Here is a 257,857-nt window from a genome sequence, read left to right as displayed (position 1 = left end):
TGAGACCAGAGCACACGCCGTGCCTTTTGCTGCTTCAAATCTGCACATTGTACGAAAGATTAAAAACATGTATCACCGCCTAAGCCCGTAAGCTAGCCCGTTAGCCCTAGCCCGTTAGCCCCTAAGCTACGTTAACATGCATTTCCTCATCATCAGTTGCATTTTTTTCTTTCAATCATGTTTTTTACAACTAGCCAGGTGCTTGTCTCCTCGGCGACGTTGTTACTTTGTTCTGCACGCTGTTTTGCGTTAAACCGGGCGAAGTCGCGGGTCAGATCCCGACGACTGCGAAATCACAACGAGGTCCGTTTGGTCGTCTGATGATTAATTTTAAACCGTTTGTAAACTCTTTTCTTCAGCTATGTCGTGCGATTTCGCTCGTGGCCCCGTCTTGTCCGCCGATTTGCACGGGTTTCGTCGCTGTCTTTGGGACAGCGGCGCCACCTGCAGTCCGACCACAACCGATGCGCAAAGCGGAACCGGACGGATTTACAACATGTGATTATCGGACCGGGATGGAATATGGAAAACGTGACCGCAGGACAATAAACCGGGACAACGGGGGGCGTATTTATAGTGTCCTGACGCCGTCAGGACTGCAGATGGCGCTGTCGTTCTGCCTCTATCAGTGAAGACGGCGACAAAACCTGTATAAATCGGCTGATGAGACGCGGTACGGCAAAATCACGTGACCGCGCTGACGAAGAACAAACTCTGCACGCACGTAATAACGCAGGATGAAGTAAGTAACGTTGGCGATAGAGCTCCCCCTGCAGGCTCCTTGTGAAAATACATTGTCAGAACAAATCTTTCTTTCTTTCTTTATTATAAAAAGAGAATAATCACAAAAATATGTCACATTGCCGAATATAGAAAAAAGAGCCAGGGTTTCTCAGGAGAGTTGTCTTTGAGTCGATGTCGGCAAATGTTCTGAGGCAGGGGGCGACGACGGACACTTCAAACACCCTGGAAATACATAGTTAACGATCACGGGGACTCACAAAGGCGTTAAATAAGGTCTAGATGTTACTTTGTTTTATATTATACCATAGAACACACATTACATACCCACAGAGACGAGCTTAACACCACCACCACCACCACCAGAAAGGTGACGTAGTACATCAATCCAATCCAGGTGCTCAAGCCGACAGGACAAAAGTATTACCACTATGTTATTTCTTTTGACAGCTCGGCATTCGAAGACGTGTTTTTTAATACTTTAAACTTCCAGAACATTCCAATTTTATGTTTCGCACGGCACATTTCTCTTAAAAACCTGTGAATAATTTGCCAGGCATCAAATTGATGTTTTAGTTATTTCTCCACTTTGACAATCACACATTCCTTTAGCGGCGCGAAGAGGCGGGACCAAAACATTTATACGTAATTTAATGTGACTTTGTTTTTTGGGGTTTTTTTTACGCAGAAGTTTCATATTGCTGTTCTCTTTTTCTACGTGTATGTTTAACCAGACACTTGCTGTTGTGTAGAGCTATTGCCACACCCACTCAGTGTAGTCAGTGACAGTGTAGTCACGGTAACCACTCGACAACCGGACGACGTCTTTAAACATTGTACCATTGACTCACAAATAGCAATAAAGACATTGAGGTAATCCTTTAGTTTCATGTCATTATTACTGACTACAGGTGTTTTATGAAAATACATATTCAGAAATTTATTTGTGAGTAACGTATTTTCCGGAGTATAAGTTGCACCAGCCAGAAAATGCATAATAGAGAAGAAAAAAATATAATATATAAGTCGCTCCGGAGTATAAGTATATAGGTATAAATATAAGTATAAGTCGCACCCCGGCCAAAACTATGAAAAAAGGTGCGACTTATAGTCTGGAAAATACGGTAATTTATCTCTTCTACAGATATTCTTTCTCTCAATAATTGCTGCATTTTTCAATTTTCCTCACTAATTCAATCATGTTTGAAGCCTAAATTTCATGACCAAATACCACAATGTTTTCTTCTGATTTTATAAAGTAACTGTATTCTGAAGAGCACCAAAAGAAAGTACCTCCACATCAACATTTGTGTATGTAAACGATAATATAATAGATCTATGCATGATGTACCGTATTTTCTGGAGTATTAATCGCACCATCCAAAAAATGCACAATAGAGAAGAAAACAACATATATAAATCTCATTTTTGGGGGAAATTTATTTGATAAAATCCAAGACCAAGAACAGACATTTCATCTTGAAATGCAGTTTAAAATAAAGCATCACTAAATCACTAAATCCATTGAATTCTTCTTCCTCTGTGTCACTTATAAACAACTCCACAAACTCCAGAGGTAGAGGAAGTGCAGATTCTTCTTCTGCGTCGCGTAGAGCCTAGAGCGCCCTCTTGTGGTTGTCAGTGTGAAAATAACAAATAATATCACATATAAGTCGCTCTGGAGTATAAGGCGCACCCCGGACAAAACTATGAAAAAAATACTCCGGAAAATACGGTATACGCACGCTTTTTAAATGAGACCTCTGTAAAGGAGCCGCTCCGCTCTCAGTTAGAATCCGTGTTCTTCAATCACGTTTTGAGCATCAAAAACATGTGTAATTTAACCAGTGCAAAGTTAATGCCACACTGTGGAACACTCCAGACTCACTAACCCTCCATGGAGACAAACCACCAGGAAAGCCCCTTTAACACCCAAACTATTTCAAGGGATTTCTACAATCTACAGTCGCCACTGTCGCTCCAGCGTCACTCCTGAGCCTAAATTGGTTGCCATGTTCCCAGAGTAATCCTCTTTTACGACGTGTTTATTTGATATCTGCTGGTGTCGCTGGAGGAGGCGCTAAGCCGCTCACTGCTGCCGAGACGCATTCTTCAGGATTTGATTTAAGGCCGACTAATGCTCCGACCGGCACCACAGAATTCCAGCCACTGTCAGAGCCCGTGTTTTCCATCGTGCTCTCCAGACGACCGGCGACCGCAATGCATTAAGGGAAAATATGCAAGATACACGATCAAATCACTCTTTCAGTCGTTGCTTATATCCACCATTAACTTTTCATATTAGTGGTGCAAAAACATCACTCTTGTCTTCTTTGTCCCAAATCTTTGGACTGATGTGGCTTTTGGAGAATGTGAGTGCTGCTAATGAAGCGCTCTGCTGAAACTGTAAAGTGACCTAAGGCTCTAGAAGAATGTTAAATATCTGACCCTTGTCTTGATTGGAAAGAATAAGCAGAGCCTTTCTGGGCAATAAAGTATAGGCCTCTGCTTCTCCTCACCTGAACCCTGAAGAGGAATGTCTACAAAGATACAGAATGTCTGTCTGAAAAACTCACTGAGATTAAAAATCTCTTTTGCAAGAGGCAGCAGCACAGAAGCACAACAACGACCTACAACATTTCACATATAAACTCAGCATAAAGTGAAATAAAACACTTGCAGATTAAAACCAGTTAGTTTAATTTAAACTACCCCCAGACTGCGCTGCAGTGAATCTAAAAGCCTTTTTCCAGAGAGAGAGCAGGGCCTGAGAGCGCAGGAGCAGGTCCAGAGAGAGCAGGGCCTGAGAGCGCAGGTCCTGAGAGCGCAGGAGCAGGTCCTGAGAACGGTGTAGCAGGTCCTGAGCGCGCAGGCTGCAGCTCCTGATGCTCCTCACTTCTCTGAGCTGCTGGAGATAAGGCAGCACTAATCCAAGACTAGATTTGTAAATTAAAAGAGTTTCAATCTGTGGTGGGCCAAGGAGGGCCGGCCCACCCAGGCAGAGCACAGAGATGGGCCAGAGAGCTCCAGTTTGTGATGAAATGCAGTGCCCACATTCATCGCCCACATTCATCGCCCACATTCATCGCCCACATTCACCGCCCACATAAAAGTGATGAGCTTCTTAGAGGCTTCAAATGACAAACATGATTTTATACTAAAGTAAAAACTTGTAGTTTTAATCTGTGAACACATTTATGAATATGTTGTTTAAAATACAAAGAGTAATCAATTAAAATACCAAGGTATTTGTATTCAGTATCACTTAAATTGAGTGGTATTAGGGCCTGTTTTTGAGTTTACCTTTGCTAATACAATGTCATTTATTTGGTCAGTTTTAAAGTATAAAAGATGCTCTCTGGTTGAGCTTAAAGCTCAGTGTAAAATACTGAAGTGAACGAGACCGTATCATCAACATACAAGTGCAAGTTTGGATCTGTCATATTTTAATCAAGATTTATGTAAATGATTAAAAAAAAAAGCGGCCCAAGAACTGAGTCTTGTGGGACCCTTGAGGAAACGCGTAATTTTTTTTATTTTTAGTTCCAAACATTTCCACACCGTGTCCTGTGACACGTGTGACATGAGAGCGACTTTAGCTTAAGCTCATCGTGGTCTGCGGTGTGGATGAAGAGGTGTTGCTTTCTTGAACCTGATTGTGAGGAGCATAGAGCGTTATATGAAGCGAGAAACCTCATATTATCTTATGATTAGACATTACAATGCTTTTGCCAAAATAGGTCGCATTGAAATTGAGTCAATCACCTTTCAGCAAATTTCCATATTTGTGAAAGAGCTTTTGTGAACAAGAACTAATTAAAAGAACAGTTCAGTGGAGACGCAATCAAATCTGCCACTGTTTTTAAAAAGTACGGTTCTGGAATTCAGATTTTGTTGAGGGACAAAATGAGAAATTGCGTGTCATAAAAGCGTTTCCGTCTCGTCTGTTAAATCACCAGTGTTTTCATCTTACTTTGAAGGAGCTCGACACCTGAACTATTTTTCATTTAGGGACTTTATTGTTATTCTTCAGCTTCAGAGGCATCGTCAGAATGTCTGGCTTTATGCTACACGCCAGTTTCACGTAGCGGTTAGCCATATCCGAGCTAAACCGAGGATGATTACGACCTTTTACTTCACGGTGCTCAACGGGAACATGTTTATCAAGAACTTTAGTCGAGCCGGTCTGGAATTAACACGCGCTTTCAACATCATCAGTTTGTCAAGGTCACACAGTAAAATGTTGTCCTTTTATCTGCATTTTACGATCTGGAACGTTTGCCAAAGCCGTATAATCAGAATCAGAATTACTTTTATACATCCCACTGGGGAAATGAATGTCGCTACGCAGCAGAAGACCAAGAAGAATTGTCCAAATAAAAGACAGTAAATTAAACATCAGTATCACAGTAAGAAAAAAAAACACTATAAATCTGTATTTTACCAATCAAACCCCTGATACGAACAGAATAAATGTACTTCTCTTATGAAAGTACAGTATCTCAAAGAATATTTACACATTTACGTGTTCGAGTAGTTTTACCAGTGAGTTTTACTGCATTGAGCACTAACGTTACAGAGATTCAACAGCGCAAACGTCGAGAGTCGAGCAGTAACGGGTTAGGACGAGCTCCTGCAGCTGATCGAGCTCTTGCAGCTGATTGAGCTCTTGCAGCTGATCGAGCTCTTGCAGCTGCTCGAGCTCTTGCAGCTGGACGAGCTCTTGCAGCTGATCGAGCTCTTGCAGCTGGTCGAACTCTTGCAGCTGGTCGAGCTCTTGCAGCTGGACGAGCTCTTGCAGCTGATCGAGCTCTTGCAGCTGGTCGAACTCTTGCAGCTGGTCGAGCTCTTGCAGCTGGACGAGCTCTTGCAGCTGATCGAGCTCTTGCAGCTGGTCGAACTCTTGCAGCTGATCGAGCTCTTGCAGCTGGTCGAACTCTTGCAGCTGGTCGAGCTCTTGCCGCTGGACGAGCTCTTCAGCTGATCGAGCTCTTGCAGCTGATCGAGCTCTTGCAACTGGACGAGCTCTTGCAGCTGATCGAGCTCTTGCAACTGGACGAGCTCTTGCAGCTGATCAGCACGCCATGGAGCGAGCGGGAGGAAACTTCCAGAACAGTCCTGATTCTGGACATCCTCCTCCTCCTCCGCGATACGACGTCTCTTCAACAGCTGACAAATCTTATTATTATGATAAATTATGAATTTCCTCAAAGGTTTGATCAGTTTAATACATCCACACTTATTGTTTTATGCCAAGCATGTGCATTTAAACACCTGAATGGTGCTTGACCGCTTCATATTTGTGATCTATTTTATATATTAAAAATATAAAATACATCACAAAGATGAAGCGGTCAAGCAAATTTTGCTTCACAACACTCACACTTCACACTTTTTTCAAAATAGTCTTTGTAAAACAGCGTCACAGAGAAAATACAACAGTAAATGTCCACGCAACATATTTCTTAAGCTTTAAGCGTGGAAAATTACAAACACATGTGTAAGAAACATAAAAATCATAAAAATAAAATGGTAATAAAAATGGTAGACACATATTATGCATCCTTTGTGCTGTTATTTGCCTTTAAACGTGCTCTTAAGTACATTTGCAGTAGCAGCTCATGTTTTAGAACTGAAAACGATTTGAAAAACAAACATTATTTCACAGTTGTTTCCCATTTCAAAATCAGAGTTAGAGCTCCATCTCCTGGCGGCAGAGGGAATGACATGCTAACGTCTGCTCTCAGTTGTAATGATCGGGATTTGAGGCAGAAATAACCAGAACGTGTCTAATAATGATTTATGGAGTTAAAAACGGAAGATCTCAGAGCTTCACTTCACGTCATCACCTATGACATCACCTATGGCATCACCTATGACATCACCTATGACATCACCTATGACATCACAAACCTGGAATCAAGTGTTTTTGAGGCTTCGAGGAGACGATCTCGTTAAAAACGCAAAAAATTTGCATAATCTCCTTTACAATACTTCAATATCAGGATATATAGGTGCTTTAAATGAGAGGTCGGGCTATAGATTAGTCCAGACCAGGACTAAACCAGAGCTAAAACCAGGATGTAACCAGGGCTAAAACCAGGACTAAAGCAGGACTAAACCATGACTTAACTATGACTAAACCAGGACTAAACCAGGACTAAACCACGACTAAAGCGGGACTAAACCAGGACTAAAACCAGGACTAAACCACGACTAAAGCAGGACTAAACCAGGACTAAAACCAGGACTAAACCATGACTAAACCAGGACTAAAGCAGGACTAAACCAGGACTAAATCAGGACCAGGAGAAGTTTGATCTCAACTGTAAAACAGTCTCCTAATGGTCCTGATAAACAGTGAGACTTTGTAAAGCTCTGTACTTTTCTTTGACCTGATTGTGTCTCCGCGCTGGTGGAAGGTGTATTTTCATCTTATTTGTGTTCCCGTGACGACGTGTTGCCGCAGCGACAGAAGCCGCGAGCGCACTTCATTTGTCAACACTCATCTGTCGACTCCGTACGTGACGTTTGCAGAATCCACGGCCTGTTTTAAACACGAAACAATGTGTCGCGAATGGGCTTCTGATGATCTGATATCTTTTGAAACACAAAAATATGCATCTTTGTTGTTTCATCGTCTCAATGTCAGACGTGTAAGAGCTGCAGATGTCGTCATGCCCAGCATGCACCAGCACAACGCCGCGCTGGCAGGGAACGCGCCGGCTTTAATGAACAAACTTTACAGGAGTTTCAAAGCTCCGAACTGACGGGAAAAGTGGATTTTTGACACTAAACGCGCAAGAAAAAGGTTTACATTCATTAAGATTAAGAAGGTCGTGATATAAAATGTTAGTGTTCCGATTATTGTTCGAAAAAAACATCACGATTTAAAGATTATTCACGATTATTGAGACTGAGACCAAACAACAGAGACATCTTTAGTTTCATTCTCATAGTCCAGCATGTTTCTTTACGTTTAAGTCTATATCAAACAAAAAATATTTAATTTTGCTTCTACTATTCTTTTCTATTTCTATTTCTATTCTTTTTTGGTTCCTGTGACCTGAATAATCACGATTATCGATTACCGTATTTTCCGAAGTGTAAGTTGCACCAGCCAAAAAAGACATAATAGAGAAGAAAAAACATATATAAGTCGCACTGGAGTATAAGTCGCATTTTTGGGGAAATGTATTTGATAAAATCTAAGACCAAGAACAGACATTTCATCTTGAAATGCAGATTAGAGAACATGGTGAATAGGTGTACGTATGCTAACGCTAACACCTTCAGCTACATGAGGCACAGACAGAACTGTGGTAAGTGTCTGGTATGTTAACGTAACATATTAACAGTTATTCAGATAACTATAGCATAAAGAACATGCTAACAAGTTTACCAAAGCATCAGTTTTACCCCAAATCACTAAATCCATTGAATTCTTCTTCCTCTGTGTCACTTCTAAACAACTCCACAAACTCCAGAGGTAGAGGAAGTGCAGATTCTTCTTCTGCGTCGCTTAGAGCCTAGAGCGCCCTTTTGTGGTTGTCAGGGTGAAAATAACACTGGCAACTGGAGTATAAGTCGCAGTCCGGAAAATACGGTAACCGAATAATCTTGACTTCCCTAATTAAGATAATGATATAACATAATAAAGCTGGCGTAGTTTCAGCCTAGAAGACCTAACTCCACCCAATCTACGTCCACTGCTCCACCAGGGCTCCACCCGCTCTAGTTTCAGAGTTGTTTTTCACTTCACCACCGACAACACAAATCTGTAACTGCAAACCAAAGCACAAGAGTCAAAAGTCTCGTCCCGAGACTTCAAGAACAACAAACTCCACAAAGCGATGCCGGCAGCGGCGCTGGCGTCTCCCACGACGACCCCACCGCCCCAGCTCGGACTCCATCGATCCACGACTCCGTGTCCAGTCCAGTCGCTCGTGGAGACAAAATGCAGACAATGGGGAACGGCTGCTCTGTCTGTGCGTAACTCTGAAGTATGGCCTTTGTTCTGCTTTTCACACACACTTTTGACTCCAGAGGCCCTAGAGTGACATTTGTTTTAGCGCAATGACAAAAGGTCCTTTCATTTACCTCAAGGAAAGTACTGGGAATAATATGTGTTACAGCATTTTCTTTTTCTGTGGAACCTGGACGACACAGTTATCTTCGATTTTCTTGGATTTCCTCTTATTATATCTTTTATAACATGTTTTATGCTGTATTTCAACTCTGGTTTGTGTAGTTCTTTTTTGTATTTTTTTTTTTTTCATTTTTAAAGAAAAATAATGAACATAGAACAAAGAGCACAACAGAACACAGCACGACCAGAGAGCTAAAAACAAACACAAGTAGACATAAAAACACACCTCAACAGATAATAAATCATGGCATATTCAATGTAAAATAAAAGTCCAGACGAGTCGTTAAAGTGCCTTTGACAGGTTTTTACGATTTTCTAATTGACTTTATTTAGTGTATTTGTACCTGTTGTACATATACATTATAGTTTTACACCAGTCGAGCAGGTATTTGTGGAGAAAATGTTGAAAAATCTGGAGAAAATGACAGGAAGTGACATCACACCAGGGACACTCATTCCAGTCAAATTTATGCAGAATTTACACAAAGAAATACGTTTTTTGACTCTCTAAACATTAATTAAAAAAACAAAACAATGTCACCCCCTACAGGTCGGACGACTCATTGAACACTGGCAACTGGAGTATAAGTCGCAGTCCGGAAAATACGGTAACCGAATAATCTTGACTTCCCTAATTAAGATAATGATATAACATAATAAAGCTGGCGTAGTTTCAGCCTAGAAGACCTAACTCCACCCAATCTACGTCCACTGCTCCACCAGGGCTCCACCCGCTCTAGTTTCAGAGTTGTTTTTCACTTCACCACCGACAACACAAATCTGTAACTGCAAACCAAAGCACAAGAGTCAAAAGGTATTTGCAAAAAAATTATAAAAATGTTATCACAGAATAGCAAATGGTTTTGATTTATAATTTCACTTCCTGTTTGTAATTGATGACATCACACTAGGAAGTTACCCAGCAAACACTGGGCCAAAACAAACTCATCTAATGTCACAATTTATTTTATTTGACAAATACAAATATATAAGAGCGACTTTATTTCGTTGAATTAATGTTGATGAAAAAATGTTTGTTTTGTCTAAATTCTGCATAAACTTTGACTTCCACTTCCTGTTATTTTCCGCCGATTTTTCAATGTTTTCTCCACAAATACCTGCTCGACTGGCGTGAAACTATTCTTTATACGTACAACAGGTATAAAAACACCAAATAAAGTCAAAATGAGAAAATCGTAAAAACCGGTCACTTTAATGTGAAAGGGCTAACCACTCTGCCGCCAAAATGTGTATCTTTTTTATCGATTTATTATTGCTTTTAGACGACTTACGCTTCTTCAAATTCAGTAGTATTTGATCTGAAGGGAAAACTCTCCTTCGAAGAGTGCGATCGATTCATTTTCAGACCAAACCATCAGAAAATAGTGTTTGTCTTTCCGTGAATTACCGTTGTGTGCGCGTGACTTGAAACGCAAAACGACCTAAAATGAACGCAGTTGTCATCTATGGAAATGTGTTGGCAGAACGCAGGCCGTGCAGTCGGTGGAATAGAGCCGTAGCTAGTCATGAGTGAAATGAAAAGGGTTCGTTGGTTTTATTTGGAGGGAAAAGGAAGCCACATGAGTGAACGGAAGCGGCTCCGAGTGAGAGTGAAAGGAGGCAGGATGAAATGGAGCCAACTGCAATCCAATTCAGATCCATAAAGAGTCACAGATTATGTATACGACGGATCGACAGGTGTGTGAGTCGTGTAGTAGTAGAAGTGTAGTACATTTCATCAAGCTGCGTTTATAGATTTACACGGGACAGAGTCACTCCAAAAGATCAGCAATTAAAGTGCCCATGACAGGTTTTTACAGTTTACTAATTTTGACTTTATTTGGTGTATTTGTACCTGTTGTACTTATAAATGATAGTTTTACATCAATCGAGCAGGTATTTGTGGAGAAACATTTGAAAAATCTGTAGAAAATGACAGGAAGTGACATCACAGCAGGGACACTCATTCCAATCAAAGTTTATGCAGAATTTACACAAAGAAACAACTTTTTCAACTCTCTAAACATTAATTCAACAAAATAAAGTCGCCCTCATATATTCTTATACGTAAAAAAAAAATAAAAAAATAACTAGCAAAGGGCAAAGTTTAAATTTTTATGTATATTTTCAGTAAGAACTAGTTTAGTTTGTATTTATAGCTTGTGCATTTTTCAGATTTTTTTCTCCCAAAAATATGTGCTTTTTTTGTTTAATTTAAAATTTTCTTTCATTTTACACATAAAATTTCTAAACAATGAAATATATAGACGACGAAAAAATGTCCTATTAAAATAGTTTCTTGCATTTATAAACTACAGAAGACGTTTACACCTGCAGAGTCTTTCCTTCATGAAAACACCTATAAATAAATAAATAAATAAATAATACATTAAAAAAATAAAATAATAATAATAAAATTAAAAATACATTTAAATACATTTCAAAATTCAATTTTGACCTTCAACCTCTCCTTGAACCGACACCATAATGTGGTGGAGGGGTTTGAGTGCCCGAATGATCCCGGGAGCTATGTTGTCGGGGGCTTCATGCCCCTGGTAGGGTCTCCCAAGGCAAACAGGTCCTAGGTGACGGGTCAGACAAAGATCGGTTCAGAAGCCTCTTATGATGACAACACAAACAAGGCAGTTTACGTCGCCCGGATCGGCGTCACCGGGGCCCCATCCTGGAGCCAGGCCTGGGATGGGTGCTCCATGGCGAGCGCCTGGTGGCCGGGTCTTACCCCACGGGGCCCGGCCGGGCACAGCCCGAAAGAGCGACGTGGGGCCGCCCTCCCGTGGGCCCACCACCCGCAGGAGGATCCATAAGGGGCCGGTGCAGAGAGATCTGGGCGGCAGTCGACGGCAGGGGCCTCGGCGACCAGATCTCCAGACACAGAGACTAACTCTGGGGACATGGAATGTCACCTCGCTGGGGGGGAAAGAGCCTGAGCTTGTGCGGGAGGTTGAGCGATACCGACTAGATATAGTCGGCCTCACCTCCACGCACAGTTTGGGCTCTGGAACCCATCTCCTCGAGAGGGGCTGGACGCTCCACTTCTCTGGTGTTGCCCGCGGGGAGAGGCGGCGGGCTGGTGTGGGCTTGCTGATAGCCCCCCAGCTCAGCCGCCACGTGTTGGAGTTTACCCCGGTGAACGAGAGGGTCGCGTCCCTCCGCCTTCGGGTGGGGGACAGGTCTCTCACTGTTGTGGCGGCTTACGGGCCGAACAGCAGTGCAGAGTACCCGGCCTTCTTGGAGTCCTTGGGAGGGGTACTGGACAGTGCACCGACCGGGGACTCCGTTGTTCTACTGGGGGACTTCAACGCCCACGTGGGCAATGACAGTGACACCTGGAGAGGGGTGATCGGGAAGAACGGCTTCCCCGATCTGAACCCGAGCGGTGTTCAGTTATTGGACTTCTGTGCTAGCCACGGATTGTCCATAACGAACACCATGTTCAAGCACAAGGGTGTCCATCAGTGCACATGGCACCAGGACACCCTAGGCCGGAGGTCAATGATCGACTTTGTTGTTGTGTCATCTGACCTCCGGCCGCGTGTCTTGGACACTCGGGTGAAGAGAGGGGCAGAGTTGTCAACCGATCACCACCTGGTGGTGAGTTGGATCCGCTGGCGGAGGAGGAAGCCGGACAGACTTGGCAGACCCAAGCGCATTGTGAGGGTCTGTTGGGAACGTCTTGTGGAGCCCTCTGTCAGTAGGGTATTCAACTCGCACCTCCGGGAGAGCTTCTCCCATGTCCCGGGGGAGGCTGGGGACATTGAGTCCGAGTGGACCATGTTCTCCGCCTCCATTGTTGATGCGGCTGCTCGGAGTTGTGGTCGCAAGGTCTCCGGTGCCTGTCGTGGCGGCAACCCCCGAACCCGGTGGTGGACACCGGAAGTAAGGGATGCCGTCAGACTGAAGAAGGAGGCCTATCAGGCCACTCTGGCTTGTGGGTCTCTGGAGGTCATCGACGGGTATCGGCAGGCCAAGCGAGCTGCGACTCGTGCTGTCGCAGAGGCAAAAACCCGGGCCTGGGAGGAGTTCGGGGAGGCCATGGAGGAGGACTGTCGGTCGGCACCAAAGAAATTCTGGCAAACCGTCCGGCGCCTCAGGAGGGGGAAGCAGTGTCTCACCAACACCGTTTACGGTGCGGGTGGAGGCCTGCTGACCTCGACTGGGGATGTCGTCGGACGGTGGAAGGAATACTTTGAGGATCTCCTTAATCCCTCAGTCACGTCTTCCGAAGAGGAAGTAGAGACCGGGGACTCGGAGGCTGGCTCATCCATCACCCAAGCTGAAGTCACTGAGGTTGTTCGCAAACTCCTCGGTGGCTCCGGGGGTGGATGAGATCCGCCCTGAGTACCTAAAGTATCTGGATGTTGTAGGACTGTCTTGGTTGACACGTCTCTGCAACATCGCGTGGCGTTCGGGGACCGTGCCTCTGGACTGGCAGACCGGGGTGGTGGTCCCCCTGTTCAAGAAGGGGGACCGGAGGGTGTGTTCCAACTACAGAGGGATCACACTCCTCAGCCTCCCAGGTAAGGTCTATTCCAAGGTACTGGAGAGGAGAATCTGACCGATAGTCGAACCTCGGATTCAGGAGGAGCAGAGTGGTTTTTGTCCCGGTCGTGGAACACTGGACCAGCTCTATACCCTCCATCGGGTGCTCGAGGGTTCATGGGAGTTTGCCCAACCAGTCCACATGTGCTTTGTGGATCTGGAGAAGGCTTTCGACCGTGTCCCTCGGGGTGTCCTTTGGGGGGTGCTCCGGGAGTACGGTCCGGGGGCCCTTTGCTCAGGGCTGTCCGGTCCCTGTATGACCGGAGCAGGAGCTGTGTTCGCATTGCCGGCAGTAAGTCAGACCTGTTCCCAGTGCATGTTGGACTCCGCCAGGGCTGCCCTTTGTCACTGGTTCTGTTCATAATTTCTATGGACAGAATTTCTAGGCGCAGTCAGGGGTCGGAGGGTGTCCGGTTTGGGGACCACAGGATTCCATCTCTGCTGTTTGCAGACGATGTTGTCCTGATGGCTCCATCAAACCCGGACCTGCAACATGCACTGGGACGGTTTGCAGCTGAGTGTGAAGCGGCTGGGATGAGAATCAGCACCTCCAAATCCGAGGCCATGGTTCTCGACCGGAAAAAGGTGGCTTGCCCTCTTCAGGTGGGTGGGGAGTCCTTGCCCCAAGTGGAGGAATTCAAGTATCTCGGGGTCTTGTTCACGAGTGAGGGAAGGATGGAGCGTGAGATCGACAGGCGGATCGGTGCAGCGGCTGCAGTGATGCAGTCGCTGCATCGGACTGTTGTGGTAAAGAGGGAGCTGAGCCGAAAGGCAAAGCTCTCTATTTACCGGTCGGTCTACGTTCCTACCCTCAACTATGGTCATGAGCTTTGGGTAGTGACCGAAAGAACAAGATCGCGGATACAAGCGGTCGAAATGAGTTTCCTCTGCCGTGTGGCTGGGCGCTCCCTTAGAGATAGGGTGAGGAGCTCGGCCACACGGGGGGAGCTCAGAGTAGAGCCGCTGCTCCTCCACGTCGAGAGGAGCCAGCTCAGGTGGCTCGGGCATCTGTTCCGGATGCCTCCTGGGCGCCTCCCTCGGGAGGTGTTTCAGGCATGTCCCACCGGGAAGAGGCCCCGGGGAAGACCCAGGACACGCTGGAGAGACTATGTCTCTCGGCTGGCCTGGGAACGCCTCAGGATCCCCCCGGAGGAGTTAGAGGAAGTGTCTGGGGAGAAGGAGGTCTGGGAGTCCCTGCTCAGACTGCTGCCCCCGCGACACGGCCCCGGATAAAGCGGCAGAAGATGGAGATGGATAAAAATTCAATTAACTTAAAGAGAAAAAACAAAACAAAAGCAGTATAAAACCAAATACAAACTACTTTTACGGTTTCTTCCTGGCACGTGCTGCTGAAATGACGATCGTGTGCAAAGCCGTCTCCTCAAACTGGTACGTGCAAGCGTGTTTTTACAGCTGCTTGTGGTTAGACAGAAGAGATCGAGTTTAAAAAGGTTAGGTAACATTTATGGTTAGCTAATAAAATGTTTTTTTAAGAATAGAATCATCCACGTGCTTGGAAGGAATCCCGACCTCTTTTTACTCGACGGAGGCTTGAAAATGAACATACTGTGCATCGTTTGGACAATACTGTGGCCTGAGCGACGGACCGGAGGTGAAGACGGTTTTAAAACGATGATCTCAAGCTCCTGAAGGTGCAGTGTCATCACAAGGTTTTAAATGAAAGTCCGGTGCACAGGGACTTTCATAAATGAGAAGCGGCTCGAATGGGAAAATTCAACGCTATCAACAAGATCAGACGATGACAACGGTCGAAAGTCCTAAAAATGGCATAAACAGGAAGCTGAAACCAAAAATATGCTACTGGAATGATATTAGTAGGGCCGAGCGTCCGTGCATATAAACATGTAATGCAAAAATTTAACATTATTACTATAAAGAGGGCCAAAAACACAAAGTGGGCGGAGCCCAATGAAAATTAACTAAAGTACCCGTCAGTGACCAGGGACCCACACCATGAGGTAGGAAAACGCGAACGAGTGAAAACATTATTTTACATGGAGGGTAAAATGTTTAGTTTTGCAAAATTTTACGAAATTTGGCACAAAATTCCATTTTGGCATCCCGATCAAAAAAGTCAATGAAACCCATGTCATATTTGTTACGGCTTTGCCGTAGCGATGACAGAAACTTCCAATGTTATTCAAATGGGGAAATCGTCAGATCTCTGAAATTTGAACATGCTGACACTTTATACTTTTACAAAGATTACTTTGCAGAGCTGCAAACTTTTCCCTTTAAATCAGTGGTTCTTAAAGGTTGAATGGACGATTTTTTTGGCACAAATCTAAGTCTTATTTCCTTGTGGCGTGGACTGCCGATTAGTCCTGCCACGTATCAATCATAAAACGCACCTATTGCTCACCTGCAGCCGCGTGCGGCTCGTCCCCACGTTTCCGCGTGCCTAAGCGCATGGATCTATCATAATATAGTTCCCTCAGTGTACGGGGCAAAATGAAGACGGAGAAAGACAGTTCGAGCTGACGCAGAAGAAGACGAAAATCTGCGGGAGACGAGAGATGCGATGCGATCCGTTGCGCTAATAAACAAACGCACGTGTGTGTTGTATCAGTCCGCACGGGGGAGTGCGCATGTGCACTTCCGCCTGCGTTCTCAAATCGCCGAAAAATCGTCCATTGCGCCTTTAACCTTTTTGGGGGTACTGAACCCCACCAGTTTCATAAGCACATTCACCGAACCCTTCTTAATATAATTGGAAAGATAAAATATGATTTTTTCAAATTCAAAACATCGGTATATATTTTACTGGTGCACAAAATGAACCGTGCATCAACATCACTGTGTTCAAAGAACAACATTTTCACACAAAAACAAAAACATAATCATGAATATTTACAGAAAATCAGTGACTTTGTGGATATTGATCAAATTATTGTCAAGTCTGTGTCCTATTTATCATGAGTCAAGACGATCTTGCTGCATATGGGTCACAATGAACTATTCTGTGTATTTTAACTATTCTGTGTATTTTCTAATCATCTGTGGACTAGTCTAAACAATCTTAAAGCGGACGTCATAGCGAAGGTCAGGCCATGTTTATCAGACCCAAGCAACAGCGATATAAAAACACAGCTAAATCTTGTGAAGAGTCGAATCTCAGCTGCAAGACAAGCAACATGCCGCTGTTTTGCCTGTTTTTCCATGTTTTCATCAAATAAAGAACTTGAGAACGATCTTCGCCTCTCGCAGTCTGTATAGACTAAACTTCGACAGAATTGGTGGAGGATGCGGGTCTCTCATCGTGCTTGGAAAGGAAACATCTGAATTTTGCTCTAAACGATTCCCTTCTGGATGTCAGCTGACGACGCATAGCGTCCAGTAACGGTTCAGCTGGGAATAATGGGAGAACAAGGACCGAGCTGAAAGAGAGACAAGAGGAGTGGATTGCCAGTTTATTTTTGACTCACAATTGTGACTGGGACATTCAACAAAAGTAAGGCAGAAACCTCTTGTATTTATTACAAAAATCTGCACATTGAAAATGCTAAATTTGCCAAAACTAGACCTAAATTTTCCACATTGCATGAATTTAGTGAATGTTAGCTCATTAGTTTAGACAAGCAGTTGGACTGATTTAAAGAAGAGTTGGACTCCAAAACACATTGGACGTGTAAAAGTACGTACAATCAGTTGGACTGATTTAAAAGGGAGTTGGACTCCGGAAAAAATAAATAAAAATAAAAATAAAACGTGGGACGTGTAGGTAACTAAAGGGAACTAAGAAAGCTATTACTTGGCTTAAAGCACTCTACTGACAAGATTAACTACCCTCTGTGGCTAGTTGGAATTTTTATTTATTTAGTTAATTTCATTTTTTCAAGTTTGTATTCTATTTACATTTTAAATTTAATTTTTTTTAAAATTTAATTTATTTTTTTATTCAATTTTTTTATTTTAAATCTTTAATTTTAAAATTAAATTTTAATATAATTTGTTCCCTAAACGTATTTCATTTAATTATTATTCTTATAATTATTGTTCGAATTATAATAATAATAGTTATTATTATTAGTTGTATTGTTTTGTTTGTTTTTGAAATACCACTGACTGCCACACTTTTTTATTATCAAATAATAATAATAATCAAACATTTTAAATTAAGATACAGATAAATTAGATAAAATGGACCTTATTCCAGTCAAAATGAATAGATTTTTGAAGGATCTCAAAAACACAATCTGTGCAAATGAACAAAACCCAAAGGAAGCAAAAAAGCAAACTACACAAATGAAGAACCTCTTCCAAAAATATGCAGAGAAAAGATTGATTAATCACGGTGATGAAGCAGTGGCTCCCACAGAACAACAATGGAATTATATTATTGAATATCATCAATCTAAGGTCCTGCATTACAAAACACATCAAATTTGGACAGTGAAAGGAAAAACTGTTGAAAAAAAGAAACTGAAAGAACATGAAGAAAAATTATCAATTTCAGTGAATCTACATAAAATGGCAAAAGATATTTTAATCAGAAAAGAGAGACTATCTTTGGCCAATATTCAGGTGAAACCAGAAGAGCATCAAACAATCAGAAAAAACAAAATGAAACAGAAAGACAGAAGCGATAAGAGCATCTCTTTTGGAGCGAATAACAAAGATGAAGACTCTAGAACAGATGAGGAGAGCGAGCAGACTGGGGTACAAGGTCGCCGTCACAGCTATTGCGCCCCCCCACCTCTGGCCAAAGGAGAACTGCAGTGCCGCTCTTCTGAAAACAAACATCATAGCGCATATGCACAACTGGCGAAAGAACTGAAGAAAATTATGACAGAAAAGGAACAAGAAAAACCAGCTCCCCACACTTCTACTCCAGCGGCTCCTCCCCTGCAGTACTCATCCATGGATTCATCTATGAGAAGAGATACAACCAGAACCATACCATTGCTGCCAACAAAACATGCTGTAGTCTCGGGTACTCTGACTATGGTCCCGTCAGAACCCACTCAAGAACAAAGACAGATGCAGGATTTGAAGGAACAGATGTTAGCTCTGACAACATTGGTTTCCAGCCAAAATCACATCCCCAAATTCATGCTCGAGCAAACAGTGGCTCAAAAAGATCAACTTGCCACCAACGCATGGTCACCACCTGAAGTGGCTTCGGACTCAGATGAAGAAAGAAGATTACAACAACTACTGGAAGGAAAGGAACGGGAAGTGGCGGCTGAGCTACGCAGGAAACAAGAAAAACAGCTTGGACGAAAGGGGGAACCAGTCACAGTCCTAGGAACTGGGCTAATAGAAGCTAAAAGTAAGCAGCAAGTACAGCAGAGACTCCACATTCAAAGAGGAGTGGAGCAACAGAAGAAAACGGGTTTAGACCCATTTGTGTCAACACCAAATCAATATGTGGCGGGAGCATTCACAGGAATGGTGGCTGAGCATGGATACGATGACGCTTTCCTGAGTGGAGAACTTCACCCGCTCCCCGTGGACGAAGGTACCAAGGAAGAAGATGATGAGGTTTCTAGCACTGAAGAGGCTCCTCCTCTCATTGCACCTCTCCGAATGACTGCAAGTAACCAAGAAGTGTACCAACCATTCGCACTGAAAGATCTAGAAGGGCTGATGTTAAAATTGCCCGAACTGACACAAGGTGCGCCGGCCTTCCTCAGAGCATTGACTACGAATACTGCAGGAGAAACACTTTGCTGGGGAGATGTGTCTGCAATTCTTATAAGAGCAACAGATGAGAATACAGCGGCCAGGATCCGTTCTGAAGTATCCAAACAGATTCATGCTCCAGTTAGAGCATCCACATCATTTGCCACCATAAAGCCTCAGTTAACTCAGGTACTTAAAGGAATGTATCCCACCTGCCTTCCTGATGCACTGTTGGCTCTGGAAATGAAAAATGATGAAGACTACTTTACATATAAGCAAAGAGCTAAAGCACAGTTCCATGATGCAACTGGAGAGCCCATACAACCTGGTACTGGCAACACTCTCATGTTCTTTTCGACTCTGGTGAAAGGACTACCCAAATGTGTCCAGGATCAGTTGGCTGATGTTGTTGGTCTTTCCTCAAAGACAGAAAAAGAGTTTGATGTCAACTGCCAACATCACGTTGCTAAGTACCTGAAGGGAAAAAAAGGACGGAATGAGGATATGGAAAAAATGAAAATGGCAAAGATCAAATTACAACTCAAGAAGCTCCAAGAAGAGGTGAATGATAAAAAGAAGGAAAATAAGTCTGCCAAGGTAATGACTGCGGCAACAGAAGATAATCCAGTGTCAGACAGTGCCCAACAGATTGCTATGGCGGTTAAAATGGTCATGGGACAAGTACAACCCACTATGACACAACCACAGGCCGTCCCATCCGCCACAGGACCAAAGAACAACACACCTGCTTCAGAAATCATCTAAAATCAAGGACGTGAACGTAATACATTCTCTCATGGAAGAGGCCGTGGGGTAGGAGCTGGAAGAGGACAAAACAGGTTCAGCGTGACTCCTGATCAGTGCTTAAACTGCTTTGGAACTGGACATTGGGCTCAAGACTGCCCCCAAGGGCAAACACAAAGAGGTCAACACCAAATGGCCCCAAACCAACCTGGCCAATTTCAAAGACGGCAAAGGATGAATATAAGTCAACCCATGTCAAGCCAGAATCATCTACCACCACCCTTGCCCCTTGTGGTCTCCCTGGTTATACCACATCTTTGGGCCCTGGGCTGGCACCGTTTCTGTTTTTCACCAATATTATTGTTATTGCCTGTGTATTGATTATGATTGGATGCTGTGCTGTCTTAGATCACTTATAGAACACTTGATTGCATCTGCTCTTACTAGACAACCTGCTTATCTTTTGACCCTGATTACACATGCTATTACTCTGCCAAACACGAATCTAACTCTGATAGTGACAAGATTCCTATACTTTTTCCAGAATCTGACTAGTCTGATTACTACATCCCACCATGTGTTTACGCTAACTGGGGATGCTCCTTGTCCCACATAATTTTTTACTAAATGAGTTATTTTAAGGATTTGCTTGATTATATAATGATTTGATTTTTAAACAGTTAGTATGTTTTGGGGGGGTTTACGTTCTACTATTTTGTGAGGTTGCGTCTGGCGCCTCTTTAGTGTGATCACATGTGGATGTGATTAAAAGGGGGAATTGTGGATATTGATCAAATTATTGTCAAGTCTGTGTCCTATTTATCATGAGTCAAGACGATCTTGCTGCATATGGGTCACAATGAACTATTCTGTGTATTTTAACTATTCTGTGTATTTTCTAATCATCTGTGGACTAGTCTAAACAATCTTAAAGCGGACGTCATGGCGAAGGTCAGGCCATGTTTATCAGACCCAAGCAACAGCGATATAAAAACACAGCTAAATCTTGTGAAGAGTCGAATCTCAGCTGCAAGACAAGCAACATGCCGCTGTTTTGCCTGTTTTTCCATGTTTTCATCAAATAAAGAACTTGAGAACGATCTTCGCCTCTCGCAGTCTGTATAGACTAAACTTCGACAACTTCTGCAGTTGCCTTTCAGAGACAAGTTCAGAAATGCACCTTCACCTTGGCAAGTGCCACTCTCATGTCATTTTCATAACAAAGTCTGTTCCTTTTCTTAATTTTTATGTCCAGCATCCTCGAAAAGGATTGCTCGCAAAATATATTATATTATAGATATTTTGTTATAAATGTGTAATTTTATGTTTCACTGAAATAATTTGGTTGTTTGAATAAGCTAAATTGATTTGATGATTACATTTGTTTTATTTGTTGAATTTATTTGTAGTCTTTTGCCTACTGTTGTAAATATGTTACTGTCACTTTAAGAGAGATAGCGCACAGGAGACGCGCAGAATTCAAGAGCCAAATGGTTTTACCGTAGTACTCTGTTTTTTGAGAATAGCTGTATTTGATTACTCCTGTAAGACTGTCACAAAACTAACTATTTTTTTACATCGGAGTCCCGTGGGAGTTATTTCTTATCAATTAAAGTACACGAGTAATACCATCAGCAAAAACACGACCTCAGCCACACAAATACTTTGCCCAGAAAAGTGGTCTTTGATTCAGTCTAAAATATTAAGAAAGAAATCACAGGACGTACATCACGACAGTCACAAGTCGACTTCTGAGCACCAAATTCCCTGCAGCCACGAATCATATGAGTTGTGTGTGTGTCTTGATCTCCGCCGAACCCCTGGGGTTCGATCGAACCCAGGTTAAGAACCACTGCTTTAAACGTAAAGCAAAGGGAAGAAGACGTGACAGCGTCACAGATTCAGCAGTAGGTGTAATAAAAGGAAAATTGGGACGCGTTAGGGCCCCCTCCTCTGCGTGGCAAGGGCCGATCATCGCCGCTTGCGGTTATATTAAATATTACTATTCTATTTTTATTTATTTTGATCATTATTATTTATTCTATATAATTATTATTTAGACCTGAATATTTGAGTAAAATGTCCAAAAAAAATTTGTTTGACATTTTACTCATGTACATGCACATGTTATAAAATGTAAACATCTTCGAGTGTCGATCGAGCGCTTTGAAACGGATCAAGTCCTCTCAGTCACCAGTTTAAGTTGAGTGATTTCAACTGTCGTGAAATGTCTGCTTCTATAGTTTTTTGCGAGAAGCGTGGAGTGTATCTCACAAATCGAGGGCCTTCGCCGGCAAATCAAATAGAATTCTTTAAAAGTTTATTCATATGAAAAATGTGTACCAGCGCCATAGCAATTAACAATGTAAAAGAACATAATATCTTTTGCTGATGTTGAAAAAAATGCCCAAAACCCACGAACAAGCCGTGTCAGCCAGGTCAGAAGAACCTCGAGACGATTGTGAGCAGCTGCAATGACACAACACATCATTAGAAAGGATTTACTCAAATGTTTTGGATACACATATCGTCACAGCGAAAAAATCCAAGACGTGTTTGCGACGCCAGATGCTTAGTTTTACCGCGCGCTCTTTACGTTTGCGCTCGACCCTGCTGCGGATCAAGGTAAGCGTCGCTCTGAATGGGACACAATCACCATTACCGCCCATTTACCATCTGGCAGTTTTTCCCCGATCTCTTCCGCGACGCCACTCATCGCCTCTCATCCTTTTTTAACAGCCGCACGGTGAGGCCCTACTTCAGCGTGCACAGGCGCAGGAAGCTTTTGACGTGTCCGTGCCAGGTTTTTTGGCGCGGTAATATAGTCGCGATCGAGGTCGGAGCGCTTACTGACAACGCGACCGCAAAGGATGCAACTAGCTGGTCAAAGAGATTCTGCAGATGATAACGCGGCGTATGTTTGTGTTCGTTATCCGTGGGTTTCGGTCGTGTTGTTAGGATGCCACCATATATTTTAGTTTCTTTTTTTTTATCTTAGTCATGAAAAATACTGCGTCTCACTGAAAATGAAAAGGCTGGCTACTTCAAGACGAAACACGTGTTGTTATCAAATGCCTGGCAAGTCGCCGACACCTCCGACACCTGAAAAACTGCCACAACTAACAGTTACGGACATTTTTTAATCTAAATTTCCTCATCCACAAGCCCTGAACGCTTTCAAGAGCTCGGCCTTTGTGTCCGCGTGACTGTCTAATCCTAAAATATAACACATGGATAGCAGGAAAGTAGGCTAATCACGTTTATTCGCATAAACACGCAAATGATGTTCTGTAGCGTTAGCCGGCTGCTAGCTGCTTGAAAGAATATGCTCGCTGCACAGGCTGGAGTGATTTGGCTGAGTGGGAGTGGTCCATTTCTGATGACAAACGGAGTCTCAGGATATTCTTCCGTAACAGCCCACGGCGCAGCACGCAACTCCCGTCCTCAAGAGGGCAGTAGCGATGAGTGTGTCGCGTCACGTCACTGGTTTGGACCCGTGAATATTGTCAAATGTAACGAAGAAATAAATGGGTTGTTTCAGTTTGAGTTTACGATGGCTTTGAGTATATCAAGGAGCAACAAAATGGCAGTATATTTTCACGTATAACCAGTAAATAGACATAGTAAAGTACTTTGATGCGGCTTTAAGTTTTAGCTACCGTTTAGATTAATGGCATTTAAATAAAAAAATGAAAGAGCAGTTATCGCAAAGGCTGCAATTATTATTATTAAATGTACTATAATCGAATAATATCTGCAGCAAAAACAGTATCTTCTATTGCTACATTTAGCGCATTTATTGCTAACTTACTGCAGGACTGTTCTAGCTCATTTGTGATTGGCACATTTCAGGATTAGCATGTTATAACTCGGTTTTCTATCTAACGTTATTATTTATCTCTTATAATTTGGACATAAACTACAGTATTATATTGGCAAGGTTGAAAAACAGGAACGTTCAGAGCTTTTAAAAGTTAATATAGCATAATAACGTGAATATAAAAATGTAATTGAAAAAAAAGAATGAAAGAAAAGCAATTAGATAAGTCTAAAATAGCACCGCCCTGAGGGAACGTCTGAACGGAGACAGGAAACGAGTCAAAGAAACTTAATTGAACAAAGCGTTTTTGACTAACACTTCTAAAAGTATCCTGCCTGAAGACAGTACTCCTCCGTCATGCTAAATATTGATATAGTTTTCATACACAAGTAACTTCACATTAAATATCTAGTTATTAGAACGTATTTATTATTGATTTTACTGATCATTTATTGCACTTAGAGCACTCCTGTCAGCCGATTTAAATAAAGTTAAATTTAATAGGTTTAAGTTCCGAAAGTGATTTGTTTTATTGTGCAAAGCAATAGATAAAATGATATATATAAAATACAGAAATAACAGACAGTGAAGACTTAAGGCAAACTAAATACATCTTTTATAACAAAAAAAAAGTATCAGCAAGCTTAACATTTTTCAACAAATTTCCTCTTATTTTTTTGATAACTGACTGAGGATAGATACATTTTAAGTTCATTTTTAAAGCACAAAATATTTGTTTTTTCCACTTTTGTGAATATGATATTTACCCATAATGTTTATCAAATTAAAGGTCTCATTTGGTATATTTTGAGTAGCTATGAGAATATCTTGTTTTGTAAAATTTTTAAGATTACTACAACTACAAGGACAAATCTTCCCCTCAATGTCTCAGACGGTCAATAATAGTTGAGTACCGTATTTTCCGGACTATAAGTAGCACCTTTTTTCATAGTTTTATACTTATACTCCGGAGCGACTTATATGTGATATTATTTGTCATTTTCACACTTGCAACCGCATTTCATACTCCAGAGCGACTTGCATTTCTTTTACTTTTGGCAAAATTGGTAATTTTTCAAATTTCCAGCATTTTTCAAATACGTCCGAGTTGGATATAATTTTGTAACTCATCTTTTTGTTATAATCATGTTAGAATTAACCTTTAAATAATCCGAAAGCGATTTAAATCCTTGGTATGGCAACATTTCATAACGTATTGAGTTGAGAAAGCTTTGGGGTTATGTACACGTTCCATTGTTAATAACTGCGGGATGAAAATTGAATAAATCAGATCGTTAAATACGTCGCAGCGCGAGATTAGACGAGACCGAGGGAAGTCGGGCGTAAAACCAAAACATCAGCAGTTTTTTAAAACGCAGTGAAAACACGAGCGGCGGGCGGCGCATTAACGAACGTGTAAACAATGAGAATTAATTATGATCTCACGGGTCGAGCGGCAATGACGACGAGACAGTCGAATGGCAATAAAGTTTATTCTCAATGGGAAAACACACAGTGCACTGAAAACGTCATGACTGTGAAATGTAAACAACGAAATGAGCTACTGCAGCGAGACAGCAGCGACAGCGTTCCCACGGCGACGGGACCATAATAAATAAAAGTTCAAGAGGCAACACAGTGTAAGGACTTCTTTACATCAGAACAGAAAATGAAAACAACACTTATTGTGCTGCTTAAGGTTTCCGTCAAAATTTTCTAACAATATTTTGGAATTACTGCTTCTACTGCGCAATAAAAAAGCAGTAAAAAATATTAAATAAATAAAAAAAATGTAGGGTAACATCTAACTTGATGCTAATTAACATACTAGTAAGAGGTAATAAGTGTAGCCTAAAATAAAGTGTTACTATGTTTTTTTTGTTTTAATTTTTTACAGCTTTTTTATTAAGCAGTAGAAGCAGTTATAAAATATAAATAAAAAATGTGGCAACACTTTATTTTAGGGTAACATCTAACTTGATAATAATTAACATACAACTAAGTGTTAATAAGTGTAGCCTAAAATAAAGCGTTACCATATTTCTTTATTTATATATTTTTTAATGCTTCTACTGCTAAATAAAAAAGCAGTTAAAAAAATAGAAATAAAAAAATATGGCAACACTTTATTTTAGGGTAACATCTAACTTGATGCTAATTAACCAAGTGTTAATAAGTGTAGCCTAAAATAAAGTGTTACCATATTTGTTACTGCTTCTACTACTAAAAAAAAGCCGTAAAAAATATTAAATAAAAGAAAAACTACGGTAACACTTTATTTTAGTGTAATATCTAACTTGATGCTAATTAACATACTAGTAAGAGATAAGTGTAGCCTAAAATAAAGTGTTGCCATATTTTTTTCTTTTAATATTTTTAACTGCTTTTTTATTTAGCAGTAGAAGCAGTAAAAAAAAAAAAAAATTAAAAAAAAATAAACATATGGTGACACTTTATTTTAGGGTATCTAACTTGATGCTAATTAACATACGAGTTAATAAGTGTAGCCTAAAATAAAGTGTTACCAAAAATATAATAAAAGAAAATATAAATAAAAAAAAACGTGGTAACACTTTATTTTAGGGAAACATCTAACCTGATGCTACTTAAGTGTAGCATAATTAAAAAAAAAAAAAAAAAAAAACAGTGTCTTTACAGTGAACAGACTTTCCTCTCCACAGACCTTATCTTACCCTGCTCGTCTCCATGCAGGTGGCGGAGATAGTTCACCTTTATTCTTTTTAACCTTTATTATTTATTTGATCTTTTTGGCAATGTTTTTACACCACAAAAGCGGCCCAGCTTTAAAGAAAACCCCAAAACGCATTAAAAAAAAGCAGATTTTTTTTCAACTCGTTCTAAAATGTAACGTTTCATTCCAGGCTCTTTCCTGTGTTTTTTTTTCTCCCTGGATTTTAATTTCCCCAAACTGTTCCCACTTGGTGGAGATACAAGATGGTACTGGTTTCCACTCTTTTAGTTTTCTTTCTCCAGAGTTGTAGATTATATTTGACGATATATTATATTTGACGATATGTACAAAGTGGAAACCATCACGGACGATCCCTGCAAATACTTTCAAATCTTTCATCAAAACCATTTCACAAAACATCAGGAGCCTGCGTAAAACTTTTGCCCTCACTTTGGCTTCTTTGCCATGGTAACGGGGCAAACGTTTCCCCGGCCTGAAAACTCTGGCTATTGTCGACTTTTCGAAACTTGAATTATTAACAAATGCAAGTCGTTTTTTCCGTTCTCGGCTCTTAAAATGCATGTGTGTAACTACGGCAACGAGCTGGCCGCACGTCCCGGGTTAAATCGACAGTGCCCCGCGGCCTCGACTGTGGTCAAACTCTGAATCAAATGTGTTTTATGAGTTTTGCAGTGACATTTTTACACAGCGTCCCACAATTCTCCTGAACTCGAGCCGAACACCTAAAGGAAAATGGTTTATGATTCATATTATTTCTGAACGTCTCGAGCCAGAATGATATTGAATGCTTTGTGGAGCGGCCTAAACAGCAGAGGGACCTAAAAGTACATTTCCATATAGTTTAACCGCAGTGTGTCGCAGCAGTACTTTGGCTGCGCTCCCTGTACCTTCAGAAGATACAGGCGGCGTCTACTTTGAAAGAACTTACTTACTTTTCGACACGAGCAATTACAGAGCAGTGCATTCTCAAATACTTCTAAACAAGCATGAGTCAAGTATAAATAAACAGTATATTTGTTCCAGGAGGCTACAGGCCGCGCCCGTGAGAACACCTGTGTTTAAATAAAGATCAGTGCATTTGAAGTCATGCCTTTAAGCACGAGGATATCACCACAGATGGGTCTCTCTAATCTCTGCGATCACCTGGCTGGCTTTCTGCAGCGCCTGTGGACAAAAAAAAAAAAAAACACACGTTAGGAAAATAATTGGATTCTTTCCTCACACTGACCTGTCACACTACGGTTTACCACCAACTGCCAGAGACATACATAGACTGAATGTTCTCTCTGTGCTCGATGCTGAAACGCTTTCACTCGGCTAATGCTAACGCTAACTGCAGTTACGTTCCTTTACATAGAAATGAACGATGAAGCCCCGCCCCATAATAATGTATATAAAATGCTTATTTCGTGATATTTATATAATTTAACTGGTCTCCACAACAGTAATCCGTAAAAGAGGATGTTTAGTGTCAGAAGTTCAGAAATCTCAACTTAAAATGTATTAGCCTTTATCTCACATGTCAGTTTTACACACTAATTAATATCTAAAATAAATCACCAAAAGGTATATAAACTCAGTAATGACTTTTGAGGAGGCTCAGACCTAAATATGGTCGATGGGTTGGTTCCAGCCCAAACCCTCTGTATTATACGGAATTTGCATTTTTTGGTGGGCTAATGCTAACAGCTAAATGAAAACCACAGGGGACCGGCAGCTCCCTCTAATCTTACCGTAGCAGCATAGTTGCCAACTGATCGAAAGAATGAGCCTCGAATGCCGGTTATTAACGTTTATAGCTTTCTCAGTTTGCGTTTGAATTTTTGACTCATTTTGACCTGAAGTTCCTTTTTTCCACAGTTATAATACATAACACACGACATTCACGAATAACCAACTCAGTCCACCCAAGCATTTAATGTCAAAACTATTCACAAACCGTCATTTTTAGCAGCAGCAGCGCAAGATAAACAGCCCTGTCGCGCACCCGTTTGACAACTCCTGCTTTATGAGAATAATCTGGTAGCACGTCACTTTTGGATCACGGCGTGACGAGCGATTTATGGAGCGCAAACCTGTAACATGTCCGCCGCCTCCTTGCGCCGCTGGGCCATGTCCTCAGATTCGGTCAGGAGCTCGTTGAGAAGCCCCGACTTGTACAACTGTCCCACCAGCTCGCTCTGCAGGCTGTCCTTCACGTGGTTCACCAGGAAGTGCATCACCGCCTTTGGCACGCTGCAAAGGAAGGAGTTAGAACCTACAGAGTACAGCAAGAACTTAAAGGGCGCCCTCATTGAACTAAAACGCAGTCAAGATGAATATATTTCAAATTATGCTAAAAATTCCCCAAAAATGTATCACAGAATAGCACATTTTTAAGGTTTATAACTTCACTTCCTGTTTGTAATTGATGACATCACACTAAGAAATTACCCAGCAAACACTGGGCCAAAACTCATCTAATGTCAAAATGTATTTAATTTGACCAATAAAAATATATGAGAGCGACTTTATTTTGTTAAATTTATGTTTAGAGAGTCAAAAAAAGTTGTTTCTTTGTGTGAATTCTGCATAAACTTTGACTGGAATGAGTGTCCCTGGTGTGATGTCACTTCCTGTCATTTTCAACAGATTTTTTAACATTTTCTCCACAAATACCAGCTCGATTGGTGTAAAACTATAATGTTTATGTACAACAGGTATAAACACACCAAATACAGATCAAATTAGAAAATCGTAAAAACCTGTCATAGGCACTTTAAATAGCCCAAAACACAAGCACAAAAAACAAACAAAAGCCACCTTTAAGCCGCCTTAAGTAGATCGTCGATAGGCTGCGTTCACGTGACAACCTTCTAGAATATCTATGGATCAAAACTGAGCTGGAGACAGTTTTACGGTAGAATTAAATCAGATTGTACCTTTGTTGACCTGGTTCAACTCTCTGTAATCACTGAGCCTATCCACATGAAACGAAAACTGGCAGAAACGTCCACGTCTTCTCCGTCCGTATCACAGTATAGAGTTATACAAAAGTGAAATGATTTGTTCAACAGCAGCCTCAGAAAGTGGCGCCATTATCCAACTCCAATGGCGTAATTGCTGTCAAATATAGCTTGAAATATAGAAAAGATTCAACATCCATTTTGATTCTGGATACGCCCTTCAAACATCCAATAGTTACAAAAGGCCCTGCCCACCATCTGAAATTATGACTTTAAAAAAAATGTACCTCTCTATTATATTGTGTCATATCGTACCTTCCCTAATGATTACAAAAACTGTGTAGTAAAAAGAAAAGAAAAAAGTTACAGGCACTTAGAGCTCCTCACTGATCTACAATGGCTTTAAACACGTCTTATAAATACAAATATATGAACGATATACTTCTGATTTCAATCATTTCTCCTCCAGCAAGTTACAGTTTTCCCAATCAACTCGCAACAATGGAAATACTTAAGGTGACCAGACGTCCTCTTGTCCCACGTTCCGACCGATGAGCCCAAAACCACTGATTTGTCCCAGTTTTATACAAGACATGTCCCAGTAGTCCCCATTTTGGACCACTTTGATCCCGCCAACAGTAAAGAGGGCACTTTATTGTCGCTTCTTTAGCCAAAAATGGAGAAAATGCTGCTTTAGAATCACCAGAACACAAAAGTCTCTCAGATGACACAACACTGACTCACTAAAGAGGTGTGAATGAGCCCTGAATGGACCGAGGGCCTAAACATGTACTTAATAACGTGCACTTTTGATAGTTTTATTACTCTGCCCCCATCCCAGCCCCGCCTGTCAAACTTTTGCAACCTCGCGCCCGCCTCGTCGCCCGAGCGAGCGCAGAGACGGGCAGAGCAGCTGGTTCGGAACACGGAGGCAAGATGGCCGACTTGCTTTGCGCAGATGGCGAGGCTGGCGTCGGCGCTGCCAGGTGGCTTAACTGTACCGCACGCCGCTCCCGCCGATGCCAGAGCGTTCCGGCCCGCGGCGAGACCGCGCGTTCATCCGGGAACGTCGTGTTTAATCTGCAGTTTTCTCTTGAAGATCTGAAGTTTGTCTTTTACATAATGTGTTCTAAAAGAGCTGCAGATGGTTTATTTGTGGTAAAATTGTGGAAGCGAAATGGAATACAAAGACTGCCAACGAAAAGTACTTTCTGAATGGTGGTTTCAGGTAAGTGTAAAGCTGGTGTAACTGATTATAGACTGTTTATTATATCGTCGTGGAGACTAAAATCCTTTACAGCGACAAAACTCAGATCCCAACGACATAAATCCTTTATTAATTGGTCAAAAACAGGGCCTAAAGTTCATATGTGGGTTAAAATATATAGAAAAATGTCAAGTCTTACCTGCTCAGAACTGCTTTTAAATCTTTATCGTACTTTCCGGACTATAAGTTGCACCTTTTTTCATAGTTTCATAATACTCCAGAGCGACTTGTTATTTTCATACTGGCAACCACAAGAGGGCGCTCTAGGCTCTAAGCGACGCAGAAGAAGAATCTGCACTTCCTCTACCTCTGGAGTTTGTGGAGTTGTTTAGAAGTGACACAGAGGAAGAAGAATTCAATGGATTTAGTGATTTGGGGTAAAACTGATGCTTTGGTAAACTTGTTAGCATGTTCTTTATGCTATAGTTATCTGAATAACTTAATATGTTACGTTAACATACCAGACACTTACCACAGTTCTGTCTGTGCGTCATGTAGCTGAAGGTGTTAGCGTTAGCATACGTACACCTATTCACCATGTGCTCTAATCTGTTCTCTGTTCTCATCTTTAAACTACATTTCAAGATGAAATGTCTGTTCTTGGTCTTGGATGTTATCAAATAAATTTCCCCAAAAATGAGACATATATTGTTTTTCTTCTCCATTATGCATTTTCAGCTGGTGCGACTTATGCTCCGAAAAATACAGTAATTATTTCATTGGGATTTTAGGATTTATAAGGCCTGGAGTTTATTCATTACATTTTACATTTATTTGATCAAGCAGAACAGATTGGTATTGACAATGGTGATATTTTCACTCATAAAAGTGCAGTTCTCTGTTTACAGTACGTCGTCGTCGCTTATGCGAGATGCTAAATCGTTTTGAGAGCTTTTGCCAGCGCTGCGAAGCCTTTGAGTCCATTAATTAGCTTTAGCCGAGTCCATTACAGCTCTATAAAGCGCTCTGAGCATCTTGAATGTCTGTTATTAGAGCTAGACCAACATTTGCCGCTGTTAAATCTTTTCACAAGCTACAGGTTAACCGCTAGCAATTAGCTCTGGAAAGCGTCATTATGTTTTGCTAGCTGATGTTACACTGGTAATTCATTAAACTGTTGGACCTTTCTCGTGTAAATATGTCGCTCTTATGATGTAACGTTTAGTCAAAGAGCTCCAGTGTTTAAGATAAATTGACAAATCACCACAGACCGTACAAACGAGCGGACGGCGCTAGCCCGCTAACCGCCGCTGCGTTGCTAATAGGAGAGAACCCGAGTGCTGATTGGCACTGGAATTTCCGACGACCTCAAGAACGCATAATTATTTATACGGAACAGGTCAACTTGCTGAAACGTTCTGACTGGCAAAATCTATAGAAATACCGTATTTTCATAGTTTTGGCCGGGGTGCGACTTATACTTATATTTATACTTATATACTTTTACTCCAGTACAGCTTATATTTGTTTTTTTCTTCTCCATTATGCATTTTTTGGCCGGTGCGACTTATACTCCGGAAAATACGGTAAATCAAGTTTCATGAGGAAAACCTTAAAACTTCGGCTGTACCTGTCTTGAATGTTCTTGCGCACGATCAGGAAGTAGGACTTGATGAGACGTTCGATGACCTCACAGTCCCTCTGCTCGCGTGACGACAGCTTCCGAGCGACCGGCACCGGCTGAAACGGCGGAAAGGGCGTTAGCGTGCGTCGCCGTGACAACATTATTCAGACCGTGCCGTTTCTCGTGCGTTTTCGTTACCACGTCGAGCAGGTTGACGGCTCCTCTGAGGGGACTTCCGGGGCCTGAGCTCGGGGCGTCTTCCCCCTTCCTCAGCATCCCTCTCCAGTTCCCCGTCCCGTCCTGTTCGCCTTGTGGTCCGGCCGCTGGAGCCTGGGCGGGCAGAAAGCGAGAGCTAATGTATCAAACATTAAACTCGTGTACAATATTCAGGCTAACGAGGGCGCTGGCATCGAAGGGTTGAGTGCACCACACAGGCATGTAGCAGGAAAAGTATGCACTTAACATTTCACAGGCACAGAATATACGTGGCACCAGGAGTAAAGCATGTTAGCATCCAGTTAATATAGAAAAAGACACAGCAGAAACCGATGGAGCTGATAGAATATTACAGGGCTGCAAAATAATAGAAATATTGAAAATGTTGAGGAATAAGTCGGGGAAGAGTGACATTTCCAGCGTGTTAAATAATATATTTTGCGGACCACAGAGGCTTGGATAGCGGGCCATTCAAAAATCCCTGATTACAAAAACATATCGAGGGTTTATGAAAGAAAACCGGATCATATTCAGAGGGGAAGTTGGGTTTGAGGGAGTAGAGCTGCACAATTTATCGCAAAATGTGTAAATTTTTCTTCAACAGTGTGTGATGTCATCTATAGAATGTCTTAGGAGGACTGTGTATAATTACTTTGCACTTGTTCAAATTAGTTTATTAATACAAAGATTTTATATTTATAAATTGGTTCCTGAACTGTACCGTAATTTCCGGACTATAAGTCGCACCAGCCAAAAAATGCATAATAGAGAAGAAAAAAACATATATAAGTTGCACTGGAGTATGAAATGCAGTTGCAAGTGTGAAAATAACAAATAATATCACATAGAAGTCGCTCCGGAGTATAAGTAAGTATAAATATAAGTATAAGTCGCACCCCCGGCCAAAACTATGAAAAAAGGTGCGACTTATAGTCCGGAAAATACGGTAGTTTATTAATACAAAGGTTTTATGATTTTTTATAAATTGGTTCCTAAACTGTATGTTCTTTTCTTTTTTTCAACAAAGTTGGGCCACAGTTATTTTAATACTTGGTTTACGGATCCGCCGCACTTAGATGATTGATTTCTACAATATAAATAAAATAAATTGTTATAAAATAAATTTTATAAAGTACCGCCGACAACGCAAAATAACATTAAATTAAATATAAAAAGCGCTATTAAGTCAAAATATAAGAGCGCGTGAAGCAATTTTTTGTCAAAATCCTGCGGGAGTCTGTGACCCCGGCCCCGGGAGAGCATGAGAAGACGCGCGCCTGTTTCCTTATCTGCTAGGCGCAGTGCCAACTCCTTTATATCGCAAATACACATTTTAAACCCGTTTACCACATTTTCTCCAGCGCGTTTTGCCATGACTAAGGCTGCACACTTAGAAGCGTCAGTTCTACCAATACAAAACAGGCTAAATCTACTGTTACACTCACCTGCGCACCGCGTCCCCCCCTTAAAATTATTTTTTATAACTTATATTTCGTCCGCCTGTTCAATATATGTCATTTAAAAATCCGTAAACCACGTAATAAAATAACTGCGGTCTAAGGTATAGGAATCAGTCATTGGTTACTTTTCAAAAAAAGTAATCAGAGCAGTAATTAGATTACCACTAGAGGGAGTCAGTAATCAGATTGTCTTGCATTTGAATCACGAGTTCTCCGAAATTCCTACTCAGTATTGACAGAAAATTGGACTCTGGCTCATAGATGTGGGGTTTAAAAATGTAGACTAGTCATAACAAATAAAAACATAATTTAACTGACTAATCGCAATAAAATATTTCCAAAATTGCACAGCCCTAATCGGGGGGCGGGTCGGTAAATGGGGCGGGACATGTTTTTGTAAATCCGCGATATCAGCAGACAAGATTCAAGAGCTCATGCCAGCACAGCGGTGACCCATGCGTCCGCCCCGATGCCCGCGGGCAGGCACCGCTCAGGGGGATGCAGCCCGCGTGCCCACCTTGGGCCTGTCCATGTCCACTTCGGCCGGAGGGGGCTCGCCGGGAGCCACAGCCGGGCCTTTGCCAACGGACTAACAGCGGAATGAGAGCGGGAGAGGGGAAGAGAAGAAGACAAATATATACTATGAGAATGAGAAGAAGGAGAAGAAGTACAAGGAGGAGGAGAAGAACAAGGAGAAGAAGAAGAAGGAGAAGTAGGAGAAGAAGGAGAAGAAGGTGAAGAAGTACAAAGAGAAGGAGAAGAAGAAGATGTACAAGGAGAAGGAGAACAAAAAGGAGGAGACTAAGAAGAAAAAGAAGCGGCAGTAGCAGAAGAAGAATAAGCAGAAGAAGAATAAACAGAAGAAGAAGCAGAAGAAGAAGAAGCAGCAGAAGTAGAATAATAAATTGAAAGAAGATGATTAAACAGAAGCAGAGAATAAGCAGGAGAAGAAGAAGACAGAAAAGGGTGCTAGGAGACATTTTGAAACTATCCGGAGCGTTTCAGGTCCACATCCTGCAGTGTTCCGAGTCTTTACGCTGAGCACGAGTCTCGTCTCATTTGAATATACGTGAGTCTTTACCTTATCCCGGGGGACGGAGGTGGGGAGCTCCCTCATCCTGTTCCTCCTCTGCTCCTGCTCACAAAAACAGATGTTCAACGCAGTCAAAGTGCCAAACCTCATTTACTGGACACTCAATTAACCCCCCCAAAAAATGAACAAAAACACAAATAAAAAGCTCTTTACATTCTTTTTATGACTTTGCTAAATTCCCATGCTCTCGTAACACATACCTCTATATTATTATTCATAACCCCGCAGGCATCCGCAAAGTCTGGATGCTTGGTGTTGATGTAGGCCAGCTCGATCGCCACTAAGTTATGGACCTGGAACGAGAAGGCGACGCCGTCAGTATCCGTACGTAACTCTTTCAAAATAAGAGGTAAATAAAATGGATATTCAAAAAAAACGCCGGTGTACCATTTCGTTGGTAATGGGCAGCCTTTTCCTCAGCAGCGACGTGACCACCTCCACAATGGCTTCGTGGAGCTTGGGGAACCTCTGCAGCTCCTGTCGGGTCGAAAAGAAAACGTAAACGAGATAACGTGCACGTACAATGGAGGGCGCCGGGCGAACCGTGAGTAATGTGTCCCGGGCATGGATCTATTATATTATCTGGATAGGGTACGCCCCCTCTGCCTCTGGCTCCAAATTGAGTAGTGGCCACTCCGTAGAATGCAGCCTTTTGGTCGGACCATTTCAAGAGTTCGGCCTCTAAAATTACCAAACATGCTAAATTGTTTGTAGTCTAAAAATAAAATAGAAGGAATTTCACTCTTTGACTGTTTCTAAAATACTTTAAAAATAAATTTTTAACCTCCCGGAGAACGGTGTACGCGCACCGAGCGCGCACGTAACCCTCGTGAACGAGCCTCGGGAGAACACGTGACGGAAACTAAACATAAGCAGAAGAAAGTGACCAGACGAGACCAACGATACACGTAAGTTGTGTTTGTATGTCATTCCTCACGTTTAACACATCGTTCCATGTGAAGTGTAAAACAACAATTACACAGTTAACACAAGCTAACGTTTAGCTACACAAAGATGCATTGGAACGACACGTCGTGATGGCTCATGACTTCTGCAAATAAATAACTCATTAATTCTCCTACTAAATGTTCTAAGAGACAAAAGGTCAAGCACAGATGAAGGAAAACTAGAGAAAGAAGGGAAATAAAGTGATGTTTGTATGATGTGCAATCAAAAACTACAAATAATTCAAATACAACCTGCTGAAATGGGTCATATCTTACATATATAAATGTAAACGTATTTAAAAGTGACAGTCGTGTTCTCACAGGGCTGATAAGACGACATTTGAGGTTTTATTACATATTTCATAATGAAGTGTTTAAACAGCAAAGCACACACTTGTTTTCTATACGAATGTCATGGATTTACTTCCATGGAGATTTAGCAAACATGTCGGTTATGTTCTAACTTCTAAGGTTTAAACTTATGCAAAAGTAAATGACTTTTGGTTCTAGCTTTAAAAAATAATGTGAAAAGAGGAACTTTTGTGTTACAGAGCGAAATGTAAATCTGTCAATAACATATTCCAGCTTTTCTCTGTTAAATGTGCATAATATATCAACGTTCTAATGAGTATCTTTCTCATCTTCAGTGCTGACCAGTGAGTTTGGTCTGTCTGTGCTGTCCAGAGCTCTACAGGTCACTGCAGGTCACTACAGGTCACTGCAGACCTGATCACTGCAGACACAGAGTCATCTCAAGTAAACTCCTGACGACTCCAAAGCAAAAGGTATTTTAATATTAACTTGTGCCTCGACTAAAAGTAAACAGTGTAGAATCAGCACTTTGAATTTATAAAATGTCTGTTTTGTTATGACCAAAAAAACTAAATGATAATTGTTCTTCAAAAGAGACACTGCTGTGTCACATGTGTCTGTAAAACAGCTTCAGTTATATGACTTGTATAAATCTAATACATATGAAGTGTATGTTCTATGACTTGTATAATCTAATACATATGAAGTGTATGTTCTATGACTTGTATAAATCTAATACATATGAAGTGTATGTTCTATGACTTGTATAAATCTAATACATATGAAGTGTATGTTCTATGTCTTGTATAAATCTAATACATATGAAGTGTATGTTCTATGTCTTGTATAAATCTAATACATATGAAGTGTATGTTATGTGACTTGTATAATCTAATACATATGAAGTGTATGTTCTATGACTTGTATAATCTAATACATATGAAGTGTATGTTCTATGACTTGTATAAATCTAATACATATGAAGTGTATGTTCTATGACTTGTATAAATCTAATACATATGAAGTGTATGTTCTATGACTTGTATAAATCTAAACATATGAAGTGTATGTTCTATGACTTGTATAAATCTAATACATATGAAGTGTATGTTATGTGACTTGTATAAATCTAATACATATGAAGTGTATGTTCTATGACTTGTATAATCTAATACATATGAAGTGTATGTTATGTGACTTGTATAATCTAAAGCTGTGACATGTTCTGTTTGTCCCTCAGTCAAACGATGGAGCTGAACGGAGGAGTTTACTGAAGTCCTTTTCATCAGAAGACTGCGTAGCCATGGAAACAAAGTCTTGTTAAATACTGAGATATTCAGTATTTAACACAATAATGTCACATTCATGTGCATATAACTGATGTAAAAAGAGTGTTTATTTTACCATTATTATTAGTATTATCTTGTCTTATGCTTGCTGTTTTTATTTTATTTTTATCTCTATTTTCCCCCTTCATTCCTTATTAAGAAATGAGAGGTTCTGTCTAAAGGAGTTTTTGTTTATAAGAGTTCTTCTATTAAGATCGATCAATTAAGAGTGTTTTTTAAACTTCCTATAAGTTTTCTGTTCTTTTCCTCTGTATCTACTCTTCTTTAAGGACAAAGTTCAGGGCATTAAAAATGCTATAAATCCCACAATGCAAAAAATTACCCTAAAACCACCAAGACACTTAGAGCTAACTCACTTTGCACCAGTAACTGACAAAACTGTCCATGAGATCATCACCAGTCTGAGTTCATCTACATGCTGCCTTGATGTGTTACCCACCAAATTTCTAAAGTCTGTGCTGAACAGTTTGTTAGCACCACTCACTCACATAGTTAACATGTCGCTTCAATCTGGAGCAAAACAACTTTCTCCAGCTGAACTCAGACAAGACTGAAATAATCGTTTTTGGCCCACAGAAACAAAGAGAAAGTGTTAGCGGTCATCTCCAGAGTCTCGCTCTAAAACCTACAAACCAAATTAGAAATCTGGGGGTAATAATGGACTCAGACTTGAACTTTAATAGCCACGTCAAATCAATAACATCAGCAGCTTTTTACCATCTAAAAAACATTGCCAAAATCAAAAATATACTGTCAAAACCAGATTTAGAGAGACTTATCCACGCGTTTGTCTCCAGTAGATTAGACTACTGTAACGGCCTGCTCACTGGTCTCTCCAAACGAGCTGTAAAACAGCTGCAGTACATCCAGAACGCTGCTGCTCGGGTCCTGACTAGAACCAGGAAGTACGATCACATTAGTCCTGTTCTCAGGTCTCTGCACTGGCTCCTGTGGCTCAGAGAATAGACTTTAAAGCAGCTCTGCTTGTGTACAAGTCTCTCCATGGCCTAGCACCAAAGTACATCTTGGATATATTAGTGCCATATGAACCATCTCGGACTCTGAGGACCTCAGGGACCGGCCTCCTGCTGGTGCCCAGAGTCAGGACAAAACATGGGGAATCTGCGTTTCAGTTTTATGCAGCTAAAATCTGGAACAGTCTTCCTGAAGATGTGAGACAGGCTTCTACTCTGACAATGTTCAAATCTAAGCTAAAAACAGTTATGTTTAGCTGCGCATATGACTGAAAGGATTTTTTCTTTGCACTCTTCTCTTTTGTTTGTGATTTTATTAGTTTAGAAAATCAGTTGGATTGATAATTTTTAATTTAGTTAATTTTATTGTATTTCTGTTCCTGTAATTTCTTTGTGATTTTAATGCATTTTTCCTGCTGTGTGAAGCACTTTGAATTGCCTTGTGTATGAAATGTGCTCTACAAATAAACTTGCCTTGCCTTGCCTTGCCTTACTGTGTTGCAACAACGAAATTTCCCCATGTGTGGACAATAAAGGAATATCTTATCTTATTCAGTATGTTCTATTTGACTTATACAGGTTGTTTTATCATTGTTACTATTTTTATGTTGCACTGAATCACCAAAGCAAGTTCCACTGTTTGTGAATTCTGTTCTTTGACAATGGCAATAAACCTTTTCTGATTCTATTAATGATGATAATAATAATGAACAGTACACAGACTCCAAAACTCCTTAATAAAGGACTCCCACATTGTAGCTTTAAAACTCAACTATTTATCATTTGTAGTTATAATCAGATTTGCATTTATTGAACAATTTCATTCATGTTCATTATTCTTATTAAATACATTAATAAACAAATGTGTTTTGTATTTATTAAAGATTGACATGACACAAAAGGAAAAAGTGAATATAATTAAATACTGCTTAACTCAATTGTGTAACAGAATTGATGATTATATTTTATATTTCTTCTCATTTGATTAAAAAAAGCATATTGGCCAAATCATATTATGTAAATAAATAACTGAAAAGTTAATAACAAAATATATACCCAAACCAAAAACTACAGAAAATGATGAGGACGTTATTACACCTCTAAGTGTAATTTATTGTCATTAAACCAGACTTTTTATCTTAACACTTCTTTATAATTCTCTTAAATATCAGACCTTTACAACATGATACATGTATATTTATAGATGGATATAACAATCCATCATTATACGTTACGTAAACAGACTATTTCAAGCCGAATCATTCCAAAAGTCTGTGTTGACTGTTCTCAGTCTTTCACGCTGCTGTGACGTGCGCGCTCCCGACGCCAAAGCCTTATGGCGATGACGTCACAAAAGTGGGCGTAAATGAGACAGTATTCAGGAAGTAATGCGGAACTAAAAAACTTTTTTGGAACCATGCGCCAATGAGCACGCTCCATAGGTTTCAATGGCGGCCATCTTGGCTTCCGGGGGCTTGGTCCCGGGGCTGCTCGCCGTTTTGCTCGTATGCAAATGACTCGGTGGTGGTAATGGGTGCTCAGGCAGGACAATGAGGTTATGGATGTTAAGACCGTTTTTAAACTTTATCCTCGTTGTGTCGGCGCCACCGAGGGAGTCGTGATGAAAGACTCGGAACGTTCATCCCGTTTCTGTATTTGTATTTTCAGCCCGGAATACGACTTAGTGTGACATAATGTATACGTTTTCTGTCCTGTAGTTGCCGTTTGTACATGTACGTGTCCCGTGACCCCCGAGGTTAATTAGTTCACCTTGACAATAGAAGCAAAATAAGTCATTGCTTCGTCTACTGCATCAATCTACTGTACATCCACTTTAAATCGCACCTTTTTTCATAGTATTGGCCAGGGTGTGACTTATACTTATATTTATACGTACATACTTACACTGTGTTTTCCGGACTATAAGTCGCATCGGAGTATAAGTTGCACCAGCCAAAAAATGCATAATAGAGAAGAAAAAAACATATTTACGTTGCACTGGAGTATGAAAAGCGGTTGTAAGTGTGAAAATAACAAATAATATCACATATAAGTCGCTCCGGAGTACAAGTATAAATATAAGTATAAGTCGCACCCCGGCCAAAACTATGAGAAAAGGTGCGACTTATAGTCTAGAAAATACGGTACTTATACTCCAGTGCGACTTATATATGTTTCTTTCTTCTCTATTATTATATATTTGGCTGGTGCGACTTATACTCCAGTGCGACTTATAGTCCGGAAAATATGGTAAGCTATTTGGAAGGTTTTATGTTGTTAAGTTGGTCGCACACCAGGTGAATCATGACTTAAACTAAATGATGGATTTCACCGTCGTTTGGGGTCGATAATTGTGAAGAATGGAAAAATTGTAATGTTTCTCACCACAGAAATTGTTACTTTAAGTTTTTACGTTAAGCTTTAGAGCCCGGGTCACGAATCGGCCGAGCGGGATCTGGACCCAATCGGCTCGGACACAAAACGCTTGAGTAGACCTTCCGTCATTCCCCGAGAACGAGCAGTGAATGCCGCCCCGTGTTAGAGATGAACGAGGAGCGGAGCAGACATGGAGAAAGGCAGACGTAGACAAGTTCTCTTCACGTCAAGCTGCAAAATGATGCGTTCTATTACAATCTGACTCAAGAAACTAGTCTGAGCTGTCCCGAAACAAGCTTATTTTAGCCGGAACAAACTATAATGTCTATTGTCTGAACTTTTATCTCAATATATAATCCAAACTAATCCAAACCAAGCCCACTGCTCGCTGCCTGCACCTCACAGTGGAGAGAGAACAGGAAAGGGAAAGGTGAATGCGGGGCTAGAGCAGACAGAAGTTTGTGCAGGGTGACACGGAGAGCAAACTCTAAAGTGTCGCCGGGGTAATAACAGTTCAGCGTCAGTGATCGATACAAACGTGATCGCCTCCACCACCGCGCTGTGTTGCTCACCCACAGCCAGATGTTTGTGAAATAAAGTCACACTCTTCATAAAAACTGCACGGCGCCGTAAACCGAGCCGGGATGAGACGGCGGCTCAATCGTTTGAGAGACGGGTAATGGACAAATCATACGTTTTGTACAGGAAGAGGGCGGGGCAACAGTGGATGTGACGGGGCAAGTGCTTGTAATGGGTTTAAAACGTGACACATCAAAATAGACCTGTACATTTAGGGATGTTTTGGATATTCATCTCATAAAAGGGGGCAGCGAGATCTAAGTCAGACACCTCTGCTCTAGGCTTTGTATCCCGTCTCCAGGACAACCAGGACACACAGGCAGTTTTGTCTTCCATTGTATGTAAATGTGTGCTGGCCTATGGGGCTGGTCCTGTGCGACTGTGGGCCCATCTGACTCGGACCCGGCTCGGAGGCGGGCTGAGACGGGCTCAGACGTGGCTCAGACGTGGCTCAAACGTGGCTAAAACGTGGCTCAAACGTGGCTCAAACGTGGCTCAAACGTGGCTCGGACCCGGCTAAAACGTGGCTCAAATGTGGCTCGGACCCGGCTAAAACGTGGCTCGGACCCGGCTAAAACGTGGCTCAAATGTGGCTCAAACACGGCTCGGACCCGGCTAAAACGTGGCTCAAATGTGCCTAAAACATGTCTCGGACCCGCCTAAAACGTGTCTCGGACCTGGCTCAAACGCAGCTCAATGACCTGGCTCGGGGGCTGGCTCGGGGGCGGGCTCGGGGGCGGGCTCGGGGGCAGGCTCGGGGGCAGGCTCGGGGGCAGGCTTCACCTGTGTGCTGTAGTTGCTGCAGTGCTGGATGATCCGCTGCATCTCCTCGTGCACCAGCTCCACACACCTCAGGCTGGGCTCCTCCAGACGCTTCACCTGCTTCTTCACCAGCAGCTCGAAGGAAACCTCTGGCACAAACAGGGATGGACGCGGGCCCTAGAAACAAAAGGGAGAGCGTAACCCAGGGCAACCGCTGTTAAACAACAACAGCAAGAACAACAGGAGGCGCTGTAATGGACTGGAGTGAGGCTGACAAACTGCAGTGCACAGTGATGCAACACACTCACAGTGGCGTTCCTGATGGCAGTGAGAATATCTATAGTGCTGAGCCCTCCCAGAGGATCCACGGACTCCAGGGTTCTGCCAAAAGTCTCGTGGAATATGTAACAAATCCTGGCTCCACCACACCTGAAAAAGAGCAGCCAGGATATTAGCTCTGATGTGAGCCCCGTGGAGCTCTCTCCTGTCAGCTTTTCCTTCACACAATCTGTGCGTGCCTCAACTTACAAGTCGGATCATATTAAATGATGAAATCAATGCAGTTGTTTTGCACACAAGACTGAGCCGTACCAACAGCACCACCAAGTGGTCCCCGGCGGTAGTACTACTTACAGCTCTGCAGTCTCTATGTACTTGGCCGTGCCCTCGATGGTATTGCAGTATTCTGTTGCAAACTTGGTGATGAGCTGGAGCAGCGTGGCGCTCTGGTCTTCCACAGGTTCACCGTAGCTGTTGAGCAGGGACTGGTACTGCGCCGCCAACACGTTGATCCGTGTCTTGAGCTCTGGGAGGCATTCTCTGATGTGATGCATCAGTAACCTGACATAATGACAGCAAAGGGCACAAGCCTCTCTTTTATCAGCAGTTTACTTTGTCAATCAAAGATATGAACGCTGACTTTTATACAAAGAGGCTGCTACACAACATTTATCCACAGGTAATACGGTGTAATACACAGTACAGCGATGTAAAGCGGCGTGTATAATAGAATGACAGAGCTGTGTACCTGTTCAGGGTCCTGGCCAGGTATTTGGTTCCGTTCCTTGTTGCTAAAGATGGATATTTCTTCTGCAGAAAAGCGTGTTCGTCTCGTATTGAATCAGTAACAGACTTCTTATTGTTGATATCCAGCTGGCTCCTGAAAGTTCAGACTTAATTAAAACACGGAGATTAAAAGCGGGCGGAGAAAATTAAAAGCAAACACAGTTCACGGAGTTGATTTTACCTCCATTATATTTCCCACCGAAGTGTCTAACAGCAACGTAATGTCGGCCATTAATTTTTCACAAAGGATAATCTCATATTGAAGATGTATTATGCGTATTATATTAAGAACAAATAAGTCCCCCGCTGGAGCTGCATTAACTATGTATAAGGGCGCTCTCCCTCACTGCTGCGTGACATTGAGCTTTATTGAGACTTTAGGACAGTGTTCAAGTGCATTTACGAGAGCGTTCCAGGTGAAGTCTGGAACCGCTTTAAATCCAACACATGGTTTTCATTCGTCAGCAACATCTACGAACATAAACTGAATCATTTTGAGCGTTTTGCTGCTTCTGCACTGGACAAAAGACTAAAAACATTTGATTTTTATGCTTAGATTTGACCAGCAGAAGATACAATGCGGTTGTCTCAGTCATTCATGTTCAAATACCGTTAGTATCGCGTTGTTATACCTTTTTTCATAGTTTTGGTGCGACTTATTCTCCAGAGCTTATATGATATTATTCGTTATTTTCACACTGACAGCCACAAGAGGGCGCTCTAGGCTCTAAGCGACGCAGAAGAAGAACCTGCACTTCCTCTACCTCTGGAGTTTGTGGAGTTGTTTAGAAGTAACACAGAGGAAGAAGAATTCAATGGATTTAGTGATTTGGGGTAATACTGATGCTTTGGTAAACTTGTTAGCATGTTCTTTATGCTATAGTTATCTGAATAACTGTTCATATGTTACGTTAACATACCAGACACTTACCACAGTTCTGTCTGTGCCTCATGTAGCTGAAGGTGTTAGCGTTAGCATACGTACACCTATTCACCATGTTCTCTCATCTGTTATTATTTTAAACTACATTTCAAGATCAAATGTCTGTTCTTGGATTTTATTAAATAAATTTCCCCCAAAAATGCGACTTATACTCCAGTGCGACTTAAATATGCTTTTTTCTTCTCTATTATGCATTTTTTGGCTGGTGCGACTTATACCCCGGTGAGACTTATTTACTTTGAATAACCAGAGCGTAAACATGGCACGTCGCTCACCTGTTCACGACTCCGATAAGGCCGAGTTTAACCGGGATGACTCTGCCCATCAGGACGTCCATGGCGTCCGTGCCGGCGTCCATCAGGTCCAGCTTGGTCACGACGGCCAGAGTCCTCCGTCCTGAAAGAGGGATGAAGTGAAGAAAGAGTGAAAAAGGACACGTCTGAAGGACTGTGGACTCAGAGGGACGTTTGCTCGGGTTTACGTAGGACTTTATTCTTCTTTCTCTTCTTTTCTTTGCTTATTTTGATTTGTGTCTTCTGCTCTCTCTCTCTCTCTGGTCCTGTTCTTGTTTTATCGTTGTCTTTTTATGTTTGAAAAATGTTAAAACTTAAAACATATAAAAAGGAGAAGGTTAATGTGCGTATGACAGGTTTTTACGATGTTCTAATTTTGACTTTATTTGGTGTATTTATTATACCTGTTGTACATATGAATTATAATTTTACACCAATCGAGCAGGTATTTGTGGGGGAAAGGTTAAAAAATCTGTAAAAAATGACAGTTGCCCTGTCAAATCCTTCAAAACAACCATGTTGCGAAGCCAATCTGGAGTTCAATTTATACAGAATGGAATTGAACAACAAAATCAAACATTATTGGCGAAATTTATTATCTTTTAAAGCGATTTTAAAAAGGAAAATAAAGACTGTTTTTATACTTGTTCAAATGTTTAGTTGATATTGGTTAATTTATTGATTGATGTTTTGCTCCCTGGTCATGTTTGTTTTTGTGTTTTATTTTGGAAAAACTTAAAAAATAAATGAAAAAATAAAAAAGTAAAACATTTAAAGAAAATGTATACAATTTAGAAATTAAATAAAATAAGGAAAAAATAAATACAATTAATCAAATTAAATACAAATTAAATTAAATTAAATTAATAAATTAAAAAGAAAGTGTCATAAACCATAGCAACTGCTGGTGACTACATGTAAATACATTTGAGTGAAGGGGAACGTCAGTAGTTTATGTCTTAAATCTCCTTGGTTCACTAATACCATGTAAATAAAAAGCCGTTACCGTCGAGGTCCACTTCTCGAGCCACTTTGAGAGCCTCGGACGTGGCCATGTCGGTGTTGGCGGCGGTGACGGCCAGGATGATGCAGTTGGGGTTGGAAATGTGCTTCAGGATTAGATCTCTTATCTGGATCTCTATGTCGTTGGGCTGGTCCCCCACAGGCACCTGCCGGAGACCAAAGAGCGTTGAGCAAACAGCACAGTCATTAAAAAAACACAGCAAGGGATTTTAAACAGTAACGTATAGAACAAAAGGTCAGAAAACAAATGAGGTCAGAGGGCAAAGCGAGCGGGCACAAGGACACAAACATAACCAAACAGAAAATATACACACATGTTGAACTTTATCATTATTTTACAGCGATTGAGCCACAAAATTCTACATTTGTGATTAAATGCAACCACTGTTTACATCAAGAGTGAAACAAATGATTTAAATAAAATGTATTCCCCTTTGTTTATTTGAACGATGTTGAACTTTGTCATGTGGATATCATAAACCAGGAAAATAAGTCAACATTATGTTAAAGCGCCCCCTACAGGTCTGAGGACTCATTGAACTAAAATGCAGTTAAGTTTTATACATTTAAAATGTTGCTAAAAATTATAAAAATGTTATCCCAGAAAAGCATATTTTTTAGATTTATAATTTAATTTCCTGTTTGTACCTGATGACATCACACTAGGGAAATACCCAGCAAACACTGGGCCAAAACTCATCTAATGTAATTTTTTTTAATTTATTTGTCAAATAAAAATATACGAGAGCGTCTTTATTTTGTTGAATTAATGTTTAGAGAGTCAAAAAAGTTGTTTCTTTGTGTAAATTCTGCATAAACTTTGACTGGAATGAGTCCCTAGTGTGATGTCACTTCCTGTCATTTTCAACGTTTTCTCCACAAATACCTGCTCGATTGGTGTAAAACTAAAATGTATATGTACAACAGGTATAATACACCAAATAAAGTCAAAATTAGACAATCGTAAAAACCTGTCATAGGCACTTTAAAAAGGTGCAATCAGTAAAAAAAGAGAATTCTGACCTGCCCTTGATTTAAATTTGGAGTTTGCACGTTTGGTGGCGATAGTGTTATTTCCAGATGTTTCACTTTGTTTTGATGTGAAAATTTTGCTCAGCATGTGTTTTTATTACCTTCGTTATTCCCGGCAGATCCACCAGCGTCAGGTTGACAACGTGAGGGGAAAATATCTTCAGGTGAATGGGCTCGTCGCTGATCCCCTAAAGAAAAATTAATCTTCAGTCTATAGCGTCTGTATTTCTCTCCTTATTGTGTCACAACAGTCAGAATTCATTAGTTTATTTTGAGAATTTTTGGGGGGAATGTTGGAGAATAATCCCAAACGTTTTACTTTACTTTTTAAATCAGCAGTTATGGAATTTCTGCAGCAACAAGTAACAACAACCGTTAGACGTCGGGGTTGGAAATATTGAAAGAACATTATTTGCAGTATCTCAACAATTATACTCAAGACGCCATTTAAACAATTCATCCATATAAATGTGCTTAAAAATTCCTGTAAATGTCTCGAGTATCGCAGAAAACGTCAATGGATCATACAATTAACCACAAACGAGCCGAACGTTCACTTTACACGCTCGTTTGGAAGATTTCACTCCACGTTTCTGTTCAATTTGTTTTTAATCGACTCTTTTCGCGGCCCTTTAAACTAGTTTTACTCAAACACAATGAATATTTCCTGAGCCTTACCTTGTTATTTCCGGACACACGCTCCGTTTCATTCTCAATTTCCTGTCGGATTTCGTCAAAATCTGTGAAAATCTGGGACAGAATGGAACAGAGCTTTCAACACGCTCAAACAAAACGCATGAGACTCGTTGCGATGTGTCAATATTACAGAATGTACCTGGTTTTTTGTGTGCAGGAACTTGCCCCACTGTTCACCTCGGCCTGTCCAACACACAGAACACAGTTTGCACCGGCGATAAAGCTTGATCTTTAGTTTGGTGACGAACAAAAACAGTACTACAAAAGTATTTCAAACGTAGCAGCAAATGTGAAACGACACAAAATAATTCGTTTGAAGCGTAGGTCAAAGTGGGAATTGGAAGAGGGTTTTGTAAAAGAAGGTCATCGAGTTTAATAGAGAAGATAAGATAAGCCTTTATTTGTCCACACAATGGGGAAATTCTGGTGTTGCAACGCAAGTAGATACAGAAGAAAAGAACAGATAACTTACATTCATTCATACACTCATATTCTTAATAAGGAATAGAGGGAAAAAATAAAAATAAAATATCATAAGACAAAAATAATAATAATAGTGGTAAAGTAAATACTCTTATTTAATCATGTGCAATACTGTCATATTCATACGCAATAATGTCATTCATGTGCAATACTCATACGTATTAATGTCATTCATGTGGCTGCTGCTTAGTCAGTAAATACGTAATACGGTACACATGCAGTCATACTATGTATGACTGCATGTGAACATAAAGTAGTCACAGAAAAGATCATTATTTATCTTTTATTTGTACACCTCATAATCTGATGCAGTATAATGACTGTAATTACATGTTGGTTGGTGCATATTACAAGTATCTTCTTTATTACAGACCGCTCACTCTCATTCAGAGTCACATGATGTCGCCGAGACGTGCAGTAGTAGCAGTAGTGGCAGGAGCAGCAGCAGCAGCAGCAGCAGCAGAAGCAGAAGCAGCAGCAGCAGCAGCAGAAGCAGCAGAAGCAGCAGCAGCAGAAGCAGCAGCAGCAGAAGCAGCAGAAGCAGCAGAAGCAGCAGAAGCAGCAGAAGCAGCAGCAGCAGAAGCAGCAGAAGCAGCAGAAGCAGCAGCAGAAGCAGCAGAAGCAGCAGCAGCAGAAGCAGCAGAAGCAGCAGAAGCAGCAGAAGCAGCAGCAGAAGCAGCAGAAGCAGCAGCAGCAGAAGCAGCAGAAGCAGCAGAAGCAGCAGAAGCAGCAGCAGAAGCAGCAGAAGCAGCAGCAGCAGAAGCAGCAGAAGCAGCAGAAGCAGCAGAAGCAGTAGCAGCATCGTCACCATAATATCATATCAACTTCTCGCTCAATAATATTCTTGGGGGCTCAATGTTTATCATCTACATTTTTTGCAGTGGTCATTTTGTCATTTCTTTAATAGTAAAGCAGCAGGAATAAGTAACTTCTTTGTCTCATTACAGATACCTCAGAAGTACTAAAGTGTTTCATCCCGCTTTATACTCTGTAGTAACCAGGTAGAGACGTTCTTCAAAAGACCACAAAGTATTGACCCCTGAGTATTTTAGCACGCTGCACTTTTCAGCCTTTTACTTATTCATTTCATCTGGAAATCACGTGTAATTCTTCTTCCAATTGTGTCGTTTTGTGTGCAAAAAGTACAATTTATTTGAGCTTCTGGTGGTCCTGACATGACAGAATGTGGAAATTAATACTTTTGCAAGCCACTGTATATTGCAACTCCTGTTCCCCCCCCCCCCCTGTATTATATTATACATTTAGAAAAGTCTTTAATGGGATTATCGTGCTTTGGGGTTATTGTGTGCATGGCATGACCTAGTTTCACTTTTATTGTTTGTCAAGTATAGTGATGTGTCAGCTGATTTAAACAGGTTTGGGTGCAGGTTTCCCGTCACCATCAGCAGTCTGACTTCTTCAGGACAGTATCATAGGTGTGTGAGCGTAAAAAGGCCCCCTCGTTCTGGTTTACAGTCCACTGAGCATGTTTCTGTATTTCTCAGTCCACAATGCGGTTCTCTCTTTTGCTCAGATATGGCGGATTTGAGTTGTTCCTGTTCCACTTTGTGTTTTGTCGCTCGCGTCCACGTCCCTGTTCTGTTTTTCCTGTACTAAAAACGAAAGTTACGACTGTAACTACAGTTCTATGAATCCCGGATGACCGCCAGAGGCGGTGCATAAAGCACTGGATGATCATCCTTGCGCATACACAGGTCGAGAATTAATAACAAAAAAGTCACCTTTGACCCCCCCGGTGGCTCACGTGAGTCTATATAGTCACGTGACACCGGGAGCTCAGTCCCTGGAAACCTTCTCGCAAAGCACGAGAATTCCGAGGGACCGGATGCTCTGGCGGTCATCCGGGATTCATAGAACCGTAGTTACAGTCGTAACTTTCGTTCTATTTCATCCCTACTGACCGCCAGAGGCGGTGCATAAAGCACTGGATGACAAATACCTGCAGGGTCCCGAGGAATAGACAAAACCATACCTCAATGGGACGCAGAAGAGTGTTGCCGGAGAACCTCTTCCAGCGGTTGTGGAGAAACCACATTCACTCTGTAGAATCTTGCAAATGTATTCGGGGATGTCCAAGAGGCCGCCGCACAGATCACGTCCAAGGACACCCCGTTCATAGCGGCCCACGAAGTTGAGAGCCCCCTTGTGGAGTGGCACCTCACCCCAGACGGCAACGGTCGCCCTTGTCGAGTATAGGCTTCCGTGATTACATCAACAATCCAGCGCGCGAGACGCTGTTTGGACAGAGCATGGCCCTTGCACGGGCCGGCGAAACAAACAAACAGGCTCTCAGATTTGCGTATCAACGCTGTAGCACGCACATATGCCTCAAGCGCACGGACAGGACACAGCTGTTCGGCGGCAGATCCCGCACCAAAACATGCAAGTTGTAGCGGCCGGTTGTGCCCCTCCGACAAAATCACCTTTGGAACAAAATCTATATTCGGCCAAAGGGAAACCCCAGAGTTGTCGGGGTGCCAACGAAAACAGGAGTCTGCCACGGACAAAGCCTGGAGCTCACTCACCCGCTTCGCAGAGGCCATCGCCAGAAGGAATGCCGTCTTCATTGACAGCCATTTAAGGTCAACCTGCGACAGAGGCTCAAATGGAGAGGATCGCAACGCCTCCAGCACCAGGGACAGGTCCCACGCCGGGGCCACAGATCGGGCCGGCGGATGCAAACGCCCGCCCGGCCAGGCCAAGTAGCTCCTGCAGGAATGCGAGCACCGTTGACACAGCACAATGCACTGGATCCTCCCCGCTTTTGCGACACCAGGCGTCAAACAGTTTCCACTTGCAGGAATACAGAAGACGGGTAGACCGGGCACGAGCATTGCTTATTGTGTTCCCAATCTCCCCGGCGTACCTCGAGAAGGTCAGGCCGGGCCCTGCAGCGGCCATACCCAGAGCTTCAGGCGCTCGGGATTGGGGTGCAGAATCTGACCCCCTAGTTGAGAGAGGAGATCCCGCCTGGGGGGGAGACGTCTCGCTGTGCCGCAGCAGAGCCTGCGCAGCAAAGGAAACCATGTCCTCCCTGGCCAAAACGGGGCCACAAGCAGGAGACTGTGGCCCTCCTGAAAGACCCTGAGAAGCATCTGATGAATCAGGGGGAATGGGGGAAATGCATAAAGCATCGTCCTCGGCCAGTCGTGAGCCAGTGCGTCCTGACCCAGTGGGCTGGCCCTGTCCGACAGCGAGAACCACTGAGGGCAGTGTGTCGCGTCGCGGGAGGCAAAAAGATCCACCTGTGCCCTGCCGAAGGTCTCCCAAATGTCCCTCACCACCTCCGGGTGAAGCTGCCAGTCCCCCGGCAGCGGCCGATGGCGAGACAGGAAGTCCGCGGACACATTCCAAACCCCCGGCATGTGAACAGCGCTCAGACTGGCAAGGCGCGGGGTAGCCCAAGTCAGGACCCGTTGTGCAATCCTGAACAGGGTCACTGACCCAGTGCCGCCCTGGTGATTTATGTGAAAAACCACACTGGTGTTGTCGGACCGTACCATGACATGACGGCCGCGCAGGTGTGGCAAGAAATGGCGCAGCGCTAGCTCGACAGCCAAGAACTCCAGCACATTGATGTGCAGCCTGCTCTGCCTCTGGGACCATGACCCTTGCACCATCCGTGCCTGCCATGTCGCACCCCAGCCTAGGAGGGATGCGTCGGTGTACACAACCTCCCGTCTGGAAGGAAGAGGCCCCAGCGGAATGCCCTGTGTCATAAAGGCCTCGTTCCGCCACCTGCATAGAGACACCCGGCATTGGGGAGATACGGGTAGCCGCTGCCGCCTGTGATCCTGACGTGTGGGGTCCAGGTGTAGGCTGTTGATCCACATCTGAAGGGGGCGCAAAGACAGCAGCCCCAGAGGAACCACCGTTGCGGCCGCAGTCAGCTTGCCCAAGAGGCTTAGGAACAAGACGTAGGGAAGAGAACTCCCCTGTCGAAAGTCCCGCAACATTCCCAAAATATCATCCACCCGCCTGGGCGAAGGGCGTGCAGTCGCTGTATGGGAGTCGAGGACCATGCCGAGGAAAGTTGCTACCTGTGACGGCACAAGGTAGCTCTTTGCCAAGTTCACCCGCAGCCCCAAGTTGGCCACGTGCCTGAGCACAGTCTCTGTATCTTGAAGCGCCTGCTCGTGGCTGGGCGCACAAATGAGCCAGTCGTCCAGATAGGGCAGAATCCGCAACCCCTGGGCCTGCAAGGGGGACAAGGCTGCAGCGACGCACCTTGTAAACACTCGAGGGGACAGAGATAACCCGAATGGCAGGACCCTGAACTGGAAGTGTTCTCCCCGGAAAGCAAAGCGGAGAAACTTCCAATGTGGCGGTGCAATGGGGACATGAAAATATGCATCCTTCAGGTCTACTGTTGTGAACCAGTCGCCTGGGGAGATTGCCTGGAGCACTTGTCTGACCGCCAACATTCTGAAAGGGAGTACCTTTAAAAACATATTTAGACCCCTGAGGTCCAGAACTGGGCGTAAATCACCCGTCTTCTTGGGTACTAAAAAATAACGGGAATAAAAGCCCCCTGGATCCAGCAGGGGGTCCACAGGAACTATCGCCCCCTTGTCCAGCAAGGTGCGAATCTCCTGAGAGAGCGCCTGCGCCTTGGCCGAATCCTGAATAACTGTCATTCGGATCCGACCAGGAACAGGAGGCCGGCGGCGGAACTGCAGACGATACCCTTCGGACAGCGTGGCCAGCACCCAAATATCTGGGGAGTGAGCCGTCCAGTACTCCAGTTGTCCTGGGGAAAAATGTCCTACCGCCGGCCCTGTGGCCTCATCTGGAGGCCCCTCGACCCCGCCCGGGTTTGTGGGGGCCATGGCCGGGCTGTGAGGAACGGGACGCACGGGACGGACGAAATCCAAATCTTGGGGCCTGTTGCAAGTCTGAGTCATGATGGGGCGGTGGTGTGTATCTCCGTGAAGAAACGGGAGGGGCGGCCTGAGCCGGTCGATGAGACCCCCGCCTATGAAGCCCCGCCAACTGTTGCCGTGTACGGCAAGCCTGGGCCGTGCGCTCTAGAGCCTCCAGGGCGGCCGGGCCAAATAGTTCTCCGGGAATAACTGGAACACCCCTCAAGGTCTTCCTACTGGCCTCAGAGAGCGGAGACTGTGCCAGCCATACTTGGCAGCGAGCTTGCATTAATGTAGAGAGCAGTCGCCCTAGTTCCCTTGACATGAGGGCAAAAGCCTGCAAGGAGGCATCAACCAGCCCATGTGTTGGTTGGTCCACTGGCACCGTCTCAAGGGAAACCGACAGGCCAAGCATTAAATGAGACAATGAGTTCCCAATGCGACCCATACGAGCTCCCATGTCGTACGCCTTACACAGAAGGTCGTCTGTAACCCGGCACTGTGGTCGTGGACACCGGGCATTAGTCCGTAAAGTCTCCTCTGGGCGGACGATGAGGGAGGCAATAGCCGGCTCCACTGCCGGCATATGTCCCAGGCCAAGCTTCTGAGGATCCTGCATCAGTGCCAAAACCCTGCCATCTGAAGTAGGCCTCGAAAATGCCTTTGGGTCTGTCCAACAGGCATGCAGTTCCTTAATGTACTCCTCCGAGGGAGGAACTGCAAAGTGTGATGCTGCAGCCTGGCGCCGAAAGAAGGCGCTCGAGGGTGCCGCCTCATCCCGCGGAACATCCAGCTTTAAGCGGGAAAGTGCCGTCCGCAAAGCCGCTGTGACAGTGTCATCACTGTCTGCCTGAGAGCCGGCAGAGGCCAGTGAGCCAGATTCTGAAACTCTGGAGCTTAGAAGGTCAGACTCCAGCTGAAACTGCGTGTCTGAAGCAGCCACAGATATGACGTCATCATATACTGAGGCTGTGCCATGCCCCTCATGCCGTTGTGCCACCACACGACTGGCATCAGTCTGGAGAGTCTGGATAACTGCCCGCATTTGGACCAGTTCAGATGTCAGCGTGCTCACTTGAGCCGCTAACTTCCCGGGGCCCTTCTTTTTCTTAAATGGGGGGCCGCCTTGAGTAGCCGTGGACGGCCGCTTGAGGCCCCCAGTCTGGCCAGCTGGTAACTGACTCAGAGGCGCCACAGACAACCAGTCTGAAGCGTCCTCGATAGCCGCCAAGCGTGCCACGCGCACAGACCGGGGCATAACCGAACAGTTGGAGCAAGCATCATCGGAGAGTGCCTCCCGAAGATGATCCACTCCAAGACAAGCAGGGCAGAGATCATGCCCATCGTCAGGCTGCAGCGGCGCCAGGCAGGTCCGGCAGCACAGGGACTCCAGCATGATAAAACCGGAGCCAATAGAGTCGGGTCGAGCGGAACGCCACTAGCGACTCTAAGATGTAAAACCTCTTACCTACCCCGGTAAGAGGGGCGCAGCGGGGTCAGGTCGAGCAGTGAACGCCACTAATGACCCGCTATATGAGGGGACACCGCGGGGTCAGGTCGAGCAGGGAACGCCACTAATGACCCAATGTAAACACAAAACCAGCTACATGTAACCACCAGGTCGAGCCGAAAACGCCACCGCTGGTGTGTAACTGGCTGAAAACAAAGCAGTTCAGAACTAATGACCCGAACACGGCTATAGTTAGAACTTAGAGCCGCGCGGCTGTATCAGTAAACCAAACAACCGGCTTTAGCACGGATAAACACAGAACCGGGTACAATTGTACGGTTCAAATTCAACAAAAAACTACCGAGCGCACGGCTACGGCGAAATGCATTAAAGGGGTACTTACCAGTCGTAGAAAACAACGTAAATATACCTCCTATTGCAACAGGTCCGACACGCTTGTGCAGCCCCAGGAGGGCGAGCGAACTCGCTGCACTGACTGTACCACAGTCACAGGGCTAACAGGCTAAAAGCGGCAAAACGAACCAACTTTGTGGGAAAACAGCAATATTAGCCGAACAACCACGTATACAACCTGCATGCGAGAAGGTGAAAAGGGACTGAGCTCCCGGTGTCACGTGACTATATAGACTCACGTGAGCCACCGGGGGGTCAAAGGTGACTTTTTTGTTATTAATTCTTGACCTGTGTATGCGCAAGGATGATCATCCAGTGCTTTATGCACCGCCTCTGGCTGTCAGTAGGGATGAAATAGAACCTACCTGCGTTACTCAATTAACCGACAAGACACGCTACGGTCAGCAACATCACCTGACCACCGGCTGTAAGCGAGCGGTCGAAACGGTCAGGCAGCAAAAACCAGCAACTTGAACTTAATCATAATCCCTCCGAATAAACGATCAGACGACCGAATGAACTTGACAGGACTATTACCTACCGTCATCGCTTTTGAGACCGTCGCCGGGATCCACGTAGACCAGCTGCAGGATGAGCGGTCGCCTGGTTACGACCCCGGTCCCCCGAGGAAGAAGGTCCCGCCCCACGAGGCTCTCCAGCACCGAGCTCTTCCCACTGCTCTGGAGACGCAAAATGTCATGAAACAATCACGTAACGATGAGGTTTAGAGAGAGAGAGACTATGGCGGCAAAATGACCCATGGTTGAATCATTTGATCTAATACAATTTAAGAAAAAAAAAGAGTAGATTTTGTTGGATAATTGCTCCGATTGACAAGTGGAATGTGGTTCGAATTTTGTATTGACTATTGATTAAAAAAAAACTACCAAAACATAATTAAAATGTAACACGTTTAGTAGTATTTTTCATGTGTACGTTCAGCTTTTGGCAGCAATACTTGCACTTGTAATTGAGTACATCATTAGCCATGCAACTGTACTTTTACTCGAGTACAAATTGCAGTACTCTTTCCACCACCACTGCATATTTCCTCTTCCTCTTTGTTATTTACTGACAAAACAAACATATTGCAGTGTTTATGACAATTCTTTAAGCATTAAGTCCCATTTTTTTAACCAATTTTGTCCTCAATTTGTGATTAAACAATGTGGAGCGTCCATAGTGTCACAGTGTACAGTAACGTAAAGAGAGAACACAGAATACTGTCGTGGTCAGGCAAATACAGATGGGTTAGAGCTTAAAATAGGAGTGAAAGAGGCTGATTAAAATAGATTGAACCAGCATTTCTCCTCCTCCTAGCAGCACCAGAGCAGGGCAGTGCACGCGTGACCCCTTTGCACTACATTCTGCAAGAAAAAAACACCTCATATTCGCACAATGTCTGTAATATAAATAAAGCACAACAAGGCTACATGATTGACTAGCATAGCATCTGTATCACATCCTGACAGCTCTTCTCACCTGGGTGCCCACTACTGCGATCTGCGGCAGCTGTATAATGTCCGAGCCCACGGTGTTGAACACGTCCTGGAGCTTGTTGATAACCGGGATGAGCGCGTCCATGGCGACGGTTTAATATTGACGATTAAACCCCGGCAATTTCAGTGATGGAGCCAAAGTCATTCAATGTCCCGACGCCACCATTGCAAACAACACCCACCGCTGTTAGTGACGGGGGAGTCACGGCGCTGGGAGTTGTAGTTTGGTTGTGTCGTAAACGCATTGCGCAGATACGGGGTGAAACTACAAATAGTGGTATCGCGTTGTTTGGTTTGAATCCCGCGCGTGCGCACAGGCAGTATTGACGAGAGGTTAGCAATATTTAGACGCTTTTCTCCACCGCAGCGCGAGAACTTTACTTTCTAAAGCTTATTTTATCCTAAACTTCAACTTTTTGGGTTGCCACGTTTGTTGTTTGATCATGTTGCAATTCTTGGTAAGTTTTATGGATGTTGTTTTCAAGTATTAGTGTCAGATATTTGAAAGATGTGGATTTCTAAAGTTAGCATCTGACACGCAGAGAATTTAACACTTCATTATAATTATTATCATAAACTATCATGGACGAAGTGCGTATGATTTTATAACTTTGACTTTATTTGGTGTAAATATACCTGTTCATGTACTTGTACATTATAGTTTTACACCAATCGAGCAGGTATGTGTGGAGAAAATGTTGAAAAAGCTAATTCTAGTCCGATTTTATGCATCATTTATTCAAAGAAACAACCTTTTTGACTCTTTAGACTTTAATTCAACAAAATAAAGTCGCTCTCATTTATTTTTATTTGTCAAATGAAAAAAATTGTGACATTAGATGAGTTTTTGCCCAGTGTTTGCTGTGCGATGTCATCAATTACAAACAGTAAGTGAAATTATAAACCTTAAAAAAAATGTGCTATTCTGGGATCACATTTTTATCTTTTTTAGCACAATCCAAAATATATCTACTTTATTTTAGTTCAGTGAGTAGTCCGACCTGTAGGGGGTGCATAAACAATACTACCACTGTTTACTGGAATGTTATTGACAAATGGATCTGTTGTTCTGTTACAATTCTGGGCAGAAATCATCAAAAGTATTCCCTCTTTTCCATTACAGGCTGGATTCACCATCGGGAATGTCGTGGGGATGTACCTTGCTCAAAACTATGACGTAAGTGTTTGCTCTCATCAAATATAATCTGCTTTCCAGTGGTATTATTGTGAAATTAAAGGAGACAAATCACGTAAAATTACCTTTAATGATCTGTTAGCAGTGTCATGACCGTGTTTCCTCGTCATTAGTTTACTCAAAGTTGTGTTTTTGATTGATTCCTGCATGTTTGACCCCCTGTCCACCGCTCATCACTGAAACATTATTCTTTATAGGGGTTTTAGCATTGAATTATGACATATTTCAATTGTTATTTGATGTGCCGTTCATTGCAAACGTGTTGATCTAAAACGGTCTTCCTGAAGATGTGATGTTATCTGCACTCTTCTCTTTTAATGTTTTTATGTATTTATCCGTTTGCATTGTGATTTTAACGCATCTCTTCCTGTTGTGTACGAATTGTGCTCTGCAAATAAAGTCGCCTTGTTTTAAAACGGCTTAACTTCCTGTTCAAAAGCGCAGAACTTGTCATTTATGTGTTTTTATTTTGAAACGTGGCATTTTAGAACGCGTGTGTCACTCGGAGTCAAAATTCAAAGCGCTTTAACACTTAACTGAGAAAACAATTACTACAATAACGATGCAAACAGATAAATGCATAAATAATCTGTATAAAATGTACTTTAAAAGCGAAGAGCGCAGATAAATGGAGCTGTTTGAGTAGATTTGAATGTTGTCATATCAATAATGATGAGGTATATTTCTTTCAAAAGTAGTATCCCCCATAGAGCTGCATAAGCCCTGCCCCCATTATGTCATCATCACGCGACCCATTCCGCATTTAAGAGAAATTCAAAGATCTCATTTTCTCTTAGAGAAAATTAGATTAATTTATCAATTTTTATAGATTAATTTTGTGGTTTACAATGAACAAACTGTAAAATCGAATTACCGTATTTTCCGGACTATAAGTGGCACTGGAGTATAAGTCGCACCAGCCAAAAAATGCATAATAGAGAAGAAAAAAACATAAAATAAGTAAATGAATAAATAAAATGCACTGGAGTGTGAAAATAATAATCAATATCACATAAGTCGCTCCAGAGTATAAGTATGAGTCGTACCCCGGGGAAAACTATGAAAAAACGTATAGTCCGGAAAATACGGTAAACCATGACGTATGTACATTAAGTGCTAGGAGAGGGGGAAAAAAGCATAATACGTCTGCTTTGTTGACACACTTCTGGTTCTTTCTTTAAGGTTCCTAACGTCGCCAAGAAAATTGAAGAATTTAAAAGAGACGTCGACGCCAAGAAGAAGCCGCCTTCGGGCTGAGAGACGAGACGCCGCGATCCAAAGAAGAGTTTATTTATTGTACAGGGTTTAAGAGTAGATTTATGAACACAAATATGGAAGAATTCGCTGCCTGGACGTTGTGGAGGCGTGTTACGTTACAGAGATCGTAATAATTGTCAGTTAAAGTTCAGTTACACGGCCGTTTGAGGCGCGCCGATGTTTTTATGCCGATATTACAAGAGCTTACAGTTACTACGGGATTCCACTTCCTGCCAAACTCCAAAATGTAAACCAATCGCATTCCAGTGTCTTCCGCGACGATGGCAAGTTGGTACAACGCAATTGCAACTAAACTCACTTTTCTGACAATAAAATCCTACTTTTTATTCTTCTGCTTTTTCCCCTTTGTCTTCTTCCGTGCTTTTTTGGCTTTCTTTGGCCGCCCGAAGCCCCTGAGCTCCAGACAGTGGGCTGCGTTGTGGCAGATGTAGAAGAGGTTCTCCATGGCGGCCGCGCTGAGGACGTCCGGCTCGGCCTCGGCGGGTTTGGCGCTCACGCACTTCTTCTCGGGCGATTTGGGACGAGGCTTGGCGGGTCTGAAACTGTGGGATCTGGGTTTCTTAGAGGTTTGCTTGGAAAAAAGATTGTTATATTCCATCGTATCGTTTACGTTCGCAGATACAAAATCATGATGGGACGGTACAACTTACCATTATTTAAAGACATGTGGACACAATCGGTCAGAGCGTCTGCGGAACATGATGAAAAGTCGGTAAATATGTCCAGAGAAAGGATAAAATGTCGTGTGTGTCGTGTCTCACCAGCTAGAGTTGGCACCGTGGGTTGGCAAAAGGCTCTAAATGGGATTGTGATACCACGTTTGTTTTGGTCTGTCGTCATAGAGACAGAGCACTGTGAATGAAAGGGGCCGTCCTTAACCAGAAGCCTGTAAACACTTTTGTTTGACCTCACGTGAACTGGCCCTCAACGCAACAGTGTTCACACTCGCACAGTCACCAACTCAGAACTACAGCAGGGCTAGACCAGGACTACAGTAGAACTGGAGGACTACAGCAGGACTAGACCAGGACTACAGCAAGACTACAGCAGGGCTAGACCAGGACTACAGTAGAACTGGAGGACTACAGCAGGACTAGACCAGGACTACAGCAAGACTACAGCAGGGCTAGACCAGGACTACAGTAGAACTGGAGGACTACAGCAGGACTAGACCAAGACTACAGCAGACCTACAGGACCAAAGAAAAGGACAAATTTAGACTTAATCTGGGAACAAAAGGACCAGTGTGAAGGCCCCGAGAATGTGAAAGAGACAAGACAAGAAATACTTTGTAATGTTATTTTATTTTTGAACTTGTCATGCAAAGGTCAAGTCTGTCATTTGGTGATATTTGTTTCCAAGGCCTTCACATTGTGAAGGTTTTACTTTGACAAAGTAAAACTGAAATACATTCATAAAATGTAAAAAACACTGACCATCATGCAGACATTTTTAGATTTGCAAATCACGCATTACTAATAACTAGTAATATTAAATATTACAAATCCAATATGGACACAAAAGTACAGTTGTGTGAGAAACACAACCCAAATGTAAACAGGAAATGTCCTTAAAGCTCATGATCACCTGCTCGACACGGTACAGAGAGTAGATAAGACATTAGGCAGAAGTGCATCACGTGGATCACTGCATAGATTATTTCAAGGCTGTGTAGTAGTAAATATATTGTGTGTACTCCACAGTAACACACTGCAGGTACACGGAGCCCTGAAGAGGCAGTTACTGTGTGGAGATGAGCTGGACAATCATGTGGATGATGCGGGAGCCGCGAGGACAGCTGCACAGGTCCATGATGGGGTTCTTGATTTTGTCCTCCAGCAGCTGATCCAGCTCCCAGCGCAGCTCCTTCACCAGCTCCGCCACCTGAGCACGTTTAAATCAAGTCATAAACCAGATATAAAGCATATTCAGAGGACAAAACAGACCTGATGAGACGCGGCGGCAAATCGAATCCAGCCGTCGTCCAGCGAAATGAGGAACTCTCCTTTGTGCAGCTCCACGTTGACCTGTCCTCCTCCGAACAGCACCAGGGGGTAAACGGACACCATGCTGCAGTCCCGGATGAACACACGACTCGTCTTCACCTTCTCGTGGTACACCAGGTACGGGCTCGCGAAATGACGACTCTGGAAAGTGAAAGGAACACTGCAGATCCACACAAACAAACACGTGCAGATGTCCTCCACCTGCTGTACTCACGGTTCACTTAGCCGTGACCGGCGAGGGCAGGGCGAGGGCAGGGCAGGGCGAGAGCAGGCAGGACGGGAGCAGGCAGGACGGGAGCAGGCAGGACGGGAGCAGGCAGGACGGGGGCAGGCAGGACGGGGGCAGGCAGGACGGGAGCAGGCAGGACGGGAGCAGGCAGGACGGAAGCAGGCAGGACGGAAGCAGGCAGGACGAGAGCAGGCAGGACGAGAGCAGGCAGGACGAGAGCAGGCAGGACTAAAGCGGGGCGAGAGCGGGACTAAACGCGCATGTGCAGATGTCCTCCACCTGTACTCACGGTGTAGTTGACGGAGGACGGGTGCAGGTTCACGTAGCCGTCGTTCTTGGTCAGGAAGCGGAGTTCGTTCGCTTTCGGCTGCATCTTCATGGCGCCTTTGCTCGTCATTTTGTAGTTCCCTTGAGGAGACCGCACCTGCCGCGACACGCCAGAGTGAGGCGCTACATCCCCAGATACATCACGTACATAAAGGGAGAGGTAGAAGAAGATGTACCTGGACGACGTTGGGGTAGAGGGCGGCGCAGAGCATAGCGGAGATCAACTTGATGTTCTCGGAGTTTAAGTTGGCCTGGAAATGTAACGTTAACGGTCAATTCGTCGTCTTGTAGGGGTCAAAAGGTCAAAATGGGCAGAACCTCACCTCGGGCCCGGTGGACTCCAGGACCCCATCTGTCCCTTTGGAGCTCATGCGCTCGATGGTCCTGGCCCTCAGTCCTTCTTTTATGAAGCCAATGTCCGACAGCAGCTCGGCAAACTGCCTCTTCAGACTGGCAATCTCCTACAAGAGCAAAAAAGGACAGAGTTTTTAACAAAGTGTGAGAGGACGCAGCGGTGGGAACTGGGAACTGTTCTGACTGAACCTGTAGGCCTCGCCAGGACAGGAAGTTCTCCCGGCAGTAAGAAAAGCCGGCCTGGTTTCCGTGCTTCGCCGCCGAACACCAACCCTGGAAAAGACACAGCTCAGTTTAGAAATGTGTTTCCGGTCTTTACATTTAGACAAAAATGTATGTCACAATGCTTTTTTGGAGATATTAAGACGATACAGAAATGTGTTAAGAAAGTGTCTTTAAATGTACCGTATTTTTCGCACTAAAAGGCTCACTTAAACGACTTTAATGTTCTCAAAAAACGACAGTGCGTCTTATAATCCAGTGCGCCTTATACCGTATTTTCCAGACAATAAGTCGCACCTTTTTTCATAGTTTTGGCCGGGGTGTGACATGTACCTATATTTATACTTATACTCCGGAGCGACTTATGTGATATTATTTGTTATTTTCACACTTGCAACCGCATTTCATACTCCAGTGCAACTTATATATGTTTTTTTCTTCTCAATTATGCATTTTTTGGCTTATACTCCAGAAAATACGGTAAAAGCCTTAACTTTCTCAAAAAAACGAAGTGTAGTGGTAGTGGTAGTAGTAGTGGTGGTAGTAGTAATAATAGTAGTAGTGGTAGTAGTAGTAGTAATAGTAGTAGTGGTAGTGGTAGTAGCAATAGTAGTAGTAGTAATAGTAGTAGCAGTAGCAGCAGTAGTAGCAGCAGTAGCAGTATTAGTAGTACCTTATACGCCTGTAATAAAGCTAGATGGTCGCTGTTAGCCAGAGCAAACGCCAGCTTCTTCTCATTGGCTTCATCGCGTTTATCCCACGGAGAAACCTACGAATCACAGTTCCACATGGCTCAGTTTGATCCACGGACAGAGCGTTTAAAAGTATTAAAAGTACAACTCTTTTCTTACAAAAGGCGATTTAAAAGCCAAACTCCCCGCGATGGTGAGCGCCGGGTCGAGGCAGCGGAAGATGGCCCCGAACAGCATGAGCTTGCCGATGCGCACGTCCACGGGCAAGCAGGCCAGGTGGTATCCCAGCGGGGTCAGCCTCTCGTCCCCCGTCAGAGCCGCCAGGTCCTGCAGCCGCTGCTTAGCCGCGTCCAGGCTGCCCATGGCCGGGGGCTCGATGAGGCGACTGAACACAGACTCGAGCGTCATCTCGGAAAACACGTCCAGCACCTTGATCCTGTCACGGCACAAAAGGGAGAACGTTCTACTGAGGAAAAGACCACACGGCACTGGATAAAACAGATGAACTTCAGAATCTTGAACATGACATGTCTTCACTCAAAACACAGAGCTTATACTGTATTTTCCGGACTATAAGTCGCACCTTTTTTCAAAGTTTTGGCACAGGTGTGCCTTATACTCCAGAGCGACTTATGTGATATTATTTGTTATTCTCACACTGGCAACCACAAGAGGGCGCTGTAAGCTCTAAGCGACACTGCACCTCGTCATGCAGTGTCGCTCATAAGGCGCTGGTACAGCTGGCAGCCCGGTGTAAACGCTCTCTCTTCTTTCTCACACTTATTGTGCTTTATCTCCTATATTTTGCAAATATAGTTAGTATATTTTTTCTATTTTACTGTACGATAGGGACACGCGCTGGAATAGTTTTTTAATTCAGCCCCCCCCCGCGTCCTCCGGCCGCGCTAAAGTACGGCGTGTCGTCGGTACACGTTTATATACACGTTTATATGAAAGAGGAACTTCACGAACGATCGGGACACACACTGGAATCGCTTTAAATTAACTTGTTTTGACTTTATTCGGCTGGATTGAGTGTTTTCGTCGTGTCGTTGCGATGTGTTTTGGCTCTGAGTCCCCCGGCTCCGGCCCCGCCCCCGCCCCCCGGCTCCGGCCCCGCCCCCCGGCCGAAGCCGTACCGCGTTTCCACAAAGGAGGAACTCATGAAACTGCAGAGAACAGTCGTCTTACCCGGAGATCGTCACGTTATCCCGTCGCAATACTGACCTAACCTAATACTGATGTGCAATTCTGTCGTATGTGCAATTACTGTGAAATTCATGTGCAATTCATGTGCAATTACTGTGAAATTCATGTGCAATCTATTACTGTCGGGATCACATGCAATGGTATTTATGTATTTATTTGTCTATGGGAGTTTTTATTTATTTATAGGAGATCTTCTACTGAAAGTGTTTTTCAGACTTCCTATAAGTGATCTGTTCTTCTGTATCTACCTCTGTATCTTCCTGCGTTGCACCAATGAAATTTCCCCATGTGGGACAATAAAGGAATATCTTACCTCCTCTACCTCTGGAGTTTGTGAAGTTGTTTAGAAGTGACACAGAGGAAGAAGAATTCAATGGATTTAGTGATTTGGGGTAAAACTGATGCTTTGGTAAACTTGTTAGCATGTTCTTTATGCTATAGTTATCTGAATAACTTAATATGTTACGTTAACATACCAGATACTTACCACAGTTCTGTCTGTGCGTCATGTAGCTGAAGGTGTTAGCGTTAGCATACGTACACCTATTCACCATGTTCTTTAATCTGATATTATTTTAAACTGCATTTCAAGATGAAAAGCCTGTTCCTGGTCTTGGATTTTATCAAATACATTTACCCAAAAATGCGACTTATGTTTTTTTTCTTCTCTATTATGCATTTTTTGGCTGGTGCGACTTATACTCCAGAAATGACGGTAATTACAAAAGCAAAGAGTCCATTTGATGGGTTGTGCCGCTCGTAGTTGTGCCGCTCTGTCACGTTACATAAAGACAAACAGATGGACGTTACCTGAGGCAGAGCTGCTCCAGGGGGACTCTCTGGATCTCGGGCAGCTGCTGCTCCGACAGCTGGTGCTGGAAACAGTGGCTGGTGAAGAGGTGGAAGCACACGCCCGATGCCACGCGGCCCGCCCGGCCACGCCTCTGCAGCGCGTTGGCTCTGGACACCCACGAGTCCTCCAGGCTCTCCATGCTCTTGGTCGCGTCATACCTAAAAGTAAATACATATATAATGTTTTGTTTTTTAAACCATTATGAGAGAGCGAGCGAGAGAGAAAGACCTTGGCCTAAACTGTTATATTTTTGACTGATTCATGTTTTATTGTATAGCACGAGATAAGGCTCGTAGGCAATACGTTTGTTGCTGCTAAACTCTAAGATCACCTCTAAGATCGCCTCTAAGATCGCCTCTAAGATCGCCTCTAAGATCGCCTCTTCGGACCCCACACTAGCTGTCTTAGCGGCTAATCTATGAGTCAAGAATTAAAATTAAGTCTACATTTTGGAGGAAATATGGTTTATTGATGACATAAATGTATTCAGCTCAGCTCGATTTCCTGTCATTTTCAACTTTGATTTATGTTCTTCACAAACTGCAAATTGACTGACATAAAACTACGAAAAACACTAATAAACTAGTTAGAAAAACACGAGAACCAGTCACATGCACTTTACCGTTATAGCTGCTGTATTTCTTAACGACGTTACCTTTTCTCCTTCATCTTTCCGGAGTCGATCACATACACGACGTCGTCAATGGTCACGGAGGTCTCGGCGATGTTGGTGGAGATGATGATCTTGGTGACGCCGTCGGGAGGTCGGCTGAAGACGGCCTGCTGCTCCTCGTTGGACAGCGTGGAGTGTAGCGGGTACACCACGCACCTGAAGGCGAGAAGCGGCAGAAACGATGCATTTCCAAGAGATAAAAACAGGAAATGAAGCGTCCCAAAACGGCGAAACAAACCGTCTTATACCTTTTGGCGCCGCGGTTGTTGAACATTCGGTTGGACTGGAGCTGTTCGTAGAGCATTTTGATCTCGGCGAGGCCCGGCATGAACACCAGCACTGCACCTGGAAACAATATTGTGTCGTTTAGCATTAGCATATCCGTAGCATTAGCACAGCCGTAGCATTAGCATAGCCGTAGCGTTAGCGTTGTCCTCGTACCGGCCGGGTAGCCATGCTTCCCGTCCACGATCCACTCCAAGAGGCTCTCCACCAGGTCCATATTGATTTTATCCAAGTCCATCGCGGCCATCGTCTTCAACACAGACTTCTTCGTTTCTACGGCGATATCACAAGAGTTTATGAAATAGACTCTTTGAAAATGTATAAACATCCAGAAAGTGAAGTGGAACATGATGCGATTTCAACTAAACAACTAAATATATTTAAACATGTGGATGGTTTTGGCAAATTAAATAAACTTCTGGTTTAAAGAAATTGAATAATTATATTTGACATTATTTCTTTGTTTAATTATAGATTATGACAAGGATTTTTAGGTTTTAATGAACTGTAAATAAATAAAGTAAATAAATATACATTTTCATAGTTTTGGCCGAGGTGCGACTTATACTTACATTTATACTTATATACTTAAACTCCGGAGCGACTTATATGTGATATTATTAGTTATTTTCACACTTGCAACTGCATTTCATACTCCAGTGCAACTTATGTTTTTTTCTTCTCTATAATGCATTTTTTGGCTGGTGCGACTTATAGTCTGGAAAATAAGTTATATCACACACTTAAACACACATTTTACTTTTTGCGACGCTCAAATTAAGTTTTAAGGTTAGAAATAGTATCGTTTCCATAAACTGAGATTTCTGCCCTGGAAATTCAAAATGGTTCCTTATTTTTCCATTATAAAGACATTAAACCGTTAGCATTAGCATTAGCGGATCTGAGGGTAACGACGCTTTATCGTGGCTTTTCACCTTTGTATCTCAGAGTCAGATCCTGCAGGCTGAGCTGTTGGTCCGGGATAGAGTCTTTGACAAAGTCTTTTTTACTGAAGGACATAAAGTTCCACATGTCGTCGCTCAAGTCCTCCACCGCGTCCCGGGACTCCACTTTGCCTCTTCGTCCGCCGGCGTCTGAGGCGTGGTTGCCCGACCGCCTGAAGGGGCTGCCGTCTTCGATCACGTAGCTGCAAAGATGAGCAAAGATGAATCCTTTTGTTTATACCGTCATAACTACGGTGAGTCTATGTGGAAATGATGAATATAGAATGTAATTACCGTGTTTTTTCAAGTGCATCTTCCAGAAAGAACTGGTCGACTGGAAAAGTGCGACCTGGGAACGAAATATGGATGTCAGATTGAGGAGTTCATCATGTAATATATAAAGTTTGATTTCATGCCTGGGATGTGGACCGTGGGGCAGGTGTAGAAATATTCAGAGAAGAGATTGGCATTAAGCGTGGCACTCATCAAAATGATCTTCAGGTCCGGCCTTTGAAGGATTAAGTCTTTGAGCACCAAAAGCAGAAAGTCACTGAACAGAAACAAAAGACTATTATTAGTACACAGAAGTCTCCACAGTTTATACAAGAGTGTGTGTAAATCTCACAACGTTACCTTTCCTCTGTTCGCTCATGCACCTCGTCCACGATGACATGTGTGATCCCTGTGAGGTCCGCCTCTCCCTCCAGTCGCCGTAGTAACACTCCAGTCGTGCAGTACAAGAGTCTGGTGGAGGACGACTTCAAGAGGAAAGGACTAAAGTAAATAACAAATACATAATATACAGTAAGCCATGAGAGGAGAGGGACATACGCGGACACTCTCCAGGCGGATCTGGTAGCCCACTGACTTGCCCAGGGACTCCGCCCGCTCCTGGGCCACTCGCTCGGCCACTGTAATGGCAGAAATTCTGCGCGGTTGAGTGCAGATGATGTTGGCCACCTGGTTTGCAGGACCACTTAAAGAGGCATCCAGGATGAACTGTGGGATTTGGGTGGTCTTACCACACCTAAAAACATTGAGCAACTTTAATAACAGAAACTGTACAACATGAAACGCTCTAAATGTTGTGTGTGAAACGCACCCGGTCATTCCACTGATCACCAGCACCTGAGATCCCTCCAGCTGAGCCAGGATCGTCTCTTTTTCCTGCCACGCCGGAAGTTTCCTTCTCTGCTCCAGCATCGCCCGGAATCTTCTGGAGCTCTGAGTGAAGACAGACAAGTGTTTTTTTTTAAATACATCCCTGTATTTTAAGAACATTCTAAAAAACAAATCCTCACCGGTTTCTTCTGATAGTCCTTACACAACTTGCCATTTTCTTGCAGAAAATTGTCCATTTTCAGGTTGTGCCTGTTTATCATCTTCTTCCTCAAATTGACATAACTGTCATTTTCCACAGGTACAGGCTGATCTTCATCATCCTCGTCCTTCTCCTCCCTCTCATCCAGCTCCTCTGTGTCTGCCGCTTCTTTATCTAGAAGCACAATGTTTCAGACTGGAGCTTACATTTGTCTTACTCTGCAATATGAACTTACTCTCTGTGGTTCTGTTGTAGCTGGGCGGTCCCACTCTCCTGCCGCCGGTGCTGCTCCTACTTTCCTCTGACCCGTTGCTCCTCACGCTCTTGCTCTTGGCGGCGGACAGAGGGGGCGGTGTAGCGGCCAGGACGGGGGGCGGGCTGCTGTATTTGTGGTGACCGACGGCGAGCAGCTCCTTCATGGCGTCTTCGTCCGAACACAGAGTGATGAGCGTGTAGACCACGGGCTCGCCGCTCTCCGCCGCCGACAGCGCCTCTCCGTAGAGTCTCTCCGTCACGCTGAGCCGTCCCGCGAACCCCATGGACTCGTCGTTGGTGCTGAAGGCGACCACCGGGGCCTGAAAGGGGTAGCGGTTGCCTTTGGGGAAGCGGACCACCAGCTCATACTCTGGAGGCGAGAAGCTGCTGATCCCGGGCTGGCTCGGGCCGTCCATACGAGAGGAACCGTCGTCGAAAGGGTCTCTGGTGGGGAGCTGGTGTTTGAAGCGGCACTTGGCCCCGAAGCGACAGCCCTGCCCCTTCAAGAAGAACCTGCAGACGTCGCGGATGTGAACCTTCGGACCATTGTGTTTCTTCTCCGCTCCGAGCGAGATGAACGGCAAGTCGAGGGATATTGTCCAGACGGCGTTGGCGATGCGCTCGCTGAAGCGGTCGCCGTAAATGGCGGTCAGGGCCAGGGCTTCCTCCCGCCTCTGGCTCAGGCATTCGTCCATGGGCGCGTGGCGGAGGTCGTCGGGGTGCACCGCCTTCTGCCCGTAGCGCTCGTTGAAAACCTGCAGAAGAAGATGTTCTAAAGTGGAGCCGAAATCTCCATCGCCCGAATCCAGCGCCCTCCTGCTGCGCTCCCTGTCGAAGCCAAACCTGTAGAACAGAATCCAGATCAGAACCTCTAAAAACAGACTTGTGTTTGAGAAGAATGTGTTGTTGTTGTTGTTGTTGTTGTTGTTGTTTACCTGCAGAGTTTTGCAATGGCGAACATAGAGATGATGGTTTCAGGAGGCGGTCTCTCCTCGTCGGACAGAGAGTCATATTCTGGGGTTTCTGCTTTCTCCACCGGCTCGTCCTGAGTCGCCCAAAACTGACCTTCCTCTCGATAGTCCAGCTCGTCATACTCTTCCTCCTCCTCTTCGTCACCGGAATATTCTGAACTAGATTCACTGAAAAATAATTCTTATTTGTATCACTTAAATTATATGCAATGAATTATATGTGTTCACAGTTTTTAAGTAAAAGTGAAAGTATTCAAGATATCCTGCAATTTCAATTAAAGTCTTGCTAAAATTATTTTAATAGTAATTGTGACAGATTATGGAGATAATCAAACATTAAATTTTTTTTTAATAACATTTAGCTGGAGTGTAAGCAGACTCGTGTTGAAAAATAATAAAAGTAAGAAATTCATAGAAAAAGAAATACTATTAAAATAAAGAAAAATACTAATTCTATTCACTTGGCTATGCAAAGTAAGTAAGCGAGTATAGAGAGTATGACAAGGTTATTGACTCACTCGTATGCGTCAAAGCCTTGGGTCTGGAGCCCCCGCAGCAGTTCCTTCAGTTGTTCCTGGTTCTCGTTGGTCATAAAGAGCTTCTGAAGTGGCATATTTCCCCCGTCAGACTTAATGCCGTCACTTGGCATTAGATTGGGTCTGCTTCTTGGCAGAGAGCTGAGGAACGCTCTGCCTCGATCGTTTCTGAAATCCTTACTTTCTCCTCCTCTTCCTCGATCGTTTCTGAAATCCCCGCTTTCTCCTCCTCTTCCTTGGCTGCTTCTGAAGCCTCTGCTGTCTCCTCCTCGAGCTCCTTCCCTGCCCCTGCCACTGCCACGCCCTCTGGCAGGTTTAGGTCTGCATTTCAACCAACACAGGGACACTTACAGTTCATATTCTGTCAATAAATACATTTCTTTATTTGACGTTCTACCTCTATAATAGAAATAAGAGTGTGCTTACGAGTCAGTTTAAAAATAACATTATATTAAACAACAGTAATAGAGTCACAGCGTACCTGCTACTTCGGGATGGTCCAAAATCAAGGCTGAAATCATCATCATCATCCCATCCACTGGCTCCTTCTTTCCTCCTTCCTCCTCCTCCTCCACCACCACCGCCTCCTCCTCCTCCTCTGCTTCCTCTTCCTCCTCCACCACCACCACTTCTTGGCTTGTTAAATTTGCCGCCTCCTCTATTTGGCTTCCCTCCTCTTTTCCGGGCGTTCATACCTGTCAATGGAAACATCACACACGCAAAAGAGTTCATTTACAAACTCACTTCTGATCCAGCAGTGATTTCAAAAGACAAATCTATTTTAGTTTTTAGTTTAGCAATGAAAATATGATTCCTTCTCGAGCAAAACTCCTCACCTGCACTGTAATGAATATGTACAAAAGATGGTAGAGTAAATTTAGCCTTTTTTAAAAGAATAGTATACTAGTTTAAGACCCCAGGGTTTAATAAAGAACATTTTGTGTAGAAAATGCCTAAAATACTAGCATTTTTAACTGATCATCGTGGTATCAAATTCAATTTTTTAACCCAAAAATCATGCAAAAAAGTACCACTTTATAATAACTGAATCTTCATGAGCCTTAATAAAGCATGAACAAAGACTTAATTCATAAAGAACAAATGGTTTATTAAAACTGAGACTTCATAACTATTTAATTAATTAGTTAGGAATGAAGTAGTGACTAAGCCTTGAATCATGTCTAATATTTGTGCTTTGTAAGGTGTGTAGAGGTACGCAATATATTAAAATGCAGATATTATGGAGAATGTTCTTTTGAAAATATTAAACATTTTAATATTGAGTATATAGCGTTTATAGGGAAGGGAAAGCTACAAAAATATATTTTTTTTTCTTCTTCAATACTGCCCAAAACCCACCCCTAATTAAGTATCCGTTCATGCTTTATTAAGGCTATCACAAATGCAGTATTATAGAATGTAAAAAATTAAATAAAACCGAAACCAATGAACAACAAAACGGAGATTTAGCAAAAGAACGCTTCAATTCTCAATATTTAAAAAAAGTACGAAACAAACACAGACAAAAGGATAATTTTACCGGAAATCAACGCGTTGTCAAAGGTAAACAATACGTGCAGACAAAATAAAATGCCGATTAAGCAGGATCCAAAGGCAAATTTTAAATGGCAGTGAAGCAGAAAGACAAACACATCATCCCCAGAGCTGCAGAGTGGCACACTGGAGCTGTGGGCACGGGGCACGGGCATGTGGGCACGGGTCCTGTCACTGTCACGCACGCAAACACACGTCGCTAGCGGCTACAATTACGCAACCAGAGCGCACACCAAGCACAACATTTCAGCAGCTCACGCGTGGCTGGATCCTGGAAGTCTTGAGCTCACACGAGTGCGACATCATTACAAACGCACTGTGCTGTGTCCACGCCGCCGGTGCTAAGCTAACGTTAGCAGTTTGATACTAGTAATACACCGGTGTGTTAGCCGCGATGCTAACGGCTAACGAGCTCTGTACACTTTGTTTTTGTGCGTGCTAATAGTACGACCGATCGGGTTGTGAAGATACGAAAGAGAAGCGAATGTATGCGATGAAAAGGCAGAATATTTGACAAGGCGTAATGCTATGTTTGCAAAGTATTTTAAAAGTTTATGAACAAACCTGACGCTGGTGCTCCTCAGATGACGCCACCGGTGGAAACACAAAGTTCAAAGTTTCTGTTCCGGTCAGTCTTTGCCGGTTTTTGTTTTTGTAATAGTGGTATTCCTTGGTCCTGTCGTGTGTTCGGGATCCGTCTTTGTGATATTTAATCTTTAAATGTTCGTGGTCCGTGACATCGTCGTCATGGCAACTCGGGTGTCTCTCATCGGTCTCTTCTGTCCTAGTTTCCTTCGTGCTCGTCTCCTTCCTTGTAAATGTATAAGGTTTTATACTGGTAACTTCCTGTGTGACCGGAAGTAACAGGGAAATGAAAATGTACTTGAGTCATGCTTGAGTCAAAGAAAAGACGCAAAGTAAAGTAAGATACGATTAAAGGTGAAAACATAGAAAAAGATGGTGAAAGTTATTAAACCCCAAAGAAGCTACAGTCGACAGGTTTGTAATATGAATGAATGTACGATTGAACCATTTTATAAATGTTTATTTTAAGATAAGATAACCCTTATTTGTCCCACAATGGGAAAATTCCATTGTTGCAACACAGAGTAGGCACAGAAACAGACTAGGCACAGAAGTATAATAATAAAAAAATAACAAAAAAACACTCTTATTTACAGCTGTTTTATGGACAGAAAATATTGCACCAATGATTGACATTATGTCACAATATTGCATATGATTATGACAGTATTGCACAAATGTATGGGAAACAGTTATGCTAATGTAATGAGCGAGTAACAGTGATTTATACAACTGGTAACTATGCTTTATTTGTAGCTCTGACCTTGGTTGAATGACACGGAATGGAAACAATAAAAACAAATTGAATCATCAGTTCTGGCCTTCTCTAATTCCACTGTTGTTGGTGTTGTGTTACTTTTCATGGCAGTTGGCAGCCGTCTGAAAAGGTGCATTTACTGCCACCTACTGTAGTTGTACATCTTCAAAGTTTGTGTTTTACGATATACCGTAAAAAGAGCTTGACTGGGCAGAAATATAAAACGTGCTCAAGGCGCTAAATGGGAGTCAGAGTAAAGGAAGTCTACATTTGGAGAATCAGAGTAAAGACGTGGAGTCAGAGGCGTCGCTGGTCTCATGTTCACAGTAAATGCACGACTGCCGGCCGCCATTGAAAGCAGCGACAACAGCGGAAGTAACTCCAAGAATCACAACTACAGTGGGCGACGATAATATAACACTATAAACACCAAAGAAGAAGAAGAAGAAAGAGAGCGAGAGAAAGAGTATCAGTTCAAAAGAATTGGTGTGCATTTGATTCCTTTCTGCTTTGATCGCATGGACTTTGAATACAATGAAACATAAATGCAGTGGTACAAGAGTCTAAAGGGTAAAGTCTAAAGAATAAAGTCTGGTAATGTAACTCTTGGATACCAGCCGCCTTAAAACACCAAACAAGAAGAAGAAGAAGCTCCACGCAGAAAGCTGTCCAGCAGGACAGCGCAGAAAGGAGAACAGAAGAAGAAGAAGACGAAAGGAGAACGTGGAGAACATGGAGGATGAACGTTTAGCTACTGTCGATTCTAAAGGTAGCAGCAAAAAACGTAGAAAAGCCGATCCGATTCTGAAGGTTCTGGCAGTGACGCAGGAGGAAACTTCTGATGTCGGGAATGAGAGTACAGAGTGTAAATCATAATGCACAGGAAAAATGCATCTTTTAGTGAGTGGAATCAAGTAATACTAGCGTTGAATCTAAGTAATCAAAGGTGCGACAGCTTTTGACTCGCTGCTGATCGTGTGGAAAGACAAAGGAAGATAATTAAGATTAAAAGTCGAGGGTTTCCTTCATTTGGGCTCCTGCCCATGTCGGGGGGGATGGTAATGAAATGGCTGATTTGCTGGCTAAAACTGCCATCAATTGATGTTGAAATAAGTAAATCTTAAATCAAGCCTATCATTGAGAGTCTTGTGCATAAGCTTTGGCAGGATTATTGGAATCGTTGTGACACTGGACATCGTCTGTATCAGATACAAAGCAGTGTTCAGACAGATCCATGAGAAGGAACAGGAGAAGAGAGAGGACACATCCTATGGTTTATGTAACTGTCAAGAACCATAAAATGTGGAGCTCGTGCTGATTCACTACAGCAAATGAGGGAGAGAAAACGGAATTCATTGTATGGTTTGAAAATAATAAACAGGAATTCAATCTGCTGAATCTTCTTACAATCCAGTCACAGAAGTCATGTAAGAATGTAGTTGCTTACTTAAATAACAGGGTTGATTGGAAGATTATAGACTTAACGTCTTTGTAGTGCTTTTAGTATTATAGTTTCTATTGATCTCAAGTCCTCGACCCCTCAGTTTTCTCAGTTTAATTCTCATAACGAGCCTGATCAAATACCAGGATTGAATTAAAATATTCCGCTTCTCTGTCCAAGGCTGTTGTGTCAATATACGTCCTTCTTCAGCAGAATCTGGTGCAATTCTTCCCTGTGACATCATTAATGTGCAAAAATGTCCGCGCTGCATCAAGAATCACTTCTATTTTTCCAGACTTTCCAAAAGTACAATTTATGACCATAACAAAGGCCAAAAATGAATATTTGTGAAGCCGTAGAGCAGATGACGCCAATAATACTAAATGTTCCTATGTTTAACCCCAGATTAACCCGGGGAAATGAGTCTAAGGCAGAGAAGCTCCACTGAAGAGACAGAGGCGGTGCCATAGTGTCTACCAAATATTTATCATTCCAAATTTATCGTTAAAAGTGTATTTGATAATCCTAGGTTAAGATCAATAATTCTAACTCAATTCCTCTCAAGAAGTCCTTTGAGGCTGAGGCTTAGCCGTGAGGGGTAGAAACACATGGGGCGATAAACTAATAATAATAACAAATAGTAACAAAATAGTGCCCCACAAACCAAAGAGGGACCCACCACCACCACCACCACCACCACGTGTCAGACCTTCAGCCCCTTTAACACAGAAATATGCAGTACAACAGGTATATCACAAGTTCAAGACACAAAACACTTACCAACATAAAAGAGCCAATTATTATTACCAAAGTCCATTCAAAGTTCAAGTTATAATAAAGACCCTTTTATTAAATATATTTTGCTCCCGTAGACTTTATTGACAAGAAAGTAGTGTTAAATGGGGGATGAGAGAGAAGAGGACATGAGTCAGGAATAGAACTCGCACACCTGGAGTCCGGCATATGTGTTCTGTGCATTAACCACTCCACCACCGGACAGCACCTGATCCTTCACGTTCAGGCTCAGGAAATGGACAAAAGGAGCAAAGCCAGTCCATAAAACACACGAACAGGGCCAGGCACAATGACGCCTGCACTTGTGGCCAAACAACACGTGATCTCTGACTTCATTCACACTTTCACGTGGATCATTCCAAACACATACTTTTCATCACAGTTCACATTTGATCAAACTTAAGGATGACTCGTCCTTTCTTACCCTCTGATCCTTGAGCACGGATTCAAATATTGGTCCTTAAATAACTCTTATTTCAACTTTGCACAAACTCTCCGGGACTCGTCTGGCTCCGCTTCTTCTTCTTCCATTAACAGTGGGGGGCGCGGCCTTAGCGTTCGCCCAAAAGTACCCGTATGACCGGTGACGTCTCTGGCTACTAGTTTATTTATTTTATTATTTTTTTACAAAACAGTAGTTTATGACTAAATTATACTTCGTGAGACTAGCTTTGTATTGTTAAAGGAAGTAAAAAAAAAAAAAATTCTAATGAGAGCTAGGAAAATTGTGTTACCAGTGTTACCATGGAAACAGTGTATGCGTCCACTTGTCACAGAGCAGCGTGGGGTCAGTGTCACGGGTCGAATTGGAAAACAAGTGATCGTTTGAAGTACGATCTCATGTTCATCTCTGCAGACGGTCAGCATGTCCGGTACGTGTTGACCATGACGGTGACCACTCTGTGTAACTCATCTCATGTGTGTGTCCCGTGTGTCCAGGGGTCTGGCACGAGGGGATATCCTACATATTTCCAAACGGTGATAAGTACGGTAAGCTGCGCGTCTGCTCGCTTCGCCTGCAATGTGTTTTATGAATTATTACTTAGTTTAATTTGTCCCTGCGGTATTTTTATTATTTGACAAATCGTAACTATTGTGGATTCGATGTGGATTTTGGCCCTTGTGGTTGCTAGGTAACCTCTTCCCGTCCAGTGTCCAAGCAGGAAGTAAACATCACCGACATTTGTCAAACCGAGGGGAAAACTAGGCACATTTTCGGCGTGAACTCTAATAGTCTGACCTGTCTGCGTGATGCACTTTAAACGGGTCTATGTACACGGCACACGCGTACCGGGCCAATCCACAGGTCAGGTCTATGGAGAGGCGAGCCCGATTTTTCGAGCGATAAGCACGAAAAGCAGGCGACGGAATAACATCACACTGGAGACGAGCAGAGGACTGATCTCCACTAGCATATAGCATTTAGTATTAGCATATAGCAATTAGCATCAGCATATATAATTTAGCATTTAGCATAATATATGCTATATGCTAATGCTAAATTCTAATGCTAATGTTATATGCTAATGCTATACTAATGATATATGCTAATGCTATATACTAATGATATATGCTAATGCTATATACTAATGACATATGCTAATGCTATATGCTAATGCTATGTACCTAGACTTTTACCCATTCAAAAGATGTATAATAATACATTTTCATCACTCTTATACGCATGTATATGTCATATTACACACATGTATACATCATATTACACATATATACGTCATATTACACACATGTATACGTCATATTAAATACATGTATATGTTATATTACACACATGTATGTCATATTACACACATGTATACGTCATATTACACACATGTATACGTCATATTACACACATGTATACGTTATATTACACACATGTATACATTATATTACACACATGTATACGTCATATCACACGCGTGTATACGTCATATCACACACATGTATACGTCATATTACACACATGTATACATCATATTATACACATGTATACGTCATATTACACACATGTATACGTCATATTACACACATGTATACGTCATATTACACGCGTGTATACGTCATATTACACCGTCATATTACACACATGTATACATCATATTACACACATGTATACGTCATATTACACACATGTATATGTCATATTACACACATGTATACGTCATATTACACGCGTGTATACGTCATATTACACCGTCACATTACACATGTATACGTCATATTACACCGTCATATTACACACATGTATACATCATATTACACACGTGTATACGTCATATTACACACGTGTATACGTCATATTACACACGTGTATACGTCATATTACACACATGTATACGTCATATTACACACATGTATACGTCATATTACACATGTATACGTCATATTACACACATGTGTATATATCATATTACACATGTATACGTCATATTACACATGTATACGTCATATTACACATGTGTATACGTCATATTACACATGTGTATACGTCATATTACACACGTGTATACGTCATATTACACACATGTATACGTCATATTACACACATGTATACGTCATATTACACATGTGTATACGTCATATTACACACATGTGTATATGTCATATTACACATGTATACGTCATATTACACATGTGTATACGTCATATTACACATGTGTATACGTCATATTACACATGTATACGTCATATTACACATGTGTATACGTCATATTACACACATGTATACGTCATATTACACATGTGTATATGTCATATTACACATGTGTATACGTCATATTACACATGTGTATACGTCATATTACACATGTATACGTCATATTACACATGTGTATACGTCATATTACACATGTATACGTCATATTACACATGTGTATACGTCATATTACACACATGTATACGTCATATTACACACATGTGTATATGTCATATTACACATGTATACGTCATATTACACATGTGTATACGTCATATTACACACATGTATACATCATATTACACACATGTATACGTCATATTACACACATGTATACGTCATATTACACACATGTATACGTCATATTACACGCGTGTATATGTCATATTACACATGTATACGTCATATTACACATGTGTATACGTCATATTACACATGTGTATACGTCATATTACACATGTATACGTCATATTACACATGTGTATACGTCATATTACACACATGTATACGTCATATTACACATGTGTATATGTCATATTACACACGTGTATACGTCATATTACACATGTGTGTACGTCATATTACACATGTATACGTCATATTACACATGTGTATACGTCATATTACACATGTATACGTCATATTACACATGTGTATACGTCATATTACACACATGTATACGTCATATTACACACATGTGTATATGTCATATTACACATGTATACGTCATATTACACATGTGTATACGTCATATTACACACATGTATACATCATATTACACACATGTATACGTCATATTACACACATGTATACGTCATATTACACACATGTATACGTCATATTACACGCGTGTATACGTCATATTACACATGTATACGTCATATTACACATGTGTATACGTCATATTACACATGTATACGTCATATTACACATGTGTATACGTCATATTACACATGTGTATACGTCATATTACACACGTGTATACGTCATATTACACACATGTATACGTCATATTACACACATGTATACGTCATATTACACATGTGTATACGTCATATTACACACATGTATACATCATATTACACACATGTATACGTCATATTACACACATGTATACGTCATATTACACATGTGTATACGTCATATTACACACGTGTATACGTCATATTACACACATGTATACGTCATATTACACACATGTGTATATGTCATATTACACATGTATACGTCATATTACACATGTGTATATGTCATATTACACATGTGTATATGTCATATTACACATGTATACGTCATATTACACATGTGTATACGTCATATTACACACATGTATACGTCATATTACACACGTGTATATGTCATATTACACATGTGTATACGTCATATTACACATGTGTATACGTCATATTACACATGTATACGTCATATTACACATGTGTATACGTCATATTACACACATGTGTATATGTCATATTACACATGTATACGTCATATTACACATGTGTATACGTCATATTACACACATGTATACATCATATTACACACATGTATACGTCATATTACACACATGTATACGTCATATTACACACATGTATACGTCATATTACACGCGTGTATACGTCATATTACACACGTGTATACGTCATATTACACACGTGTATACGTCATATTACACATGTGTATACGTCATATTACACCGTCATATTACACATGTATACGTCATATTACACCGTCATATTACACACATGTATACATCATATTACACACGTGTATACGTCATATTACACACGTGTATACGTCATATTACACACATGTATACGTCATATTACACATGTGTATACGTCATATTACACACATGTGTATATGTCATATTACACATGTATACGTCATATTACACATGTGTATACGTCATATTACACATGTGTATACGTCATATTACACACGTGTATACGTCATATTACACACATGTATACGTCATATTACACATGTGTATACGTCATATTACACACATGTGTATATGTCATATTACACATGTATACGTCATATTACACACGTGTATACGTCATATTACACACATGTATACGTCATATTACATGTGTTCTTGCAGAGGGGCAGTGCAGTGAGTCCGCCTCTGGAGCCATCGTTCGAGGCGGCGCCGGGAAGCACATTTCTTCAGGCGGAGTGGTTTACGTCGGGGAGTGGCGCGAGGACAAAGTATGTGTGCGTCCTGGTACTCGTTTGAACCTTCGATGACACGTTCTCCCTGCGGCGGGTCACTCTGCGTCTCGCCCTTCACAGATGAACGGTAAAGGGACTCTGCAGCTTCCCTCTGGAGCGCGCTACGAAGGAGAGTTCAAGGACGGCGAGCTGCACGGCGAGGGAAAGTACACGTTCCCGGGCGGCTCGTACTACACCGGACACTTCAACCAGAACAAGTAAATGATGTGAATGATGTAAATGTTTCCTGTTTAAAGTGCCATACAAACAAATGAAATGTCGCTGTTTTAGGATGGAAGGCCAAGGATCCTTCACAGATTCCTCAGGACGGGTTTGGACTGGAGAGTTTCACGGCAACGCAGCTCTGGGCCTGAGAATAAAACATGATGTCTTTACTTTCAGAAAAGAAAAGAAATAGTTCCATGCTTTTGACAGGTTTTACATTCAAGTGTATGCTTTATTTTAGGCTGATCCTGTCCCCACACTTAAAGGGCCGTATGACGGGTTTTTACAACTTTCTAATTTTGACTTTATTTGGTGTATTTATACCTGTCGTACATATAAATTATAGTTTTACACCAATTGAGCAGGTATTTGTGTAGATAACGTTGAAAAAGCCCGTAGAAAATGACAGGAAGTGACATCACACTAGGGACACTCATTCCAGTCAAGTCCAAGTTTATGAAAAATTAGGACCTTTTTTTGACTCTCTAAACATGAATTCAACAAAATAAAGTCACTCTCATATATTTGTATTCGTCAGATAAAAAAATTGTGACATTAGAGGAGTTTTGGCCCATAGGCCATAGGCTGTAGCCTGTATCGTTCAAGTTCGCTACACCTGTCACAAGACTAAAAAATGACTTCAAATATAAAATTATCATTGTACCATTAGCTCATGACCAAAAGTTCTCCACTCGCATCGCGCCAGTTTTTTTACGGCGATAACTTAAATGCGGAACTATATTCTCAGCCTGATAGCGCAATATCCCTACGCCTGAATCATTCCGCCTCTGAATCAGCCAATCAGGGGAGAGATTACTACAACAACATCAAACATGGCTGCTCCCGTGGAGCGGCATGTTGTCTCTCGAGCCGATAGAAAACGCTATGAAAATATGGATAACACGTGCATCACACACATTTCATCGGTAGAAAAAGAACAAACACAGCCACAGACTGTTGTCCGCTGGAGGAAGCTGTTGTCCGCTGGAGGAAGCTGTTGTCCTCTGGAGGAAGCTGTTGTCCTCTGGAGGAAGCTTTTGTCCTCTGGAGGAAGCTGTTGTCCTCTGGAGGAAGCTGTTGTCCGCTGGAGGAAGCTGTTGTCCTCTGGAGGAAGCTGTTGTCCTCTGGAGGAAGCTGTTGTCCGCTGGAGGAAGCTGTTGTCCGCTGGAGGAAGCTGTTGTCCTCTGGAGGAAGCTGTTGTCCGCTGGAGGAAGCTGTTGTCCTCTGGAGGAAGCTGTTGTCCTCTGGAGGAAGCTGTTGTCCGCTGGAGGAAGCTGTTGTCCGCTGGAGGAAGCTGTTGTCCGCTGGAGGAAGCTGTTGTCCGCTGGAGGAAGCTGTTGTCCGCTGGAGGAAGCTGTTGTCCGCTGGAGGAAGCTGGTGACTTGTGCTCAGAAGTGGATAGAAATTGACGGAATAGACCGCGCGTTAGCGGCAGCTGTTTGTGTCACAACGATGACTTCGCCAAACAAAACTATCCTACGTCTTCTGTGGCTTCTTCGGACGGAAATCTTTCTCATTTTCTGGAAAGTAACAAGCCAGGCTTTCACCCTACATGCTATAGACGTTTCACCCTACATGCTATAGACGTTTCACCCTACATGCTATAGACATTTCACCCTACATGCTATAGACGTTTCACCCTACATGCTATAGACGTTTCACCCTACATGCTATAGATGTTTCACCCTACATGCTATAGACGTTTCACCCTACATGCTATAGACGTTTCACCCTACATGCTATAGACGTTTCACCCTACATGCTATAGACGTTTCACCCTACATGCTATAGATGTTTCACCCTACATGCTATAGACGTTTCACCCTACATGCTATAGACGTTTCACCCTACATGCTATAGACGTTTCACCCTACATGCTATAGACGTTTCACCCTACATGCTATAGACGTTTCACCCTACATGCTATAGACGTTTCATTGACAAGAAACGAATTACTAGTGCTGAAAAGCTTGCGGCAATACAGTCGGTCTGTGGGCAGCATGGCGAGGGTGAGAAGCTGAATCTACCACATCAACTCTGCCACCTTCTCCCAAACGACTGAGATCTACCACAGATGTAAAGACAAAATCATCTAAAAAGTCAAGCGATGTACTTCCTGCAGTTTGCATCATTGGCAGAAGGTTGATCGCTGTATCAAAGAGGCTCACAAGACAAAGAAAGATAAATTGGTCCAAGCTGAAACTTTAACTGCTGGTGAGTAGATTATATATTGATTCTTGCATGTGTGTTTTCTCTTGCTCGTGGTAAATAGGACTAATCACAGTGAAATAAGTTGGCCAAAATATACATAGATAAGATAAGATATTCCTTTATTGTCCCACATGGGGAAATTTCATTGGTGCAACGCAGGTAGATACAGAGGTAGGTACAGAGGAACAGATCACTTATAGGAAGTCTGAAAAACACTTTCAGTAGAAGATCTCCTATAAATAAATAAAAACTCCCATAGACAAATAAATAAATAAATACCATTGCATGTGATCACGACAGTAATTGCACATGAACATGTGTCACGACAGCACATAGATTGCACATGAATTTCACAGTAATTGCACATGAATTCCAACAGTAATTGCACATAAGATATTCCTTTATTGTCCCACATGGGGACATTTCATTGATGCAACGCAGGAAGATCCAGAGGTAGATACAGAAGAAAAGAACAGATCACTATAGGAATATGTGCCTAGTTTATTACATGTAGGTGTAGATGTAATGTACGTAAGACTGTATGATGATGTGAGTTGAATAAAAGGGCAATACAACTTTTGCGATTGTTTACTGATTGTGCTCACCCTTGATTGAAATTCTTTTACTTCTCCTTTACTAGGAAGTTTGGTCAAAGCAGCTGAATCAAGAGCAGATGAATCCATCCTGATGTGTACCAGAGGTAAAGATTGTGTTGCTATTGAAGGCACCTCTATCACAAGAGGTGTTACAAAGAATACACAAGCTTTCTGACAAAGAAGATAAGTGATGAAAGGTAACATTTTGGTAATCAAATAAAATATATATATTTCCATATATTTAGATAAATTCATAATTTAATTGAAAATTATTGTAATGACTACACGATCATTTTAAAGACGTTTGAATCAAAGCAAATTTCTGTTTGTAGTGAGCTAGTATATTTCAATCACTGACCAATCACTGCATTTCCTTGCTTTATACAGGTGACCTAAAGTCTGGGAGTACGGCAGACATACAGCATTCTGTCACACTGTGTCATCCGGACACGACTGATTGAAAATCAGGAAATCCTCAGAATGAAGAAGCTCTTGTCCCTGTTCCAGAAATTCATCAAAAAACACCCTGGTCATGGAAGTTACCGGTAATTAAATTATTCTTATTGTTTATGAAAGAAAACAATAGAAGATCAGATAAACATCACAGCTATGTTTATTCATGAAATTTCATTCAAGATCAAACTAATCCTGTTAGCTACAGGAGTCTACATATTTCCATTCATTTTGTTTATTTATACAGGGAAAACCCAGTGAGAAAAGTGGTTACCCTGTTAAAACACAACACAAAATAAACAACAAACATAGGATACTAAAACACAAATAAAATAATAATTCTAAAACTAAAACACAAATAAAATAGTAATCTATCAATACTTATGAATTTCTATTCCTTGTCTAATTTTTACAGATCCGATCTTCTGAAGAAGAGATTACAGCGAGACTTCCCACAGCTGAATTTTCACAAACCACCAAGAAGAAACCTGAGTGAAATGGTTTCCACGGAGACGACAGGACTTCTCCACCAGGATTTTTCAACTGAAACTGATATGTCAGTTTCTGAGATGTCATGTAGTGATGGAGAAATGGTGCCAGAAAGTGGTAAAGATGCAGCACTGCGAGAGCTCTCAAGGACAGTTTACAGTGCAGGTGTATCACTGAAACAAGCGGTCAAGAGTGCCCCTAGTATGGATGAAACAAGCGGTCAAGAGTGCCCCTAGTATGGATGAAACAAGTGGTCAAGAGTGCCCCTAGTATGGATGAAACAAGCGGTCAAGAGTGCCCCTAGTATGGATGAAACAAGCGGTCAAGAGTGCCCCTAGGATGGATGAAACAAGCGGTCAAGAGTGCCCCTAGTATGGATGAAACAAGTGGTCAAGAGTGCCCCTAGTATGGATGAAACAAGCGGTCAAGAGTGCCCCTAGTATGGATGAAACAAGTGGTCAAGAGTGCCCCTAGTATGGATGAAACAAGCGGTCAAGAGTGCCCCTAGTATGGATGAAACAAGCGGTCAAGAGTGCCCCTAGTATGGATGAAACAAGTGGTCAAGAGTGCCCCTAGTATGGATGAAACAAGCGGTCAAGAGTGCCCCTAGTATGGATGAAACAAGCGGTCAAGAGTGCCCCTAGGATGGATGAAACAAGCGGTCAAGAGTGCCCCTAGTATGGATGAAACAAGCGGTCAAGAGTGCCCCTAGTATGGATGAAACAAGCGGTCAAGAGTGCCCCTAGTATCACTGAAACAAGCGGTCAAAAGTGCCCCCAGTATGGATGAAACAAGCGGTCAAAAGTGCCCCTAGTATGGATGAAACAAGCGGTCAAGAGTGCCCCTAGGATGGATGAAACAAGCGGTCAAGAGTGCCCCTAGTATGGATGAAACAAGCGGTCAAGAGTGCCCCTAGTATGGATGAAACAAGCGGTCAAGAGTGCCCCTAGTATCACTGAAACAAGCGGTCAAAAGTGCCCCTAGTATGGATGAAACAAGCGGTCAAGAGTGCCCCTAGTATGGATGAAACAAGCGGTCAAGAGTGCCCCTAGTATGGATGAAACAAGCGGTCAAGAGTGCCCCTAGTATGGATGTAAATTGGCCTCCTACATCAGAGGATCTAAATGTTTCCTCTGCCAGAAAGATTGTGCCAATTGAACTTTATAACTTACTAGCTTGGTGTGTAGGTGCTAGTGATAAATTGACATTGTCTAACATGGTAAATGTATCCGAGGAGGTTGATCTTTGTTTACTGTCAATTTGCCAAGATATATATTTGTCCTCAAAAGGTAAAAATCAAACCAGTCCAATGTCATGGCCTCATGTTAATGTTGTACTCACACATTTTGACATCATACTTATATCATTCCTCTGTTTGTATGTATATCCTATTCTGCAGAAAGTTTGCCTTATACTAGCTCGAAAGATACACATGTTAATTAACCTGTTTATCACGCTGTAAATACTGTTTTTATGATTGTAATTATTTGTTCATATTGAAAATACATTACATAAAATTATATCCGTTCTATAGAATAAAACCTTTACCAATAGCCTATGTTTTCTTTCTTCAAATGGGCAACTGGTGTTGAAAGGGTTAAAATACTACTTTTAGATTATGTTTTTATAGTGTAGTATGAATCAAGACTAGAGCATGTGTCATTGTTGAAGCATCAGTTGAATACTAAATGTGGAGTAAGAGTTTAAGTGCGTAACGATAACATGCAACAATTTTTTTAACTTACGTTTGCACATAAACTGAAGCACCCAGAGTCTCACCACTTTACATCCTCCAAGAAAGTAGTAATGTCTCTGAGAATCTGAATTTCTGAAGTAATCAATCAAAGAATGAAAAAAATAAGAAGGTATGAATATGGGTGTACAGCCCAATTTGTCACATATTTGGGTAAACTGGCAACTTCGACACCTATTTTCTCAAATACTGGCAGAAATCATGCGGAGAACTTTTTCCCCCAGCTCAAGTACATCTTTGAGATTGGAAAACCACTTTTGAAAAGTAGTCTTGATGTGGTGGAGCGAAATTCATTTTCTAGCCACATTCTGAGTTACAGCCTATGGCCTACCAGTGTTTGCTGGGTAATTTCCTACTGTGATTTCATCAACTACAAACAGGAAGTGGAATTATAAACCTAAAAAATTAGCTATTCTGTGATAACATAACTTTTAGCACAATTCAAAATATATTTATCTCAACTGCATTTTAGTTCAATGAGTCGTCCGACCTGTAGGGGGCGCTTTAAGCCTGTGATCAGTTATAAAACCACAATTACACATAATTCGCATGTTTGGCCTATGGAAAAACATAACAAAATAAGTGATTCTGAACCGCAACAAATAAAAAGTACACGTTTAATAAGAGTAGTATAGCACAGTTTAATATCCAACTTTAGCTTTGTAGTTTATCATTCAGTTTTCAGTATAATGCGTCCATAAATCATCATCATTGCACATCACCCCTGAACAATGCAAGTAGTTTAACACCGACACATAAGAAACTACAAACACACATATCGAGTCACGTACGGTACATGATAAGCCAAATATCGTCTAACGAGAAACAACCGTATTCACCGATTGTACGTTTAAAAGGTAGAAAATGATCGTATTGCAAGCTCGTGGTTATTGAATGGCTTTGAGTGAGTAAAGGGCGTTTTATGCTGGGTTTAACGTTTAAAAATGGCACTCAAATTTGGCACAAAGTTACAAAAGTGAATAGAATATAACGAATTTTGCCGGTGAGACGAGATGGAAGCTTGTACTTTGCCGTGTGACATCTCCATGAACCTGAGTCTACGCAGTTATTGTCGTCATGGGAGACGTTTCACGATGTTATTTGAAGAAAAAAGCGACACAAACGAGTGAACGAACCCTGTGGCCGTGCACGTTTTCACCGCACGACGAGACGCATCGGACGCTCGTGTGTAGAAAGTACACGAGTATATTATACGTGACAGAGCAGCGCTAAAGCTCGTCTGTGCTTGGGTATTTGTGTTTTCCCGGCAGGTTATTTTCAAGGAAACACTTTGTTAAGTTTGTCAGTGGCTTTTAGGTAGTTAAAATGAGGATTTGTGCTCTAAGGCCACAGTCGGAGCGCGTTCCTTCACACGTGCTGTTCAGGGCAGAAAGTACTTTTTTCATAGTTTTGATCGGGGTGCGACTTATACTATAAGACTGTATACTGACCTAACCTAATACTGATGTGCAATTCTGTCGTATGTGCAATTGCTGTTGGAATTCATGTGCAATTACTGTGAAATTCATGTGCAATCTATGTGCTGTCGTGACACATATTCATGTGCAATTGTGTGTCGGGATCACATGCAATGGTATTTATGTATTTATTTATTTGTCTATGGGAGTTTTTATTTATTTATAGGAGATCTTCTACTGAAAGTGTTTTTCAGACTTCCTATAAGTGATCTGTTCTTCTGTATCTACCTCTGTATCTTCCTGCGTTGCACCAATGAAATTTCCCCATGTGGACAATAAAGGAATATCTTATCTTATCTTATCTTACTTACTATATACTCCAGAGCGACTTATATGTGATATTATTTGTTATTTTCACACTTGCAACCGCATTTCATACTCCAGTGCAACTTATATGTTTTTTTCTTCTCTATTATGCATTTTTGGGCTGGTGCGACTTATACTCCGGAAATACAGTAGTTGAGTAGTTTTTGTTTTCAGTAGTACAAGTACAACACGTCAGCTTATTCAAAGAAACTCACATTTTCATTCATAAAAACATTGGTGCAGAAATGTGACTAGATGCTCTGTGTCCTTCAGTATTCACTATATATATATATAAAATAATAATAATTAAAACTCTAAAAGGCTAAAAAGTGTTTTGTGTTTTCACATATTGTGCCGTTCGGGGCAGAAAGTAGCAGTAGTAGTTTTTCTTTTCAGTTCAAATTGTGTTGTTACAAGTACAACACATCAGCTTATTCAAAGAAACTCTAATTTTTGTGCATTAAACGTGAATAAAAATGTATATTTGAGGACAAACGTTGGTGCAGAAATGTGACTAGATGCTCTCTGTCCTTAAGTATTCACTATATATATATATATATATATATATATATATATATATATATATATATATATATATATATATATATATATATATATATATATATATATATATATATATATATATATATAAAATGATAATAATAAAATAAATTGACTCTAAAAGGCTCAAGTGTTTTGTGTTTTCACATTTGTGCTGTAGTAGTTGTAATGATGACTTTTGTGTTCAGTTCAAATTGTATTGTTACAAGAAACTCGCATTTTCTTTCATAAAAACGTATATTCTGAGGACAAAAGTGGGTGCAGAAATGTAACTAAATGCTGCAGTCTTCATTATAAATATATAAAATAATAATTAAAAACAAATTCATGCGACTCTAAAAGGCTAAAAAGTGTTGTGCCTTTCACAGCTGTGGGGCAGGTTATTCTGTAAATATATTTGTACGACTTATAAAAGTACATTTCCCTTAGATTTCTGCATATCATTAAATACCCTTGCTTATATATATATATATATATATATATATATATATATATACGGAGTACATTTGTACATTTACACGCAGACCAAACACAGCAGTTCCTCTTTTTACACATATCTGACACCGTTTTTCATTTAAATATTTCCCACATTCAACGTAATTTAACCTCCGTAAGAAAAAGCATCTGAAAACATTCAAAATCGACAGTAAAAATACTTCGGCCGGGTACAAAACTTCCAAAAAATGATATTCGGTCAACTTTAAACATTATTTATCTGAAAATACAAACTGAAACAAACAAATAACATAAAAAGTCAGTATTTAAGGAGGTTTATAAAGGTGTGTCATAAAGAGGCAGTAGAGTGGCCTCCTGCTACTGCGGTGCCAGGAGTGAGTCACCGCCTCCTCCTGCTCGTCTCCCGCGGTTACAGTACATCCAGTGTGCTGCAGTTCTATTCACAGTCGTCGGGGGCGCTGCCGAGCCAACATCTGTGGCTTCTACATCATTTTCATCCGCCGCGGTTGGGCCAAAATCTTCTGGTGGAATTGGCACATTTTCAACACGGAAATGTACATGTTTTTAAGGTCATCTATCCAGTGCGAGGGGGCGGTGCCAGGGGGTGGGTGGGGCTGCGGGGGGGCGGTGCCAGGGGGTGGGCGGGGCGGCGGTGCCAGGGGGTGGGCGGGGCTGCGGGGGGCAAGGACGTGTGAGCTTGTCTGAAAATCTTCGAATGGAAACCAAAATTACATTATAAGAAGAAAAAAACTTAAAATTCAACTTAAAGGGGCTGTAATGAAGTTTAATCTGTTTTTCGCTCGCTTAGGCTTCTGTAAGTCCTGAAAAGAGCTTAAAAACTCGTCGCCGTAAGTAATTTTGACACTCTAAATGTGTCGGGTAAGCGAACGATACACGTGGACTGAGTTTGACATGAACTCGCTCTGTTTTTTAACGTTTTTAAAGACCAGATTTTGCAGATTTTTAAGGATTATAAATCACAACAGAACGCAAACTAAACACGTGGAAGGTGGGAGGGCAGGTTCCACCTTTGTCACTCCTAAATAAAGGTTTGTGATGTATTTTCTTCACAGTAATGTCATAATTGATGTGTTGAATACATGCAAAGTTTGAAGTACATCGCCGTGAAACTAATATTTCTGTGCTTTAGTTGATTTTACAGTTAGTTCACGTTTTGTGCAATATTTAACGAGTGTTGTCACGGAACAAACACTTCAAACTAAAGAATAGGCTCAAAACTCAAACATTTTTAACACAAAATAACACGTTCTGTATTTTACCATGTGGCCTTTCGACTACTTTGGATAAATCGAAATCTCAAAATGTTCAGAAACAGTCCAATTCTGTCTTATTCACGTGATTCATTTTAGAATTCAAACCAAAACCGAGATATTTACAGGCGCAGAACTGTCTGTTTTTCGAGCAAATCGCAAAGATATGACCTGATCCAAGTTTTCAGGAGGATAAAACAGATCTAAACCTATAAAACTTTACTTCGGTTGAGTGTTTAGCCCCATTTGGATGAGTTACCGAATATGTACTGCACTCGATTGGAAGAGTAAACATGAATACCGTATTTTCCGTACAGTAAGTCGCACCTTTTTTCATAATTTTGTCCGAGGTGCGACTTATACTCCAGAGCGACTTATATGTGATATTATTCATTCTTTTCATACTGACAACCACAAGAGGGCGCTCTAGGCTCTAAGCGACGCAGAAGAAGAATCTGCACTTCCTCTACCTCTGGAGTTTGTGGAGTTGTTTAGAAGTGACACAGAGGAAGAAGAATTCAATGGATTTAGTGATTTGGGGTAAAACTGATGCTTTGGTAAACTTGTTAGCATGTTCTTTATGCTATAGTTATCTGAATAACTGTTAATATGTTACGTTAACATACCAGACACTTACCACAGTTCTGTCTGTGCCTCATGTAGCTGAAGGTGTTAGCGTTAGCATACGTACACCTATTCACTATGTTCTCTCATCTGTTATTATTTTAAACTGCATTTCAAGATGAAATGTCTGTTCTTGGATTTTATCAAATAAATTTCAACCAAAAATGCGACTTATATATGCTTTTTTCTTCTCTATTATGCATCTTTTGGCTGGTACGACTTATACTCCGGACAATACGGAACATTATTAGTTGGCTTTGAGTACTTTATCCACCAGCTCTGATCCGTATGTCTCCTGATCTACTCGGACAGCCGCACAGCACGTCTTCAGGGCATTTTAACATCATATTCTGCCCTTTTTGACCTCTCTTTTTCTCTTCCTCTTACGGGTTCTGCAGAAGCCCCTCCCACTGGATGGGCTGCGAGAACACCTCCCGCTCCAGCCACATCTCGTAGCTGTAGTGGAAGTCCTCGGGCAGCTCCACGCGCTGGCCCAGGACGCTCTGGAGACAGTTGTCCACCGGCGCGAAGTCCCAGTTCTTGTTGCGGTCGTAGCGGCGGCTGTTGAACTTCTCTATGCTCTCTCGGAGCGCGCACTCCTCGGCCTGGAAGTCCCACGGCCGGGCGTCGATATCTGCGGAGAGAGAACCGGATTCATCTATTAATTCTCCTTGTTGCTAAAGACACGTCAGAATCGGAATCAGGAAAAGAAATGGAATCGTGTAATATAATTTAATTTGAACTGTAGCGAAGGAGCTTTGTCTCAAACATATGTCAAAGGAACTCAATATTGTGAAAAGCAGAGGAAAAAAATGATTTACAGCAAATATTGGTGCGTCTTGGTAAGAGTGGCTAAATCAGTCCACACAAAAGTTGTTTTACTGTATTTTCCGGATTGTAAGTCGGTGGCCGGTTGAGACTTACACTCCGGAGCGACTTATATGTGACATTCTTAACACATTATTATATCATTTTGTTTGTTATTTTTACACTGACAACCACAAGAGGGCGCTCTAAGCCATGCAGAAGAAGAATCTGCACTTCCTCTACCTCTGGAGTTTGTGGAGTTGTTTAGAAGTGACACAGAGGAAGAAGAATTCAATGGATTTAGTGATTTGGGGTAATACTGATGCTTTGGTAAACTTGTTAGCACGCTCTTTATGCTACACACTCTGGATCCTCGCTCGACTTAAGCGACATCATCCTGAACACAGACGATTATGCGTCGTCACGACAGCGGGGCCCTACCGTTCCCGTAGGCCCAGTCGTCGTTGAGCCGGTGCCGGACCTTCTGGTAGATGGCCGACATGGTCTTCATGTTGCTCTTCCTCCACTGCCGGCCCAGGTACTTGGTCTGGATCTTCAGCAGCTTCAGCACGTACAGCTGCATCATGGCCTGCTTCACCTTCAGCGCTCGCTTCAGGATCGGCGCCGACTTGAACACCACCAGCATCTGAGGAAAGAGAAACGGAAACGTCACCGACACGATAAGTCACTGACCGTCATCTGCACGTGGATCTGGGATGAAGCATGGATCTGGGACGAAGCATGGATCTGGGTCTGGGATGAAGCATGGATCTGGGTCTGGGATAAAACATGGATCTGGGATGAAGCATGGATCTGGGATAAAACATGGATCTGGGATTAAGCATGGATCTGGGTCTGGGATAAAACATGGCTCTGGGATGAAGCATGGATCTGAGATAAAACATGGATCTGGGATAAAACATGGCACTGGGATGAAACATGGATCTGAGATAAAACATGGATCTGGGATGAAGCATGGATCTGGGATAAAACATGGATCTGGGATGAAACATGGATCTGAGATAAAACATGGATCTGGGATGAAGCATGGATCTGGGATAAAACATGGATCTGGGATGAAACATGGATCTGGGATAAAACATGGATCTGGGATGAAACATGGATCTGAGATAAAACATGGATCTGGGATGAAGCATGGATCTGGGATAAAACATGGATCTGGGATGAAACATGGATCTGAGATAAAACATGGATCTGGGATGAAGCATGGATCTGGGATAAAACATGGATCTGGGATGAAACATGGATCTGGAATAAAACATGGATCTGGGATAAAAGATGGATCTGGAATAAAACATGGATCTGGGATAAAACATGGATCTGGGATAAAGCATGGAAGTGGGATGAAACATGGATCTGGAATAAAACATGGATCTGGGCTAAAACATGGATCTGGGATGAAGCATGGATCTGGGATGAAACATGGATCTGGGATAAAACATGGATCTGGGATAAAACATGGATCTGGGATAAAGCATGGAAGTGGGATGAAACATGGATCTGGAATAAACATGGATCTGGGCTAAAACATGGATCTGGGATGAAACATGGATCTGAGATAAAACATGGATCTGGGATGAAGCATGGATCTGGGATAAAACATGGATCTGGGATAAAACATGGATCTGGGATGAAACATGGATCTGGAATAAAACATGGATCTGGAATAAAACATGGATCTGGGATAAAAGATGGATCTGGGATAAAGCATGGATCTGGGATGAAGTATGGATCTGGGATAAAACATGGATCTGGGATAAAGCATGGAAGTGGGATGAAACATGGATCTGGGATGAAACATGGATCTGGGATGAAACATGGATCTGGGATGAAACATGGATCTGGAATAAAACATGGATCTGGGATAAAAGATGGATCTGGAATAAAACATGGATCTGGGATAAAACATGGATCTGGGATAAAGCATGGAAGTGGGATGAAACATGGATCTGGAATAAAACATGGATCTGGGCTAAAACATGGATCTGGGATGAAGCATGGATCTGGGATGAAACATGGATCTGGGATAAAACATGGATCTGGGATGAAACATGGATCTGAGATAAAACATGGATCTGGGATGAAGCATGGATCTGGGATAAAACATGGATCTGGGATAAAACATGGATCTGGGATGAAGCATGGATCTGGGATGAAACATGGATCTGGAATAAAACATGGATCTGGAATAAAACATGGATCTGGGATAAAAGATGGATCTGGGATAAAGCATGGATCTGGGATGAAGTATGGATCTGGGATAAAACATGGATCTGGGATAAAGCATGGAAGTGGGATGAAACATGGATCTGGAATAAAACATGGATCTGGGATAAAACATGGATCTGGGATGAAGCATGGATCTGGGATGAAACATGGATCTGGAATAAAACATGGATCTGGGATAAAACATGGATCTGGGATAAAGCATGGAAGTGGGATGAAACATGGATCTGGGATAAAACATGGATCTGGGATGAAGCATGGATCTGGGATGAAACATGGATCTGGGATAAAACATGGATCTGGGATGAAGCATGGATCTGGGATGAAACATGGATCTGGAATAAAACATGGATCTGGGATAAAACATGGATCTGGGATGAAGCATGGATCTGGGATGAAACATGGATCTGGGATAAAACATGGATCTGGGATAAAACATGGATCTGGAATAAAACATGGATCTGGGCTAAAACATGGATCTGGGATGAAACATGGATCTGAGATAAAACATGGATCTGGGATGAAGCATGGATCTGGGATAAAACATGGATCTGGGATAAAACATGGATCTGGGATGAAGCATGGATCTGGGATGAAACATGGATCTGGAATAAAACATGGATCTGGAATAAAACATGGATCTGGGATAAAAGATGGATCTGGGATAAAGCATGGATCTGGGATGAAGTATGGATCTGGGATAAAACATGGATCTGGGATAAAGCATGGAAGTGGGATGAAACATGGATCTGGGATGAAACATGGATCTGGAATAAAACATGGATCTGGGATAAAAGATGGATCTGGAATAAAACATGGATCTGGGATAAAACATGGATCTGGGATAAAGCATGGAAGTGGGATGAAACATGGATCTGGAATAAAACATGGATCTGGGCTAAAACATGGATCTGGGATGAAGCATGGATCTGGGATGAAACATGGATCTGGGATAAAACATGGATCTGGGATGAAACATGGATCTGAGATAAAACATGGATCTGGGATGAAGCATGGATCTGGGATAAAACATGGATCTGGGATAAAACATGGATCTGGGATGAAGCATGGATCTGGGATGAAACATGGATCTGGAATAAAACATGGATCTGGAATAAAACATGGATCTGGGATAAAAGATGGATCTGGGATAAAGCATGGATCTGGGATGAAGTATGGATCTGGGATAAAACATGGATCTGGGATAAAGCATGGAAGTGGGATGAAACATGGATCTGGAATAAAACATGGATCTGGGATAAAACATGGATCTGGGATGAAGCATGGATCTGGGATGAAACATGGATCTGGAATAAAACATGGATCTGGGATAAAACATGGATCTGGGATAAAGCATGGAAGTGGGATGAAACATGGATCTGGGATAAAACATGGATCTGGGATGAAGCATGGATCTGGGATGAAACATGGATCTGGGATAAAACATGGATCTGGGATGAAGCATGGATCTGGGATGAAACATGGATCTGGAATAAAACATGGATCTGGGATAAAACATGGATCTGGGATAAAGCATGGATCTGGGATGAAACATGGATCTGGAATAAAACATGGATCTGGGATAAAACATGGATCTGGGATGAAGCATGGATCTGGGATGAAACATGGATCTGGGCTAAAACATGGATCTGGGATAAAACATGGATCTGGGATGAAACATGGATCTGGGATAAAACATGGATCTGGGATAAAGCATGGATCTGGGATAAAGCATGGAAGTGGGATGAAACATGGATCTGGGATAAAACATGGATCTGGGATGAAGCATGGATCTGGGATAAAACATGGATCTGGGATGAAACATGGATCTGGGATAAAACATGGATCTGGGATGAAACATGGATCTGGGATAAAACATGGATCTGGGATGAAGCAGGGATCTGGGATGAAACATGGATCTGGGATAAAACATGGATCTGGGATAAAACATGGATCTGGGATGAAACGTTGTGTCCGAGGCCCACGCGATGACCACCAGCGTGTCGACTCGACCTGTTCACCGCTTACTTCTCAAACTGTGTCATGAGCGAGATCTTTGACTGAATGTGCTGATGCTTTAAAGACAGAAACGGTTTCATGTTCGATGATTTCACTAGATCTGCCGGTGCTTAAACTCAAAAGACTTAAGTGCATACGACGGGTTCAACGGCACGTTTTTCTAGAACATTAAATTTAAGGCTTGACTGATGTAAAGTCATGATACAAACCTGAGAATATGTGAATACAACTGTGTGTCTGGGAGTGTAATAACGAACAAAATCCCCATTCTGATTTAAAGTGGTTTTACGATGTTCTCATTTTCACTTTATTTGATGTATTTGTACCTGTTGTACATATACATTATAGTTTTACACCAATCAAGCAGGTATTTGTGGAGATAACGTTGAAAAGTCTGTACAAAATGACAGGAAGTGACATCACAACAGTCAAAGTTTATGAATAATTTACACAAAAAAACAACTTTTTTTTACTCTAAACATGAATTCAACAAAATGAAGTCGCTCTCATGTATTTTTATTTGTCAACTTTTAAAAATTGTGACATTAAATTAGTTTTGGCCCAGTGTTTGCTGGGTAATTTCCTAGTGCGATGTCATAAATTACAAACAGGAAGTGAAATTATAAACTTTAAAAATGTGCTATTCTGAGATAAAATGTTTATAATTTTTAGCAAAATTGAAAATATATTTATCGTAACTGCATTTTAGTTCAATGAGTTTCTTTGTGTAAATTCTGCATAAACGTTGACTGGAATGAGTGTCCCTGGTGTGATGTTACTACCTGTCATTTTCTACAGATTTTTCAACATTTACCACAAATACCTGCTCGATTTGTGTAAAACTATTATTTATATGTACAACATGCATAAATACACCAAATCAAGTCAAAATTAGAACGTCGTAAAAACTTGTCATACGTCACTTCAAGAAGATTAAACAAACAAATGTCACAAGAAAGATTAAAAGGAGTTTGGATCAGGTGAAACTCTTGAGGTGTTTGAGAATGAAAAGGTCAGAGCTGAAGGAGAAGACAGCAATAACATAAGACTAATTATTAGGAGTATTACGTGCGTCACTGACCATGGTCCTGGAGTGCTTCCACTTGGTCAGCTTGTTCAATATTCTCAACAGATTGATGCATGAAAACAGGTTTCTCCAACAGAACTGGTTGGTATCTCCTGCTTCCTGTAACACACAAGCACACAAGGTCACGGCGGCGGTCGGTGGCGTTTGCCTGGCGGGGCATCTGTCGTAAACCTCACCAAGCTCTCGGCCGTGAGCTCGGGCATCTCGTGGACCGCGCAGTGAGGGAAGTCCAGCACACAGATACTGCAGAGTGAAAGAGACATGTTAAAGGTCTGACATTCTTCTGACCTTCAACTCCTTTTGTGACGGTCGGAACTCAAAATGGATCCAAACGACACATTCTCAGGGGCCTCTGATCAGGGGCCCGCGCTCCTGGTCCTGTGGAGATGTTCCATTTACCTGTTCTTGGCACTGATGTAGGACATGATGTTCTGGTTGAAGAACTTGAGGATGAGAGGGATGCAGTTGGCGAACACCAGGTGCTGGGAAACAATCTCAAACTGTAAAAGAAGATCAACAAATCAGACACACACGTATCAAGTCACCTCTAGCATCGTTAAAGGAGCAACGTGTAACTTTCCTCGTGGGCGTGCGTCCCCATGGAGATGGAATGTACCGCAGTATAGTAAGTAAGTAAGTAAGTAGTATAGCATTAAACTTGACTCGCTGGCATTTATTAAAAAACAATTGATCAAGACATGTGGAAATGTGCTTTCAGTGTCACCCTCACAGATCTGAGCAGTTAATCGACCTGCTCGTCTCCAAGGAGATGGGTCAGTTTAATGCTACACTGTGGAAAATTCCAGGCAAAGCAATGACATCACCAGAAAACCTTTAAGTAGGAACAAAGCATGATCAGATAATAAACTATATTTATGTTAATGGTTTCAATAAATTTTTTCCAATCGCTTTATTCCCTTGGCGTTCGAGTCAAATTCTAAAATAACAAACTGATTTTAATGATTTACAATTTTTTTTTTTTTACAGCACGTCAAGTGTTTGCATTTCAGAGACAAGAATCCGAGCTTCCGCGTGACAATCCTGCAGCGGGAACGTGGAAGGAGGGAAATAATCCATAACCGAAAAATAATCATCTCATCTCCTTTAATCCTGACGAGTAGAAAACTTAAGCATTTCCATTCTCGGCCCGGCAAATCCTCAGCCACCAGAAGCTTAACATTTACACACCAGGAAAACACGCCAGGAAAACACGCCAGGAAACACACCATGAAAACACACCAGGAAACACACCAGGAAAACAAAACACACCAGGAAACACACCAAGAAAATACACCAGGAAAATAAACCAGGAAACACACCAAGAAAATAAAACACACCAGGAAAACCCATCAGGAAAACACACCAGGAAAATACATCAGGAAAACAAAACACACCAGGAAAACACGGCAGGAAAATACACCAGGAAAACAAAACACACCAGGAAACACGCCAGGAAAACAAAACACACCAGGAAAATACACCAGGAAAACAAAACACACCAGGAAACACGCCAGGAAAACAAAACACACCAGGAAAATACACCAGGAAAACAAAACACACCAGGAAAACACACCAGGAAAACACACCAGGAAAACACACCAGGAAAATACACCAGGAAAACACACCAGGAAAACAACAGCAGCACATTGTGTACGAGCCATTTTACTATTACATTTTAGCATTGTGCAACTACAGATGTTACGAATCACTATTTTGTAGATAATTATTGTCACGTTTTATTGTTTTGAATTTTCTGTAGCCCTTTGAACCAGCAGAGGGCGCCATGACATAACGAGCGTAGGAAAAGCCAGCACTTGACCTTCCTAGCAACAGAAATTATCCTATGTAAAAGCATTGTGTGGCTGCAGTATGTGTCCTTTACTTTCGTTCTGTACCACCAGAGGGCGCCCTGGTTGTGTATTTCTATGGATCAGGGAAATAATAACAGTGTTTTAGCTTCAGTTCAGCTCAATTCAGTGCAAACACTGCCAAAAACACACTGAAAATGTACAATGCAAAATTCCAAATACGGTTAGAAATTGTGACGTGAGAAAAAAAGCATGTTCTAAAATGGCAACTCAAATCGCGATCACAATTTCTGTCGAGAAAAATTGCAATGAGATGTTTTTCCCAAATCTTTCAGCTTTGAATTTGGCTGAAACAAAACTCGATGAAGATGCTGCTTTCTGATGCAACAAAGACAACAGATTTCTGCTCACTCATTCCCTGATCTCTATTTTCTATTCTTAAGCTTTTTGAGCAGGTGCAGAGGGGGGAGGAGTCACACAGGGGAGGAGGCGGAGTCACATGGGGGAGGGGCACCTGGAACACTGGTGAGTGTAATGACCTGATAGATGTGGTTGAGCTTGAGATGTTTGAGCAGCAGCAGCACCAGAGCAGAGATGGCCTTCACGATGATCTCTTTGTGGCGGTTCACGTCGATGCCGAGCTTCATGCTCTGGAGGACGGTGATGCTGAAGGACAGAAGACAAGAACACAATACGGTGATGCTGAAGGACAGAAGACAAGAACACACTACGGTGACACTGAAGGACAGAAGACAAGAACACACTACAGTGATGCTGAAGGACAGAAGACAAGAACACAATACGGTGACACTGAAGGACAGAAGACAAGAACACACTACAGTGATGCTGAAGGACAGAAGACAAGAACACAATACGGTGATGCTGAAGGACAGAAGACAAGAACACACTACGGTGATGCTGAAGGACAGAAGACAAGAACACACTACGGTGATGCTGAAGGACAGAAGACAAGAACACACTACGGTGACACTGAAGGACAGAAGACAAGAACACACTACAGTGATGCTGAAGGACAGAAGACAAGAACACACTACGGTGACGCTGAAGGACAGAAGACAAGAACACACTACGGTGACGCTGAAGGACAGAAGACAAGAACACACTACGGTGACGCTGAAGGACAGAAGACAAGAACACAATACGGTGACGCTGAAGGACAGAAGACAAGAACACAATACGGTGATGCTGAAGGACAGAAGACAAGAACACACTACGGTGATGCTGAAGGACAGAAGACAAGAACACACTACGGTGACGCTGAAGGACAGAAGACAAGAACACAATACGGTGATGCTGAAGGACAGAAGACAAGAACACAATACGGTGATGCTGAAGGACAGAAGACAAGAACACACTACGGTGATGCTGAAGGACAGAAGACAAGAACACATTGAGCGACTTGTATATTATATATATATATTATATTATAATTTGTTATTTTCACAGATTTCATACTCCAGTGCAACTTATATATGTTTTTTTTTTCTCTATTATGCATTTTTTGGCTGGTGCGACTTATACTCCAGTGCAACTCATAGTCCGGAAAATACGGTAATTATATTAGATTATGTGTATTTCAAATGTTGCTAGTTTACACTTTCTGGTTGGACTTGGGCACGTTACGTTGAGACCTGGTTTAGTTTTGATTTAGCCCCAGTTTAAACTTTAGTCTTTCATAGTACTCATAGTACTCTTAGTATTCTTAGTACTCTTAGTACTCTTTGGACCTGGTTTGATACAAATATAACTACAATTCCTGGTGCAGATTCTTATTCATGGTCTTGTCCTGGTCTTCGGACCCTGTGGTCTCGGGCAGGTCTTGATTAGTGAACACCACATTTCAGAGTGGCCAGCCTCAGGCACACCTGTGCAAGAGTCATGAGTCTGATGGGTCTCATCACAATTGTAATGGATTATTCATATTACATACATTTGTGAAAAATATTTGAGAGAAATGGGTCTTTTGTCCATGTAGAAAAAGTTTGAATGTTGCATTTATATTTTGTTCAGTGTAACTCTACATTTATCAATAAAAGGAATGTGGGCGGGGACAGGGGATAGGTGAAAACAGGAATTTTCTGAGCACTTGAGCCTCAGTTGCAGGACTAAACAGGATTAACTCAAACTTGCAGGAATCAAACTAAATAACTTGGAGTGAACTAATGATGAGGAAACACTAGATTAAAGCTGATTTTGCTCTAACTATTGTTCATAAACAGCTTCTTACTGATGCACAATTATGATTCAAATCCACAAGTATTTTTCAACCAAACTGTAATAATAAGAAAAACATGTCGTATGCACTTTTCTGCTTTGGATGAATAATAGACAGGCTGTTTATTCTCATTACTAAACACGTGGGCATTTGTCTGTCACGCTTTGGAACAGATGATGAAGTATTTATGCCAACAAATACTGGCAAGACACACACGACAGGAAAAGAGCAAACAGACTAAACACTCAGATTTCATCTCCAAATGCGAGGGAAATGATAACGATAATAATAAAGAAATGTGAAAAGATTTATTCAACAGATATACAGTATGAATCTATAATTCTGTCTGTTCATATTATTACTTATTGGAAAAGGTTAGATCATTTTGGACACATTTGAATTCAAAACGTAAATGTACTTTTCAGCAATAATATAATAGGCTTTGTTTGGATTCTAGAATTTGATGATGTCACAGTTTCAGGGGTGGGCAATTATTTTCCTCCGAGGACCATATTCTAATCCCGGCAAGTAGCGGAGGGCCGGCCGGCGATCATTGATGTGAAAAGAAATATAATTGAATATCAAATCAAATATCACTTTTCTGTCAAATATAGGCTTTTGAATCTATTGTTTAATTCATACCCTACATACAAGGATGCAGACAGTTAAAAAATGGAAACTAAAATCTTTCTAGGGGCCGGATTATAAAGACAAATGGGCCGTATGTGCGCGCAGGCCCTCATATATATATGTACATATTTTTATATAAATAAATAATGGACACGAGGACGGGCTTTGGACTCACGGCATCTCCTCGGGCAGCACATCAGCCAGGATGTTGATGGAGTCCGTTTTGGCTTTGGAGGTCGGGGCGGCGGCGAGCAGGAGCTTCAGGAGCGCGATCTGACGGAGAGAACACGAGGAACACGTTACAGTGTCATGGCTGTGGTAAGAAGAGGAAACTGTGCAACTAAAAACAAAATGCAATTCTTTTCATTCTGAATTCTGTTGGGAAAGTGTGTCTCTCGTTTCTTTATGTGTCAAAGTGGCCATTACTCACAAGGAAGTGCAGACTGTGGGAGAGGATGTGGCACTGGACTGAACATTATACTGGAGCTAGCGTGGAAGAAATTACATTCGAACTTAATTTGAAAATGGACAATTTTGACAGACTTTGGACAAAATGGGACATTTTCTTTGGGTTTTTGTGTGTGATTTTCTCTCTCTTTTTTGTTTTTTTTTGCTTTATCATTTACTGGATGTCTACTGTTTTTTACTCTGTGTCATTTCTCTCTCTCTGGTCTTGTTTTCTTTTTTTTATTGTGTTTGTTTATATGTTGCTAAATTAAAAATAAAATAAAAAATACATTTAAAAAAATCTTCTAATTCTTCGTTTTGTTCTACAGCATTTTAAAGTGTTTTATTAGTAGGTTTACAGATTCTTTTGGCTGCGCAATTAATCACATTTAATCAACTACTTCTCAGTTGGAATGTGGTGTAGACATGAATTTAATTAAAGTGGTTTATTTCCATTGTCAATGAACAGAATTCACAAACAGAAACTTGCTTTGGTGAAACATAAAACAATGAACAATGACAAAAACAACACATATAGAATAAAATAAGGTATGCATTAAAGAAAAACTATTTAAATTTACTCAAAAAAAATTAAAATAGACTTACTATACGCAAAATAAATAAATGTGTAAAATAATCATGATTTCCATTTTACAAAAAAAATAACAGACTGATTATGATTTGTTTTATTGTATTTTTTTAGTTTTATTTTGCGCATAAACCAAGTCCAATTCACAAAAAACACCTATTTTTTCCTTTTCCATCAAAATAATTACTGTCCACATAATATTATTCCGATGATAAGAATGTGCAAGAACACTCCTGTAAATGTCTGGAATGTTGAGCAAAAGCTGACTGGACATCACAGAACAGAACATTGCTTTATAAAACAGTATATTGTATAGTTTTTTATGTAGATCTCCTGTTTGTTTGTTTTTAGCTTGGCAGCCACTGCGAACATTTAATTTGGCCTAAAATAAACGCTTTATTTTAGGCCAATCCTATTCCCACACTTAATGATGCAATAAAATAGAAATAGAATTTGCCGTATTTCTCATATACCACGGCACAGTTTAGCTCCTTACCACGTACTGCGAGAGGTTAGGAAGCATGCCCAAATATAGAATCTCTGCCGGCGTTTCCTCTATGTCCTCTTCACCCTGTTCGAACACACAACATCGTACATTATTCAGACGTAGCATTATTAAGACCAGTTAAAGTCATTGAAACGTGAGGATAACTTTGGACGCTCTGCAGACAGTTTGTGACATTGGAACTATGCACTAAAGTCTCCTGCAGAGGACACAGTGGATGGATACCTTTGGTAATGTTCCAAAGGTATCCATCCAGCCAGCTAACCCATTGAGGCAGCAGGAAAAAAGTCATAAATGGCATAAAAACAGGAATTAGACAAATGTAAAAAATACAATTCGAACTTAATTTGTAAAAGGACAAAATGTGAGCGACTCTGGACTGTTTTGATACTTTTTTGATTGATTTTTCGCTCTCTGATCAGGTTGTTTGTTTTTGTGTTTTATTTTGAAAAACGTAAAAAAAAAATGAAAAAAAAAATAAGAAAAGTGAGGATAACATGTTCATAAAGCAAAGGTTATGCTATTGTTTGCACAGGGAAAATGTAAAAATAAATGTAAAGCGTCTTATTCTGTATAATTTAAAAAGCTTGACATCATAAATAAAGCAGTGAATGGAGATTTATTAGACAACGTAGCATGTTGCCGTCGTTTGTGCGCGAATAATTGTGAAATTGTGACGTTTATTCTCCCGATAATGCTGAAATTTGACACCGTGACATCACTCAAAACAGTAAAATCATCCATCGTCAGGATCAGAGTCTAGACTTCCTGTTATATGTAAATAACGTCACAGTTGTACTCACCATAGTCATTGGACATTGTTGAAGTTCATCCTCCTTCTTTATCTGGACCTCGGCAATAGAAACGTATTTGTGCTAAAGCAGAAAAAGAACATTATCATTATTAGCGTAGCATTTAAGTCGTCTGCTCCCAAAGCCAATATTTAAAGTGCCTATGACAGTTTTTTTACGATTGTCTAATTTTGACTTTATTTTGTGTATTTATACCTGTTGTACAAATACATTATAGTTTTGCACCAATCGAGCAGGTATTTGTGGAGAAAACTTTGAAAAATCTGTAGAAAATGACAGGAAGTGACATCACAGCAGGGACTCATTCCAGTCGAAGTTTATGCAGAATTTACACAAACACATTTTTTGACTTTCTAAACATTAATTCAACAAAATAAAGTCGCTCTCGTATGTTTTCATTCGTCAAATTTAAAAAATAATGACATAAGATGAGTTTTGGCCCAGTGTTTGCTGGGTAATTTACTAGTGTGAAAAAAAAACAATAAAAATGTGCTATTCTGTGACAACATTTTTATCATTTATTAGCAAAATTCCAAATGTCTTTATCTCAACTGCATTTTAGTTCAATGAGTGGTCTGGCCTGTAGGGGGCGCTTTAAAGCAGTGTAGTCCAACTTGATGCAAATATACTCTAAAAATCAAATATCTTACAATACAAAATACACTCATCTTTGATATTCAGAAACCGACAATATTTTGATTGATTTGCCCAGTACTATAGTTACGGGTACTCGAGGTTTAGGGATGACTAAAGACAAAAGGTCAGACACTTTTAGGCCCAACAAATCCAAAAAGCGTTAAAGTTTAGGCTACCCCAAATAAATTGTCTGTTTACTGTAACCCGAGTCAACATTTTTTAAGTGGGTCGGTCGGTAGGCAAATTCTTATTTTTTTTTACTTTGAAGGCAAAAAAAAGATCAAAATTTTGTCCTTTTTTGAGTCGGAGTGACCACCAGGGGTCAGACTTCAACAGTCAATGACGGAAAACTTCTCTATCAACCCGATCGGGAGACTAAATCTCACGATTTTATGATACTTCAATCGACCTTTTGTACGCCGCTATCCTTTATTTTGGTAGCTAAGGCGAGCGGGGGCAACATGCGGGGGACACGGGCGCCACCATGTTTGTTGTGATGACGCTGCTGAGGGTGTTTCAATCCCCGAAATGCATTTGCGTAAGTCAAATTTCACACCCTGACAGAGAAACACATGTCCTATGAACACTGAGGTGGCGCCGACAGAGGCAAACCAACTTGTAAAAGGCAATATAACGACTACTGCGCGCGCTTTGTTTTATTATAGACGCATGTGGAGGACTGAAAATGAAGACACGCATGCGGTGCGCAGTGCGTTATCAGTCTTTTGAGATTAAAGACAGGTTTACCAGCGTGATGAAAATATTCGACACGGTGGTTCAGGAAAGACCGGTCGGTGAGTCGGTGAAATAATTGAAAAAAATGTAAATTAAAAATAAAGATTTTGACGTTTTTTCAACAAAATGCTGATAGGGACGTCACAAAGGCGCCGGTCCAGCTGGCAGCCCGGTGCAACGCTCCGCTCTTTTTTCACACTTATGTGCTTTATCTTTTGTATTTTGTAAATATTTTTTCTACTTTAGTTGTACGATCGGGACACACGCTGGAATCGCTTAATTCAACTTGTTTCGACTTTGTTCGGCTGGATTATTGAGTGTTTTTCGTTGTGTCGTCGTGATGTGCGCTAGCTCTGAGCTAGCCCCCCCGGCCCCACCGCGCTCCTCGGCCACAGCCGCCGTATGGATCGGCGCCGGTGCGTTTATACAAAGGAGGAACTCATGAAACTGCGGAAAACCATCGTCTTACCCGGAGATCGTCACGTTATCCCGGCGGACATCCTAATTTTTCCCCTCCATCCCTTGTTGGGAAATGGGAGGTTTTGTCTATAGGAGTTTTTGTTTATAAGAGTTCTTCTATTGAGAGTGTTTTTTAAACTTCCTATATTCTGTGATCTGTCCTTTTCCTCTGTATCTACTGCGTTGTATCAATGAAATTTCCCCATGTGTGGACAATAAAGGATTATCTTATCTTATCTTATTTTTCCGTCGGCTAGTTTCATAGCGGGTCGGTCGGGTTACGGCAAACAGACATATTATTTTGCTTAGCCTTATTGATATAATACTATCTTAATTATGAATATAAAACTGATCCTATATCATTCTGTTGCAGTTCCAGTTGTACCCGTCGCCTTAGACCTGGTTTAGTTCTTTTATCGGTCTCGACTGTGTTGTATTTTCGGGTTGAATTTAATTTGTCCCCCTCATTATGGTCATTAGACAAGTTACGACGCCTAAAAGCACAGACACTTTAAGAGTCGTTTTATCCTCGGGCTGTAAGGCTAATGAGCAGTACATTTAAGGAGGCACTGACTGGATTATGCACACTTTGTAAACTCATTTATTCTGTGCCGGGACAAACCTCTTTTCATTGTGGAGTAGAAGACGCACACACTGCTTACCAGTTTTAGAGTCTTCACGCTCTCGTGGATGGGTCTGGGGAGGCCGACGAGAGTGTCAGTGTCACTGCAACACACCAGAAGTATAACTAAAAAGTAAAAGTACCGTATTTTCTGGACTATAAGTCGTTTTTTTCATAGTTTTGGCCAGGGTGCGACTTCTACTCCAGAGCGACTTATGTGTGATATTATTCGTTATTTTCACACTGGCAACCACAAGAGGGCGCTCTAGGCTCTAAGCGACGCAGAAGAAGAATCTGCACTTCCTCTACCTCTGGAGTTTGTGGAGTTGTTTAGAAGTGACACAGAGGAAGAAGAATTCAATGGATTTAGTGATTTGGGGTAATACTGATGCTTTGGTAAACTTGTTCAAGCATGTTCTTTATGCTATAGTTATCTGAATAACTGTTAATATGTTACGATAACATACCAGACACTTACCACAGTTCTGTCTGTGAGTCATGAGGCTGAAGGTGTTAGCGTTAGCATACGTACACCTATTCACCATGTTCTACAATCTGTTATTATTTTAAACTGCATTTCAAGATGAAATGTCTGTTCTTGGTCTTGGATTTTATCAAATAAATTTCACCCAAAAATGCGACTTATACTACGGAAAATACGGTATAACACGATGACATCATGAACAGGGACATGCTGGAACACTACAAGCTACTGAGCAGTTTTTATGACTAACAGTTCATTTACAGCACGTTGTTTTGAGAAATGAGGGTTTAAAAAGTCCCACAAACAGAGCGGCCGTGACAGGTTAAAATACTTACTTTCCCAGAGTGAACCCGATGAACTTGTTCCTGCTCGTCTCCAGAAACTGCTCGATGTCTTTCTCCCTGCGACGGCAAAAAGCATGTTAGCTTCAGTCGGACTCCCGCTGATAAAAGCTGCGTTTCAATGAGGCACGAGCGCACAGTCTGAGACCACCCTCCCGACGCTGAGAACACCCTCCTGACACTGAGACCACCCTCCCGACACTGAGACCACCCTCCCGACGCTGAGAACACCCTCCCGACGCTGAGACCACCCTCCCGACACTGAGACCACCCTCCCGACACTGAGACCACCCTCCCGACACTGAGACCACCCTCCCGACGCTGAGAACACCCTCCCGACGCTGAGACCACCCTCCCGACGCTGAGAACACCCTCCCGACACTGAGACCACCCTCCCGACGCTGAGACCACCCTCCCGACGCTGAGAACACCCTCCCGACGCTGAGACCACCCTCCCGACGCTGAGACCACCCTCCCGACGCTAAGAACACCCTCCCGACGCTGAGAACACCCTCCCGACGACCCTCCCGACGCTAAGAACACCCTCCCGACGCTGAGAACACCCTCCCGACGACCCTCCCGACGCTGAGACCTCAATGAGGCACGAGCGCACAGTCTGAGACCACCCTCCCGACGCTGAGAACACCCTCCCGACGCTGAGATCGCCCTCCCGACGCTGAGACCGCCCTCCCGAAGCTGAGACCACCCTCCCGACGCTGAGACCACCCTCCCGACGCTGAGACCACCCTCCCAACGCGGTCTTAATCAGCCGCTAATGAGAAGAGGATCACGCTGAGGAAGGTATGAATGGTAAATGTTGAAGTGTTTCTGAAGTGCTGTGGCCTGAGCTCGTTCTGCAGTTGGAACTCATGTGGAGTTGAGGCCACAAATTAAGCCTGCGTAAATTCAGCCTAGAAGACCTAACTCCATCTACGTCCACTGCTACGCCAGGGGCCACCTGCCTCTCCAGCTTAACTAACGCACCCAAGCCGGGGTCCGCCTGTCTGTCTGTGGGAGTCAGATCCCTCCTTCACTCTGGAACTCCTCCAGGTTTCTACTTTTCCCAGGAGGTTTTTTTTCCTAGCCGAGAAGGAGGGTCCCTCGCACCTACTCCCCATCCCCAATCAACGCACCCAAGTTACTCCTCCCCGTGGCACGGCGCACCTCCTCTGCTCCCAATCAGAGCACAGGCGGTCCCATTTAAACCCTCATGCAGTTGGCTCGGCCGCTTCAGACCATACTGTGACCCACCACCTCCCCAGCTCCTCCTCTGCATCCCTCTCATTCTAGTCCTCTTCTCTACCTTCTCACCATATCTACCACCACCAGTCTCCAGGCCCTGTGGGGGAGACATCTAATACAAATAGATTATGGAGTGCCCATGATCACGATGTCTTCCGCCGGGGTCTGAGCGCCAAATAACCCACGTAATAAAGCCCGCTAAACGGTCCTTTCTGTGTCTCTCCAGGGTGAAATATAATTTAAGGGGAACGCGTATGTTTGACAGAGCTTATGTGAGAACCAGGCTGAGGGAACATTGTTTATCAGTTAAAGGAGTTTTATTATGGAACATTAATTCAGTTTAAAATAAAGATAGAAAAATATTTAGCAGAATAAGAATGCATTTTGATGGCGTGAAACATGGGGTGCTTGTGGAGGGTATTTGTGAGCACCCTGTCCAGTGTTAAGTAGTTTTGTTTGTTTTTTTGTCCACTGGTGAACTACAAAATGACAAAAGTCCACCAATGTGAGAGTCAAGGCACAATAAGCCTTGACTTCTGCCTACACCTGGTCAAATAACAAATCTGTATCTCTTATTTTGTTTTGTGATTAGACGTCGAGCACTTTTTCTTTTGTTTTGACCAACAAAACAACAATACATTTTTTGAATTATTTTTTTAAAACATGTAAAAGTGACATATTATGCATTTTGTCAGGTGCTAAATACAAACTACAACATACGTAGATCAATATTTTACACGTTGTTCATTGTAAACGGCAATATTGATGGACAAACAGAAACGGTCGATTGAATTTCTGTGACAAACGGAGAGTTTCCGCCCCTTTTACAGGGGCACCAACAGATTGACATGTTTCTATTGTTGAAAAATGGCTGTATGTATTCTATGAACGTATACAATAGTCGTAAAGAAGGGTCAGCAAAAGTAATTCAGTCTGAATCCTCCGAATCAAATCGAACATTAGACATGAGGTTAAACACCGCGTGAGGTGGTGATATTATCTGTCTTCTATTGAAGCTTTTTGGATCACCAGTTTCTTTTTTCCTCAAAGATGTTATTTCAGATAAGCTGTAACACAAGCTTTGACACAAGGCATACTAAGACTAAATTATATAATTCACATGAGCACATTTTTTGTGAATTACATCGGTAATTCACATGAGCACATTTTTTATTTAAGTGATGACGTTTTAAGATGAGATAAATGGAAAAAAATATTAATATTTTAGATACAGATAATTTAGATAATTTCTGTATATGTAATGTAATGTTTATGTGTAAAATAAATCTAAAAAAGGATAGAGCCAGGTTTAAATTTCTTGATTCATTTTTGTTGACATATTAGATACAAAAACAAGAACAGAGGCAATTGTGTCTGTCATATTTACTATTTGGATAAACTGGATTTTCCAGAAAATGAATGTAAAAATGTGCTTATTTTAAAAAAATCGTTTTTCATATTTTAGCTAAAGGCGCAATGGACGATTTTTCGGCGATTTGAGAACGCAGGCAGAAGTGCGCATGCGCACTCCCCCGTGCGGACTGATACAACACACACGTGCGTTTGTTTATTAGCGCAACAGAGCGCATCGCATCGCTCGTCTCCCGTAGATTTCAGTCTACTTCTGAGTCAGCTGGAACTGTCTTTCTCCGTCTTCATTTTGCCCCGTACGCTGAGGGAACTATATTATGATAGATCCATGCGCTTAGACACGCGGAAATGTGGGACGAGCCGCACGCGGCTACAGGTGAGCGGTTGGTGCGTTTTATGATTGATACGTGGCAGGACTAATCGGCAGTCCACGCTACGAGGAAATAAGACTCAAATTTATGCCAAAAAAATCGTCCATTCAACCTTTAAACCTTGAATAAATCCGGTTTATAATTAGATATTGACAAATCCTTCAGTACGATCCGTAAAAACATCACATTACGTACAGGATTGTAAAGTTTGTTGTGTGTAGCTGCTACATTAAGGGCTCATACCTGACTTTGGGGGCCCAGGGCAGTCCTTTGGGGAAGTTGATCTTATCAGTGGGCGGTCTGAGCGGTGGAGGAGGTGGAGGAGGCTGGATGATGACATCTCTCTCTAAAGGGTCCACCTCTCCTTCAATCCCACTGTCAGTGTCCTCGGGGTCGTCCTCCTCGTCACGCGCATCGTCGTTTTTAAACGGGTCCCGCTCGTTATACGTGTCCAAGCTGTCCTGTTTGACCAGCGGCTGGGGAGGAACACCACGGATTAGCTATAGTGTTACTAAATGTGTTCACAAGTGTTACTAAATGTGTAAATAAGTGTTACTATATGTGTTGCTAAATGTGTTACTAAAATGTGTTACTAAATGTGTAAATAAGTGTTACTAAATGTGTTCACAAGTGTTACTAAATGTGTAAATAAGTGTTACTAAATGTGTTCACAAGTGTTACTAAATGTGTAAATAAGTGTTACTAAATGTGTTCACAAGTGTTACTAAATGTGTAAATAAGTGTTACTAAATTTGTTCACAAGTGTTACTAAATGTGTTACTAAATGTGTTCACAAGTGTTACTAAATACTTTGTCAAGTGTAACAATAAGACAATTTCGAACTCAATTTTGATAATAACAAAACCAAAACAACAATTGTGACATTCTGAAAAGTCATGAGATCGTCAGGTATATTGAGAAAAATGGATAATATCACAAGTGTTTAATTCCACTCATTTGCCTTTTTAATCTCATTTGCCGTATTAATCTCATAGCATTAAGTCCGTGTCTTTGTGTTTTTCCATCCGTTTAACACAGATCAGCACATTTTTCATCTTAATTTATTTTGCTGACAGAAGAAACCACCAGTTTTTGCTCCGTACGGGTCAAAATACAACGACATAAGCGACAAACCAGGACATCAGCGTTTTCCACTGGACCAGGAGCCACTTTACATATTACTCACATCTCAGGAGTCATTTTACTATTGTGTACTTTTGAGTTTAGGACGCATACACCGTGTTCTGCAGACATCTGTAGACCGGTACTATATACTGTACCTTTTTTGAAATGATAAAGAGATGATTATATTATCATTATCATCATCATTATTATTATTATTATTATTATTATTATTATTATTATTATTATGGCGTTAGTGCATTTCACACAGATATAGTGTCACTGTGCATTGCTGACACAGGTTTTGCTGCTGTATTTGTTTGACACTGAACGTAGAATGTCCTGGGAAATAGAAACCTGATCATTTACTGAAAAGGACGCGGTCACGGGAACAAAAAGTGTAGAGTCCAGTTTGTAATTAGTCTTAATAGACGTGACCAGTGTAAATGATGAGCAATGATGGTGCTTTGTTCAAATGTGGCACTGCAGATGTGTAAAACTTAAAACAGGGTGAAAAATGGGCTGAAGTGGGCGTCCAATGGGTTTTCGAGCGTTGTCAAGTGTCACCTTTAAATCAGGAAGTAGTCCTGGTCCAGGTCCTGACCAGTTACACGCACACCACAAATCTGATCATTATTGGATTTCTGGCGTTATCAGATTACTGAGATTAAACAGTTTGTTCAGATGTGACTGGAGCGATCTGATTTATTTTATTATGTAGCCAGTGACTTAAAGGCGTTTTACCCAATTTTGAACCATTAACTTGAACTGCTTAGCCCCGCCCAATTAACTCCACTGCATTTGTCGACTTTAAGGGGCCTCAAAAGTCCGGCTTACTACAAAATTCACTGTTCTTCCAGAACTAGATCTTCCATTCATTTTTACATAGAATTTTAGAAGATGTTTTGTTCAAACTGACTTAGCAGCGATGTGGTAACTACGGTAAGGCCCATAACGTGGCTGTTTTCAGTCCAAAAAACACATGTAAAACTTTCCATTCATCAAAAATGGTTTAATAACTGAGCTTTTTTATCAACTTTCAGACACAGAAATGAAATAAAATAATATGTTTTATGCCCATTAGTCACCACATAACTTACATAACTTTAAAATGCATTCTAACAATTAATTTGGAAAGCTAATGTGGAAAGTGAATGGAGGGTTCCATAGAGGGACAAGATGATGCTTCATAAGTGTTTTCATTTAACCAAATATCAATTTAATTTAATGAATGCTCAGTCAGGCTCCTTGTGTTTAGTTTTTAAGATCTCCTTCAACAGCAGATGTGTAAAGTGTAAATGTGATCTAGAAGAGAGTGAACCATGTACAGGAACTTAACAAAATAAAATACTATAATCAAGCACAGCCTACTTATAAGTAATTTATCAATAGTAGTCAATGTCTTACTGTATTTTATTATTATTATTTTTCTGAGTGGGACTTTTCAAATTAATTCCTCAACATGGGAAATATAGTCTCATTATATAGATGAAAAAATAATAACAATTCTTCTTTTGTATTATAGCATTTATGTATGTTTTTTTTTAACTGTATTTTATTACAAAGCAGAACATCTCTTGAGCACAAACCCTGCTCAGACTTACCACACGTCCACTTCATCTCCACATTAAACACCCTTCAAACAAACACACTGAGTCTTACATTTACAGAGTCTACGGCAGAGCAAGCGTCAGGCGTGTGTCCGAGGTGTGTCCGAGGTGTGTCCGAGTTGTGTCCGAGGTGTGTCCGAGTTGTGTCCGAGTTGTGTCCGAGGTGTGTCCGAGGTGTGTCCGAGTTGTGTCCGAGTTGTGTCCGAGGTGTGTCCGAGGTGTGTCCGAGCGTGTGTCCGAGTTGTGTCCGAGGTGTGTCCGAGGTGTGTCCGAGGTGTGTCCGAGTTGTGTCCGAGGTGTGTCCGAGGTGTGTCCGAGTTGTGTCCGAGTTGTGTCCGAGGTGTGTCCGAGGTGTGTCCGAGCGTGTGTCCGAGTTGTGTCCGAGCGTGTGTCCGAGGTGTGTCCGAGTTGTGTCCGAGCGTGTGTCCGAGTTGTGTCCGAGGTGTGTCCGAGGTGTGTCCGAGTTGTGTCCGAGCGTGTGTCCGAGGTGTGTCCGAGTTGTGTCCGAGCGTGTGTCCGAGTTGTGTCCGAGGTGTGTCCGAGGTGTGTCCGAGTTGTGTCCGAGCGTGTGTCCGAGTTGTGTCCGAGCGTGTGTCCGAGGTGTGTCCGAGTTGTGTCCGAGCGTGTGTCCGAGTTGTGTCCGAGCGTGTGTCCGAGGTGTGTCCGAGGTGTGTCCGAGGTGTGTCCGAGTTGTGTCCGAGCGTGTGTCCGAGGTGTGTCCGAGGTGTGTCCGAGTTGTGTCCGAGGTGTGTCCGAGCGTGTGTCCGAGCGTGTGTCCGAGCGTGTGTCCGAGTTGTGTCCGAGGTGTGTCCGAGCGTGTGTCCAAGTTGTGCCCGAGGTGTGTCCGAGCGTGTGTCCGAGGTGTGTCCGAGGTGTGTCCGAGCGTGTGTCCGAGTTGTGCCCGAGGTGTGTCCGAGCGTGTGTCCGAGGTGTGTCCGAGGTGTGTCCGAGCGTGTGTCCGAGTTGTGCCCGAGGTGTGTCCGAGCGTGTGTCCGAGTTGTGCCCGAGTTGTGTCCGAGCGTGTGTCCGAGGTGTGTCCGAGTTGTGTCCGAGGTGTGTCCGAGGTGTGTCCGAGTTGTGCCCGAGGTGTGTCCGAGCATGTGTCCGAGGTGTGTCCGAGGTGTGTCCGAGCGTGTGTCCGAGTTGTGCCCGAGGTGTGTCCGAGCGTGTGTCCGAGGTGTGTCCGAGGTGTGTCCGAGCGTGTGTCCGAGTTGTGCCCGAGGTGTGTCCGAGCGTGTGTCCGAGTTGTGCCCGAGTTGTGTCCGAGCGTGTGTCCGAGGTGTGTCCGAGTTGTGTCCGAGGTGTGTCCGAGGTGTGTCCGAGTTGTGTCCGAGCGTGTGTCCGAGCGTGTGTCCGAGGTGTGTCCGAGGTGTGTCCGAGTTGTGTCCGAGGTGTGTCCGAGCGTGTGTCCGAGGTGTGTCCGAGGTGTGTCCGAGCGTGTGTCCGAGCGTGTGTCCGAGTTGTGCCCGAGGTGTGTCCGAGCGTGTGTCCGAGGTGTGTCCGAGGTGTGTCCGAGCGTGTGTCCGAGCGTGTGTCCGAGGTGTGTCCGAGTTGTGTCCGAGCGTGTGTCCGAGGTGTGTCCGAGCGTGTGTCCGAGCGTGTGTCCGAGGTGTGTCCGAGCGTGTGTCCGAGGTGTGTCCGAGCGTGTGTCCGAGCGTGTGTCCGAGGTGTGTCCGAGGTGTGTCCGAGCGTGTGTCCGAGGTGTGTCCGAGGTGTGTCCGAGCGTGTGTCCGAGCGTGTGTCCGAGCGTGTGTCCGAGCGTGTGTCCGAGTTGTGTCCGAGCGTGTGTCCGAGGTGTGTCCGAGCGTGTGTCCGAGCGTGTGTCCGAGTTGTGCCCGAGGTGTGTCCGAGCGTGTGTCCGAGGTGTGTCCGAGCGTGTGTCCGAGCGTGTGTCCGAGGTGTGTCCGAGGTGTGTCCGAGCGTGTGTCCGAGGTGTGTCCGAGGTGTGTCCGAGCGTGTGTCCGAGCGTGTGTCCGAGCGTGTGTCCGAGCGTGTGTCCGAGGTGTGTCCGAGCGTGTGTCCGAGGTGTGTCCGAGCGTCTGTCCGAGCGTGTGTCCGAGCGTGTGTCCGAGTTGTGTCCGAGCGTGTGTCCGAGCGTGTGTCCGAGCGTGTGTCCGAGTTGTGCCCGAGGTGTGTCCGAGCGTGTGTCCGAGGTGTGTGGTGTGTCCAAGGTGTGTCCGAGCGTGTGTCCAAGGTGTGTCCGAGCGTGTGTCCGAGGTGTGTCCGAGCGTGTGTGGTGTGTCCAAGGTGTGTCCGAGCGTGTGTCCAAGGTGTGTCCGAGCGTGTGTGGTGTGTCCGAGTGTGTGTCCGAGCGTGTGTCCCAGGTGTGTCCGAGCGTGTGGTGTGTCCGTGGTGTGTCCGAGGTGTGTCCGAGCGTGTGTCCGAGGCGTGTCCGAGCGTGTGCAGTGCTCTACAGATGCTTCTACTGCTGAACTACGTGAGCGGTGGACGGGTGAAAAGACAGGACCGGGTGAAACTGTCCAGAAGCCATTCACTGTGCAGCATCAACCTTGTGTTGTTCTATAGGTTTAGGGGGCAACTACTGTTAATGTCATCCACTTTCAAGACAAGACACTACGAGTCGAACAAGAGGTTTTCACCGATCTTTAGTCTATGGTTTCGTTCACACTTGCGCAAACACAAACACACCTTAGCATAAACCAACCAATTTAAGTATTTTACTATAAGTCGCACCTTTTTACAAAGTTCGCCAAGATGCGACTTAAACTCTGGAACGACTTATATGTGATATTACTCATCATTTTCACCCTGGCAACCGCATTTCACAAGAGGGCGCTCTAGGCTCTAAGCGACGCAGAAGAAGAATCAGCACTTCCTCTACCTCTGGAGTTTGTGGAGTTGTTTAGAAGTGACACAGAGGAAGAAGAATTCAATGGATTTAGTGATTTGGGGTAATACTGATGCTTTGGTAAACTTGTTAGCATGTTCTTTATCCTATAGTTATCTGAATAACTGTTAATATGTTACGTTAACATACCAGACACTTACCACAGTTCTGTCTGTGCCTCATGTAGCTGAAGGTGTTAGCGTTAGCATACGTACACCTATTCACCATGTTCTCTCATCTGTTATTATTTTAAACTGCATTTCAAGATGAAATGTTTGTTCTTGGTCTTAGATTTTATCAAATAAATTTCCCCCAAAAATGCGACTTTTACTCCAGTGCGACTTATATATGTTTTTTTTTCCTTTCTATTATACATTTTTTGGCTGGTGCAACTTATAGTCCGGAAAATATGGTATATTTACCTGTATGACAGGTTTTTACAATTTTCTATTTTTGACTTTATTTGGTGTATACAAACCTATAATAGGTTGTACATATACATTATAGTTTTACACCAATCGAGCAGGTAATTTGTGGGGGAAATGTTGAAAAAGGTGTAGAAAATGACAGGAAGTGACATCACACTCAAAGCTCATTCCAGTCAAAGTTTATGTATAATTTACACAAAGGAACAACTTTTTTGACTCTCTAAACAATAATTCAACAAAATAAAGTTGCTCTCATAGATTTGTCAAATAAAAAAAAACAATTGGCCCAGTGTTTGCTGGGTAATTTCCTAGTGTGATGTCATCAATTACAAACAGGAAGTGAAAATATAAACCTAAAAAATGTGCCATTCTGTGATAAGATTTTTATATTTTTTTGCAAAATTCTAAATATATTCATCTCAACTGCGTTTTAGTTCAGCGAGTCGTCCGACCTGTAGGGGGCGCTTTAACTCCGACTAAATCTGGACTAAGAACGGGACCAAACCAAGTGTGAACGCACCCATAACACCCAGTGGTTATACATATCCAAAATGCACACAATTTTGTAGCGTGAAAACTCGACATGTTAGAGTTAAACCTGCTCAATATCTCTAAAATGAAGAGATGAAGAGTTGATTTGCAAAAACAGAAATATCATTTGAAAAAAAAATAGTCAAAGGCAGTTGACTCTTTGTCCAACAGCGTTTTCAAAAGCTGAGTGCAAAAAAAATATGATTCCATCCCTTTGCATTATCAACAGTTTGTGTAGAAATGGATCCGTTTTTGCAAATGAACTCTGCAGTGTCTTGTCTTTTAAGAGGTCAAGAGGTCAACTGATCAACTACTCTCAGGGCAATCTCAATTCACCTCCTGAATGAACGCATTTACCGGCATTGACCCCTAGTCCCGCCGTGCAAAGTGACCGGACCCGCGGCGTGCGACGGGACACTGTGGGCAACAGTTGCTTTAGCGTGTTCGGGGCGGCGGACGCTGACCGCTCCGGCGCCCGTGACCGGTCAGCAGTCAGGCCCCGCGTCTCTCAGACCCCGCGCCGAATGCAAAGGACAGTTTGAGGAGCGGTCGTCAGTAATGGGGAAGCACAGAGTGTAAGTTGTGTCCAGAAAATAAGAGGGAATGAAGCAGGAAGTGTGCAGATTTGAGTCTCCACAATAAGAGAAATACTCACCACATCAAAACTGAGGTTTAAAGTGCCCATGACAGGTTTTTACAAGTCTCTATTTGCTGTACTTATATCTGTTGTACGTATGAATTATAGTTTTACACCAATCGAGCAGGTATTTGTGGAGAAAACGTATAAAAAATGACCTGTAGACAATGACAGGAAGTGACATTACACTAAGGACACTCATTTCAGTCGAAGTTTATGCTGAATTTACACAAAGAAACAACTTTTTTGACTCTCTAAACATAAATTCAACAAAATAAAGTTGCTCTCATTAAAATTGTGACATTAGAAGAGTTTTGGCCCAGTGTTTGCTGGGTAATTTCCTAGTGTGATGTCATCAATTACAAACAGGAAGTGAAATGATAAACCTTAAAAATGTGCTATTCTGTGAATGCATTTTTTTTTTATCATTTTTAGCAAAATTCTAAATATATTTATCTCAACTGTATTTGACCTGAAATGACCTGTAGGGGGCGCTTTAACTGAACTGTATTATTTATTTTTTCAGCTATTGTCCTGTTTAGAGAAGAAAAAGGTCTGTTTTGTTTTACACCAATCGAGCAGGTATTTGTGGAGAAAACCTAAAAAATTGCTATTCAGTGATAACACTTTTATAATTTTTTTGCAAAATTCAAAATATATTTATCTTAACAGCATTTTAGTTCAAAGAGTCGTCAGACCAGTAGGGGGCACTTTAAAAGAAGACGATTATGCTATAATTCAGGTATTTACTTTGAAGCGGAGCATTATTTTCCACTTTGTCTGGAGTACAGCACAACATGGATCTAACGCGGGTTATTAATAGAAGCAGGTCCTTTGACTTCCGCTTCAAAACTGCAGAACTGAGAGAATTGATCTTTCGCTGGTATTTCAGCGCCACCGGGGGATTCGGTGACACTTTCAGGTTCCGGTTCTTTATTAATAATAAGGATGTCAAAAGCATCGAATATCAGACACTGAACATACTCAAACTAGCGTCAGAACCAAGAGTCTCGTTTGAACACATATTTGTACTAAAGAAAATGACAAACGGGACAAACGTTGACCTTTCCTGAACAGTTTTAAAAAGATCTAGAGCGTGAAGAATGTGCTATTATGTTGAAAATTAAATGTGCAAAAATAAAAAAAAAGTGTATCAAAAAGAGAGTATGAATATTGCGTTTGAAATGTTAATACTTACGCTAATTAATAAGCACTTTACAAGACGATTAATTTGATTTGTGAATGGCTTATAATACTATAAAATGCTAATAAAACAACAACATGTAAGTGATAATAAGCTGCTTATTAACTGTTTCAATGACCAACTGATAAATGCTTACAAATCCCTTATAAGTGCTAATAACAAATAGCTAGTGCTTATTAATGGGTTAAAAATAGTTTACTAAGAAACCTTATTTTAAAGCACAACCAGGGATTTTCATTGACATGTTTTGAATGTTGAAAAGTGGCTGGACCTGGAGAGAGATAAAGTAAGTATAGAGATGTGGGCGGGCATAGGGGGCAGGTGAAAACAAACATTTCTCTGACAAATCAAAGCTCAAATGCAGGACAAGGCAGGAAAACTCAAACATGCAAGAATCAACCACAACTCTTGACTGAGCTCATTCATTCCTGCGACGTCTCGAAAAATAATCACGATTATTTAGCTCATAATTGAAATCGACCGTATTTGAAACAAACAATTATCCATGCACTGTCAAGACTTAACCTGTAGAGGCACTATATGTAGTATATGTATGTAGTTTTATGATTGATGTCTTCAAAGTTGCAGTAGCTCTGAAAAGTGTGCTTTTATTGGGGCACAACCATTTTTGCTAATTGAGTGATAATTATAATCATTATTCGAATTCTATTAATTGCGCGGCTCAAATACTTTGTGTTTACCGCCTCGAATTAAAGTGCCTCTGACAGGTTTTTACGATTTTCCAATTTTGACTTTATTTGGTGTATTTGTACCTGTTGTACATATAAATAATAGTTTTACACCAATCGAGCAGGTATTTGTGGAGAAAACGTTGAAAAAGCTGTAGACAGGAAGTGACATCACACCAGGGACACTCATTCCAAGTTTCAAGTTTATGCAGAATTTACACAAAGAAACAACTTTTTTGACTCTCTAAACATTTAGTCAACAAAATAAAGTCACTCTCATTGATTTGTATACGTCCAATAAAAAAATGGCGATATTAGATGAGTTTTTGCCCAGTGATTTCTGGGTAATTTCCTAGTGTGATGTCTTCAATTACAAACAGGAAGTGAAATTATAAACCTAAAAAATGAGCTATTGTGTGATAGTTATTTTTATAATTTTTAGTGAAATTCTAAATATATTCATCTTAACTTTATTTTAGTTGAATGAGTCGTGCGACCTGTAGGGGGCGCTTTAAACTGTGGACACGCCTTTCTCAGTTCTGCAGGCAGTATGCAAACACATAAACACTGATACAATTCCCTTCTGGACACGACTCACACTCGTGCAAAGTATCCAAGACTTTTGCATCAAATCTGCATCGTTTTCGGTCTGTTTTTTTTACCCAAATAGCTGGTGAATTGTCATGAACCGCTCTCACGGAACGGCCGCATTCCCCGAGCATTGGACAGAGTTTAAAGACGACAGATAGAAATGCAAAGACGGCAGCAGCGGGATGTGAGAGAGCAGTGTGCAGTCCAGCCCGAGGCACACAAACGATGCACACGTTTGAAAAGGGAAGACGGCATTTGTGGGTAAAGACCTGCTTCTTGGGAAAGGGACTGTCTCCTTCCAAGCTATCAACAAAGGCACTCTGTGGGGACACAAGGAGAGGGACATCAGACACTATGTAGTGCACGATATCGATCCTGTCCAGCTCGACGGGTGAAGAGAGCGGAACGAGTTCAGAGACACAGTGTTACTAACGGCTCTAAGGTCTCTAACAACTCTAAGGTCTCTAACGGCTCTAAGGTTTCTAAGGGCTCTAAGGTCTCAAACGGCTCTAAGGTCTCTAACAGCTCTAAGGTCTCTAAGGCCTCTAATGGCTCTAAGGTTTCTAAGGTCTCTAATGGCTCTAAGGTCTCTAACAGCTCTAAGGTCTCTAACGGCTCTAAGGTCTCTAACGGCTCTAAGGTTTCTAAGGGCTCTAAGGTCTCTAACAGCTCTAAGGTCTCTAACAGCTCTAAGGTCTCTAACGGCTCTAAGGTCTCTAACGGCTCTAAGGTCTCTAACAGCTCTAAGCTCTCTAACGGCTCTAAGGTCTCTAACGGCTCTAAGGTCTCTAACAGCTCTAAGCTCTCTAACGGCTCTAAGGTCTCTAACGGCTCTAAGGTTTCTAAGGGCTCTAAGGTCTCTAACAGCTCTAAGGTCTCTAACGGCTCTAAGGTCTCTAACAGCTCTAAGGTCTCTAACGGCTCTAAGGTCTCTAACGGCTCTAAGCCCCCTGACACGAGCCCCCCTGACACGAGCCCCCTGACATTTTTTAAAAAGATAAAGAACAACTTTGTGACCGAGTTTCAAGCGTTTTTGCAAATTAACTCATCGAACACGTCCCTGCGCAGACCCCGCGAGACGCCACGCTTTCCCCCGCCATGTTGCGCCCCCCCCCCGTGTTGCGCCCCCCACCCGCCGCCGTCGCCGTCCTTTACCCTGCGACTACGGCGTCCTCTCTTCTGCTGCTGCTGCTGCTCGATCAGCTCCATGGCGGAGGCGGGGGGCGAGGCGGCCCTCATGGCGCGCACCACCTTGATGCTGTCCTCCGGCGGCGGTGGGAGGCTCAGGCGCTCTCGGCTGCGCCCCTTCATCTCCTGCAGCTCCTCGAAGCCCCCCAGGGTGAACTGAGGAAACGCAGGACAAACACGGTTGTTGGGCACAGTGCGTTTTGGGGGCGACGGGCGTGGTTTTTATGACTCTTTTGCCAGTACCAGCACGGTTTTCCACAACAGCAGCAGGACTTTCTTCATGGGGAAGTGCGGCGCGTTCATGCTGCAGAACTTAGTGACCATCGTGAAGAGCAGGAGCGCGAAGGGTTCACCGGTGTACAGAGGGGAACCTGGGACATTAAAGGAGATCAGACCGGTGTACAGAGGGGAACCTGGGACATTAAAGGAGATCAGAGGTTCATTTCATAGTTTTGGCCGGGGTGCGACTTATACTTATATTTATACTTATATACTTATACTCCGAAGCGACTTTTCACACTTGTAACCGCATTTCATACTTCAGTGCAACTTATATATGTATTTTTCTTCTCTATTATGCATTTTCTGGCTGGTGCAACTTATAGTCCAGAAAATACGGTAACTCTGCGATGGGGAAATGTTTTGTGCTAAATATCCGTAAGTGGCAGTTTAAAAATTAGATATAATTTTAATACACAAAAAGTACATGTTGACGACACTAGAAAAAACATAAAATAAAAAAATATAATGAATTAAAAAATAGATATATTATATAAATATATATTTAAAAAAAAATAAACATTTTTAAAAAATAAATAAATAAAATCTATATAATAAATGAAAATAAATAAATAAAGTGAATAGTATAAATTCCATCCATATTAAGACAGGTGATGTTTGCAACCATTAAAAAAACATTTCTGGGCAGTTTAAACACGCTATCAAATATATTTAAAAAAAAATATGTATATATATATAATTTAAAAAACAACATATATAATAAAGGAAAAAAAATATATATATATATATATTAAAGGGAAAAAAAAATATATATATATATATATATATATATATAATATATATATATAATAATAAAATATAATATCGTATGAATTCCATCCGTATTAAGACAGGTGATGTTTGCAACCATTAAAAAAACATTCTGGACAGTTTAAACACTCATTTAAAGCAACAGTACGTAACTTTCTGGAGGTGGTTAAGCCTAATACGCTTCAGCTACATCTTTTTCAGTTTTCCCGCATGTCAAGTGTGATTGTTTCTGAAATCGTGTCCAAATATATCATAAGTAACAAACCTGCGCGGAGTGGAACCTGTCACACTTTCACACACATGTTCCACGTGTCATAAATACTCTGTTCAACACAAACCCAGCTCGTTTTTGAAGGACTCTCGGGCGGTTTTCCACTCCGGCCGGTCGTCTTCGCTCTGAACTCTGATCGTCTCCACCATCAGGTACATGATGCTCAACAGCACTCTGCAAAACACAGCATTTTACATATTTTACATCGTTAACTCCACGAAGCCTCTTGCTATTTTCAAAGTAATCGCTGAATTGACGCCACTTTTTTGCTCATGCTTTCTCATTTGTCTGTAATTATAGTAAGTGTTCATCTGTGTGTGTGTGTGTGTGTGTGTGTGTCTCTGTCTGTGTGTGTGTGTGTGTGTGTGTGTGTCTCTGTCTGTGTGTGTGTGTGTGTGTGTATACGCTGTTGGAGCACAGACTCTAAGTGCAATAAAGAGGACAATTATGAAGCGTGAAGTTACTACAGATTTGAACCGTGTGACTGGATAATGGATGCAAAAAGAACGGGCCGCGCGCTGCATAAATTGCTATAAAAAAAGCACAATAAACAAAAGCCGAGTTATTATCGCGCCTTTCAAGACACTCGAAGTGCTTCATTCAGTTATTTCACACTGCCACAATCCGCACCGTCGCTCTCATAAACCAGATATACTTTAGTTCAAGGTTGGTGAAGCGTCTTGCCAAAGGACACAGTTCAGTTTTGACTATTTAAGCGTTCTACTGGACTTTTAAAACTATGAATCTGGGACTATAAACTCCTGCCATGGACACAGTAAATGGATACTTCTGGGGGATACTTCTGGCTGCGGGGAAAAAGAAGTGGATGACACAAACCGAACTAATGAACAAACGTCCTTTTTAACGCTTTTCAAAATAAATATAAAAAACAAACAGCACGTGACCAGAGAACGAAACATCAATCAAAAAATAAACAAACATCAACGAAACATTTACATTTTTAAGTATAAAAACAGTCCCAGCGAGTCCAGAGTCGGTCACATTTGTCCTTTTACAAATCAAGTTTGAATGTTATTTTTTCAATTTGTCTAATCCCTGTTGTTATGTCCGTCCTGTCATGGGTTGTCTGTTTTTTTTCGTATCCACTCACTGTGTCCACGGCAAGAGATTTCAGGCCCAAGTGCATAGATCAAAAATGGAGTGGAACGGCAGTGTCAAAAACTGTTTGCAGAGCGTCCTTAACTTCAGTCCAACACCTCTGAAAACGTGATAGTGGTTTGTACGTTAAAACAAGGCCACGCCCTCCTTCCCACTTGTTTTTAACATATTTAGTAGATTATTTGTCCAGATTTGAAACGCATTGATATAATTTAGATATTGTTCCCCTTGAAAGATCAGATTTCAAGCACATGATTATTGTTATGCGTGAACATGTCGTGTATTCAGCTGCCAGGAGAGCGAATGTAGCAGGAGCTAAATCTGGCACACATCGTCTTTTCTTTTGGATTGTATTGGTGACTCTTGAGGTACTTGTCATGGTGTATGTCATGGTGCTGCAGTGTGGCTCTTACCTGAGCTCCGTGCTGTCTGCCAGCGAGATGGCAGGTTTCCTCACTGCACTGCTACACGCCTGACTGTTACTGCAAACACAAGCACAACATGATTTATTCAAGCTCCATGAGTCAGGAGCAGCGTGTAATCAACAGTTAGCGCTGCATGCATTTTAAAAAGAGTCAGGAGACATTTTAACCTTGTTACAACAGTGTTTCCTCATCGTGGCAGCGCTGCCTCTTTACGGTTTTTACGATTTTCTAATTTTGACTTTATTTGGTGTATTTGTACCTGTTGTACGTATATATTATAGTTTTACACCAATCAAGCAGGTATTTGTGGAGAAAACGTTGAAAAATCTGTAGAAAATGACAGGAAGTGACATCACACCAGGGACACTCGTTCCAGTCAAACTGTATGCATAATTTACACAAAGAAAAAATATATTTATCTTAACTGCATTTTAGTTCAGTTTAGTTTTAGGTAAAAATGTTGGATTTAAAAAAAATCAAAATTACTCAAAAATAAATTTGTATTTGTTTAGTTACTTTTTTAACACAGTTTCAGTTTTCAGATGATACAACTTAACCTCTACATTGGAACACTCCTGGATGAATGAGGGATTACACCGATATGTTTCTGAGAATTTTGGGCAAAAAACCTTGGATCTAGTTCGGGAATCAAATCCACAACCAGGAAATTAGCAGACGACAGGAAGCATTTCAGGCTGAATTTTAGATACAGACAAAACAATATGATCCTGACGAGCCTACAGATCAAACCACCAGTTTACAGGGAGGAGAGAGAGAGTGAGCCAGGTCACAATAGGAGGCTGATGGCCCATTAATGATTGATTAGATGATACATCTGAATCTTTTTCTACAATGGAACACTCATGGACGAATGAGGGATTACACCGACAAGTAATGTGAGTATTTCTTGCTTTTCTTGATTGTTGGAAGAAGACATTTTATTAACCTACATAATTTCAGCCAGAAGCCTCTCTTAGCGTGTGGTGTACTCACTCCATCTCCATGCTGAGCAGCTCCAGCAGCGCGGTGAAGATGCCCATGTCGTAGAGCAGGAAGACATTGTGCCTGGACCAGTGTAACACATCCACCTCTGTGTCGCACTCGTCAAACACTCCTGCACACAACACAACAGTAACACAACAGTAACACATCCACCTCTGTGTCGCACTCGTCAAACACTCCTGCACACAACACAACAGTAAAACAACAGTAACACAGCAGTGACACAGCAGTGACACAACAGTAACACAGTAGTGACACAGCAGTAACACATCCACCTCTGTGTCGCACCCGTCAATCACTCCTGCACACAACACAACAGTAACGCAACAGTAACACAACAGTAACACATCAACCTCTGTGTCGCACTCGTCAAACACTCCTGCACACAACAGAAACACAACGGTAACACAGTGGTAACACAACAGCAATACAGCAGTAACACATCAACCTCTGTGTCGCACTCGTCAAACACTCCTGCACACAACAGAAACACAACGGTAACACAGTGGTAACACAACAGCAATACAGCAGTAACACATCAACCTCTGTGTCGCACTCGTCAAACACTCCTGCACACAACAGAAACACAACGGTAACACAGTGGTAACACAACAGCAATACAGCAGTAACACATCCACCTCTGCGTCGCACTTGTCAAACACTCCTGCACACAACACAACAGAAACACAGCAGTGACACAGCAGTAACACAGCAGTAACACAGCAGTAACACAACAGTAACACAGTTGTAACACATCCAAATAAAGGTGTTCTCATGTCAAATTGGATTATTGACAATTTGGCCCAGTGGTTGCTGGGTAATTTCCTAGTGTGATGTCATCAATAACAAACAGGAAGTAAAAATCTAAATCTAAAAAATGAGCTACTCTCTGATCAAATGAGTCAGATCTTTAGGTAAATGTATATATTTAACTTAACTGCACTGTAGTTTAATGAGTAGTCCAACCTGTCACAGACACTTCAATTTCTTTATAAAAGATGGTCTTTTTTAAAACTTGTATTATTGTTTAGAGGCGACTCGGCCGATGCATTTGACAAAACCCAATAATCATTTAAAAGGATCCCTCACCCTGAGCGAGGTAGAGTATGGCCCTCGCCACCTTCAGCCTCTTGTCCCGGTCCGTCACCTCCAGAGCGTCCAGGAGCCTCATCACATACGCCTTCTGCTCCTCCACCAGCAGCTCCGTCCAGCGCCGGCCTTTAGCTGCTCAGGGGCCGCACAGTCAGGACAGCAGCATTCATCAGGACAACACACATTCAGTCAGCATTCTGTTCATCACAAGATTAGTTGACATTTTCTTATTTAAATGATCCATTATTTGTAACTAATTCTGCACTTGAACCTGATTTTTGTATTAGTTTAATGTCCATTCAAATACATTGTAAAAATCCTCGTGTTGCAATACAAAACAAAAATCTAAATCAGGATGTTATTAATAGTAATAATGACGTTCACAGCCAGTTCTTTTCACGAGGCACAAATCACTCAACACATTTTTGCATTTTGTCTTATTTAAAATGTGCAAATTTTACAAGTGCTTCAACAGATCACCAACTTCCCAGATTCTGACTTTTCTTTTCGCTAAAGAAACAGGCACTTGTAACGAGCGGAGCCTGAATTAGACGCATCCAGATAATCACAGTGATTTCTGAGAGCGACGGAGACGTTTGCAAAGAGGTGGAAGTGAACGAGGACAAACAAGTCCAAGTGAAAAGAGTGAATTCAAACACTGCAGTGAAGGTCGTGCGGAGGAGTATCTCAGCACATAAAGTACTGTATAGAGTATTTTACATTTCCAGCCTTGCAGACACAGACTTTACTGAGATAATACAGACTCACTTGCATTGCTTCTAAACAACATGTTTTTGCAGTGGACTGGGAATCTGTTTTTGTAAAATTTCAACAAAATTGTACTGTTTTCAAATATAAATGTTTTTCTCTGTTTGTGTTGGTTTTCTGCTTCATCACAAGTTTTTCCATTTTTTTTAATTAAATTTTGCGGCTCGTCTTCCAATTATTGAAAAATGTACGTTCTCTTGTCGACTTGTTTCAATTAGTGCTAGTTTAAGCCTGATCCTGGTTTAGTCCTGGTTTAGTCCTGGTTTAGTCCTGATTTAGTCCTGATTTAGTCCTGGTTTAATTAATCTACTTGGTTTAGTCCTGGTTTAGTCCTGGTTTAGTCCTGGTTTAATTGAACTACTTGGTTTAGTCCTGGTTTAATTAATATACTTGGTTTAGTCCTGGTTTAATTAATCTACTTGGTTTAGTCCTGGTTTAATTAATCTACTTGGTTTAGTCCTGGTTTAGTCTTGATTTAATTAATCTACTTGGTTTAGTCTTGATTTAGTCCTGGTTTAATTCATCTACTTGGTTTAGTCCTGGTTTAATTAATCTACTTAGTTTAGTCCTGGTTCAGTCCTGATTTAGTCCTGGTTTAGTCCTGGTTTAATTACCGTAATCTACTTGGTTTAGTCCTGGTTTAATTAATCTACTTGGTTTAGTCCTGGTTTAATTCATCTACTTGGTTTAGTCCTGGTTTAGTCCTGGTTTAATTAATCTACTTGGTTTAGTCTTGATTTAGTCCTGGTTTAATTAATCTACTTGGTTTAGTCTTGATTTAGTCCTGGTTTAATTCATCTACTTGGTTTAATCCTGCTTTAGACTTGATATGGTCCTGGATTAGACCTGGTATACTTCTGGACAGACCTGGTCCACACCCAGATGGCACCATCGTCTAGTCCTAGGTCATTTCTGGTTTCTGGTTATTGGTTTGGCAGTACGACAAAGCTCTAGTTTAAACTCTATTGTCCTAACATGCCTCTGTGTTTTTATAAACGCTTGAAAACCTGGAATGACTTTAATCATCTACTTTATAACACTTCAACTACAAAGAACGCGGTGAAAACACAGAGTAACGCGAGATACACGTCAACCCGAGTATTCAGCCCACATCCCGCTCGGTCCAGCTCACGAACACCACACTTAACAGTGAAATCTGGACGTACCGTGATTCTTGAAGTCTTCTTCAAAGTAATCTCTGTTCAGGGCGAACTCCGGCTCTTCCGTGTAACTGTACAGCTCTGTGGAACCAACAGGGCGTAAATAAACAACAACAAACAACACGGGTGGGCAATATCAATACTTTTTGGAGTATTCTGATATTAGTACTCAGAGGATATCTTTGGAATCCGACAGAAATGTGCTAAAATGTAATATTTGAGGTTTAAGTATCAGACAAATGTGAAAAATAACCCGCAAAAATATAATGAAATAGCCTTGTTCAAAAGATGTGTGCGTTTGTTCCCTACATTTTGAGATTGTTTTTTTTCTTCTATAAAACGATATACTATTACTATTGTATTCAAATGTTCTTCAAAACAACATTCACAATATCAGCATAGTTCAATATATTACCCACTTCTGATAAACAAACACTATGAAATGGACTTACGCTGCTAATGTAGTGGTTGTAACACTGCGTGAGTCATTGCTGACCCGCTGGTGCTCAGATCTCGTTTGCGCTCTGTCTGTGACTCGATATGACTAACACTGTTGAATCAGCTGCTGCTCGCCACTACCACAACAATACTACTCGCTTTCAAAAATCATCTTTACGGAATAAATGGTTGTTTTTGGTGTCCGTTCGCATTCAAAACACCAAAGAAGACATTATGATTGTTTCACTGTTACTTTATCGACATATCACGTGCCTAGATCGTTATTTTTGCATTATTTTCAACGTAAATCGCAATATTAATCTATAACAACTTAATCGGTTTAGCGATTTTGGACAAGAACTCGATGGAACTGTTTTCTATAGTCCCGTTTTGATTGGCGCTGTTCCCTTAGACCGGTTTGTCTTCGAGCGCTACGGCACAGTTTGGGCCAGTGAGGGTTCGCTAATGTGTGCTAGCTGCGTTTAGCTAAGCGTCCGGACTCGACATATAAGTTAGCGTCACTGGAAATGCAGCGGCTTATCACAGGAGCAAGTCAGCGTTTGGCAATAAATATAATATGTTCGGACTTGAACTGACTTGTGACGACAAACAGCTGATGCTAAGGTGCGCTAGCTGCGTTTTGCTAAGCGTTTGGACTCAACATATACATTAGCGTCACTGGAAATGCAGCGGCCTATCACAGGAGCAAGTCAGCGTTTGGCGATAAATATAATATGGTCGGATTTGACCTGCCGATAAACAGGAAACTGCTGATGCTAAGGTGCGCTAGCTGCGTTTTGCTAAGCGTGCGGACTCGATACGTTAAACTAAACATAAATAGAAACAAACTCGTGGCACATTTAAATTAAAATAAAGGTCCCAACGAGTCCACCGTCCATCAAAATTCAGACGTGTGATTCTGTGGTCATTCCCACTCTTCATCCGTCAAAACAAAGTCGCTTTCTCTTTCCAAATGCTTTTAATATATTTCACCTCTCCTTGAACCAACACCTTAACGTGGTGGAGGGGTTTGAGTGCCCGAATGATCCCGGGAGCTATGTTGTCGGGGGCTTCAAGCCCCTGGTAGGGTCTCCCAAGGCAAACAGGTCCTAGGTGACGGGTCAGACAAAGATCGGTTCAGAAGCCCTTTATGATGAGTTCACAAACAAGGCCGAGTACGTCGCCCGGATCGGCGTCACCGGGGCCCCATCCTGGAGCCAGGCCTGGGATGGGTGCTCGATGGCGAGCGCCTGGTGGCCGGGTCTTACCCCACGGGGCCCGGCCGGGCACAGCTCGAAGGATCGACGTGGGGCCGTCCTCCCGTGGGTCCACCACCCACAGGAGGATCCATAAGGGGCCGGTGCAGAGAGATCTGGGCGGCAGTCGACGGCAGGGGCCTCGGCGACCAGATCTCAAGACACAGAGACTAACTCTGGGGACATGGAATGTCACCTCGGGGGGGGGGAAAGAGCCTGAGCTTGTGCGGGAGGTTGAGCGATACCGACTAGATATAGTCGGCCTCACCTCCACGCACAGTTTGGGCTCTGGAACCCAACTCCTCAAGAGGGGCTGGATGCTCCACTTCTCTGGTGTTTCCCGCGGGGAGAGGTGACGGGCTGGTGTGGGCTTGCTTATAGCCCCTCAGCTCAGCCGCCACGTGTTGGAGTTCACCCCAGTGAACGAGAGGGTCACGTCCCTCCGCCTTCGGGTGGGGGACAGGTCTCTCACTGTTGTGGCGGCCTACGGGCCGAACAGCAGTGCAGAGTACCCGGTCTTCTTGGAGTCCTTGGGAGGAGTACTGGACAGTGCACCGACCGGGGACTCCGTTGTTCTACTGGGGGACTTCAACGCCCACGTGGGCAATGACAGTGACACCTGGGAAGGTGTGATCGGGAAGAACGGCTTCCCCGATCTGAACCCGAGCAGTGTTCAGTTATTGGACTTCTGTGCTAGCCACGGATTGTCCATAACGAACACCATGTTCAAGCACAAGGGTGTCCATCAGTGAACATGGCACCAGGACACCCTAGGCCGGAGGTCAATGATCGACTTTGTTGTTGTGTCATCTGACCTCCGGCCGCGTGTCTTGGACACTCGGGTGAAGAGAGGGGCAGAGTTGTCAACCGATCACCACCTGGTGGTGAGTTGGATCCGCTGGCGGAGGAGGAAGCCGGACAGACTTGGCAGACCCAAGCGCATTGTGAGGGTCTGTTGGGAACGTCTTGTGGAGCCCTCTGTCAGTAGGGTATTCAACTCGCACCTCCGGGAGAGCTTCTCCGATGTCCCGGGGGAGGTTGGGGACATTGAGTCCGAGTGGACCATGTTCTCCGCCTCCATTGTTGATGCGGCTGCTCGGAGCTGTGGTCGCAAGGTCTCCGGTGCCTGCCGCGGCGGCAACCCCCGAACCCGGTGGTGGACACCGGAAGTAAGGGATGCCGTCAGACTGAAGAAGGAGGCCTATCAGGCCACTCTGGCTTGTGGGTCTCCGGAGGTCATCGACGGGTATCGGCAGGCCAAGCGAGCCGCGGCTCGTGCTGTCGCAGAGGCAAAAACCCGGGCCTGGGAGGAGTTCGGGGAGGCCATGGAGGAGGACTATCGGTCGGCACCAAAGAAATTCTGGCAAACCGTCCGGCGCCTCAGGAGGGGGAAGCAGTGCCTCACCAACACCGTTTACGGTGCGGGTGGAGGCCTGCTGACCTCGACTGGGGATGTCGTCGGACGGTGGAAGGAATACTTTGAGGATCTCCTTAATCCCTCAGTCACGTCTTCCGAAGAGGAAGAAGAGACCGGGGACTCAGAGGCTGGCTCATCCATCACCCAAGCAGTAAGTCAGACCTGTTCCCAGTGCATGGTGGACTCCGCCAGGGCTGCCCTTTGTCACTGGTTCTGTTCATAATTTTTATGGACAGAATTTCTAGGCGCAGTCAGGGGTCGGAGGGTGTCCGGTTTGGGGACCACAGGATTCCATCTCTGCTGTTTGCAGACGATGTTGTCCTGATGGCTCCATCAAACCCGGACCTGCAGCATGCACTGGGACGGTTTGCAGCCGAGTGTGAAGCGGCTGAGATGAGAATCAGCACCTCCAAATCCGAGGCAATGGTTCTCGACCGGAAAAAGGTGGCTTGCCCTCTTCAGGTGGGTGGGGAGTCCTTGCCCCAAGTGGAGGAGTTCAAGTATCTCGGGGTCTTGTTCACGAGTGAGGGAAGGATGGAGCGTGAGATCGACAGGCGGATCGGTGCAGCGGCTGCAGTGATGCAGTCGCTGCATCGGACCGTTGTGGTGAAGAGGGAGCTGAGCCGAAAGGCAAAGCTCTCTATTTACCGGTCGGACTACGTTCCTACCCTCACCTATGGTCATGAGCTTTGGGTAGTGACCGAAAGAACAAGATCGCGGATACAAGCGGTCGAAATGAGTTTCCTCCGCCGTGTGGCTGGGCGCTCCCTTAGAGATAGGGTGAGGAGCTCGGCCACACGGGGGGAGCTCGGAGTAGAGCCGCTGCTCCTCCACGTCGAGAGGAGCCAGCTCAGGTGGCTCGGGCATCTGTTCCGGATGCCTCCTGGGTAGGGATGCGTACCGCTACGATGGACCGGATCTGGACTTGTAAAAACGTTTCGGTTCAGGTCCAAAAAAAACCGAAACCCCGGTGATTCGGTTCTGGACTCATTAAAAATCTATCACTCACGTTCTATATCCTTTACGTTCTAGAATCTAAACCATCTGAAACCTTCCATAGATCGCGAAATTCGCGCTAGAAAAGACGTAAACTCTGACATCGCTGTCAATGGCCCGGAGCATCAGCGACGCACACGTCTTCCCCGCGGCAGAAGTTGAAGCCGGCGCAATGAGTTTAAAGACGCGAGAGACCAAACACTGAAGCGGCTGCTGTAAGAGAGCTGACTTTATTTGAACCGTCTTATGGCCGTTCCACACCGCCGCGGCCGAAGCGTCCAGTTTACATTCAAAGTCTATGGTAAACGCGCGTCGAGCACGTTGTGCGTTATCTGCGTGCGTCGCTCCGTGAGTTAGTTTAACGCTTGTTAAAGGAGCGGGTGGTTGTGGTTTGGGTGTAAATATTGTAACTTCTCGCTCAGGTCAGTAATGCTGGTTTAGTGCTCACAAGTTGTCACTTTATTTCTTGAACAGAGTTGGTTACTGTTGGCCGTAACCATGGTGATGGAACAGGAACATCAAAAACTACCTCGTCTCCTGGGCCCGCTCTTAGCTCCGCCCCAGAGACGGCGCACGCGCACTAGAGACTAGGGTCGCTACAATATGAATGAAATAACTATTATGTTGTGGTGTGATGTAGCATTTATTTCAGTGGGTTAATGTGCAATATACATATTTATACATCTAAGTAAATACTAAGTCAAAGTGATATTGTTTAATTGCTGGATTCATGAATTGGAGCTTATATTTTGTAATAGTATTTATATTCTACAGTTGTTAAATATGGTCTTGTGTTTAATGCTGTTAATATGATGTATTGTGTGTAGTGTAAAACATTTTCATATTCTATTTTTGATACTGCTAAGTTGATTGATTTATAGTGGTTCTAGTTGACTGTTATGCTAGTTTTTGAAGGTTTTTACATGACTTTGATGCCAATGGATCTGCAAAATTAAAGAGTGGAAATGTATCTAAAGGCATTAAACTTCAAGTGTGGGAACAGCCCAGTCAAACCAGTCACACACTTGACAAACATAGTATCAGCTGAAACAGCTGCCCCAATACCAATACTCAACTTGCTCTTGTTCGGAAGTTGTTTCTCTAGTAAAACACATGAATGTGTGTTAGCTCGTAGCTTGTGATTTGTAAATTGTAACTTCTGTTAAAAACAGTGAATAAACCAGATAAATTGAGTTTATTTCAATCTGCAGTTAAGTCTTGTGTTTGATAGTCGTCCTTGTTCATGTGTCTTAACTTAATTGAGCCAAGTAGCTTGTGTTACGCTGTTATAACATTATGCAAAAATGGCATGAGTTCAGCTGGACTTATTAGGTCCGGACCTGAACCTAAACCTCTGGATTCGAATCCGGACTTGAACCTGAACATGGGTTTAGGTATGCATCCCTACTCCTGGGCGCCTGCCTCGGGAGGTGTTTCAGGCATGTTCCACCGGGAAGAGGCCCCGGGGGAGACCCAGGACATGCTGGAGAGACTATGTCTCTCGGCTGGCCTGGGAACGCCTTGGGATCCCCCCGGAGGAGTTAGAGGAAGTGTCTGGGGAGAAGGAAGTCTGGGAGTCCCTGCTCAGACTGCTGCCCCCGCGACCCGGCCCCGGATAAAGCGGCAGAAGATGGATGGATGGATAGAGTAGAGCAGCCGTTCAAACTGTAAATTTGTGTACATGTAAAACCTATTTTTTTATTCTTATTTTCTATCTGGGCTTATTGTTATTTTTATCCCATCAGTAGATTTAAATTGTTCCTCTTTTTGAATTGTTAATTATTAATTGTTGTATGTTGCATCAAATCACCAAGACAAGTTCCTATGTTTGTGAATTCTGTTCATTGACAATGGCAATAAACCCTTTCTGATTCTGATACTTTTTACTATTTACTTTGTTTGATTTTTTGATTATAATAACTCCAAATTGCACTTTTTATCCAAATAATTTCCACATGATTTTTCAAACATACTGTAAAAAACAAAAAAACAGACTGAACTGAGCAAGATAAAAGCGGTCAACCACGCATCTGAAAGTATTCCTATGATTTTGGTGGTATACATCTCCACGGCGACGACCTTACCCGACAGTTCGGCGGTGAGCGTGTCCGTGTCGCTGTACTCGAACTCCAGGTTGGGAGACTCCATGGAGCTCTGTGGAAAACAAAAGCGCCCGCACATGTTTCAGTGTGGAGACGTTGCAGCTGCCCACGTGCCCACGGGCAAACAGACGCGCAACACATACTGCCACAGGACGCGCGCCAACGCCACGCTTCGCCCACTCGCCATGAACGCCAAGTGAACGTGATCGTCATGAGCAACAACAACAACAACAAAAGTGACAATAATAATTCTAATTCAACTCAAATGTAACTGTTCTAGTGGAGGGTTTTGCGGGCCGCTTTGCTGGAATGTTCCACAGTATGGCATTCATCAGGAGCACTTTATACCGTATTTTCCGGACTATAAGTCGCACCTTTTTTCATAGTTTTGGCCGGAGTGTGACTTATACTTTATTTATACTTATACTTATACTCTGGAGCGACTTATATGTGATATTATTTGTTATTTTCACACTTGCAACCGCATTACATACTGCAGTGCGACTTATGTTTTTTTCTTCTCTATTATGCATTTTTGGGCTGGTGCAACTTATACTCCGGAAAATACGGTAACAACTACACTTATTCTTGCCTCAGTAAAGCATGAACAAAGAATGAAGTAGTTACGAAGCCTAAATCAAGCGTAATAAACATGTTCATTATGATTTAAGTTCACACTTTGCTAAGGCAAATTAAGATGCAGTTGTTATAAAGTGGTACCAACTCATCTATCTCCATGGAAACGAGCCGGCGACGCAATCAGGCCGAGTTACAAATACAAGATGGACGTGTTAATGCCACATATTCTAGGCAATAACATCGTCATAAAGAATAAAGTCTGGCGGTAATGTAACACTTGGATATCAACCGCCATAAAACACCAAAAAACAAGAAGAAGAAGAAAACATGGTCAAACCGCACAAAGGTCTCGTACGTGCCCTTTAAAGGTCTCGTACGGCTCCTTTAAAGGGCTTGTTCCTGATGGATTTGAACCATGAGTCTGGAACATGTTTTAGTCTGAACCTCTTTTCTGTCACTCTGATATTGCACGTGTTCATATACATGCGTTCACGGTGACGTCATACAACAGGGAATTCCCCCATAGCGGCCATTTTGAAAGGGGCATGCGATACACTAGCAACCACCACGACTGCATCCTTTTCTACGACACAATGAGCTACGAATACTTTGATTCTTTAGACGATAACGGCAAACTAAGGCACACTACTAAGCTATCATTCCTCGGTCCGACAACAGAGCGATGTCCTGACAGATAAAGCAGGTTTTGGGCATTTTGGCCTCATATTTCCTGGATAGCGTATGTAGTAGACGTGCTGTTGTGCCCCTTTCAAATTGGCGGACTCGGGTTGCTACTGTACACGTTCCCGGATGTGCGAACGCATGTATAGTTCTCTAATATGCACTTATATTTCTGTTCTTTTGTTTTTGCACCTTGACTTGGAACATAAGAGTCTGGGATAGAGTCAGCTGCACAAACACACAAACACACAAACACACAAACACACTCTGCATTGGTGGCTGTGCTAGCAGTTAAGGCTAGGATCAGACTAAGATTTAAGAAAAGGTCATTTGGTTAAGGTTTGGGCCATAGAACAGGTTTGGGTCCTGCCTGTCCTGTCCCAAACTGCGATGTGGGAAAAATAACACACGTCAGGCAGTTGTTTACCCATGATTCTCCTGTGTACTTAGTAACAATGTCCCTGATTGGACGAAAAGAGGCGTCTCTGCCAACCAAACGTTTCATGAAATGCTCTTATTAAACTCTTATTTAGCAGCTTTTACCACACGCTGCATGATGTACGTCTGAGCTCGAACGTACCGCGACATATTCAAGTTATTCAAGTATGAAATGTCCACATCACAGTGTTTCAGCTGCAGCAGAAAAAACATTTGACCCTCAGATCTCTGGGACTCTTTCATGAGTGAGAATCTGAGCGCTGAAGGAGGAGAGAGCAGTTTCATCGAGCAGCACTGCAGCTTTAGACCATCAGAGAACAGCAATGAGAGAAAATGTGTCACTGTGAGCGGCGTTTTGAGATATAAACGAGGCAGAGACAGACAAATCAGTGCATTCAGCAGAGGTTTAACTGTCTTAACCTTTAGTTTTCGAAACCTCTAAATCATAGAGGTTGTCGTTGTGTGGTATTTTCTAAACGTTTTAATACAAATAGTCGTACTAATTCTGCTACATTCTGCTCAAATGCAGAAGGGTCTGGAATCGGAGCATTGGGGGCGTCAAAAAAGGAAGACGTTTCTCAAATATTTCGGAACATTCAGAACAAAATACATAACTTCTTTTACCTCAGATTTGCAGTTTAGTGCGTCGCTTGATCAATCAATCAAATGTATTTAAGGAGCACGATTCATACAAAGCGCAATTCAAAGTGCTTTACAATGTTAAAACACAATGTAGTTTATAAGAATATAAAACAGTGTATGTCAAAATAGATCATTAAAAATATAAAAACAAATTAATGTGGTATTTAAAATATTAAAACCCGGGTAAAAGTATTTCAGTCGAAGGCGCGGCTAAAATGACTCAGCGGAAGTCGTTTTGAGTCTGTTATTTTTATTCTTTCCTCGTAAGCCTCCATGTTTGTTTAGACACGAACGGACAAAGCTGATTGGTTAATCCGCCTGTCAATCACTCCCTTAGGTAAACGGAGCGACCGGGTGGGACTCCAGAGCAAAACGTCTTTGTAAATGATGTTCAAATCGTGTGGTCTTGTAAGTGAAGTAATTTGGGCCGGTTAGAGCCTGAGGGCCGACATGAAGGACCCCTGAGCTGTGACGACTGTGAATAATCGTTAGATCAGTATTTCGACAATCAAAACACTCACATGTGATATTTCCAGTGCACGTGAGAGGATTCTCTGGATAACATAATCTAAGCGTGTTGGGCTGGTGCAGAGTCTGCTCGGCTGCAGATATATTTAGAGCAGAATGAGCGAGAGCCGGGCTGAGTCAGACACATCCGTATTTACAATGCTGCTCCCTGGGGCCCTTTCACACTGTTAAACAAACTATTTAGTCAGAGTTACAAGTGAGACCAGCAAATTGTCACTCCAGAGTCACAATCCACTGAACCCTGTCATACGACTGAGTATGTTCGGTCAGTGGAATTAGATCTCTGCTATGTTTTAATTTTTTATTGTATTCATTGTAATTATTTTATTGTATTAATTGTATTTATTTGTATATTATTATTCATTATTATGTATTATTTAGTATTATTATTTATTATTAGTAATTGTTTATTATTATTTATTATTATTTATTATTATTTATTATTATTTATTATTATTTATTATTATTCATTATTATTATTTATTATTATTTATTATTATGTATTATTATTTATTATTATTTATTTGTATTTATTTGAATTTATTTGTATTTGTGTTTTATTTATATTTTATTTGTATTGTATTTATTGTATTTATTTTATCTATTTCATTTATTTTATAGAGACAGTGGATATTAATGAACAAGTAAATCTGCCCGATTATGGCAAAAATATAGGTACATTCAATTTCATTGTTTTAAACACTGTAAATGTCAAAAAAAGGCGTCGGCACAAAGATAAGAAACTAAAATGACACAATGATCTCTACTCTAAACCTGTAAAGCGTGTCCTGCAGCGTGACACAGATCAGGATTTAACCGTCAAAACTATTCTTACTTCTGTCAAATTCTACTTTTGTGAAAAACATTGAACGTGCACCAGTTTCTGTCGTGCAAAGTGACATTTATAATCGCTTAAACAGATTTATCCTTTAATGTTGGACAGTTACACAATGATTAAAGTAACACAATGACATGTGCAAACATCTCCAAAGATCTAAACCAAAAGCACGTAAAGCTTGTGCAGAATCTTCCTTACACTTCTTGGTTTATTTAGTTACCGTATTTTCTGGACTATAAGTCGTACCTAAGTATAAGTCGCACCAGCCAAAAAAGCATAATAGAGAAGAAGAAAAACATATATAAGTCGCACTGGAGTATGAAATGCGGTTGCAAGTGTGAAAATAACAAATAATATCACATATAAGTCCAAGCCTCGAAATAACGGGCCGGACACGGTCAATGACCGGCGCAAAAATCTGTTTTGACCGACTCCAAACTCAAGGTTCCGGAGACAATGACCGATGCAAATTTTTCGCCGTAATATATATATTTTTAATAGGCAAAAACAGCGCGGTGAACATGCCCAAAGCGATTCCTCTGCACAAACTCGGGCGCGCTATACTACAGACCACGATTATTGCTGTAGTTCTACAGCGGAGGAAGGCAGCGGAGAGCATGTGCGCGGGCATTTCCATCGCTTAAGTTTCGTTTTGACAGCCATGCCACTTCGCAGTCTTCTCGCTTCTCATTGGCCGAGCGGTGTCCGTGATCTAATGTCGATGAAAGCGGGCATCTGATTGGCCGCTGCGTTCGGTTGCGTTCGGTTGTACTCGGAAATGCCCCGTCTAATTTTGCGCCACAAGTGATGTCGAGGTTGGCGGGCGTCAATCTCCTCAGTTCGCAATTCAGTCTTTTTAAAGTTGTTTGCAACAAAAGCTGTAATTTTGCACATTAGGGACAATGTCAATGTGGAAGTATCCAAGGGCCCCAAGGGCCCCGCCCCCTTTGGAGTTGTTAGCATCGGGGCAATGTATATATGTTAGTAGTTTATTTTGTAGGCTGTGATTTTATATGTATTCCACAAGATCTCCTTGTGTCAAATACTGTAAACAGTATTTATTTTGTATCTAATAAACATTATTATATTAAATTAAACAGTATTAAACATGATCTCTGGTTTATAGGAATTCCGTATTTGTGCTCTTCATATCAAATAACAGATAAAAGTACTTTAAATTGTTTTACATGCTAATAACCAGGTTTAAAACAACACATTTATCTTGTTCTTATGACGCTGCGATGCCGCGCGCGCTTGTGGGCCCCTGAAATTGCTGGGGGGCCCCTAACTTTTTTAGGTAGGGGGCCCCCCTGGCCTCTAACTTTGAAAATCTATTTCTCAGCCTGTAAATGATAACGAGACATGTTAATAAAAGTTAATTTTTCATTAATTATGTTATTCTGTTTTCCTTTCCTTGTGACCGATTCAGAATTAGCCATGACAAGTACCAAATGATCGGTACCTGTCATGTTGACAGGGACGTAAAAATAATTATTTCAAGGCTTGTAAGTCGCTCCTGAGTATAAGTATATGAGTATAAATATAAGTATAAGTCGCACCCCGGCCAAAACTATGAAAAAAGGTGCAACTTATAGTCCGGAAAATACGGTATACAACAAATTACCATAGTATTTTCCGTACTATAAGTCGCACTTTTTTCAGTTTGCAACTTATACTTCAGAGCAACTTGTATGTGATATTATTCGTCATTTTCACGCTGACAACCACAAGAGGGCGCTCTAGGCTCTAAGCGACGCAGAAGAAGAATCTGCACTTCCTCTACTTCTGGAGTTTGTGGAGTTGTTTAGAAGTGACACAGAGGAAGAAGAATTCAGTGGATTTAGTGATTTGGGGTAAAACTGATGCTTTGGTAAACTTGTTAGCGTGTTCTTTATGCTATAGTTATCTGAATAACTGTTCATATGTTACGTTAAAGGTGGTATGGACGATTTTTTTCAGCAAATTTGTATCATATTTCCTCGTGGCGTGGATAAATCATTTGTCCTGCCACGTATCAATCATAAAACGCACCTACCGCTCACCTGCAGCCGCGTGCAGTTCCTCCTCACGTTTCCGCGTGTCTAAGCGCATGCGCATGGATCTATCATAATATAGTTCCCTCAGTGTACGGGGCAAAATGAAGACGGAGAAAGACAGTTCGAGCTGACTCAGAAGTGGACAGAAATCTACGGGAGACGAGAGATGTGATGCACTCCGTCGCACTAATAAACAAACGCACGTGTGTGTTGTATCAGTCCGCACGGGGGAGTGCGCATGCGCACTTCCGCCTGCGTTCTCAAATCGCCGAAAAATCGTCCATACCGCCTTTAACATACCAGACACAGTTCTGTCTGTGCGTCATGTAGCTGAAGGTGTTAGCGTTAGCATACGTACACCTATTCACCATGTTCTCTAATCTGCGTTCGACAGCTCAATGTAAATACTTTTATTTGCTCTCTGCGATGAGACATATCAACATAGTACTTAGTATTTGAACTACAACATGAGTAGATCACTATTATACATTTGTCTCATTAGAAACTGCAATATTACGTCTTAGAAATAGAAACAGAAACAGGCCCTCTTTTTACACGTCAATCCAGTTCAAACATGTGGTGAAGTAGAAAGTACTGCTCTCAAATGTGAAGTAAAAGTCAAAATAATCCACTTTCAATCTTCATTTTTTGACATTTAAATATTAAACTCAATTCTCGACACAATCATTAAAAAGTGCTTTGTTTTTAAGGTTGATTAGGAGATTTTTTCACACTAAATCATAGTTCTTCCTCCTTATGTCACGTGTGGTTTTATAATCGCTCTGATAAAGCTCAAGGTCGTTCTAAAACTGTTCAAGGTCACGTCTTGTCAATACTAGTTTGAGTTTCTGCTTTTCTGTGTCTCTATAACATCTGCTGTGAATATATATGGAGTAATAACTGAACATTAGCCACGCGGGTGAGTACAAAATAAGAATAATAAGGAATGGAAAGCTCGTGGTTGACACGTTGCCCCCTCCTTGCACAGAGAGTGGGCGCGGCGTTGCCACGGGCGCCACAACTCAAAACAACAACCGCCAAAGCCACACAACAGACAGAAATATGCTCCAGGTCACTCCAAATACTGCAGTACACACACACAGACAAGAATACTGCAGTACACACACACAGACACGAATACTGCAGTACACACACATGTACACGCTCAAATACTGCAGTACACAGACACAAATACTGCAGTACACACACACATACACGAATACTGCAGTACACACACACGTACACGCTCAAATACTGCAGTACACAGACACAAATACTGCAGTACACACACACAGACACAAATACTGCAGTACACACAGAGATACAAATACTGCAATACACACACACACTGTACGCACAAACACACTCACAGACACAAATATTGCAGTACACACACACAGACACAAATACTGCAATACACATACACAGTACACGCACACAGACACAAATACTGCAGAACACACACACAGACACAAATACTGCAGTACACACAGACAGACACAAATACTGGAATACACATACACAGTACACGCACACAGACACAAATACTGCAGTACACACAGACACAAATACTGCAATACACATACACAGTACACGCACACAGACACAAATACTGCAGTACACACAGACACAAAGACACACACACAGACACAAATACTGCAATACACATACACAGTACACACAAAAATACTGCAGTACACACAGACACAAATACTGCAGTACACACACACGTACTCGCACAAATACTGCAGTACACACATACATACGTGCACAAATACTGCAGTACACACAGACACAAATACTGCCGTACACACACACAGACACAAATACTGCAGTACACACACGTACGCGCACAAATACTGCAGTACACGCAGACACAAATCACACTTTTCAATAACAATGGATTAACTAAATCTCGTGTCCCTGAACAACACGGCTGCAAAGTACTAAAACTGCTGCAGTACACATATACAAATGTACTTCAAACAGATGTTGGAGTCGAATGTTGTTGTTAATGTCAAAAATCAATACTTTAACCAAATTGAATGATCATAAAAAACATTGAGTACTTCTTCTAATTCATACGTTTAGAGGAGTAGAAAGTAAAGATGCAGTAAAAGTAAATGTATCCACTATAAATGTACTTAAGTAGTCTAAATATCTAAACATGAAATTAATTAACTTTACTTTCCACCAGAGATAGAATTGAACTGAAATGAAATGCCAAACACTGCAGTTATTTATGTGACATTATGTGGAACAGTTATACAAATACACTTCGTAGTTTAACTCATAACTCTCTTAATAATAAAGTTCAAAATATGAAAACATGTTATAAATACAAATGACTTGGACTCAAACATGTTCCAGGTCATGACAGAAGTGCTTTGTATTTGACTCTGAAGTTAATTTGGGTGAAAGCTTTGTACAAATGCTCAGAAGAGGATTAGTGTCGAGTTATGTTTGAGTTATACTTATATTATAGTTATAGTTATTTATATGTTATGCAAAGTGCAGTCTGTTTAGCCCTAAATGTTCAGCAACATTTATGAAACAACCTCGGGAAACAAATGTCAACAATGTTCTGATTCTATGATTTATTGATCTGTCGTTCTCTAATGGACTCTGCCTCGGGTCATACATATAATATAATATAATATATCATAAATGACACGCTGCGTGAAGATATGGAATAAAGAGTGCATTAAAAACAGGCCGAGGTCCAAATAAGGACGCGGCGGTTTAGAAAGTGTCCCGTGCAGTAATGTGGACTTATTTACTGTTAATAACTAATAATAAGACCTTTTATGGAGATTAAGGCTGTGAAACTACAGCAGATTTACTTTACTCTTTGTGTATTAGTCTGTTATTATGTATTAGTCTGTTATTATGTATTAGTGTGTTATTGTGTTATTATGTATTAGTGTGTTATTATGTATTAGTGTGTTATTATGTATTAGTGTGTTATTGTGTTATTATGTATTAGTCTGTTAATATGTATTAGTCTGTTATTATGTATTAGTCTGTTATTATGTATTAGTGTGTTATTGTGTTATTATGTATTAGTGTGTTATTATGTATTAGTGTGTTATTATGTATTAGTGTGTTATTGTGTTATTATGTATTAGTCTGTTAATATGTATTAGTCTGTTATTATGTATTAGTCTGATCATAATTAGTCTGCACATAATTAATCATCACATTGTAACTGGAATTCTGACGTTCTAGCCTCAACACAATAACATGCACTTCAAGCAGAAAACATCAAACCTGGAATGGACCACCACACAGGACCACCACTCCACACAGGACCACCACTCCACACAGGACCACCACTCCACACAGGACTACCACACAGGACCACCACTCCACACAGGACCACCACACAGGACCACCACTCCACACAGGACCACCACACAGGACCACCACTCCACACAGGACCACCACACAGGACCACCACTCCACACAGGACCACCACACAGGACCACCACTCCACACAGGACCACCACACAGGACCACCACTCCACACAGGACCACCACTCCACACAGGACCACCACACAGGACCACCACACAGGACCACCACTCCACACAGGACCACCACACAGGACCACCACACAGGACCACCACTCCACACAGGACCACCACTCCACACAGGACCACCACACAGGACCACCACACAGGACCACCACTCCACACAGGACCACCACTCCACACAGGACCACCACACAGGACCACCACACAGGACCACCACACAGGACCATGTGGAGTGGTGGTCCCGTGTGGTGGTCCCGTGTGGTGGTCCCGTGACACTCCGGCTGCACTCTGGTCCACACACTGCAGGGATATTTTTAGCAGCAGTTTGCAGAAATACCACGTCTCTGTGTCGGGGGCTCGCGCCGGCAGCGTGGCCCCTGAGCAGAGGGACGTCCAGCCAAAGCTCCCCAGCAACAACACGCTCCACGACCCGTGACATTCACCTGCTTCTGCGGCTCCGTGACCACCTCTGTGGCCGTGTGCCGTGTGTCGTTCTCGTTAAGGTCATGAATGAAATGTACCTCCATGTCGTCCGCCTGCATCTTGTCCCGTGGCCGCGCGTGGCTCACTCCGTCCTGCGTAAAGCTGTCACCGGCATCGCTCCCGGAGCCGCGCGAACGCCGCGCACACGTACACGTACGTACACGCACAAACACACGCTAGTGCCTCCGTGTGTTTGATTCAGGTCCTGCACGACCCGAGGGGGCGGGGTTATGTCAGCTGATCACATCAGAGGAAAGTCAAACCCAAAGCGCCGCCTTAGAAGACGCGTCCATCGTACTATAGTATAGTACTATGGATGCTATAGTACTATGCATGCTATAGTACTATGCATGCTATAGTACTATGCATGCTATAGTACTATGAATGCTATAGTACTATGCATGCTATAGTACTATGGATGCTATAATACTATGGAGGCTATAGTACTATGGAGGCTATAGTACTATGCATGCTATAGTACTATGCATGCTATAGTACTATGCATGCTATATTACTATGGAGGCTATAGTACTATGGATGCTATATTACTATGGAGGCTATAGTACTATGGAGGCTATAGTACTATGCATGCTATAGTACTATGCATGCTATATTACTATGGATGCTATATTACTATGGAGGCTATAGTACTATGGAGGCTATAGTACTATGGATGCTATATTACTATGGAGGCTATAGTACTATGGAGGCTATAGTACTATGCATGCTATAGTACTATGGATGCTATATTACTATGGATGCTATATTACTATGGAGGCTATAGTACTATGTATGCTATAGTACTATGCATGCTATAGTACTATGCATGCTATAGTACTATGGATGCTATATTACTATGGAGGCTAAAGTACTATGGAGGCTATAGTACTATGCATGCTATAGTACTATGGATGCTATATTACTGTGGATGCTATATTACTATGGAGGCTATAGTACTATGGAGGCTATAGTACTATGGATGCTATAGTACTATGTATGCTATATTACTATGGAGGCTATAGTACTATGGAGGCTATAGTACTATGGATGCTATATTACTATGGATGCTATATTACTATGGAGGCTATAGTACTATGGAGGCTATAGTACTATGGATGCTATATTACTATGGAGGCTATAGTACTATGGAGGCTATAGTACTATGCATGCTATAGTACTATGGATGCTATATTACTATGGATGCTATATTACTATGGAGGCTATAGTACTATGTATGCTATAGTACTATGCATGCTATAGTACTATGCATGCTATAGTACTATGGATGCTATATTACTATGGAGGCTAAAGTACTATGGAGGCTATAGTACTATGCATGCTATAGTACTATGGATGCTATATTACTATGGATGCTATATTACTATGGAGGCTATAGTACTATGGAGGCTATAGTACTATGGATGCTATAGTACTATGTATGCTATATTACTATGGAGGCTATAGTACTATGGAGGCTATAGTACTATGGATGCTATAGTACTATATATGCTATATTACTATGGAGGCTATAGTACTATGGAGGCTATAGTACTATGGAGGCTATAGTACTATGCATGCTATAGTACTATGCATGCTATAGTACTATGGATGCTATATTACTATGGAGGCTTTAGTACTATGGAGGCTATAGGACTATGCATGCTATAGTACTATGGATGCTATATTACTATGGAGGCTATAGTACTATGGAGGCTATAGTACTATGCATGCTATAGTACTATGGATGCTATAGTACTATGGATGCTATATTACTATGGATGCTATATTACTATGGAGGCTATAGTACTATGTATGCTATAGTATTATGCATGCTATAGTACTATGCATGCTATAGTACTATAGATGCTATAGTACTATGGAGGCTATAGTACTATGGATGCTATAGTACTATGGAGGCTTTAGTACTATGGATGCTATAGTACTATGTATGCTATATTACTATGGAGGCTATAGTACTATGGAGGCTATAGTACTATGGATGCTATAGTATTATGCATGCTATATTACTATGCATGCTATAGTACTATGCATGCTATAGTACTATGCATGCTATATTAATATGGATGCTATAGTACTATGGATGCTATAGTACTATGCATGCTATAGTACTATGCATGCTATATTACTATGGAGGCTATAGTACTATGGAGGCTATAGTACTATGCATGCTATATTACTATGGAGGCTATAGTACTATGCATGCTATAGTACTATGTATGCTATATTACTATGGATGCTATAGTACTATGGAGGCTATAGTACTATGGATGCTATAGTACTATGGAGGCTATAGTACTATGCATGCTATATTACTATGCATGCTATATTACTATGGAGGCTATAGTACTACGCATGCTATAGTACTATGCATGCTATAGTACTATGCAGTAGAAACCTGGAGGAGTTCCAGAGTGAAGGAGAGATCTGACTCTCACAGGCGGACGCGAGGGAGACTATGGAGGCTATAGTACTATGAATGCTATAGTACTATGGATACTATAGTACTATGGGTGCTATATTACTATGCATGCTATAGTACTATGGAGGCTATAGTACTATGGATGCTATAGTACTATGGATGCTATAGTACTATGCATGCTATAGTACTATGGGTGCTATATTACTATGCATGCTATAGTACTATGGAGGCTATATTACTATGGATGCTATAGTACTATGGAGTCTATAGTACTATGGATGCTATAGTACTATGCATGCTATATTACTATGCATGCTATAGTACTATGCATGCTATAGTACTATGGATGCTATAGTACTATGCAATAGAAACCTGGAAGATTTCCAGAGTGAAGGAGAGATCTGACTCTCACAGACGGACGCGAGGGAGACTATGGAGGCTATGGTACTATGGATAATATAGTACTATGGATGCTATATTACTATGCATGCTATATTACTATGCATGCTATAGTACTATGGAGGCTATAGTACTATGCATGCTATAGTACTATGGGTGCTATAGTACTATGCATGCTATAGTACTATATAGGCTATAGTACTATGGAGGCTATAGTACTATGGATGCTATAGTACTATGGATATTGTAGCACTATGAATGCTATAGTACTATGGATGCTATAGTACTATGAATGCTATAGTACAATGCATGCTATAGTACTATGGATGCTATAATACTATGGAGGCTATAGTACTATGGAGGCTATAGTACTATGCATGCTATAGTACTATGCATGCTATAGTACTATGCATGCTATATTACTATGGAGGCTATAGTACTATGGATGCTATATTACTATGGAGGCTATAGTACTATGGAGGCTATAGTACTATGGATGCTATATTACTATGGATGCTATATTACTATGGAGGCTATAGTACTATGGAGGCTATAGTACTATGGATGCTATATTACTATGGAGGCTATAGTACTATGGAGGCTATAGTACTATGCATGCTATAGTACTATGGATGCTATATTACTATGGATGCTATATTACTATGGAGGCTATAGTACTATGTATGCTATAGTACTATGCATGCTATAGTACTATGCATGCTATAGTACTATGGATGCTATATTACTATGGAGGCTAAAGTACTATGGAGGCTATAGTACTATGCATGCTATAGTACTATGGATGCTATATTACTATGGATGCTATATTACTATGGAGGCTATAGTACTATGGAGGCTATAGTACTATGGATGCTATAGTACTATGTATGCTATATTACTATGGAGGCTATAGTACTATGGAGGCTATAGTACTATGGATGCTATAGTACTATATATGCTATATTACTATGGAGGCTATAGTACTATGGAGGCTATAGTACTATGGAGGCTATAGTACTATGCATGCTATAGTACTATGCATGCTATAGTACTATGGATGCTATATTACTATGGAGGCTTTAGTACTATGGAGGCTATAGGACTATGCATGCTATAGTACTATGGATGCTATATTACTATGGAGGCTATAGTACTATGGAGGCTATAGTACTATGCATGCTATAGTACTATGGATGCTATATTACTATGGAGGCTATAGTACTATGTATGCTATAGTATTATGCATGCTATAGTACTATGCATGCTATAGTACTATAGATGCTATAGTACTATGGAGGCTATAGTACTATGGATGCTATAGTACTATGGAGGCTTTAGTACTATGGAGGCTATAGTACTATGGATGCTATAGTATTATGCATGCTATATTACTATGCATGCTATAGTACTATGCATGCTATAGTACTATGCATGCTATATTAATATGGATGCTATAGTACTATGGATGCTATAGTACTATGCATGCTATAGTACTATGCATGCTATATTACTATGGAGGCTATAGTACTATGGAGGCTATAGTACTATGCATGCTATATTACTATGGAGGCTATAGTACTATGCATGCTATAGTACTATGTATGCTATATTACTATGGATGCTATAGTACTATGGAGGCTATAGTACTATGGATGCTATAGTACTATGGAGGCTATAGTACTATGCATGCTATATTACTATGCATGCTATATTACTATGGAGGCTATAGTACTACGCATGCTATAGTACTATGCATGCTATAGTACTATGCAGTAGAAACCTGGAGGAGTTCCAGAGTGAAGGAGAGATCTGACTCTCACAGGCGGACGCGAGGGAGACTATGGAGGCTATAGTACTATGAATGCTATAGTACTATGGATACTATAGTACTATGGGTGCTATATTACTATGCATGCTATAGTACTATGGAGGCTATAGTACTATGGATGCTATAGTACTATGGATGCTATAGTACTATGCATGCTATAGTACTATGGGTGCTATATTACTATGCATGCTATAGTACTATGGAGGCTATATTACTATGGATGCTATAGTACTATGGAGTCTATAGTACTATGGATGCTATAGTACTATGCATGCTATATTACTATGCATGCTATAGTACTATGCATGCTATAGTACTATGGATGCTATAGTACTATGCAATAGAAACCTGGAGGATTTCCAGAGTGAAGGAGAGATCTGACTCTCACAGACGGACGCGAGGGAGACTATGGAGGCTATGGTACTATGGATAATATAGTACTATGGATGCTATATTACTATGCATGCTATATTACTATGCATGCTATAGTACTATGGAGGCTATAGTACTATGCATGCTATAGTACTATGGGTGCTATAGTACTATGCATGCTATAGTACTATATAGGCTATAGTACTATGGAGGCTATAGTACTATGGATGCTATAGTACTATGGATATTGTAGCACTATGAATGCTATAGTACTATGGATGCTATAGTACTATGGAGTCTATAGTACTATGCATGCTATAGTACTATGCATGCTATAGTACTATGGAGCAGCGTGTTACAGAGTAAAGAGATCATGTCCCAGTCGTCCCCTTGCAGCTCACAGACCCCTGCAGAGGCCTCACAGACCCCTGCAGCCGTCTCAGACCCCTGTAGACCCCTCACAGATGCCCGCAAACGCCTCTCCTGTGAATCATTGATAGTGCCATGTGTGTACTTCTGTGTGGAGGCGGAGCTGAACCCCTCCCTCTGCTGATGCCCCGCCCCTCTGGACACTTCAATGACAGCAGTGCTGAGGTGGTCGTTTTATCATTCGATTACTGTCCAGAGCTGGAAATAAATCAGGTTATTTATGTTTCATAAAGAGACACACGTCATTGTAAAAGCTGCTTTAAATGACTCGACAGAAGTGGACATGTTAAATAAGGCATGTCCAAACTACGGCCCCGGGGCCAAATGTGGCACACACAATTTTTGTTGGCCCTCTGGCTTCCTGCTTTGTTGATACAAACAACAAAAAGTGGTACTTTTTAGTGTAGAATTTGAAAAATTCAAGCATTTTGATGTTATACCAACCCAATATTAATTATTGTCAGATTTTGTTGCCCTCTGCTCCGTATAAGTTTCAAAATACGGCCCTTGGTGAAAAAGGTTTGTTCACCTCTGCTATAAATAGTCTAATTCTAGTCCAATCCTTGAATCCTTAATTAAACACAAATCAGACTCATTTAGCATTTTTGCAAACAACTCTTTGTGTATTTTAAACATGTTACTGACAATTGCGATCAACATCATTCATGGTAAACAGTTGTTGTCTTCTCGTGAGTTGAACTGACCAGATGAAGTGTCACGTGACAGGACGTGCTGCAGGTCCATGTGCGGGTCACACTGTTGATGCTGGAGACGTCCGAGTCCGTCACGGTGGTCAGAGCTCGTTGCCGGAGCAACCGCACACAAACAAACCCTCCCGCCACATCAGCACAAGTGGGTCTGATCCGGGACGTCGCCACCGCCACAAGAACGTAAACAACTGATGTCACCATTTTATTTCCTCTTATAAAATTGCAGTATTGCAGTTCTATTACGAGTTATTAAGATGTAAAGTGTAAAGTCATATCTTCACTGAGACAGGTCGTTTTAGGCAGTGGTGAAAGGAGTGCTCATTTCTAGATAAAAGTAGACCTAGAGTACTATGTACAAGTTAAAGACTTTGTGGACTGGTGTCAGCAGACCCACCTCATCATCAACGCGGGGAAGACCAAGGAGATGGTGGTGGACTTCCACAGATGCCACCCCACTGCCCCCTCACCAGTGAACATCCAGGGACGGGACATTGAGAGAGTGGACTCATACAAGTACCTGGTGTTCATCTGAACCACAAACTGGACTGGACTCACAACACAGACGCACTGTACAGGAAGAGCCAGAGTCGGCTCTACCTCCTGAGGAGACTCGGGTCTTTTGGAGTGACAGGGCCACTCCTGAAGACCTTCTACGACTCTGTGGTGGCATCAGCCCTCCTGTACGGTGTGGCCTGCTGGAGCAGCAGCATCATAGAGAGGGAGAGGAAGAGGCTGGACAGAGTCATCAAGAAGTCCAGCTCCGTCCTGGGCTGTGCTCTGGACTCGGTGCAGGAGGTGGGGGACAGGAGGGTCCTGGCTAAATTTACATCTATGCTTGACCATGAGTCTCACCCCCTGCAGGACACTCTCTCCGCTCTGGAGAGCAGCTTCAGTGAGAGACTGATCCACCCTCGCTCTGTGAAGGAAAGGTTTCACAGGTCTTTCCTTCCTGCTGCTGTCAGACTTTATAACAAACACTGTTAGTCTTGAACACTTGTAACTGTCATACCCATGTGCAATACTGACTTAATAATGTGCAATACTGACAATCATGTGCAATACTGACAATCATGTGCAATACTGACATACCAGGTGCAATACTGACATAATCATGTGCAATACTGTCATACCCATGTGCAATACTGACTTAATCACGTGCAATACTGTCATACCCATGTGCAATACTGACTTAATCATGTGCAATACTGTCATACCCATATGCAATACTGACTTAATCATGTGCAATACTGACTTAATCATGTGCAATACTGTCATACCCATGTGCAATACTGAAAATCATTTGCAATACTGACTTAATCATGTGCAATACTGACATAATCATGTGCAATACTGTCATACCCATGTGCAATACTGTCATATTCATGTGCAATAATGACATTCATGTGCAATACTGTGACATGTCAATCATCCTGGTGCAATATTTTCTGTCCATATAACAGCTGTAAATAAGAGTGTTATTGTTATTATTTGTATTAAGAGTATGAGTTTTTCTACAAGAGTGTTTTTTTATAAATTTAGTTTTTTTTTCAATTATACTTCTGTACCTAATCTGTGTTGCAACACTGGAATTTCCCCATTGTGGGACAAATAAAGGTTATCTTATCTTAAGTGCCAATGACAGGTTTTTACAATTTTCTAATGTTGACTTTATTTGGTGTATTTATACCTGTCGTACATATACATTATAATTTTATAATCTGCAGGTATTTGTGGAGTAAACACTGAAAAATCTGTAGAAAATGACAGGAAGTGACATCACACCAAGGACACTCATTCCAGTCAAAGTCTATGCAGAATTTGCAAAAAGAAACATTTTTTCACTCTCTAAACATTAATTCAACAAAATAAAGTTGCTGTCATATTTGTATTTGTTAAATAAAATAAATGGTGACATTAGAGTTTTGGCCCAGTGTTTGGTGGGTAAATTCCTTGTGTGATGTCATCAATTACAACATAGAAGTGAAATTAAAACCAAAAAAAAATTGCTATTCTGAGATGATTTTTGAAAAATGATTTTTTAGCAAAATTCAAAATATATTTATCTTAACTGAGCACTTTAAAAAATATCACATGAAACTAAAACCATTTCAAATGACTGTTAAAACGCCCTCTACAGGTCATTGAACTAAAACGCAGTTAAGATGAATCTATTTCGAATTATGCTAAAAAATTATAAACATATTATCCCAGAACAGCATTTTTTAGGTTTACAATTTCACTTCCTGTTTGTAATTGATGACGTCACACTAGGAAATTACCCAGCAAACACTGGGCAAAACTCATCTAATGTCACTATTTCTTTTTATTTGACGAATATAATTATACGACAGCGATTTATTTTGTTGAATAAATGTTTAAAGAGTGAAAAATATGTTTCTTTGTGTAAATTCTGCATAAACTCTGACTGGAATGTCCCTGGTGTGATGTCACTTCCTGTCGTTTCCCACAGACTTTAACCTTCTCTCGACAAATACCTACTCGATTGATGTAAATTATAAGTTATATGTACAACAGGTATAAAAACAACAAATAAAGTCGAATTTAGAAAGTCGTAAAAACCTGTCAGAGGCACTTTTAAGTTATTTAATTTGTCATTTGTGGAACCAAAAACCAAAAACCCGGATCATAAACAAAACAAAAAAACAAACAAAGTACAATGTTTTACATCTTTATTCATTGAGATTACAGAATTGAATTATTGCTCATTATCTACTATCATCACTAGCAATATTTAAACGTAGGGTTTTCTTTTTATTCGACAACTGAGAACACGTGTTTGAGAATCTGCTCATGAGGAACACAGACGATAATAAATACAGACGTTTCCGGATCCTTGCCTTCCTATAGTTGAACAGTTTGTGTCCTTTATGTACACGTGCGATGCTGGTGTTTGCCACGCCCTTCCGCGCAAGTTGGAAAGGCACGAGGAGCCGTTAACGAAGCGGGGAAAAAACACTGAATAAAAACAGAATATTACATTGTCTGTAATAAAAATGGGGGGGGGGGGGGGGGGGGGGGGTGTCCTCGAAACGTGACAGCCATTTCCTGTTCTTCATAGAGATAAGTGGATGCCATACCTCATTAGTCCTGGAGGGGTGCTATACATAAGTAGAATTGTACTGCTGGACCGGAATGTTCCACAGTACGGCATTAACTTCCTAGCACCACGGTTTCTAGATACTTTTCTTTCTTTTTTTGCAGAGATATGTATTTTAATGCCATAGTGTGGAACATTTCAAGCAAAGCAATGAAATGTTTATGCAGCCGAGCAGGTGGTGGAAAGTAACAAAAGTAAAAGTACTGCACTTTTGGCTATCTGTTACAGTGGATACTTTTACTACATTTGAGAGCATGTACTTGTACTTTCTACTCGCATACATCTTTAACTGGACTGAAAAGTAGAAAGTACTGCACTTGTTTGACACGTTTGAATATCTGTACTTCAGTGGTTGTTTCAGTGGATACTTTTACTACATTTGAGAGCATGTACTTTTACTTTCTACTCACATACATCTTTAACTGGACTCGCATACATCTTTAACTGGACTGAAAAGTAGAAAGTACTTTTCATATAGTTTGAAGGGTTCTTTTTGGCACGTTCATGGTGGAGGTATTGAGTTCAAATAAAAGAAAATATACAAACAAAATTAATTACAAATATTAAGAAATTGATCTGAATTTACAATTTTTAACAAAATTAGTCAAATTTAACGCTATAACTGGTCTCAAAATCTGTGGGAACTATGTTTTCTTTTCACTCTTAAAATATATCTTTATACTTCAAATCTTTTACTGTTTTAGGTGCTACTTTTACTCAAATGTATCTGTACTTTTACTTCATAAGATTGAGTACTTCTTCCACCATCGCAAAGTGCAACTTTAAAATGACTGGTTTTGTTTTAGACTTTGGTTAAATTTGGACTTTGAAACACTTTCACTTTTAAACCATTTTAATATCAAAAAGACGTTGTATTAAACACCTTTTCCCCTGTTACTTTCCCCTTTATACAGTCCTCCAATTTACAAATCATTTTTCATCTTTAGTCGTAACTTGTGCCCACGTGACAATCTGGAATGACGCGTTGAGGCGTAAACCACAGGGCTCTCTTTTAGTTCTTTTTTGTCTTTTTCCATTAAAACATTCATAGTTTATAAAGGAAACTTAAGACAAAAAGCAGGAGGGTTTGTGCAGGTTATTCTACTTTCAAAGAGGTTTTTAACATCACAACAACCAGTGAACAGTGGAGGGGACATATTTCATGCAAACAAACGTAATTGGTGCGTCTGGCTTTAGTATTATTGTGTTATTGTATTATTGTGTTATTGTATTATTGTGTTATTGTATTATTGTGTTATTGTATTATTGTGTTATTGTACTGAGTGGCAAAAAACTAAAAGACCCTGTATGAAATGTGAAAAATGTATTGCAATTTTGCTCCGATCTGCACTGTAAACTTCAAAAACGTTACACATTTTTACTAGTAAATTTACTATTATTGTGCGTTGTGATGAAATTGGCAATTTTTTAGCTCTTTTCCAAGCCGGATTAGTTTCGCGGTGCCGTTTAAAACACGTCGACATTGGGGAGAACCTTGAAATAAATCCAATATCGTCAATAAAATGTGTTTGAGGGAGAAAATAATTTAAAAAATGCACTAAAGTCTCTGGTAAACCCTGTGTGACGACGGTGACTCGAACCCTGAGCCCGCGTTCTCTGAAACCGTATCGTTATTGCAGTTTTCAACACGTTTAAAGGGCCCGTGACAGGTTCGTACCATTGTCTAATTTTGACTTTATTTGGTGGATTTGTACCCGTTGTACTAATACATTATAGTTTTACACCAATTGAGCAGGTATTTGTGGAGAAAACGTTGAAAAATCTGTAGAAAATGACAGGAAGTGACATCACACTAGGTACACTCATTCCAGACCATACTTTACACAAACAAACTACTTTTTTGACTCTCTAAACATTAATTCAACAAAATGAACTCACTCATGTATTTTTATTTGTTGAATAAAATAAAGTGTGACATTAGATGAGTTTTTCCCAGTGTTCGCTGGGTAATTTCCTACTGTGATGTCATCAATCACAACCAGGAAGTGAAATTATAAACCTAAAAACCGGGCTATTCTGTGATCCTTTTGTAATCATTTTTAGCAAGATAAAAAATATATTTATCTTAACTGCGTTTTAGTTCAGTGAGTGGTTAAACCTGTCAGAGGCCCTTTAAATCATGTTGCGCAGCCCTCGCATTGAACGAAAGTAACGCACGATGCACAATGTCAAAGTAAAATCATTTCAGAGTAAAATGAAGCAGCAGTTGATTCACAAGCCAACATTTAGGAAGAAAGCGACTGTAGGTCTGAGCTGGGACGAACGCAACTTCAACAGTGAGTTTGAAAGTGTTTTTGGATGTAAAGGATTTTAAATTAAACACAGCAAACACTACAAAGTATAGTTTATGTTCCAAAAGTATAGTTCATGTTCCAAAAGTATAGTTTATGTTCCAACTCCTTTATGTGTGTGTGGTCCTTCAGACCTCCAGGCAGGGCCCGAGCTACAGAACATGGGATTCTGTCAACTGGACTCATGTTTTTACTCACCAGTTCGGTCAGATGAACTAAAGAAGCTACTGGGACGAGTGGCGAAACGTCTCCACAATAAAAAATGTTTTTGCCCAGTTTAAAGATTTTAAAGAGTGAAGACGTTTCGCCACTCATCCAAGTATCTTCTTCAGTTCCTCAGATAGATATAAGGCAGTTACTCATCAGTTCTGTCAAAGTAGCTACAGGGATAAGTGGCGAAACGTCTCTACAATTAAACGTTTAGCCCAGTTGACAGAATTCAAAGAGTGAAGACGTTTCGACACTCATGAAAGTAACTTCTTCCATCCCTCAGACAGATATAAGGCAGTTACTCACCAATTCTTTGCCAGATGAACCGAATAAGCAATTTGGACGAGTGTCGAAACGTCTCTACTATTAAACCTCTTGCAGTAGACTGAATTCAAAGAGTGAAGACGTTTCGCCACTCATCCAAGAATCTTTTTCAGTTCCTCAGACCGATATAAAGGCAGGTGCTCACCAGATCTGTCAGATAAACTGAAGAAGCTTTTTGGACGAGTGGCGAAACGTCTCTTATATTAAACGTTTTGCCCAGTTGACAGAATTCAAAGAGTGATGACGTTTCAACACTCATCCAAGTAACTTCTTCATTTTATCTGACAGATATAAAGGCAGTGACTCACCAATTCTCTGGCAGATGAACCGAATAAGCTGTTTGGATGAGTGGCGAAATGTCTCTACTATTAAACGTTTTGCCCAGTTGACAGAATTCAATCTTTTTTGCAGACGGTCATGGTGTGTGTGCTGGACAGTCAAAGAGCACTTCCTACAGTACCATTACGGCAGCGAACTTTGTGTGCATTTGGTTTATCTAAATATTTTGTCACAGTATTTTTAGCGAGCAACATTTTTTACACATACAGATAACAAAAAACACCAAGTATATATATCTCTCACATGTGATTATGTAAAAGATGTAAATGAAAATACATTTGTGGAAGATTATTTGTTTCGACAGATTTTGAATTTTAAAATGCGGGCAAATTTCTCATATTTCATTTTTTGAAAATTCTTTTCACCAATTTTTTTCCCAATGGATTTCCCAATTTTTGTAAAAATTTGCAGTGAAATCTGTAATTTTTTCTTTAAAACGGTTGAATTTTGCATTTTAAATTTTAAACAGAGAAAAACTGAAAATGCGGCTGAAATTAAGACCAAAAAACTATTTAAAACGTGTAATTCTCAAGATTAAAAATAAAAATCTAGAAATCCCTTATTTATTTAAAATAAATATATATATACTAATTATAGTATTTAAAATTCAAAATCTGCTGAGACAAATGATCTTTGATACAATTAGTTAATACAAAATTAAAATAAATGTATACATATAAATAGATAAAGTTTACCCCGTGTTAAGATGGTCTCCTGCGTCTAATACTAGTCGTAAATAGTAAAAGTAGTACTCACTAGATTGAAATACTTTGTATTACTTCAACACTGGTAGCAAGGAGCCAAGTTGAGATGATTTTTTTACCAGTTTAAGTTTTGTTGAGAAAGTACAGGCGGATCTAGAACAATTGAAAATTTTACAAGTAAAAAAAAAGAAAAAAAAGAACAAATTTAAAAAAAGAAAATTGTAATGATATGATTGGACCCTGAGATCCTGGCTAGCCCCTCCCACTACATTAAACCCCGCCCTCTTAACGTTACACAAGATAAAAAGGAAAATAAAAAAAATCACGAGTAGAAAAGACGTAAACGGAAAAAGAAAAATCTGTCCATCGCTAAATCTTCATATACAATTTCAATCATTTTATCTATATATTCATGTGGTTTAGCATAATTAATCATCTTTAATAGTTAATAATAAAAAGATCTGCCGGTGCGACGCGCGAATGGAGGTTATACGTACAACTCGACACACGTTTGGGACTCGAAAAGGGTGGAGAAAATGGCAGGAGAAAATAGCGGGAAAGAAACAAAAACAATCGACGGAAATGGATCACGTGTACGCGAGCGGTGAGTGGCAGGAGCAGCGTCAGAAAGGTTACAGAACGGGTGTGGTCAAGCTTGAATAAATTATACTCTGCCCCAGAAGCGGGAGAGGTCGCGACCCCGGTGTCTCCGCCTCCGCAAGCTCGGGCCGTCCCCCCCGTGTCCCGCTGTGTAAAAAGCAGATTTGTTTTGACTTCTTCTGTCTTTCTAGCGGCTGTTAGTCTCCTCTTCCTCCTCGTTTATGAGTCTGTGCGGTAAAATTAAGTGGTGGGATTTTCTCTTCCCATCCGACTTTGTTTAATACCTGAAAAAGAGACAAAAAAGGAGAGAAAAAAAAAAAGAGTGAAATTCTTCCGTCAAAAGCTTGAATAAAACCAGAAATGGCCGATGTCAGAATATTCTAAATAGAGGTTTCTCAGTGTGTGTTTGGTTTCTTGGAGTGTGTGTTTGGTTTCTTGGAGTGTGTGTTTAGTTTCTTGGAGTGTGTGTGTGGTTTCTTGGAGTGTGTGTGTGGTTTCTTGGAGTGTGTGTTTAGTTTCTTGGAGTGTGTGCGGTTTCTTGGAGTGTGTGTGTGGTTTCTTGGAGTGTGTGTGTGTGGTTTCTTGGAGTGTGTGTGTGGTTTCTTGGAGTGTGTGTGTGTTTAGTTTCTTGGAGTGTGTGTGGTTTCTTGGAGTGTGTGTGGTTTCTTGGAGTGTGTGTGGTTTCTCGGAGTGTGTGTGTGTGGTTTCTTGGAGTGTGTGTGTGTGGTTTCTTGGAGTGTGTGTGTGGTTTCTCAGAGTGTGTGTGTGTGGTTTCTTGGAGTGTGTGTGGTTTCTTGGAGTGTGTGTGGTTTCTTGGAGTGTGTGTGGTTTCTCGGAGTGTGTGTGTGTGGTTTCTTGGAGTGTGTGTGTGTGGTTTCTTGGAGTGTGTGTGTGTGTGGTTTCTTGGAGTGTGTGTGTGTGGTTTCTCGGAGTGTGTGTGTGGTTTCTCAGAGTGTGTGTGTGTGGTTTCTCAGAGTGTGTGTGTGTGGTTTCTCAGAGTGTGTGTGTGTGGTTTCTCAGAGTGTGTGTGTGTGTGGTTTCTCGGAGTGTGTGTGTGGTTTCTCAGAGTGTGTGTGTGTGTGGTTTCTCAGGATTACACCATAAATGATAATAATAAAACTCTTTTCATAGCAATGCTTAATTTCATTATCTTGGGTCAGAATCAGTTTTTTTGATTGTTTATTCATTCACACTAAAGAATTAAAACATAAAATGAAGAACACAATCGAAAATGTTGCAGTTTTACATGTCATATTTAGCAGTTTTAGAATTGTAGTCAGAATCAGAATGAGGTTCATTGCCATTTGTCGATAAACAAAATGTACAGACATAGGCTCTTGTCCTGGTGATTCGGTGCAACACAAACAACCAAACATTGAACACTGAGTCTTCACCAGAACGACTGTTATACTACCATCAGTACCAGTTTGTCTAACAAAAAGTACAATGTAAAAAATATAAAAATTGATTCAGCCTCATGAGTCGAACTCAAGTTTGAGAAGTTATTATTAAGACTAAACTGTGCTCAAATCTAATGCTACAATCATTGTGACAAGAAACATAATTTTTGTTAGTTACAATCCATGAAACAACTGCAGATTCCTTTATTCTCTTTATTTATTAATGGCGTTTGCCATTATACATTGTATTTGTAAATCAAACTTTCTGTAAAATTTGGACTTAATAGGACTTTTTGTCGCTTTTTTGGATCTCCTTTGCTTCCGTGTTTTTCTGTTTTTATACATTTTAAAACTGAAAAAAATAAAAGAAAGAAAACACAATGACGTAAACAGATGTATAACAAGCGCTTCCAGTTTGGACTCACTTTTTATAGACCGTAGCGTGAATTGAAATGACGTGTTTTCGATATAAAAAGTCTGACTATTTTCTATTTATTTTCTATTTATTTTCTTGCACTGTGACCTAGATTAAGAATATTCACCTGGTCTTGCTCGGTTGAATAGTTTTGTTGCTTCGTCTATATCATACAATTGGATTTACACCAATTACATCATACTCTAACGTATTGTCGGATATACCGGCAGATAAAAACAACAAAATCATCTCAACGTACATTTCTAAACTGTGCTGCCGCGTAATCGAGAAATGAATCATGAAACAGAAAAATAAAGTTTATTCCACTGCTTGAAACATCAGAATCAGAATAAGGTTTATTGCATTTGTCAATGAACAAAATACAAACATAGGAACTTGTCCAGGTGATTCGATGCAACACAAACAACAAAACAATGAACAATGAATAGCTACCAGATATATAAAAAATAAAATAGGCATGATATGTACATAAATAAAATATGTAGTGCAATAAAAAGTGCAAGGTGCTTAGGCAGTGTTCACGAGTCCAACGGCAGAGGGAAAGAAACTGTTCTTGTGACGGAGGTTCTGGTCCGGATGGATTGAGCTCCAGGTTGTTGTTACTGCTGCACCAGGTCACCAGTCGCTCCACCTCCTGTAGACAGACTCATCCCCGTCCCAGATGAGCCCGATGACGGTGGTGTCGTCCGCAAACTTAATTTGTTTTACAGAGTCATGGCTGGAGGTGCAGCAGTTTGTGTACAGGGAGAAGAGCAGGGGGGAAAGTACACAGCCCTGTGGAGCTCCTGGGCTGATAGTCCGAGTGTCTGAGACATTCTTCCCCAGCCGCACGCACTGCCTCCGATCCATCAGGAAGTCAGTGCTCCACCTGCAGGTCTCCAGGCACGTTGAGCTGGGAGAGCTTGTCCTGGAGCAGAGCTGGGAGGATGGTGTTGATGCAGAGCTGAAGTCCACAAACAGGATCCTGGCGTAGGTTCCTGGGGAGTCCAGATACTGCAGGGTGAAGTGGAGTGCCAAGTTCAGCAGGGAGTCCAGTGATCCGGGGCTTCTTGGGGACAGGGACGATGATGGACGACTTGAAGCAGTCTGTGACATGGCATGACTCCAGGGAGGTGTTAAAAATGCCAGTGAAGACAGGGGCCAGCTCGCCTGCGCAGTGTCTTAAGGTGGCCGGGGTGACACAGTCTCGTCCAGCAGCTTTTCGAGGGTGGGATTTCCGAAATAGTCTGTTTACATCCTGTTCCTGGACTGTGAGAGGGGTGGGGGAGGTGGAGGTGATGCCGGGTTGGGTTGGCAGAGGTGGCAGCAGTGGGGGAGGGAGTGTCGAATCTACAGTAGAAGGAGTAGAGTTGCTGGGCCAGTTTTCTGACATCTGCAGAAAGGGGGGCTCTGGGCTTGTAGTTTGTGAGAAGCCGGAACCCACTCCACACAGAGGTTGTTGTTTGAGAACTGCTGCTTCAGATGCATGTTGTACTGGGATCTAGCTCTCGACACCTGCTAAATCTGTACTTTGCATCTTTGTAGCGCTCTCTATCACTGTCTCAACTGTCTCAGTTTGGGTGTGAACCAGGGTTTGTCATTGTTGAAGGTGACTTTGGTGTATGATGGTATAATACTGTCCTCACAGAATCGAATGTATGACGTCACAATGTCCGTGTACTGATCCAAACTATCTGTGGCAGCTCTGAAAACCTCCCAGACTGTGATGTCCAAACACGGACGTAGCTCCTCCACTACCTCGTTGGTCTACCTCTTAGAAGCTCACGATTTAGCTAAAATAAGAGCTATTTCTGCAGCCGATGCTAAAAAAACTGAGACTGTCTCCGTAGGAATTGTGGTCCGGATGGATCGAAGCTCTTCACGGGTGTAAGAGCATGCAGACACACAATTTACTAACAAAAACAGACAAAACAACGAGCACCAAAGCGCCGAGGCAGCCTTCAGCGGCGCCATCTTATGCCGAGCATCAATTATCTGAGCAAAATCTGTAGTTTTGAATCATTTGTTTGAAGTATGCTCCGAGTAATGCATCTTCTCACCTGTAGTAGTTTGGCTTGAAGGGTCCGTTCTTGTTCAAGCCCAGATACTTGGCCTGCTCGTCGCTCAGCTCGGTCAGATGTGCGTCGAACGTGGGGAGGTGCAGGCTGGCCACGTACTCGTCTGCGGAGAAGGAGGGCGTGATCCATCGTTCAAACGGACTCTCAATATTTATATCGTATGTCCTGTGTCTGTGTGTGCTCCAGCTCCGCCCTGGTTTTCTAGTGCGTTTACATTCTGGCTGTACAGTTCACTTTACAGTGCGCACTCAGAATATTTAAAAAAGCATTCACAAACTAGGAATTTCCTCTGTTGATATGGCTCAACATTAAAAAAATAAACAATAATAACAGTAAAATGTAAACTATAGATGTTTAGCATCATCATTTAAGTTAATAATTATGGTATTTCTCTATTTTCTCTCAATTGCTAAACTATTCTTACGCATGTGGTTATAAACTGTGGACTTGAGCGTTGTAGCCATCCATTCATTTTTATAAGAACATCATCCATCCATCCATTTTCTACCGCTTGTTCCCTTTTTGGGGTCGCGGGTGACTGGAGCCTATCCCAGAGACTTCGGGCCTTAGGCGGGGTACACCCTGGACAGTGGCCAACTTGTCGCAGGGCTGACACAGAGACATAGACATTACAGACAGTTCTGTAAAAGCTGGTTTAGTCTCGAATTAGTCCAAGTTTAGGTTTAAATTGCACAGATCTGGAAAACAATTAAATTGCACCTTTTTACGTAGTTTGGCCCGGAGTGCGACTTATACTCCAGAGTGACTTATATCTGATATTATTTGTTATTTTCACACTGGCAACCACAAGAGGGCGCTCTAGGCTCTAAGCGACACATAAGAAGAATCTGCACTTCCTCTACTTCTGGAGTTTGTGGAGTTGTTTAGAAGTGACACAGAGGAAGAAGAATTCAATGGATTTAGTGATTTGGGGTAATACTGATGCTTTGGTTTGCGACTTCTACTCCGGTGCGACTCATAGTCCGGAAAATACAGTATTTCATGAGATGGATCAAATTTCCAGCCTTTTCCACCTTCAGTCACTGTGTGTTTCTGCAGATCTTACCCATCTTCTTGGGCAGCAGGTACACGTCCTGTTTGTAGCGACCCTCAGGGGCGTTGTAGAGTTCTATCAGCGCCAGCGCCTGCGCGACACAAAGAGCGTTTATATTTCACAGAGAGAATAAACGTATGAACGGCAGCGCTTTCATCACGATTAAAGTGTTTTCAGTCGCGGCGTTTGTACCTGCGTGGTGGCGGTGATGGAGAGCACAAACGTCGGCACGGTGGAACAGCTGAGGTTCAACAGTCGACCCTGGAAACAGAGTGCATTATGGATTACCACGGGAAATGTAGTGTATTCTTATTAAATCACTGTTTGTTTTTCATAATGTGAGATAGCAGATTGCATAATGGCTCCTCTTAAAGTGTTGTCCCATTATAGTTTTACACCAATCGAGCAGATATTTGTGGAGAAAACGAAGAAATCTGTAGAAAATGACAGCAAGTGACATCACACCAGGGACATTCATTCCAGTCAAAGTTTATACAGAATTTAAACTAATATACACATTTTTTGACTCTTTAAACAGTAATTGCACAAAGTAAAGATGCTCTCATATTAAAATGGTGAAATTAGATGAGTTTTAGTTTTAGATGAGATGCTGGGTAATGTCCTAGTGCGACGTCATCAATTACAAACAGGAAGTGAAATTATAAACCTAAAATCCCTATAAACCTCCTATTCTGGGGCAACATTTTTCATAATTATTTTGCTAAATTTGAAATATATTTATCTTAACTGCATTTTAGTCCAATGAGCCATCCAACCTGTCAAAGGCACTTTACATATTTCAAACACAGCACTTATAAGACTTTATATGAAAATAGCTTGAAAAGTCTGTTTAAGTCTAAGTTTTCTGAGGATCTGAGGCGGTCGGTCGCTCTCATTCTGTCACTCACACTTTAAACCTGAACTGTTCATAAGCACATCTTTCATTCCAGTAGTTACATTAAAGCTAAAATACACACTGTAGTCTGTGTAGGGAACGTCATCCTCTGCAGACATATTGAACAGTCTCAATTTTCTATTTGACTGTATTTGGTCGGCTATGAAACAAATAAAAATGCCATTCAATATTGATTTCTTAAATATAAATAATACTGACTTTTAATCGTTACAAATCAACGCCAAAAAAGTACTGACGATTCCTACTGCAAAGTCTGAACGCTCCGAACTACAGACTGAAGATGATCGTATACAAATGACTCAATTAAAACTCTATTAATTTTAAGAAATTTGACAAATGGGGGAAAAAAAAAATCTCATTCAGACTCAATTTGAAAAAGCACAAATTAGACAGAAAAAGTGGGACATTTGTTTAGGTTCAGATGTGTTTCAGTTTCAATTGTGGGATGTTGTTTGATTTATGTCCGTTTTTCTTTCTCTGGTCGTGTTTTGTTTGATTTTTCATGTTTTTCATATTTTTTTTGTTCTTTAAAAATAAATCTTAATAAAACAATAAATCTATTAATAAAATCGATTAATTGCACGGCCCTAATTAAACCGATATTGCAATGCTCCGGGACTTTGAGCAGGGCGTGTTCAGGACCTACTGTGCAGGTGTTCTAAGTATAGTACTGGTATTAGTACTGGTATATGGTGTATGGTGAGTATGTGTAGTGAGTACCTCTGCCAGCAGGACTATCCTCTTGCCATCGGGCCAGATCACATGGTCCACCTGTGACCGCACCCTCTCCCAGGTCAGCTCCGGGGTCCTAAGGCTGGCCTAGGGGAACAAGTACACCCTTTACAAACCGCCCACTCAAACCGTTATTCAACACATCCACCAACGCCATGCGAAGCTCCCCCTGCAGGCCCAACCACTCATTGAGCTAAAATGCAGTTAAGAGAATTTTGCTAAAAATTAAAAAAAAAAAAAAAAAAATCACAGAATAGCACATTTTAAGTTTATAATTTCACTTCCTGTTTGTAATTGATGACGTCACACTAGGAAATTACCCAAGAAACACTTGGGTCAAAACTCATCTAATGTCACTTTTTTGTATTAGATGAATAAAAATTTATGAGAGCGACTTTGTTGTTGAAATAATGTTTAGAGTCAAAAAAGTTGTTTCTTTGTGTAAATTCTACATAAACTTTGACAGGAATGAGCGTGATGTCACTTCCTGACATTTTCTACGGTTTTATTTTTCAACATTTTCTCCACAAATACCCGCTTGATTGGTGTAAAACTATGTAAAACTTTAATGTATATTTGTACAACAGATATAAATAACGCTGTAAATAAATTGGTTTTACTTTTATTCTGTGTATTTTCTTCTGTGACATTGCGCACTGTAAACTTTTAAACTTAAATAAAATAGTAAACATCTATTTAAGTCGAGAAAAATAAATAGACAGTGTTGAAAATGACATTGTATACATTTAGGACTATAACATTGAGTACATCTTATTTTCATTATAATGTATTATCTTGTTTGGGTAAAATGTAAAAATGTCGGATCAAAAACAATATTGAGTGTTTCGTTTTCTGCCATTTCAAACAGACGTTGTGTACAAGTTACATTTAACAGACACATGTTACATTGTAAAATCGCATTCACGCCAGTTGCCATGACAACAGCAGTGAAGGTCGGACAAAGGGGACGTCCCTGAATCCTCCTCCTTTAGAGCAGCGTTTCTTACTGGCGAAGGCGATCATAATTTGAATAATGTATTTCATTCACATTGTTTGGAGTAAGAACGTGGTTAAAATCTTTGCGTGCGTCAGTTTTCTTCTAGACTTGCTTTTAGGGACAGAATATAACCATAAATGTGTCAAGGGGAAGTAGTTAGAGCTTTACGATTTTCGAATTTGGACTCTATTTAGTGTATTTATACTTGTTGTACATTTAAATGATAGTTTTACACCAATCGAGCAGGTATTTGTGGAGAAAACGTTGAAAAATGGGTAGAAAATTACAGGAAGTGACATCTCACAAGGGAAGTGACATCACACTCATTGCGGTCAAAGTTTATGCAGAATTTACACAAAGAAACTACTTTTTTGACTCAATAAACATTAATTTAACAAAATAAAGTCACTCTCTTGTATTTTTATTTTACACATTTTAAATAAGTGACATTAAATTAGTTTTTGCCCAGTGATTGCTGGGTAATTTCCTAGTGTGATGTCATCAATTACAAACAGGAAGTGATATTATAAACCTAAAAAATGTGCGAATTCTGTGAGAAAATTTGTATAATAATTTTTCGCAAAACTCTAAATATATGAATGTTAACTGCATGTGAGTGCAGTGAGCCGTGCGGCCTGTAGGGGGCGCTTCCCTGGACTAGGTCAAACGTACCACATCGATCTCGGTGTTGGAGTGGCCCATGTTGCAGACGATGCAGCCGTTCTTCATCCGGTCCAGGTTCTCTCTCACCACCACGTTCTTGTTCCCTGAGAACCAGACGCGTAAGTCGGTCGCCACGGTGACCCAAGAATCAAATATGGATGATGTGATGTACAGAGAAATGGTAACGGGCTCGACTGAACTAAAGAACTCATCGATAATTTAACATGATTATCACTTTACAGAGGGAAAGACAAGCTTCAAGAAAGAAGGAGGAAGAAGGAGGAAGAAGGAAAAAGAAGGAAGGAGGAAGAAGGATAAAAGAAGGAAAAAGAAGGAAGGAGGAAGAAGGATAAAAGAAGGAAAAAGAAGGAAGGAGGAAGAAGGATAAAAGAAGGAAAAAGGAAGAAGGAAGAAGGAAAAAGAAGAAGGAAAAAGGAAGAAGAAGAAAGAAGGAGGAAGAAGAACGAAGGAAAAAGGAAGAAGAAAGAAGGAAGAAAGAAGAAAGAAGAAGGAAGAAGGAAGAAGGAAGAAGGAAGGAGAAGAAAGCAGCAGCAGACTGACCTGTGCACGTGATGACGATGTCCACTTGTCTGATGACTTCGTTGAGCTTGACCAGTCGGAATCCGTCCATGCTTTAGTGCAAAGAGAAAGAGCAGAGCGTTCATACAGTGTGCAGAGCATTCATACAGTGTGCATAGAGTTCACACAGTGTGCAGAGCATTCATACAGTGTGCATAGAGTTCACACAGTGTGCAGAGCATTCATACAGTGTGCAGAGAGTTCACACAGTGTGCAGAGCGTTCACTCAGTGTGCAGAGCATTCACACAGTGTGCAGAGCATTCATACAGTGTGCAGAGCATTCATACAGTGTGCAGAGAGTTCACACAGTGTGCAGAGCATTCATACAGTGTGCAGAGAGTTCACACAGTGTGCAGAGCATTCACACAGTGTGCAGAGAGTTCACACAGTGTGCAGAGCATTCATACAGTGTGCAGAGAGTTCACACAGTGTGCAGAGCATTCATACAGTGTGCAGAGAGTTCACACAGTGTGCAGAGCGTTCACTCAGTGTGCAGAGCATTCACACAGTGTGCAGAGAGTTCACACAGTGTGCAGAGCATTCATACAGTGTGCAGAGAGTTCACACAGTGTGCAGAGCATTCATACAGTGTGCAGAGAGTTCACACAGTGTGCAGAGCATTCACACAGTGTGCAGAGAGTTCACACAGTGTGCAGAGCATTCATACAGTGTGCAGAGAGTTCACACAGTGTGCAGAGCGTTCATACAGTGTGCAGAGAGTTCACACAGTGCGCAGAGCGTTCACTCAGTGTGCAGAACGTTCACTCAGTGTGCAGAGCGTTCACATAGTGTGCAGAGCGTTCACACAGTGTGCAGAGCGTTCACACAGTGTGCAGAGAGTTCACACAGTGTGCAGAGCATTCATACAGTGTGCAGAGAGTTCACACAGTGTGCAGAGCATTCACACAGTGTGCAGAGAGTTCACACAGTGTGCAGAGCATTCATACAGTGTGCAGAGTTCACACAGTGTGCAGAGCGTTCACTCAGTGTGCAGAACGTTCACACAGTGTGCAGAGCGTTCACACAGTGTGCAGAGAGTTCATAGTGTGCAGAGCGTTCACACAGTGTGCAGAGCGTTCACACAGTGTGCAGAGCGTTCACAGTGTGCAGAGCGTTCACACAGTGTGCAGAGCGTTCACACAGTGTGCAGAGCGTTCACACAGTGTGCAGAGCGTTCACACAGTGTGCAGAGCATTCACACAGTGAGCAGAGCGTTCATACAGTGTGCAGAGAGTTCATACAGTGTGCAGAGAGTTCATACAGTGTGCAGAGAGTTCATACAGTGTGCAGAGAGTTCACAGTGTGCAGAGCGTTCACACAGTGAGCAGAGCGTTCATACAGTGAGCAGAGCGTTCATACAGTGTGCAGAGCGTTCATACAGTGAGCAGAGCGTTCACACAGTGAGCAGAGCGTTCACACAGTGTGCAGAGCATTCACACAGTGTGCAGAGCGTTCACACAGTGTGCAGAGCGACATACAGTGTGCAGAGCGTTCATGCAGTGTGGTGCAGAGCGTTCATACAGTGTGGTGCAGAGCGTTCATACAGTGTGGTGCAGAGCGTTCACACAGTGTGCAGAGCGTTCACACAGTGTGCAGAGCGTTCACACAGTGTGCAGAGCGTTCACACAGTGTGCAGAGCGTTCACACAGTGAGCAGAGCGTTCACACAGTGTGCAGAGTTCATACAGTGTGCAGAGCGTTCACACAGTGTGCAGAGCGTTCACACAGTGAGCAGAGAGTTCATACAGTGTGCAGAGCGTTCACACAGTGTGCAGAGCGTTCACACAGTGAGCAGAGAGTTCACACAGTGTGCAGAGCATTCATACAGTGTGGTGCAGAGAGTTCATACAGTGTGCAGAGCGTTCATACAGTGTGGTGCAGAGCGTTCACACAGTGTGCGGAGCATTCACAGTGTGCAGAGCGTTCACACTGTGTGGTGCAGAGCGTTCACGCAGTGTGGTGCAGAGCGTTCACGCAGTGTGGTGCAGAGCGTTCACGCAGTGTGGTGCAGAGCGTTCACGCAGTGTGGTGCAGAGCGTTCACGCAGTGTGGTGCAGAGCGTTCACACAGTGTGGTACAGAGCGTTCACACAGTGTGGTGCAGAGCGTTCACACAGTGTGGGTTGAGCGTTCATACAGTGTGGTGCAGAGCGTTCATGCAGTGTGGTGCAGAGCGTTCATGCAGTGTGGTGCAGAGCGTTCATGCAGTGTGGTGCAGAGCGTTCATACAGTGTGGTGCAGAGCGTTCATACAGTGTGGTGCAGAGCGTTCATGCAGTGTGGTGCAGAGCGTTCATACAGTGTGGTGCAGAGCGTTCATACAGTGTGGTGCAGAGAGTTCATACAGTGTGCAGAGCGTTCATACAGTGTGCAGAGCGTTCATACAGTGTGCGGAGCGTTCACACTGTGTGGTGCAGAGCGTTCACACTGTGTGGTGCAGAGCGTTCACACAGTGTGGTGCAGAGCGTTCACACTGTGTGGTGCAGAGCGTTCACACAGTGTGCGGAGCGTTCACACTGTGTGGTGCAGAGCGTTCACACAGTGTGCGGAGCGTTCACACTGTGTGGTGCAGAGCGTTCACACTGTGTGGTGCAGAGCGTTCACACAGTGTGGTGCAGAGCGTTCACACAGTGTGGGTTGAGCGTTCATACAGTGTGGTGCAGAGCGTTCATGCACTGTGGTGCAGAGCGTTCATACAGTGTGGTGCAGAGCGTTCACACAGTGTGGTACAGAGCGTTCACACAGTGTGGTACAGAGCGTTCACACAGTGTGGGTTGAGCGTTCATACAGTGTGGTGCAGAGCGTTCATGCAGTGTGGTGCAGAGCGTTCATACAGTGTGGTACAGAGCGTTCATACAGTGTGGTGCAGAGCGTTCATGCAGTGTGGTACAGAGCGTTCACAGTGTGCAGAGCGTTCATACAGTGTGGTGCAGAGCGTTCACACAGTGTGCAGAGCGTTCACACTGTGTGGTGCAGAGCGTTCACACTGTGTGGTGCAGAGCGTTCACACAGTGTGGTGCAGAGCGTTCACACAGTGTGGTGCAGAGCGTTCACACAGTGTGGTGCAGAGCGTTCACACAGTGTGGTACAGAGCGTTCACACAGTGTGGTGCAGAGCGTTCACACAGTGTGGGTTGAGCGTTCATACAGTGTGGTGCAGAGCGTTCATGCAGTGTGGTGCAGAGCGTTCATACAGTGTGGTACAGAGCGTTCATACAGTGTGGTGCAGAGCGTTCATACAGTGTGGTGCAGAGCGTTCATACAGTGTGGGTTGAGCGTTCATACAGTGTGGTGCAGAGCGTTCATGCAGTGTGGTGCAGAGCATTCATACAGTGTGGTGCAGAGCGTTCATACAGTGTGGTGCAGAGCGTTCATACAGTGTGGGTTGAGCGTTCATACAGTGTGGTGCAGAGCGTTCATGCAGTGTGGTGCAGAGCGTTCATACAGTGTGGTGCAGAGCGTTCATACAGTGTGGTGCAGAGCGTTCATACAGTGTGGTGCAGAGCGTTCATACAGTGTGGTGCAGAGCGTTCATACAGTGTGGGTTGAGCGTTCATACAGTGTGGTGCAGAGCGTTCATACAGTGTGGTGCAGAGCGTTCATACAGTGTGCAGAGCGTTCATACAGTGTGGTGCAGAGCGTTCATGCAGTGTGGTGCAGAGCGTTCATACAGTGTGGTGCAGAGCGTTCATACAGTGTGGGTTGAGCGTTCATACAGTGTGGTGCAGAGCGTTCATGCAGTGTGGTGCAGAGCGTTCATACAGTGTGGTGCAGAGCGTTCATACAGTGTGGTGCAGAGCGTTCATACAGTGTGGTGCAGAGCGTTCATACAGTGTGGGTTGAGCGTTCATACAGTGTGGTGCAGAGCGTTCATACAGTGTGGTGCAGAGCGTTCATACAGTGTGGTGCAGAGCGTTCATACAGTGTGGTGCAGAGCGTTCATACAGTGTGGTGCAGAGCGTTCATACAGTGTGGTGCAGAGCGTTCATACCAGGCCTGTAGGGCACAGATCGGGTCGATCTCCGTCACGTACACGATGGAGCCCATGGCTTTGAGAGCGGCGCAGCAGCCTTTCCCCACCTGAGCAGAGAAGAGACGTTTCAGCCCTCATGAGGTCACATGGTCTGAATCTGGACTGAACAAGGTCTGAACACTGAACCAGGGCGAGGCAGAATTTAAAAGCAGGACGGAAGGTCATAAATTAAGCAATACAAACCTAAATTAAATGACAATGATCGTTGGTGCAACAGTTTGAGAAATCCAAACTTTATATACGATACTTTAGGATTAACACCTTTTGTCTGTGTGACACGCCTGACGTCACACAATGTTAAAAAAATATCATACATTCGCTAATTTGTTTATAGTGTTGAATAAATGTTTAATTGTCCCACGCTAAAGGATATGTTTTTATTATGAAAGAAAGTTGTCACACGGCAGGGCAATTAACTGGTGCAATGTTTTTCAGTAAAGTTGGATTTTCATTTTGGATTGGATTATTCTTTTATTATAATAATGAGTATTTATTTTGACCTGTTTCATTATAGACTTAAAGTAAAGTGCTACAGTCCTCCTCTATGTCCTGGGTCAAATACTTGTAATACTTAGCGTACCTCTCCGTATCCACACACCACCACCTGTTTGCCTCCGAACATCACATCAGTGGTTCTCTTCAGGCTAAAAACACAACACATTGTTCATTTTACAGTCTCATTGTCATTCAGCCTAATTACTAAGACTAATGAACAGTAAGATTAATGAACAGTAAGACTAATGAACAGTAAGATTAATGAAGTGGTTTGTAAGTTGAGTGGTAAACACGAGTCACGCTTGAGTGACTTGGACTCACCCGTCCAGGATGGACTCTCTGCAGCAGTAAAGATTATCAAACTTCTGCTTTGTCACAGAGTCGTTCACGTTCATGGCTGGAACACACAGCTTCCCCGCTTTGGACAACTGGTACAGCCTGGAACACACAGCAACAGTATTTACTCATTTATACTCGCTGCTGAATCCCTCATCCATGCCTTCATCTCCTCCCGCCTCGACTACTGCAACTCCCTCCTCACTGGCATCTCCTCCCATTCCCTCCATAGACTCCAAATGGTCCAAAACTCCGCTGCCCGCCTCCTCACCCACACCCGGTCCCGTGATCACATCACTCCCGTTCTCCGCTCTCTCCACTGGCTCCCCATCAAGCAGCGCATAAACTTTAAAATACTCCTCCTCACCTTCAAAGCTCTTCACCACCTTGCCCCCCCCTACCTGTCTGACCTCCTCATCCCCCACCGCCCCACCCGAGCTCTCCGATCCTCCTCCTCTCTCACCCTGACTGCACCAACATCCCGACTCAAAACATTTGGCGACAGAGCATTCTCCCGAACAGCACCCCGACTCTGGAACTCCCTCCCCCAACCTGTCCGCCACTCTCCCTCACTCACAACATTCAAATCCCGCCTAAAAACATACCTCTTCACCCAAGCCTATGACCTCCCCTACCCCTAGCCTCCTCTACCCCACTGCCTACTCTTCTACCCCCTGTTACATCCCCATCTTTTTCTCTCTACTTCCTCTGTCTTGTTCATTTTATCTGTATATTAATGTGTATTGTACGTGTTGTCCCCCCCTGTATGTAAATACCCCCCCTTTTTTATATATGTTCAGCGTCTTTGGGTCACTGAAAAGCGCTATATAAATAAAAGTTATTATTATTATACGGATTTATACTAGATTCTAGAATTCAGAGGCATTTTCTGCTGTTTTATGTATTTAGCATAATGTTACCAGAACTTAATTACACTATTGTTGATTTTTGAAACGTCCTCATTGTGGAACAAATAACATTTCACTTAATAACCTAAAGAAACAAAACAATCTTTAAAAACTCTACAAAATCATGCTGTTGGCCTCATAAACAGAGCTCTGTACTATCGACATGAGCTGTTTGTTAATAACAAAATCATAACATTTCATAACGTCATAGATTAGAAATTGCACTTTATGTGCAAAGTAAAAAGATCCTGTTCCAAACATAACACACTCCACATGATAAACTCTGAGCAGGTTTAATGCTGATTCTTATCTCGCAGAGAAAAGTTAAGAAATGCTGTTAAGTGTTTAAAAATGATTGTATTTACTGCACGTTCTTGTTTCCAGATGGATGTATTATATTTAAATTGCTCAGTGAGCAGTGTTTAATGTGAACCTTTTAGATTTAACTACATTAAATATCCTCTTCTCTTAACTCATTTGGTTTCGTTTTTAGTCAATAGTTATTTTTATATAAAAAATGTGGTATGCATTATTATTCTTTTCAAACAAACAATGTCTTATAGCAATTATTATAATAGAATATATTAATGTTGATGTTGAGTATGTTCCCTGCAATGTAATTAGATGCTACACTTTCTATTATGAGAGGAACAAATAATTTCAAAATGATTGTTTTGTCATTTCAAAACAGTCTGAAATATAGAAAGTAAATGTATGATTTGGTGAATGTAAGTATCATAAATGCAGCTTATAGCAGCTGGTAACTGCAGACAAACCCTATTGTGACCACTAGATGGAGCCATCGCCACATCAAACACAGCAGTGAGTCCTGCACTTGTATAACATGGACTTTGTGATGATCAGAAGCACGTCACTGAGGGAAGAGAGGGAACAGAAGAAGCAGAAGAGAAGGAAGTAACAGAAGAGAAGGAAGAAGAAGCAGAAGAGGAAGAAGGTGTGAGGTGGCGGGAGGCGGCTCTGACCTGTGCACCCCAGTAACGCTCTCCTCCACGATGCCCTTGATCTTTTTGAACATATTTGGATACTTCTTGTAGATCCAGTGAGTGAGATCGCCACCGTCGTCCAAGATCTGACCAAAAGAGAGAGAGACAGGTCAGATGAGGTCAGATTGTGGACCAGAGGCAGGTCAACGGCACGTGACCTCAGACCAGCACAATAAATAATCATTCCAAGTGCATCCGCCGCATTCATGTCACCCTCCCACCTGACCACGGGCCATTCAGCCGCCATATTTCAACAATTATTAGGTTGATAATCTTTTTAAAACGTCCCACAGTAAAATAGATGCGCTGTGTATACTTCAGAGAATGATTACTAGTATTACATTACTAAACTACTAGATTATACATATTTACAATAATCGTACAAAAGTACACGCTTTTCTGCTAAAACTGTGTCTTCTCCATTAACGCTTTATCGTGATACAACTGCAGTTTTAGCCAATTATTTGTTTCACGGTTGAAAATATCACAATAAACCCACTGAAACTACTTCATGCCAAAGAAAGAAACATTAACTTTGACAGGTTTATACCAGTGAATCCTTTTCTAAAAACCGTATTGTAAAGAAAACCCGAGCTGCAAAATCAATCAAAAAGAACAATAAAATATACATAACGGGTCATTGGAGTTAGTTATACGGCACAGATATTATTATACTACAAAGAAAGAAGGGCCGTGTTGGCTGTGTGCAGTACTGACACTCTCCAGGCGCAGTACTGACGCTCTCCCGCTCTCCGGGCGCAGTACTGACACTCTCGGGCGCAGTACTGACGCTCTCCGGGCGCAGTACTGACACTCCCCGGGCGCAGTACTGACACGCTCCAGGCGTGTCATGTCGCAGTGGTCTCACCATGTTGGGTTGCCAGCCTTCGACGTTGACACAGCGATCGATGCACCACCAGAAGTCGTCCTCCGACTCACCCTTCCACGCGAAGACGCTGAAACCTACGACAAAACACAGCAGGTTTATATACGTCCTACAGACAGAAGCAGGAGGTTTATATACATCCTACAGACAGAAGCAGGAGGTTTATATACATCCTACAGACAGAAGCAGGAGGTTTATATACATCCTACAGACAGAAGCAGGTTTATATACGTCCTACAGACAGAAGCAGGAGGTTTATATACATCCTACAGACAGAAGCAGGTTTATATACATCCTACAGACAGAAGCAGGAGGTTTATATACATCCTACAGACAGAAGCAGGTTTATATACATCCTACAGACAGAAGCAGGTTTATATACGTCCTACAGACAGAAGCAGGAGGTTTATATACATCCTACAGACAGAAGCAGGAGGTTTATATACATCCTACAGACAGAAGCAGGTTTATATACGTCCTACAGACAGAAGCAGGTTTATATACATCCTACAGACAGAAGCAAGTTTATATACGTCCTAGACAGAGGCAGGTTTATATACATCCTACAGACAGAAGCAGGTTTATATACGTCCTACAGACAGAAGCAGGTTTATATACGTCCTAGACAGAGGCAGGTTTATATACATCCTACAGACAGAAGCAGGTTTATATACGTCCTAGACAGAGGCAGGAGGTTTATATACATCCTACAGACAGAAGCAAGTTTATATACATCCTACAGACAGAAGCAGCAGGTTTATATATATCCGACAGACAGAAGCAGCAGGTTTATACATCCTACAGACAGAATCAGGAGGTTCATATATATCCTACAGACAGAAGCAGGAGGTTTATATACATCCTACAGACAGAAGCAGGTTTATATACATCCTACAGACAGAAGCAGGTTTATATATATCCTACAGACAGAAGCAGGAGGTTTATATACATCCTACAGACAGAAGCAGGAGGTTTATATACATCCTACAGACAGAAGCAGGTTTATATACATCCTACAGACAGAAGCAGGTTTATATACATCCTACTGACAGAAGCAGGTTTATATACATCCTACAGACAGAAGCAGTAAGTTTATATACATCCTACAGACAGAAGCAGGTTTATATACATCCTACAGACAGAAGCAGGTTTATATACATCCTACTGACAGAAGCAGGTTTATATACATCCTACAGACAGAAGCAGTAAGTTTATATACATCCTACAGAAAGGAGGAGGAGGTTTATATACATCCTACAGACAAAAGCAGGTTTATATACGTCCTACAGACAGAAGCAGGTTCATATACATCCTACAGACAGAAGCAGGTTCATATACATCCTACAGAAATGAGGAGGAGGTTTATATACATCCTACAGACAAAAGTAGGAGGTTTATATACATCCTACAGACAGAAGCAGGTTTATATACATCCTACAGAAAGGAGGAGGTTTATATACATCCTACAGACAAAAGCAGGTTTATATACGTCCTACAGACAGAAGCAGGAGGTTTATATACATCCTACAGACAAAAGCAGGTTTATATACGTCCTACAGACAGAAGCAGGAGGTTTATATACATCCTACAGACAGAAGCAGGTTTATATACATCCTACAGACAGAAGCAGTAAGTTTATATACATCCTACAGAAAGGAGGAGGAGGTTTATATACATCCTACAGACAAAAGCAGTAAGTTTATATACATCCTACAGACAGAAGGAGGTTTATATACATCCTACAGACAGAAGGAGGTTTATATACATCCTACAGACAGAAGCAGGTTTATATAGATCCTACAGACAGAAGCAGGTTTATATACGTCCTACAGACAGAAGCAGGAGGTTTATACATATGACGAGGGTAAAAATAGAGTGTTAAATGTGATATATGATATGAATGAATCACTGGGTTTTATGGCAGAAATAGAGGTTATGCTCGAGAATAAAACCCCAACATAAAGGACTGAAGGGCAGAATTATGGAGCCGCTGTTTCGTTCAAACTTTCTACAATGGAAACTATACGATAAAATACGCTGAAAAGGCAATAATAAATAACAAAGTACAAGCTGGACATTTAGTGGAGTTGTAGACGTTTGTGTTTGTTATCAAACTGCAGCAGCTTTTACATTTGTCTTTACTCGTACAACTCACACTAACATCTCAGATCGGGTCATACGAGCGATTACTGTTCAGAGAGTTTGTTTTGGATGTTATTTACCGTTTTACGGCTGTTATTTCTGTTGATTGAGTTTTATGTAATCGAGCACGTTACCTACACTTTATCTCATGAACTGTGCCATTGTGAGTGAGCAGATAAACACTTATGACTCCACATCATCTTTATCTATCGCCACGGCAATTCTTACTGTAAACCAACAACAGCTTTAACATGTGACCGTGGAACTATAAGGACATGGAACTGTGGAACTGTGAGGACATGGAACTGTGGAACTGTGTGGACATGTAACTGTGAGGACATGTAACTGTGAGGACATGGAACTGTGAGGACATGGAACTGTGGAACTGAAAGGACATGTAACTGTGGAACTGTGAAGACATGGAACTGTGAGGACATGGAACTGTGAGGACATGGAACAGTGGAACTGTGAGGACATGGAACAGTGGAACTGTGAGGACATGGAACAGTGGAACTGTGAGGACATGGAACTGTGGAACTGTGAGGACATGGAACTGTGAGGACATGGAACTGTGAGGACATGGAACTGTGAGGACATGGAACTGTGAGGACATGGAACTGTGAGGACATGGAACTGTGGAACTGTGAGGACATGGAACTGTGGAACTGTGAGGACATGGAACTGTGAGGACATGGAACTGTGGAACTGTGAGGACATGTGACTGTGGAACTGTGAGGACATGGAACTGTGAGGACATGGAACTGTGGAACTGTGAGGACATGTGACTGTGGGGACATGTAACTATGGAACTGTGAGGACATGTAACTGTGGAACTGTGAGGACATGTAACTATGGAACTGTGAGGACATGGAACTGTGGAACTGTGAGGACATGTAACTATGGAACTGTGAGGACATGTGACCGTTCTAAAACTTTTACTCACAACCACGATCGAGACAACATAAGATAGTGACCTCAAATCTGGTGATTCTGTTTATTAGCTTCACTGAGACCATCGCTTCCTCAGGGCTGTTGTGTGTTCGGTCGACCACAGATGGACATGTCGTCATGACGATCGCTCGTATTGCAATCCAGGTTATGCAGATGACATCATAATAAGTACAATTCACAATTATGTATCATCTGTCAAAACAGAGTCAGATCCCAAATGCAACGATTCACAAAGACTTAAAGGACTGTTGTGACATGAGTAACATCATCTATGTCACGTGAGATGTAGAGTGTGTGGTGCAGCTCTGCAGGAGGAGGAGAAGAGGAGAGAGGAGGTGAAAAGAGGAGAAGAAGAGAGAGGAGGTGAAAAGAGGAGGTGAAAAGAGGAGAAGAAGAGAGAGGAGGTGAAAAGAGGAGAGAGGAGCAGGTGTTGCACAGTGGAGAGCCTCACCTCCCTCGGCCAGAGCAGCTGCCACCTCGTTCTGGGTGGAGTAGATGTTACACGCGGCCCATCGACACTGAGCGCCCAGAGCGGACAGAGTCTCCATCAGGACCTGACCACATGGACATGACTGGGTTAATGACATATAATATATTTACACTTTTATTCTAAACCAACTAAAGTGAAGCAAATCTCACCAAAACTTATTATAAATATCATATGATTAAAACATGAGGTTGATTTAAGCTGATAAAGTCTGTACTTTTGATCCAATAAATTAAAATTGCAATCTCATCTGCCAAAAGTATTGAAAATCAAATACTAATCATAATAAAACTAGTATTGAAACTATTGATACTAGGGGGATTAAAAATGGACAGGTTTAGCATGATCTAGTATAAGACCACGTAGTGTGTGCTACAAAGAAAGCACAAAATCACAGTCTATTGTGTAAAAAAAGTGTGTTTTTGTTATGGTGGTGGTATTAAATCAGTATTAACCCCTTAGCAGCCACACTTACAGCCGTCTGTGCCGTGATGTGGGTGCAGCCCACCACTTTGGCCCCTGCCAGGGGCTTCTCCCCCTGAGCCCTCTTCCTCAGAGCCATCAGCGCCGGCATCTCTGAAGACAATGGACAAAAGCAGCCGTTATAGAGGTCAGCAGCCGGGTTTAGAGCTGATGTGAACACCAGACTGTCATGTTTGCATTCGTTTGCTGTGTTTTCATTAATTGATTGAAGAGGAAATCCAGCACATGGCAGCACTAAATCTACACTTAATTGTGAAAATCTCTTGCAGCGGGGGAGTGAGAGCGTCCTCTTCTGAGCGTGTGCGCAGTCAACTGAAAGATTAAAAACACAAACCTTGCTCTGCAATTTCGATCTCGCGGCGTCCGAACTCGGCCTGTTTGATATTTTTGATGCAGAAGTCTCCGTTGCCCTTTGAGTTCTTCTGCTGTTTGTCCCGAGGAGACGTCTCGTCGTCGGAGCTGTCGGTGTACGAGGCGGCTGAGAACACAGGCTCCATTAGTCACAGTCGTCATGGACCGGCTTCAATAAACTCATACAAAATCATACTTCCATTCAGTGTATAAGAGGGTATATTCTATTAAAGCTATATTCTATTAAAGCTAACACAATAGTGCCTAATGTGCTATTGTGTGTTTACAGGCGCTGGCTTCACGTGCACAGAATTTATGATTGTATAGATAATACCGTTATAAGTCGCACATTTTTTCATAGTTTTTGCAGAGGTGCGACTTATACTGTACTTATATTTATACTTATATACTTCGGAGCGACTTATGTGTGATATTTTTTGTTATTTTCACACTTGCAACTGCATTTCACACTCCAGTGCGACTTATACATGTTTTTTATTCTCTATTATGCATTTTTTGGCTGGTGCGACTTATACTCCAGTGCGACTTATACTGTAATTATATTCATACTTATATACTTATACTTCGGGGCGACTTATGTGATATTATTTGTTATTTTCACACTTGCAACTGCATTTCATACTATAAGTCGCACATTTTTTCATAGTTTTTGCCGAGGTGCGACTTATACTGTACTTATATTTATACTTATATACTTATACTTCGGAGCGACTTATGTGTGATATTATTTGTTATTTTCACACTTGCAACTGCATTTCATACTCCAGTGCGACTTATGTTTTTTTCTTCTTTATTGTGCATTTTTTGGCTGGTGCAACTTAAACTTTATTACGTGCAAAACACCACAATGCACTTTGTCACCGTAAAAGCAGAACGGAATCATTGCCATAATAATAATAATCTTTCCTCCAATTTAGTTTCACCCGCACGTCCATCATCGCAACGTCTCCGTGATTGTATAGAAGAGGAAACGAGTACTATTGTATAAACTGTGCCTATTGTTGTTGTACATTGTATATTGTAGGGTAACGTATGGCCTTCAGTCTTCTGCAGCGTCAGGTAGTGCGTGAAAGCCATTGTGCTGGTTCCTGTTGGACTGGACTCGTTGGTACATTCCCGTGTGTTGCAGCAGGCTCGCGGTTCACTCTCCTCCCACTCGTTTAAGCGACCGTAACTCCTCCGGATCATGTGCCAGAGCCGGTAACCAACCGCGCTGGGCTTAACAACCATCTGCACTCTCTGCACTAGGGTTTAAAGAGGAAATGAAACTCTGCGTTCTCACAACTTCCATTTAAATTCTCTAAAATGTGTCACATTTGCGCATGGCTGGGTCACAAGAACAATAATCAAAGCTTTCCTTGTATTAATCTGTATACGTATTTGATTTGGTCTTGGATTACCGTATTTTTCGGAGTATAAATCGCATCAGCCAAAAAAAAATGCATAACAGAGAAGAAAAAAACAAATACAAGTCGCTCTGGAGTATAAGTCGCAACAGCCCAAAAAACTGCATAATAGAGAAGAAAAAAACATATATAAGTCGCACTGGAGTATAAGTTGCACCCCAGCCAAAACTATGAAAAAAGGTGTGACTTATAGTCGGAGAATGCGGTAGAATTAGAAAAAAACAAAATGATGCAGGTTTTGGCAGTGGACCTCTTAAAAAAAACACTTTAACACAACATTGAACGATTCGAAATGACAGCAACGTGGTTTGATTAAAGTTTAAAAATGTAAAGTAAAACTGAAGCAAAAATTTTACGAAAGTCAATACTGATTTTATATATATATATCTGTTCTGCGCACGCTGTAGAATTAACACCAGTTTTATTTAGGCTCAAAGTAGACTCTGTTAATCTGAAGTTTTATCGGTTGTCACTCACACGCGCGGAGCGGACAGCTGCGGGGCACACACGCTCTCTGAGACTACGTCATGGGTGGGCGGGGCACACACGCTCTCGCTGAGACTACGTCACGGGTTGGGCGGGGGAGCCAGATCGCTCTTCGCAAGCGTGGGGGCGAATATCAAACCAAGCCGTTTGTATTTACGGGTTATGTTATTATGTTAAGGGTGTTGCACAACCCTTATTATCAATTATACACTTAGGATAGACTACGAAACGTGAAAAAAAGCATGTTATGGCACCTTTAATGTCGAGTTGGACAAATAAACCCGTACTCGAGCCCTCGAGGAGTGACCAAAACAATGCTTACGTGAAAAACGGACAGCGATGACCGGCGATTAGTGGCATTCTCATACCATTTGCACTCAGCAGAAGCACAGTTTACACCGCGCGCAAATCCCTCAAAGACATTCATGACACGGTGCTGCGCTTGTGGCTTTTTTTAGCGCCTCGTTGGGCAGCTGCGCATTAACACGGCCCGTTATTAAAGCGCGTCCGGGCCCATCTGCCTCGCGTCTGGCCCGGGTCCGGTTACGGCGCTGCCCGCTACGATTACCGCGTCGCTGTTAACAGGGCACAAGCGGGAACGTGACCCCCGAGCCGGAGGTTTGGACCAGCGCGGGCAAAGAGCAGATTAAAAAGACGCTTAAGTGAAACATTACGCACAGTAAACTAAAATGTGTACGGTGGTAAAAAGGAAATCGCAAAGCTTGCAATTAATCAAATGTGGACTTTGTTACTTTTCCGAGAGGATTAGTGAATGTGACCCTTTTTCTCCCCTGTGGCAACGTGTTTTTTTGGAAAGACCGTGTGCAAAGCACTTTAGTCTAATGTTAGCAGGTTAATGTTTGTTAGCTTTACCCTGACAGAACGCCTCAGAAGGCAATAAGTGAGCGATAACTTACAATTAAACGTTTTTCACGTTTTAAAACAGTCAAACTCAGGTCCAGCACATTTAAAATACGATAATTTCTTCTGCAAACAACATAATGATTATGTCGACCTTTACAAACGTGTTCTGATTCCAGGTAGTTTCGAGAACCACTTTGAGTTATGGTGCCGTTTGCTTGTGGTAAAGTTACAGGTAAAGTATATGTTAAAGTGCCCCCTAGAGGTCGGACGACTCATTGAACTAAAGTTAAGTTTTATATATTTTAAATGTTTATAAAAATGTTATTCAGAAAAGCTAATGTTTAAAGTTTATCATTTCACTTCCTGTTTGGAATTGATGACATCACATTTGGAAATTACCCAGCAAACACTGAAAAAACCTCATCTGATGTCACTTTTTTTTTTTTTTTGACAAAAATATATGAGAGCGACATTATTTTGTTGAATTAATGTTTAGAGAGTCAAAAAGTTGGTTCTTTGTCTAAATTCTGCATAAACTTTGACTGGAATGAGTGTCCCTGATGGGTGTCACTTCCTACTACGTTATTTTCTACAGATTTTTCAACGTTTTCTGCACAAATACCTGGTCAATTGGTATAAAACTATAATTCATATGTACAATGGGTATAAACACACCGAATAAAGTCAAAATTAGAAAATCGGAAAAAGCCGTCATAGGCACTCATAGGTTGTAATAAACTATGTTGATGATGAAACGCATAACACACACTTTACTTCACACACCTAACTATAACTCATAAGAAACTCAAGAGAAAACATAAAAGACAGAACTGAACTACAGCATAAAACATGGTTATTTAAGACAAGTGACATTTGGAGCTTTTTTTAAACCAGGCCGCGTTATCCACCTGCTTTTACTCGCCATAAGAACACACATTTAACTCAAAACGGCTTTTATACCGTCTAATTGAGTCTGAAGGCCGGAGAGGACTTTATTACCGGTCGGGTGCTATGGCGATCAGGATTTCGGACGTTGCACAGCGCCTTGTAAATCTCACTTTCCCCGGCCTGCGCCTCTTAATAGACCTCCGACCGCTAATCCTGAATCGCTGAGCCGAGTTTCCCACGAATCGCGTCACGGGAGGGCGAGGGAGCGCAAAGTGAGTCAAGGACGGAGCGTAATGAAGGTGGACGTGCAGCGTGATCCATCAAACACCGGCAAGGAGATCGTTACAAGAATGTAGACCACTGAAAACGGTCTTCAACGGTTTGAAAAAGGCACTCCGTTTCTTCAATCGAGACATTTGGACTGCCATCCAGACGCCATTTTCAATCTGAAGGTACTGGTCTGTTGTTGTTGTTGTTATGGCTATTAAGGGACATTTCAGTCAAAGGTTTATGCATAATTTACACAAAGAAACAACTTTTTTCACTCTCTAAACATTAACTCAACAAAAATAAAATCGCTCGTGTATTTTTATTTGTAATATTGATAAATTGTGACATTATATGAGTTTTGGCCCAGTGTTTGCCGGGTAATTTCCTAGTGTGATGTCATCTATCTTATCTTATCTATTACAAACAGGAAGTGAAATTATAAAAACTAAAAAAAATTGCTATTCTGGGAAAACCTAAAAAAAAAAAAATTGCAACATTTTAAATATATAAAACTTAACTTAATTTTATAGAAAAAATCTAAATATATGTATCTCAACTGCATTTTAGTTGAGTCGTCCGACCTGTAGGGGGCACTTTACGGTGGACGATACCTTGCAAAAAGTCAGACTTCTCAAACTGAGAGAAAAGGACATTAAAGACATTTGGCAGCTCTACATTACCGTATTTATTGTAATATTAATTTCATCTGGGGGAGGCTGATTAATTGATTGAATTGTCTTTATTCCTCTCCAAACCGATGCTCTTACATCGCCACTAACAACGTTTCAACCTTTTCTGTACAGTTCCATTTTGCTTTTCTTATCTTATTGTCGACTTCTCTTCTCTAGACACTTCCTTGATAATCATAATCGCTCATGTTGAAGAGAGAAACGTGTAGAGTGTGTATAAAGTGGTTACCTGAGCTGTAACTGTCTGTGGAGGACTGGGAGATGGAGCGCGACAGCGAGCGGCGTCCGATTTTGGAGGGTCTCTTGTTGAACTCCTGCTTCTGATCGGCAAACTGGATCTGTGAGGGAGGGAAACGAGATCATTAAAATACGCTTTTCTACGTTCAATACACAAAGGACTTTATAGTGCTCTGCAAGACAAAGAAGATTAAAGCAAAATTTGAAGTGAATTTGAATCCATTAGTGTGACAAAACAGATACTTTTCCCCTTATTACCCTCAGAAATATCACTGTATTGACTTTTTGTGCAATAAAAACATTTTGGGTGTTAAATATTTAGTGTGTTTACATTTTTTTTATACCATAAACGGAAAAGCTTTTAGATTCGAGTTGTAGACGGTCAAATAATCAACAACTAATTTATGACAACTACTTTATTCGCTACTAATTAATAGCAGAAGGGCGCAAGTGTTTTTCTTTGTTTTTTACAATGTGGTTCAAAGTCTTTACTGAGATTATACTGCTTTAGATTTATTGAGTCAGTGCCACAAAGTAGTTTCAATACTTTATTTATTGCCATATTTTCTGTAACAATAAATCGCACTTCAAAATGTGTTATTGTGAGTTGCAAATCTTATTTTTACATGATTCGTCTGTGCGGTGTGACAGTCTAGAGTCACTTCCTCATTAGACTCATTTCTCCGTGAATATGAGTCTGATCATGTTGATTTTCTTCAATATGTCAAAAAACCCAAGCCAAACTGGATAAAAAGAGTTAAAAACGCAGAAAAGCAGAGCATCGATTGCATCCAGTGCGCTCTGACATCAAAGATAAGGCTGCCCCAAATAAATTGTATGTTTGCTGTAACCCGACCCGACACTTTTCAAGGTAGGTGGGTAGGTATATTCTTTTTTTTTTACTTAGAAGGCATAAAAAATTCAAAATTTGTAGATAAAATCCACCAATTTAATGACAATTAACTCCACTTCGTTTGAATGTTATGACGCTCGGTTGGCACTCAGCGTCACAGAATAGCGATCAATCTCCTCTTTTTCACCTAAAACCATCAACTTATTCTTAATTCTTACTGTTTCGACACTTTCGGCTTTAAAATATTTCTAGCGAGTTCCAGTGATACAAAATATTACTTAACTTTTACTACGGCAAACAGACATTTTGTTGCTCTGCCTAACGAACAACTGGTTAAAAAGAGTTAAAATCGCAGAAAAGCAAATCACCAACTGCATCCAGTGCGTGCTGACGTTAAATATAAAGAGGCTTTTATCTTCCGCGTACAAGGACAAGACTCGTACGAGGTGAGTGTCGTGACTAAAAAAAACTGAAACCGGGCCAAGAACGAGCTTTAACGAACCCGCGCGCTATCTGTGAGATAATCTGCCACTAAATCCAAGGCAATAGTTCATAATGAGAATGCGGAGGAATAATGAGTCACTTATTGGGGCCGTAAACGAGCGGAACAAAAACATAAAACAACAATGGAGTTTTTGTATTCATTTCAAAGCTGGTGCACAGACCTTATCGCCACCTGGACGAGCCGTGGAAAGTTTTGACAGGTCAGTGGAAGTAGATAAAGATAATGGGTTTTATTAGAGCTGTAGAAATCGGGTTTCAACTCACTTCAAGGGTGAGGCAATAAGGACAAAACTTAACATAACATAGGTTTTATTGTAAGAAATGGAATCAGAAAAGTGGGTCGCCGCAGGAAACAAATCGATGCCAGTTAAAAAGATGAGCCTTATAAAGAAGTAAAAATGTGTTTGACCCACTGTGGTTCTTTGGCACTTGTTAAAAAAAGAGATTTGAGATTGTATAAGTTTGCATCATCATCATCATCATCATCATCATCATCATCATCATCATCATCATCATCATCATCATCATCATCATCATCATCATTATAAATTAAATATAAAATAAGCTCTGACAAAGGGCTAAAACACAGTCACCGTTAGAAGCCTCAAACCAACAATGCATCAAATCGACATTCTATATTTGAGTTTTTCACGTTTCAAAGTTGAAAGGAAAAAAAAAAGTTGAAAAATTTTCCATAATCAAAATATTGTGTGTGCAAAATGCCAACATCTCAAACTAGATTTAGATACAAATGAAAAAGCTAAATTCTCGATCATTCAAAAATGATTCAGGAAAAGTCAAATTTTGCCCCGTTTTTCCAGTATCGGTATTTGTATCAAAACTGGTTTTAGTATCGATGAATTCAAAATCAATGAAATATTTTTTTGTCAAGCTAGGACTTTTTCCAACAGTCATTCATGGATGCAAATCCCTCCACCGCTTCCTGTTGGTCAAACTCGATTCCTCGGCCGATGCTGACCAGAGTCACGCCAAATGGAACACTCAAACACACAGATGAACAATGAAGCCAATCTGTATTTCAAATGTTTAGTACATTATATTTATGTAATTAATCTGCCCCCATTGCGTCATATGTAAAAGGGGATGTTTGATTATTCAGAACTTCTGTTTATTGCGGGCTAATGCTAACGGCTATTCATGGGTTTTGGCTTCCGGTTATATCTTTTGAATGGGAAAAAGTCTTGTTGCATGTATAATATTTAGTTCTACATTGTTGACGGTCCTAATATCTTATTATTCTGAAACCCATGAACAGAAAAAATAAAGGGGACTTACGCCGAAGTCCCTCAAATCTTACCGGACAAGCTAAAGTCAAGTCATCGATAGAATCAGCGTTTAACAATTAAAGTGCCCCCTACAGGTCGGATGACTCATTGAACTAAAATGCAATTAAAGATAAATATATATTGAATTATACTAAAAAATTATAAACATGTTATCACCATGTTTTAGGTTTATAATTTCACTTCCTATTTGTAATCGATGACATCACACTAGGAAATTACACAGCGAACACTGGGCCAAAACTCATCTAATGTCACAATTTATTAATTTGACAAATAAAAAATACACAAGAGCGATTTTATTTTTGTTGAATTAATGTTTAGAGAGTGAAACAAGTTATTGCTTTGTGTAAATTATGCATACACTTTGACTGGAATGAGTCATTTTCTACAGATTTTTCAACATTTTCTCCACAAATACCTGCTCGATTGGTGTAAAACCGTACTGTATATGTACAACAGGTATAATACACCAAATAAAGTCCAAATTGGAAAATTGTAAAAACCTGTAATAGGCACTGTAAAGGTCTAAGCTTTTTTGGCAGTCAAAAGATTAAAGAGAATTTAGTTTGGGAAAAACTACGGGAAAATAAATAGATTTCCAATGACTCATCATTAGTCCCCTTAAATAGTTTCTGAATCGAAATGAATTAATAATGAATCAAATGTGCCCGATATACTATGCACCGTTGACTAGTTATAAGACCAGATCCAGTGTTAAAAAAGCTTTAGTACGAAACAAGAATGACTGGAGCAGAATAGATGAAAAAATAATAATAATGAAAAGGCATCAAATAAGAAAAGGCAGCAAATAAGAGGTACATTGATTTGTCTTGTTCCGGTGAGGTTTATGGAACAGGGGTTAGACCAGAGTGACCCAGGTGTTGAGAGAGCTCATGAGATGTTTTTGGAGCAGATTACCACGGGCTCAATCCAGCTCAGGACGGGGGGGCTCGGGACGGGGGGCTCGGGACAGTCAACAAACACTGAGCAGCTGCTATAACGGACATGGTTTGTATTACTAATGTGCACCTGAAGAACGCAAGGCCCGTAGTTATGATTCTGCAACCCGAGCGACTTCTACACGGGGAAGATGGACAAAACAGACGTAGGTAGAACTTATTCAGTGTAAATGATGAAGAATATCACATTTATATTGGAGATGTACTTCAGTGACATGGCTAGTGCGTGTTAGCGATACTCGTTTTCTGTTTATTGACTCACGGCACTCGCGTCAAGATGGAACGTTTACAGTGCATAATGAATCCAACATGATCCGAACCAGATGCATTTCACAGCCAAAAGAAATGCAAAATGTGGTCTCGAGACTGCAGAAATGTCTACTACGTCTCGCAATATAACTCTGGTTCAATTTCGTGGCCCTGTTAGATAATGGCGATGCCGTGTATGCAAATGCACACGGTAAATGTCTGAAAATATTGGGTACGGTGTATGACCGAGCTCTGAGATTCCAAACAGGCCGTGGCACGCTCCCTCATCACTGTGAACTCTGTGCCAGGGCAGGGCAGCGTTTTTTGGGAGCAGGAGGTTCACACATCGAACGCTTTCAGTGAATAAAACCGTATTTTCGGACTACAAGCATCTTTTTTCATAGTTTTGGTCGGGTTGCGACTTATACTCCAGAGCGATGTGATATTATTCGATATTTTCACACTGACAACCACAAAAGGGCGCTCTAGGCTCTAAGCGACGCAGAAGAAGAATATGCACTTCCTCTACCCTCTGGAGTTTGTGGAGTTGTTTAGAAGTGACACAGAGGAAGAAGAATTCAATGGATTTAGTGATTTTGGGCAATACTGATGCTTTGGTAAACTTGTTAGCATGTTCTTTATGCTATAGTTATCTGAATAACTGTTAATATGTTACGTTAACATACCAGACACTTACCACAGTTCGTTGTCTGTGCGTCATGTAGCTGAAGGTGTTAGCGTTAGCATACGTACACCCATGTTCTCTAATCTGTTATTATGTGGGCCTTGTGCACTGCTCCTGATAGGTTGCCCCCACGGCTTTGAAGGGCGGGTCAAATGCAGAGAATACATTTTCCTATGGGGACTATAAAGTGTACCATAATCCTTAACCTATGGCAAGAGCCGTTTACTCTTCAGTCAATCCACACATTCACCAACGCAACTTTAGAAATCTAGAAAATGTTCATTGGAATCAACAGCTTGCATTTTGAATTGTGCCTTTGATCAAATATATAAAATGACTATATAGGAACAAAGTAGATGTGTCCCTTCCAAAACATAACATCTCCACTTTGCAATTCAGTTTGAACCGTAAATATCTCTGATTTTTAAAGCCAGTAGATGTGACCTCTTACGTACAATAGCTTAACCTGCAGCTGTACGTCTGACCCGGAAATCTTCATCTTCTTATTTTACTCCACGACTCAGTTCAATCATCACCAAACGAGAATCCCAATCCGGACGTGTGCGTGACGAGTTCAGACGCTCCCGCCTCCTCAAGGGCAAAGGTGGTCCGGGTTCTTGAGGAGGAGGTCATCGTCACGCTCGAAAAATATCACAGTGTCGTAGATGCAATAATCTGGTGCAAAGACGTGGGACGAGAGGGCAAAATCCCCAAAAGAACAGGCAAGAAATATATCAAAGCCAGATCATAGATGCAACAGTAACACATTTGATGAGAGCAAAATGTAAGGATGTGTCATTGTTGTTGTAATGACATTAACCAGATTTAATATTGTAATTAAAAGGCCAATGAAGCTAGGAATGCAACAATTAATCAAAACATTTGTGACTAATCAAAGAGAAAAACAAATTGTTGGTCATATTTTTGATCATCTTAATAGTATAAAAACACCAACAAAGCCAGTGGCATGATTGAATAAAAATGTCAGGAATATCATTAATACACTTTATTTGTACATATTCTCCATCCAGAAGCCTTTAGTCGCCATATTTCTACCTTTATTTAGTTAATATTGTATTCAAAAAGTAAAACGGAAATACTAAGAAAAATAATCATTAGTTTTGTCCCTAAATTAAGCTAATGTTGCCAAAGTTTGTTGTCGGCAGAACAACCGGTCCAGATTCGCAGATTGAGAATGACTCTTGAATGGGAGTCGAAACTTATAATTTTTTTAAAAAACAGAGTCCAGATGATACAACTGAATATTTTTCTACAATGGAACACTCCAGGACAAATGAGGGATTACAATGACACAAGGAAATAGCAGATTCCTTAAAGGGCCTACATCCAACATCGACTTTTCAGAGCTTTTCCCTGTTTTAGCCCCTCCTCCAGGAAGCACTCTTAATGATGATGATCTTAATGACACAATCTGGTCTGATGTAGATAAACACCATCCTAAAACTACTCAGGAAAGCCTCAGTTCCATCCTGTGTACAATTTTCAGCAAGGATCCGTGTTCAAAATTAATCAATTCAATTTTGAGCTTTAGTATCTTTGACGACCCTAAACCATCAACACGCACAGTATCTTAACAACTAAAGCATTTTTGCAAAACACCACGATCCTTAACCAAACGTGAGGGATGAAACACGATCCCGAGAGGCCCCTTTTGAAGACCAGAGGAGGTGCTTCTCCCTCACACGGAGGGCCGCGGGAACAGGAAGGAACTGGATCCTGATCAAACACGGAGCGACGCGTGACGAGCCGGAGACCCTGGAACTGTCAGCGGGACGAGCCGGAGACCCTGGAGCTGTCAGCGGGACGAGCCGGAGACCCCGGAGCTGTCGGCGGGACCTCCTCCACAGTCTGCTGGAGGAGTTCAACAGGTCCAAGGAGGGACTGACCCCGGGCAGAATGTGTGACGAGCTGGAGTTGAACTGTGACAACGTGGTTTCAAAAGGAGCTGGAGGGCAGGAATGAATCAGCCTTTTAACTGATGTTTAAACACGATCTAACGGAAGTATAAGTATTTTTGAACAAAGTAAACGGCACGTACTGAGACAAACGTGGGTAGAAGTACAGTATTTTGCACTTGTGTGGTGGAGGATGGACACAGTTACAGTTCGGCCTGGGCCAGAACACAATATCGATCATGACATATTCAATAAAATCAATATAACTTTATTCATCCAAGAAAGGCAATCTAGGGTATTATTTAATATTGTACTTTGCTTACAGGGCAATAATAGGAACTGTGGATATTGCCATATAATTGAAGATGTAAGAGGCAAAAACAAATTACGGCTAATTGCTATTGCTAACACCTAGAGTAGCTTTAAATTTGGAGAAACACGAATAATTAATAATAAGAGTTTCATCATTTTTTTATATTTTTATAGCAAATGTTGTGATTTATATTTTTTATTCTATTTGGTTTGGATTATTTATTTACCATTGTATTGTATTTATTGTTTTTTTTATCATTATGTTAGGAGCACTGGTAGAGCATGTGTATTCAACGTTTTGTGTACAGCTCTTTTGGAAACGTTACAGTATAAAATGTTGTCGTTGTTGGCAGCCAACTGAAAAGGTGCATTTACCGCCATCTACTGTAGTTGTACGTCTTCAAAGTATGTGTTTTATGATATACCGTAAATAAATTCAATTTAAAAATAAATAAAAGAGAGCCAGTTTATAAATTGTGATATTGTGTTTTAGGCCATATCGCCCGAGAATGTACCAAACAATTTAGATACATTTCGGCATAAGATATAAAGGGGAAATATTGTGGAAACTGGACTTTTTTGTTCTCGTTTAAGATAAGATAAGATAAGATAAGATATTCCTTTATTGTCCCACATGGGGAAATTTCATTGGCGCAACGCCGGTAGATACAGAGGAAAAGAACAGATCACTTATAGGAAGTTTGAAAAAACACTTTCAGTAGAAGATCTCCTATAAACAAAAACTCCCATAGACAAAACCCAACAAGGGATGGAGGGGAAAAAATAATAAAGATAAAAATAAATAAATACATGTTTACACACTCGATGCTAGCGTGACTCGTGCACGTTTGAGTCAATCTTTGAGGATATCTTTTTTTTCCTCCTGGAATCAAGACGCGAGACCACCCAGACACTCACTGCTCTTACACACAAACACATTCAGGAGGTGTGGGAATATACGAGTGGATAAGACTGAGATTAAGAAGAATCAACAGTGAGACAGTGAGACGGGGGGAAACAAACGGGCAGAAGCGCGTCGTCTTTAGGTAGGAAGCCTTCACGGAAAACAACTGACTATTGTAAGTCCGGTAGAATCTCTGGTGGCTTTGGTCTGGACGAGGCCGGAGAGGGGCATGTGTCTGATGGAATCAGTTTATCACGCCGAGGCAGGTCCTCTGCTGGACACAGGAGGCAGGTCTCCATCCCCTCCTCTGCTGGACACAGGAGGCAGGTCTCCATCTCCTCTGCAGGTCTCCATCACCTCCTCTGCAGGACACAGGTCTCCATCACCTCCTCTGCAGGACACAGGAGGCAGGTCTCCATCACCTCCTCTGCAGGACACAGGAGGCAGGTCTCCATCACCTCCTCTGCAGGACACAGGAGACAGGTCTCCATCACCTCCTCTGCAGGACACAGGAGACAGGTCTCCAGCACCTCCTCTGCAAGACACAGGAGACAGGTCTCCAGCACCTCCTCTGCTGGACACGGGAAGAAGCCGCCGCCGATTGTATGCGATCACCGCCTTAAAGGGACGGCGTCGACAGAGCGCTCCTTCATCTGCTCCGACGCTCGCCATGTGAAGCGTCTATAATTGGACAGCGCCACTCGAACCGCTTTTCATCAGAGCACGAGACGAGAGGCTTTGTCCAGAGAACAAAGCCGTGTAAGAAATCTGCCCGTTTGAGACGTGGCATTCATTTGAGTGACTGGGCAATGAGAGGGAATGACTGGGCAATGAGAGGGAATGAATGGGGCAATTAGCATTTGTTTAACTTTTATTGGCAAATTAAATGAATAAAAAAATAGTTTGCATTGGAATTTGTTGCGTTTTATCGATTAAAAATGTCCAGACAATGTATCAGACTATTCTGTAATTTAGCATTTAACCTCAAATAAACTACACAAAATAAAAAATAAAAAAATTAAAGTGGTGTGTAATGTTGAATCATTAATTGAAGCTGCGTTGTAGACGGTCTCTACGGTAACAGGGCGATGCCCATGCTTATGTCATGAGGCTGTGAAATGCCCATTACAATTGATTAGGCAACGTTTACTTAGTTTTTAATGGTGTAATTTAGTAGGAAAGAATACATAACTGTGGTCAAATAGTCTGCCGTATTAATAGATCCTTTAGATTAATGAACATGCATGTAGAGGCTGTCGATGCTGAATAATGGGTTCGGCCCAAGTAACAAGGAAAGTCACTAACAAGACAACATAAATTGCAATGTATGTACTAAGATGACAAGTTTATTTCCTACAATTCTATCCAAAATAGGTAAGGCAAGTTCATTTGTAGACCACATTTCATACACAGGGCAGTTCAAAGTGCTTCACACAGCAGGAAAAATGCATTAAAATCACAAAGAAATTACAGAAATACAATAAAAATAACCAAATAAAAAATGAAAATAAAAAACACCTAGCCAAATCCAAATTTATCGGACCACATTGGCAGGCATTCCAGAAACTCCTTCCCATATTTATTTGACATTGCAGCATGACAGGTGTCTCCAGGATGGACACATCACTTTTAGATTGATTTGTTCCCATATCTGCGCGCTTTCTGCAAACTGGTATAAGACAAACCTTTTAACTGGACTTTATTGGACTAGATCTGCAGCAGAGGCCTGTACGAGCCTGTCATCATTGGCCTAACATACGTACGAATACAAATGTTCAACCTCCATAAACGTATTAGTGTAAACAGAAGTCGCTACAACTGTGTCTGAAGTGATTTGTCAAACACTGGTTCTGGGAAACCTCCAGTTTCCTGGAAATCTTCCTTCGGACACACAACATTATGTCTGGACAAGATAGAGAGGACACTTAATGCACCAAGAAACTCAGCCATTCCTTCTGAATGAATGCAGCAGCATGGGGCCTTTCTGCAAAGGTCGCACTATTGAGTTCTTGTAAGAGGTCAATAAGGTTTTCAGAGCATTCTCTCCTCTCCCAGTGACCAGGCGCGTAACAGTTCACGGTTAGATTCTACATCTGTGCACGCGAGACAGCACGCTCACTGCATGCCGAGGCCAATAATAGCAGCAGAAGTGAAAAGAAGAAAAGCAAAACAAATGAAAGTGCAAGTAGTGTTGGGATGAGTACGTCTGGAGTCTGTCAGTCTTTTAATAGACTTCTGCTCCGACGGCAGAGAAACAGGTCTGAGCGCAGAGACTGAGCGCAGAGACTGAGCGCAGAGACTGAGCGCAGAGACTGAGCAGACACGTCCTGTTCGCTTAACACTAAAGACCAGAGGAAACGCACAAAGCTTAATGACACACCTGGGCCCGCCCCCCCCCGACACACCTGGCCCCCCCGCACCCCCCCCGACACACCTGCCCCCCCCCGACACACCTGCCCCCCCCCCCCCCCCGACACACCTGGGCCCGCCCCCCCTGACACACCTGGGCCCCCCCCCCCCAACACACCTTGGTCTTGGTGAAAATATGATGTGATTGTTCACTTTTATTAGAAGAATGTCACTGATAAAATGAGCTAAGATCCAGTGGAACCAAGGTCACAACGGCAAGCGAGATATTCCGACTATTACAGCCAATCAGATTCTGTCTAACATAAAGCTCCTTCTGAGTCATCTTTAGAGTAGGGCGGTGCAGACAGGAACTCCCCCTTTGATCAAAGTGTAATTCAACTTGTCGGTGTAATCCCTCATTCGTCCAGGCGTGTTCCATAGTAGAAAAAGCTTCAGTTGTAGTCATCTGGACTCAGTTTTAAAAAGTAGACGTTTCGACTCTCATCCAAGAGTCATTGTCAATAACAGAATTTAGGTCGAGAACTCCGATATTAATACTGTTCTGTGGTAAGACCCGCCCATTGGGAGGAGCCTTCCTGAAGTAGAAAAAGTTGTTTGTTTCAACAGAAACTCCCCCCTTGTATCTACCGAGCTAGCCTATTCAGAATCTTAATGGGCTATTAGAGTCCTCTTTGTCTTAGTGAGACCCTGGCTCAACCACCCTGAGTACCTGATTAGCATCTGAATGTCCTGGTCCTTTACCTTTCCAGGGGTTCAGTAACCCATTATAAATAACAGGAAGATTAAACCTAAGCCCTCCATTTCTGTTTAAAGAAGGTCTTTCTTTTTTAACAAAAATAGCTTCCTTAACTCCTCTTTCAAACCATCTTTTCTCCCTGCTTAAAACCTTCACCTCACCGTCTTCAAACGAGTGATTAGAGGCTTCAAGATGGAGATGCACGGCACTCTGTGGTCCTGAACTAGTATTTCTTCTGTGCTGATAAAGCCTCTTGTGTGTCAGTCTGAACACCACTTACTTTCAATTCCGGGGACAATTTTACAGACAGATTCATGGCTGTGCCATGGGCTCGCCTGTCTCTCCCATAGTGGCCAACCTGTACATGGAGCACTTTGAGAAGAAGGCACTGTCCTCATTCTCAGGCATAGCCCCAAAACTGTGGCTCCGCTATGTCGATGATACTTTTGTAACAATCAAGAAACAAGAGCTGGAAACCTTCTCTGATCACATCAATGCTGTGGACCCACATATTAGGTTTACAAGAGAAGACGCTAAGGAGAATCGCTTGGCCTTTCTTGATTGTTCCACGATCAGAGGAGAGGACGGGAAACTCCAAATAGAAGTATATAGGAAACCTACACACACGGACCAGTATCTGCTCTTTGGTTCCAACCACCCACTACAGCACAAGCTGGGTGTGATCAGAACCTTACAACACAGAGCTCAAGGTGTGCCCACCAGCTCAGAGGGCAAGAAGAAAGAGGAAAAAACATGTCCGTAATGCCCTCTCAGCCTGTGGTTACCCTGCTTGGGCTCTCAACAGAGTGAAGAGAACCAAGAAGCAGGACAAAAGGGAAACTGAACAGAGAAGGAAGGGTGTTTCTATCCCTTATGTGTCTGGCCTGTCGGAAAAACTGCAGAGAATTTTTAGACAACACGAAGTCCCTGTTTATTTTAAACCAGGAAACACTTTAAGACAAAAACTGGTTCACCCAAAGGACAAATTGCCGACTCAAAAACAGAGCAATGTAGTTTATTCGATCCAATGCAGTGAAGAAAGCTGTAAAGAACGTTACATAGGTGAGACGAAACAGCCTCTACACAAGAGGCTTTATCAGCACAGAAGAAATACAAGTTCAGGACCACAGAGTGCCGTGCATCTCCACCTTGAAGCCTCTAATCACTCGTTTGAAGACGGGGAGGTGAAGGTTTTAAGCAGGGAGAAAAGATGGTTTGAAAGAGGAGTTAAGGAAGCTATTTTTGTTAAAAAAGAAATACCTTCTTTAAACAGAAATGGAGGGCTTAGGTTTAATCTTCCTGTTATTTATAATGGGTTACTGAACCCCTGGAAAGGTAAAGGACCAGGACATTCAGATGCTAATCAGGTACTCAGGGTGGTTGAGCCAGGGTCTCACTAAGACAAAGAGGATTCTAACAGCCCATTAAGATTCTGAATAGGCTAGCTCGGTAGATACAAGGGGGAGTTTCTGTTGAAACAAACAACTCTTTCTACTTCAGGAAGGCTCCTCCCAATGGGCGGGTCTTACCACAGAACAATATTAATATCGGAGTTCTCGACCTAAATTCTGTTATTGACAATGACTCTTGGATGAGAGTCGAAACGTCTACTTTTTCAAACTGAGTCCAGATGACTACAACTGAAGCTTTTTCTACTATGTAATTCAACTTGGAAACTTGTTGCCTGCTGGCTGTTATTGGCTTTTTATTTTGTCAAGTTTTAGCATAGCATGCTCAACCGAACACTTTTAACAGACATTTAAAACAAAACTGTCTATTTTCTTCATCCAAAGTCTGTTTTCTCCAGGTCACATGCTTTTACTGACGGAGGATTGGCTGAAGAGCTTATGTGAAAATGCCAAATAAGACCACTGACAATTAGAGATCAATGATTATCTCAATTAATTGCAGAGTCCTTTTTCCTTTTTTTTTTTTTTTTAAAACAGAAAATCTTACTGACAAAAGGAATACATTTGTCAATATTCAGTCTTCACATATTATCCATATTTCTAACTGGAAACTATGATAGACCACATTTTATATTATTAATTATGATTATTCTTGAAAGAGTTGCCGTCAGCTTGTTCTACCACCCGTTCCTGGACGTGTGAAATACAAACAAAAATAGACCGGGCTCTTTTTTAACACATCTTCGAGTCCTTTATCACAGATTTAGATTCTCGCCACAATACAATGCATAATTGAGAGCACATCAAACGGTCGTCCCGGGACGCACTGAACTCAGATTCAACTTTGCTGCAACCGTCGATGTCTGCGGGAAAAAAGTACAGCCAGAACCGCAAACTCACACCACTTCCTTTGATTATCCCAAATGTGCTTTTATCTACAGCACAGGGAAGAACGCGTCCACACCGGCACCGTAACGCGTCCACACCGGCACAGTAACGCGTCCACACCGGCACAGTAACGCGTCCACACCGGCACAGTAACGCGTCCACACCGGCACAGTAACGCGTCCACACCGGCACAGTAACGCGTTTACACCGGCAGAGTAATGTGTCTACACCGGCAGAGTAATGAGTCTACACCGGCACAGTAATGCGTCTACACCGGCAGAGTAATGAGTCTACACCGCCACAGTAATGCGTCTACACCGGCAGAGTAATGAGTCTACACCGCCACAGTAATGCGTCTACACTGGCAGAGTAATGAGTCTACACCGCCACAGTAATGAGTCTACACCGGCACAGTAATGCGTCTACACCGGCAGAGTAATGAGTCTACACCGCCACAGTAATGCGTCTACACCGGCAGAGTAATGAGTCTACACCGCCACAGTAATGCGTCTACACCGGCAGAGTAATGAGTCTACACCACCACAGTAATGCGTCTACAACGGCAGAGTAATGAGTCTACACCGCCACAGTAATGCGTCTATACTGGCAGAGTAATACTTCTAGGGTTAGCACAGCACAGAAATGAGACTTTTCTGAGATGCAGCACACAATTGTGAGCCATCTAACTCACATAATGCCCAAATGTTTAGTACTTCTAGCAAATATATACTTTTTGTATTTATTAATTCATATTTTTAATCTTGAATGTTGTGTCGTTGTGAATGCTATTTTTCATATAATAAAGGGCTTTTCATAATAAAGTGTTCCTACTCTCTTTGATTAGTAAGAAAGTAAAGTCTGAAAAGACCTGTAAAGCCCATGTAGAAAGAGCTCTGTTTAAGATGAAACTGTTGAAGAACAAAACGGGGGAAAAGAGTTTGTAAAACATTCGGAGATGCTCTTTCAAAAGCCTGGAGTGGGAGCAGATTCTACAGCTGGGACGAGGAACAGAACACACTGCGGGACAGAGCCAAAAACAGCCCGACCACTCGGAGGCAACGTGAACCTGAGACACAAAAGCCAGAGACACAGATCGTCAGACTTAAAAGGTATAACTATGATTTCAAACAATTACAGTTTTCTTTTTGCAACCAACGGAAAGGACAAGGTCAATTCAGTTTTTTGACAGTTCAAGCACATCAAAAAAAACGGTCACCGGACGGACAGCCCTAGACACGAGCGCAACCTATGGGACGCCTGACCACGCCGTCCGATGAAAGAGTGCAGAGAGGAGGAAGAGGCCGTAACAGCGAGGCGTGCGAGCGCGGCGTGTCGGCCCGGGGCTGAGCGGTGATGCAAGAAATGCGCACAGACAAGCGTTTGAAGCGCTCGCACCGCTCTGCGCCCGGTCACGACTCGCTCGGCTCTTAAACGTGACAACACGCGATCACTGGTGGTCCAACGCACATGTGCTACCGCGGCATAAAGCGACAAAGGAGTTCTCTCTTGGCACGTCCACGTCACCGGCGCCAGAGGACGGGAGGAAGTGTGCTGTGGTCAGTGAGAGCGGCGTTAAGCAGATCATGCAGTGACCAGATGCGATGAAGAGCTAGAGGCACCTGCTGCTTCAGGAGCTGGTCGTCAGGGAGAGGAACAAGTGTGGCATTGTAGTCTCAGTGTAGGTGCTAATGGAGAGGACAATGTAAGCAGCAAGTGTCAATGATGGAGAGTGAGGAAGTCGTCTTATTTAAGAACTCAAAACACATCTAAAAATGTGAATATTACAACTCTGCTTGATATTTAGTCAAAAAAAAACAGGTAAAAATCTGAAACACTGCTGGCTATGCACACATTTATCATGGATACAGTTGTTGTGACCGTACATAGATTCACTTATAACCTTCTCTCATCAAATAAGATGTTCCTGAGTCCATTTGATGTGGGGCGAGTTAAAGTGTCCTTTATCTCCCCCTGCCATGTGCCAACAAGCTGGTCAAGCTCTGCACAGTCGGAGCAGCTCCAGAGAAACATTCAGTGTCCACTTCCTTGTACTTTCAGTGATGGTCAGTGTAAAGGCCTGGGTCAGTGACGGTCCGTGTAAAGGCCTGGGTCAGTGACGGTCCGGGTAAAGGCCTGGGTCAGTGACGGTCCGTGTAAAGGCCTGGGTCAGTGACGGTCCGTGTAAAGGCCTGGGTCAGTGACGGTCCGGGTAAAGGCCTGGGTCAGTGACGGTCCGGGTAAAGGCCTGGGTCAGTGACGGTCCGGGTAAAGGCCTGGGTCAGTGACGGTCCGTGTAAAGGCCTGGGTCAGTGACGGTCCGTGTAAAGGCCTGGGTCAGTGTAAAGGCCTGGGTCAGTGACAGTCAGTGTAAAGGCCTGGGTCAGTGTAAAGGCCTGGGTCAGTGTAAAGGCCTGGGTCAGTGTAAAGGCCTGGGTCAGTGTAAAGGCCTGGGTCAGTGTAAAGGCCTGGGTCATTGATGGTGGATGAGGCGGGACAATGAATGAATGAATGAATGAATGATGGGACTTAGTGAGAGATTAAACCTGCTGACCTGTCCAGAAACACACACTGGAAACACACACACAGGGAACACGCATACCGTACTTTGCCTTTACCTATACTTATAATATACTCTAGTACCTGTGCTCCAGAAGTTCTAGAGCACCAAAACAATTGACTTAAATGATTGGTTTGTGAGTCCAGGTCGGTGGTCTCTCAAAGCACGCCCGGGGCAGGGGTCCCACTCCTCCCACTCCTCCCACAGTTATGTAATCGAGTCCCAGCTCAAACGGCCTGCGGGCTTTGGGACTTCATCCACTCACGGACCGGTCAAGTAACCATTTAGAGCCACATAAATGCCTCAATCAAACGAGCGCTGCCATTGACCGAATCGGCTAGAAATCCATAGCTTCCTTCCTACAAATGTCCTCAAAGCTGTAAAGGCAGAGGGCACGAGCGGATTCAGGAGAGGCTCAACACTTTTATGCAAATTAAACAAGCAATTTGTATGATTGCGTTGTGTATTACGTGTCCTGTATCATCGACATAATGCGGTTTGTCTCGTTTGTCCCACTCTAACGAATCAATAAACCCTTTCTGTGGATTGGAGACAGTTATATCATTTACTAAGCCAAACCAAACCAGAATAAAAGTAAACACAGAGTTAATGGTTGGTGTTTAGTCAAATTGTGCCCGGTAGCTGGTGTTATAAAAGCCACAGAGACTAAATCTGACCGACGTTGCAAAGGAGCAAAAATTGCAGACTGATTTTATAGAGCCATTTCTTACTTTCTTACATTTAAACATGTTTTTTTTAATAATATAACCCATCAGCCACTCATACAAATGTTAAAATGTGTGCCTCTCCCACCAACAAGGTCCGATTAACCTTGTGAAACTGCACTAAACTGTACAAAACTGTAGTGTTAGCAGAAGTAGAATCTCTTGAAGGTTTGTCAGCTCTCCGCGGCTTCAGTTCAAAGCCGTCTTAAGTGTCACCGTTTAACTTTGTTCTGTTCTGAGGTTTAATGCATCACCAAACCAATATTTGTTTTGAGTGTGAGCCCAGGACAATAATTTGTGCTCAGATGCAAACTGCTCGTCATCAGTTTGAGGGCGAGACCACGGCACCCGAGACACGACTACAACACTATGTGACATATAATCACGTCTCCGTAACGTCTATCTCCATAAATGCCACACTTGTTGGCCTGGACGCCTAAAAGTCTTCCTCATCAAGCCCTAGAGGTCACATCCTGGCCTTGGCAACTACTTTTTGTGCAGTTACTCAAATATATTATCACAGAAAGTATCTCATATTTCAGTCTTCTCTCCAATCAGAATGTACACACGACTGAATCCTGATTTACAAACATTATCACGACATATATTTTCTCAGAAGCAGATAAACCAGATGTGAAGACGCAGGTAAATCAGCTCACACAGTGGAATCAAGGACAGAGGGGACAGTAGGGACAGAGGGGGGACAGTAGGGACAGAGGGGGGACAGTAGGGACAGAGGGGACAGAGGGGGGACAGTAGGGACAGAGGGGGGACAGTAGGGACAGGACAGTAGGGACAGAGGGGGGACAGCAGGGACAGAAGGGGGACAGTAGGGACAGCTCAGATGTGTTTTCTGTTTGTTAAGCTTCAAAATGCTTGTGCTTTATTACAATCCAACTCATATTCACTGAGAAAGTCTCATTAGACCCGGTTCAAAAGAAAACCAGTGCATGAATACCTCATGCTACAATGTGGACACTTGCATCTTATTGACAGGTGCGTATATGTAAAAAACATTCTTTCTTTGCACGTTTTTTATTCAGGAGCGCTCTATAGCCCAAAAAGTATGGTAGTATTCACTTCATTTAGGAAGTTCAACAGGTTTAATTTCGTCAGGAGCCGTTTTAAGTATGACAAGCATATTATTATATTAGAGAGTCCAGTTAGACAGCTTGAAATTTTCCCCTGTCAGCAGTGGCTTAGGTCCCTCTGTTACAAAGATGGATGGTTTCGGTGTGGGTTTTGTGAGAGCTCTTTTGTGATGCAGCACTTTTCGAACACAAAGTTAGCCCTTTGTCCCCCGATCAAATATAGAGTTGCATTCCCCGTCACGCTGCAAAAGCCAGAGCTATTACAGAGCGCCTATAAACTCCGCACCTGCTTTACGGACAGCGAGCCGACCGGACGAGCGAAAGTGCGGTTCATTCGATTTACGTTCAGCCGGGTGAAAAAGGTCTAAAGTTTCACGCCGCGCCGAAGTCCATGAGCGTACGTGTTCCAGGAAGAATTAGTCTGTTCCCGCGAGCACACCACTATAAGAGAACCATGTGCAACTCAATGAGGTATATAAAGTATAAGCTGCAGTGACTGGGCAAGAAATTAGACTTAAATGGACTCAGATGTGTTTGGGTTACATTTGAGAGGAAAACTGGATAGAATAGTCGCAGTTAATGGAGAAATGTAGAATGTCTGAAAAGCTAGAGTTGAACTGGTTTGAAGTTGCAGGATTGGCACAATTCATGGATTTCACCTTTCTGTTTAGAGTGCCCCCGGACGACTCATTGAACTAAAATGTTAAGATGAATACATTTTGAATTTTGGTAAAAAAATAAATAAAAAAAAAACTTAAATGTAAGTTTACAATTTCACTTCCTGCCCTCAAACCTGCCCTCTGACATTCAGTGCCGTGGCATTATGAAGCAGCCTTGGCATTGACTTGAACATGGCAGGGAGCGGACAGTGTGACCTTAGTCTGCACAGTGAAGGCTGGCAGGGAGCAGACAGTGTGACCTTAGTCTGCACAGTGAAGGCTGGCAGGGAGCAGACAGTGTGACCTTAGCCTGCACAGTGAAGGCTGGCAGGGAGCGGACAGTGTGACCTTAGCCTGCACAGTGAAGGCTGGCAGGGAGCGGACAGTGTGACCTTAGCCTGCACAGTGAAGGCTGGCAGGGAGCGGACAGTGTGACCTTAGCCTGCACAGTGAAGGCTGGCAGGGAGCGGACAGTGTGACCTTAGCCTGCACAGTGAAGGCTGGCAGGGAGCGGACAGTGTGACCTTAGCCTGCACAGTGAAGGCTGGCAGGGAGCGGACAGTGTGACCTTAGACTACACAGTGAAGGCTGGCAGGGAGCGGACAGTGAGACCTTAGCCTGCACAGTGAAGGCTGGCAGGGAGCGGACAGTGTGACCTTAGACTACACAGTGAAGGCTGGCAGGGAGCGGACAGTGAGACCTTAGACTACACAGTGAAGGCTGGCAGGGAGCGGACAGTGAGACCTTAGCCTGCACAGTGAAGGCTGGCAGGGAGCGGACAGTGTGACCTTAGACTACACAGTGAAGGCTGGCAGGGAGCGGACAGTGAGACCTTAGCCTGCACAGTGAAGGCTGGCAGGGAGCGGACAGTGTGACCTTAGACTACACAGTGAAGGCTGGCAGGGAGCGGACAGTGAGACCTTAGCCTGCACAGTGAAGTCTGGTGATAGTAGGGCAGGTGTTTATGCCTCCTCATAATGAGTTGACATAAGCAGTTCCATCTCGACAGTGATAAGTGTCAATCTGTGACTGAGAGAAACTCAAGCAGGTGTCAAGTGCTTTACACAGCGACAAATGAGTACAATGTATACGCTTCAAAACGCTGTGTGTTTTATTACAATCAGACTCATATTCACAAGGAAATGAGTCTAATGAGGAAGTGAATCTTGACGCAGCGAAACGCAAAGACAGTCTGCAGTTTAGAACCTGTCGCAGTGAAATGAGACCCGGACCCGACTCGTGCATCACTACTGCGGACCACATTTTTGCATACATATTTCATATACAACGTGGGCACCTGCAGCTTATTGACAGGTGCGGCCCAGCATACGTACAATCTTTTTTTTATACATTTTGTTGGAGCAGCTTTTTTCCGCTCGAGACGTGCGGTATATACATTCATTATTCGTAGAAAAAAATGGAGGTCATGTAGAACTTAGAGAAGAAGTAACATCTGATTGAAATAATATGAAGTGTGTTGCTAGGCGAGTGTTTCATCTCCCGGCGCTGCGAGCGTCAAAACGAGCTGGCCTTTATTCAACACAATTAAAACAAAGAAGTGTGTTCAAAAAAGACCTCGACAAGGCCATGGACTGCTCTGCTCATTCAACATTATCAAACCAGAAATTATCTCTCGTTTTCACCCTTTGTGTTTCCATGGCAACAAAAATGTCACCTTTAATTCTTGCCCATTTTAAAATTCATGGTTTGATGAATCTTCTGCCACACATGAATGATTAATTTACAGTGATATTAGCGGCTAATGACGACAACTTTAATTACAGCCAGCATATCGTAGTACTTTTATAATATCAAAATGTAAGCCAACTAAGGCTAATTAAACTGTTCGCTAGAGATGTAACAATATCCAAATCTCCCAGTACGATATAATCACAAATGAGGCAACACAAATGTAAACATGAAACTTTTCTCCTTTTAAAATGTCATGACAAGCGTTTGGTGCAAATAATAACATCATGCCATATTCAGACTAAATAATATCTAAAAGTGCTTTAATATAATGCATTTATTCATGTTGTCTGAACTGAAACGGAGCAAAGCATCATGGTCCATGTAGTTCCCTCTGTGTTGCTGCAACAAAACAATGCATTTCAGCAAAGTCTGGACTCGATATTATGTCAGTTACTGTTATATCTTTGTTGTGAATATAATAAACAAGTACAATTGTATTAATATTGGTTAAATTGATTATTTTCTATGCGTTTAGTTTACATAACTCTGCTACTCCAAAACCCTGACCCACTTCTAATGCTGCCACCGAACATGGGTCACTATCGAGCTCATCGTCCACACCAAGAGTTGTAACTACGGTGATCAATAAACTATACACGTGTTCATTTGTGATCTCCTGCTCCTAGTCCAGAGTCCATCTCCTGTTTCCCCTGTGACTGCGTTGACCTGTGCAGTGACCCGTGGCGTGGTAAGTCTTCCTGGCTCTCCTTCGCCATCATTCAGTAAGCGGAGAGAACCCTTTATCAGCAGCAACACGGTTAAACAAAAGACGACTTTCTCTCCGCTGCCGTTCACGCGCCGCCGCTCCACGACGTATTCTCAAGGTCAAACTCGCAAAAACCACCAAGTGTTTTTTGCCAAGTCTTATTACATTTCACGCTGCAGTGCCACATTCCCCAAGTGACCGACCACGAGTCTGTGTGCAGAGTCCGACCGGCAACAGACAGTTTAAATCTGCATGGAGAAAGTATCACTTGATTTATCTAATTTATTATTATTAATTATTTTTGTATATATATATATATATATATTAATGTATTTATTTTTCTATGTATTTATTCGTTATGTATGTATTTATTATGCATTTATTTATTTATTATGTATTTATTTTTTATGTATTTATTTTATTTGGTTGTTAATCTGAACAATAAAAATGTCCCTCTGGATAAAAAGGCAAAACTACCATTTTTATCATTATATTTGTTTCGTAAATAAACGTCACAAGTTTGCAACACGTATAACTGCACGGGTGATTATTTCTAAAAATGTACATTAAGCCCACTCGGCTGAAAGTAGAAATGTCACTCACGATATGAAATGTTAAAGTTACAATTATTGTGAGAGGAAACGCTATTAGGATTAAACACAATTTATACACAGTGAAAACATCAAGGTCTTTATGAAATATATGAGGCCGACGCTGAATGCAGAGATGTACTAATGTGGAGTGAGACTGACACAAATGTACATCTTATTTTTCATGCATTTGCTACATAAGTACATTCAGATGCCATTTTCACCTTGCATCAGGAATGTGCTAAAATGTGTATAAATATCTTGAGATTCAACGTGAATGAACCATGACATTTCCCACAAAAGTGCAGAAATATCACTTTATACATTTGTTTAGAAGATCAGACTCATGCTTCATACTTTTAATCACAAGTCTATATTTATACACGACACCTGTGATATTACACATTTTTCATATATTTTTCACCTCCACAGTGTCAATGGCGTTGATTTGTTGTTATTAAAGAATCCTCCAACTATTAATGGACTTCCTGTTGCCCGTTTACAAATACCGTATTTATAAGTCGCACCTTTTTTCATAGTTTTGGCCGGGGTGCGACTTATACTTATATTTATACTTATATACTTATACTCCGGAGCGACTTATGTGATATTATTTGTTATTTTCACACTTGCAACTGCATTTCATACTCCAATGCGACTTGTATATGTTTTTTTTCTCCTCTATTATGCATTTTTTGGCTGATGCGACTTAGTCCAGCAAATACAGTACTACGGTCTGGGTATTGACAAGAACCTCATCAAATCCTGTTACACGGCCTAATTTATTCAATCCCTAAAAAAATCTTTACTAAATTGACCTTTCAGTTCTGATTTGCGGAGCATATGACCAAAGCATTTTATTTATTTTTTCTCTTTTCTTTTTTGCCGTGTCTTTCGCGACTGTAAAACACTTTAAATTGCCTTGTGGACAAATCACGCTCGACAAATCTCGCCTGTTCCTCACGTTGCACAAACAAAACGCAGTGGAATTTGGCATCTGCAGTGGCCCAAATAGCACAACTTAACACAATTTAAAAACCTCACGACACGCACAGTCCTTGTATCAGTGTGAGATGGACAGATATAGCGGTCGGTTGATGTGGTACCAGGCCGATATTTGCACTTTTTAGCGTAAATACAAAAATCGACCTTTAAAGTTCCGACACAGGCCGATCACCACCGAAAAAGGCACTGCACAAACTCACACAGCACTTATTAGTCGAGGGAAATAGGGCTGTTATGAATGAGTTTGTCTGCCGGCTGCAGAGTCGTGAGTTCATGTCCTACCCGGTCTCATCCCAAATTTCACACGGTCCTTTCCTGATAATAAAGCCTTCGGGGCAAAAAAAAGGGACGAAAAAAAACGGAAGGAAAAAAAACTGACGGAAGAAAGAAAAAAAGTGAAAAAAGTGAAAAAAAATCAAATAAAAAAACAGAAGAAAGAAACAGAAGGAAAAAATAGGGGGGGAAAGGTGAGAAAAAAGGGGAGGAAAGATTTTTAGTCCATCATGATATATTCTGCCGTATTGATATTTTCAGTACAGCCATAAAAGATACTACAGCAATTAATCCGTCATTTCCAAAATGCCACATAAAATGACTAAGTTTTGCGGCGCTTAGTGTTCCAGAAGCTGACGCATGAGGCCCAGAGGGAACGCGTGAGGCCCAGAGGGAACGCGTGAGGCCCAGAGGGAAAGCGTGAGGCCCAGAGGGAAAGCGTGAGGCCAAGAGGGAACGCGTGAGGCCCGAGAGGGACACGTGAGGCCCGAGAGGGACACGTGAGGCCCGAGAGGGACACGTGAGGCCCGAGAGGGACACGTGAAGGCCGAGAGGGACACGTGAAGGCCGAGAGGGACATGTGAGGCCGAGAGTGCAACGCGCACGGCGAAAACCCAGCACGAAGTGTTAGCGCAACCAGCGCGGACCAGCACGGGACACCGGGCACAGCGGACCAGCACGGGACACCGGGCACAGCGGACCAACGCGGGACACCGGGCACATCAGACTGACGCGGGACACCGGGCACAGCGGACCAGCGCGGGACACCGGGCACATCAGACTTACGCGGGACACCGGGCACATCAGACTTACGCGGGACACTGGGCACAGCGGACCGGCGCGGGACACCGGGCACATCAGACTGACGCGGGACACCGGGCACAGTGGACCAGCGCGGGACACCGGGCACATCACTTACGCGGGACACCGGGCACATCACTTACGCGGGACACCGGGCACATCAGACTTACGCGGGACACCGGGCACAGCGGACCAGCGCGGGACACCGGGCACATCAGACTGACGCGGGACACCGGGCACATCAGACTGACGCGGGACACCGGGCACATCAGACTGACGCGGGACACCGGGCACATCAGACTGACGCGGGACACCGGGCACACCAGACCAGCGCGGGACACCGGGCACACTGGACCAGCGCTGGACATCGCATTTTTCAGTCCTGGACCGATATTATAATGTAATTTATACATTTCTAAATTTATTTGTTCATGCCATTCACTGTGCCAGGACCACGCCTCAGAGATCAACAACAACAACCACCACCACAACAAAACCTTCTCAAAATGGATCAAAATCACTCCCTCGTTCTCCATCTCCCTCTCTCCCTCCCCTCCCTCACTCCCTCTCTCCCTCCCCCCTTTGGGCCCACCTACAGCACAGAGCTGCCCTTTAATCCGCTCGTGTGGCTACATGATAAAGACGTGGATTAAAGAGCTCCCGGACGCTCCGTGTTACGGCGGCATCATCCGCCGCGGCGCTTTGGGTCCGGCAGATGTTTGACCACAATCCCACGAGTCACGAGTCTTGGTGAACTGTAACTAGGCCGACCTTTTGTCGCATGGGAGGAGCGCGGCTGGACACAAAATGCACTGTTTAAATTAATATAACGAAAAGAGCTGCGACGGTTAAACAATTAATTGTGACTCCTTCGACCATAAAATGAAAAAAAATCTGTCGCATTTTGAGAATCGTAATCATTAACTGGACTATACTATACTCTAAATACTATATACTATACTCTAAAGCACATATGAAAATACCTGACAATGTACTGCATGTCATCCCCTGTCTCTCATCCCATTTCACACTAAAAGTTGTCCCATCTAATAAAGCCTACGAGCCAAAAATCCGCACGACCTTACGGAACTAATGGGCCTCTCGTCAGCTTGTGGAGCTCGGGCCTAATAATAATAATGAACATTTAAACTAGGCCTGAGCAAAGGTGGAAAATGTAGATTTTGAACTGCACATTAACATCATAAGCCTTTTTTGTTGTTGTTTCGTTTCATGCGGCCAAAAAGCTGTTAATATTGACTAAATATTCTGTGCTCGTCCCAACAGCACTTGTTCAACAGCCACAAAAAGTTATGACTTTTCACCCAATAAGATTTTTTTATTTTCCAAATCAGTCACAACTTTCATACTTTACATTTTTTGATAAGTCAGAATCAGAATAGGTTTATTCCCCATTGCCATTGAACGAAAAACATAGGAACTTGCAACATAAAACAATGATAAAGCAACATATATATATATATATAGGATAAAATCTGTAGATTATAATACTAAACCACCGGAGGCCAAAACGTTTGCAAAATAATTCATCCAAAGCGTTGAAAGTGCACGGACACAAACATGTTGCTTTTAGACGCGCTCCAGATGTTTCGCTCGCACACATTTGTTTTGACCCAGAATGTGGTTTTGGCTGCAGGCGGGGCCGAGGCGGGGCTGCAGGCGGGGCTGTAGGCGGGGCTGTAGGCGGGGCTGTAGGCGGGGGAAGAGGTGGGTCTGCTCTGTGTTGTAGCCGTATGGAGTCTATTCTTTCACCAATGTACTTCAACTTGTAATTAGTACTAAGCAAAACTGACAGATGTTCTTTCTTATACGTCATAAGGCGCTGGTACAGCTGGCAGCCCGGTGTAAAAGCTCTCTCTTCTTTCTCACACTTATTGTGCTTTATCTCCTATATTTTGTAAATATAGTTAGTATATTTTTTCAATTTTACAGTACGATAGGGACACGCGCTGGAATAGTTTTTTAATTCAACTGTTTTTGACTTTTTTCGGCTGGATTTGAGCGTTTTTCGTTGCGTTCGTTGTGTTGTTGTGACGTGAGCTAGCTCCGAGCGAGCCCACCAGCCCCCCCCGCGCCCTCCGGCCACGCTAAAGTACGGCGTGTCGTCGGTACACGTTTATATACACGTTTATATGAAAGAGGAACTTCACGAACGATCGGGACACGCACTGGAATCGCTTTAAATTAACTTGTTTTGACTTTATTCGGCTGGATTGAGTGTTTTCGTCCTGCCGTGGCGATGTGTCTTGGCTCTGAGTCCCCCGCCCCCCGCCCGGCGCCGTACCGCGTTTACACGAAGGAGGAACTCATGAAACTGCAGAGAACAGTCGTCTTACCCGGGGATCGTCACGTTATCCCGGCGGACATCCTAAGGAAAACGCAACGAAGCAGACAGGCTGGACGTAAACTCCGAGAGAAGAGAGGGACAAACAGGAAGTCGGTTCCCGCCGTAGTCATGGGTAACGTGAGGTCCCTTCAAAATAAAATGACGGAAATAGCGAGCCTCATGCGGTCCCAGAGGATTTATAGGGACAGCAGTGTCTTGATTTTCACAGAGACCTGGTTAACAGCAGAAATGCCAGACTCTATTGTAGGTTTGGACAATTTTCATCTGCTGCGGGCGGACAGAACGAGAGAATCCGGGAAGAAAAGAGGTGGAGGTCTGGCGGTGTATGTGAACACGAGCTGGTCCAAACCCGAACACTGCACAGTGAAGGAGCAGCTATGTAACAGGGATATTGAACTATTGGCTATTGGCATGAGGCCATATTATCTGCCCCGGGAGTTCTCACATGTGATTTTGATCGCAGTCTATGTGGCCCCGTCTGCCAATGCTGAAGATGCTTGTGAAGCACTGCTCTCCTGCACTTGTAGGCTGCAAACACAGCATCCACAGGCTCTCTTCCTCATCTCTGGTGACTTTAACCACGCTTCTCCCTCTTCTGTTCTACCAACATACACCCAGTATGTTACCTGCCCCACCAGAGAGAATAGAACATTGGACTTGTTTTTTGCCAACACCAAGGAGGCTTATTCTTCTTCCCCCCCTCCCTCCCCTGGGCAGCTCGGACCACAACCTTGTACATCTGAGGCCTGTGTATGAACCCATCGTGCGCAGGCAGCCTGTGGTGTCCCGTGAGGTGAGGATGTGGTCTGCTGAGAGCGAGGAGGCTCTGAGGGACTGCTTCAGCACCACTGTCTGGACTAAGCTTTATGACCCACATGGGGAGGACATCAACACCATCACAGAGTGCATCACGGACTACATCAACTTCTGTTTTGAGAACATTGTTCCCTCCCGGACGGTGCGGTGTTTTCCAAACAACAAGCCATGGATTAACCGTGAACTGAAGGCTCTGCTGAAGGAGAAGAAGAGAGCCTTCAGGTCAGGGAACAAGGAGGAGCTGAGGACTGTGCAGAAGGAGCTGAGGAGGAGGATCAGGCAGGCTGAGGCCGGCTACAAGAGGAGGATGGAGGAGCAGCTGCAGCAAAAGAACATTCAGGGAGTGTGGAGGAGCCTGAAAACCATCTCGGGCTTCAAAATCCCCCCTGCCCAGACAGAGGGGGATCTACAGTGGGTGAATGATTTAAATGCTCACTTCTTGAGGCTTGATCAGTCACCCGCCCCTCCCCCTGCACAGCTGCATGCTCCCTCTTCCACAGCTGGACAATGCCCTGCATCTGTTCCTCTTCGCTTATCTGCCCCGGACCATCAGCTCCCCACTTCGCCTGGACTCACCCATCCCCCCAGCACACGGTCCCCCTGCCAACCACTGACTGTCACAGCAGCACAGGTGAGGAGTGAGCTGAAGAGGATTAAAGTGAGGAAGGCAGCAGGACCTGATGGCATCAGCCCCAGACTCCTTAAGTCCTGCGCAGATGAACTGTGTGGAGTTATGGAGCATGTCTTCAACATGAGCCTGAAGCTGAGGGTGGTACCACAGGTCTGGAAGACCTCCTGTCTGGTACCTGTGCCTAAGACACCGCGCCCCAAAGACCTCAACAGCTTCAGGCCAGTGGCTCTCACGTCCCACCTGATGAAGACACTGGAGCGGCTAGTCCTGGACCACCTCCGCTCCACCGTGAGCTCAGCCATGGACCCGCTGCAGTTTGCATATCGGTCTGGCGTCGGAGTGGAGGACGCCGTCATCTCCCTGCTGCACCGCTCTCTCTCTCACCTGGAAAAGCCTGGCAGCTCTGTGAGGATTCTGTTCTTCGATCTTTCCAGCGCCTTCAACACCATCCAGCCGCTGCTCCTGAGGGACAAGCTGGAGACGGCTGGTGTGGAGTATGACCTGGCAGAGTGGATCCTGGACTACCTCACAAACCGACCCCAGTTTGTGAGAGCCCGGAACTGTGTGTCTGACACTCGGACCTGCAGTGTGGGGGCGCCCCAGGACACTGTCCTCGCGCCCTTTCTCTTCACCCTTTACACTGCAGACTTCAGACATGACACGGACAGCTGTGTCCTGCAGAAGTTCTCTGACGACTCTGCCATCATCGGACTCATCACGGACGACGATGACGCGGAGTACAGAGGACTGGCGCAGGACTTTGTGGACTGGTGTCAGCGGAACCACCTCCTCATCAACGCGGGGAAGACCAAGGAGATGGTGGTGGATTTCCGCAGACGCCACCCCACTGCCCCCTCACCAGTGAACATCCAGGGATGGGACATTGAGAGAGTGGACTCATACAAGTACCTGGGTGTTCATCTGAACCACAAACTGGACTGGACTCATAACACAGACGCACTGTACAGGAAGAGCCAGAGTCGGCTCTACCTCCTGAGGAGACTCAGGTCTTTTGGAGTGACAGGGCCACTCCTGAAGACCTTCTACGACTCTGTGGTGGCATCGGCCCTCCTGTACGGTGTGGCCTGCTGGAGCAGCAGCATCACAGAGAGGGAGAGGAAGAAGCTGGACAGAGTCATCAAGAAGTCCAGCTCCGTCCTGGGCTGTGCTCTGGACTCGGTGCAGGAGGTGGGGGACAGAAGGGTCCTGGCTAGATTCACATCTATGCTGGACCATGAGTGTCACCCCCTGCAGGACACTCTCTCCGCTCTGGAGAGCAGCTTCAGTGAGAGACTGATCCACCCTCGATGTGTGAAGGAAAGGTTCCGTAGGTCTTTCCTTCCTGCTGCTGTCAGACTTTATAACAAAAACTGTTAGTACTGAACACTCGCAATACTGACCTAACCTAATACTGATGTGCAATTCTGTCATATGTGCAATTGCTGTTGGAATTCATGTGCAATTACTGTGAAATTCATGTGCAATCTATGTGCCGTCGTGACACATGTTCATGTGCAATTACTGTCGGGATCACATGCAATGGTATTTATTTATTTATTTATTTGTCTATGGGAGTTTTTATTTATTTATAGGAGATCTTCTACTGAAAGTGTTTTTCAGACTTCCTATAAGTGATCTGTTCTTCTGTATCTACCTTTGTATCTACCTGCATTGCACCAATGAAATTTCCCCATGTGGGACAATAAAGGAATATCTTATCTTATCTTTTATCCCAATGATAATAATACGCTAAAACGTGCCTGTAAACGTTGAGGTTTATCCTGAAAATGAACCATCCCATATTTTAGCTAGCGCCATCATTAAAATACTACTTCAAATACCGCCGCGTCAAAGCGTCCAGTTTACATTCACAGTCGATGACACGCGTGTCTTGGGCGTCCAGCGTTTTTGCGGCGCAAATCCTGAGTTTTGAGCGTCGGACGCTTTGGACGAGCTGCCGTTGTTCCGCTGTAGCCGTGCCATAGTCCCGCCACAGTCCCGCCTATATTCAAATGTTGCATATCTTTAAAAGCACATTCACGATATTATACATTTTCAAAATATTGCCCACTTCTATCGACTATATACTAGATGACTATATAGGAATAAAACAACCTGATACTGAATAAGGTTGAATAAGATTAGTCTCAAGAGTCTACGCCAAATCCAAAATTGTTTTATCAGTCTGACAAGAACACCAAAAGCTGTTAGTCACCGTTAACACTTCTGGCTCCAGAACAAAAGCAGGCCGATTCCTCAAAGCGCCTCTTATCAAACCTTGAACGTTGGCCTTTATTCATTCCTGTGACAATCGAAACTCCTGATAATAACGGATAAACCGCATCAAGCTCGATTGGAGTCAACACAAAGTTGTCGATGAATTTGTCTCATCTGCCACACAATAAAGCAATAAAACCAACTGACTTACTAAAATAAAATAATCGTTTATTATTTTAACAATCGTCATCTGGACTGTACGGACTTTAAAACAACGCACAAAGAAAGTTAAATTGTTCAATCAAACCAGCAAAAAAACACTATCAAACACTGATTTCAATTAATAAACAAATTTTGACATCAAAAATAATCAAATTTTAATCCTCGTAATCATTATCTGGACAATACAGACTCATATATATATATATATATATATATATATATATATATATATAAATAAATCAAGACAGTGGCATTATTAAATCAAAATGTAAAAGAAAATTAAATTAAATCATGTTGCATTCCTGATTTCTCCCAATAATACACTTAATCCATAAATATTCTCCATCTAGAAGACTTTAGTCAGCGTTAATTTGGATGTATTTAAAAAGCCATACATAATAATAATAATAATGGTTTGACTTGTGGACTGATGGGAAGAGAAAATTGCTGACAAGTTGACTAAAATAATCATTACTTGTAGTTACAACCGTATAATCAACGCTACACAATATCAAAATAGCAGCATCCCTCTAGAATCCTTCCATCAGCACATTCACACATCAATTCCGTTATAAATACATGTTAACAGCCTTCATTTACATTATAAATAACCAGCGACGACTACTGGACTGTGCCGCGTTATGATAAATCAGATCTACATTTTCAGGACAGTTTCGGAGAATAATTCAAGGCCGACAAACATCAAATCGCTGTTCCAGATTGTTGTATGATTGACGTGCATGACCAAATATGTATGGAGCCGTGCAGAGCTATTTATGAAGCAAGAAACCAGGATCTAAACTGCTTCCACTAAAGAACCCGCCAATGTTACCAAACTAACCTGTTAAAATTATGACAGAATTATTATTGATACATCCAAACATAGATCTGCAATGACATTATTAATAATAATAATCGAATTTCTGCAAACATTTGGCACAGTAGCAGCAGCAATGATGGTATGGTGGTTAAGTGGTCTTTCATAATTGTGTTACTACTGTGTCATTACGTCAAAATGAACCTGTAAATACTGTAAATACTTGTACTACTACTTCCAAATACGGGATTAGGAAGCGTTTGTTATGACCATAATAAATCCGACAACAAATCCAATGTTTTGTGGCAACAGCAGCTTGACTCAGAAGAGACACAGGCTCATAAAGTAAAGCAAAACACAATATAATAATAATAATAATCACATAAATCAACAAATGCTCTCAAATGAAGCCCAAGCATGCGGTCTTCACTCGGGAGTCGCTGGGCCAAAGTATTCCGTTTAAATCATGATATTTTACGCGTGTCAGCTGACGGTTTGCGGTAAATACATGTCGAATCAGCCGAGCGGTGTTTGCTGCTCGCTCCGACCGCGGTTCAAACACCGACAAACCGCGTTCTCCGGTGTGTTTGTAGCCCCGGAGCTAGCATGTTAGCATCGCCGCGGCGCCGCTCGCTTCACGGGAGCTTCTCACTGCGGCGCGTCGGGCTCCGCCGTCCGTGGCTCGTGCTCCGAAAACACCCCCCCTTCCCCGCGGCAAACACGACAGTCCGCTCACCTTTTTCATCCGCGGAGCCTCGGCCACGGTCCCGTCCCGGTTGACGAACGCCTCGCCGCCGTTCTGCTGCGGGTCCGTGCGCTTCAGAGCCGAGGCTTGCGGCATCTTCCCACCGGCGTTGAGCGCTGCCTCCGCGACTTTGGCGGAGGCGGACTCCGCCGTCGGGGACCCTGCCGCCGCGGAGGCGCTGGCCTCGGTCTTGGGGGTGTTCTTGGCCTCGGACGCGGGGGGCGCCGGGGATCCCGCGGCCGGGTCTTTGCCGACGGGGACGTCTTTGAGCTCGACCTCTGCCATTTTCGCTGCCACAACCTGGACTGACATCGCCGCCGCAGTTCCACAAAGTCCTCTTTCCCCCAGAACACAGATTTCGCTCGAGCGGAAGTGAGCGCGGGATGCGGCCCGGTGCATTGTGGGCCTTGTAGTTCTTTGTAATGGGGCGACCGCGGCGCTCTGTACAGTGAACTCTGCGCCATTGATCGGTTCGTGTATTGTTACTGAAAACGAGGGAAAAAAACATTAAAAGAAAAATAAATGTGCTTTTTACAGTTTGTTTAAATTTAAATAACCTATTTACTAGAGCACAGAACTACATTTTCCAACGGCAAAATATGAATTACGTGGATGGTGGGAAATGCAGTTCATAATAAAGGATAAAAACTACATAAACATAATTAATGCCACCTTAAAGGGGGGGAAATGCTGCACTGCAAATTGTATTTACGCTTAACAACTATTATATAATAGGCCGTAACTTTAACGGAAAGTTACTTTGGTAGTCTTTGTAAATCAGAAAATCGCTTTATTTTGCAGCTCTGGTTATCGAGTGTGTTAAGTTAAATAGCACTCAAGAGATGTCCTGTTTAAGGTCAAACGTGAAACCTGAACAATACTGCCACCTGGTGGTTTCATTGTTTGGTGACTTTCCCTCTGTTATTTTGATATTACATGTGCAATTGTGTGCTTTATTAAAAAGGCTCTGGTAGGTGTAAGTCAGATCTGGTTTATTTTTTTGTTTATATAAAAAGTAATTCAACAAGTGCATCAAATGCTCCGTTACATTTTTAACAGAACTCTTCAGCTGTATTTTCATATTTTCACTGGCAAGTAAAAAATAGATGGTTCCAAATTTCTGCAATGCATGTAACAAAACATTCCAGAAACATAATAAATACATTCAGGCAAGTCTTCTACAATCCAACAATATTCTTAACATATTTACAAGGCTGATGCATTCAAAAACAAGCTACATTTGTGCTTTGAAAAGTAAACACAAATCATATTTGATACAGCAGTGCATCCGACTTTGATAAATGCACCGATATTCTAACCAGCACCAGTTTTCCTGTAGTCACACACAGAAGCTCACACCCACGAGGGAAGTCCACAAGGGAGACGCCCGCGAGGGAGAAGTCGCCCGCGAGGGAGAAGTCGCCCGCGAGGGAGAAGTCGCCCGCGAGGGAGAAGACGCCCGCGAGGGAGAAGACGCCCGCGAGGGAGAAGACGCCCGCGAGGGAGAAGACGCCCGCGAGGGAGACGTCCAAGAGGGAGACGTCCAAGAGGGAGACGTCCAAGGGGGAGAAATCCACCTCAGCGTTCAAAAATCCACAAGATGTTGACACCAGAAAGGCCAAGATTCACCCTCCTGAGGAAATACAAACAGTGAGATGAAACAAGCAAGAAAAGGCTACAGAGAACAGACAATAGTATCATATAAATCAGTACTATTAAGCAGAGTTCTTTTTAATACTCTAGAGACACTGGCAGGTGACACACAGACTTTACATTTCACACATATTGACCGTGAACACGAGTGACAGAAGACTCCACTTACCCCAGCATCCCTGACTCTTTGGTTTTAATCACATAAAGAAACATCAGGATTGTGTGGAACAAGTTGTTCCTGCCCTGTAATAAAACACAGACAATCAGAAGCAGCACGTGTATTTTAGGGAAGGATTACAGTCATCAGTGTAATAATACAACAGACGCATACAATTATTGAAACAAGCAAAAAACTGTAGTCCAAAAGTATTACTTGCGCAGTGTTTTAGGGCATCGTTAGCAAGTCAATAAGCAAAAACTTCATTTTGATGTTTAACAAGGTTTCCTTTTACATTTCTAGACGGTCTAACCTTGGGTAAGCTGTAGACATGTCCTTGATAGATGAGCTGGTAATGGGGCGGGGCCGTGCTGCTTTGGTGGATACAAAAGAGGTTCTCCTTTGTCACATCTGTGGAGGTTTGGGAAAGTCACAAAATTTTAGAATGGAACATGGTAAATACGATCACAAAACAAAGACACAGGGTTTATAAAAATACAAATATCCTTTTTTTTTTTTTTACCGGGTTTATCTGGAGTGTGGCTGAAATGCTGAGAAGTAAACGTCTTCCCGTCTGGATATTTGGGATGTGGAGGCAGTCGAGAGTCCAGGTACGTGCAGAAAACGTGCATGAGGATCTGAAGGCGGAGCGCAAACGCTATTTAAAACAGACTCAATACATACAAGCGATTCTGCAGCGAGCGTCTCCCGAGCGTCAAGGCCCTCGTGTGCTGAACACTCACTGCGCAGTCGGTCGGGAGGTCGGTGTCCCACTTCCTGTTCTTCAGGTCGCCGCCTCTGTCCCACCTGAAGGAGCTCATGCAGCCGCTGTGTGCCAGCTCTGGGAGGGAAAAGGAAGATGAATATACCGTACTTTCCGGACTATAAGTCATAGTTTTGGCCGAGTTTTTTGTTTTTTTAGTTACTCCAGAGTGACTTATATTTGATATTATTCATTATTTTCACGCTGGCAACCACAAGAGGGCGCTCTAGGCTCTAAGCGACGCGGAAGAAGAATCTGCACTTCCTCTACTTCTGGAGTTTGTGGAGTTGTTTAGAAGTGACACAGAGGAAGAAGAATTCAGTGGATTTAGTGATTTGGGGTAATACTGATGCTTTGGTAAACTTGTTAGCATGTTCTTTATGCTATAGTTATCTGAATAACTGTTAAAAAGTTGAATGGACGATTTTTTTTAGTCAATTTGTCCTGCCACGTATCAATCATAAAAACGCACCAACCGCTCACCTGCAGCCGCGTGTGGCTCGTCCCCACGTTTCCGCGTGTCTAAGCGCATTGATCTATCATAATATAGTTCCCTCAGTGTACGGGGCAAAATGAAGACGGAGATAGACTGTTCGACCTGACTCATAAAAGACTGAAATCTACGGGAGACGAGCGATGCGATCCGTTGCGCTAATAAACAAACGCACGTGTGTGTTGTATCAGTCCACACGGGGGAGTGGCATGCGCACTTTCGCCTGCATTCTCAAATCGCCGAAAAATCGTCCATTGCGCCTTTACTATGTTACGTTAACATTCCAGACACTTACCATAGTTGGTTGTCTGTGCGTCATGTAGCTGAAGGTGTTAGCGTTAGCATACGTACACCTATTAACCTAATCTGTTATTATTTTAAATTACATTTCAAGATGAAATGTCTGTTCTTGGTCTTGGATTTTATCAAATACATTTCCCAAAAAATGCGACTTATACATTTTTTCTTCTCTATTATGCATTTTTTGGCTGGTGCAACATAGTCCGGAAAATACGGTAATTAAAAATACTTTGTTAGAGCAGTGCGTTTCATCTGTTTGATGATCGTACCTCGTATCCGCTCCACCAGATACTCCTGGTTTGGCGTGATGTCCAGGTAGAGGACGATGGAGTTGATAGTCGGGATGAACGAGGCCTTCATCACCGCCGCCTGCTTCAAGCTGCTCATGCTGGCCTCTGTGCGCAAGAGAAAACACACCACATGCTTATTTATTCAAACACATAAGTAGATGAGACGCTTGGTTCACTTTCTGCACTGCATCTGTGAATTCACCTGTACATTTTGTGGACATAAGACTATTTTAATTCACCCTGTAGCAGATTTAAATCGTTTTTTCTTTTTATTTAATTATTTTATTTCAATTTTGTGTTTTTGATGTTGACATAAATTCCCATCACAGTCTAAAAGGAACAGAGAGCAGGAGAAATCTTTCATTCATGTTTCAACAGCAAAAACAACAAAACACAAGATGGTTCTGAACACATTTTGTTGCTGATGAAACTTGTTTTTTATGACATGCCACACTTCAATGTTCATATGATTTGATTGTTATTGCTTTAAACTTTCTTTCTTAAAGATAAACAGATTAGTTGATTTTTTGAAATTGTAATCCAAAGAATTCTATTTTTTATTTTATACATGTTGTTTTTATCATTGTTTTTATGTCGCACCGAATCACCAAGACAGTTCCTATGTTTGTGAATTCTGTTCATTGACAATAAACCTTTTCTGATTGTGATTCTGCTTCCGATTCTACTTCCACTTCAGATTCTACTTCCGCTTCAGATTCTACTTCCGCTTCCGATTCTACTTCCACTTCCGATTCTACTTCTACTTCTGATTCTAACTTGTGATTCTGATACAACCCACAATTGACAGAGCGTGACCTTTACCTCCGATCTGCAGCTCTGGGCTTCCCATCCGTCTCAAGAGGCTGTTCACGGAGTCGATTTCTTTGACCAAAGGGACCAGGATGGTGTCACTGATCCACTGAAGCAAAAACCATCAAGACAACAGACCCACACATGTGATCCCAGCGGCAGTACAAGTGCAGGAGAGAACAAGACTCACGTTTCTAAGTTTTGCGGTCCAGCTGTCGATGCGGTCCAGCACGAGGCGACTGGTTGTAATCCTGGCCCACACCTGCACAGAAAGGGTGGCCGTGACGATGAAAAACACTTGTCGTCTTGGGAGTAAATGGAATAAATGGTTTTGGCACCTCCTCTGCGGCCTGTTTGGAGCCCAGGTCCGTCTCGTCCTTGTGGGCGGACGGGGCCAGGGAGCGACACGCCGGCTGGTACAGGAACTTCTTCAGGCTCTGAGCATAATCGCCCACCGAGCGGTTGTAGTTCCAGAACGTCGGGCTGTGATTGGGAGACACGAACTCTGGACTCCCTGACGACGATATCGGGATCATAGTTACACGCTTTTCAAGTATATGCAAAGGGAACCTTACAAATACATGAACATCCACACATACATGTACTATTCCCGGTGGTGGAAGGACAATTTTGTTACTTAAGTAAAAGTACATGTGCAAAAAACCGAACCAAACGCTAAAAGTCTACTTAAGAGTTTTGAGGTACCTGTTGTATGCACTTTTAGAGTAAAAGGTAAAAGTACTTCACAATGTTGATGCGTTAAATGTGTTGATTTTGTGATTCTAGTGATTTCCATTTATGAGTTGTCTTTTTGGGGCTTAAACTCAAAACCTTTACGTGAAATGTCACTGTGAACGTGCTAAAAAAAAAAGGGAAAAACTCAAACTGAATGAAAAGTACTTGTTGTGGTCAGGTAGAAAGTACAGATACATACTCTCAAATGTAATGAAGTAGATGTAAAAAGTATCCGCTGTCAAAACAACTCAAATATTACACAGTGCTTTTATTTGTGTACTTTGTTACTTTGCACCACTGAATATTCCTGCTATGACCCAGTTATTTTCTTCTTCTTTGGTGTTTTATGGCAGTTGATAAAGTGTTACAAACCGCCACCCACTGTAGTTGTACGTCTACAAAGTATGTGTTTTACACTGTACCATTTATCAAAAATAAAAAGGAGCGAAAGAGAGAAAAAAGGAGAGAAAGAGAAATGGAGAGGGAAAGAGAAACAAAGAGGGAGAAAGAGAAAGAAAGAAAAAATGAAATAGGGGAAAGAGAAAGAAAAAAAGGAGGGAAAGGGAGAAACAAATGAGAAAGAGGGAAAGAGAGAAAGACAAAAATAAGAGGGAAAGAGAGAGAAAGAGAAAAAAGGAGAGAAAGAGAGGGAAAGAGAAAAAAGGAGCGAGAGAGAAAAAGAAGGAAAAAAGGAGGGAAAGAAAGAGAAAAAAGAGAAAGAAAAAAAACTGGGTAATGTGACCTGCCAGTCATCTTTCGACAGCACATTGAACTATTATTGAATAGAACACATTTGTCCATCACTTTTACCACTCACGCATTTATCACACATGCATTTATCACACATGCATTTATCACACATGCATTTATCACACATGTATTTATCACACATGTATTTATCACACATGTATTTATCACACATGTATTTATCACACATGCATTTATCACACATGCATTTATCACACATGCATTTATCACACATGCATTTATCACACATGCATTTATCACACATGCATTTATCACACATGCATTTATCACACATGCATTTATCACACATGCATTTATCACACATGTATTTATCACACATGTATTTATCACACATGTATTTATCACACATGTATTTATCACACATGCATTTATCACACATGCATTTATCACACATGCATTTATCACACATGTATTTATCACACATGTATTTATCACACATGTATTTATCACACATGCATTTATCACACATGCATTTATCACACATGCATTTATCACACATGTATTTATCACACATGTATTTATCACACAGAAGTATTTCACACGGATGTATTTAAAACAGAATCATACCGAATTGACTTCTATGGCTCTTCTCCTCCTCCGAGCGTAGAAACCTCTCCAGGCTCTTCAGGTCTTCCATGAAGTCCTCTTTGCTCCCGGGGGAGTTGAACACGGAGGGCGAGGTCCGATATCGAGCCCTCAAGCTCGACCCTTCGACCGGACCGATGCTGCTGGGATACGGGGACGAGCCCGGCGACGCACTGTAGTTCAGCACCTTTCCAAAGCCGACGGAGGGCGAGAAGTGTCCTCCCGCGCTGCCCGGGGACGAGGCGGTGCTGAGGGCGGGGCTGTAGCCGGGGCCGGGGCCGCAGCCGGGGGAGAACTTGGGACTGCTGCTGAAGCTCAACACGCTCTGACCCAGCAGCGGCGACGACGACTGCGCCGGCGCAGGGGTCTCCTTCTTCTCCGGTGTCTGCACGGGAGACGCTTGGATACCTGCAGAGCATCAGACGAACAGCATTTACCATAATGTCCGAGTATAAGTTGCAACAGCCAAAAAATGCATGATAGAGAAGAAAAAAACATAAGTCGCACTGGAGAATAGGTCGCCACTTTTTGGGGGGAAATTTATTTGATAAAATCCTAGACCAAGAACAGACATTTCATCTTGAAATGCAGTTTAAAATAATAATAACAATAAATATAGCCGCAAGCGGCAATGATCGGCCCTCGCCACACCGCCGCCACGCCGCAAGAGGAGGGGGCGCCAACGCGCCCCAATTGTCCTTTTATTACGCCTACTGCCGAATCTGTGACGCTGTCACATCTTCTCCCCTTTGTTTTACCATCAAAAAGCTATTTTATTTTGAATTCTTGGCAAAATGTGCGGCTTTGCCGCACAGACACCGTGACTCTTTGAATGAAAATGTGGATAACTTTTGATGGTCCTGAAGATGAGTCTCACCAAATTTCAGGTTAATAGGGCTGACGCCCTGGGAGGAGTTTGTGAAAGTCTAAAGTGTAAACATGTTCTGGCGATTTCCCCATTGGAATAACATGAAAGGTTTCGGTCATCGTTACGGCAACGCCATAACAATTATGACATGGGTCTCATTGACTTTTTTGATGGGGATGCTAAAATTGAGTTGTGTGTCAAATTTCATATAATTTCGCAAAACTAAACATTTAACCTCCATATAAAATCTGTAGGGGGCGCTGTGGCGCCAAATTAATTTATTTCACTTCAAGTAGGTTTAGGGCAAAGAGTTTAACAACTGATTCTAATTTGACGCAATTCGGACTTTATCTGCGCAAATGGCAGAAATTTTAAATATGGGAGATTTCTGAAATTCTAGCTACAGTTTGCGGCTTCGCCGCACAGAGACCGTGAGAGGTATCAATGTAATTTGGATAACTTTTGATGTCCCACTCCTCAGTAGCATTTTCACCAAATTTCAGCTTTTTAGGGCCAACGCCCTGGGAGGAGTTCGTAAAAGTACGACGTTTGGAAAAACTCCGAAGTCATGTTTAGCCATTTTTGAAGCAATATGGCCGACATTTGGTTGGGCGGACGGCGTTGCCGTAATAATATTTTTTACTTCTCTTGTCACCATCTACCTCTGCGCCAAATTTCATGATTCTACGATCAGATTTTTTTTGGGTCATTTCCCATCTCTCAATGCATTTTTGGTACATTTGGGGGCGCTGACGCGCCAATTTTTTTTATTTTAGAAAAGGGAAATAGCCAGAATGTAGAGAGGCACGATTTTTAGAGGTGTGAACATTTCTGTGACTTTTCGTCAATGTTCACTGGGTGAAAAATAGGGGGGTTGGTCCCGAGAAGAAGAAGAAGAAGAAGAAGAAGAAGAAGAAGAAGAAGAAGAAAGAATAATATTCCGATGCGAAAACAATGTTTCCCATTTTTCAAATATCATAAACTATACATTTTCGGAAAGCGCTCGCGCTTTCCTACCTCATGGTGTGGGTCCCTGGTCACTGACGGGTACTTTCGTTAATTTTGAGTGGGCTCCGCCCACTTTGTGTTTTTGGCCCTCTATACAGTAATAATGTTCATTTTTTGCATTACATGCTTATATGCACGGAACATGCAAGAGATGGGGAACGTATTCGTGAGGTACTTAGCGCAAATGAGTGCTTTATATGGGGATGACGACCGCTTCGCGGTCGTCATCTCAATGTAAAGTGCTCGTTTAGCGCGCACTTTTGCACGGGCTTCGCCCGTTTACAACGGTAATGTTCCATTTTCCTACTACTAATTAGTATGCACGGGGCGTGCATGAGTGAAGGAGTGCGTTAGTGAGTGTTTGGAAGTGGGCGAGCGCTTCACGCTCGATTTCGTGCGCACTACGTGCGCACTTTCGCAGCCGTGCTTCGCACGGCCTTACGAGATTAATAGGCCTCTCGCCAGCTTGTGGCGCTCGGGCCTAATAATAATACGTATGCTAACGCTAACACCTTCAGCTACATGACGCACAACGAACTGTGGTAAGTGTCTGGTATGTTAACGTAACATATTAACAGTTATTCAGATAACTATAGCATAAAGAACATGCTAACAAGTTTACCAAAGCATCAGTTTTACCCCAAATCACTAAATCCATTGAATTCTTCTTCATCTGTGTCACTTCTAAACAACTCCACAAACTCCGGAGGTAGAGGAAGTGCAGATGCTTCTTCTGCATCGCTTAAGAGCCTCGAGCCTAGAGCGCCTTCTTGTGGTTGTCATTGTGAAAATAACGAACAGTATCACATATAAGTTGCTCTGGAGTATAAGTCGCACTCCGGCCAAAACTATGAAAAAAAGGTGCAACTTAGAGTTCGGAAAATACGGTAAACGTGCTGAACCAATAAAAGCTTGTAAACAAATACATTTTATATTCCCGATACCGTGTGCGTACTGATACACAAATATGCTTTGAACCAGGTTCAAAAGTTTACTAAATTGACGTACAGTGGGACGTCATGTTCATAGTGTCCTTAATAAGAATACTTGTGTCCTAATAATAATTCCCTCTTTCAGCTCAGCACATTCAGCCTCAGTGAAGCGAACAGCAGGTTAATCACTGTTTAACTCAGCAATTTATCGCAAATTTATGTGTTTGAAAGTATCACAAGGCACATATATAGATCCACACATGTTTTTCCAAGAAGTGCGTCACAATATCAATATTTTGTGTACAGCCCTGTGTCAGTGCCTAGTTTAAAGACATTTAATTGTAGAGTATAGTTGTGTTGCATTTTTGATGAAGGCCCTTTTAGGTTTTACTGGACAAATACTTACGGAAATGTTGAGCACACAATAGTTTTTCATGTCATCTACAGATATATTACTTAAAATAAAACATGTTTCTAATGAGAAGCAAACAACATTTCTACGCTGGAAATTTAAAAATTGATTCTATTTTTTGTTGTTGTTGCGTTTAAGCGTTTGGATTTGACATAAGTTAATGGTTGAAATGTGTGATGATCCTTTTCATTTTGAACATTCCGATAACATGGCATTTTAAAAAGGGTCTGTACAGCATCTAACGGACGGGGATCGTGATTGATCGTGATCTGTTCCATATCGTACCTGTTCTCGTGAGTCCCAGAAGGCGATGCTGATCAGGGGACACGGCGATCGAGGCCGGAGCCATGGTGTACTTAAAATACTTCCAGAAGTCAAAAAGGGCGTTAAGGCTAAACAACGATGCTAGTGCCAACTCTGCGGGAAAGAAAAAGGGCAAAATTACTTCATAATTGTCAAAAAAATCACAAGTATTGAATTATAATTGTGTAATAAATGTACAGACACCTACCCATGTACCATATCGGCCAGTAAGTGATGTTGTAGTATGTGCTCAGCAATTCTCCAGACCTAAAATACAATAGAAAGAAGATTTACAACTAAACTGAACGCGCACTAGTCACAATTACCGTATTTTCTGGAATATAAGTCGCACCTTTTTTTTCATAGTTTTGGCCGGGGTGTGACATACTCCAGAGCGACTTATATGTGATATTATTTGTTATTTTCACACTGGCAACCACAAGAGGGCGATCTAGGCTCTAAGTGACGCAGAAGTAGAACCTGCACTTCCTCTACCTCTGGAGTTTGTGGAGTTGTTTAGAAGTGACACAGAGGAAGAAGAATTCAATGGATTTAGTGATTTGGGGTAATACTGATGCTTTGGTAAACTTGTTAGCATGTTCTTTATCCTATAGTTATCTGAATAACTTAATATGTAACGTTAACATACCAGACACTTACCACAGTTCTGTCTGTGAGTCATGAGGCTGAAGGTGTTTGCATTAGCGTACGTACACCTATTCACCATGTTCTCTAATCTGTTATTATTTTAAATTGCATTTCAAGATTAAATGTCTGTTTTTGGTCTTGGATTTTATAAAAAATTCCCCAAATGCAAATTATACTCCAGTGCGATTTATGTTTTTTTCTTCCTTATGCATTGTTTTGCTGGTGCGACTTAAACTCCAGTGCATCTTAAAGTCCAGAAAATATGGTACAGATATTTCTATTGCTGCTATAAATATACTTCATCATCCGCCATATCTTCTTTCACAGACTTTTAAAAGTTGCATTTGTTTGTATTACGATTTCACTATGTTCTTGTTCCATAATGCACTATGAATGTCTTTGTGTACAAACTGTCCTCAACAAATAACACAACAATCGCATCGTCTCCGTGGAACCAAGCGGGTGGTGGTCCCTCAACCCGAGATGTTGCACATGCCGAAAGAGGAAGGACAAACTTACATTTCGGTATAAATCATGCCGGCTAACGAGATGTTGAGGACAGCCCAGGCCAGGACCACTTGCCGAGCCTGCTCCTCCTGTCTCATCCTCAGTGCCTTGTCAATCACGCTCGCTGTCCCCTCCATCGGTGGGGTCAACATGATGTCACCGGTCAGACTGGAATTTACAAATACAATTGGATTAGACCAGAGCTTCTTGGGAGTGTTTTTTTTGTTAGCACACCCGCCGTTGGGAAGTATCCGCGCCGTCACACGCAGACTGCTTTCTGCGCGGTGCTGACTCGTACCACTACGTTTATGTTTGATTGTTCTCAAAGCCCATGGAATTAAAGTGGAGTGGAAGCGACACACACATTATTTTTCCTAGCTAATAATTAGAAGAAAGTCTGAAGTCTGCGTAGGACTGTAAAAGGTGGCGGTACTGTATGTAACACTTTGATCCCAACCGCAATGAAGAAAAAGAAGATTAATACTAAACATAGTGCTAAATAAATCACAGCAGTATCAAACTTTTTCATTCCCCCCCACAAATTAAGGATATTATCTGTTCTAAGTGGTGCAGAGTTGATCCATATTCATATTTTAGAATGAAAATGAATTCGTGTTTACAATAAACAAACTATAGAAAAAATTTGCCTATTATCAATTATCGGCCGAAACTGTCAATATTGGTGCACCACTATAATATATTTATAACGTAATTCTAAAACTATATTTAGAACATTTAGCATTTCACATTTATTTATTAGACATTTTTTCGCACTGTTGAGTTGTATCTTGGAGGAAGAATAACGTTATTATGCAAGTCATTTACGTGATAAAAACATAAAGCCATATGGTGATCAGGACTGGGATAACTGATGAAATGTGCTATTATGGATGAATAAACTCGAACTAAACGAACTTTATTGTAAGAAGCAGAACAAATCGCTGAACTGCTGAGCTGCGCAATCCCTGCAATGATACGTTAGCTTAGCATTAACCAACTTCCTCAAACAACTACAAAACAATCAAATCAAGACGTGTACTTTGCTCTTATGACGCCTTATGACCAGCACAAATAAATCCGATAGTTTTTTTTCATTCACATGCAAACCATTAATAGATAAATTAATAAATTAGCATACCACGCTGAAGATCTGGAAAGCCGCGGTGCTGCATCATTTGTATTTCATCCGGAAGTTCAAGCGTTTACTTCCGGGATCACGTTCACTTTACAAAACAAAAGCGGCATAAAAATAAATCAAATCGCATAAAATTGCCTTTAATAACACCACAATTGGACAATAAATTACCAGTTATTCAGTGTGTATCTGTTTACAAAAGTAGTGGAATACAAAAATATATATATTAAGAAGAGCATTTATGATAATACCTGGCGTTGTGGCAAGATAATGGCATTAGAGTCATATATTGCTGAATCAAAGTCAATCTCATTCAGCTAAATGTATAAAAGGCAGATTACAAAAAGTATAGAAAGTATATCCTTGTTTTTGGATATTGTTCGGTTATTGTCATTTACAAATAATTACAACAATGTCACAGTAACTAATAATACCAAGAACCATATCACAGTAACTTTTACTGACCATATTTATGTATTGGGTGAAGCAATACTCAATAATAACAATAAGAATAAATAAGAAAAGGAGGCACAATGTTTCTCAATGTGGAGATAAGGACTTCTCAGAGTTGTAGCCGGCGACATCTAAACCGCAGGGGTCGTTATTGACAGAGTCTAATCCCTCGGTCTCTCCTCTCCCGCCGCAGTCATCTTCCTCCTCTTCTTCCTCCTCCTCTTCTTCCTCCTCCTCTTCCTCGTCGTCTCCCTCGACACGCTCTTTACGGGACGTCCGCTCGGCCTTGGGTCCTTTGCAGATCTTGAGGTGTCGAGTGAGGTGGTACTTTGTGAGGAAAGCTTTGTGGCATTTCTCACACACAAAGTCCCTGCGGCCCTCGTGCGAGTTCATATGCTTCTTCAGGTGGTTGGTCTTGAGGAAATGTTTGTTGCACTTGGGGCACTGTATCCGGCGTTCACTGGGAAGAACGGGGAAAGTGGGAATTATTGTTAATAACCGGCACGTTTATGTTTTTTGCCATCTCAACATTTCATAAATAATTTTGTCTTAGGACCGTATTTAACCTGTTTCACTGATTTTTGCTCTTGTTTTGTTCTAATTTGGTTACTTAGTTACTGTCACTGAATTATTAATTAAGTTACAAAATTATCTCATGGAGACGTCTTTCGTTTTGCTTGGAATGTGCCGCGGTATAGCATTATTCATCTCGTGTTTGATTAATTACAAGTGTTTTTAATTGGGGGGGGGTTTAGAATTTTTATGCCCGTAGGCTTTATTAGACAGGTAAGTTGAGCGTAAAGTGGGGGTGAGAGAAGGGAGGACATGCGGTCAATTGTCAGTCTAGGGAGGTCACGATGTCAAATTTTAGTGTTATGATTATTGTGAGGAAAAACATCACGATTTTACGATTACGTATTCACGATTATTGAGACTGAGACTAAACAACAGTGAAATCTTTAATTCTCTTTCATTCCCGTGGTCTGATATGTGACTGTTCCTCCAGTTTGTTTCATTTACTCAAATAAATTAGACAAAATAAGGTTAAATTTGACAAAAACAGGCAGATAAAAACAGTTTTGGACAATAGATTGAAATAAAAGACCTAATTTTTGCTTCTAAAATTGTCACAATTATTATTTTTTGGCTCTCGCGATGATAATCACGATTATCAATAAACCTGATAACTTTGACATCCCGCCTCTCCACACAGACCTGAATTGTAACTTGGCCTGACGGCACCACCTGCTCGTCTCCATGGAGATAAGACTGCAAAATATTCCGAGCACAGCAATAACATGTCCATAAAGACGAGCAGGTGGCGGGAAAGTACCACAAAAATTACACAGTGCAACTTTAAACTACAGGGGGCGACATTGAGCTTGGTTCTGGAAGTCAATTTCCCAAGTTTTCCAATAGACATTTAATCAATATTTAAAGTTTGAAAGCTTGCTCAGGGCGAATCATTATTATTGTTTTAAATCTGATTCTTAAACTTATAAATGTTATTAAAACATGAGTTTTATTTGGCTTGAAAACCACCACGTTTTAAACTCGTAATAGTTGAATTATTTGAAAAGTCTATCGGGAAAATATTTACTTGCAGAATTCAGTTGAATCATCTGGACCGGGAACTATTTATCCTACTCTGGGTAGGCCCTGTCCCCCTGGCGGGACCTCCTGATGAAAAGGTGTTGTTGGTTTCAACAGAGACTTACACCGCTTTGTCAAACTAGCCTCTTTGTTTACCATCAGTCCTTTAATGGGCCATCAACCTCTTTTTGTCCCCGTCTCGCACTCGTTCTCGTCCCTGAGGACCTGATTAGCATATGAATGCCCTGGGTGTCTATCTCTCCAGGGATTCATAATTCCATTATAAACAACCGGAAGGTTGAATTTTAATCCTCCATTCCTATTTAATGATGGTCTTTCTATTTTAACAAATATTGCCTTTTTAACTCCTCTTTCAAACCATCTTTTCTCCTGCTCAGAATCTTCTCCTCACTGTCTTTGATAGAGTGGTTCGTGGCTTTAAGATGAAGATGCACGGCGCTCTGTGGTCCTGAACTTGAGTGTCTTCTGTGCTGATAGAGCCTCTTGTGCAGTGGATGTTTAGTCTCTCCTATGTATCGCTCTTCACAATAACAATATTTTCTTCACTGCATTGGATAGAATAAACTACATTGCTCTGTTTATAATGGAGTTTTGAATCCCTGGAGAGGTAGACTATGCTATGCTTTGGATGCTAATCAGTTACACAGGGAGGAGAGAGTGAGCCAGGTACAATAGGAGGCTGATGGCCCATTAAAGGACTGATAGTAAACAAAGAGGCTAATTTGATAGAAAACAAAGAAGTTTAGTTTCTGTTGAAGCCACCTTTCCGCCCAGTGGGCAGGGCCTACCCAGAGTAGGATAAATATCTGAGTTCCCGGTCTTGATTCGAAGATTGAGAATGACTCTTGGATGAGAGTCGAGATGATACAACTGAATCTTTTTCTACAATGGAACACCCCTGGACAAATGAGGTGCTACTTCAGGTCGTGTACGTACTGCGTGTGTGAGAACATGTGCCGCTTCAGGTCGTGAACGTACTGCGTGTGTGAGAACATGTGCCGCTTCAGGTCGTGAACGTACTGCGTGTGTGAGAACATGTGCCGCTTCAGGTCGTGAACGTACTGCGTGTGTGAGAACATGTGCCGCTTCAGGTCGTGTACGTACTGCGTGTGTGAGAACATGTGCCGCTTCAGGTCGTGTACGTACTGCGTGTGTGAGAACATGTGCTGCTTCAGGTCATGTTTCCTGATGAAGGTTCGGTCGCAGAGGTCACACTTGAGCTTCTCTGCTCTGGTGTGGATCAGCATGTGAGACGCCACGTGGGACTTCTGTGTGAACGACTTCTCACAAACGCTGCATTTGTAGTTCTTTTGGCCTGTCGAAACACAGAAGATGTCAAAAATACATTTAGGATCAGCATAAATGTCTTATAATGATGAGTTTTTGTTTTTTATTTTGAAGATACTGACCCATGTTCTTGTTTTATATTTATTTTTAGTATCAGGAGAAAGATTAACTTAAATAAATCAGATATTGCATAGAACAAGAGGAAATAAATACATTAAATAAATGAATTAAATAAATGAATTAAATACATTAAATACATTAAATAAATAAATTAAATAAATTATATATGCAATTCTGGGAGACATTTTTTATAATTTTTTAGCAAAATTCAAATTATATTCATCTTAACTGCATTTTAGTTGAACGAGCGCTCCGACCTGTAGGGGGCACTTCAGAGTAAACGCTTCTGTACCTGTGTGAATCTTGAGGTGCATCCGCAGGTTGCTCGGGTCGCTGAACGCTTTACTGCAGTATTCACACTTGTGAGGCTTCATGCCCACGTGTCCCATGAAGTGCACGTTCAGTTTAGTGGACGTCACAAACGCCCTGGAGCACATACTGCACTTGAATTTCTTCTCCCTCGACTGTCCCTGGCCTTTTCCTTTCGCCGCGGCGTTGCCGCCGTCGTCGTCCTCGGCGCCGTTGCCGTCGTCGTGGTTAGTCTGGTTGTTGTGAGGGTGACTGGACCAGGGCGAGGAGGACGAGCTGGACGCCCCATTGGTCAGCTTGTCGTCTTGGTGAGGGTGTTGCTGCTGCTGCTGCTGCTGCTGCTGCTGCTGCTGCTGTAGAGATGTTTGGTCCATCTGCTGAGGCGGAGGGGCAGGAGGGTGGTCCGGTTGCGGCGGGCTGTGGCTGTGCGCGGGCCGGTTGTGGTTGTTCAGATGAGACTTGAGCTCGGTGAAAGATGAACACTCTTTTCCACACTGGCAGATCTGTCCTTCAGGAAGCTGGGGAACTCCTGAAGAGATGAACAAGAGATGAACAAGAGATGAACAAGAGATGAACAAGAGATGAACAAGAGATGAACAAGAGATGAACAAGAGATGAACAAGAGATGAACAAGAGATGAACGGCACATGAACGACACATGAACGGCACATGAAGGGCACATGAAGGGCACATGAACGACACATGAACGGCACATGAAGGGCACATGAAGGGCACATGAAGGGCACATGAACGACACATGAACGGCACATGAAGGGCACATGAAGGGCACATGAAGGACACATGAACGGCACATGAAGGGCACATGAACGACACATGAACGGCACATGAACGGCACATGAAGGGCACATGAAGGGCACATGAACGACACATGAAGGGCACATGAACGACACATGAACGGCACATGAAGGGCACATGAACGGCACATGAAGGGCACATGAAGGGCACATGAAGGGCACATGAAGGACACATGAAGGACACATGAACAGCACATGAAGGGCACATGAAGGGCACATGAACGGCACATGAACGACACGTGAATGACACGTGGACGACACAAACGATACAGAAGAGGCAAAATGTCCAATTTACTAGAATGCACTTGAAATAACTGGTTTAATCATGTGGAATAGTAGTGTGTTAGTTTGTTTAATCATTATACACAGACTTCAAGACATATCGTGTGTTAAGGGAAAAGGTTTTATGACTCGGATAGACCAGTAATTCCATCCAAATGAGATGTGAAATGTGTCATTTTTTGTCAGTAAATATAAATACTCCATCAGGATCACTGAAGAGTCATCCGGGTCAAATTCTGTAAAAGTCTCATATTCACAAACCTTTCGGGACAATAACGACAATAAATCACAATCTTGACGGCACATTGATAGCATGGTATCAGGACAGAAATGACAACACAAAAATGTTTTTTTCCCTGATTACATAATTTTTGGTAATTGTGAGGTTCAATAATTGCATATATTATTACCAAGAAAATACTATCCATGTTTCCTGGTAGTAATTGCAGGAAAATGTTGGTTATACTTGTTATTTCAATACTATTTCCATCAAACTAACATGCTATTACCGTTCCGTGCTATTCCCGTGCTATTTGGTGCCATTACGTGCTATTAGCATGCTATTGGGCGCCATTACGGTGCAATTACTGTGCTATTACTGTGCTATTTTTGTGCTATTTGGTGCCATTATCGTGCTATTACCATGCTATTATTGCGCTGTTAAAAAGTACTACGTTACTGTACTTTACCTAAAAGTCTACAGTATTCCCGGCTGTAGTAGAACAGCAGCTCTTGGTCCGGGAGTATTTCCGTGCTCGTGCAGAAGAACAGTTTGCCATTGGATGGATAAGCCACAAGGTTCTGCTCCTCCAGGGTTCTGCAAACACATTTTCAACAAACGTCACAAATCCAAAAAGAGTGAGCGCAGAAAAAACAAAAAACAAATACACAAACCTTGCTTTTCGGACAAACATCATCCAGTTGCATTCGTTCTCATCCGTCGTTACGATGTAGAACTCCAGCACATTGTTGTGGTACATCTGCAACAGAGAGAGGGTGGTTATACTACACACATACACGTTTAGAAAGCAGTATTACTACTATATTATAACCGACCTTCCATATCTGTGGCGTGTCTTTGTCTGGCCAGTCCGAGAGGTCGACGTTGCTGCAGTGCTGCCCAACCATCGGTCCAAAGCACGTCCTTGGAGCAATGATGTCTCGTGCAATGACTCCTAAAACGTTCAGTAGCATCAGCATTTTAAAGATACATTTACACTGCGTCTGTCCCGGTTCAGCCCTGGTTCAGCCCCGGTTCAGCCCTGGTCTAGGCTGGCTCGGGTCCTCGCTTCTTACCTAAAGGTTCATCGGTCACAGTGATGTGCAGGCACAGTGGGCGGGGCAGGGAGAGGCGGGCTCTGGTCTGAATGGGGGAGTCAGGGATGAAGGTGACCGGCCCGTGCTCCGGACAGTCTGAGGTATAAGAGCGCTCACACAGTGTGCACCCTGGAAAACAACAAGATAAAACTTTAAATTGTGTTTTAATGGAATATATTAGCATTCTGTTTTTAGCTCATTAACCAGGTATCGTTTTAGCTTTACCTAGCTCTAATCCAAGTGATGTGTTTTATTGTCTTACCTTTCTAATTCGTAGCTTTAAAGTGCCAATGACAGCTTTTTACGATGTTCTAATTTTGACTTTATTTGGTGTATTTATACCTGTTGTTCATATAAATTATAGTTTTACACCAATCGAGCAGGTATTTGTGGAGAAAACGTTGAAAAATCTGTAGAAAATGACCAGGGACACTCATTCGGTTTATGCAGAATTTACACAAAGAAACAACTTTTTTGACTCTCTAAAAATGAATTACTTAAATAAGGTGCTCTTACATATTTTTTATTTGTCAAATACAAAAAAGTGACATTAGATGAGGTTTTGCCCAGTGTTTAGTGGGTATATTCCTAGTGTGATGTCATCAATTACAAACAGGAAGTGAAATTATAAACCTAAAAAAAATTGCTACTCTGTGATAATTTAAGTTTAGCAAAATTCTAAATATATTATCTTAACTGCATTTGAGTTTAATGAGTCGTCTGACCTGTAGGGGGCGTTTTAATACACAAAACTGACCCAAAATGAACAAATCTAAGCTACAGTTGCCTTGTTCTTTCTTTTACTGGATAAACCGGTTGCTCCATTTCCAAAACTAAATGTGATCATTAAATTAAGCTTGACTATAAGTAAAACTAAAAAAATGCCATGACAACAATCAACAACGGTGCGACTTACAAATAGAGAAGGTAGCGACCATGTTTTCCTTGTTGGAGGCGGAGTCTTCCAGCTGCAGAGTGGAGTTCACCAGCACCAGGTTATTCTCCGGCCCCAGCGACACTTCGGCGGTGATGGGCGACACGTTCACAGCCTCCAGCCCCATCCCGCCGTGCCCGTGCAGCGAGACGGGCTCCAGCTGCACCTGACCGCCCATGGGCCCCGTGAGCACCACGCTGACCACGCCCGAGTTCAGCTCCCCGCTCGAGTGAAGCTGCTCCCCACCGCTGCCCACCCGGCCCGTCATGTGGTCCGGCTCCATCACTACGGGCAGCTCCAGCACCGGGGCGCCGTGGAGGGGGATCACGCTGCCGGACGAGTCCACGCCCGTCAGCCCCTCGTGGGGCTGGGGCTGCCGTCCGCCTCCGAGCTGCTGCTGCTGCTGCTGCTGCTGCTGCTGCTGCTGCTGCTGCTGCGGGTCGGACACCACGCCCACGCCGTCCATGGAGGTCAGCTCGTCCCCCATCCGGTCGGATATGGGGCTGCTCACGCGGGACTCCATGGCTAAGGCGGAGGAGCCGAGGTCGTGCCCGGTTTGGTGGAGGTCGGCCTGGTTGTTGACCTGCCGCGAGTCCATAGGCACCAGGCCTTGCTCCAGAGGGCCCCCCGGACCGCTGTAAGGGTCCAGACCCGAGGGGTTATTGCTGGCCACAGACAGGGGTCCGTCCATGTTAAGGCTGCTGGGGTGAATGTACTGAGGGGGCGGGCGGTCCGCCAGGTACGACAGGATACCTACAACGGCAATCATGATCATAATTCACACGGCACACTCTTAGTTAGACTTAATAAAGCATGAACAATAGAAAACAGACAAACGGTTAATTAAAAGCAGACGGAAAACTTACTTTAATCAGCTTTATAAGCTCGTCACAAGTGTTTTGCGTAATCCTGTGTCGAGTGCTCAGGAAAGTCATATTTTAACCTTTCAACTATAATAAAAACATGTAAATGACAATGTGCTGCTCGTCACAGGGAAAGGTCACTACGAAGAGGCGGGGCTTATCAGAACATGAAGTCAATAACGGCTTAATTAAGTCTATTACTAAGCAGATTTGGATTAATATTGTGGTTTACGATAAACAAGTGCAACATTATGATCTACTTATGGAATAGTTCAATACAAGAACCTTTAAGAATGATTCAGGCTTAGAAACTACTTAAGGAGTTAGGTAATAATGAAGTAATTACTAATAAAAGGTATTAAAAGTGTAGTTATTAGTAGTTATAACAGTAGAACGATACAAATGATCACACAAAAACAAAATATTAGAGAACAAAATAAAGGTTTTATGTCTAATTTTAAACTGACACCATTTTCCTCAACACAAAAAATAGTAAGACGAGCTTGAATACTCTGAAGTGCAGGTACTTTGCTGTAACTCACCTGGAAGTATGTGACGGAAGTAGTTGCTCTCCAGGTGAGGGTAAGGGGGCGGGGGCAGGGAGTAGTTCCGCTCAGGAAGGCCACACATCACGCCCCTGTCCCCCAGAGGGCCCATGGGCAGCATCAGGGACAGAGCAGAGGGCAGAGAGCCCAGAGAGGGGCCCAGGCTGGGGATGGCCACGGGCATGCCTGAGGAAGACAACAACAACAATGATGACAACAACAAAGACAACAAAAAGTTAAATGTGTGTGCACAATCAGGAGTGGAAGAAAAATAAAATAAATAAAAAATAATAATACAAATAAAAAATAACAATACAAATAAAATAAATAAAATAATATTGCCATTTTTGGATTTTATTTTTTTTTAATATTGAGTATTTTGTCTATGATTTTTTTTAAATAACAGCAGATACTTTTAAATAATAAAATGAGCAAAATTGTTGTGTAATTATCCAAACCAAATTACAAAGTGATATTTTGGCCCTTGCGTTTCATTTTCTGCTCCGTTCATGAACCTAAGCCAAGACAAAGACTGAGAAATACATTTTTGAGATATGCAAAATTTAAACATAAGGTTTATTGTCTATAATAGGCCTGTGACAATAACACATTTAGGAGGATCATTCCATTTTATGTATATATTTTTATTATTAACTATCCTTTATACAATATTTAATCGCTACAGTAACGGTCCTAATTTCTCTTCATCCTGAAACCCATGAATACAACTAAATAAAAAGTAACCCATCACAGTAAAACACAATCAGAAATGAAAAAAAGAAGAAAAAAAAAGAGAAAAATAATAATATTGCAGTTGTAATTTTTTTTAATAACGAGTATTTTGTCTATGATTAAACTGGTTTAAAAATAACAGCAAAGATGATTAAATATTAAAAATAGCAGAATTGTATTGTAATTATCCAAATAAACCAAAGGTAGTTTATTCCAACAACATAAGGCAAAAAACAGGATCATTACATTTTTTATATATATATGTTTTTTTTAATTAACTATCCTTTAGAAGATATTTAATTGCTACGGTAACAGTCCTAATTTCTCATCATCCTGGAACCAAATAATAAGTCTACAATACTTTGAGTTTGTGTTTTTTGCCTTCTGAGTCCTCACTATATAAATATGAAATAAATACTATACAAATATTTAAATTACAAAAAATACCGCGCCCCAAAAACGTCGCTCCAGTTTTTATTTATTGAACAATAAGTCCATAAAGTAATGAGACGAGCCTGATCTATAATGAAATAAACGATTCAAAAAAGGTTACAAAAAAAGAGCTGATTATAAACTAGTAATGAATGATTGCAGTGTCATTGTGAACACAAAGGGCGTGGCACACCTGGAGCGGGCATGGAGCTGTGGGTGGGCGATGTGGGCAGACCCAGATGCCCTGAACCCACCGAGGGCACATTGAGCTGGTCCATACCCACTGGGCTCAAATTCATGTCGTTCATCCTGGAAAACAGTCACAATAAATCAGCATCAGTGCATTAAAACATGATATGAAATGGGTTTATCAGCTTATGTCACATGTTAAAGCTCCTGGAGGTTGTTTACAATGTGCAAACTGAACATAATCCTCCTTTTTTAACACATTTCAGACACATAATGCAATCGCAAAGCTTTTTCAGCCACAAAATTTACAATTAACATTAGACTTTTCTTTCAAATCGAGCAGATCTCGTCGTCACTTTGAGGATTGGAAGATAAACAAAAGATAAACAATCAAACTTACCTTAATTTATCACACGATGTCAGTCGGTTGAGAGTCAATAACCGCCTGTCGCGTGTAACAAAAGCCCTGGATCAAACAGAACAGGATTTAATCACATTTTGATCATTTTGATGAGGGGTTTGTGTGTGTGAAAGCAAAACAACACGACTCTCGCTCGTAGCTAAGGCTAAAGCACAAACGGCATCATCACAACATCATTTCATCCAATAATAAGCGACAGAAACATAATCCTGATTAAAACTCTCACCGTCATCGCGCTCGGGACGTGTGCTCGGCTCCGGACGCGTCAGAAGCAGATAAAAACAGCCAAAAAGAAAGAGAAAAGCGCCACATTTCTGCACAAAACCTGAGAGCTCCCTGAACGGGGCCATGACGGTCTGACTGCGCATGCGCACTGGCCGACTGACGCGGCGACCTTTCAAAATCACCATAATAATAATTATTATTATTATATATTTAATGTTCACATAGAACAACAGGGTTCACCACACGTGTTCCAGGTCTGATTATTATTCACACAGAGTTTTTCTGATGAGAAAAGTGTCTAAAGACGTGAGAACGGAAGGAGTCTTTATCTTGATGGAAAAGAATGCTCCATCTCCGCCTCAAAACCGCACTTCACGTGTTTAAAGTGAAGTGTCCGGGGCCAGTCCGGGACACTTCAGCCTCCGGGACCCGTGAGCAGTCCTCTGACACGCGGTATTTAAGGCTTTAACGCGTCTTTGGCTCATTTGGTAAATATAACCATATTGACTTCTTTCATTCTTGTTTTTATCATAGAAACATGTCTTTTCATAGAAGTGAAAGTCTGGAGAATGTCCCTTTTGCGGCTCCTGTGATGTTCCACAGCCTGGATGAGCGCGGAGGCGCGCAGAAGGACGCGCGGCAGGACGCGCGGGACGTGGGGACGCGCTTCTTTGACACGGCCTTTTTCGACCATGTCCACGAGCAGATATTTTACAGAAGACTGTCCTACTTTCCCCTCCATGGCCCTCTCAGTGTCTGTGAGTACACGTTTGAACCGGCTTTTATCCGGAAAAGAAACGAGCGCGAGCGACACCGCGTGCGCTGCGTGAACGAGGGTTACGCGCGGCTCCGGGAGCGTCTGCCGCGCGAGTGTGAAGACAAACGGCTCAGCAAAGTGGAGACTCTGCGCGCGGCCATCGACCACATAAAGCACCTGCAGTCCCTGCTGGAGATACAGACTGACAGAGAGGAGAGAGAGTGTGGAGAGACATTCACAAAGATCAGCGATGATAAAAAAAAAAGGAATCGTGAGTATCTGAATACTGCTACAGACTAGTGCTTACTGTTCCTGTCCTTTATGATCAGGAACATTCCCCAAAGCCCCCAAAGCCCCCAGAGCCCCACCTCAGACTGAGTATCCTGCACCTGAAGGACAGGTGCATTATTTAACCTTCAAACGACTTTGGCATTTCAACATTTGTGGCATTTTGTGTCGATCTCGTGTAAAGGACCTTGTTTCCAGTGCCTAAAGTGTTGAACATCGGCTGAATATTAAAGTTTGCATTGTGTTTTGAAATAGAAATGGCTTCTTCAGTTCATCAGAATGTGATCAAACACAAACGGTGCCATGTGACCTCAGTGCCCTCATGGAAACATCTCCCATACTTCCTGTGGAGCCACGAGGACAAATATAAACATGATATTGTATTGTGTGAATGTGAGAGGCAGCAGAGCGTGGAGATGTGGAAGATGTAGAAGGTGTGGAAGACGTGGGAGAGTGGGACTGCCCTGCACCTCCGGGAACGAGAGCCGGTAATTAGCAGAGTGCTGGTGCTCTGAGCGTGCTGGTTCAGTGCCCGCTCTGGATAAACCTCTAGAAGTCGTGCCACAGCCGCTGCTTTTATGAAAGAGTTGATCCTGAAGCAGATTGTAATCAGATCCTGCTCTGTTCTGCAGCTCTTTCTCACACGAGGCGCCGAAAATGTCAATATTTCAACAATTTAGCTTCATTTCACTCTTTCCTTTTAAACGAAGAGAGATCCTAGTTTGTGAATCTCTTGTTTTTATTCACTGACAATGGCATTAAACCTTTTTTTTCTGATTCTGATTCTGATTTGTCATATGTAGTTTCTGAGATGTGCAAAATTAAATGACTGTGGATACGTCTACAATTAAAACTATTGAAAATAACAACAAAAAGAGCTGATTAAAACTGAAAAAAGGGAAATGAAGTAGTGCCGTCGCGGTAATAAAATGTCAAACTCAATTCTGATATTATGGAGGAATAAGCTCGATACCGATTTCAAACCACAATAATCATTTTTCAACACAATTTAATAGTAGTTTATTCATATTTGCACGCGGTCTTATCAACCAAGACATCTTCAGACACATTTTAGCACATTTTATTCAAATATCGTCTGAATATTGTTATCAAGATCGTCCAAGAAAATCCCCCTAAACATCCGTGTTCACCCGACTGTTCTGAGGCCCAATAATCTATCCTCCATCGCCATGACGATATTTGATACAATGAGAAGGAAGTGCGGGACCACCAGGAAAGGACCCACATGTTGAGATACAGAGCCCACATCTGAAGGAGGAAGCACAAGTGTGACAAACAGATTTTATTCAGATTTTTTTTCAAGGATTCTTTTTAGGCTTTAATCAGACCGGACAGTTCAAGCGTGAAAAGGGGATGAGAGGAGGGAGGACACGCAGCAAATCGGGATTACGAGCAAAAGCATTCAAACTGCACACATGGAAGCTGAATAATTTATGGATTATTTCACATTTATTTGATTTTAAATACGTATTTACAGCGGCTTTAACGATGATAATAGCATAACATGTGTTGTCAGTGAGCTTGCAGGTCTTCCAGTTGTTCCACAAGAGCGTCTTTCTCCCTCTGTAACAAACTAATGTGATGGTTCATGTCGCTGACCTCCTGGAAACGGGGGAAAAATGATCAAGGAAAATAAGTCATCATTGCAAGAAGAAAATACAACAAATGTTCTTTTTTCTGTGCGCTGTACCTGGGTCAGTACCGTGTTGTGCCACCGGAGGGCGCTGTCTATCACAGCTTCAGGCAGAGAGCTTAAATTGCTGCTGGTCACATTGGGCTCGTTCATCACTGACCCTAAAGAGCCATTGGCCCGCTGGATCCGGCACCTCTGCAGGCACGAGTCGGCCTGTGGGGTCACAAAGAAGATCTGAGCAGCTTGTTTTATGTGTGCTTTATGGACAGGGTTTGTTTATACGGTCGGTGGGTCCAGACCAAGGCCACAGGGGCATGTCCAGAGCTTTACTGGGATGACATATTATGCTTTTTGTGGTAGTTCAAATTAAACTATAACATGTTAATCATTGCAAATCACAAAATTGATGAATGTCTAAGTAATATAAATTGACTTCCTGTTTAAACACATCAGGTGGAGGCGTCGACGAGAGAGTCGTTGTAAAAGAAACATACGCTCAGCACAGACGTGTGCAGTTTGCAGAAAGTGCGCAGATATGGGAACAAATCAATCTAAAAGTTATGTGTCCATCCCGGAGACACCTGTCATGCTGCAATGTCAAATAAATATGGGAAAGAGTGTCTGGAATGCCTGCCAATGTGGTCCGATAAATGTGGATTTGGCTAGGTTTTTTTTTATTTTATTTTTTTATTTAGTTGATTTGATTGTATTTCTGTTTATGTAATTTCTTTGTGATTTTAATGCATTTTTCCTGCTGTGTGAAGCACTTTGAATTGCCTTGTGTATGAAATGTGCTCTACAAATAAACTTTCCTTACCTTAAACTGCAGAACTGATAAGATGCACTTCTTCATAGTGACTTTTCAAAATAACAAGCGGCAGATTGTCATTTACGTCTTGTTATTGTGGTATGACATTTTTGAGCGTGACTTGTTTGTCATATTTGTTTGTGAATTATTAATTAACCCTTATTCCCTTATATATGTACAATTTAGGTATTTTTGTCGATCTAAGGATACTGCTCCAGTGACAAGCCCGTTGTATCTTTAGAGTTCACACCAGACCAATCAATCTGGGCAAGGTATTTAAACGGTTCGTCTTCTCTCGGCTGTGATTGATTTGATGTTTTTGACTGAAACATGGCTTGACAAAAACCCAGGAAATGTGGTTCTAATGGAATCTGCTCCACCCAACTTTAAGTTTGAACATGAGACAACAAAAAGTGAGGTGTGTGAACCGTCTTTAGAGATGAAACCGTTTCCCACTACCACCCAGGAACGCCCCTAGAGTCATAATTAAACCTAAACTGGATTAAGGACAAGGACCAAGGACCACCACCAGAAGTCAAAGCACCACCAGTGACCCGCATCACAAATACAGCTCTGTCCAGGAGGTAGTACCTCTGAGGAGCAGGTGGGGGCGCCGTGGTCCTGTCTTTGTCTGTTCTGCTGTAGCCGCTGCAGGTACCAGAGTCTGGCCTTATCCAGGACGTCCAGGCCACACCACAAGACGTCCTTCTCCTGCTCCAGGTCCTTCAGACGCTTTATCTGAAACACAGCAGCACGAAGGATCTACAATGTATCTGAAACACAACAGGATCTACAATGTATCTGAAACACAACAGGATCTACAATGTATCTGAAACACAACAGGATCTACAATGTATCTGAAACACAACAGGATCTACAATGTATCTGAAACACAACAGGATCTACAATGTATCTGAAACACAACAGGATCTACAATGTATCTGAAACACAACAGGATCTACAATGTATCTGAAACACAACAGGATCTACAATGTATCTGAAACACAACAGGATCTACAATGTATCTGAAACACAACAGGATCTACAATGTATCTGAAACACAGAAGGATCAACAATGTATCTGAAACACAACAGGATCAACAATGTATCTGAAACACAACAGGATCTACAATGTATCTGAAACACAGAAGGATCAACAATGTATCTGAAACACAACAGGATCAACAATGTATCTGAAACACAACAGGATCTACAATGTATCTGAAACACAGAAGGATCAACAATGTATCTGAAACACAACAGGATCTACAATGTATCTGAAACACAACAGGATCTACAATGTATCTGAAACACAACAGGATCTACAATGTATCTGAAACACAACAGGATCTACAATGTATCTGAAACACAACAGGATCTACAATGTATCTGAAACACAACAGGATCTACAATGTATCTGAAACACAACAGGATCTACAATGTATCTGAAACACAACAGGATCTACAATGTATCTGAAACACACAGGATCTACAATGTATCTGAAACACAACAGGATCTACAATGTATCTGAAACACAACAGGATCTACAATGTATCTGAAACACACAGGATCTACAATGTATCTGAAACACAGCATTTAACTAACTTTGGTGCTAGGCCATGGAGAGACTTGTACACAAGCAGAGCTGCTTTAAAGTCTCTTCTCTGAGCCACAGGAGCCAGTGCAGAGACCTGAGAACAGGACTAATGTGATGGTACTTCCTGGTTCTGGTCAGGACCCGAGCAGCAGCGTTCTGGATGTACTGCAGCTGTTTTACAGCTCGTTTGGAGAGGCCAGTGAGCAGGCCGTTACAGTAGTCTAATCTACTGGAGACAAACGCATGGATAAGTCTCTCCAAATCTGGTTTTGACACTATATTTTTGATTTTGGCAATGTTTTTAGATGGTAAAAAGCTGCTGATGTTATTGATTTGATGTGGCTGTTAAAGTTCAAGTCTGAGTCCATTATTACCCCCAGATTTCTAACTTGATTTGTAGGTTTTAGAGCGAGACTCTGGAGGTGACTGCTAACACTTTCTCTTTGTTTCTGTGGGACAAAGACGATTATTTCAGTCTTGTCTGAGTTCAGCTGGAGAAAGTTGTTTTGCATCCACAAACTGATCTGTTGGATGCAGTGACAGTGAATCCACTGGTCCATATTCACCTGCCGATAGTGAAACATAGATCTGACTCGTCTGCATCATTTTCACTGCGTATCAACTGACCTAACGGCAGCATGTAGAGGTTGAACAGAAGGGGACCCAGGACTGACCCTTGGGGCACTCCACAGGTCAGGGTCATGTGGTCTGAGACACATAGTACTTCCTGTCTTTCAGATTGGATTTTAACCAGTTTAGGGCAGTGCCAGTGATGCCCACCCAGTCCTCTAGTCTCTGTAAGAGGATCCCATGATCGACCATGTCAAAAGCAGCGCTCAGATCTAACTGAATTAAGACTGAAGCTTTGCCCGTGTCAGTGTTCAGGCGGATGTCATTTGTCACCTTGACAAGAGCAGTCTCAGTGCTGTGATGAGGTCTAAAACCTGACTGAAAAACATCAAATGAGTTGTTTATTAAGAGGAAATCTGTGAGCTGTTGTAAACAACCTTTTTGAGCACTTTATCCAAGTAGGGATCAGCAATTACTCAGTACTGTTTTCAAGGCCTTTGGGAATGTTCCAGATTGAAGCGACGTGTTAACTGTGAAAGTGAGTGAGTGGTGAACAAACTGTTCAGCACAGACTGTAGAAATCTGGAGGGGAACACATCGTCCCACAGCATCATCAGAACAAGTCGTTTATGTTACACAGCTTATTTTGGATCATAGTCAGAAGTTGCAAAAGGTGCTGCCTTTCTCTGAACCCTCGAGTTTGTACTCATCCTTTGACAGATAAGGACCTCAGATGGTAGCGCAGTATTTGAGGGAGAAACTTTCTGGCAAGTTGTAGGAGATGCTCTTAGCCTCTGGACTTAGCCTCTGGACTTAGCCTCTGGACTTAGCCTCTGGACTTAGCCTCTGGTCTTAGCCTCTGGACTTAGCCTCTGGACTTAGCCTCTGGACTTAGCCTCCGGTCTTAAGGTCTTAGCCTCCGGTCTTAGCATCTGGTCTTAGCCTCTGGGGGATAACGCTTGAGATTTCTTAAGACAAATGTCGAGATGTTGCTTGCCTTTTGTGACTCTGCATTTCTCGCGTCTCCTTTTGCACACGGTTGCTATGGGCGCCTGTCACAGCTTCCCTCGCCTCTGCCGTGGGACATTGTCAAAACCCAAGAAAAGTCAAGGTCTGCGACATCTGTTTGGTGTTTTTTTCATCCTAGGCCTGCACTAGCTCGTCAAAAGCGAGAAGCAGTTGGGTTTCGCACGATCTCGAGAGTTGTCAGGTTGTTCCGCCTCTCAATGTGTGGAAGACATGTTCAGAGATGCTGTGTTAACTTAAGACTGTACATGCACCAGAGGCCAGACTATAACTGCAGGCTGTGCGTACAGTTCCTTTTTGTTGTTTTAAAATGGCTGCGTCAGTTCTGTCTCGAGGAACCACTCCAAGCCACGGTGGAAAACTAAAAACAAAACGTCAATCTGCTGCACGTTACTTTGAAACGTTGCTATGAGAGAGCGGGGCTTATTCATTCAACGGGTTTGAACAGGAAGTCAATAGACGAGTTGTTTTTGATCAATATCGCTGTTTACAATGAACAGAATGTAATATAATGCTCCACTTATGTCATTGTTCAATCTCCTTTAAAACGTTTGGCAGTCGTTTGCATAAATTAAAGTACAATTCAAGAGCAAATACATTTTCATACATACATTTCAGAGATGTATCCAATTATTTCCATCAACAAACACACAAGTGGAAAAAGCCACAGAGGTAAATATAGACTGTGGAACAGAATAGACCCATGTCAATAAAACTCTTAAATGCTTTTATGGGACCGGCAACAAAAAAACTAAAATATATGTATCTGAAGTAATAGTAAGTAGCCTAATATTTGATCATCATCATCACATTTTTTTTTAATTTAAGATAGCTCTGCATATGTAGTATATATTAAATATAAAATAATAATATTAAATTTACATTATTTTTTTAAAGCTATAATTTGGCACTTTTCCAAACGTGTCATAACAATTAACTATTAACTTTCTTTAGTTATTACAAAACATATCCACATCCTCATAATAGTGACATTTCATTTTTAGACTTTTTTATTGTATTTGATGAATATGAAGCACTTAATAATGAAAACCAGTGAAGAGTCTTGAAACTATTTAGAAAAGAGATTATAATAAAACATTTGAATGACATGGGACTCGATTCTTGCAAATAACTTTTTTTTTGCTTTTTTAAATTAGAAAAGCCCAGAGTAAATTTAGTTTATCCAAAATTCAGGTATTATGTTACCCAGTCAATGAACAGAAATGATCTATGTGAGAATGCCACAGGTACTTTATAATACATGCTTTGTGGGGCTGCCGCCTGTTGTTGCAGGGCTGGTTACCATGTGACCTGCCCAAGTCACCCAGCGTCGGCCGAGGGACAAGGATCAAGGGACATTAGCCACGGCGGAGGAGTGTGATTTATGACGTGTTTTATCGGTGTGAGCCTCTGTTGTTGTTGTTTTTTCTGTTTGTTTAAATGTTTAAAAATCATATCAATATTTGAATTGTAAAGTGCAGCTTCTCCTGCTTTTCAGTTTGTGATAAGACGTGTGAAGACGTGCGATAAAAGCACTTGAAAAGCACCGAGCAGACGACAGATAACATCAGCCGTGTTACTCACCCACAGGTAGAAGCGCAGCGCGTCCAGGCTGTAGAGGGCGCTCTTCAGGGGAATAATGACCACGGTGTAGGATCCTGAAGAGGGGCAGCGACAGGCCATGGGGACGGGGACAATCCCACCACCGCCGTCCCACGCAACGCAACCGGCAAACGCACCGGCACAGCAGAGGATCGTCCTGTGCTAATGAGGGGTATAGAGAGAGGGAAGGAGGGAGAGAGAGGGAGAGAGAGGGAGAGAGAGGGAGGGAGAGATACAGAGAGAGAAAGAGAGGGGGAGGGAGAGATATAGAGAGAGTGGGAGGGAGGGAGGAGAGGGTGAGGGAGAGAGGGGTACAGAGAGAGGGAGGGAGAAAGAGAAAGAGGGGGAGGGAGGGATACAGAGAGAGGGAGGGAGAAAGAGAAAGAGGGGGAGGGAGGGAGGGATACAGAGAGAGGGAGGGAGAAAGAGAAAGAGGGGGAGGGAGGGAGGGATACAGAGAGAGATAGGGGATAGGAAGAGAGAGAGAGAGATGGGGGAGGGAGAGAGGGAGTGTGGGGGGAGAGGGGGGAGGAAAGAGAGAGAGATACAGAGAGAAAGAGGGAGAGAGATATAGAGAGAAGGAGAGATGGGGAGGTAGGGAGGGAGGGATATAGAGAGAGGGAGAGAGAGGGATAGGGGGAGGGAGAGGGAGAGAGAGATGGGGGAGGGAGAGAGATATAGAGAGAGGGAGAAAGAGAGAGAGTGTGGGATAGGGGGAGAGGGGGGAAGAGAGAGAGAGAGACACAGAGAGAAAGAGGGAGGTATGGAGGGAGAGATATAGAGAGAGGGAGAGAGAGAGAGATAGGGGGAGAGGGGGAAGAGAGAGAGAGCGATCCAGAAAGAGAGAGAGAGAGAGGGAGGGAGAGAGAGAGAGATAGGGGGAGAGGGGGAAGAGAGAGAGAGCGATCCAGAAAGAGAGAGAGAGAGAGGGAGGGAGAGAGAGAGAGATAGGGGGAGAGGGGGAAGAGAGAGAGAGCGATCCAGAAAGAGAGAGAGAGAGAGGGAGGGAGAGAGAGGGAGGGGGGAGGGTGCCCCGGGGCGAGAGCGCCAACGATAAATTCCACACGTTAGCGGCAGCACTGGAACAACCACAACTACAACCAACATCTAAATAAAACGATGAGTAACGACAGATGCAGAATATGTTCACTTCCATCTGCAGCTGTTATAAAAACATGGGAAAATATACTTCAAAAAGTTATTTCAAAATAATGTGGAAGTGGAAAAAGTGTGGAAGCAACGACAAAAAATGTACTTCTGCTAAAGTATTTATGGTTTCGACTTCCTGCTCTAAGGCAACATTTTGAGGACTTTTTTCTCATTCAAAAGATATTTTTTTTTTGTTTTCAATTGCAGATCGCCATGGCAACGGCCGTAATTAATCATCGTAAAAACCTATAAATATTACCATTTGCAACTAGAAATTAAAGGGAAAATGTACTTATACAACTTCAAAATAAAGGGGAAAAAAGGTAATAAAATGAGAAATTATAAAGAAAAATATGACAAAATATAATCTTCTGCTTGGGATTTCAACTTCCTGTTATTTTCAGCATTTTTAGGATTTTTTCCTCATTCAAAACAGTTTTGCTGCGCAGTTTTGCAAAAGTTTTGCTACAAATTGCAAATCAATACAACAAAATTTCTCACAATTTTGAACACTTGAATACTTCAAAAATAGCAGTTCACAACAACAGAAAAATAATTAAAAAAAAACATAAAACATACAATATTTTGACTTCTTGCATGTAGAGTAAAGCAAATAAAAAATAAATTAAATTAAAAAAATAATAATTTAAAATAAAATAAAATAAAAAAATAAAAATATAAAAATAAAATAATAAAATAATAAAAAAACAAAAAATAAGAAGAATATAAATACAATGCCGTAAAATGATTCATTAAAAAGTAACTAATATCTCACCTCTGCAGAAAGGCAAAACAAACTAAACAAGAAGTATAAAGTATAATACACATACCTGTTGTTACTTTAGTCGTAGTAGATATCAGATTCCAGAAAAGTACATGTTGATATTTTCTTCTGGCTTTCGTGGAGCACTGTCTGAACATGCCGCAGGAATGTGACATAACGTGGATCAAACGCCGAGCAAACGTGTAGGTGTGGACTCGCTGCATTCCTGCGGACAGTACACGGTAAAGTACTGCGTGGGATTACGCTGTAGTACACGCGTATTTCAGCGACGACGGTGCAAAAACTGTGCTAAAACTGTGGGACAAAACGAGCAAAAATCCACCACAATCACAATACAACGGCAATCTCTATCGATGTCAATGTCAAGTTCAAGTATAATTAAAAAACGTCTTATTTTGACACAACATAATAGTAAAATCCAACTTTGTACAATGTGATTTTTTTTATTATAAAGGCTATATATTATGTTCTTTTTCAGGTACTTCATATTGAACTGTAACATCAGTAGAAAATAATTTTTCATTTTGTTTTATTGTAAATTGCAAAGTATTGATCTAGAGCTAGAAACAGGGCTAGAAACAGGAAGAGGTTTTTTGACTTCCTGTTCAATAAGCCCCACCCCTTCATAGGGACATGTCACCGTAAACAAACGGTAGATTTTTTTTTGCGTTTTTTTGAAAAGTAGCAATTTTAGAACATGGTGATTTTTCAAATGTTGTTGTTGTTGTTGTTGTTTTATGGCGGTTGGCATCCAATTGTTGCATTACCGCCAGACTTTATTCCTCAGACTTTTCGTAGTCCTCAGAATAATCACACAAATAAGTATGGTGCTGTGGGCGGGGATAAGGGGTAGGTCAAAACGGGATTTTTCCGAGCACTCGAGCGTCAAATGCAGGACATGACAGGATTACTCAAACATGCCAGAATTAATTCAAATATACAACTTTGAGTAACTAATCATGATGAACACAAAAGCTCATTGAAGTTGATTTGATTGCATCATATGTCCCCTTACCATATTTTCCGCACTAAAAGGCGCACTTGGATTATAAGACACACTGTTAATGAACGGTCTATTTTCGATATTTTTTCATAATAAGGTGCACTTGGATTATAAGGCGCATTAAGTGAAACAAAACATGTACCACACAAAATCGCTTCGAGGTCATTAAGCACGACCAGAATTAATACATATATAATACGCACTGGATTATAAGGCGCGCAGTCGTTTTTTAAGAACGTTAAATTATTTTAAGTGCGCCTTATAGTGTGGAAAATACGGTACTCTTAAGTGTGTTTTGTCAGTTAAAGGGCCTGTTTCTGTTTCCGTTTCTAAGACGTAATATTGCAATTTATAATGAGACAAATGTAAAATAGTGATTTACTTATGTTGTAGTTCAAATACTAAGTACTAAGTAGATATGTCGTAAATATGTGGTCTTTTGAGAACATTAAAGGCTTTTAAGTGCACCTTATAGGGCGGAAAATACGGTACTCTCAGGTGTGTTTTGTCAAAGGGCCTGTTTCTGTTTCTAAAATGTAAAATTGCAGTTTATAATGAGACAAATGTATAATAGTGATTTACTCATGTTGTAGTTCAAATACTAAGTAGATACGTCGTCTTTTGAGAACATTAAAGGCTTTTAAATGCGCCTTATAGTGCGGAAAATACGGTAATATCACTTTATTTGAAATATTACGTAATTGTTTTTATTTTAAACAGCTTTTTCTGCCTTTGTGATTCGTTTTTATGATGTACTTTTCTATTATGTGCTGCAAATCTCCATAACAACCACGATGTCCCGCCTCCAAAGCACAAACGCAGTTATTTTGAGCTGATGTGTCGATGGACGCGCTCGCGGTCACATGACGCGGCCCCCGGGCGTTTGGATCAGAGTGCAGTTTGTTGCACCACTTTGACAAATACTCACGTCCACAAGTGACATTAATGAATCGCATCTGACAAAAGAAAACCGCACAAATATTTAGGGCTTTTGTCGACCCGCGTGGGTTCGTCGATGTGTTTAAAAGTGACTCGTGTGAGAGCGAGAGATGTCACAAATGTATTGAAATAAATCTGTTCATCTCACTTACAGTTATAGTTTTTATTAACTATAGTGTTAGTGTTTAAATCCAAGCTAAAAACTGTTTTGTTTAGCCGCGCCCATGACTGACATAATTTTACCTGTTTTTTAATACTTTAAAATACTTCATTATTTTTATTCTTTATTTTACTGTGATAAATTGCATTGTGTTTTTTTTTTATTGTGTTTTAATCACTGTAAAGCACTTTGAACTGCAGTTTGTATGAATTGTGCTTTATAAATAAATTTGATTTGATTTATATATAAATGGCACTTTACACATTTAATTATCTATTTTACACATTAAGAACTGCAATTTGTAAGACAAACAGGATATTTGCAAAGCCTTTTTACTTTTGTTTTTGTTTGTTTTTACTTAGAATAATACATTTTTTATTGAGATACTGAACTTTCCAAAAACCATAAAGCTCATTGTATTATTTTTTGCAATTGGATTAAACCGGCAACTTTTAGATTTGTATTAGTTGTTTAGTTTTATGCGATATTTACCAGATTTGACCCAGATAAAGCTGTTGTCTGAGGACAGGTTGACACTTGGTTTAGATCCAAAACACTAAATGTACTTTTGATTGATCGATTTGTTGCAATTAATCGATTCATTTTTGCCCTAATTCCGACATTTTTCTGAATTTATACATAAGAATTTGTTTGTAATCACTTTATCTCACTTTATTCATGCGCAGTAAGTTGTAACCCACTGATTTTCTGTCAAATTCTCAGACGAATCAGGACCAGAAACTCACAAATAAAAAAAAATGTGATTAATTAAGCTAAAATAAACAGACCTTTTACATGTATTACACTTTTTTCCATTGTCTCTCAGAGCTTTACTCATTATATTTACCTTTTTACCTTCATTTTATAATTATTCCGGCGCATATTAGACTGTACATGAGAGAAAGAGACATTTGAAAAGTGATAAATCCTTTAAATGTTGAAATGTTTTTAAGTGGCTGTTGTTGTAAAGGGGCGTCGTGGTCTACAGTGAGTGGGCGGGGTCTGTGTATCCTGGCAACACTGCAGCTCCTCCCCCGTGTCAAAACACATTACACATCACAGCTCAGTTATTTACAGGCAAAACAACTCATGTTTTGTGTTTTTACAGGTCACTCCCTGCAATACACAAGGTCACCGCTAGAGGGAGCTATAATCCTCCTGCGTGTGACACTGTTTCAACAGCAGAGGACGCAATGTCACCTAAAAATAATCAATAGTATTACCTAAAGAGTTCATCTTATTGGCAAGAAGGGCTTATGTTTTTGGTAAGTATTTGTTTTACTGCAGGAGAATAAATACATAAAGAATAAATACATTTTTGAATCTAAAATAAAACAAAATCTTACTACGTAGTTGCAGATTGGACAAAAGGGCTGCACGATTTGGGAAAAACATATCAAATTGCAATTTTTCCTGACAATAATTTCATTTGAATTTCCCGATTTCATGTTTTAATAAAAGAATTCTGTTCAAAGTTCAGGTCGAAACGTAAAGTAAAAGTACTACAATACACATGTTTTTTGTAGCGTGTTTGTACAGATCTAAACTATGGGACGTCATAGTGTCAAATGCTTGCGTTATGATTATTGTGAGAGCAACGATTATTCACGATTATTAATGAATCTGTGAGAAATCTCAACCAACACGTCTCAGATTTCTTGACTTTTAACCGTCTGAAATGCAAAATAAAGCAAACAGATGAAAAAAGCACTTTAGCTTCTAAAAATGTCACGATCATGATTATTTTTGTCCGTGCGAATACATTCTGACCTAAATAATCACGATGAGCGATTCACCAAACAATCTCGACATCCCAAATATGAAATGTAGTTTGCAGTTTTTATGCAAAATTAGATGAGACACAGCGATCGTTCAAATTTTAATTCGATTGCGATTAATCTTGCAGCTCCGTAAAATGTCGTTTCCAGGTGAAAGAGAGGAAAAGAGACATTCAAAATTGAAATAAATAAATAAAAATAGAATAAAAAGAGTTTATCCTGCAGTGTCTCTCCTTAATGACAGTTTTTTTTATAATTCTCTTTTTTTGACTTTATTTTGTGTATTTGTACCTGTTGTATATATACATTATAGTTTTACACCATTTTACACCAATCGAGCAGGTATTTGTGGAGAAAACGTTGAAAAATCTGTAGAAAATGACAGGAAGTGACATCACACCAGGGACGCTCATTCCAGTCAAAGTTTATACAGAATTTACACAACGAAACATTTTTTTAAACTCTCTAAACATGAATTCAACAAAATAAAGTCGCTCTCATATATTTTTATTTATTAAATAACAGAAACAGTGACATCAGACGAGTTTTGGCCCAGTGTTTGCTGGGTAATATCCTACTGTGATGTCATCAATTACAAACAGGAAGTGGAATTTTAAACCTAAAAAATGTGCTATTCTGTGATATTTTTTTAATAATATTCAGCACATTTTAAAATATTCATCTTAACTGCATTTCAGTTTAGTGAGTCGTCCGACCTGTAGGGGGCGCTTTAAAGGCGACGTTGTATTGACTGAATCTATTGAAACTCTGCGTGTAATTGACTCGCTCTCGCACATTACACTGATTTTATCCCCGTTCCCTTTAAATGAAGTGTTTCTAACGTCACAAGTTGCACGAGGCCGAGACCGTTTGGAACAAAACGTAGATTATCCCGAGCTGCGGAGAGACTTTGAAGGACGGCACATGGATGCAGACCCCGGGGGGAGCCCTTTAATCATCACGGACATGTGATCCCCGCGCCAAACGCCCTGTTCGAACGCAGAGAATGGACGCGTTGTTTACCACGGAGCGAGCGTAACCGCCGGAGACCGCGGGACAAACTGACACTTTCGAAAGTTTGTACATAAACACAAACGTGAAGCGGAACGTGGTATCGTTGTTAAACTGAGGAACTGGGATCAGAGCGCCCCCTGCAGGTCGGACGACTCGCTGAACTAAAATGCAGTTTAGATAAATATATTTTGAATCTTAATTGTTTTTCTTTTTGACTTTATACATGTTGTTTTTAATCATTGTTCATTGTTTTATGTAAAGCGAGTTCCTGTGTTTGTGAATTTTGATGAGAGCGACTTTTATTTTGTTCGATTAATGTTGTTTCTTTGTGTAAATTCTGCATAAACTTAGAGTGTCCCTGGTGTGAAGTCACTTCCTGTCATTTTCTACAGATTTTTCTAAGTTTTCTCCACAAATACCTGCTCGACTGGTGTAAAACTATAATTCTTATGTACAACAGGTATAAACACACCAAATAAAGTCAAAATGAGAATGTCATAAAAACCTGCTATAGGCATTTTAAGGGGGCCCACATTCTCCTGCTGCTGCTGCTGCTGCTGTGGAGAGGGGCCCCTGGTTACTTCCTGTCCCTCTGACTCACTTAAGGCCAAAAACACACACAAACACACTGTACTGAATCAAAACGATGCTTTAAAAAAGCTGTACAATCGAAATTAATTCCATTGTTTATTACAAAAAATCAAATGTGGTTTTGTAACCGTTGAGATTTTTATCAAATTGTATCGTTCGAAAAAATAATGGCTGTTTAATGCTGTTTGAGGGCCAATAAATGACAAACACTGATGAAATAAAACAAGATTATTGAGAATTGTGTTTATTTATTATCTGGTAGGACCATGAAAAATAAACTTTGACTGGTGTGATGTCACTTCCTGTCATTTTTCACAGATTTTTCAACATTTTCTCCACAAATACCTGCTCAATTGGTGTAAAACTATAATTTGAACATCGTAAAAACCTGTCATATGTGACAGGTTAAAAAGCGAGTCACAGATTTGAAATTCGTCATAAGACACTATTTTCACCTTTTAGTTAATTATTGTGGTCAAGACTGTGTTCAGTACAAAAAGTGTAAATGATAAAAATGTACATATGACCTGTTAAAAATGTTTATTTCTATTGGCTGGCGGAAATGTGTGATATGCGCCTGCGCAAAGTTTTCAGTGTTCTTTCCTGAAATAAAAAGGAAGAGTAAGGACGTGAACGTCTCTGTCCTTCATTCTCCAATTCAAAAAGCAACCACGTACCTCTCCCAAACTGTCGGAGCAGAGGGCGCAACACATACGTCACTTTAAACTAAGAAATTACCATAAACAGTTTGTGTAATATTTGTCAACATGATAAGATTGTAAATGATGGCTGTTTAATGCTGTTACTTTAACCCTGCTGGGCTGCCCCTTTAAGAGATTAAACCTGCCCTGAATTGATTTACTTCGGCCTAAACAATATTTCACTTGTGGGCCAAGAAATGACAAATACTGATGAAATAAAACAAGATTATTGAGAATTGCATTTATTCATACGTCACTTCAAACTAAGAAATGACCATAAACAGTTTGAGCAATACTTGTCGACATGATGAGATTGTGTCGAAAGTACTTTTATTTAACAGCAAAACACAAAAAGCAGCGCGATATGTGGGCTAAAGTTCCCTTGGCCGACCTTGTTCAAAAACATGATTACGTAACCGTTTCCCTCGCACCCGTTACGTGACGGTTGGCACTAGGTCATATAGGGAATTGGACAGGAAGTGACGAAATCCAAGATGGCGGCGCTCCTGCGGGCCAAATCACTTGCGGTTCACCATTTTGCTACACCGTTTTTCTGCACCTGGTGGTGCACCAGGTGCAGGGTTAGGGTTAAAGGTTAGGGTTAAAGGTGCCATAACGTGCTTTTTTCACGTTTTGTAGTCTATCCTAAGTGTATAATTGATAATAATAAGTGTTGTGCAACACCCTTAACATAATAGTTAAGAAATATCACCCAGACCTTGGACCCCCTCACCAACCCGGAAATGCAGACGGCTTGGTTTGATATTCGCCCCCACCCTTGCGAAGAGCGATCTGGCTCCCCCGCCCAACCCGTGACGTAGTCTCAGAGCGCGTGTGTGCCCCGCCCACCCGTGACGTAGCCCCACAGCTGTCTGCTCCGCGCTGCGCTGCTCCTGCCGCGCAACTGAGTGAGAAACGATAGAACTTCAGATCAACATTACTTTGAGACGAAATAAATCTGGTGTTTATTCTACAGCGTGCGCAGTGATGACGCGTGCCTGTGATTATGACGCGGTCCTGTGAACACCCCCCGTCAGTTTGGAGATTCGAGGAAAGGAGATAGTCTGTAATATAGCTAAACACTGCGGGAATCAATCAAAAAAACTCTCTGGGTACATATATGAAGCACAAATAGCAATGTAAGAAGGTTAAAAGCTCTGAAAAGTCGATTTTGCATGTTATGGGACCTTTAAGGTTAAGGTTAGGGTTAGGGTTAGGGTTAGGGTTAAGGGTTAAGGGTTAAAGGTAGGGTTAAGGGTTAAGGGTTAAAGTTATGGTTAGGGTTAAGGTTAAGGTTAGGGTCAGGGGTTAGGGTTTAGGGTTAAACCCAGACCCATGTGATTCACATTTCACAATTCTTTGTTTTACATTCAATGCATGCCCATTTAACACTATTTCTTTCTAAATTATGAATATGATACGACCGTTCGCCATGTTTACTACGGTCGACCACCTGTTTACTTCCGCCCGGCTCCCGCCATGTCGTCCTCGCCATGTCGTCACGGGCCATGTCGTCACGGGCCATGTCGTCACTTCCTCCTGTCCAATTCCCTATATGACCTAGTGCCAACCGTGTTCGACGCGCGTTTACATAGACTTTGAATGTAAACTGGACACTTATGCCGCACCGGTCTGAACGGGGCATTACCCGGAGATCGTCATCTTATCCCGGCGAACATCCTAAGGAAAACACAGAGAAGCAGAAGGGCTGGACGTCAACTCCGAGAGAAGAGAGGAGAAAACAGGAAGCCGGTTCCCGCCGTAGTCATGGGTAACGTGAGGTCCCTTCAAAATAAAATGACGGAAATAGCGAGCCTCATGCAGTCCCAGAGAATTTATAGGGACAGCAGCGTCTTGATTTTCACAGAGACCTGGTTAACAGCAGAAATGCCAGACTCTATTGTAGGTTTGGACAATTTTCATCTGCTGCGGGCGACAGAACGAGAGAATGCGGGAAGAAAAGAGGTGGAGGTCTGGCTGTGTATGTGAACACGAGCTGGTGTAAACCCGAACACTGCACAGTGAAGCAGCAGCTATGGAACAAGGATATTGAACTATTGGCTATTGGCATGAGGCCATATTATCTGCCCCGCGAGTTCTCACATGTGATTTTGATCGCAGTCTATGTGGCCCCGTCTGCCAATGCTGAATATGCTTGTGAAGCACTGCTCTCCTGCACTTGTGGGCTGGAAACACAGCACCCACAGGCTTTCTTCCTCGTCTCTGGTGACTTTAACCAGGCTTCTCCCTCTTCTGTTCTACCAACATACACCCAGTATGTCACCTGCCCCAGCAGAGAGAGTAGAACATTGGACTTGTTTTTTGCCAACACCAAGGAGGCTTATTCCTCTTCCCCCCTCCCTCCCCTGGGCAGCTCGGACCACAACCATGTACATCTGAGGCCTGTGTATGAACCCATCGTGCGAAGGCAGCCTGTGGTGTCCCGTGAGGTGAGGATGTGGTCTGCTGAGAGCGAGGAGGCTCTGAGGGACTGCTTCAGCACCACTGTCTGGACTGAGCTTTATGACCCACATGGGGAGGACATCAACACCATCACAGAGTGCATCACGGACTACATCAACTTCTGTTTTGAGAACATTGTTCTCTCCCGGACGGTGCGGTGTTTTCCAAACAACGAGCCATGGATTACCCGTGAACTGAAGGCTCTGCTGAAGGAGAAGAAGAGAGCCTTCAGGTCAGGGAACAAGGAGGAGCTGAGGACTGTGCAGAAGGAGCTGAGGAGGAAGATCAGGCAGGCTGAAGCCGGCTACAAGAGGAGGATGGAGGAGCAGCTGCAGCAGAAGAACATTCAGGGAGTGTGGAGAAGCCTGAAAACCATCTCGGGCTTCAAAATCCCCCCTGCCCAGACAGAGGGGGACCTACAGTGGGTGACTGATTTAAATGCTCACTTCTTGAGATTTGATCGGTCACCCGCCCCTCCCCCTGCACAGCTGCATGCTCCCTCTTCCACAGCTGGACAATGCCCTGCATCTGTTCCTCTTCGCTTCTCTGCCCCGGACCATCAGCTCCCCACTTCGCCTGGACTCACCCATCCCCCCAGCACACGGTCCCCCTGCCATCCACTGACTGTCACAGCAGCACAGGTAAGGAGTGAGCTGAAGAGGATTAAAGTGATAAAGTGAGGAAGGCAGCAGGACCTGACGGCATCAGCCCCAGGCTCCTTAAGTCCTGCAGATGAACTGTGTGGAGTTATGGAGCATGTCTTCAACATGAGCCTGAAGCTGAGGGTGGTACCACAGGTCTGGAAGACCTCCTGTCTGGTACCTGTGCCTAAGACACTGCGCGCCAAAGACCTCAACAGCTTCAGGCCAGTGGCTCTCACGTCCCACCTGATAAAGACACTGGAGCGGCTGGTCCTGGACCACCTCCGCGCCATCGTGAGCTCAGCCATGGACCCGCTGCAGTTTGCATATCGGCCTGGCATTGGAGTGGAGGACGCCGTCATCTCCCTGCTGCACCACTCTCTCTCTCACCTGGAAAAGCCTGGCAGCTCTGTGAGGATCCTGTTCTTTGATCTCTCCAGCGCCTTCAACACCATCCAGCCGCTGCTCCTGATGGACAAGCTGGAGACGGCTGGTGTGGAGTACGACCTGGCAGAGTGGATCCTGGACTACCTCACAGACTGACCCCAGTTTGTGAGAGCACGGGACTGTGTGTCTGACACTCGGACCTGCAGTGTGGGGGCGCCCCAGGGCACTGTCCTCGCTCCCTTTCTCTTCACCCTCTACACTGCAGACTTCAGACATGACATGGACAGCTGTGTCCTGCAGAAGTTCTCTGACGACTCTGCCATCATCGGACTCATCACGGACGACGATGACGCGGAGTACAGGGGACTGGCGCAGGACTTTGTGGACAGGTGTCAGCGGAACCACCTCCTCATCAACGCGGGGAAGACCAAGGAGATGGTGGTGGATTTCCGCAGACGCCACCCCACTGCCCCCTCACCAGTGAACATCCAGGGACGGGACATTGAGAGAGTGGACTCATACAAGTACCTGGGTGTTCATCTGAACCACAAACTGGACTGGACTCATAACACAGACGCACTGTACAGGAAGAGCCAGAGTCGGCTCTACCTCCTGAGGAGACTCAGGTCTTTTGGAGTGACAGGGCCACTCCTGAAGACCTTCTACGACTCTGTGGTGGCATCGGCCCTCCTGTACGGTGTGGCCTGCTGGAGCAGCAGCATCACAGAGAGGGAGAGGAAGAAGCTGGACAGAGTCATCAAGAAGTCCAGCTCCGTCCTGGGCTGTGCTCTGGACTCGGTGCAGGAGGTGGGGGACAGGAGGGTCCTGGCTAGATTCACATCTATGCTGGACCATGAGTGTCACCCCCTGCAGGACACTCTCTCCGCTCTGGAGAGCAGCTTCAGTGAGAGACTGATCCACCCTCGATGTGTGAAGGAAAGGTTCCGTAGGTCTTTCCTTCCTGCTGCTGTCAGACTTTATAACAAAAACTGTTAGTACTGAACACTCGCAATACTGACCTAACCTAATACTGATGTGCAATTCTGTCATATGTGCAATTGCTGTTGGAATTCATGTGCAATTCATGTGCTGTCGTGACACATGTTCATGTGCAATTACTGTCGTGATCACATGCAATGGTATTTATGTATTTATTTATTTGTCTATGGGAGTTTTTATTTATTTATAGGAGATCTTCTACTGAAAGTGTTTTTCAGACTTCCTATAAGTGATCTGTTCTTCTGTATCTACCTCTGTATCTTCCTGCGTTGCACCAATGAAATTTCCCCATGTGGGACAATAAAGGAATATCTTATCTTATCTTATCTTATCTTATCTTCATGTGCAATTACTGTTGTGATTCATGTGCAATTACTGTGCAATTCATGTGCAATTTATGTGCAATTACTGTCGTGACACATATTCATGTGCAATTACTGTCGTGATCACATG

At 42.2% G+C, this 257,857-nt stretch overlaps 9 protein-coding genes across 12 annotated transcripts; 2 read left to right on the top strand and 7 right to left on the bottom strand.

The window, feature by feature from the left end:
• Positions 1-27,459: 27,459 nt before the first annotated feature.
• LOC140367977 (dynamin-1-like protein) lies at positions 27,460-56,176 on the bottom strand. 2 transcript variants are annotated; one of them, XM_072454800.1, is made up of 19 exons: positions 55,982-56,176; positions 55,041-55,179; positions 47,409-47,452; positions 47,252-47,323; positions 46,675-46,761; positions 45,525-45,687; positions 44,501-44,621; positions 43,245-43,376; positions 42,851-43,057; positions 42,526-42,646; positions 42,239-42,394; positions 35,306-35,395; positions 35,119-35,211; positions 34,907-34,960; positions 34,343-34,414; positions 32,348-32,479; positions 32,156-32,265; positions 28,449-28,608; positions 27,460-27,537 (listed from the first exon to the last, which is right to left on the bottom strand). In XM_072454800.1, the coding sequence occupies exons 1-19, from the start codon at positions 56,081-56,083 to the stop codon at positions 27,481-27,483; spliced, it is 2,112 nt and encodes a 703-aa protein (XP_072310901.1). In that variant the 5' UTR covers positions 56,084-56,176; the 3' UTR covers positions 27,460-27,480. The 2 variants fall into 2 exon arrangements, with proteins under 2 accessions (XP_072310901.1, XP_072310902.1); XM_072454801.1 differs by lacking the exon at positions 34,343-34,414.
• A 155-nt stretch (positions 56,177-56,331) lies between these two features.
• stmp1 (short transmembrane mitochondrial protein 1) lies at positions 56,332-58,803 on the top strand. The gene is made up of 3 exons (XM_072454815.1): positions 56,332-56,456; positions 57,122-57,175; positions 58,376-58,803. Exons 1-3 carry the CDS (start codon positions 56,442-56,444, stop codon positions 58,448-58,450), a joined length of 144 nt encoding a protein of 47 aa, XP_072310916.1. The 5' UTR covers positions 56,332-56,441; the 3' UTR covers positions 58,451-58,803.
• Positions 58,804-59,756: 953 nt separating this feature from the next.
• On the bottom strand, positions 59,757-71,531 carry dhx57 (DEAH (Asp-Glu-Ala-Asp/His) box polypeptide 57). The gene is made up of 24 exons (XM_072454817.1): positions 71,467-71,531; positions 69,830-70,043; positions 69,331-69,669; positions 68,777-68,980; positions 67,822-68,684; positions 67,567-67,760; positions 67,368-67,489; positions 67,097-67,292; positions 66,899-67,023; positions 66,682-66,815; positions 66,560-66,614; positions 66,257-66,468; positions 65,478-65,594; positions 65,285-65,381; positions 65,019-65,192; positions 64,321-64,521; positions 62,461-62,737; positions 62,283-62,378; positions 61,577-61,660; positions 61,357-61,494; positions 61,210-61,284; positions 60,996-61,130; positions 60,418-60,618; positions 59,757-60,355 (listed from the first exon to the last, which is right to left on the bottom strand). The coding sequence occupies exons 2-24, from the start codon at positions 70,039-70,041 to the stop codon at positions 60,212-60,214; spliced, it is 4,395 nt and encodes a 1,464-aa protein (XP_072310918.1). The 5' UTR covers positions 70,042-70,043; positions 71,467-71,531; the 3' UTR covers positions 59,757-60,211.
• A 3,814-nt stretch (positions 71,532-75,345) lies between these two features.
• Positions 75,346-79,813, top strand: morn2 (MORN repeat containing 2). Its single transcript, XM_072453501.1, has 5 exons — positions 75,346-75,352; positions 75,420-75,470; positions 79,286-79,392; positions 79,477-79,613; positions 79,687-79,813. Exons 1-5 carry the CDS (start codon positions 75,346-75,348, stop codon positions 79,811-79,813), a joined length of 429 nt encoding a protein of 142 aa, XP_072309602.1.
• Positions 79,814-87,586: 7,773 nt separating this feature from the next.
• On the bottom strand, positions 87,587-143,118 carry strip2 (striatin interacting protein 2). 2 transcript variants are annotated; one of them, XM_072454798.1, is made up of 22 exons: positions 143,009-143,118; positions 133,193-133,262; positions 127,008-127,082; positions 125,071-125,205; positions 123,973-124,093; positions 122,968-123,036; positions 121,503-121,609; positions 120,358-120,485; positions 120,082-120,270; positions 119,196-119,246; positions 109,510-109,742; positions 106,277-106,342; positions 105,498-105,561; positions 102,997-103,068; positions 102,185-102,259; positions 100,828-100,925; positions 98,326-98,452; positions 96,378-96,478; positions 96,155-96,221; positions 95,973-96,077; positions 91,067-91,271; positions 87,587-90,452 (listed from the first exon to the last, which is right to left on the bottom strand). In XM_072454798.1, exons 1-22 carry the CDS (start codon positions 143,027-143,029, stop codon positions 90,202-90,204), a joined length of 2,430 nt encoding a protein of 809 aa, XP_072310899.1. In that variant the 5' UTR covers positions 143,030-143,118; the 3' UTR covers positions 87,587-90,201. The 2 variants fall into 2 exon arrangements, with proteins under 2 accessions (XP_072310899.1, XP_072310900.1); XM_072454799.1 differs by lacking the exon at positions 119,196-119,246.
• A 13,749-nt stretch (positions 143,119-156,867) lies between these two features.
• On the bottom strand, positions 156,868-213,949 carry ahcyl2b (adenosylhomocysteinase like 2b). 2 transcript variants are annotated; one of them, XM_072454803.1, is made up of 17 exons: positions 213,579-213,948; positions 182,516-182,624; positions 177,646-177,789; positions 177,304-177,404; positions 176,793-176,895; positions 173,231-173,325; positions 172,342-172,448; positions 170,436-170,552; positions 170,200-170,263; positions 169,578-169,666; positions 165,572-165,642; positions 165,020-165,114; positions 163,339-163,437; positions 161,895-161,963; positions 161,715-161,793; positions 160,631-160,751; positions 156,868-157,039 (listed from the first exon to the last, which is right to left on the bottom strand). In XM_072454803.1, exons 1-17 carry the CDS (start codon positions 213,897-213,899, stop codon positions 157,033-157,035), a joined length of 1,791 nt encoding a protein of 596 aa, XP_072310904.1. In that variant the 5' UTR covers positions 213,900-213,948; the 3' UTR covers positions 156,868-157,032. The 2 variants fall into 2 exon arrangements, with proteins under 2 accessions (XP_072310904.1, XP_072310906.1); XM_072454805.1 differs by lacking the exon at positions 156,868-157,039 and having other exon boundaries at positions 160,627-160,751; positions 213,579-213,949.
• Positions 213,950-214,663: 714 nt separating this feature from the next.
• Positions 214,664-226,015, bottom strand: tmem209 (transmembrane protein 209). Its single transcript, XM_072454806.1, has 14 exons — positions 225,958-226,015; positions 224,832-224,987; positions 223,873-223,931; positions 223,647-223,778; positions 220,124-220,549; positions 218,392-218,567; positions 218,244-218,315; positions 218,066-218,162; positions 217,223-217,348; positions 216,141-216,238; positions 215,921-216,035; positions 215,711-215,808; positions 215,410-215,483; positions 214,664-215,220 (listed from the first exon to the last, which is right to left on the bottom strand). The coding sequence occupies exons 2-14, from the start codon at positions 224,969-224,971 to the stop codon at positions 215,166-215,168; spliced, it is 1,668 nt and encodes a 555-aa protein (XP_072310907.1). The 5' UTR covers positions 224,972-224,987; positions 225,958-226,015; the 3' UTR covers positions 214,664-215,165.
• A 221-nt stretch (positions 226,016-226,236) lies between these two features.
• prdm4 (PR domain containing 4) lies at positions 226,237-235,971 on the bottom strand. Its single transcript, XM_072454802.1, has 10 exons — positions 235,851-235,971; positions 234,491-234,679; positions 233,068-233,838; positions 232,131-232,280; positions 231,891-232,009; positions 231,729-231,814; positions 231,524-231,651; positions 229,721-230,266; positions 229,168-229,336; positions 226,237-226,867 (listed from the first exon to the last, which is right to left on the bottom strand). Exons 1-10 carry the CDS (start codon positions 235,963-235,965, stop codon positions 226,495-226,497), a joined length of 2,646 nt encoding a protein of 881 aa, XP_072310903.1. The 5' UTR covers positions 235,966-235,971; the 3' UTR covers positions 226,237-226,494.
• Positions 235,972-238,802: 2,831 nt separating this feature from the next.
• Positions 238,803-244,954, bottom strand: LOC140367986 (suppressor APC domain-containing protein 1-like). Its single transcript, XM_072454813.1, has 4 exons — positions 244,778-244,954; positions 240,591-240,737; positions 239,249-239,404; positions 238,803-239,160 (listed from the first exon to the last, which is right to left on the bottom strand). The coding sequence occupies exons 1-4, from the start codon at positions 244,874-244,876 to the stop codon at positions 239,071-239,073; spliced, it is 492 nt and encodes a 163-aa protein (XP_072310914.1). The 5' UTR covers positions 244,877-244,954; the 3' UTR covers positions 238,803-239,070.
• Positions 244,955-257,857: the final 12,903 nt, after the last annotated feature.

The sequence above is a fragment of the Eucyclogobius newberryi genome, unplaced genomic scaffold (assembly GCF_026437365.1).
Source record: "Eucyclogobius newberryi isolate DKJ021-1_F unplaced genomic scaffold, fEucNew1.0.hap1 SCAF_2, whole genome shotgun sequence".
In the NCBI taxonomy this organism is placed as follows: domain Eukaryota; kingdom Metazoa; phylum Chordata; class Actinopteri; order Gobiiformes; family Gobiidae; genus Eucyclogobius; species Eucyclogobius newberryi.
This window is presented reverse-complemented; position numbering and strand designations above follow the sequence as displayed.

Bases quoted from the DNA above. Each gene is read 5' to 3' on its own strand.
- LOC140367977 (XM_072454800.1), bottom strand. From the start codon at position 56,083: ATGGACGCGCTCATCCCGGTTATCAACAAGCTCCAGGACGTGTTCAAC. The intron at 32,480-34,342 runs GTGGGCACGCGG...CTGCCCGCCCAG, and splicing joins TGGACATGGACAGGCCCAAG to GCTCCAGCGGCCGGACCACA. The intron at 32,266-32,347 runs GTAACGAAAACG...CCGCCGTTTCAG, and splicing joins CCGTCAACCTGCTCGACGTG to CCGGTGCCGGTCGCTCGGAA.
- stmp1 (XM_072454815.1), top strand. The intron at 57,176-58,375 runs GTAAGTGTTTGC...TCTTTCTTTAAG, and splicing joins ACCTTGCTCAAAACTATGAC to GTTCCTAACGTCGCCAAGAA.
- dhx57 (XM_072454817.1), bottom strand. From the start codon at position 70,041: ATGAACGCCCGGAAAAGAGGAGGGAAGCCAAATAGAGGAGGCGGCAAA. The intron at 68,685-68,776 runs GTAAACAACAAC...TCTGTTCTACAG, and splicing joins GCCATTGCAAAACTCTGCAG to GTTTGGCTTCGACAGGGAGC. The intron at 67,490-67,566 runs GTGAGGATTTGT...GTCTTCACTCAG, and splicing joins AGGACTATCAGAAGAAACCG to AGCTCCAGAAGATTCCGGGC.
- morn2 (XM_072453501.1), top strand. The intron at 75,471-79,285 runs GTAAGCTGCGCG...GTGTTCTTGCAG, and splicing joins TCCAAACGGTGATAAGTACG to AGGGGCAGTGCAGTGAGTCC. The intron at 79,393-79,476 runs GTATGTGTGCGT...CGCCCTTCACAG, and splicing joins GGGAGTGGCGCGAGGACAAA to ATGAACGGTAAAGGGACTCT.
- strip2 (XM_072454798.1), bottom strand. From the start codon at position 143,029: ATGCAGGCGGACGACATGGAG. The intron at 102,260-102,996 runs GTGAGTACAACT...GTGTTCGAACAG, and splicing joins AACAATGTCCAATGACTATG to GGTGAAGAGGACATAGAGGA. The intron at 91,272-95,972 runs GTCAGTGACGCA...CTCTTTCCTCAG, and splicing joins GGAAGCACTCCAGGACCATG to ATGCTGGTGGTGTTCAAGTC.
- ahcyl2b (XM_072454803.1), bottom strand. From the start codon at position 213,899: ATGTCAGTCCAGGTTGTGGCAGCGAAAATGGCAGAGGTCGAGCTCAAA. The intron at 177,405-177,645 runs GTTTGTGTTTTT...CATTGTCTTCAG, and splicing joins GATCGAAATTGCAGAGCAAG to AGATGCCGGCGCTGATGGCT. The intron at 160,752-161,714 runs GTAAGATCTGCA...CCTTCTCCGCAG, and splicing joins CCTGCTGCCCAAGAAGATGG to ACGAGTACGTGGCCAGCCTG.
- tmem209 (XM_072454806.1), bottom strand. From the start codon at position 224,971: ATGTTGACCCCACCGATGGAGGGGACAGCGAGCGTGATTGACAAGGCA. The intron at 223,932-224,831 runs GTAAGTTTGTCC...ATTGTATTTTAG, and splicing joins GGCATGATTTATACCGAAAT to GTCTGGAGAATTGCTGAGCA. The intron at 218,163-218,243 runs GTGAGTCTTGTT...TTTTTGCTTCAG, and splicing joins GGACCGCAAAACTTAGAAAC to TGGATCAGTGACACCATCCT.
- prdm4 (XM_072454802.1), bottom strand. From the start codon at position 235,965: ATGAACGACATGAATTTGAGCCCAGTGGGTATGGACCAGCTCAATGTG. The intron at 233,839-234,490 runs GTGAGTTACAGC...TTGCCGTTGTAG, and splicing joins CTTCCGTCACATACTTCCAG to GTATCCTGTCGTACCTGGCG. The intron at 232,010-232,130 runs GTAAGAAGCGAG...TGAACGTTTTAG, and splicing joins TGTGACCGATGAACCTTTAG to GAGTCATTGCACGAGACATC.
- LOC140367986 (XM_072454813.1), bottom strand. From the start codon at position 244,876: ATGGCCTGTCGCTGCCCCTCTTCAGGATCCTACACCGTGGTCATTATT. The intron at 240,738-244,777 runs GTGAGTAACACG...GCTGTGTTTCAG, and splicing joins CGCTGCGCTTCTACCTGTGG to ATAAAGCGTCTGAAGGACCT. The intron at 239,405-240,590 runs GTACTACCTCCT...GTGACCCCACAG, and splicing joins CCCCCACCTGCTCCTCAGAG to GCCGACTCGTGCCTGCAGAG.